General features: G+C 38.6%; 31 protein-coding genes, 2 long non-coding RNA genes and 1 pseudogene across 73 annotated transcripts in view; 17 read left to right on the top strand and 17 right to left on the bottom strand.

The window, feature by feature from the left end:
• LOC135651863 (ADP,ATP carrier protein 1, mitochondrial-like) overlaps positions 1–8,896 on the top strand; it is a 29,470-nt gene extending 20,574 nt beyond the window's left edge. Inside the window, exons 1-4 of one of the 5 annotated variants that reach the window (XM_065172399.1) lie at positions 1,705–1,815; positions 6,488–7,013; positions 7,708–8,079; positions 8,330–8,896. In XM_065172399.1, coding sequence (XP_065028471.1) covers positions 6,507–7,013; positions 7,708–8,079; positions 8,330–8,626 — 1,176 coding nt within the window. In that variant the 5' untranslated portion in view covers positions 1,705–1,815; positions 6,488–6,506 and the 3' untranslated portion in view covers positions 8,627–8,896. Of the gene's footprint in view, positions 1–1,704; positions 1,948–2,199; positions 2,349–3,130; positions 3,181–6,487; positions 7,014–7,707; positions 8,080–8,329 lie in introns of those variants that run through there. The other 4 variants (XM_065172401.1, XM_065172400.1, XM_065172397.1 and 1 more) reach the window with 4 other exon arrangements.
• An 809-nt stretch (positions 8,897–9,705) lies between these two features.
• LOC135651737 (uncharacterized) lies at positions 9,706–15,590 on the bottom strand. Of its 3 annotated transcripts, none has more exons than XM_065172131.1 (5): positions 15,473–15,590; positions 14,988–15,271; positions 14,693–14,828; positions 11,165–11,326; positions 9,706–10,682 (listed from the first exon to the last, which is right to left on the bottom strand). In XM_065172131.1, the coding sequence occupies exons 2-5, from the start codon at positions 15,173–15,175 to the stop codon at positions 10,191–10,193; spliced, it is 978 nt and encodes a 325-aa protein (XP_065028203.1). In that variant the 5' UTR covers positions 15,176–15,271; positions 15,473–15,590; the 3' UTR covers positions 9,706–10,190. The 3 variants fall into 3 exon arrangements, with proteins under 3 accessions (XP_065028203.1, XP_065028204.1, XP_065028202.1); XM_065172132.1 differs by having other exon boundaries at positions 14,988–15,295; positions 15,473–15,494; XM_065172130.1 differs by having other exon boundaries at positions 14,988–15,520.
• Positions 15,591–20,607: 5,017 nt separating this feature from the next.
• LOC103969738 (anthranilate O-methyltransferase 3) lies at positions 20,608–22,173 on the top strand. The gene is made up of 4 exons (XM_009383388.3): positions 20,608–20,716; positions 20,813–21,217; positions 21,299–21,571; positions 21,663–22,173. The coding sequence occupies exons 1-4, from the start codon at positions 20,636–20,638 to the stop codon at positions 22,023–22,025; spliced, it is 1,122 nt and encodes a 373-aa protein (XP_009381663.2). The 5' UTR covers positions 20,608–20,635; the 3' UTR covers positions 22,026–22,173.
• A 2,597-nt stretch (positions 22,174–24,770) lies between these two features.
• On the bottom strand, positions 24,771–33,276 carry LOC135651083 (uncharacterized). The gene is made up of 2 exons (XR_010501729.1): positions 32,984–33,276; positions 24,771–26,095 (listed from the first exon to the last, which is right to left on the bottom strand). It is a non-coding gene; the product is annotated as an uncharacterized LOC135651083 (long non-coding RNA).
• On the top strand, positions 24,902–26,154 carry LOC135651084 (uncharacterized). The gene is made up of 3 exons (XR_010501730.1): positions 24,902–25,268; positions 25,346–25,926; positions 26,020–26,154. It is a non-coding gene; the product is annotated as an uncharacterized LOC135651084 (long non-coding RNA).
• Positions 33,277–34,172: 896 nt separating the features above from the next.
• Positions 34,173–35,846, top strand: LOC135650821 (uncharacterized). The gene is made up of 2 exons (XM_065170430.1): positions 34,173–34,883; positions 35,144–35,846. Exons 1-2 carry the CDS (start codon positions 34,469–34,471, stop codon positions 35,557–35,559), a joined length of 831 nt encoding a protein of 276 aa, XP_065026502.1. The 5' UTR covers positions 34,173–34,468; the 3' UTR covers positions 35,560–35,846.
• Positions 35,847–37,458: 1,612 nt separating this feature from the next.
• On the top strand, positions 37,459–43,404 carry LOC103969736 (uncharacterized). 2 transcript variants are annotated; one of them, XM_065172342.1, is made up of 5 exons: positions 37,459–37,588; positions 37,750–38,038; positions 38,199–38,334; positions 41,474–41,635; positions 42,119–43,404. In XM_065172342.1, the coding sequence occupies exons 2-5, from the start codon at positions 37,851–37,853 to the stop codon at positions 43,010–43,012; spliced, it is 1,380 nt and encodes a 459-aa protein (XP_065028414.1). In that variant the 5' UTR covers positions 37,459–37,588; positions 37,750–37,850; the 3' UTR covers positions 43,013–43,404. The 2 variants fall into 2 exon arrangements, with proteins under 2 accessions (XP_065028414.1, XP_065028415.1); XM_065172343.1 differs by having other exon boundaries at positions 37,493–37,588; positions 37,670–38,038.
• A 3,507-nt stretch (positions 43,405–46,911) lies between these two features.
• On the bottom strand, positions 46,912–48,316 carry LOC135651362 (chlorophyll a-b binding protein 3, chloroplastic-like; annotated as a pseudogene).
• A 993-nt stretch (positions 48,317–49,309) lies between these two features.
• On the bottom strand, positions 49,310–52,271 carry LOC135651786 (zinc finger protein ZAT1-like). Its single transcript, XM_065172211.1, has 2 exons — positions 50,991–52,271; positions 49,310–50,895 (listed from the first exon to the last, which is right to left on the bottom strand). Exon 2 carries the CDS (start codon positions 50,891–50,893, stop codon positions 49,610–49,612), a length of 1,284 nt encoding a protein of 427 aa, XP_065028283.1. The 5' UTR covers positions 50,894–50,895; positions 50,991–52,271; the 3' UTR covers positions 49,310–49,609.
• Positions 52,272–52,752: 481 nt separating this feature from the next.
• LOC135651785 (uncharacterized WD repeat-containing protein C2A9.03-like) lies at positions 52,753–57,823 on the bottom strand. Of its 4 annotated transcripts, none has more exons than XM_065172207.1 (10): positions 57,614–57,823; positions 56,558–56,662; positions 56,231–56,398; positions 56,066–56,152; positions 54,715–54,849; positions 54,486–54,596; positions 54,257–54,348; positions 54,077–54,182; positions 53,649–53,735; positions 52,753–53,454 (listed from the first exon to the last, which is right to left on the bottom strand). In XM_065172207.1, the coding sequence occupies exons 2-10, from the start codon at positions 56,645–56,647 to the stop codon at positions 53,041–53,043; spliced, it is 1,290 nt and encodes a 429-aa protein (XP_065028279.1). In that variant the 5' UTR covers positions 56,648–56,662; positions 57,614–57,823; the 3' UTR covers positions 52,753–53,040. The 4 variants fall into 4 exon arrangements, with proteins under 4 accessions (XP_065028279.1, XP_065028278.1, XP_065028282.1 ...); XM_065172206.1 differs by having other exon boundaries at positions 56,558–56,659; positions 57,614–57,822; XM_065172210.1 differs by lacking the exon at positions 56,231–56,398.
• A 3,623-nt stretch (positions 57,824–61,446) lies between these two features.
• On the top strand, positions 61,447–67,949 carry LOC135650706 (zinc finger protein CONSTANS-LIKE 9-like). Of its 7 annotated transcripts, none has more exons than XR_010501603.1 (7): positions 61,447–61,596; positions 62,626–63,235; positions 64,100–64,324; positions 65,744–66,048; positions 67,215–67,336; positions 67,437–67,513; positions 67,603–67,949. XR_010501603.1 is itself a non-coding variant. In XM_065170254.1 (6 exons), coding segments are annotated over exons 2-6 (1,203 nt in total). In that variant the 5' UTR covers positions 61,447–61,596; positions 62,626–62,686; the 3' UTR covers positions 67,439–67,949. The 7 variants fall into 7 exon arrangements, 3 of the variants coding, with proteins under 3 accessions (XP_065026326.1, XP_065026324.1, XP_065026325.1); XR_010501602.1 differs by having other exon boundaries at positions 67,437–67,517; XR_010501601.1 differs by having other exon boundaries at positions 67,215–67,513.
• A 2,081-nt stretch (positions 67,950–70,030) lies between these two features.
• On the top strand, positions 70,031–74,594 carry LOC135650777 (rhamnogalacturonan I rhamnosyltransferase 1-like). Its single transcript, XM_065170362.1, has 8 exons — positions 70,031–71,030; positions 71,810–71,877; positions 71,994–72,082; positions 72,203–72,368; positions 72,463–72,752; positions 72,836–73,040; positions 73,123–73,280; positions 73,893–74,594. The coding sequence occupies exons 1-8, from the start codon at positions 70,700–70,702 to the stop codon at positions 74,179–74,181; spliced, it is 1,596 nt and encodes a 531-aa protein (XP_065026434.1). The 5' UTR covers positions 70,031–70,699; the 3' UTR covers positions 74,182–74,594.
• A 4,638-nt stretch (positions 74,595–79,232) lies between these two features.
• On the top strand, positions 79,233–83,075 carry LOC135651803 (phosphatidylinositol 4-kinase gamma 6-like). 11 transcript variants are annotated; one of them, XM_065172239.1, is made up of 4 exons: positions 79,249–79,437; positions 79,553–79,703; positions 80,514–80,550; positions 80,636–83,075. In XM_065172239.1, the coding sequence occupies exon 4, from the start codon at positions 80,804–80,806 to the stop codon at positions 82,754–82,756; it is 1,953 nt and encodes a 650-aa protein (XP_065028311.1). In that variant the 5' UTR covers positions 79,249–79,437; positions 79,553–79,703; positions 80,514–80,550; positions 80,636–80,803; the 3' UTR covers positions 82,757–83,075. The 11 variants fall into 11 exon arrangements, with proteins under 11 accessions (XP_065028309.1, XP_065028304.1, XP_065028312.1 ...); XM_065172238.1 differs by having other exon boundaries at positions 79,553–79,851; XM_065172237.1 differs by having other exon boundaries at positions 79,233–79,374; positions 79,653–79,703; positions 80,514–83,075.
• Positions 83,076–89,406: 6,331 nt separating this feature from the next.
• Positions 89,407–97,426, top strand: LOC135651634 (uncharacterized). Of its 4 annotated transcripts, none has more exons than XM_065171866.1 (7): positions 89,407–89,874; positions 91,520–91,556; positions 91,663–91,899; positions 91,992–92,039; positions 94,602–95,047; positions 95,147–95,230; positions 97,302–97,426. In XM_065171866.1, the coding sequence occupies exons 1-6, from the start codon at positions 89,570–89,572 to the stop codon at positions 95,217–95,219; spliced, it is 1,146 nt and encodes a 381-aa protein (XP_065027938.1). In that variant the 5' UTR covers positions 89,407–89,569; the 3' UTR covers positions 95,220–95,230; positions 97,302–97,426. The 4 variants fall into 4 exon arrangements, with proteins under 4 accessions (XP_065027938.1, XP_065027940.1, XP_065027939.1 ...); XM_065171868.1 differs by lacking the exon at positions 97,302–97,426 and adding an exon at positions 95,951–96,335; XM_065171867.1 differs by lacking the exon at positions 97,302–97,426 and adding an exon at positions 95,309–95,373.
• LOC135651633 (uncharacterized) lies at positions 96,943–105,238 on the bottom strand. Its single transcript, XM_065171864.1, has 9 exons — positions 105,169–105,238; positions 103,695–103,743; positions 102,858–103,007; positions 102,620–102,715; positions 101,392–101,505; positions 101,163–101,293; positions 99,678–99,919; positions 97,644–98,447; positions 96,943–97,566 (listed from the first exon to the last, which is right to left on the bottom strand). Coding segments are annotated over exons 1-9 (1,638 nt in total). The 5' UTR covers positions 105,171–105,238; the 3' UTR covers positions 96,943–97,516.
• A 559-nt stretch (positions 105,239–105,797) lies between these two features.
• Positions 105,798–115,166, bottom strand: LOC103969723 (probable RNA-dependent RNA polymerase 2). Its single transcript, XM_009383365.3, has 4 exons — positions 114,366–115,166; positions 110,820–112,711; positions 107,849–107,999; positions 105,798–106,651 (listed from the first exon to the last, which is right to left on the bottom strand). The coding sequence occupies exons 1-4, from the start codon at positions 114,891–114,893 to the stop codon at positions 105,896–105,898; spliced, it is 3,327 nt and encodes a 1,108-aa protein (XP_009381640.2). The 5' UTR covers positions 114,894–115,166; the 3' UTR covers positions 105,798–105,895.
• A 628-nt stretch (positions 115,167–115,794) lies between these two features.
• On the bottom strand, positions 115,795–122,179 carry LOC135650884 (ubiquitin-conjugating enzyme E2-23 kDa-like). 6 transcript variants are annotated; one of them, XM_065170539.1, is made up of 8 exons: positions 121,988–122,179; positions 121,176–121,249; positions 120,860–120,934; positions 120,049–120,128; positions 119,325–119,439; positions 118,956–119,008; positions 118,525–118,653; positions 115,795–116,103 (listed from the first exon to the last, which is right to left on the bottom strand). In XM_065170539.1, the coding sequence occupies exons 3-8, from the start codon at positions 120,901–120,903 to the stop codon at positions 115,976–115,978; spliced, it is 549 nt and encodes a 182-aa protein (XP_065026611.1). In that variant the 5' UTR covers positions 120,904–120,934; positions 121,176–121,249; positions 121,988–122,179; the 3' UTR covers positions 115,795–115,975. The 6 variants fall into 6 exon arrangements, with proteins under 6 accessions (XP_065026611.1, XP_065026612.1, XP_065026615.1 ...); XM_065170540.1 differs by having other exon boundaries at positions 120,860–120,931; XM_065170543.1 differs by lacking the exon at positions 120,860–120,934.
• A 7,087-nt stretch (positions 122,180–129,266) lies between these two features.
• LOC103969720 (probable serine/threonine-protein kinase PBL28) lies at positions 129,267–132,398 on the top strand. The gene is made up of 8 exons (XM_065171284.1): positions 129,267–129,493; positions 129,853–129,961; positions 130,051–130,235; positions 130,609–130,807; positions 130,893–131,056; positions 131,156–131,260; positions 131,834–131,956; positions 132,032–132,398. The coding sequence occupies exons 2-8, from the start codon at positions 129,892–129,894 to the stop codon at positions 132,233–132,235; spliced, it is 1,050 nt and encodes a 349-aa protein (XP_065027356.1). The 5' UTR covers positions 129,267–129,493; positions 129,853–129,891; the 3' UTR covers positions 132,236–132,398.
• Positions 132,399–132,751: 353 nt separating this feature from the next.
• On the bottom strand, positions 132,752–134,399 carry LOC135651330 (xyloglucan O-acetyltransferase 3-like). The gene is made up of 3 exons (XM_065171356.1): positions 134,064–134,399; positions 133,694–133,980; positions 132,752–133,629 (listed from the first exon to the last, which is right to left on the bottom strand). The coding sequence occupies exons 1-3, from the start codon at positions 134,305–134,307 to the stop codon at positions 132,859–132,861; spliced, it is 1,302 nt and encodes a 433-aa protein (XP_065027428.1). The 5' UTR covers positions 134,308–134,399; the 3' UTR covers positions 132,752–132,858.
• A 3,244-nt stretch (positions 134,400–137,643) lies between these two features.
• Positions 137,644–140,817, bottom strand: LOC135651115 (cyclin-D2-1-like). Of its 2 annotated transcripts, none has more exons than XM_065170919.1 (6): positions 140,355–140,817; positions 140,145–140,231; positions 139,210–139,305; positions 138,938–139,139; positions 138,725–138,813; positions 137,644–138,637 (listed from the first exon to the last, which is right to left on the bottom strand). In XM_065170919.1, exons 1-6 carry the CDS (start codon positions 140,604–140,606, stop codon positions 138,461–138,463), a joined length of 903 nt encoding a protein of 300 aa, XP_065026991.1. In that variant the 5' UTR covers positions 140,607–140,817; the 3' UTR covers positions 137,644–138,460. The 2 variants fall into 2 exon arrangements, with proteins under 2 accessions (XP_065026991.1, XP_065026990.1); XM_065170918.1 differs by having other exon boundaries at positions 138,725–138,855; positions 140,355–140,815.
• Positions 140,818–147,036: 6,219 nt separating this feature from the next.
• LOC135651920 (uncharacterized) lies at positions 147,037–161,539 on the top strand. 2 transcript variants are annotated; one of them, XM_065172552.1, is made up of 8 exons: positions 147,037–147,975; positions 151,403–151,520; positions 153,958–154,103; positions 154,881–154,948; positions 155,031–155,554; positions 156,971–157,051; positions 159,328–159,390; positions 161,162–161,539. In XM_065172552.1, exons 1-8 carry the CDS (start codon positions 147,836–147,838, stop codon positions 161,216–161,218), a joined length of 1,197 nt encoding a protein of 398 aa, XP_065028624.1. In that variant the 5' UTR covers positions 147,037–147,835; the 3' UTR covers positions 161,219–161,539. The 2 variants fall into 2 exon arrangements, with proteins under 2 accessions (XP_065028624.1, XP_065028625.1); XM_065172553.1 differs by lacking the exon at positions 147,037–147,975 and adding an exon at positions 151,135–151,282.
• A 791-nt stretch (positions 161,540–162,330) lies between these two features.
• LOC135651919 (U-box domain-containing protein 41-like) lies at positions 162,331–164,684 on the bottom strand. The gene has a single exon (XM_065172551.1). The coding sequence runs from the start codon at positions 164,457–164,459 to the stop codon at positions 162,615–162,617; it is 1,845 nt and encodes a 614-aa protein (XP_065028623.1). The 5' UTR covers positions 164,460–164,684; the 3' UTR covers positions 162,331–162,614.
• A 2,318-nt stretch (positions 164,685–167,002) lies between these two features.
• On the bottom strand, positions 167,003–204,856 carry LOC135651918 (GPI ethanolamine phosphate transferase 1-like). Of its 2 annotated transcripts, XM_065172549.1 has the most exons (18): positions 204,515–204,856; positions 204,224–204,415; positions 202,450–202,605; positions 199,063–199,356; positions 187,985–188,202; positions 187,807–187,881; positions 187,525–187,591; positions 185,498–185,823; positions 181,557–181,790; positions 181,287–181,474; positions 178,164–178,305; positions 177,945–178,053; positions 174,616–174,718; positions 174,324–174,513; positions 172,497–172,595; positions 172,326–172,384; positions 170,218–170,323; positions 167,003–167,471 (listed from the first exon to the last, which is right to left on the bottom strand). In XM_065172549.1, the coding sequence occupies exons 1-18, from the start codon at positions 204,774–204,776 to the stop codon at positions 167,307–167,309; spliced, it is 2,985 nt and encodes a 994-aa protein (XP_065028621.1). In that variant the 5' UTR covers positions 204,777–204,856; the 3' UTR covers positions 167,003–167,306. The 2 variants fall into 2 exon arrangements, with proteins under 2 accessions (XP_065028621.1, XP_065028622.1); XM_065172550.1 differs by lacking the exons at positions 185,498–185,823; positions 187,525–187,591.
• Positions 204,857–206,191: 1,335 nt separating this feature from the next.
• Positions 206,192–207,467, top strand: LOC135651485 (F-box/kelch-repeat protein At1g57790-like). The gene is made up of 2 exons (XM_065171555.1): positions 206,192–206,358; positions 206,429–207,467. The coding sequence occupies exons 1-2, from the start codon at positions 206,192–206,194 to the stop codon at positions 207,465–207,467; spliced, it is 1,206 nt and encodes a 401-aa protein (XP_065027627.1).
• A 477-nt stretch (positions 207,468–207,944) lies between these two features.
• Positions 207,945–209,658, top strand: LOC135651038 (F-box/kelch-repeat protein At1g57790-like). The gene is made up of 2 exons (XM_065170821.1): positions 207,945–208,275; positions 208,361–209,658. Exons 1-2 carry the CDS (start codon positions 208,082–208,084, stop codon positions 209,400–209,402), a joined length of 1,236 nt encoding a protein of 411 aa, XP_065026893.1. The 5' UTR covers positions 207,945–208,081; the 3' UTR covers positions 209,403–209,658.
• A 3,254-nt stretch (positions 209,659–212,912) lies between these two features.
• LOC103969711 (uncharacterized) lies at positions 212,913–229,965 on the top strand. The gene is made up of 14 exons (XM_065171206.1): positions 212,913–213,790; positions 213,878–214,029; positions 214,120–214,275; positions 216,492–216,622; positions 219,574–219,691; positions 219,788–220,059; positions 221,619–221,743; positions 224,813–224,856; positions 225,706–225,837; positions 226,488–226,565; positions 227,664–227,746; positions 227,890–228,012; positions 229,538–229,598; positions 229,671–229,965. Exons 1-14 carry the CDS (start codon positions 213,682–213,684, stop codon positions 229,818–229,820), a joined length of 1,734 nt encoding a protein of 577 aa, XP_065027278.1. The 5' UTR covers positions 212,913–213,681; the 3' UTR covers positions 229,821–229,965.
• Positions 229,966–231,793: 1,828 nt separating this feature from the next.
• On the bottom strand, positions 231,794–237,693 carry LOC135651484 (uncharacterized). Its single transcript, XM_065171554.1, has 5 exons — positions 237,685–237,693; positions 235,676–235,825; positions 232,655–232,872; positions 232,400–232,553; positions 231,794–232,180 (listed from the first exon to the last, which is right to left on the bottom strand). Exons 1-5 carry the CDS (start codon positions 237,691–237,693, stop codon positions 231,962–231,964), a joined length of 750 nt encoding a protein of 249 aa, XP_065027626.1. The 3' UTR covers positions 231,794–231,961.
• A 2,560-nt stretch (positions 237,694–240,253) lies between these two features.
• On the top strand, positions 240,254–240,977 carry LOC135651089 (protein TIFY 10a-like). The gene is made up of 3 exons (XM_065170880.1): positions 240,254–240,471; positions 240,557–240,614; positions 240,692–240,977. The coding sequence occupies exons 1-3, from the start codon at positions 240,282–240,284 to the stop codon at positions 240,813–240,815; spliced, it is 372 nt and encodes a 123-aa protein (XP_065026952.1). The 5' UTR covers positions 240,254–240,281; the 3' UTR covers positions 240,816–240,977.
• Positions 240,978–243,254: 2,277 nt separating this feature from the next.
• Positions 243,255–251,548, top strand: LOC135651883 (protein FAR1-RELATED SEQUENCE 5-like). Of its 3 annotated transcripts, XR_010501973.1 has the most exons (6): positions 243,255–243,662; positions 244,827–244,929; positions 248,655–250,529; positions 250,603–250,662; positions 250,925–251,036; positions 251,171–251,548. XR_010501973.1 is itself a non-coding variant. In XM_065172457.1 (5 exons), the coding sequence occupies exons 1-4, from the start codon at positions 243,589–243,591 to the stop codon at positions 250,617–250,619; spliced, it is 2,076 nt and encodes a 691-aa protein (XP_065028529.1). In that variant the 5' UTR covers positions 243,255–243,588; the 3' UTR covers positions 250,620–250,662; positions 250,925–251,036. The 3 variants fall into 3 exon arrangements, 2 of the variants coding, with proteins under 2 accessions (XP_065028529.1, XP_065028527.1); XM_065172457.1 differs by lacking the exon at positions 251,171–251,548 and having other exon boundaries at positions 250,596–250,662; XM_065172455.1 differs by lacking the exon at positions 250,603–250,662 and having other exon boundaries at positions 243,256–243,662.
• Positions 251,549–253,189: 1,641 nt separating this feature from the next.
• On the top strand, positions 253,190–253,618 carry LOC135651483 (auxin-responsive protein SAUR72-like). The gene is made up of 2 exons (XM_065171553.1): positions 253,190–253,477; positions 253,586–253,618. Exons 1-2 carry the CDS (start codon positions 253,190–253,192, stop codon positions 253,616–253,618), a joined length of 321 nt encoding a protein of 106 aa, XP_065027625.1.
• Positions 253,619–258,160: 4,542 nt separating this feature from the next.
• On the bottom strand, positions 258,161–258,910 carry LOC135650607 (auxin-responsive protein SAUR76-like). Its single transcript, XM_065170088.1, has one exon. The coding sequence runs from the start codon at positions 258,829–258,831 to the stop codon at positions 258,412–258,414; it is 420 nt and encodes a 139-aa protein (XP_065026160.1). The 5' UTR covers positions 258,832–258,910; the 3' UTR covers positions 258,161–258,411.
• Positions 258,911–264,066: 5,156 nt separating this feature from the next.
• On the bottom strand, positions 264,067–267,928 carry LOC135650815 (ethylene-responsive transcription factor 1-like). The gene is made up of 2 exons (XM_065170418.1): positions 267,474–267,928; positions 264,067–265,272 (listed from the first exon to the last, which is right to left on the bottom strand). Exons 1-2 carry the CDS (start codon positions 267,736–267,738, stop codon positions 264,440–264,442), a joined length of 1,098 nt encoding a protein of 365 aa, XP_065026490.1. The 5' UTR covers positions 267,739–267,928; the 3' UTR covers positions 264,067–264,439.
• Positions 267,929–268,485: 557 nt separating this feature from the next.
• Positions 268,486–276,540, bottom strand: LOC135650442 (subtilisin-like protease SBT1.5). Of its 2 annotated transcripts, XM_065169775.1 has the most exons (2): positions 276,314–276,540; positions 268,486–271,035 (listed from the first exon to the last, which is right to left on the bottom strand). In XM_065169775.1, the coding sequence occupies exons 1-2, from the start codon at positions 276,513–276,515 to the stop codon at positions 268,748–268,750; spliced, it is 2,490 nt and encodes an 829-aa protein (XP_065025847.1). In that variant the 5' UTR covers positions 276,516–276,540; the 3' UTR covers positions 268,486–268,747. The 2 variants fall into 2 exon arrangements, with proteins under 2 accessions (XP_065025847.1, XP_065025846.1); XM_065169774.1 differs by lacking the exon at positions 276,314–276,540 and having other exon boundaries at positions 268,486–271,218.
• On the bottom strand, positions 273,493–275,596 carry LOC135650444 (uncharacterized protein At1g01500-like). Its single transcript, XM_065169776.1, has 2 exons — positions 274,011–275,596; positions 273,493–273,802 (listed from the first exon to the last, which is right to left on the bottom strand). Exons 1-2 carry the CDS (start codon positions 274,662–274,664, stop codon positions 273,578–273,580), a joined length of 879 nt encoding a protein of 292 aa, XP_065025848.1. The 5' UTR covers positions 274,665–275,596; the 3' UTR covers positions 273,493–273,577.
• Positions 276,541–281,077: the final 4,537 nt, after the last annotated feature.

Raw genomic sequence — 281,077 nt, 5'->3', positions numbered from 1 at the left:
AAGGCTAACTAGGTAAGGAAAGGAATTTGGGACTTGGATATCTTCCAGACTGTCTCCAAAATATTTTATCATTGTTCCACTCATCAACATAAAGTGGCCACATTTGGTGCACTTTCTGAATTCACACACATTAGACTGTCAAATGATATAAGAATGATAATTTCACAAGGTTGAATAGAGTTCCAAATGGGAATGCTGCTGTGATTTTTGTGTTAGAAAGATAGGAAAAATTAGAGTAAGAAAGAAACATCGTAGGGCAATGATATAGATGAGAGTTAAGACCCGATGCTCCGATAAATAAACCAAGATACATCCTTATTTCTTTTACTTGTTAGTAATCCTTTTGGGAATGAACCCAAACAATTTCTGCTCAATATAGTATTCCAAGACTGCACGATGTCAGCTGGCATAATCTTTTTTCCTGGTTTTGACTGGTTGATTTACTATCTAAGAATTGACATCACATTCCAATCAGTAAATGCATCTAATGCTTAGATCTCTAGATGAGTCAATAAAAAAAACTCTATTAAGTGCACGGGCTTCTATTAATATCAGGTCTCGAGTTGGGCCAATGTAGGATGTGCTATCCCTAGAGCGACTCTATTGATGTGCAGTCACCTAGCTCACCCAGGAAGAAACAACGACTTATGTAGGGAAAAATAATAATAATTTAACCAAGTGAAGACTAAACATAACATAACCAACTCTATTGTATTTTTACTGTGTCGACACTATCAAACGACGAAGTATCGCCATCGGGCATCGACTAAATGGATATGTGACAATTCATGCACTTGTCATATCTTTTCGCACTCCATTTCCACCGTGCTAAGGTGATGATTTTTTTTTGTTTTTACACATATACCTTTTATCAATTTCATAATAATATTATTTTATTTTAAAATTTAGATATAAAATAATTTATAGGTGAATATTTTTGAAATTTTTATTTTTTTAATTTATATTATATATATATATATATTTAAAGATAAACGATGACATGAATTATCGTTATAAATATACATATAATTGGAATGTGACAGTTGTTATCGTTCTTTGTAACGGTTGCACGTGCTCATACTGATTCTCCACGTTATAGAGAGAATTCAGTTAAGGTCATCCCATATATTATATGTTGTTATAGAGGGTAGCACGATCAATTCATGACGATACCGTTATGCCACGTTGTCCAATGATGATTCCGTTACTGGATCGTTTCGAGCAACCAGGGCCTCGCTCTCACCGACCTGTGATACTAGACACTCCACTCCTATATATTCTCCTCTGTCCTCGTCATCATATTTCTTGAAACGTCTCGTTTGTTCTGTGTCTTCGCTCTCTTGGAGCTATGCAGTTGCTTCCGAGTTGTTGTTGGTGATGTGATCCGTATCTTTACGCCAGGTGGCGTCCTTCGTGAGGTGAGCGGCACGCGAGTCGAACATTTGCGCGAGGTAATACGTTCTTCGACCTTTCACATCTCGTCGGTTCCGACCGGCTTCCCCCGCGTGATTGGGTTCCACTGCGTCTCTCGAGTGACGAAGGTAATCGGCGTAGCAACGGGTGATACAAGGACAGGTGGTAGACTTTTGGACACTGCCACGTGGACCTTTCACAAGGTATTGGTCATCGGTGCTTTGGTGAGATCCGACGGTAAGCGTATCATGTCGCATAAATTTTTCTTTACGGAACTTTGTATGCACCCTAAGAGAAAATAGGAATCAGTGCCATTTAATACGCGAGAGGACCTCTCTCAGCCACGCATTGTCGCCTCCTCTACGCATTGTCTCCGAAAAAAGAGGGAGCGGCTTCGGAAGGGTAAAACCTTAATCTCATGTGAATTCTTCCTTGATTTCTGGAGATTTTTGTCTATTTTCATGTTTTCTTCGTTTATCTGGTTGCTGATCGTGTATCTGACCGGATCGATCGGGTCCTGTGTCTTCCATTTTGGTATTTTCGAGTCGCTTTAAAGATATTTTCAAGTGTTTTCTCTACTAAATTATGGATCGGTGTGATCTTTGATTAAGCAATCTGTTAGACAGACATCTGTCCTTGTTTCCAGATCGGTATCATTCTCGTCTTTTTCGTGTTCATTTTTTTATCGATCTAGCGCTGGGAATCTTGTTTTAGAGACGGATATGGTGGGTATAAGGGTTGGTTGTTTAGATCAGGTAGATCTGCAACGGTTTTACGGGTGGCCTTGTTCTATATGCTTGATTTTCTTTACTGACCGTTGTATGCACCCTAAGAAAAAAGAGGAATCACTGCCATTTAATTTCATCCCGTTTTTGCGTTTCTGTCGCCTCTCTCCTTTGTCTCCGAAAAAAGAGGGTGGGTGCCGCTTCGGAAGGGTAAAACCTTAATCTCATGTGAATTCTTCCTTGATTTCTGGAGATCTTTGTCTATTTTCATGTTTCCTTCGTTTATCTGGTTGTACCTGAGCGGATCGATCGAGTCCTGTGTCTACCATTTTGCTATTTTCGAGTCGATTTGAAGACATTTACATGTGTTTTCTCTACTAAATTATGGATCGGTGTGATCTTTGATCAAGCAATCCGTTAGACAGATATCTGTTCTTGTTTCCAGATCGGTATCATTCTCTTCTTTTTGGTGTTTATTTTTTGATCGATCTAGCGCTGGGAATCTTGTTTTAGAGACGGATATGGTGGGTATAAGCGTTGGTTGTTTGTAGTGGAAACCGTTAGATCAGGTAGATCTGCAATGGTTTTAGGGGCGGCCTTGTTCTTTACGCTTGATTTAGTATATTAATCGCATCTGATCTCCTTTTTTATAAGGATTGTAGGCTGTTTCAGGGTTCTGGTTTGCAAATTTGGTCCCTGATAGCTTTTGAGGTGGTAGACATCTCAGATTTGCTTGGGGATTTTAGAACTTGGAGCTTGTAGCTTCTCTAATTATGATACGTTTATTGATCTATGACTTGCAGTTTTTTATGTGGCTAAATTTATAGTACATAGACTTGGCACCGATAATGCTGTAGTTATTTACTTCTAAAATCAAGTATTTGTTTTGATGTGGAGTAGCGTGGTTTATATATATATTTGCTCTCTTTTACAGAGTTATTTAAACTATTCCATTGGAGATCGTCCATTTTATTTATAGAAACCCATGGTGGTCAATTTTATGATCTATGAAGCTCTGTATTTTGTGTGATGAAACTTTAAGGTTAATTTTTACCGTTGAAATTGTTAACTGTTGTATTTTATATTCTTGGTCATCTGCAATTCTTCATGATGAGGTATTTAATTTGGTAAACGTTTCATTTGTTTGTGGCTGTTTGCTTTCTTCTCTTCGTGTATTGATTGTTTACTGTATTTTATGTGATTCTTTATAGCACAAATGTCTGCACATTTCCTTTATATAAAAGTACCAGCCTTGTAGGTTGTTCATAAAAATTGTTCAGTTTTGCAATTCTCATGACAATATCCCAATTATCACATTTTTTTCAATCTCATAATCTTAAACATTAATGCCTCTTTTTTAGTCTATTTTTAGTTAATTATGGTATGGTCAGACAAAACTACTTGTATACAGTTAAAACTTCAGTATAAGAGGAAAAATATATTTTCAGGGTTTTTTCTTTTTCTGATTGTTTCCTATCCTCCGACAATCCATTTGTTAGATCTTCAACCTCTGTTTGAATGTCCAAAATCTATCATCACATGTTATTTTAAGCCTATAAAATTGGAAAATAGAGTTCAGATATATTAAATTCAACCTCTAAATGAATGTTTAAAATCTAACAAAATGTGTTAGTTCAAACCTTTAAAATTGACAAAAAGAGCATTAATTACTTGAAATGAAAGTATGGCCATGCTTTCACACAATGCTAATATTATAGAAAAAGTACTACTTTACAGTTAGGATTAAATTTAGATTAGGGATTTGGAAAAGGTTGGGAGGATGAAAAGGAGGCACAAAGATATGTTAAGCTTTCTATTAATATGGTTTCCATGAGGTAAAAGGATACAACATCTAATGTTGAAGTATTATTCAGGATAAAGGAACACTTAATTTGTCATTGTGGTTAATGAAGTTCCAAAATCAACTGTTGTTTAGTGTTTTAAGGATTAATGTATATATATATATATATATATATATATATATATATATATATATATATATATATATATATATATATATATATATTTCAATCTCACATCTTCTAACACTCTTTCTCACAAATTCTCTTGATCAATATCAATGAAAATCGTTCGGAACATGCTGCAAAGCTGCTAATCAACGTTCAGAAAAGATAAATCCATTATCCCTGCCTTGTTAGGATATTTTTTATTTAAATAGAACTAAATTTGCATTTAGTTCTAACTTAAATATCCTCAATTAGGTTTTTTCCTGATTTGTATATATTTTCTGAGATTTTTTGGGCACTTTGTGGAACTGTCAACATGTCCTGATGTAACGTGTATCGTTATGTCAGCACAGATCGGTACATTCCGGACTGGCTAAAGACCAGCACTGTCAGTCAGCATGAAATTGCAGTCCTTGGATTTAACAAACATTACCAGGATATAATTAATTGGAGTGCTTCAAATCTTTGTGGCATGTACCTTGTTACATCTTTTATTATTCTGTCACTATTTTTTTGTTGGGGATGATATTATGTATATTACCTTGTCGATGATCCCTGTTGGGTATTCATTGTTGCTTTTTAGCTTCATTTGTTCAGACCTCTAAAGATATCTACCTTTTTATCCATATGAGTTATAAATTAATAGAGATGCATGAAGCCTACACAAAAATTGTCAGCTGCATCTTCAATGACCCATTGAGTTGAAGAATACAAAGATAGCAAAGCTGCAGCACTAGTTGCATCAGAGTTTTGTAAAGGATGAATTAGTAAATAGCCTTCATGTCTCATAATGTTAACGTTATCATGAAGTTCACTTGGAACTAACAGTAGAGTTCCAAGTGAACTCTACTAGCACAAAGGCTTAAATTGTGTATATGCCTTTGTGCTAGTATACCATTGGTTTGAACATGTCAGCATGCTAGCATACCAATGGTTTGAACTTTGAACATGTCAACTAACATAGGTTTCAATAGATGAGATTGTCTATCTATAATTTTGTTTTAATTGTGATGCATGACAATTGATTGCTATGATCCTACTTGATGCAATTACAGATAACAAAGGCCATATGGTCTCAAGGAAACTCAAAATAATGGCCGTATGCCATGGAGAAATTCAAATTTTCATAAAGAAGAAGATCATAATCCCATACTGTATTGACTACTGTTATTAGGCTTCCATTTATTATGTTATGCTAACAAAAATACTTATATAGCAAAAGAAAGAAAATAAAAGTAACAATCATTTAATTTTGTTACATTTTCTCTTCCTTCCTTTTCCTAGTCATATAATGTTAATATTCTATCATATAAATTCTAATTTGATTCTCTGTTGTCGCCATTATGTAACTTGGTTCTTGTATTGTTATTACAATCCCTTAATATTTTACGTAGGAAACATCAGTATCCTGATCTAACTAAAATTTATACAAATCTGATAAAAAAAATCATTTCCTTGTATTCTAATAAAATAACATCGTGAACACTTAGAAAATAGAAAAAACCTATGACTCAAAATTTAACCCATATTGTATTTAGAAAATACAGCAAATTCAGAAAATTTAAGCCTAACACTTCTTGATGCAACCTGGACATAATTAGAATCAGTTAGTATTTCGGCTCACACCGATTGTCACTTTGAGAGGCTAATCATGATGTATAGTTTTTTCTTAAAAAAGCAAGTTCCTATTCTGGTTTGCATTGTGTAATCCCATGGTTTTTTAAGATCATCCTTTTTTTTATCACTGAAACATCATGGATAATTAATTTAGCAAGTCAGCTTGCTGAATTGTTGCAGCATACTAGTGATGCATCCATCTATTTATTTGCATGCATATATGTGGTATCAATTTGATGCATATGCATGCATAACAATATTATGCATTTCTTGGGTAAACGTAAGCTAATAGTTGGAACAGAATGACTAAGTGTACTGAAGGAATTAATTTTCTCTTGTTTGACAAAAATTGAGGACCATAAGTTAAATCAGCCTGCAAATATATTTGTTCAGATTGTTGATTCACTTTTTCCAATTTCATTGTCTTATTCTGGTGGCACCAGAATATCTAGTGCTACTTGAGGAGGTGTTTAAAGAGTAGGATTTAAGAGTTCACTATTCCTTGTCTTTTTGATATATTTGATTCAATCAAATACCGGGATATCTAATTATTACATTTTTTATGTCCTCTAATGTACATTGTTTGTTCATCTGACTTCTCTCTAACTCACTACTTTAGACGTGTTGATTCTTTGAAGGAATATCACAAGTTGGTTATTGCTTATGCTTTGAGTTCATATGGCAGTGACTATGTTATATTTATCTTAGTAATGTTGCTTGAATCTTGGAAATCTTTTCCAGAGCTTAATAGTTATTGTTGTGTAGGTTATTTTATCGGCACACCATGGCAGATCAAGTTAATCACCCAACAGTAATGCAGAAAGTTGCTGGCCAACTGCATCTGAGGTCCAGCTTTTCTCGAGATCCACAAGCTTTGAACTGCAGCCTGTATAGCCCCTCTTTGTATCAGAGATGCTTCACAACAGTAAACTGCACAAATGGGGGATTTCAGAATCCGTCAATGGCAGTTTACAGTGGTACCTATGAGCTACCCATTGTAACATCTGTCTCACCTGTTTTTGCCCATGCTCCTGCGGAGAAAGGCTTTGCAGGCTTTGCTATTGATTTCCTCATGGGGGGGGTTTCTGCTGCGGTCTCCAAGACAGCTGCTGCTCCTATTGAGCGTGTGAAACTTCTGATACAAAATCAGGATGAGATGATCAAGGCTGGGCGCCTCTCTGAGCCTTACAAAGGAATATCAGACTGCTTTTCCCGAACAATTAAAGATGAAGGTGTTTTGTCTCTGTGGAGAGGGAACACAGCCAATGTCATTCGTTACTTTCCCACTCAGGTAGACTTATATGTGGTTGTGTTACATATTTACGCAATTTAACCCCAAACATTTGTTCATATAAAAATTACCATAAAGGTGCATACAACTGGTGAATTTAAGTTTGCATCTGCTTCTTAAGGTGTCTGGTCATTAGCAGGCTGGTTTTGGCTCGGTTTTTTATGGCCTTGTAACTACTTTGTTATTGCTTTTTTTCTCTCAGAATTTCTTCTTGCTGTGTCATTATGCATTTCTCTTCTAACATTCTTGTCACTGTAGTTGATATTTGTCTGAAGTATCAAAAAGATGATATAGCAAGCATAAGTCTTCATTAACTGTGATTTCAATGTAACTGCCTTACATATTGATCTGTAAGTTTGTCAGCATAGCGGTGGTGACTAAAATTGCTGAATCTGTGTGTAACCATCAAACTTCATGCTGCTTGGTTATGGCTTTTGATGCAAGTCCTACCTCCTCAACCAGTTGTTACAATGTGTCATTGGAACATCAGTCAGTTGAATTAGTCAGTTATAATTTGTACATAAGAGAATGTATAATTTGTCTAGTCAGATTATAATCTATGAAACAAATGGCAATATGTAGAAATTGATTTATTGTTTCACTTTCTGGTATAAAAATTATCTTTCTTACCATCATGTGTATTGTGCTTTTCTATCGCTTTAGTTCTACTTACCAAAGGGTTTATTGCTTCCAGGCTCTGAACTTTGCCTTTAAGGATTACTTCAAGAGGATGTTTAATTTTAAGAAAGACAAGGATGGATACTGGAAATGGTTTGGTGGCAATCTTGCTTCAGGTGGTGCTGCTGGTGCTTGTTCCTTGCTTTTTGTATACTCTCTAGACTATGCTCGTACGCGTTTGGCAAATGATGCAAAGGCCGCGAAGAAGGGTGGGGGAAGGCAATTTAATGGTCTTGTTGATGTTTACCGGAAGACCCTGAAGTCCGATGGCATTGCTGGACTCTACAGAGGATTTAATATTTCATGCGTTGGGATTATAGTGTATCGTGGTCTTTACTTTGGAATGTACGACTCTTTGAAGCCAGTACTCCTCACTGGAAGCCTGCAGGTAAATCTTGGCCTTGTGTGCAAATTCTACTTGCTTCATATTCTATCTTTCGGTGAAATATTAGATGTACCTTTTTTTCGAAACTTGGTTCCTAAATTTTATAAGATAATCTTTAATACAGGTAATACACGGCCTTACTTTTCAGAAATGTAGATATAGCAGTTGGAGTAGACTTTTTTTACTTTAAGATATGTTATTCTCTGTTGCAATGGATTTTTTACTTTTTAACTATTTATCAAACTGATTGCAGGATAGTTTCTTTGCGAGCTTTGCCTTGGGTTGGTTGATCACCAACGGAGCTGGCCTTGCATCTTATCCTATTGACACGGTAAGGAGAAGAATGATGATGACCTCCGGAGAAGCTGTCAAGTACAAGAGCTCTCTGGACGCTTTCTCCCAAATTCTGAAGAACGAGGGAGCCAAGTCCCTGTTCAAGGGTGCTGGTGCAAACATCCTCCGTGCTATAGCTGGTGCCGGTGTGCTTGCTGGCTACGACAAGCTGCAGCTGATTGTCTTTGGGAAGAAATACGGCTCTGGTGGTGCTTAAGGATGCATCGTCATTTTTTCTCATATGATGACGATTTTTATTTCAGTATACATGCATCTCCGTGCGAGAAATTCTTGGACGTCAATAATTTTTGGTAGTGGGAGATCCTCCCTACAATTTTCGGGTGGAGTTCTGTTCTCCGAAACCTTGATTAGCCTATTATGATTATTAGATACTGCTTTCGTGAAGTTGCGATGACGGCGGAGTGATGATGTCTGTACTCTGCAAAGCTTTTCCTTGTTAAGAGATAACTAATCTGTCACTTTTCTACATCTTGTTATTTGTCTACACTGCAGTTTGTTATGATATTGGGAGCTGGATAATTAGATATGTGAAACAAAACAAAAGTTAGTTGTCGCCAGGAGTCGTATATTTTTATGCAAACAATGTGAAACAAAAGACTATATAGCGGCTTGCGGTGGTGTTTTGGGGAATTGATCAAGACAGATCCATTTCCTCATACAATTAGTGTTTAACCTTCAGATTGTACCTCTTGTGTGGAGGTATGGTCATTCTGTTGAAACACCACTGCAAGTATCACGTTCTTGAACGCGACTGTGCTTGTTCTCCCACCAGTTGTTTTCCTCCGAAGCCTTTCACCGTGATATTTATAGCTGATACAGTGATGCAATTGTATGTGACGCTACAGGTGAAGTGTTCCCTCTTGAACGATTCTCGACTTTTCCCTCCTCGCTGGACGAGACAGCCAGGGCGCGGCTTTGGGATTCGGCAGGAGGCGAGCCGGCTGAGGAGTCCCCCGACTCGGCAGACGAGCTGGCCGACCTCGTTGACCAGACACTTTAAGAAGCAGATGCAAACTTAAATTCACCAGTTCTATGCACCTTTATGGTAATTTTTATATTGACAAATGTTTGGGGTTAAATTGCATAAATATGTAACACAACCACATATAAGTCTACCTGAGTGGGAAAGTAATTAATATGAATCTTCTATTTCTGTAGAACATAATATTTTAATTAAATTAAAAGTAATTAATTTTTCTGTTTGCAATTTGAGGAAAACAACTCTGAGACCATAGTTATGATGATACAGCAGTGATGTGAATTAGACAGGTAATGGGTTATGAAGATACAATCACATAAAATGGATTCTTAGTACTCTGCAAAGTCAGTATGTATTTGTGAGAAAATATCATCTAAGAAAGCAACCGTGCGCACAAACAGACTTTTACTAGAAAAGCTAGATAGTATCACTACTCTGAGCTTTGCATTGTTTCCTTAAGCCCACCGCTCCAATGAACTGTTGGTTTAAGAGCTTTGCTTCATAGCGACGACACAAACACCGACCAAAATACAGATGCATACACTGCTACTAGCTGGACCTTTCATATAATTTATGATAAAAGCCCTCCAACAAGTCAAACTGATCTCTGACTAGTAGTATTTGACGTTGGTGTGTTCACTGCTTGAGATGTTGCTAGTCGGGCGTGCTATCTTGCATACAGAGATGCCTTTGGGCAATATTAAATCCATAAAGAATCTGATCAAAACAGAATAATTGTGCATATGCAGATTCAACACGATGACATATGACAGGAACATGCTCACCGTCGAAATGCATTGCTCTCATGGGCTGCTGAGCTTCCCTGCGAGTAGTAAGCACGACGACGGACACTCTCTTCTATCGTAGCACTCCCTCCCTTTTCAGCTCCATATATGCTATTTTCGGCAGCAACCAAAAAATTCTTGCCTCTTGAAAAGCTTGCCCTCATTGCTTCTTGGGCATCAGCCTCCGTTGCTCTCTTCAACCGCTTCATCCTTTGCTCCTCGTGGAGTTCTGCATCCAGTTGCATCTCTCTTAGCCGAGCTGCTCTCTCTTCCTCCGACATCTTTGGTACACCCCGACGACGGTTATATCCAGGTTGTTCTCTTTGCCTGTTGGTTTCCCTGTTCTTGTCTTCCATGCCAAGCTCAGAATCAGTATGATGTTGTTCAGATGCAGAATAATTAGACCTTGTACCATCTTTCTCGTGAGTGTATCTCGAATGCCTTTTCTTTTCTTTCTTATCTTGCTTCTTCTTTTTCTCATCTTCTACCTGTAAAATTGAAAAGATTAGTGATTCAATTGAAGATGTGGTATGCTTATAATTCGAACAACAATTCTTCGTTTGTATTCTTAAGCCACATAATCATTTGAGAGACACAGGAAAGAAAAAATAATTTTTAATAGTAAGAAACTTATAAAATATTGATTCTCTGACTTGGGAGGTTCAGTTTGCTGACAGCCTGATACGGAAACAAAGAACAGTGATTCATGAAAAAAGTTAATCTATCAAATAATGGCATGGAACTAAAAGGATGAAAGGGTTTTTGGCCACAGCTTGCCATCATTTGAGCAAACTGTGGTGATTTTGGCAAACGAATTAGCACAAAACCAAGCACAGGAAGGTGTAATTTAATAAAAGAGTCCAACAAAATTTTGAGATCTGATAATTGTAACTATGCAGATTATTTAGAGAAGAAACATGTTTATGGACATTCTAGCATCCATAAAAGGAAAACAGACAAAACCACTTACAGATTTCTTAATCATTGCCATCTTTATGGGATTATTCTTTATTCGAGCAAGTGCTTCCTGCTCACGCTGACGGATAAGGAGCAAAGGGTCAGAGTGAAGTTTCCTCCAAGTATCATTTGCAGACTGAGGCTTATCCTCAAATAGAGCTCCAGGAACGGCAGCCTGACATACATTAAGAACTTATCACATGTTATATTACATCATAGGAACAATGAGGAAGGTGCATAATGAAAACCAAAAAGTATTGATAAAAAGATGTAACGACAGTACAACATACGAGTAGTTAAATTGAGAAACAAGATGACAACATTAAACATTAATATACCAACATATAAGACGGCTAGTTTTAAGAAATGCATAAAGCACATTCCAACTTTTCAATCAAGAAGTGATGCAAGCAAGCAAACAAACAAAAATGAACTATAATAAAAGGCAACAATGGATCTACAGGAATAATGAACACTTGATATTGTGCATGTCTCATGATATAGCAAAGAAACTTTCCACATGTATAACATGGTGGCACAGTATTACACTGCGTCCAACAGCTAGCATATCAAAAAGACAGCATGCAAAAGCCTCAATCAGACATATTTAGTAAATACTTATTTTACTCACCTAAATCTACGGTAAAAGCCAACATTGTAACAGTACTCAGTCCATTTCATCCACAAATACAAATGTTTATTTGTGAAAGATGTAGTAAACAAAAGGAAAAATAAAACAGGCTCCAGAAAGAAGAGTATAAAGGTGGGTGTACAATTACAGTATCCACAATGGCATACAACATTTTTAAATATATCTTGCATATATTAATATATGATTTTTCACAAGAGAAACTTCCTATAGTCACACACCCCTATTCTGATCCGCCGGAGGATCATTGTTGTGTTTTCCATATAACAGAAATTGTCTGCTGATGTACCGATAGCTAAAGCAGCATAGCTACAATGGATCAATAATTTTATTCTTAATGAGGTGAAGAGTTGGGACTTGGTAACACCACAGATAGCAAGGAAAGAGACGGGGAGTGCTCTTTTTGCTACTCCTCACCTCAACTAACCTCACCCCTATCCTCATTCTCAGGTGGATTATTGTTATGTTTTACATAAACTAGAAACATTCCACTGATATACCAATAGCCAATATGGCTTATGAGGACTTATCTCCAGGTAAGAAACTAGAGAACCGGGATTTGGTAACACCACAAATAGCAAAAGCTAGCTGCTACTGCACAAGACAGAACAACATGCTATATGGGTTGAGATTTCAAAGATAGAAGTGAAGGAAAGCAACAAAAAAAGAAGAAAGAAAGAAGAGGAAGGACACAAGCACAGAGAAAAAGAAAGAGAAATGTAGCATAATGATGAATTTCTACTGTAAGAAGAAAAATTAGCATTCTGATGCTACTCTTGAGGTGTATTTAGTTCATAATTTTCCTAGTTTAGTGTAGTTGTAGAGCTTGCAAACAATCAAAATATGTTGTTTTAAAAGGAAAAAGTTCATGAAGCACTAGCAAAAAAATGGTTTCTAGCTATCTGTCCTAGCCATTTTTTGCCCATGTGGTCAGGAGTATAGGTTGAAAATTACTTTATCTCTTTACATAAAATGAAAAAAGTTTATAAGAACAGCATATCTCTAAAATTTTAAGCACTCAAACTCTGGGACACTTCATGCATCTAGAAAATGTCAATCCATGAAGCCACAGTATAGGAGCACAATGCTCAAGTCACATATAGGTGTCGGAGCTTTAAATGATATGTCGAGTATCCTGCTTACCACTGCAAAAAGGTAAAATATTTACTGTTAAACTATTAAATGTGACTGTCAAATATTTTATTTATTATCACCTTGATAATGCACTTACAATCATGTACCAGCCATGATGAATCAACTATCTACTCATGGTAAATTGACATATGCATTTTTTGTATAATCACATATATTTATCAGGTTTGATCATTGATGACAGCTGAAGTGGCAGTTTCCGAAGATTTTTGGGAACGGTGAACATGATCAAGGGTCAGACAAATCGTAGTGAAACTTAAAATAATTAAGAGAAAAAGGTATGGTGAACATGATCGAGGGTCAGACATATCATAGTGTAGCTTAAAATAATTAAGAGAAAAAAAAAACTTGAGCGTGCTCAAGTTTGTGATAAAAATTCTTCTATGTTTCACATTAGTTCTTTTATGAAAAAGTAGACAAAAACAAAAAAGCCTCCGCTATTCCAAGTCCATCTTTGAACATGAAATCCCTAAGGCAACTTATCAAGATAGTCATTAATATATAATTGGGTTAAAGAATTTTGGCCACCTTAAAATTAATGCAGGTGTTGCCCGAAATTCCATATCTACTGGAGTTCTAAAATAACTAAACTATTACTAATAAATAATTCGTAAGAGACATGTATGACTGATGTCGTTCGTAGCCAAAGTGATGGAAATTCTTAGATGTTACTGAATACTCTGAAAATGGGTTTTCCTATTGACAAAATTCAACACAAAAAGAAGTTCCATGAAATAAGAAGTGCATCTGGTGCCTGAAGCTCCCAGCAATATGAGGTGTAGGGAAGGGTAATGTACACAGTTGTAGCCCTAAAAATAAAGGTTCCATAAAATAAGAAACAAAAGAGAAAGATATACATGATTATGATTATCATCCAGTGATACTAGAGGTCAGCAAATCATGGTTACAAACTTTTCATATTGTGGTATGATAAAGTAATAACTTGTAGCAAACAGACAAAGCTTCTCATGCTCATCCGATAAAGTTGTAGATTGATGCCAAAGAGAAATCTCTTTAATATAATACTAATTTTATAAAAAAACTCTAATGTAAGATAGCCAAAGAAAAATCCCTTAAATCAATTTAGTAGAAAAGTTCATGATGCATTTATTAACCAGCTATTAGAATGGCATTCATTATTAAACATAACTTAACGTACTCAAAATCGTGAAAGAAAGCTTTTATTTCTAGTAATGCTTATTTGGATTTTTTTCCCTAGTACCGATTATTAGGTTTAACTAGCAATGATGAAACAATCTCCAAATATCCTGTGCTTCAGGACTTTCTTGCTAGGAACTGTCTGACTGGGCAATTAAAGATACTTTGAGAAAGCATGTATGGCTTTTCCTTGCTTCAGAAACAATAACGTGTAAATAGTAATAGAGCAAAGAGATGATAAACCAGAGGGATAGAAACCAATAAATATTATTAAGTCTCCATATGATTAAATTTATTGTTGTCTCCGCTCTCCACACTTGGAAAAAGTATTGTTAAGTCTCCATATGCTTAAATATCTCATTCGGGATTGTGATATTTCTTTGATGCAACCTTCTATAAAGTTATTGTTCAAGTACATGACTGTATTCTGAAGCCCCGTTCAAGATGTAGAAAATTGGACGTTCAATTGATGCCTAACAACATCGCCATCACGATATACGCCATATCTTTATACCCAATCATGATGATTCACAAAAATGAAAATCATGATAAAAGTACATAATAATCCTAAAAGAATTGTACCTTGGAGGAACTAGCCTCGGATGTTGAGGTAGTGGAAGCCGCCGCTGGTGGTGCTTGAAGAGCCTTGAACCCATCTGAGCTCCCCTTTCCCACCGCCAATCCTGACTCGTAGAGAAAATCCAACCTTTCTTGCCTCCTAATCGGATCAATCCCAGACAATAGCACAACGTCAGGAAAGCATGGCGCTAAGAAACAATCAACGAAACATTTTTTTTCCTCAAACAATCAAACAGAACCCTAACCCTTACCCTAAAATCAAGAAACTAAAGAAGGAAACTTGGGGATCGGGGCTTACGGGACGAGGCCGGCCTGTTCCTGGAGGAGGTGGAACTCGGACTTCTCGCGCTCGTCCTGGATCTGCTTGCGGAGCTCCTCGAGCTTGCGCTGCTCGGCCTCATGCTTCTGCTCCGCCTTCCACACGTTCTCGATGTTCCGGAGGCTCCCGGTGTGCCATCCCTTCTTGTTCAGAAATTTCAACGCCATCTCGTCCTCCAAGAACCCCTCGCGATCTCCTCTTGTTCGATCTTTTTCTTGCCCTTCTTGATCTCTCCTTCCCTCTTGTCTTCGATTTGGGAGAAACTAAGGGAACAGGGATGAGGCTAACTGGGAACACACTTGAAAATATCTTTAAAGCGACTCGAAAATACCAAAATGGAAGACACAGGACCCGATCGATCCGGTCAGATACACGATCAGCAACCAGATAAACGAAGAAAACATGAAAATAGACAAAAAATCTCCAGAAATCAAGGAAGAATTCACATGAGATTAAGGTTTTACCCTTCCGAAGCCGCTCCCTCTTTTTTCGGAGACAATGCGTAGAGGAGGCGACAATGTGTGGCTGAGAGAGGTCCTCTCGCGTTTTAAATGGCACTGATTCCTATTTTCTCTTAGGGTGCATACAAAGTTCCGTAAATAAAAATTTATGCGACATGATACGCTTACCGTCGGATCTCATCAAAGCACCGATGCCCAATACCTTGTGAAAGGTCCACGTGGCAGTGTCCAAAAGTCTACCACCTGTCCTTGTATCACCCGTTGCTACGCCGATTACCTTCGTCACTCGAGAGACGCAGTGGAACCCAATCACGCGGGGGAAGCCGGTCGGAACCGACGAGATGTGAAAGGTCGAAGAACGTATTACCTCGCGCAAATGTTCGACTCGCGTGCCGCTCACCTCACGAAGGGCGCCACCTGGCGTAAAGATACGGATCACATCACCAACAACAACTCGGAAGCAACTGCATAGCTCCAAGAGAGCGAAGACACAGAACAAACGAGACGTTTCAAGAAATATGATGACGAGGACAGAGGAGAATATATAGGAGTGGAGTGTCTAGTATCACAGGTCGGTGAGAGCGAGGCCCGGGTTGCTCGAAACGATCCAGTAACGGAATACAATATCCTCCTCCGTCTTCATAAACACATCACGAACGTATAACGTGGAGAATTAGTATGAGCAAATAGAAGCTCTACCAAGATTTGCCGAGGTAAAAAAGATCAAATCGTTGGATAGAATTGTTAGTCATGTCCAAGATTTGCCAATGGAAAAAACAAGACTTGGTTTCGCCTCTCTCTCCTCTCTCCTTGTTGTTCTTGGGTTTCATGTGTTTGCTTTCTTCAGATGGCAACAAGCCAGCAAATAATCCATGAAAAAAGAAACTTAAAACAAGAGAAGAAAGATATCTGCAGCCCCAAAAAGTACAGTTCAATTGCAAGCAGATGCATGCTTTTAAGTTCCATAAAAGATTTTGAGGGGAAATGCATGTGCATGAGGCCATTCATAATTTTTTTTCCCCCTCTATGATGGTCAAAAGCTCTCGATGAAACCCTAGAAAACATACTTCAGTTGCAAGAAGATGTTTCAGAGGTCAATAAAAAGATTTTGACTGGAACTGCATCTATTCATGAATTGCTTGGTTTCCTTCCAAGACAACCTTATATATTTTTTTTAAATTTAATATTTTATTATTTTTTTGTCAATTTTACCGGGTTATTTTTACAATATTAAGTGTACTATAATAGCATTAATTGTTATAACATTTATAGAAAACCAAATATCTCCTATATCTGGGTAGCACATCATCTTGTCAGAAGAGAAATCTCCCTAAAGTTGGAGGGAACACCGTCCTCGCTCCTTCTCTCTCTCTCTCTCTCTCTCTCTCTCTCTCTTTGTAAATTACTACCGTAATGTTCTTACTGCCTTACGGTCCTTGTCAACATGAAAGAAACTAGCACTCATTTGAGGGCCATCGAAAGTAAGTACTACCATTCTCTTTCCTGACTCCCTTTGCCGCCCTCCTCCTCTCCTCCTCCCTCTCCTTTCACCCTCACCCCAAATATGCAGGTGGAGGTGGAAGCTCCATCCCGCAACACGCTTCCCCTCGAGGTGGTACAGAACTCTCTCTTCGGTTCTCAGCGACAATTAAGTTCACGAACAAGGTAGGGAATTCTGGTGAAGACTCCAACAGTAGTCGATGGCGTACATGGGAGAGCCAGGCATTTCACTTCTGCTCCTGCTAGTATTTCTTCCTCTCTCTCTCGTTTCTCGTTAGGAGATGGAAAGGCCTGCCTCCGGAAATTTAAGGTAGATGGAAATAATTGCAATAGAACTCGAATGCATTCCAGTGTATATATATCTATCTCTTGATGTAGCTCTTCTTCTTCTTGGAGGAAGTGCAAGTAGAGTTAGATAGTTTTGATATTGTTAGTCATCAGTAAATTCTTGACTTATCTCCACTCCCTTTACACATCTTATATCATTTAATTGAGTGAAGAGATGGATGGAAAAATAGCAAACTAATTCTTACACAAGAATTCTTCTTTGGTCTAATAATTTTGTGAACAAGAATCTACTGTTAAGATGCTGAACTCAGATCATTTCAGCAACTCATGGCATGGAGAAGAAGATGATGCATCATCTACATATCATTTTTACCCTTACAATGTACTTTGCACCAACCACTCTTGTGATATATAATCATTTGCATATCAACATTAACTCTAAGCATGGAATACTGTTATCAGAATCCAAGGTTGTCGGCAAGGTGAACCCCACATTGGCCAAGAGACCTTGTAATTTGCAATCATAGTAATATGATACATTTGGACTCATGGGACAAGAGTCTGCATCAAAAGTAAACTCAATATTAGTTATCAATCACAAAGTAACTTTTATGGTACCAGTGTTCTTGAGCTGTTGGTTTTGACTTCAAGTGGGCAACGGGGGCAGGATTTGGATCCATTGTAGAGTTTGTGATGGAGGGTTGGCTAGTGACAGGTGAGTTATATATATATATATATATATATATATATATATATATATATATATATCATCATCATCATTTAGGGTTTAATTGTAGGGCATAATGCTTGGAATGTGAATAGTTACATCAAGGACAACACTGTTTTGCATTTGAGGAGCACCTCAGCATCAAATGCAAGGGGTTGTCACCAAGTCCATATGGTATCTTCAGGACATCTTTAGTGAAACAAATGAGAAAATAATATTCATTTTTTTTCGAAAATAATTATGGTAATCCACCTAATTTTCAGTTTCAAACAAAATGATAAGAACAAGAAAATGGGGTCCATGGTGTATGTGTCAACCCCACTAACATAGTTTGAGGGGCAGTGGGAATCACTTGCAGGAACAAAATCCAACTTAGAAATAGGACTTTAGACTGGCAGGTTGGGTTGATTGATTATATTCCAACCCAAGCCATGATTTTAAGTAAATTTATGTGTAATAAAAATTTTGATCCAACTCAAGCAGTAAATTTTGCAGGGATTTTTCTTTTTTTATACAAAAACACATATTCATAAAATATGGTATAATTTTACATTGGTCATTAATAGTCTAATGCAATTCTCCATCTTTTTTATTTGGAATTTGGATCGATATATATATATATATATATATATATATATATATATATATATATATATATATATATATATATATATATATATATATATATATATATATATATATATATATATATATATATATATATATATATATATATATATGCAAGTATGTATTCTTACAAAGTTTGAAAATAGTATATTTGCCATTACAAATTCTAACATAGCATATATCTCTAAATATTAATATCCTTCAAATTCTTCACTATTTTGTTGTGGTCAACATTAAATTTATTGAGTTATACCTAGAAATACAATATCTATAGTGCTCCTAATATTTTTAGCATCATTATGAATTTTTAAATATTATAAATGTAAATTAAAGTATTAGCTAATAATTTGCTTATGATAGTTAAAGAAGGTTATTTTATAATAATATAAAAGTAGGTTATGAGATTTTGGAGGGAAAAAATACTAACTCTATAGGGATATGAGTGATGACCATATATGAAATCTTAAAATAAACGTAAAATACTAATAAAATCATTAAATATTTGAGTTCCATGCGTATACTTGTTTGGAATTGCAAAAATATATCCTAACATCAGATGAAGATCTCATGAAATCTTTATTTACTACAAAAACCTCTATAAGGGGCTTACATATCCGAGCTAGCTTGGACAAGTGACTCACGTTGAATCTAAAAAGCCAAGTTAATGCCTCATGCAACTAGGAAGAATAACAACCCCAACCCTTTGGTCAAAGCACTTAATGTTGAGAAGGTCAATTTCAAAGGTGTTAGCTTGTAAAAATTTGGATAGTTTATCGTAAGACCGTGAACTCAAATCCTATCTTCATCGCTTATCCTTTAAAAAAAAAAAAAAAAAAAAAAAGATTAACTTCAACATATCAAAATGGAGGACTAAGTTGGGTTCCCCTGTGACTTATCTTAATGATGATGTCTTCCCAATCTGAATGGGTTTGCCAAGATGGAAATTGTCAAAGTGCCATGTCATAACAATTGATTCCTTGACTTCGCTTCCACTGGAAGGTCATATAATAGCATATCTGTGCTGCGTGAGCACTTTGATCGAGCAGCAGCATTTCATCACCCAGTTGGCAGGTATGAAAACAACATCAACCAAATATTGGCTGTCTTCATGCTAATGAATTCGATCCATGATCGTCGATGATGATGTGTCAGCAACCCATTTAATTAAGTTGGATTCGAATGACTTGTAAACACGACTGCCGGTCAATGTTTTTACACCTGCAATAAAAACAGTGACTGCAAGCATAAACGTAAACCTCAATATGAACCATCCTGACGCAACTGCAATTGATGGTCGATGTTTCTTACGTCGAAGGAGGACTAGTACTACAAGCATAAATATAAACCTTCCGATGTACGAAGCATAACTGCAACATTTGTCATTGACTTGACTTCATCTAATTGTACTGCTACTCACAGCTTGGAGTTTTAATTCACCAACCTACTTATTGCACAGGCTAAGTGGTGGATACGGAGATGACGATATACAGGCCATGTGCAGCACGCTGTAATGAGGTATAGTTTCACATGTGATCTGGGAATTAAAAGAATGGCACCTGTTACACGCATCATCACTCGGTAAACAAGCTGACATATGCATTGGTGTGACTCAGACCTTAAACTGATGGAGATGTGGGGATGAAGATGGAAGAAGGAAGTGTAATATATACACGTTTGCAGAGAGATGATTTCTTGTCATTGCGAATAGATCCAAAAGCTAGAGAAGACAATTTCGTGCATGATATCATCGACATGGTTGCATGGCTAGGTGTGAACGTGACACCAGAAAAGAGCAAGTAACAATGCAGGCAGAGAGATAAGGCGAGCACTCCACGTCACCAGACATCAACAATCATATCTCGCGCATCTATCGCATCTTAAAGGGGGTGCGTGACGTGCAGTCATCTAGAAGATGGTGATGTGAAATGAGGTAAGGCTGATCACTTCCTTCATCGCCTGTATATATACAACTGGATCTCCAAAGCTCAGCGCACATCAAGCACAAGTTCTCAGAAGATACAGATATGGGCATCAAGGTTGAGCAAGTCCTTCACATGGTGGGAGGAGCTGGAGAAACCAGCTATGCCACCAATTCCAGGCTTCAAGTTACTCTCTCCTAATATTTACATTTACATAGCTCAGATGATGTCGTAGGGTTTATTACATGAATCATCACCTCACTGCTTGTATTATATTCTCAGGAGAAAACGTTATATAGAACGAAGCCGATATTGGATAATGCCATAGAAGAGATGTATAGGACACTGCTCCCTGAGAGGCTGGTGGTGGCCGACCTCGGTTGTTCTTCCGGCCCAAATACCTTTCTGGTGGTCTCCGAAGTGCTCGGTGTCGTCGGTGAGCTACGTCGAAGGCTGGAGCAGAAGCCGCCGGAGATCCAGTTCTTCCTCAACGACCTCCCGGGGAATGACTTCAACAACGTCTTCCGGTCACTGGAAAGGTATGGGAAGAAGATCGAGGAAGAGAAGGGGGAGCTGCTTGTGCCCTACTACGTCGTGGGCGTGCCCGGCTCCTTCTACGGGAGGCTCTTCCCGTGCACAAGTGTTCACTTCTTCCACTCTTCCTACTGCCTCATGTGGCTCTCTCAGGTCAGTTTCCTCTGTACACAGTATATATACTGGAGCTCTCTCTATCTTACATGATCGAACGCCATGAAACAAATATGTTAGGTTCCTCAAGCACTTGAGAGTGATCGTGGTGTTCCACTGAACAAGGGGAACATCTACATCACAGAGACGAGTCCACCACAGGTTGTGGAAGCATATCAAGAACAGTACCGAAGAGACTTCTCCTCGTTCCTCAAATCTCGTTATGCCGAGCTGAGCGTGGGAGGGGGAATGGTATTGACATTCCTAGGAAGAAAGAAGCAACACCCAGCCATGGGCGATCTGAGCCTTTTATGGGGACTCTTAGCGGAAGCTCTTAACTCCATGGCCTCAGAGGTAATCTTCTTTCTCCTGCTTGCACCTCCCATTTCCAGTACCCCTCTGTAGGCCGCTTCCGACGCATTGTAGTGTTCATCGATCAACTCAGGGAGTCATCGTAGAGGAAAAGGTGGACAGCTTCAATCTGCCATTCTATGGACCTTCGATGCAGGAAGTGAAGTCGGTGATCCACGACGAGGGTTTGTTCGATCTGGACCAAGCACAGATGTTGGAGTCCAACTGGGACCCGTTCGATGACTCCGAGGACGATCTTGTGTTCGACAACGTAGCGAACGGGAAGAATGTGGCGAGATATATACGAGCGGTGATCGAGCCGTTGATCGCACATCAGTTTGGGGACGCCATACTTGATGAATTGTTCTTGAGATATGCCGATAACGTTTCCAAGCATTGCCTCAAGGCCAAAACTAAGTTCACCATACTAGTCATTGGCTTGAAGAGGAAAGCTTGAAAGTATATATATATATATATATATATATATATATATATATATATATATATTGTGGTGCTTGTTATTGGTTAGCATATTATATATAATATATGGTGTATCTCTCATTGAATGAAAACTAGTCATATGATTGTCTCTTGTCGTTTCGGTAATGGATATCTGAAATGGGATGTTACTCATCAGAAGCATATATTCAATGTAATTGATCAATAGCTAAGGATTCATCTAATAATTTTATATTTAAAATATTAGTTTGATGATAATATATCAAATTTATTTATCAAAGGTTGAAATTTTGAATCAGATTTTGATTACTTGAAACCTTATTTGATTTAGTTTCGTAATTAGATTGATCATAGATGTATAAGTTTAAAATGCCAAAAAGAAGTTAATTATATAAGTTTAAAATTCTAATTTTAAATCAATAAAAAGTTTTATATTCTCTCTCATATTCGAAGGAATGAAGCATAGATCGTTCCTATACGAGTGTTAGAAAATTGAAAACGCAAACTATCGGTGTTTCATATATAAAACTTACATAGAAATCTTTGAAGAAATATACATGCATAAGATAAAGAAAAAAGAATTGACTGTATTTGGGATCTAACGCGACGCCATTGTTCTATTCCGGTGAGCGATCAAATATTGAGGTGACGGACTGAACTCATTTATCAAAAATTAAGAGTTCAAAATATTATCTAATAATTTTATATATAAAATATTTATTTGGTGATGATATACGAAGCTCCTTTTTACCAGAAGTCGAGAACATAATATTTTATCCAATAAACTTGAGAAATGATATACGAGTCTTACTCATCAAAGTTTTGAAACATGTAATAATTTTACACGTAAAATATTAGTCTGGTGAAACATCACTCTATCACCGAATGTTTGAGGTTGAAACTTAATATTCTGCAACAACATAAAGGAGGATTTTAATGGCAAAAATGACTATGAAGCTTTGAAAGCTCCCATTTATTAGTCGATGAAGTGAGTGATTGAAATAATGCATTCAACAACTTTTGTTGGATCCATACCCCAGTGCGAAATAAATGGGGACATGCATCGGTACCAAATCCAGCCTAGACGATAATGACCCAAGTCTTGAGTCACTGTAAATTAGGCTAACAGCCAAATCAAATCGGGTCTCATATGCAGTCGGGTCGTCGTCGTTATATTAATTTTGTTTAATTAGATTACCAATAAATTTCTCGTGCGTGTTGTTCTGTCTGATGTGATGCGAGTCAGAATGTACAGTAGAGCTCAAAGTCATGTCGTTACTATGCTGCCCATCCGACAAAGTGACAGCGAAATCTCGCGACGGGATTTCGTCCTGAGCATAATTCCAAAGCAATTGAATTGAATTGAATTGAATTGAATTGTGCGTGGTGCATGGTGGGTCCAATGATGACGTCATCATTTTTAATCTCCCATCTCACCCTCCTATCAAATGGATTTGATAGATACAAATCATCGGCAACTTCTCTTTGTTGGGACATCGGATCGGTTAATATAAATAATCCCGTACAGATAATATATGTAAGTTCGAATACACACACACGAGTTATATATATTATTTAATATTACAAAATTGTATTCTATTTTTTTCTAAAAAAAATAAATAATAGATAACTCAGTTTGCTTTGGCATAAAGCGTTGACTTGAGAGAAGAAAGAATGACAGGTTTGAAAACTTTTCAAACTGATTTAGATTTTTTTTTTTAATTTTTTATCACAATCCTTTGTTCTTAATAACATTCTAGACCCTCAGAGCTAATTCGTTCGAACCAACAGATATATTAAAAATATTAGGTATTCTTCGGTTATCCTCTTTTGACAGAAACTCTACTAGTAGATTGATTAAAATAATAGAAGATAAGAACAATAACGAAAAAAGCTTTATTGAAAAGATGAGCTTAGCAAATCCCTCAACAGAATAGAGGATTTTTCTCAACATAATACATCCGTGGTGCTCAGATCAGCGGCCGAAGGCAAGGGCGAAGCTTTGCTTTTCTCAGCGACGTTGGTCGCTGACCAAAGGCAAGAGCGAAGCTTCGCTTTTCTCACTACTCTGATACCATGATTAAAATAATAGAAGATAAGAACAATAATAAAAGAAGCTTTATTGAAAAGATGAAGTAACTTAGCTTGAATACATTAATATGTTCCTCTCTGTATATAAGATTAAAAGGATTTCCCTCAACAGAATAGATAAGATTTCCTTGGAAAATCTTATCTTCTATCATAGATAACTAAAAATAAGAGTCCTCCAAAATAGAGAGAAAACACTATATGCCCGCCCCTAGTTCACTTGTTTTTTTATCGTACAATGATAAGTTCTTTAAGGTCATTACAGAAAACCTTCTTCTTCTTTTTTTTTTTCTTTTTTGATGGTGATGAAATATATTCTCTACTCTAATACAAATCGATCTTGATTTAAAGAAGACAAAAGTAATTTGTAATTGGAGGGAGATAATTAACCTCTTTTGATGTTATCAACTAAGTTAAGATAGTATAAGAGTTGACTTTGCTGAGGCATCACATTGCTTCTAAACCTTACTTTGATCCGGTTATAGTGTATATTCCCACCGGCTTGATTGCACCGGAGATCATCAGGGTCACACATGGTAGCTTAGGTACGTCGAGATAGTCCAAGCTGATCTACCGGATACATCGGCACGAAAAGACCAAGTGAGTACACATTGCTCCATGTCAGTATCTCTCAGATCACGGTGAACATGCCTGATGAACACTTGCAAATTATCTTAATTATCTCTAGAAAGCTCGTACGATGACAGTATTGCTTTTCAACAGTGCAATCTAAGTAATCTTTTTGTGGACATCACAAGATAGAATCCAGTGGCTAATGAAGTTTGGATTACAGATAGGGACTTCTGTGGACCAGCATCTCTGGAACTCACTGTATCCGATTCTTGCACTCGGCAGAGTTTCTTGGCATTCCTTTGACGATCCTCTCTTTGTTGTGAACTCTTTCAATGGATTTGGAGGCTTTCCTCTCTTCCTGAAAGATCCACCTGCAAATGACATCTTTGATCGAAGCATTCAGCCTCCAAAGAAGGAAAAAGAAGAAGACTTATGGACTAATACAAGTCCTGCTGCTAAAGGCTTACCGTCAGAAGCACCACAAGTTCTCAGAGGAGACATGGGCATGAAGGTAGAACAAGTCCTTCACATGGTTGGAGGGGCGGGGGAAACCAGCTATGCTCTCAACTATGAGTTTCAGGTTGGCTCCTCTTCAACTGTTTGCATGAACTTGAAGTGTATAGCATATCTGATCACTGGCTTGCAACTACGTTACAGGCGAAATCACTTTTATCATGACGAAGCCGATGCCGGAGGATGCAATAGAAGGGGTTTACGAGCTGCTGCTCCTTGAGAGAACGGTGGTGGCTGACCTCGGCTGTTCCTCGGGCCCTAACACTTTTGCTGGTGGTCTCCGAGGTGCTCGACGTCGTCAGTGGCATGTGGGGAGGCACGGGGCCTCAGGAGCCACCGGAGATCCAGTTCTTCTCGAATGACCTCCCCGGAAAGGATTTTGATCACGTCTTCCGCTCCCTGTAAGAATACAAGAGGAAGGTTAAGGAGGAGAAGGGGGATATGCTTGTGCCGTACTATGTTGTGGGACTGCCAGGCTCCTTCTACGGAAGGCTTTTCCCATGCAGGAGTGTCCACCTCTTTCACTCCTCCCCCAGTCTCATCTGGCTCTCTCAGGATACCCTCTGCAATGGCTACTTGTTCTTTACACCTTGAACAAGCTTCACTTTCTTTGGATTCCTGCATGCGGTTGGTCATATTACATGGAAGTAATACCATTAAAAATTGGTGTATGCTCTGAATGTTGTATAGAGACTTGGTGCCATGTGACTAAATACCACTGAAAGGCATGATAAACTTACTCATCATAGAGAAGATGCTTCCAGATAGTATATTGTATCTATCGATCCATTGATGCTCTAGCGATCTTGAAATGTCAGGTTCTTCGAGGATTGGAGACTGAACAGGGTGCATCACTTAACAAGAGGAACATCTACCTTGCAGAGACAAGCCCACCTGAAGTTATAGAGACTTGTCAACATTTCTAAGGTGCCATCATGCAGAACTTGTTGAGAATTAATTCATGGTAGTTATCTAGGTGTTTATCATGTTTTAGATAGTTTTAGGCATGTTTCAAGAAGTGACCAATGATCTAAAAGTTATAGGGTAGTTCCTACAACTACCTCAATGGCATAGTGGAGTGAGGTAGTTACCACAAGATCCTATAAATAGGACCATAGTTCATGAAGTAAGAGAGAAGGAGAATATCTTGTAAGTGTTCTATGTCAATCATCTTGATTTAAATACTGTATCGATTGTCTTGAATCGAAGGGAGTTTTTTTTACTTGCTCCTCCATCCTCAACATTTGTGGTATCAGAACTAAGTTTCAATCTGAATTGAGCATTATGGCTTTCTATGGTAATCCTATGTCTCAACCCCTTTTTCCCATCTTCTCGGGTAAATGTTATGAATTTTGCAGTATCAAGATGAAGACTATATTCAAGTCTCAAGATCTTTAAAACTTAATAGAGAATCAATATGCGGATCTAGATGAAAAAATCAGGCTGAGGGAGAATAAAAAGGACTCAAAGGCATTGTTCTTCATTCAACAAGCTGTACATGAGACAATTCTCAAGAATTGCAGCAGCGACAATCTTAAAGCAAGCTTGATTGATACTTCAAAATGAATTTCAAGGCTCATCAAGGGTGATTACAGTAAAACTTTAAACCCTTCGTCGTGAGTTTGAAATTTTGTTCATAAAAAATAATTAATAGGTGCCAGATTTTCTTTCTCGAGTGACTGAAATTATTAGTCAAATGAAATATTATGGTGAACATCTTCATGATCATATAATTGTTGTAAAAGTTTTTAGAAGTTTAACTTCAAAATTTGATCATGTTGTTGCTGTAATTGAGGAGTCAAAAGATTTATCTACATTTTCATTTGATGAACTAATGGTTTCGTTACAAGCATATGAAACAAGGTTGAACAGGTCACTTGAAAAAATAAAGAGAAAGCAATTCAAGTTAAGGGGGAGTATTCTACTTCAAAAGAAGACAAAAAATCAGTAGGAAGAGGACGTAGCAGAGGAGGATTTCGTCGTAAAGGAAATGAAAGAGGAAGAGGACACTTTGATGGACATGATCAACAAAGATAATCAAATTATGATAAAAAAATTTACAAGAGTGGAATTCAATGTCACTATTGTAAAAAGTTTGGTCACATGAAGGCAGATCACTGGAAAAGAGAAAAGCAAGCAAGTTATGTGGAGGAAAATTAAGAAAATAGTAAGTTGTTTATGACTTATTCACAAGTTCATGATATCTCAAATGATATTTGGTTTTTAGATGGCGGATGTTCTAATCATATGTCAGGCATAAAATCAATATTTAGATATATTGATGAAACTCACAAGTTGAAAGTTAGACTTGGAGATAACAAGCAAATCCAAATAGAAGGGAAATGAACAATTGAGATGAAGACAAATCAAAGGAATGTAACATACCTTGATAATGTTTTCTTTGTTCCTACTTTATCATATAACTTATTAAGTGTTGGACAATTGATAGATAATGGATATTTAGTTATATTTGATGATGGTTTATGCACTATTAAAGATAAAAAATCTGGTTTGATTATAATAAATATTTGCATGATGCAAAATAAGATGCTTCCACTTGATGTTTCAAATATTGAAATGCATGCGCTTGTCGCAACTCAAAAGAATGAGTCTAATTTATGACATTTAAGATATGGACACCTTAACGTTAAAGGTTTAAGGTTGTTAAATAAAAAAGAAATAGTTTTCGAATTACTCAAGATTAATACTTGATGTATGTGAAGGTTGCATTTATGGCAAACAAAGTAAAAAATCATTTCATATTGGAAAAGCACGGAGAGCATCTAATTGTCTTCAATTAATTCATGTTAACTTATGTGGACCTATGAATATAAAATCATTTGATGAAAGTCAATAATTTTTAGTGCTTACTAATAATTATAGTCGTATGAGTTGGGTATATTTTCTGAAACCGAAATATGAAACATTTGATAATTTTCGAAAATTCAAGGCACTTGTAGAATGGCAAAGTGGTAAACACATAAAGACACTTTGGACATATAGATGTAGTGAATTTTTGTCTAATGAGTTTAATTTTTTTTGTGAAAAAAATGGTATTCGTAAATAATTGACAGCACCATATACACTGGAGCAAAATGGTGTAGTTGAACGTAAGAATCGAACTATCGTTGAAATGACAATAAGTTTGCTTAAATGAAAACACTTTCCAAATTAGTTTTGGGCAGAAGCAGTTGCAATAGTAGTTTATTTGTTGAATATTTCACCAACAAAGGTTGTTATGAATCAAACTCCTTTTGAGGCTTGGTATGGTATGAAACCAAGTGTCAGCCATCTAAGAATTTTTGGTTGTATTGCTTATGCTTTGGGAAAGTCACAAAATCATCACAAGCTTGATGAAAAATTTGAAAAATGTATCTTAATTAGTTATTCCTTACAATCGAAAGCATATCGATTATATAATCATGTTAGTGACAAAGTTATTATTAACAGAAATGTTGTGTTTGATGAAAGGACAAGTTAGAATTGGGAGACCAATAAAAGTAGAACACAAATTTAAATTCCAACAGAACTAGACACTCCACAGAATCAAATGACAGATCCTGCTCTAACAAGTTCATCGTCAACCTCACCCAATAGTAGTTCAAATTCTGATTCCTTAGATGAAACCTCTCCAAGAAATTTCAAATCACTAATAGAAATTTATGATTCAACATTTGCTTTGTTTATTTCAGATCCAATAACTTTTAAGGAAGCAGTTGAAAAAGAAGAACGAAGAAAGCAATGAAGGAGGAAATCAAGTCAATTGAAAAGAATGAAACTTGGGAGCTAATAGATCTACCGAAAGAAAAGAAAGCTATTGGATTAAAATGGGTGTTCAAAAGAAAGTTTAATGCAGATGGAAGTATCCAAAAGCATAAGGCTCGGCTTGTTGCAAAAGGATATTCACAGCAACAAAATATTGATTTTGATGATACTTTTTCTCCAGTTGCTAGATTCGAAACCGTGAGAACTTTCTTGGCTTTAGTTGCTCACTTGAGTTGGACTATTTATCAATTTGATGTGAAATCTGCGTTTTTAAATGATGATTTACATGAAAAGGTTTTTGTTACTCAACCTGAAGATTTTTTGGTTAAAGGAAATGAAGAAAAGGTGTATAAGCTAAAGAAAACTCTTTATGGGCTTAAATAAGCTCCAAGGGCCTGGTTTGTCTAATGGTTTATCTCTATATTGATGATATTATATATATAGGTTCATCTAACTCTTTTATAGAAGAATTTAAAAAGTGTATGATGAATAAGTTTGAAATGTCAGATCTAGGTTTACTACATTATTTTCTTGGGTTGGAAGTAAAGTAATGATCATATGAAAATTTTATTTCATAAAGAAAGTATGCAATGTATCTACTCAAAAAATCTAATATGATTAATTATAAAGGTGTAGCAACACCCATGAATATAAATGAGAAACTAAAACTTGAAGATGGTACATGTCCAACAAATGCAATATACTACAGAAGTTTGGTTGGAGGTTTGATTTATCCAACTCATACTCGATCAGATATTACCTTCTCTATTGGTGTAGTATCCAGGTTTATGCATAGCCCAAGCAAACATTATTTCGGAGTTGTTAAAAGAATTATGTGTTATGTTGCTTGAACTATAGATTATGGTATTTGGTATTCTCATAATTTTAATAGTAAATTATTTGGTTTCACTGATAATGATTAAGCAGGAGTTTTAGATGATAGAAAAAGTACTTCAGGCAATATTTTTAGCCTCGGATCATGAGCTATATCTTGGGGTTCAAAAAAGCAAGCAACAACTGCATTATCGACATCGGAAGCAAAATATGTAGCCGCAACATCAGCATCTTATCAGGCAATATGGCTTAGAAGACTTATTGAAGATCTTCTTCAAGAACAAAAAGAAGCAACGAAAATATTTTGTGACAACAAAGCCACAATTGCAATGACGAATAATCCAATATTTCATGGAAGAACGAAGCATATAGAGATACGCTATCATTTCAACCGAGATCTTGTAGGTGGAACCATAGCAATTAAGTATTGTGGAACGGATGAACAAGTTACGGATATCCTCACCAAGTCGCTTCTAGTTCAAAAGCATATTTATTTCATATTGTAAATCGGTGTATGTAACTATGAATCAAGAGGGAGCCTTGAGAATTGATTCATGGTAGTTATCTAGGTGGTTATCATGTTCTAGGTAGTTTTAGGCATGTTTCAATAAGTGTCCCGTGATCTAGAAGTTTAAGAGTAATTCCTATAACTATCTCAATCATGGGTGACATAGTGGAGTGAGGTAGTTACCACTAGGTCTTATAAATATGATCATAGTTCATGAAGTATGAAAGAAGGAGAATACACTTGGGAATATCTTGTAAGTGTTCTATATCAATCCTCTTGTTTTAAATACTATATCAATTTTCTTGAATCGAAATTTTTTTTTTTACTTGCGTCATAATATTCTATTTTTTACTAAGCTACAGAGGTAGGATGGTAATATCATTTGCAGGACGGAGAGATAGGATATATGTGGGGGCTATTAGCCGAAGCAATGAATGCTTTGGTTACAGAGCTAACTTTTTCTCTTATTTTTCACATACCAAAGAAAATAATGAGGGTGCATTATTAAATCATTGAGTAAACTTTCATGCAGGATCCTTCAGCACTATGAACAGATGAAAACTATCTACATTAACTATTTTCCGTACATGTTATTGTTATTGTTTTAGCGAATGATAAATATTGGGGTTTGGAGGATGTCCTGCCATCATGGAACAGTTGTTTCTTTCAGCTTGGATGTTCAATATTCAATTCAAAGAAACAGCCACTCTGCTTATATAGATAAGATTGTATACATTGATTTGCCATATATACTGTACATTGATTTAGGAACCTTATTCTTTAATAGGTTAAGGTTAGAGTTAACCTCTAATGCATGAAAATGATAAATGTCAGTTTGTCCAATGGTAACCTCCGCCAGCATTCACCAAGAACACACCAATTTTTGCCTTTGAGATCAGCAACACCTAAAACTCTTAGGGACTTAATCTTCTACACATTTGACCAATAAACAAGCCACGGAAGAATGGCTCTGCTTAACCCATCACAAAATCCTCTTCTTACCCTGTTAGAAGAAGAATAGTTATCCTTATCACAATCTTTCTTCGCTTTCTTTCTAATAATTCTTTATAAAAGATGGTAGGACAGAAGAGAAGAGGGAGAATCAATATGCTTGGAAGTAGCAAAGATAGGAAAGTGAAGGAGAGAGACCATCACACACTTGTTGTTTTCATGAAGGTCTGGTACGATCAAAGAAGAATTCGAATGAGCGCGACATAGTTCATTTACATAGATAAATTTAAATAGATTCTGAATCAGGATTTCAAAGGAAATAAGAATGAGAAATGAGAGGTAAATTGAAATCCAATGAAATAAACAAATACATGAATGTCTAAAGAAATAAATAATAAATGATGTAGTCTTCAGCCTTTTTCTATTAGGTACCCAGTCTCAAGAAATATATCTTTATATCTTGATAACTGATTGATTGAGTTATTGCACATCAAAATCTAGGGAATCATACAGGAGGAAAAACTGGTCACCTTTGATTTGCCATTTTATCCACCTTCCATGGAAGAAGTAAAAGCGGTGATCCATAAAGAAGATCTCTTTGACATAGAACAAACACAAATTTTTTAGACCAATTGGGACCCATATGATGAATAAGATGATGATACTGAGCTCGACAGTTTACTAAGCGGGGAAAATGTGGCAAAATACATAAGAGCTGGGTTCCAACCCCCTTATGGCACATCAATTTGGGGATCATATACTTGATGAGCTATTCTCTAGATATGCAGCAAATGTTTCGAGGCACCTCCTTAAAGAGAAAACCAAGCATAATATATTTGTCATTTCCTTGAAGTAAAAAAAAGAGGTGAAAGCCTGATGAAACAACAGCTGGATTTGCTTTTTGAGAGAATACGGTCAGCTCTATCCTTGAAAAGTATTGCATATAGGGTCGTTATATTGCAAATGAAGACATTTTGTTGATTACAGGCGTTTTTGGTTGTCTATTATGCACAATGAAACTGAAGGTTACATCCATAATTGCAACCTCAGATTTCTAATTGTCATGTACCACATGATTAACATGCTTCTAACATCATGAACAATCCATCTTATGCTTCACCAGCATTGCTTGGCAACAATGCGACAATGCTGAACACTCGAAAGAGTTTCAAGGCAGAGCACCATTTTTTCTGATATAGTAGTAGGATTAGTCTGGTTTTTGTGTCTTCTTGGCCCAGCAAGTCATCTGCTATGCTAAATTTTTGCTTCTTATGACAAAGTAAGTTCTGTGCGCCAAGCTAACCTACTATAAGATAATGGTCATTACCTAATCCCACTCAAGAAAAAACATAAAACAAAAAGTGGGCACGGAAACAACCACCAAAAAGAAATTTGAGTCGTTATGTGAAGTTGCAGAGAAATTAAGTAAACAAAAGATTTAATTGTTTTTGTCCTTCTCATTGCTTGATTAGAGATCTAATTGAGCACTCACTAAGAAGGAAAAAAAAAAAAATCCAACTTTCTACCTACACAGCGAAGCTTGTCTTTTGGAGAGCATTTATTAGCTTTTTTATTTCGCCTGTCATCCTTATATATGTCACTAATAGCATCGCCCACCGCTATTATTCGCCCATCTAAAGCCCCATATACCGAGATTTGAACTCTATAGAACAACGGTAGATTAAGAGAGTACAACGAAGCAAATGTGACTGCCGATTGATAACCTGGAAGGTTCCGCTCGTCGAAGCCATCATCCACCACCTGGTCGTGGGTGCCGAACGACATCATCCGGTAGGTAGGCGGACCACCCCTCGCTATGGTCAACGAACAGGTTAACCTCATTCGAGGCTGGAGCCACGCGATCGGGTTCCGGAGATCTACACCGCCGCCGGAGGACCATTTGAGGTAGCCGGCCCGAAGAGGATGAGGTCGAGGAGCGCGTACAGCTGCCGCCGGCTCTCTCTCTCTCTCTCTCTCTCTCTCTCTCCCGACGCCCTGGATCCCACCGGGAATAACGAATGAGTTTATCAAAGGGAAGACTTTTGACTGGAATTGCCCTTTCATAATTGCACATATTATTATTATTATTATTATTATTATTATTAATATGTATATATATTCTGTAAAACCTACATATTTAGATTTTAAACCTTAAAAAAAATTAATAGAGATAAAAACCTCATCCGCAGCACCATCTGTCTCTCCATCGTCATCATCCCTCATTGTCTTTTTTTTTCTATAAATTTTATTTTTTAAATAAACTTTTATGTTTTTAGCTTATTGGAAATTTTTTAAAAAATAAATGGTTGAACCAATGATCAATAGACTAATTAACTCGTTATTTTTTGTTAATCATAAATATAACTAAACATAGTTAAACAATTTAACTCTTTTAACGACATGGAAAGTTAATTAAAACGGATTATCTACAGCTGCTTTAGATCATATATTCTTGATATCCTCACACCTATATTGATGATCATATAAAAATCAGATGTGCTCAACAGAGTTATCAAGCATGTCAAATAGATACGTTTTTTGAACTATGTGATAACCTAATAGATGAAATTAAAATATAAATTAAAAAAAGTACATATAAGTTAATAATGATTTATAGTATTTGCGTAATTCTTTTGCGTACAAGTTAGGTACTTCTCATGCGGTTACCTTCCCGAATTGGAAAATATAACTAATGACTTACCTTAATGCGCTTATTATAACAATTTTATCCTCTAATTTTATGCGGTAAACGCAGCTGGAGATCTATCGCTTTCATTGTATCTGATCTCCGAATCAGTTTCATTGAACCTGGTCGCCACTCAACCAGTTCAATGCTTTTAGACTAATTCTCGCTGCCTACTAAAACCCACGCAATTCGTTACGGCCACGACGAGTTCGCATGTCACACGTGAACGTCCTGCTGCTGTCACGTGATCACACGTGAAACCTGTGGCCTCGACCAACCTCAGTCACCGTCACCTGCCAATGCTGACCCGCAATCACTACGTGCCATAAGATCTAACCGTTGTTCGTCGAATCGACGGTTGGCACGACAGGGCTCACCAGCCACGAGCTGTGGGCCATGAGCCATGTCATCTGCCACGTGAGCGTCGACCATATCCATCCCGTCTCGGAGCTCGTCGACTGTAGATATCTTCCCCCCCCCCCCTTCTTCCGAAGAAGTAGAAGTTTTCTTTTGGGAGTTAGGCATGAGGAAGGAGGGAGCGGTGGGGAGATACAAAAGGGCGACAGCGCCGCTGGACGAGACAGCCAGGGCGCGGCTTTGGGATTCGGCAGGAGGCGAGCCGGCCGAGGAGTCTCCCGACTCGGCAGACGAGCTGGCCGACCTCGTTGACTCGTTCTATGACGTCGAGGAGGATCCGGAAGCGAGGGACGGCCGAAAGCGACGATCAAATGGGAGTAGGTTGAGGTCGTGGAGGGAGGAGGGGCTCCGGGGCGGAGACTGGTGGCGCTCGCTCGAGGCCGTGCTGGGCGAGTCGGAGGGAGACTCGATGTCGGGTCGGATTCGAGCAACGGCGGAAGGGGCCCTCGAGGTGGTCGGGTCTACGAAGGGGGCTAAAAGAAGGGTCGTCAGTTTGCTCCGAAAGAAAGGGTTGGATGCTGGTGAGTCTCTTTGGTATTATTAGGTTGATAATATTGCATAGACATTGATGATCAAGGCCTTGTGTCCATTGTTTGGATCCGGCCAAAGCAACAATCTAGAAATCCTTGGAGATGTACATTTGACGTGAATTCCTACAAGAATTTGTCGTGAAAATTCTAGAGAAAAAGATTCTGTCATCTGTTTGTTATTATGTTAAGCAAGCAAACTTGTTTCTCCCATAATATCATCTCTTAGACTAACTGAAGTCTTCTTCTTTCAGGGCTCTGCAAGTCCTCATGGGAGAGAGCTGACAGAGTCCCTGGCGGCTACCACGAGTACATCGACGTGATCGCCAGGGGCGGCGCACGCTACATCGTGGACATCAATCTTGCCGCAGAATTCGAGATCGCCAGGCCGACCACCGACTACGTGATGCTCCTCCGCGTTCTTCCGACGGTGTTCGTCGGCAGCCGAGACTTGCTTGAGCGCGTCGTGAAGCTGATGTGCGCCGCCGCAGCGGAGTCCATCAGAGGCGCGGGCATGCAAGTGCCGCCGTGGAGGCGGAGGGAGTATGTGCGAGCAAAATGGTTCAGCTCCTACGGGAGGACCACCGGCGGCGTGCTCGCGGAGAAGGGTGCCGTTTGGGTCGTGGGAGAGGCGGCAGGGGTCTCGTGTTGGTGGTGGGAAGCTGTGTAGGGTAGATGCTGCTGGGTGCAGGGAGATGCCGGTGAGCAGGGAAAACGTGGCCATGGCACGAAGGGGCATGCAGAGACAGTGCGGCATTTAGTGTCGGATGCTAATCTCTTTAATGAAAGACAAGAACACCTTCGACCTGAAATGATGTAACTCTGTACGTTTGTAGAGAAGATGAAGAGAGATGGAAGAAAGGGCTTTCACTTACTGTTCATAGCCTTTTGTTTGTTTTAGTTGGTTCATCATATTTGCTTGACATTATACATGAACTTAAAGAGCAAGTTACCCAACTTGAAGAGAGAATTGACCCTCCAAATTTCTTTGTTTATGTGTCAAACTCGGATGTAATTAGGAGAATTTTGTTCCCATTTTAGTGGGTAATCTATTTATATTTTTTTTAGTGGAAAAGTTTTTTTCTAATGCGAAAGAAAAAAAGAAAAAGTCCTTTTTTTATCATATCATATAATAAAAATAGCTTTATGTCCTTTCCTTTTTCTAGATCAACAAATTTTGACATCCAAAATCAATCATTATCTGGACGATAACACTTTATACCTGCATTGGCATAACCTATTTATCATTATAAAATTTAACATAGCATTTATATTACTCCAAATATCAGTATCCTCTTCTATTGAGAAACTCCACACTAATAATTTCTAGTCATTGTTGGTATCAAGTTATTTGAGTTACCACAAAATTTATAAATGTCAAAAACATTTTAATATATTTAGCTTTGTGTCGGTGATAAAAAAGATATTGGTATAAGTTAGAATTTTAATTAATACTTAATTTAGCTCACCATGACGGCGACATAAATAAATAAATATATACATATATATAATTTATTTCGAAATTTTTAAATTTTAGATTTTTGGGATAACACACTCATTTGATAATTGATGATTATAATTTTTAATTTCTCGTGGAAACCCAGTTAGATCGAACCGCCCAAATCGATTTAGTGTTAAACCGAATCGATTATATTATTTTTAAATAAAATTATACTATTTTACTTTCAACCAAACCGATTATGATTTTAAAATTTAACCTTAATTAACTCAAATTCTCATAATTGTTAATCGTTAATCTTTTTATATGTATCAAGGTTTCATAAAATATTTCATTTGAGAGTTCTTTAGTGATCTTGAATGAAAATTAAGAATATTTTAATATATTTCAAAATAAAGGACGATAAGTCCTTGTTTATTTTTTTACATAATCTTAAATTAAGGCATATAATTCTTGAAAAATCTTATAATATTATTTTATTTATCAGAATTAATGATATAAAAAAATCTTAGTTAGAATATTCATGAATAGATTTATAATTTTTTTTATCACTGAATCAAAACTTTATAACTCTAATAAAAATTATTATAACTCAATTTTAATTAATAATAAATATACACTTTACTATAAGCCTGAAGGTGTTATAAAATTATTAGTATGAGAATTTGAACGATTTTAGATGAAAATTACTAAGGTCTCATCGTATTTCAAAATAAATTATAATAAAAATCCATATATATATATATATATATCTATATATATTTTCATTTTATCTTAAATTTAAGTATATATATATATATTTTTAAAAATATAATAATTTATTAGGAAAGGAATGATAATAAAGATAATACATATTATTTATGAATTTTACAGTAAAATGTCCGTGCTATAGGCTCATCCGAATCAACCAAGTAATCGATCCGGTTGAACCAAGCCGAGGAGCCTCACCGAACCCGAACCTTTTCACAAATTCACATTCAGTTCACAATCGTCGAGCTCAAACCCAAGCACGGCTCGATTAATTGTGTGGCTCAGATCAGTACTCCAACCATCAGATGCCGACCTCACGGCTCAATTCCTATGATATAAAAGATCGTGCTGACCGAGTCAGAACTCTGAGTCTTTGGAAGCCTCGGCACGGCGGAACCCTTGCGCTCGCTCGCTCGCTCGCCTCGACACGGCACGGCGGAACCCTCGGCACGGCGGAACTCTGTGTATCTGGTCTTCCTTGCCCGTTGAGGTAAGTTTCCTTCTTCTAAACCCTAGCTAGTTTTCTGATACCTTTATCGCGCTTGAAATTTTTTGTATTGTTTCTGTGAAGTGCGTTGGCCTTTGATTTGATGACAACTTGAGCTAGGGTTTTCGTTGTTTTCCATCATCTGATCAAAATCGCTCAATTAGGGAAGAAAGATCAAAATCGAAGACAAGAGGGAAGGAGAGATCAAGAAGGGCAAGAAAAAGATCGAACAAGAGGAGATCGCGAGGGGTTCTTGGAGGACGAGATGGCGTTGAAATTTCTGAACAAGAAGGGATGGCACACCGGGAGCCTCCGGAACATCGAGAACGTGTGGAAGGCGGAGCAGAAGCATGAGGCCGAGCAGCGCAAGCTCGAGGAGCTCCGCAAGCAGATCCAGGACGAGCGCGAGAAGTCCGAGTTCCGCCTCCTCCAGGAACAGGCCGGCCTCGTCCCGTAAGCCCCGATCCCCAAGTTTCCTTCTTTAGTTTCTTGATTTTAGGGTAAGGGTTAGGGTTCTGTTTGATTGTTTGAGGAAAAAAAAATGTTTCGTTGATTGTTTCTTAGCGCCATGCTTTCCTGACGTTGTGCTATTGTCTGGGATTGATCCGATTAGGAGGCAAGAAAGGTTGGATTTTCTCTACGAGTCAGGATTGGCGGTGGGAAAGGGGAGCTCAGATGGGTTCAAGGCTCTTCAAGCACCACCAGCGGCGGCTTCCACTACCTCAACATCCGAGGCTAGTTCCTCCAAGGTACAATTCTTTTAGGATTATTATGTACTTTTATCATGATTTTCATTTTTGTGAATCATCATGATTGGGTATAAAGATATGGCGTATATCGTGATGGCGATGTTGTTAGGCATCAATTGAACGTCCAATTTTCTACATCTTGAACGGGGCTTCAGAATACAGTCATGTACTTGAACAATAACTTTATAGAAGGTTGCATCAAAGAAATATCACAATCCCGAATGAGATATTTAAGCATATGGAGACTTAACAATACTTTTTCCAAGTGTGGAGAGCGGAGACAACAATAAATTTAATCATATGGAGACTTAATAATATTTATTGGTTTCTATCCCTCTGGTTTATCATCTCTTTGCTCTATTACTATTTACACGTTATTGTTTCTGAAGCAAGGAAAAGCCATACATGCTTTCTCAAAGTATCTTTAATTGCCCAGTCAGACAGTTCCTAGCAAGAAAGTCCTGAAGCACAGGATATTTGGAGATTGTTTCATCATTGCTAGTTAAACCTAATAATCGGTACTAGGGAAAAAAATCCAAATAAGCATTACTAGAAATAAAAGCTTTCTTTCACGATTTTGAGTACGTTAAGTTATGTTTAATAATGAATGCCATTCTAATAGCTGGTTAATAAATGCATCATGAACTTTTCTACTAAATTGATTTAAGGGATTTTTCTTTGGCTATCTTACATTAGAGTTTTTTTATAAAATTAGTATTATATTAAAGAGATTTCTCTTTGGCATCAATCTACAACTTTATCAGATGAGCATGAGAAGCTTTGTCTGTTTGCTACAAGTTATTACTTTATCATACCACGATATGAAAAGTTTGTAACCATGATTTGCTGACCTCTAGTATCACTGGATGATAATCATAATCATGTATATCTTTCTCTTTTGTGGAACATTTATTTTTAGGGCTACAACTGTGTACATTACCCTTCCCTACACCTCATATTGCTGGGAGCTTCAGGCACCAGATGCACTTCTTATTTCATGGAACTTCTTTTTGTGTTGAATTTTGTCAATAGGAAAACCCATTTTCAGAGTATTCAGTAACATCTAAGAATTTCCATCACTTTGGCTACGAACGACATCAGTCATACATGTCTCTTACGAATTATTTATTAGTAATAGTTTAGTTATTTTAGAACTCCAGTAGATATGGAATTTCGGGCAACACCTGCATTAATTTTAAGGTGGCCAAAATTCTTTAACCCAATTATATATTAATGACTATCTTGATAAGTTGCCTTAGGGATTTCACGTTCAAAGATGGACTTGGAATAGCGGAGGCTTTTTTGTTTTTGTCTACTTTTTCATAAAAGAACTAATGTGAAACATAGAAGAATTTTTATCACAAACTTGAGCACGCTCAAGTTTTTTTTTTCTCTTAATTATTTTAAGCTACACTATGATATGTCTGACCCTCGATCATGTTCACCATACATTTTTCTCTTAATTATTTAAAGTTTCACTATGATTTGTCTGACCCTTGATCATTTTCACCGTTCCCAAAAATCTTCGGAAACTGCCACTTCAGCTGTCATCAATGATCAAACCTAATAAATATATGTGATTATACAAAAAATGCATATGTCAATTTACCATGAGTAGATAGTTGATTCATCATGGCTGGTACATGATTTGTAAGTGCATTATCAAGGTGATAATAAATAAAATATTTGACAGTCACATTTAATAGTTTAACAGTAAATATTTCACCTTTTTGCAGTGGTAAGCAGGATATTCGACATATCATTTTAAGCTCCGACACCTATATGTGACTTGAGCAAAGTGCTCCTATACTGTGGCTTCATGGATTGGCATTTTCTAGATGCATGAAGTGTCCCAGAGTTTGAGTGCTTAAAATTTTAGAGATATGCTTTTCTTATAAACTTTTTTCATTTTATGTAAAGAGATAAAGTAATTTTCAACCTATACTCCTGACCACATGGGCAAAAAATGGCTAGGACAGATAGCTAGAAACCATTTTTTTGCTAGTGCTCCATGAATTTTTTACTTTTAAAACAACATATTTTGATTGTTTGCAAGCTCTACAACTACACTAAACTAGGAAAATTATGAACTAAATACATCTCAAGAGTAGCATCAGAATGCTAATTTTTCTTCTTACAGTAGATATTCATCATTATGCTACATTTCTCTTTCTTTTTCTCTGTGCTTGTGTCCTTCCTCTTCTTTCTTTCTTCTTTTTTTGTTGCTTTCCTTCACTTCTATCTTTGAAATCTCATCCCATATAGCAAAAGGAGCACTCCCCGTCTCTTTCCTTGCTATCTGTGGTGTTACCAAGTCCCAACTCTTCACCTCATTAAGAATAAAATTATTGATCCATTGTAGCTATGCTGCTTTAGCTATCGGTACATCAGCAGAACATTTCTGTTATATGTAGAACACAACAATGATCCTTCGGCGGATCAGAATAAGGGTGTGTGACTATAGGAAGTCTCTCTTGTGAAAAATCATATATTAATATATGCAAGATATATTTAAAAATGTTGTATGCTATTGTGGATACTGTAATTGTACACCCACCTTTATTCTCTTCTTTCTGGAGCCTGTTTTTTTTCCTTTTGTTTACATCTTTCACAAATAAACATTTGTATATGTGGATGGAATGGACTGAGTACTGTTACAATGTTGGCTTTTACTGTAGATTTAGGTGAGTAAAATAAGTATTTACTAAATATGTCTGATTGAGGCTTTTGCATGCTGCCTTTTGATATGCTAGCTGTTGGACGCAGTGTAATACTGTGCCACCATGTTGTACATGTGGAAAGTTTCTTTGCTATATCATGAGACATGCATGATATCAAGTGTTCATTATTCCTGTAGATCCGTTGTTGCCTTTTTTTATAGCTCGTTTTTGTTTGTTTGCTTGCTTGCATCACTTCTTGATTGAAAAGTTGGAATGTGCTTTATGCATTTCTTAAAACTAGCCGTCTTATATGTTGGTATATTAATGTTTAATGTTGTCATCTTGGTTCTCAATTTAACTGCTCGTATGTTGTACTGTCGTTACATCTTTTTATCAATACTTTTTGGTTTTCATTATGCACCTTCCTCATTGTTCCTATGATGTAATATAACATGTGATAAGTTCTTAATGTATGTCAGGCTGTCGTTCCTGGAGCTCTATTTGAGGATAAGCCTCAGTCTGCAAATGATACTTGGAGGAAACTTCACTCTGACCCTTTGCTCCTTATCCGTCAGCGTGAGCAGGAAGCACTTGCTCGAATAAAGAATAATCCCATAAAGATGGCAATGATTCAGAAATCTGTAAGTGGTTTTGTCTGTTTTCCTTTTGTGGATGCTAGAATGTCCATAAACATGTTTCTTCTCTAAATAATCTGCATAGTTACAATTATCAGATCTCAAAATTTTGTTTGACTCTTTTATTAAATTACACCTTCCTGTGCTTGGTTTTGTGGTTATGTGTTTGCCAAAATCACCACAGTTTGCTCAAATGATGGCAAGTTGTGGCCAAAAACCCTTTCATCCTTTTAGTTCCATGCCATTATTTCATAGATTAACTTTTTTCATGAAGTACTGTTCTTTGTTTCCATATCAGGCTGTCAGCAAACTGGACCCCCCAAGTCAGAGAATCAATATTTTATAAAGTTGCTTGCTATTAAAAATTATTTTTTCTTTCCTGTGTCTCTTAAATGATTATGTGGCTTAAGAATACAAATGAAGAATTGTTGTTCGAATTATAAGCATATCACATCTGCAATTGAATCACTAATCTTTTCGATTTTACAGGTAGAAGATGAGAAAAAGAAGAAGCAAGATAAGAAAGAAATGAAAAGGCATAAGGATCATCACCACAGTAGGTCAAAGCTTGATAAACGCTCATTGAGATGTTATTCTGATTCAGAATACACAAGTGATACTCAGGAAGAGAAGACAAGAGAGCGTCAAACATCTGTACAGCAAGAAGGTAGGTCGAAGCGTCGGAAACATTCATCAAGAGATCATTCAGATTCTAAAGATGCTAAAGAAGGTGCAGAAGGGAAAAAAAAGAGTGATTGCCCGACATATGAACATTACCAGCACAGAAGTTCCAAGTATGATAAGCATTCTCTGAAGGATTATTCAGATTCAAGAAGGGCAGGTGAGTGTGAGGAAGAGGGGAAGTATCGTCATACAATATTAGAGCGTCAGCAACATATCCACTCAAAGAACGAGAAGCACTCATCCATAGGCCATTCATATTCAAGATACACTCACAAGGAAGATGGGACAAGGTCTAATTATTCTGCGTCTGAACAACATCATACTGATTCTGAGCTTGGCATGGAAGACAAGAACAGGGAAACCAGCAGGCAAAGAGAACAGCCTGGCTATAACCGTCGTCGCGGTGTACCAAAGATGTCGGAGGAAGAGAGAGCAGCTCGGCTAAGAGAGATGCAACTGGATGCAGAGCTCCACGAGGAGCAAAGGTTGAAGCGGTTGAAGAGAGCAACGGAGGCTGATGCCCAAGAAGCAATGAGGGCAAGCTTTTCAAGAGGCAAGAATTTTTTGGTTGCTGCTGAAAATAGCATATATGGAGCTGAAAAGGGAGGGAGTGCTACGATAGAAGAGAGTGTCCGTCGTCGTGCTTACTACTCGCAGGGAAGCTCAGCAGCCCATGAGAGCAATGCATTTCGGCGGTGAGCATGTTCCTGTCATATGTCATCATGTTGAATCTGCATATGCACAATTATTCTGTTTTGATCAGATTCTTTGTGGATTTAATATTGCCCAAACACTATCTCTGGATGCAAGATAGCAAGCAGTGAACACACCAACGTCAAATACTACCGGTCAGAGATCAGTTTGACATGTTGGAGGGCGTTTAATCATAAATTATATGAAAGGTCCAGCTAGTAGAGCAGTGTATGCATCTGTAAACCAACAGTTCATTGGTTGCTTTCTTATATTACCTTTTCTCACAAGATTTGTGAGTTCATTCTGCTGATTAAGTGATAGATTGTGGTGATGGTTCCCCCACAAATACATACTTTCTTATATTACCTTTTCTCACAAGATTTGTGAGTTCATTCTTCTGATTAAGTGATAGATTGTGGTGATGGTTCCCCCACAAATACATACTGACTTTGCAGAGTACTAAGAATCCATTTTATGTGATTGTATCTCTTCATAACTTATTACCTGCATTTTCTGCTTTAAATTCCCCCTGCATCTTATCAATAATGTGAGACTGCACTTTTCTAATGTCAATATATGTTCACCGCAGAAACAGTGGTGGAAGCGTAGGTTATGCTCCATGTCAGGAAATATACTCTACCTTCCATCCAAGTAAGAGAGGGATTGTTTGGATGCAAACCAGAGTTGCCTATGTGCTCCTTTTGACAAGTTGACAAGATGATTCATGTCAGCGAAGAATAGTTTATATACAACAAGTCATTAAAGTCGCCCAAGAGTGCATTCAGTGATGTTTTCCCAAGTCTGATATCAAATCTAATGCATGAAATCTATCTGCTCCTCGCATGAAGTTTGAGAGATGAAAATATGAACAAGCGTATGGCCTTCAGAGGGGGTGTGGAAGCTGCTCGAAGATGTGGAGGGGTCTTCCTCCTCCGAGGAGATGTCTCCCAGCTTCCATTGGAGAGAGAAGAGCTTGAGTTGCCATTGGTTTGTCTCCCCTCAGAAAGAGAAGCAATTCAAGAGAGAGTTTGCAGCGGCGGTGGGCGTGGCAATCTAAACGAGACATGAGATGGAGTATGGAAGATGAGGCAGGCTCCCATTAAACTGCCCGATAGGACCAACACCACCTGGTGTGCCAAGTGGGAGGGAGGCTATGAATCATATTTGAGATCGCATCCCACAACCAAAGGCTGGAGAGTAGGCTGATTGATGATATCTTTAAGTGGTTTGCATGAAATCTTGGCGAAAGAGGTGTCATTATAATTCTTTTATACGTTCAATATCATAAAACTCCTATCTGTCTGTAAGCGTTAAGAGTACATACTTCGAAGGGTGATATCATAGGGGTAATGTATCAATTCAAAACTGCATGTAACTTTTTCTATCAAACACAATAATACTATTTTATTTATATGCACCTACCTATTCATGATTTCTTTCCCCCATTTCAAGATATATAATAGGGAGGGATATTCTATTTTTTTTTATTTTATAATTCTCTCTCATAAGTTGGAAGTCACTTATAAAATCATCCTAATACCAATCTGATTTAAAAGAAAAAAAAGAAAAAGAAAATGAGAAGAAGTGACTGATGGAATGGTGGAAACAAAGACCAACGTAATTACAATGCTTCTCAATAATGACAACTTGTCTACACACTTAATGCCATAAATAAATTTCTGTCTATTTGTATGGATTAGATGATGCATTGTACCTATTAAAAGGTTCATGCACTTGTGTTAGTAGTGACAGTGGGGAGGAAGGGGGGAGAGGAGGAGGAGGAGGAGGAGGAGGAGGCGAAGAAGAACGATTCGGAGATGGCAGTAATGACAGTAATGGAGGAAGAGGTGGAATCCCGCAACAAGTAATCTCGCCCCGCGACCATCGCTCGGGGGTGCCTTCCATGCGTTATACTGCTCTGTTCGTGATGGTGGTGAGACAGAAACCGACTCGTGGCGGACAAATAGGAGTCGTGAGAACAGAGCAGAGCAGTATAACGCATGGAAGGCACGAGTCGGTTTCTCTCATTCGTCCGTCACGAGTGATACTGCTCTGCTCTGTTGAACAGAAGTCCACGAGTCACACTGCTCTATTGAACAGAGCAGAGAGAAACAATTGTGAGAGAACAACTGCTCTGCTCTGTTCAACAGAGCAGTATGACACGTGGACTTCTGTTCAACAGAGCAGAGCAGTATAACTCGTGGAGAACGAATGAGAGAAACCGACTCGTGCCTTCCATGCGTTATACTGCTCTGTTCGTGATGGTGGTGAGAGAGAAGCCGACTCGTGGAGGTCGAATGGGAGCCGGGCGAACAGAGCAGAGCAGAGCAGTATAACGCATGGAAGGCACGAGTCGGTTTCTCTCATGTATCCTCCACGAGTTATACTGCTAAGCTCTGTTCGAATTAGCGCACCAAGATCATAGAATTAATTAGTGCAACAGCAAACTCAAACATCAGACCACCAAATCAGTCAGTTTCCATGAAAAGTTCACTAGATTTTGCTGTCAAGATATCTTCACCTATGCCATCACCACAATCACAGTTTCATTCTGTTTCCAGTCCTATACTAAGGTTGATGGGCAAAAATTTGATGGTGGTGAACCATGAAGAGATTGTGCAACCTCAAACTACTGCATTGGATTGCAGCACACAACAGGTGAATCATTGTGCATCCAGCAACAATCACTTGAAGCGTGAGATTTCTCCATATCAGCATAATCAGCTTTCGAGTGGATCTCCAGCCATTGGCTCAGGTTTTACCAATGTGTGATCACCGGATGCCCCTATATCTCCCTAGCACCTCAGTTGGTGGCTTTGCATGGGCTTCACTGCAAAATGGTTGTAGGGATCAACAAACTCAGCAGAGGAAATCGAGTACAAAGCTCAACTCATCTCATCATATACTGGACAAGGTGATTGTGATCGATGGCTCACCCAAGCATGAGGCTGATTCTAAAAGGCTGCCTATCAAATTCGGCAACCACTTTGCCTAATAGGCCATTCTCTTGCTATCCATTGCAACATCATATTAGAGATTGCCCAAGAATCTTGTTTCCGAATGCATATTCAAGTGTCAGCGCCAGTTTCACGAATCAAGGAATCACTTCAGAAGGACATGACCTTTTTCTGTCAAGCCCCACCGTGTTCCAGTCTCCTACAGGTCAAAAGGGACCTTTGATGTATTACTCGCGAATCCTGCATTGATCCTACAATTATGCAGAGTTTCTTTGGCAGATTGCTTCTAGTACAGCTAGAAAGTGACAGTTATCAAATGAATCAAGCTGGCAAAAACTTAAGAATCAGAATCTCAAAATAGATCATGTATTTAATTTGATGTTTTCCTGCTGGTTTTGAAACATTTTCCTTCTTTACAATTTCAGTGCATTGGACTTCAAGCAAAACCTAATGTGAAGTGAGAATGATCAGTGCATCACCACCTAGTTCCTCTTGACAATGGCTAAGAGTTTCCATTGCACAGTGAACAATGTTTGTTCTTCTTGTTGCTAATAAATTCTGAACTGGAACTTATGTATTCTTATTCTGCTTTTGTCTCGGCAACTTGCATTAAGCATCAAACCTCCATTTTCTGCTTTAATTCCTCCTGCATCTTATCAATAATGTGAGACTGAACTTTTCTAATATCAATATATGTTCATGGAGTACCTTTCAATGAATAAGTTGTTGAGACTAGTAGATGGTAAGCGGACACAAACACTGTTAGGAATCAGGATAACATCATGGGGGGAATATTATGGTGTTCATGAAGGATTAACACGAAATCCTAGAACTAGGTCGAATGTGTTCCAAGGATTCTTCATATGTAAGCACATCCATTTCCTAGTCTCTTTCCATTATGTAACTGGTTTCTGGGTTGATTCAAGGCTTTACATGCTCATCTTATACTTGAAGCGAGAAACAAAAGGTTTTTTCACACATGAAATTTCCACAAACATGACTGGTACCGCTACATGATAGTAGAATATGACTTGCACCCTCGGATCTCTATCGAACAATGATACAGTCAGTCCATTGCAGGATGATACTAACGACAAGTGTCCGCTGAAAGACACAAGATAAAGAATTCTGTGCAGGTAATGTTCAGATACAGAATTCTACCAGCAGAGAGAACCTGCTCCTAGTGGAAGTTGAGGCTGGTCAGGATGTTGTTGTGCACTGGATCAGCCAACCGATCCAACAGGTTCTGAGATGGCCCAACCCCGGTGACAAGCCCCCCCCTGCCCAGAGTACCCCAGTATGGCCAACATAGCCAGCGTCCCATTCTTCACCTCCTTCAGCTTCGAGTCCTTGAGTGACTTGTCATCCTTCCCAAAGCCAAGAGGGTTGAAGAAAGGTCCTCCAGGGTAAGCAGGGTCTCCTGACCCACCCTGCCCCTTCTCTAGCCCTAAGAAGTACTGCTTCCCCATGGTGCCCGGCTTTGCCCAGTCCTGGAACCTCCTGTGCTCCGCAAACCCCATGAGCGCCGTCTCCAGCACGAAGAGAGTGTAGGGGTCCGCCCAGTAGGCGCATGTTCCTGCAGATGGTATTGCCCCGGTCTTGAACCACGGAAGAGCAGTCTCGGCTGGTCTCATGCCGAGCTTCCCCAGAGTCTCCGGCGCGATCGCACCTGCGGTGCGTAGGTTATGCTCCATGTCAGGAAATATAGTCTACCTTCCATCCAAGTAAGAGAGGGATTGTTTGGATGCAAACCGGAGTTTGCCTATCTGCTCCTTCTGACAAGTTGACAAGATGATTCATGTCAGCGAAGAACAGTTTATATACAACAAGTCATTAAAGTCGCCCAATAGTGCATTCAATGATGTTTTCGGAAGTCTGACATCAAATCTAATGCATGAAATCTATCTGCTCCTCGCATGAAGTTTGAGAGATGAAAATATGAACAAGCGTATGACCTTCAAAGTGGGGGTGTGGAAGCTGCTCTAACAACGAACGAAGCCCTTCTTGGAGAGTCGATAGATGTGGAGACGGAAGGCTGGAGAGGTCTTCCTCCTCCGAGGAGTTGTCTCCCAGCTTCCATTGGAGAGAGAAGAGCTTGAGTTGCCATTGGTTTGTCTCCCCTCAGAAAGAGAAGCAATTCGAGAGAGAAATATGAGGTGTTTGCAGTGGCGGTGGGCATGGCAATCTAAACGAGACATGAGATGGAGTATGGAAGATGAGGCAGGCTCTCATGAAACTGCCCGATAGGACAACACCACCTGGTGTGCCAAGTGGGAGGCTATGAACCTTATTTGACATCACATCCCACTGCCTATGGTTGGAGAGTATGCTGATATCTTTAAGTGGTTTGCATGAAATCCTGGCTAAAGAGTGTCAATTATAATTCTTTTATACGTTCAATATCATAAACTCCTATCTGTATCTGTCTGTAAGCGTTAAGAGTACATATTTTAAAGGTGACATCACAAGGGTGATGTATCTATTCAAAACTGCATGTAACTTTTTCTATCAAACACAATAATACTATTTTATTTATATGCACCTACCTATTCATGATTTCATTCCCCCATTTCAAGATATATAATAGGGAGGGATATTCTTTTTTTTTTTTTTTTTTTTTTATAATTCTCTCTCATAAGTTGGAAGTCATTTATAAAATCAACCTAATACCAATCTGATTTAAAAGAAAAAAAAGAAAGAAAATGAGAAGAAGTGACTGATGGAATGGTGGAAACAAAAAGACCAACGTAATTACAATGCTTCTCAATAATGACAACTTTTTCTACACACTTAATGCCATAAATAAATTTCTGTCTATTTATAGGGATTAGATGATGCATTGTACCTATTCAAAGGTTCATGCACTTGTGTTAGTAGTGACCTTATTCAATACAACCTTTCTTTTTTTCTTCTTTTTTTTTTGCACCTTCTCATGGCATCTTTTCCTAATACAAAGATACAAGATTATAAATTAACTTTTATAACAAAAATATAAGCTAGATCAAATCTGAAGTATGTTTTAGACACCAAATTCAGATGACTTCAGTGATATGTTCTTTCCAATAAAATTTTTCTCTACATTTCATACAGTCTTTGGTGCTGCTGGTATTATTGCTTTAATGCCATATTAATGGTTCCTCCTTTTCTTCTTTAAAAGATAAAAAAAGGATTGTGCCAAGAAGAACCTCTTTATATCCTTGTTTGCTTAATTGAAATATTTTAGAAATGCAAATCACTCTATTTTGTATTTAAGTGACCTTCAATCTTTATGTATACCCATAAGATATTACTTTGCTTTGGAGCCAACAGCAAATCTTATCATTCCATCCTTAAAACAATATTTCAAACTTATGAAACTCTCACTAATCAAAAGATTAACTCTTCTAAATTTAAAATTTATTTTTCTTGATGAATATTAAGAAAAGTAGTGTGTGTTTTTTTTTTTTTCTCTTTTACATATGTTGATACTCTTTATCGCATCGGAGGCAAATGGTGCAATATTTAATTTCTACTATTCATTTGTGACTGGAAAACAAGTGCGCGAGTATTTTGAAGGAGACGATGCTGAAATCTTGTAGCTAAAACTAGTTAGTAGCCAATAATGCAATCGAGGATTGGAGATGCAGGCAGTGTGGTCTCCTTGTGGTTAGAGCTCCGGCACTTCGTTGAGGTCGAAGTCAAACAGCCCATGTTTTGCTCCCTTGTAGCTCTCAGATGAGTGCGCTGAAGAAGATGTAACTCGATTCTGTAGCAGCCCATTCGCTCCCTTGTCGCTTTCAGATGAGTGTGGAGAAGACGATGGAGCTTGATGCTGCAACTCATTGAAGTGCCGTCTCTTGTGGCCCCCGAGTGCCTGCCCGCTTCGGAACGTCAGGTTGCAGTTCGTGCATCGATGTTCTGCCATCTCCGCTTTGATCACGGCACCGTTTGCACGGATCAAATCTTCGCCATGCTTCGGGTTGCCACCTTCGTTCTCGTCAGGGATCGCCGCTGCTTCTACGGGATTGCTCTTCTTCTTGTTGTGGCTGGCTCGGTGTCCTCCCAGTGCCTGGTGAGAAGAGAAAGTCTTGAAGCATACACTGCACTGATACCTTCGACAACGAACAGATGTGCCGGACCCGTTCACCAGTTCCAGCTCTTTGATCTTCCTCTTCTTTGATCTCTTGTAGCTCGATATCAGTTCATTACCGTAGCTGCCGGCGTCCATGTCAGCAGATTTCTGATCCCAACCAATCCCATCGGTGCCAGCAAAATGAGTGCCAGCGATCTGTTTCGTATCAGTGTCTTCCCCCTCAGTGGTGATAGTGGTCTCCGGACGCTGCGGCTTTCCATCAGCCAGAAGCAACAGGGTATCAGCGGCAATCGCTTCGTCGTCTCTGTCACCAGCCGTCCCTTTCCGCCCTCTTCTCGCGGTTGACCACTTGGTGGTGGGCGGCACTCTCGCGATCGACGAGTACGCATCGGGTTGCGGCTTCTTCCTCGCACCCGGAGGCGGATTAACTCCTCTGTAGTCTCTCTCCGGGTGGCACCTCAGGTGGCCAAACAATGATTTATCGGAGGGGAAGGTCTTCCCGCACTCGGGGCATGTTGGGACCACCGCCCTCCTGTTTGCATGCATGCGTTTGAAGCTGCCACAACCCTCGTCGACCACCTCTTTGACCTCCGATGCAGATTCGGCGTTAGCATCCTCATCGCCGGCAAGATCCCCGTCAGCACCACCGGTGGATTGGTCAACTATCACACCACTATCACCAGATGGAGACACCGCCACCTGAGCCGCTGCTTCCCTTTTCTCGTCTCCGGTCTTGGGGCACTTGATCCGAAGCCGCAGGGTGTTCTTGGTCAGCTCCTCGTGGGCTTGCTCTTCTGCTGCCACTGCAGCATCCCAGGTCGTATGGTGGCTTCTACCTTCCACGATACGAGCTGCCATTCCTGAGCAACAGATGAGAGCGAGGGATCAGAAGTGGAGGCACGTACGTGAACCGAAGACACTATAATGGTTTCAGCTCACGAAGGAAATAACTCACTCTCGGGTTGATGGCGAGAAGCTGCCTCTTCCCTATCTATCAGTTTCCGAAACCCAAAAGGTCATAAAACAGAGCCGAAGCCACAGCTTCCCACGAAAAACAGCAACGACAGCACAATAACTACGACAAAGAACACCTTGTTCGGTTACCAACAAAAACTCAAACCCAGCTATGTCAACACCTATTTGGATCCCACAGCGAGGCGAAGAACAAGAGCAGCAACCTCAGCTGAACATGGCGTGATCTCCAGCTGGAGCCGCCTTCGACGCATACGGGATCTATCAACCTCGAGAAAACGAAATGACGAGCTCGAGGGAAGCAGATTGGATAAAAAAGACACCCATTTTTCGTTGGATCAAGAGAAGAAGGGGTGGGGGGGGAGAGGAGGCGGCGAGCCAATCGATGGAGCTGGCAACTCCCTGTGCTCTTCTCCTCAGTCGAAAAAGGAGGCTGCAAAGAAGGAAAGCAGAGCTGGAGACAGTGGCGAGGCTGTGAGAGCCACAGGGGGGAGGAAGGGGGGAGAGGAGGAGGAGGAGGAGGCGAAGAAGAGTGATTCGGAGATGGCAGTAATGACAGTAATGGAGGAAGAGGTGGAATCCCGCAACAATTAATCTCGCCCCCCCGACCATCGCTCGGGGGTGGCTTCCATGCGTTATACTGCTCTGTTGGTGGGGGTGGTGAGAGAGAAACCGACTCGTGGAGGACGAATGGGAGCCGTGCGATGGGGATTGATGAGATTGCGCAGGGATTTGGAGTGCCTAAGTTTCCATCTAATCCGACTGCAATTAGTTACCACAATCTCTCTCCATATAATTCTTTTCCATCCTTCGCACCCTCCTCTCCTTTTGAACCCCTCTCCATTCTCCGTATCTTATCCTCCATATGCACCGAAGCCCACGAGCATAATTCCCTCTACAATGAATGATATTGACAATCTCAAAGCTGGTGATGAATCCCTGATTCAAACCCATCCGATGCTTGCAGCGGACAGACGCTTCTTCAGTCCAATCAGTCTTGTGTCGAGTCAACTTGGACTTTTCCGATGACTGGTTTGACATTGGCAGGCTTCACAGATTCCTGCAATTAATTGCATCCCTGCTGTTTCTGCGAACGAGTCACCTAAGAGAGAGGAGCATATGCCGAGATAAGAAAGGATTAGGCATGCTAAGAAGAAATCACCCCCTTTGAATATTTGATGATGGGATCACATCCATAAGTATATGGCAAGTAGCATAATGTGTACAGTGATTAAGGCATCTCTGTTAATATCATGCCATTGGTTACATCTTTTCAGGCTCTGATGATGGTGCATTGATTAACTAATTATCAGAAATATGGTGAAAGAAAATTAAAGGTAAACATATACCTCTTTGAGAAGACTGGAAACTGGCAGACTTCCATATAATATTCAGAGTCTTCTTACTTGCCATAATTTTCCTTTGAAGCTTTGTTCACGGTTTAAAATCCTCACTTGTTTCCATCATCTAAAATCTGTCTATCTTCACAAGTATTTAGAAACATACAAATAAATGATTTTATTTCTGTGTGTTGAGACATCAATCATGCAAAAATTACACTGGTATTGACGGATTCAGTCACTTGCAGAACCATAGTTTTAGTCTACAACTCTGTTGATGGAGAAGCGCAGGCAAGTGTCTAGAAGATGAAAGGAAGAACACCAAGTTACCATGTTGAAAGCAAAGACAGCTCATCATCAACACACAAGCAAAACCTTCAAGATCAAAATACATTAATTCGGGACTGACAACAAAGATATTTTATTGTGAAAAAGATGAAAACAAGAAACATGGAGATAATCTTTTGAAGGATAGCTTCTGGAGGCTACCTTCATTTCGGTTTCTTTTCAATTTTGATGTGATCTCACAGGTGCATTTGTACATTCCATTTACATTGAATGAGTTCAAACTTATTGAAACTTAACAGGCCTGAAAAATGCCACCTCCTTTTGATCCCTAACCGATGCAAAGGGTCGGAGACATCAAACAACTTAGGGCGCATGAGGAGCGTGATACGGTAATTTACTTTCCTATCAAAGGAGTAAATCGAGGTATGAGAAATTATGAATGCGGTTGTATTGTAGGAGACTACCATAGCTGCGATCCCATACACCTATAAAGAGAGCCTCTGCATCTGGACTGAATGATATACCGGAGATCTCACCAAAGAAGTCCAGTTCTTGTCGCTCTTTGTACCCGCTTCTTACATCAAAAATGTGAACAAAGTCTGCAGGCTCAGCCATTGCCATAAACTGACCATCAGAGGTGAAGCGGATTGATCTTATTGCACCAAGATTGCCTCTCAATACAGCAAGAGATTTGGAGAGATTCCTAACATCCCAAACACGGCAGGTCTTGTCTTGGTTACCAGTGGCTATCGTATAGCCATCTGGATTCCATGCTGATGCGAAGGAGAAGTCCAGGTGGCCTCGTAAGATCTGGACAGTCTGCAAAAGACCAGATGTCACTAACTTGATACTGAATCAAATTCTTAGAATTGGTTGTCATTACCAATAGTAGGATGACAATGCGTAACTCTCAAACTTATTTTTCCAAGTTTAGGATTTCAAGTTGCAGTGGTAACACGGGTTACTTAACCCCAGTTATCATCCTGAATGAAACCAAAAGTCACCCTACTCACCTTTCCTGTACAAGAATCAATCAATGCACCCTCAGGGTTGTCTCCGACGACAACAAGAAGTTTTCCATCAGGACTAAGAGATGTATGCTGCCAATGAAAAAAAGAGGTGAGGAAGACCCAACAAAAACTAGCAGCATAGGTAGCAACTACAATAAGAAGGAAAAATAATCCAACATGAAATTCCATTGCATCTATGTGACAAAGCTACTCAAATTGTCTAGATCACCAAAAGGAGCAGAATAAACACAATTGGTGTCTCCATCACGAGTTCATTAGTTATCAGCGGATTCGCTTAACCTATTCGGGTTGTAGAATACCGACCCAGATCTATAATCAACCCACCATAAACTATCACAATGAATTCACAACAGATGTTCACACTGCCAACTCTACAAAAGAGGAACACAGAAACAAATAGAGTGACTCACATTAACCGGCCAATCGAAGTGAAAATGCTTGCAAAGCTGGAACTTCTCCATGTCAAAGTCTCGAACTCCAGAGTCGTTATTTGAAGCCATGAAGTGAAGAGCACCGCTAAATAAATTTTAATATTCAAGTCAGATCAAATATAGAAGGAAGGAAATTGAAGTGTTACAAAACTTAACTACCTGGAACTGTTATATATCTCAATGGCATTTGTGATTGCATTGTCATCATATGTTGCCCGGCAACAAAAGCTTATTCCCTCTCGATCTAAATACTGATTTCATATCAAGGTAAAAGAACATCAGATGATTGTTTTTCAATTCTTTTTCTCATTATTGGATAGATAAATCAGCAATCTCATATAATTTATCCTTGAAAAATATAGCAATAGAGAATGATAAAGAAGATTACTTTACAAATAATTTCTCCTTGGAATCCACCTGCTACTAGCAACTTATCCTTTACTGCTAATGTACTAACTTGAGTCTGAGAAAATCCTTCAGTTAAATTTCCTGGGTGTTTCTGAGACCAAATTACAGGTAATTGTAAACTTGAAATTGTCCAACATGAACAAAAAAATAAATGGACTAATTTCACATGGCTTCAATAAGTACTTGAAACCATAGCCAAGAACACACACCTGACGTGGTGCCACATGCCCTGCAAGATTCAGAACTTCATATTTATTTCGAGTTACAGCTGACCAATGAACCAAAGAATAGTGTGACATCAAGTAGACATCATGCTTGGAAGTAGCCCAAACCAAATTCCTTAGCTGCAAAAATATTATATAATACTCATTAGCCGCAAATTCCACTCAGATTTACCTAAATTAAGATTGGCAACCTGTATATCAAATCTTATTCTGCCACCTTAGCAAGTCATAACACCAAATTGTTTTGTATAAACACATCATGGTTGAGAAAGACCATTATTTTGTTAGGATACAGTATATATATATATATATATATATATATATATATATATATATATATATATATATATATATATATATATATATATATATATATATATATATATACATATATATATATATATACATACATATATACATACATATATATATATACATATATATATATATACATACATATATATATATACATATATATATATATACATACATATATATATATATATATATATATATATATATATATATATATATATATACACACACACACACACACACACACATACATCAACACCTCTTTTTCCTATTGAAATCGAGCTAACAACTTCATAATAGCTGAATGCAACAATTTTTATTATTAACATTAAAGATCAACCATACATCAGTACATAATTTTTTCACTTATGAATAAAGCCTCAAAGCACCTGCATAATAGAGAAAATACATTTGCACCATATAAGCACAAATATACACAAATACATGGTTTATTCACTTTTTAATAAAGAGATAACCATGTTTCCACACTGTAAATCCAAAGCATGGAGAACAACCCTCCTAGCATGAATATCAAAGCCAGAACTTCCAACTCTTCTTGGGTCATTTTTCTTATGGGTTACCGAAAGAGATTTCAAAGAACTAATAATAACTTGGGGATTTAAATGCTGAAATCAAATGCCCATGAAGAACATGACTATAATGAGGAGGAAAGAGGAGAAGAAATTTTGATTTTATAATCCGTTAAGACAAATTGTGATACTAAGTTCCAAACAAACCCCAGTATTCACTAGCCAATATTGCATCAATGAACTTGAATTATATATGTATGCCAATTGGACTCTCAAATAATTATCTTTCACAACTTTAATTTTGTTGATTGGCTGATCAAATTGTGACTGAAAATTTACGATGCCAATAAAATGCTTGCCATTGACCAGATAAATAAGATGGTAGTGTTAAATCCTAATTACAATAGATTCAAAATATCCCTATCGCAAAAGCAATCTGGCTAAAGGAATCAAAATAGCAAAAGCACCAATATCTACCATTTCTTTCTTACCTGGAAATGAAGAATAGTTGATCTCACTGATCTCGAATTTCTCCTGAAATCATAATATACACCCTCTTTCTCTGTTGGCTTGCAATCCTACAAGCAAGATTACCATTACAAATAATGAAAGAAGATAGTAATTAAACCGATCAAGAGTTTTTTCAGGTTTCCTGCCTTCTCTGATTCTACTCCAGAATTTTGAACATTCTCATAATTTTTGTACTGTTCTAATCTAGTTCGCCTATAGTCCTCCCTTGAAAAGTTTAGCCTATCCCATGGTATTCCTTGGATATCTTTTCCTTTTCTTGTTTGAGCTGCTGAAATATCAGTTACCTTGCCATTCTGGAATTAAAAATTCAAATCATTCTCCAATGAATATCAAACAAAGAATAAACTACAATGAGGCGAATAATGGAACCGCAAAATGAAAGATGTTGGTAGTAGCTTAAATCAGAATGAATCACCCAAATATGAACAAAATGAAAGTAGAAATAAACATACATATTGATCATATGCTTCATCGTCAGAATCTGCTTCATTCACCCCTCTTTCTTGAAACTCTGCATCCACATCATCCTTTGCATCGCCCATCTCAGGGTATTTCTGCTATTTCATCAACAAGGTACCAAGACACATCTATTCTTCAGAACAATATACACTAATCGACAACTAAAAATTATGAATATGAAAAAGCTGATGCTATAAGCCCCTCGAAAGTATATGAAACATGAAAATGGAAAAACGTAACCAATAGACTCCTCGAACAGTTACTACATTACTCAAGTCTCTCCTCAGAATGCCTGATGCTATGAGCTCCACGTGATTTAATCATATCTTGTTTAATGTAACTATGGAAGTAACAAAAGAAGCACATAATATAAATGTTGCGCCACAGAAAATGGAAGATTGTCATAGCTAGAAAAAATTTGCAAGTAATCTATAGTAATACAAATCTGCACAAGTTCACAATACTAAGTTATGTATAATATTAACTTTGATCTTCCTGTGATACGATGGACGAAAAATACAGCAACAAAATATCTAAAGACAAAAAAAAAAGAACTAGAGAAGCTTTTATATTACTCGAGCCATTCAAAAGATGATATCTTCGTTAGCACAAACATAACTAGACCTCTCGATTGATAAACTAGAGCAAAAAAGCCATTCATGTTAAAACAAGATAAATTGCTGCATTCGAGTAGAAGGATTGGATTTTCTTTCACGCTTATTCTATAACGAAATGATCTGTTCCAAAGCGCCGCAAATAACGCGATTTGGAATAAGAAGCACACATCAAGACATATCGTTCACCAAGAACAGCCACACCCTACGAAGAAAAATCAGAGAGTTTTTTTTTTCTTTTTAATACACCACGATCAATTAATTCAAACAAAGAAATAAGTAGAATTTCACACCTCAATTCCATACGGATAACCACCACCAGAAAAGAAGAGACATCAGAAAGACCAAAAAAATCACAAATGAAAACCCTAAAAAGAAAAAAAAAAATCCCATCCCGGCCGGAGGAATTCCAGGAAATAGAAACCGGATTTTTACCGCTCCGCACTTCCTCTAGGGCTGGGAAACCTTGAGTCGGCGATCGACGCCGATGCCTCGCGTCAAACCAGGTTTGGGCTCCAAAAAAAAAATCCAACTGACTTGCCAGCGGGATCGGAAGGTTTACGAAACGAATAGGATTCCCTTTCGCTCCGCCTTTTGCGCATTCTTATTTCATTCCTCCGCCAGGAAATGATACGGCCTCATCGCCCACAGAATAAAGAAAGCGACGGGGATAATATCGAGATGGCGTGGACACACTATCAATGTCCGTTTTTACTATAATACCCTTTGCGGACGATCGATCCCAAACAAAAAAACCTTTCTTTCTTTCTTTATAACGGATTGTGACAAAAAAGAAAACGATGATTATTGGTCAAAATTACTCCTTTAATTAGTTTATAATCGAATGCTAATGAAACATGAGATCCTTTCAAACTGAAATTGACACGAAAAATATTTGGCCAGTGTATTATTATTGTAGATATTATTAGTATTTAATTGATATAATAAAATTTTAATTAAAGTTCGATCGGCTCATTTATGAATATTCTATTAGCATTAAAAAAACAATTCCCTCTATAAGTAGTATGTCAAGCAAAATAAATCAGGATGATCATATTTTATCTCAAATTTTTTTAATAAAAAATTCTTATCTCCAAAACTTTTTTTTTTCTGAAGCCACGTCACTGGTGGACTAATTATTATTATTATTATTATTATTATTATTATTATATATATATATATATATATATATATATATATATATATATATATATATATATATATATATATATAAAAGAGCCGATGTTATCCATCCATGAACATCCATCACATCATGATAATAATGTGATTTTATTTAGTCTAATAACATGGTGATTAGACATGAATCGGTACATAAATCGTAACCCTCTTTGAAATAATCAAAACACATGCGCAAGTCAAAGGCATGATGGAAGCCATCAAATCAGAAATTAAATGGACGGTTGAGATGGGGCTTTCATAACTATTTGACGTCAGCATGTGAGTCGACTGGATTGAACCGTCTCATGCTGAGTCGGACTGCGGTCCCACTTGTCGCAGGCACGCAAGCAAGAAGCACGAGAAGACTGGTGTTCCATTAAGTGAAGATGTGACGTCTCGCGCTGCCCGAGAATCTATTTCCACATCAGATGATAATTACAAGGAGTTCCTAACTACCAGAAATTGGGTTGAAGATCCAAATTAGGTTAAAATCCAATTAAAACTTAGGCCCATAAGTTTGGGAGAGATAAATAAAAATTGACCAAAGTCAAATAGATTAAAATTAAATTAGCACGGAACAAAATTGACGTTGCTGCGATTACTCAATTTCCATACAATTGGGACTTACTTAATAAACTCTCTCATGAATTAGACTCCCCTCTTATATGTATATATATATATATATATATATATATATATATATATATAGTTTAATATTTGATTAAGAAATATTATAATTTATATACATCAAGAATAAAAATATTATTTGGCCTGTGACCTTCTAACCAATTGAGCTAGTAGGGAAACTTAACTTATACATTAAAATTAACCATTATGCTTGTTAGGATTTTATTCCTAAAAAGTCTTTTGATTTATGTATGTAAAAGAAAGGTGATACATTTTTTTTGAAGTGTCCCTTTTTTCATATTTCCCAAAGACATAGTCTATCTATTTACTATAATTCCTAAAATGCTCATTGATAAGACAAACGAAGCAATACTTGAATAAATGATATAGACTTGTCATGAGGTGAATTGTTTCAATCCTCCATATATGAGATTTATATAGTTAGTTATAGTAATTTTGAATAGTCTTATAGTGCTTTTGATACTTTCACCAAAGCATCAAAAACCAAATAATGAGGTAAATGAGTTCATACATTAAAATAAGATTTCAAATAGAAATTAATTTATATGCAAAAATAATAATAATAATAATAATAGAGTTTCAAATACATATCTTTATTGGTTCCAAATAATGAGAAATTTACGTGAATTATAATGTTTTCGAATAAATGTGCAGTGTTTTTGGTACCTCCATCAAATATTATAAATTTATTTATAAGTATTGTAACTAAAGAATTAGATTGATTCAGAGTAATTATCTTGACAGGTGAGGTGCATTTATAACAAATGAGAATTATTTTTTAAGAAATATGAAAGAGGAGGACCTCTCAGAAAAGGTGATGAGTTTTTTGATAGGAAATTCTTAAAAAGAAAGAACTTATTTGAAAGTTCAATTAATAAGTGAATCTAAGGCTAATAACTTAACCCCACCAAATAAGTTGTGTTTTCAATAAATTTATATATATATATATATATATATATATATATATATATATTAGTAAGCATCAATTCTATGTCAAACATGACACAATGTTAAAAACGAATGATATGTTAAGCAAAACACAGTGAATATAAATTAGAAAAAAAATCATCATAAAATATTCTAACTGATGGAGAAGTGCAAAGAGATGTGACACATAGCTACACAAATCAAAAAAAAAAAATGATATCATCAAGCATTTATAAAGATAACATCATCTATTTGTAAGCCTTAATTTGATTCCTACCCTACAGTGCAGAAACTATAGTTAAAAACCCATGCACACTGCTTCCGACAGCAATAACATTTCCATGTCAAAGCAGCAATGTCTAACCCTGGCCAGTGAGTGGGCAGTAAATGATTTGGTGCTCACTTTTTGAGCAGGATGCCATCTCTGACAAACAGTAAACGAAGTTCCTGGAGGGAGGATCACATCATCCAAGAGTCTGTATAACCAACCAAGAACTCAGTCAGAAGCTTTTTCATTACAGTAAATGAAAGTTTCTGGAGGGAGGATCACATCATCCAAGAGTCTGTATAGCCAACCAAGAACTCAGTCAGAAGCTTTTTCATTACAGTAAATTACTGGAGGGAGGATCACATCATCCAAGAGTCTGTATAACTAACCAAGAACTCAGTCAGTAGCTCTGTCAAGGCCATGACAGCAGTCTTCTCGCATAGCAAGGCGTCGATTGGTGACTTGAGCTGACTCGTAATTTTCGTTATGATCGATGCAGACAGAATTTTCCAGAGGTGACGACGACGATCTTAGTTACACAAGGCTCTTTCATCATGCCGACATCACCACTTTGATCCACTCGTTCCAGCCAAACCTCGCCCACCACCTTCCGGTCGCCACGACAGCAGCTCCAACGCGCTTTACGAGCGCTCTACGGATAACTATGCCAGCAGCTCGGACTTCCATTCTCGCGTGATCCCCCCGTCCGAGCCGTCCGATTCTCATCCGACCGCCGTGGTCCGCCCGCAGCTCTCTGTGTGCTCCCTTCCCTTTCCGGATAAGGTGACGATGCGGACACCACCACGATCCGTGCACTGCCCATCCGACGGCTATGCGTGTTTCTCGCCTCGACTTCGTACAGAATCGATCACATCCGTCCACGGTTCTTCTTCAAGAATCAGGAAAGCACACCGAGCGAATGGAGCCCGCCGTCACGGCAGACGCTGCTCACTGATTGGATGACTGTTGATGACTGGGCCCCGCCTTGTCGATCATGGCCGAGATGGGCAGCTCGGTTAATTTTGTGTGGATGTGGGGGTATTATGGCCATCGAACGTCTCCCGCGGGTTCGGTGTACCGTTCCTCTTAGTCGCGTGCCGTGTTTACGTGGAATAAAATGTTGCTATTAGCCTCCGAAGACACTTTTGTTACGGTAATGCCACCGGAAAGTGCAAAGGCCGTGCACTTTTCGCGGGCCCCGGTGGGACCCAAACATATCTCCCCCGGCTTTTAGTTCCATGGGGTCTCTGCCTCCTCTCATCTCCATCTAAATTTACTCCGCAAAGGGAATCGGATCTTCTCAAATCGTTCATCCTACGCTAGGGTTTCTGTTCCAGTTGCCAGGGACAAAGGACGCAAAGGGAGCTTGCGGTCCGGGAGAGTCTTTTTGGGATCGGTAACGACTTGATTAGAGTCTTTTTTTATCTTCTCTTGTTGTCGATTTTGCGTATCAGCAGCATAGAGTAAGTGCTTTTTTAGGAATTTTCTGCTATATTGAGGCGTTACTCAACAATGATTTGATGTTGAAGTGGGAAAATTTTGTTTTTTATTGATGTTTTGTTGGTTTTGGGTGCTGATGCCAATAGCGGAACTTGTGGTGAAATGAGGAATTCATTTGGTTGTTGCAGAAAATTCTGCTCTTTTCTGTTTTTTTGCTGCTTGGGGTGTAAATTACGGATTTTTATGGTTTTTCATTTTAATTTCGTCTTAAGATTTGCTACTTGTCTTCTGCCGTAGGATGTTTGGATTTGATGGAAACTTGAGTAAGATTATGTTGAATATATTATTCAATTGTGGCCTTGCTGGCTTGGGAAAGAGAACGATATGGCTCTTCAGATCAGTTTATTTATTATGTGGGTAAGGTTTTTTTCTTAAGGAAATTATTAGCTGTGCGATTCAAGATTAAGCTGCTGTTTTAAGTCTAAAAAGTTACTTAAAGTCCATCAAAATATTGGAGATGATATTTCTAATGCTTTATGATATAAGTCTAAAAAGATATTTCTCCTTCCAGTTAACTTGAATATTTCTTTATTTTTTTTCATTGTACACTTTTACCTCTGGTTAGGACTGAGTTGAAAAAGAAAGTTATGCCACAAACTTTTTAGATCAGAAATAGTCTTTCAGGTACTAAAGACTTGGGGCTAATAACTAATTGAATAAGGGAATCATAAAATTGGAGGGCTGTGCTCATGTTGGTGAGTTTTCTTTGTTGTCCACCTCCCCTGGTGTACTGTGCTGTGAACTTTCTTTCATAATTTGGGTAATTGCTTTGAAGATGATTATTTCGTTGATTAAAGTCCTATATATATATATATATATATATATATATATATATAAAATCTTTGATTTTTTTGGCTTGCGGATTCTAGAGACTTTGATGCTTATGAAGTTTCTCACAGAAGAAAAAACTTGTTTTATATTACAGGAATTGTTCTGGAAACCCACTGTGTTGATTTGGTCAACTATCTTTTCACGGTGAACCAAGCATGGGTCGTCTTTGTGATTTCTGCACAGAGCGAAGATCTGTTGTCTACTGTAGGTCTGATGCTGCATCCTTATGCTTGTCGTGTGATCGTAATGTGCATTCTGCAAATGCACTTTCTCGGAGGCATTCACGTACACTATTATGCGACAGATGCACCACCCAACCGGCTATAGTAAGGTGCACAGAAGAAAATGCTTCACTTTGCCAAAATTGTGATTGGAATGATCATGGTAGATCAGCTCTGACTTCAGAACACAAGAGGCAAACAATCAACTGCTACTCAGGCTGCCCATCAGCTGCAGAGTTTTCTAGAATTTGGTCCTTCTTTGAGTTTCCTGATATGACAGAGCCTGATTGTGAGCAGGGATTGATGACTATTAATGAGAACAGTGCTATCAATTGTTGGAGACCTCCAGAGGACAGCAGCACTATTAATATTGGCAGCACTCTAGAGACGAATGATAACAGGACCAATCCCGAGTCATCTGCAGTAAATGCTTTTTCTTGTGTTGCTGATCTACCAGCTGGTTCGATGAATTCTACATCCAAGGTGCATTAGGATTTTCAAATGCATACTAGCAGCTTCATGCTACTGAGTCCATTGAGATGCCTATTTATTGTGCATGATGTTGTAGAATGCAAAAGTCCTTATACTTTTTAAGATGGAGCTTCTCTCCACAAAGTTGATAGTTGATGTTATTCTTTTATTGATAATTGATGATTATTCGTAATAAGCATATAGATGTGGTGTATCCTTTATCTGCCCGCTGAAAAGCATCCGTATCAGATTTCTAGATTCCCTCTTGCATTTTTATTTTATGATCACCCAAGGGCTTTCATTTTTATCTCTTTTATTATTTTCTTCTTTGCATACTATTTAAAACTGAGTGTTCATGGAATATTCTTAAAATAAAGAAGTGCTTCTTGAATCTGCATGTACTCTTGATTAGTGCAAGTTAGAACTTTGTACTGCTTAGGCTTTCATTTTTTATCTCTTTTATTATTTTCTTCTTTGCATACTATTTAAAACTGTGTTCATGGAAAATAAAGAAGTGCTTCTTGAATATGCAAGAACTCTTGATTAGTGCAAGTTATAACTTTGTTCTGCTTAGTAATGAATGCTACAATGATGTTATTGAATTCTGGCATATCTAGATTGTCGTTGCAGAAACTTCTATTAGAATATATGGCATTCATTTTTTGTCTTTTTATTGTTTGATATAGTTGATACACTTTTCCACCAAGATTGTTTTTCAGCTCTGAAAACTATGAAGAAAATCAGTGCTTTTATTTGATGAACAGTATCTGAGAAATTCAAGGGAATGGTTGCTCTCATGGTTTACAATTGAGCATATCTTAGAAAATTCTTTACTAATGTGATTGCTAATTGCTTTTAAGGCTTACTTATGTGCAGATAAGCTGTCCCGGGACAGAAGAAATTGCATTATGCAAAGATGACTTCTACGAAGGTCTCGCTGTGGGTGATGTAGACATGACATTTGAGAATTATGAAGAATTCTTTGGTGTATCTCGTGACCAAACAGGGGATCTTTTTGATGATGCTGGAATTGATAGTTATTTTGATATGAAGGAAAACTCCACTTCCAATTCCATTTGTGATGGCGAATTTGCTGAAGAGGTATATGCAACATTTTTCCTGTTATAGTGCATTGGGAAATGAAAACAATAAGCAAATCTTTTTTAAATTCTTATTTACTGCTTGCAATGGGGTCATTCATCTGCCCAGCTTCTTTATTGGGTGCATACTAGCTCTACGAATTACCTAATCTATCTTTTGGCTTGTTGCCACACATTGGGAACGATGTTTTGTAGGCCATATGTCTAGCAGAGAGGATCTATATTAGTTTTTACACTATTTCATATATAAATACTTGTCAGCACCTGCCACCTTTTAAATGTATAGCTCATGGAAGAGGCAGTGTTGTATGAACAGTAATTTGATAGAACTGGAATCGATAGCAGGGCAGAGATAAATGCCATAATGTAAAAACCTCAAACCAAACAATTATTTATTTAGAGAAATACCTGGTTTTTTTATTTCATGATTTTTTAGATTCTTTTTATTTTTCAGTTCTATTTGTGAAGTTTTCTTTATTCTTTTATGCCAATTACGATCTGAATGACTTGATCGGGTGTCCCACCAATCTTGTCACTGAACACTGACTGATACAATCCTACATTCTTGTTTTGAAGTTTTTACTCAAGAGTTGGCAAATTTGTAGCAACCCTGTATAATCCAACATATACTGCACCTTACGGGGTTGATAATTTACAAGAGCAAACGTGTGTCACTTAATTTAGGGAAAACTCTTTTTTGTCAAAGGACCATGTTAATTTATTTCCAGGGTGATGCTTAACAACCTAAGCATGGTTTTCCTTAGTCAAACTACCTGAATATGGCATGGGTTCCATTCTAGTATAAAGTTCCTAGTTTATTAGGTTTGTATTGACACTACTGACATCAAACAGACCATGTCAATTTATTTCCAGGGTGATGCTTAACAACCCTAGCATAGTTTTCCTTAGTCAAACTGCCTGAATATGGCATGGGTTCCATTCTAGTATAAGTTCCTAGTTTATTAGGTTTGTATTGACACTACTGACACCGAACACTTTTGCTTTGTACAATGCACTGACTAGTTGCAGCAGCATCCAAGAACAACAAAGTGACAGTTAACTTGTACAGGAATAGCAGAAGCCATATCCTCAAGCCTGCAGCTATCTTTCCTGCTTTGTGTTTTAATGAACTTAAATATGACCAATATATAAGATATCTAGTCAATTATCCCAGTTATTAACAGTGAGTGATTACTATTTACTAGATTGTATTCTGTCATCCTGTGAGACTTGTCCAAATGCAAGAATGTGCTGCTTGATTAAGAGGAACTTCTCAATTGTAACACATGCTTTTATTTGCCATTGCAGCATGAGCTAATTAAGTTCAGCACTATTTTTTTTCTCTCTTTTTTTGTTTCATCAAGTAAGAAGCATTGATGTTATCCTGATCATCATTCTTGGACGTCATTTTTCTGGGCAGGTTAAACAAATGCAAGCAACATGCAGGAATGTATTATCTTCTGATTCCGTGATGTCAAATCCAGGAGGACATGAAGATTCTAGCCTGGTTATAACAGGGCACCAAGTTCAATCCACTAGAACATTTTCCTTTTCTGGTATGACTGGTGAAAGCAGTGCTAGAGAGTATCAGGATTGTGGGATGTCAGGAATGCTTGTAATAGGTGAGCCGCCTTGGTACCATACTGGTCGAGAAAGCTCATCATTACCTGCATCCAGCAGGGAAAGTGCTCTCATGCGTTACAAAGAAAAGAAGAAAGCACGCAAGTAAGTTCAGACCATGAGTAGCAATGGCGACTTCACAGAATCTCTATGCTTCTAGTTTCATGAATAAACACCTGTCATATATCGCTTTAGACCTCTGGTTGCTGAGCTTAGATTTTGGAACTTGCAAAGAAAAGGTAACTCTATCTGCCATGGATTCATATTGTTTGATGATGCAATGTGCCAAAGCAGACGCATTGTTACACTTTTGAATTTCCTGGTGACTGAACCAAGGGTGACCACGGTTCGGTTCGAACCTGCCCAGAACCGGATCAACGGTTCAGTGTTCCAAACTGAACTGGAGGTTCTGATTCCTAGAAATTGGAACTGGAACCAGAACTGGCAGATCCAAACCAGATAAATATGAAAAAAAAGGAATAAAACATAAATAAGTTGTATGGTGTAGTGGTTAATTTATTTTTTTTGCTTTTTAATTTATTTTTTTTGTTAGTACTTTAAGCTTAAAGCCTAATGACGTGAGGTTGAATCTTGGAGTAATTTATTTTTTTTGCTTTTTAATCAATCGAAACCGGTGGACTGAATCAGAACTGAAACTACCTAGAACCGGTCCGGGTTCCGGTTCTCAATTTTGCAGAATCGAAACTGCGGTTCCAGAACCGGTCACCTCCTAGCTGAACCTTAAAAAGGGACTTTTTTATGCAACTAATAGACATTCTTTTTTAAGATGGTGCATTTTAACATAACAGAGGATAGTGACGCTATTAGGAGGGATTTATGTTGTTCTTAGCCACCTACAATTGAGAAGAAAGATCCTATATATGATATTCATATGTCTATAATTTCTGACACTCCTTCAATTATAGTTAATATTGAAAATGGGAAGGAGAAAGAGTATGTGGATTAAGATGTAGGATTATTATAAATCTGCTTCGTTATGCCAGTGAGGACAGGGATTTCTTGTAACTTAAACTGGTCATTACTTGCAAGCAAACGTCCTCTTTGTGTAGCAAATACTCTCAAAACATGAATATCTTCGCTTAAGCATGTACCACTTATATGTGCTAACTATTGGATCTTTTTTAAGTCCAATTAAATATGAACTTTGCATGTACACAGATTCAGTTTGTGGTTTAGAAATATTACTCAATGATCATATTTCATGGGTATGCCACTAAATTTCATGCTCTTTTCTCTTTCACGTTCAACAGGTTTGAGAAAAAAATCAGGTATGCTTTGCGCAAGGCTAGGGCAGATGGCAGAAGACGGGTGAAGGGGCGCTTTGTCAAAGCCGGTGAAGCTTACGACTACGATCCACTCTCCCAAACAATCTGTTGAGTACATCAATATTTTGGTGACTATGATGTTAATCTTTATTTATATATTTTGAGAAACCGAAAACTGACATCGGTTGCCCATCATCCATTATGAAGGATTTAATGGAACAGAAGATGAGCAATCTGACAGCAACCAGATATGCTGGATATAGAGTTAGTGCTTTCTAAGCTACGTAGGTAAATCTCCAGATTACAAATATTGTATTCAAGGATGACCACATTAATCTTGCACATGGTTGTCCTTCAATATTTCTCTGAACAGAGGCTGGTGCATATATGTGCTAAAATTTTGGAGAAGGAAAGCACTTGACCAGTCCCGTTCAAGAGCAGGTATCAGTTCATTGGCATTGGTGTGCCATGAGCTCGCTGCAGTGCCTCGATGCCAGATTCGGTTTCACTTCAGATGACTACCATAAAAAGATGTGTAGATAACTAATGTCTGCTTATACTGATTGAGAACACCTTGTATCTATCTTTCTATTCACTAGTGAAAGTATACTAGTTGTATATGCATCAAGAGGATCGGAGAGAAACTTACTTTTTCACTTGTAAATATATATACCTTTTAAGCCATGGCTTCAGGGCTATGAAGCTTGCTTTCCTGCCCCAGAGACATGCTTTGAAAATACAGTGTCTTTACACCAGTGCTTCTTTCTACTAGATGTGTGTTTTCACAGCTGTTGAGAGTGAGAATGCTATGATGCATCCATGATTTCCCAGCCTGATGCTAATGTTACAGTTGTTCTTATTATACACTCATTTAAAGCAGCTTGGTCCAGGAGCAAATCCTTCTCTGGCATTTACCACGGACCCATCCAAGACACATTACGCTCCGTGGATCCCGCTGTTCTTACCTGCAAGCAATCTTGAGAGCAGAAAAGTTATGTGGCCATCATCATCATCAATGAATGATTTCTTAGTGTAAGATGGGCCACTAAGACCTCTCTCTTCCGGAAACTACCCGTAAGTTTCTCCGATATGTTAATCTTGTGAGTCATATCTAAAATCAAAATGTCTTTTTTCTTTCTTCTCATCGTCTCTAGATATATCAAATATATAAAGCACCGTAAGACTATTTTCTCTATCAAGATCCAAAGACATACGGGCATCGATCATATGATTATTGTTTCCTTCAAATATATATATATATATATATATATATATATATATATATATATATATTCTATATTGACTTTGAGAATCCAATAATACTTATACAAAACTAGAATAAGATAATATAATACTTATACAAAGCTAGAATAAGATAATGTGCATAAGATAATATAATTCTTGTCTAGAAAAAGGAAGAAAAAGAAAGATATAGGTGTGACCATGCAAATGGGTGCTCTACTTGTGCCGTGGCCACAGGCTTATTAGCTCTTGGGTCGACCGGAGGATGCTTGTGTGAAGTTTGACCTCGTGACTACATTGCTCTTCTCTTTCTTTTCGTTTGCGTTGACCGAAAATGGGCGAAGAGGAGGTGGTGGTGGTCACGTTCGAGAGGATGCGACTGAGACGAGAGCTTTTCCTTCGATGGTCATCGAAATAACAAGAGAAGAAGAGTAATATTCCTCCCACCACCTCTTCTCTCCACGTTTTGTTGCTTCCTTGGCATGCGCACCACTCGAATGAATGGTAGCTTCACGTCGGATCATCAACTATCCCCATCTTATCTCATGTGATAGAGATGATGCAAAAATAGTGGGGACGAATGAATGTATGAATGAGAATTAATAGGTATAATGAGAATTTTTGTCTCCAAGCATACTACATCTTACACGTATAATAAATAGGTATTATTAACAAAAGAGAATTCCTAACCGCAAGAGTGACTCATGCACTTAATAGTTGGTTTAATTGTAATAATAATAATAATAATAATAATAATAAATTATTAAGTGAGGGTAGTTATGATTAAATTAAGCAAAGTATAACAAATATTATTATTTTTTATTTATTAATAAAAAGAAAGATCCTTTACTCTGATCAAAAAAGCATTTTTAGCTAGAAATTCTCTTCTTTAAAATTTTATAATTACTTTTTATCTTAAAAGCAGCAAAGTGAGACTTCTTTAACTTAAAAAAGAAGGCAGATAATTAAAAGCTCATTGTTCATTTTCCTATTTCTTTTATTATAATCGAGCCCCTATTTATTTATTTATTTATTTATTATTCAAGAGCTTTGAGCATCTTCTTATTTTTAACGTCCTTGTACTCGCCGGCTTAACTCACGACTCGAGGGCCGGCCGCTTCCGCAACGGCGGATCCGAATCGTGATCTAAGTCGGGTTGCCGTTCCCCAACGGGCTCTTTAGGGCTTTTTTGGTAATTCGGCCGGGAAAGGGAAATAATAATTCTTTTTTTGTTTTGTTGTTGTTTCGGCTTCCTTTCTCGTCCATACTCCGTCTGATTCTTCCACGCGTCTTCATCAGCTCGTTGATTGGATGGCGGGCCCATTCCAGTGAGCTGGCACACGTGAATTGGGTCTACCGAGCCCCTTTGGCCCGAGATTTAGGAATCTAATCCGAGAGATACGTCTTGCTCCTCTCTCTGTACCCGATTTTTCATTGGATAAGCCATCGGGGCCTCTGTGGGACCCGATTCCAGTGTGAGATAAGTTACGTCCGTGACAGGTTCAAGAATCATTCTCCGTCCACAATCCAACTACGGTTAAAGGTCAGAGACGGGGAGGAGAGAGAGAGAGAGAGAGAGAGAGAGAGAGAGACGTACGGATTGCCAGACCGCGTCAGTAGTGTCATGATATTACGCCACCGACGCCGAATCCTCCTTCCCTTCCCTTCTTCATCCCTCCAAAGGCGACAAGCCCTTCATCTCCTGGATCGCAATGCGGAGGAACGGCAGAAGCCAATCCACCTCTGCTGCCTCCTCTTGACATCTCCGGACGCATAGTCTGTTCCGCCGCCGTAATCGCCTGCCGAGTCCCTCCAAATCCAGCCTGTCGCCTCTTATTGCCTCCCATCAATATACCAAGTCCTTTGGTCTTATTTGGGCATCTCGCCGTGGCTTATTGCGGTTGGAGATCCTTCGTTGCTGCATGAGCCAGCAGCAGGTGGTTGCCTAACGTGGGAAAAAGATCCTTTTTTTGGCAATTTGTTTCTGGGTGGATTTTAGTTTGAAAAGATAATTTTCGATTGGAAGATTGGAGTGTTTTGCAAAGGCGATATAAAGTGTTTCGGAGTTTTGATTCATCCTGCGAAGCTGCATTAAGTGCTAAGGTGAGATTGATTGGTCTATCGTCGATGTTGAAGGAAAATAGAGGGAAAAAAAAGGCGTCTTTTCTGGTTTTAGATGAGGTTTCGACGATTGGAGAGGGAAGGGATTTGTTCTAGAGTTGTTGTATATGGGGCGCGGTGCATATTGGATTCAGAGGATGTGTCGGTTCGAGAGGGCGATGGGATCTGAGTGCAGAGGAGAAAGGCACCACGGGATGAAGCCCGGAGGCGAGGGGAAGGTGGAGAAGCTGAAGAGCAGGTCCAAGCTAAAGCTTTGGATGATCAGGACGATGACGACGGTGCTGCTGTGGACCTGCGTCCTCCAGCTGACGGCCCTGGGGGGGACATGGGGGCCGAGGGTCTTGAAAGGTTGGCCATCTTGCTTTACCCCCTCGTTTTCGCCGCTCTCCTTGAAACAAGTCACTCCGGTTGTCGAGAAGATCGTCCTTCCGCCCAAAAGTGAGTTCTTTGTGCCCATCTCATCGATCAACAAAGAAAACCTTTACCATTAATTAGTTTTCAGCATCATGTTTTCCCTTGCTATATAAATAATAGTACCTATAGATTTTTAATACATTTAGTTGCTTTGATCACTTTGTTATATGATGTATAAACGGGAGATTGATTCAAAACAAAAGAATTAAAGTTTGATTTCTTGGCATATCATGTGTTTGTTGATGAAATCTGTTCTCTTTGAATTTGGGTTTTGATTTTAGCATTAGGTTCCCTGTTCTGTGCTAATTTCTAATACAACCCTATTGGTTCCTTACTTCATATCTATGACAAATTAAGGGTATTGAGGTGATAACTTGTGCTCTTTCATCGTTTTTTTTTTCTTTTTATTAATTAGCTTAACAATAATTGGTGTACCATCAATTTCGAGCTGGCTATGTGCTCCAAATTTCTGGCTGGTCCCCACCGAAAGGTGAGACTCCGAAATAGGATATTCTATTCGTTTGCTACTATTTGTGTTTAATCCCTTCGTGGTGGCACAATTTTACCTTTAAATCATCACTAATGATGTCATCTCTACCTTATGGTGACATGCCCATGTATGTCATGCGCATTTTTTGAGTCATTTGACAACCTTGCTATCGCTAAAATAATGTAATTTTTACCTATGTTAATTAAATATATGGTGAAGCTTACTTGTTTGGTTGGATTTGATTGTCCTGACTCTTGCCGATATTTGATATTGTTATTTTCTCATTTGGAATTTCTGATGCATTCATGTATAGGAATCTACAGAAACAATGGGTATGTAATGGTCTCATGCAACGGTGGGCTTAATCAGATGCGAGGAGCGGTAAGGATTCGATTAAACTGTTAGTGGTCAATTTCGAATTTGTTTTGCTCCCTATCTCAAGCAATTTGATGTTCCATCTGCTTTGCAATTTACTGATGACACGATAATGTCTTCAGATTTGTGATATGGTTGCTATTGCAAGATATTTGAACGTGACACTCATAGTACCAGAATTGGATAAATCATCATTTTGGGCTGATCCTAGGTGTGTATGTCCTTCTAACCTAATATCTCATAGGGTTGGTCTTTCATAACTTGATGAGATAGATGCAAACTTGACCTTTTATTAATACTTACTAGAACTATTCATTGCTTGATGTGACAGTGAGTTCCAAGACATTTTTGATGTTGACCATTTTATCGCTTCGTTGAGAGATGAGGTAAGAATTTTAAAAGAATTGCCACCAAGACTAAAAAGGAGGGCTGAGCTGGGAATGGTGTACTCTATGCCACCTGTTAGCTGGTCCGATATCTCTTATTACCAAAATCAGGTCGGTATGCCTTTCTAATCATGATAGGAAACAGAGGTATTTAATAACAATGATATTACAGGTTTTCTAACTGTAATATTTATCTTGCAACCAGATTCTTCCTTTGATAAAGAAGCACAAGATTGTGCACTTCAACAGGACAGATGCAAGGCTTGCCAATAATGGTCTGCCTTTAGAGATCCAGAAGTTGCGTTGCCGAGTGAACTATGCTGCTCTGAGATTCACCTCTGAGATTGAAGAGTTGGGGAGGCGGGTAATCAGAATTTTGCGTCAAAATGGCCCTTTTTTGGTTCTTCATTTACGATATGAAATGGACATGCTGGCTTTCTCTGGATGTACTCATGGTTGCACTATTGAAGAGGCAGAAGAGCTGACAAGAATGAGGTATACATATTTCTTTGTTTTGTGCTTTTCTGGTGGATTGTTTAGGTTTTTGGTGAGTGACTTCGAGTAGCTAATCATCACAGATATGCATATCCATGGTGGAAAGAGAAAGTTATCAACTCTGAACTGAAAAGGAAAGATGGTCTCTGCCCTTTAACACCAGAAGAAACTGCTCTGATTTTGGGGGCACTGGATATTGATCGCAATATCCAAGTGTATATTGCTGCGGGAGAAATATATGGTGGAAAAAGGAGAATGGCTGCCCTTTCTGATGCTTATCCAAATGTGGTGAGTGTAAACTGTAGTTTTTATTCAGTTATCTACCTTTTGGTTTTTATTTTGCCCGATTAATTTTTAAATTGATGAACAGGTGAGGAAGGAAATATTGCTAGGGCCCTCGGACCTTGGATATTTCCAAAATCACTCCTCACAAATGGCAGCATTAGATTATATGGTTTCTTTGGAGAGTGATGTCTTCATACCTACATATGATGGTAACATGGCCAAAGTGGTTGAGGGCCATCGCAGGTACTTCTATTCGTGTCTCATCACCGATATCTATTGGCCAATCATGGACCTTATTTGTTTGATTCACTCTAGACTTGGCTAATTCGATGGATGAAATTTTCTCTTCATCCATGTAGGTGGTACCACAGTTGACAATCATCTAATAAAATGTTACATAGGACCACCAGATCTCTGTTGTATTGACACACTAAAGCTTCTCTATTATGCCAGCAAAAAATGCCTTTGTAGTGTTAGCATACCAGAACCCTTGTAGTAAAATGTCTGAGATGAGTATATTAAACCTTGAGTATGCAGATGTTAAAACTGATGCTATATCCGGAGAAATGAAAACCAGTGTTACGTTGAAATCTTAATATCAGATTGGATCTTTTTGTTGAGTATAATTTATAAAGGTATTGTCCAGCCAATTCCGACCAGTTGAGTAGTTATCAGGCATGATACTCTTTCTTTTTTTTGGAAGTAATAGTGGCTTAGATCCTCCACCTCTTAGCATTTATCAAAGGTCCTAGCACAAGACTGGAAAAAGTTGTTTCTTTTGCTTATTATTTTACATTTTTCTCGATCAAACTGGGATTTCTCTAAGATTATATCTTTCCTTTATATAATTTGCAGATACTTAGGTTTCAAGAAGACTATTACTTTGGATCGAAAGCTCCTGGTTGAGCTGATCGATCAGTACAACAATGGAACATTAGGATGGGATGACTTCTCTTCATCGGTTAAGGCAACTCATGCTAACCGAATGGGAAGGCCTACCAGAAGAGTGGTGATTCCTGATAGACCCAAGGAAGAGGACTACTTCTATGCCAATCCCCAAGAGTGCCTTCAACAGCCTGATAAGCCATGGACATCGCTAGTTCACCATGATGGTACTAATCTATCGAGAACACCATTAGCCTAATCCTTCATGAAGGTTATCCACGTCGACCAAGATTGAAAAAGAGGAGATTTTGCTTCGAAAGGACTGATGCAATGCAAAGAGGTTGTTGCATCCGAGGTTCATTCGTGCAGCTGCTGAATATACATATTTATTACATATCTTTTTAATTCTTTAAAATAAAACCAATTCTTGTATAGAAAGATGACTGTGTTCAAGTAAGAGAAGAGCAGGACCACACCGAGGTAAATATTCAGTTGCATGTACAGGGCAGGAGATGGAACAGAGAATTATCAACTATCTATCTATCTATCTATCTGAATTCAGTACCTTGTTGAAAGTTAACCCCTTTTTCTATCTCTGATGGTATTGAATCACTTGCAAATCAGACTTTTATTCCAGTGGATGGAATTAAATGGTGAAAAAGAATTATTACATGGTTAAATTGTGTATTAGTATGGTGATTGGTTAAATTGTGTCTGTGCGGTTTAGCTACTATGAAGCCCTTGTCATAAAACTCATGTATGTTCATTGAGTAGACGATACATATACTGAACTCTCTTTTGGCACAGATTACAGGAAAAGTATTCTGGTGATTTGGATCGTGTAGATGCTTGGAATCTTTGAGGTAGTAAATTTTGTCTTAATCACCACTGCATGCTAAGATTGTGAAAAATGTTCAACTTTACATGATGCTTTTGATGCAATGGAGTTATTAGGATCCCTGATTGGTTCTTGCTTCGACTATCTACCCCACGAGTGACTTCAAATCTTTCAACTGTGTGCATGATTAGTTTTAAGATATCGAGCACAATTTGACAGTATCATATGCTGAAGACAGCGGTATTATTTTACGTGGATGGCTATGCGATTCATCCATCCACCAATCAGCGTCCACCATCGGGTGCGGGGTCCATGCGACACCAATGAAATATATCTGGTGCCTGCGAAGGACCAGCTGATCCAAGTCACGGTCAACCGGCGCCGATATGTTTGACTCGGGAGGCGTGTGGGTTATCTTTGGCGTCACGGACCAATGGGCGGCGGGCGGCGGGCGGCAGTGCGACTCACGGGGAACGAGCTGCTATGAAGTGGACACAACATTTGCAATCACCGAGAACACGACAGGTATAAAATACTCCGAGCATCACGTATATAACACTCGAATCCTGTGTATGTTGTCTTCTCGAGAAGAGATCACACCGAAGCACATGAATTCTTTCGATCACCAGTATAAGACAGGAGTCGAACAGGATCTTTCGAGGATTGTTATTGCTAACCTTTTTATCAGAAAGAGCAATCAACGTATTTGTAGGGGAAGGAATAGTCTACATTGCTTGGCGATCGAGTTCTTCGCATCCGCTCATTCTGAGAAAGAACTCAGGAATCGAGTTATGAGGAACTAGCAAGCATTGTAGGAACTGTCAATGGTACAGAACTCAGTGAAGAACGCTTTGTGGGAACTCTCAATGTTTTTTTTGTGCTTGATTTAGATGGCAATAGCAACAACATACTTACCGGGGAAAGAATAGTTTATGCTGCATTATGATTAAGTTGTATTTACAGGAATGGATTTCCAAGATATGGCAAGTAAGAGGTAAGCGGGCAGGAATCGCGTGCATTTGGTTGCTTGAGGAAGCTGGCTTTAACTTTCTGTAAGCAAATCAGAAGTGTGCATCTAAAAGACCTTCTCATGAAGAGAATGTTAATTTGGATATGTCTTTGAGTTATGAAATTTACTTAGCTTTTCCATATAATAAATAGCATAAAATTAACTGTGGAGCTAATGGAGTGAGATAACAATGGGAGAAAGCTGCATCTCCTTGGTGGTGGCATGCAATCGTCTGAACTTGGGACTTCTCTCCAAACATGTTTTGAAGTCGTATTTGTAGAGATCATACTGCAATACCAATGAGCTTTCCTTAACTGCGTTATGTAATACATCTGTCTTGCTTCACCAACAGCACAAGTTGCTGTGTCGATGATCCTGATACATAAAGCATGGGAGAGGGCCACATAAAACCTACGCTAGAGTAACCTTGTGTGCACCGGAGAAATGCTTAGCAGCGGTGACCATGGCTGCCTCCGGCCCAGGTGACGCCGCAGCCGATCCTGGTTTAGCTCCACGGGTACAGTCGGCCGGAAAGGAAACGAGCCACGACGTTAACGCTGATAAGATTGACCGGCGGCCACTGTCGCTATCCATTGCTTCACCGATCAGTGGCAAGCTAAGATTTATGATTCAGGTCCAGACAACAAAGCTAGAACAACTTGGAAGAGGAGTGAACTCAACGAAGAAAGCTTTTGTAGGGAGAAAAAATAGATTGCATCGCTTGATGATCAAGTTCTTTGGCATTCCTTCTTGGGAATCAAGTTTGAAGAACGAGGAAGCGTTTTGACTTTGGACTTCGATACAGGAGATAAGGAAAGTGCAATATATTTTGTCATTGTCGTCTGGTGATGTTAGAAAAGTCAGCTGCTTGACCACAGTCGTAGTCAATGTCATATGCTTTCTTGGAAGCTGTCTCCATGGCATAAACATGAACTTGCACTTAGAGTGAGTCGAGTGAAAGAGGACCTCATGGAAGAGAACTTCATCCAACAAAAAACTATTTATTAAATTTTTGATTATTGTGACTGATATATTTGTTTTTTGTTTCTTTTTTGGGGATATAAAGAAAAGCATGAAATTAATGGACTAATCTGTGTTGGAAGAGAGAGCTGGCTATGTACCTCTGTGAATATCCAAGCAATAAGCAGGAAGAAGTTGCATGCACTTGTAGATTGAGGAACATTTGATAGATTGTTAGTGGATAGAAGAGAATAACTTATCACAAAGAAATATTATGAGTTGACAAGAGAAAAGCATTCTAGAGAATCAATATTGACAATATCAAATTTCTTATGAAACAACATGAATACAAAGCTAATCAATTTTTAACAGTAAGATTATACAGATATAGCTACTTCATGCCTTATGTGTTATACCACTCTAAATATTAGTTTCTTTTAATACTATAGATGAACAAAAAATAGTTATGGAGGGTAAACAGAAACATTAATATATGGTAAGGATATTCACTCTTTAAGAAAACTTTCTCCACTTGAGCTTGTGATGTTTCCACAAGTTTTACCTTGTGATGTGAGATGAATCATTCTTGTAATCAACAACTTTTGATTGGGAACGAGTCGCTGCATGCATGTAACACAGTCTCATGTTGTTGTTTGGAGCAAAACTTGCTGTCAATTATTGTACCAATAATTACAAGCATACCCATCCATAACACAAGTTTGTAAGCATAAAGATAGCAGCAGTAGAAGCTACATTGGCATAGGAGATCTCGAAAACTTATGGCACTTGTTGCTGCCCATCACTTCACCTATCACTGCCAAGACAGGAAGCATAGTACTTCAAGTTAAGCCGACACATGCAAGAACAAGTTGGGATAGAAGAAGACTGGAGTGTCGTTGAGGCAGTGGGAAATGTATCCAGATGTCGGCAAGCAACATGTTTGTAGCACAAGGATCAGTTTATACTGCTTCGTGATCATGTTTCTAGCTCCCCTTTTCCAGTGAGAGAACTCAGGCAGGCACAAAGACATTGCAACTGGCATCGTTGTCTGCCGAGGAAGGCAGCAAGCTTTGCAGCACGCATGGATCGATCGACCTTTATCATCACCCAGCTGCTTGGCCACAGTTTCAGTCCACTGTTGTGTTCTTGTAAAGCTGTGTCAGCTTCATGAGCATGGATCAACAACCACAAACATTATGCACTGAAAGAGATTCCAACAAGAAGTGAAAGGTACACCTACCCATACTTGGCTACTGTGCTATTCATGTCATCGCTTTGTTTACGATAAGCTCTCACTAGTCATCGGAAATAGAAGATAATTTGTCGGGAAGTGGATCTCATATATCTATCTATCTATCTATCTATCTATCAATTTATAAATAAAATAAAAGATACTTCTTTGAAAAAATTGACAAGGTTTTCTTCGAGATTAATAGTCCAACATATTGTTCCCACAACCAACATGTCCCAAAGCATTTGCCCCGACCTGAAAGAAAGTTGTCTCTTTCAGTTGCCATAGGGTTCACCAAACTCAAAGCCAAAAGAAAAAAAAGATAATAATTAATTCCCATCACAAATAGATAGAACAGAGCTTCATGAGTTAGATACATGTTCCTGTCATATCAACATCACCCACCTTCCTCTGCCGAACAACTTGCGAGCCTCTGCCTCCTCCCTTCCCAACCGCTACGCAATCGAGTTTCTATGGGCGCCAGTGTCAGGACAATCTGCCATCATTTTTGACTCAGAGCTTCATGGATTATTAAACCTGAGATCGGCTATGGTGTGGAGTCAACTGCGAAGAGGCCTCGAGAGGCATTCATAAGCAAGGAAATGATACTATTTCAGTAGGCTCTTATCTGAAACAGTGGTTTAATCTTTCTGGTTTCTGTCCCTCTAATTTCGACCAGAAAGAATGCGTGTGCGTTCTCCCATTTAAAGGTCCACAAACTCCCATCGATGTCTTCGTTCCAGTGAGAGCAATAAGTGGAAATAGGAGCAGGCGTCACCCATGGTAACATGCGGTGTACGAGTTGAGGCAACTCGCCCGAGAAAATCACTCCGGGCGATCTGGATGTTGCGGGACCCACACCCGTGGTCCTTTTATTATACTTTTCTGATGGATTTATCGGGTAATTTTTCCAACCACAAACGTTTCCCACGCGATCCCTTACGCTCATGACTCTGTTTCGGCTCCATGTCAGCGCGTAAGGACCTGCCGTGCGCTTCGAGCGCGTGCGCAGAGGCAGAGCATTAAAAAGCTCACTGATAAGGCGGTAAACTAACCGCATTGCATCCAATTCCTTCTACCCACGCGGCTCAATGCCATCCGTCAGATCATTCTATCCCGTCAATCCAACAGTTTCGACGTTACCTGTCCCTCCTTCTAGAGGTTTCCAATCCGCACGCTTCGTGCAATTAATATACAATTAATCGCGGCTTAAAGCTTTAATCGAGAGAAGGGTTTTAGCTGTGTGAGCCTGAGGCTCATATTACCACCTCTCAATAAAAGCCTAGTGGGTGAGGGACGAGTTGGGGGCGAAGGAGCGGATCCTCCGCCGTGGTGTCGACCCCCGGATCTGATTCCTGTCGTCGGTCGCCGTGGACCTGGAGCCTGCCTTCTCTCCGGCGAGATCTCCCCGCCGGTGAGTTGCTTCGCGCAGACCTAGGCGCGATCTCCACACATCGGTCTCTCGCTTGGTTTCTAGGTGACTTCTTCTGCGATCTTATCGCGTGGTCGTTCGTAATCTCGCGAGGTTTGCCAGATCGTTGGGGTTTCGCTTATTTTGTTGCTTTTTGCCGATTCTTTTGGCACAATGATAGGTTTTCAGGGGTCGAGTTGGTCTCTACGTAGGAATACTAGGGTTTGGTCTAACTTGGTTAGATGCTGCCGATTTCTACTTAGATCGACATTCTTTGCCAGCGGATGCGTCATGAAACATATCCTTTGGTTCTCGAGCAAAGAAACGTTAAAGTAAGCTGGATCGAGCGCTTCCTTCAGCATTTCTCTTTGGTTTTGATGGTCTACCTTTTCTTGCGGACAAAATGGCAAGGATTCTTCGCGGTTTTGGTTTGAAGAGCTTTGTGGCGTTTGTCAGTGAAGCAGTTGCACTCTTTTCATTGTTAAGTGAATATTCCTAACCCTTGCTTGTTATCTTTCAACAACTGAAGAAACGCATAGATCTGTATTGGATATTTGATTTGTTAATTTCACGTGTTTTGATGTCTCACTTGTTTCGTTGATTTATTATATAATTTTTGTTTAGAGACGTCACTATTTTGGGGCATGGATAAGCGTATCTGCAAAACATTTGGTTTTGGCTAATGTGTTTGTCGCTGCTACACTAAACACATCATTTTGTGACTATAAGTAAAGGAGACGAAAAGGATTTGCGGCGAACATTTCAAGTTGATTTTTTACTATGGTAAAATGCATTTCTTTTCTTTTCTTGTGATCAACAGCTGCGTATTTGGTCCTTGGTTGACCTCCGGTGTCTTTGTTGTTTCTGTAATATCGGTTATACATCCAGTTTTTGTTCTCTAATTTTTTGTAGAGTCATGCCACGGAAATGAAGAACTCATCCCACAAAAATGAAGTTAGTTTTGTTCTGGCCTTCATATGGTGTGCATGTCTTTTCCTTGTCTTCTTTAACTTCTTTTTAGTTATCTCACGAAAATATGTATGCTACGATTTGCTTGGATTGTCCAAAGCATTCAATTGCTTAATTATGCTAACCGAGTTTTATTATCCTAGTACCCATAATGTGAATGCTCTTTTTGACAGGTCTTGACTTTTCACATGAGCGTAATGTCCAATTAAGGTGGGTTTTCCGATGTAGGGTGGTCGTGCATCTCTATCTACACTGGCACTGCCTTCTAATTCTGATGTATGGTTTGTCGGTCCAGTAATACTTTCCTACTTAATGAACGATCCTGCATCACATCTTCTTCTCTCTACTATCGCGTCAACCTCCGTGTGTGGCGTGTGCTCAAGAGAGAAGAAGAGGAAGAAAAAGAAAAGCATCTTCTTTGCTGCAACCTCTGTTTGTAGTAACTGCAGATCCTGCATATTCCATGTCTCCTAACTTGGACAGCCCCATTAAGACCCAGATGGCAGTTTCAATCTTAAGTCGCACCACCAGCAGTGACTACCATGGGAGTAGCCAAAGCGAAGGAAAACAAGGTGGACGGAGACGTGTGTTTGTCCAAACTGAAACTGGCTGTGTACTGGGTATTGAACTGGATCGTGGGGATAATGCCCACACCGTGAAAAGAAGGTTGCAAATTGCTCTCAATGTGCCTACTGAGGAGAGCTCCCTCACCTTTGGTGATCTTGTGTTAAAAAATGATCTCAGTGCTGTCCGGAATGATTCCCCATTACTTCTTACCAGGAATGCCCTGCACAGAAGTTCCTCTACACCATGCCTCTCTCCCACTGGAAAGGACATTCAGCATAGGGATCGGAGCAGTCCAATTGAAATTTTAGTGTGCTCAAGCCGCTGCTCTCGCACCCGACAGCTGGTTAAGGATGTCATGAACGCTATTAGAAATGGCGTTGACCCTATACCAGTTCACAGTGGGCTTGGTGGTGCCTACTACTTCAGGAATGTCAGAGGTGAATGTGTTGCAATTGTGAAGCCTACAGATGAAGAACCATTTGCACCAAATAATCCTAAAGGTTTCACGGGGAAGGCCCTTGGGCGACCGGGCCTGAAAAGGTCTGTGCGAGTTGGCGAGACTGGATTCAGGGAAGTTGCTGCGTACCTCCTGGATTATGATCATTTTGCCAATGTTCCCCCAACAGTCCTTGTGAAGGTCACTCATTCAGTTTTTCATGTGAACGAAGGTGTTAATTGCAATACTAGTGGGAAGGCTGTTGACAAGAAGCGTAGTGCTGTCAGCAAGATAGCATCCTTTCAGCAGTTTGTTCCTCATGACTTTGATGCTAGTGATCATGGGACCTCCAGTTTTCCTGTTGCGGCTATACACAGGATTGGTATACTTGATATTAGAATTTTTAATACTGACAGGCATGGCGGAAACCTTTTGGTAAGGAAACTTGAAGGGGTGACTGGTAGAGTTGGGGCCCAGACGGAACTTGTTCCAATCGATCATGGTCTCTGCTTGCCAGAGAGTTTAGAGGATCCGTATTTTGAGTGGATCCACTGGCCACAGGCATCAATCCCTTTCTCTGAGGATGAGCTCAAGTATATTGCTGACCTTGATCCGGTCAAAGATTCTGAGATGCTTCGTATGGAGCTGCCCATGATCCGTGAAGCATGCCTTAGAGTTTTGATCCTGTCAACTATTTTTCTCAAGGAAGCAGCTGCATTTGGGCTTTGCCTTGCAGAGATTGGTGAGATGATGAGCAGGGAATTCAGAGGAATGGAAGAAGAGCCAAGTGAACTGGAAGTTGTGTGCATTGAGGCAAGACAGTTGATAGCAGAAAGAATAGTATTTTCTCCAGTAGCCAATCCAAATGATGATGATGCGACTCTGTTTGACATTGACTATGAAGAAGCTGATCTGGCAATGCCAAAATCACCAGCGTCTTATGCTTTTGGACAAAGAGGCAGAAGCTCCAAAAACCCGCTGTCAAGATTGGAGGAGAGTTTGGAGGAGCAGGAAGATGATGAGCACATAGAAAGCAATGTGAAGAGCACTTGCTGCCCATCTGCCTGTGAATGGCATCCGCATTTTTCAAAGCTGTCCACATCTTTGAAGGGCATAGCTCTTGCTGGAAAGAGTCAGCGATGCCTGGTTGGTGCTCCGAGTGCTAATTTTACTTGTAGTAAAATTAAAAATAGTGGTGGTGCTAGTAGGTCTCAGGTTGGTAATAGTAGGAGTGCCAACGAACAGCTGCCTGCAAATGTGAACTTTGTGAAGCTGGCTGACATGGGGGAGGAGGAGTGGTCAGCATTCCTGGAGAAGTTCCAGGAGTTGCTCCCAGGTGCATTCCGTAGTCGGAAATGTGGTGCTGCTGGCCAGAGGCAGAAGCAGAGGTTGGGCACTTCTTGCCAGTTTTGAGTAGAAGGTAGAAAAGGCAGGGTTGACGGCTGGTTTGCAGTCCAGTAGCGGTTGTTTGTGTGAGCCCTTTTCTAGTCGGGGTAAAGAATAGAGAAGGGGAGATTGCTGAATAAAGATGTTTAGAGGATTATGGTATGTCGAAGGGAAGTGGATGTGCGTCTTGTGGTTGTGCTGCCTCTGTATATATGTTTTATGGTTTTGTTTAAATGTCTGCTACTCGAAGAAGGTATTCTGATATCCTGCATGTATGCCGCGTACCTGAAGAAGAAGAAAAAAAAAATACTTTCAGCAATAAAAACGTAAAATAGCTGTATGTAAATTTGCTCGTCTCCTTTCAACAGTGTTCATTTTGATATAAATCATTGGATGGAACAACATTGGCCTCACCTAAAGGTTTTGTTGAATTGTTTCAACGTTGGTCTCAGGTTGAGCAACATTTTGATGAACTGTTGCTGCCTCATTCCCTGCTTTCCCAGTAAACCCATGTACATCGTAAATCAATCAATATATAGGAAGGAGCTCATGTTAGAATTGTTTTATTAAGTGGAATCTCTCTGACAATTTTTTGTTTCTTAAACAGAGAGGCCCAGAATGGTATTTTACAGAGCTTCTACGGCGTACAGTACCAGGTTTTTTTGGTTCTATCTAACTCATTCATTTACCTTGTAAAATGGATTGCAAGTGTTCAAAACTTCCCATGCCAACAATCTGGAGTGGAAGGCTGGTACTAAATATCGGAATCTTACACAAAAACAGTAGTTTCTATTTGTTTCTCCAATGATTCTTCCTTTGGTCTTCAAGGGTTGTCGATGCTTTCATTGACATTATTTTTTGATTGAAATAAAAGCTCCATGTTCTTTTATGATCCATCAGTATCTTCAGATGATTTGTCTTTCACAAGCAGATGTGAATCTGCTTGGTTTTATCCTGCTGAGAATGTAATTATAACCAACCAGGGTATGCTTGTGGCAGATGAACATGGACTATAAGATCTGCGTGGCTGTGAGTAATTGTTGATGCCATGCTTGTGGCAGATGAACATGGACTATAAGATCTGCGTGGCTGTGAGGTAATTGTTGATGCCATGTGCCTCGATCATTATAAAATCCCTGCTTACTCTTTTGATTTCTGCAGCACTTGAAGTGAGAAGCAAGGCGGCAAGGGACGACTCGAAGATAGTGGAAGCCCACCTCCTCGGTCGGTTGGTGTTGCTCCCATCATGTGCTGCTTCTACTGCATCTAACTAATATATGTTATCATTCGTTGTTATCGATGTGTTTACTCTGACCTCTTACCAGGATCATCATGTGTTTGCACGTTCATGCGAGCCACTTGGGTGTACCGTTCGAGTGGCAAAGACGTAGGGACGGAGAGAGAATGAGAAAGAAAAAGGGAGGAAGCAACCTCTCTATCACAAAAGCTGTACGGTTTGTTACTAACTTGGCACGTCATGTATTGCATGTTCCCTTTGCTTCTCATCTTATCGAGTCGGTGGTGAGTCCGTTTCAGGTGGCGCTGCTGTGGGGCGAAGATAGGAAGGAAGATGGCAGGAGTGGAGTATGTAGGGTTGTTTCTGTTCACTCACTGAATCTTGACTTGAGGTGGACCATAGATGATGCGATTGAGACAACGGTGTCTGCCTATGGCCATCATCGGCAAGGCCCCAACTCTACTACACATCATGCTGTAGGGAGGCTCTTAACGTTATCGGAAGATAAGTTGCACCAGCTGGGGTGGGTGTTGGTGAGCCAATAGGTTGTCTCCGAGTGTTTATTTGGGAAGTTGAATGGTGTGGTTGTCCACACATTTTATACTCTGTCAATGCTTGCACAATAAGATCCTTTAATAACCACTAAAAAGAAAGAAATGTGTTGGTATTTCTGACCGTCTATTTACTTACGTACATGTTGAAAGACTCATGAACAGATGATGTCTGTTGATTCACACCCTTGGTGGTCAGCATAATATTTCATAAGAAAGCCAATGGAATTTCCTCAATATCCTGAGATCTAATTAGATATTTCATACTGACAGGTGGCAGAGTTCCAGATGCATCGTTTCCTGAAAAAAGAAAGGTATCATTCTTATTGAAATGACAGTCTTATCCCTGAATTAGTCTATAAGATCTATAATCCTCTTATCCCTGAATTAGTCTATGATCTATAATCCTCTTTGCTACCTTGTGCAAGCACTCGTAAGAAATATCAGAAGCCTGACCTCCTCTGGTTTCTTTGCCATCCTCTCACACTCTAATTAGTTTCATATCCAAAGTAAATAAAACTAGGATCATATCGAAAATAAATAAAACTAGGATTGATTTATAAGGATATGATGATGGTACCATTATCAATTTTAGTTTAGGTATTTTGGTTAATGATTTAAGCTAAACAAAATTGATAGATGAGTTAGTCCATCATGCTCTGGTCGTGACATTTGGTATCATAGTCGATCTAATATTTATGCACGGTGAGGGAGCTCGAATAGGGAAGAACTATCTGTGGATGGAGTCAGATGACTCATCACGACGTGAAGCCACAATTAGATTATGCCTCACATGCATCATGCTACATTAGGTTTGGGTTATGATATTTTGCATTAGAGTTGATCTAATATTTGGATATGACGAGGAAGCTCGAGTAGGAAAGAGTTGCTAATTGATGAAGTTAGACTTGTAATGACGTTGAGCCACCACTAGACTAGGATTTGATCTGAACTATGCTGGGTCTTGACGAGAACGTCAAACCCCCCGAGTGAGGGATATTGTAATACCTCAATTAATTCCACATCAGCTTAAGTATTCTGATAAATGATTTAAACTAAACAAATGAGGTTGATACATTAGTTAGTCCATCAAGCCCAAATTCTAACATAAAAATGGATTACTATTATAATAATTTTAAAGAACAAGTTTCTAATTTACTTGATGCAATATAAAATCTAGATACCAGTGGCACTTTCTGATATAATAAGTTAACAGTGCTATAGCTCTTTTTCTTGGTATAACGGAGTTCTAACAGTGGATAAAATCTCAAATTTTAGTTACTCAATTTGCTAAAAATTAAAGAAAACCTGCATAATAACATAATAATAGCACCTGTATCAATGTGATCTATCTGGTTATATCCAAGTCTAAAAAATTAAATTTCACATAGGATGGATCATCGACAACTCTGGATGAATTTTCATCCATATATTTAGTTCCTACCTTGGATCACATTTACAAACATATTTAGAGTCATATAGTTTGAGTTGTGGATATGGATAAGATTGGAACAGTTCTTATTCTGTTAGGATTCATGTTTGAAGATCCTAAACATCTCTTTATTTCAAGAAAAAAAAATCTTAAAGAAGGAAAGAAAGATTGTTATGGGTACTAAACGCCTCTTTATCTAATGTGATAGATAATTCTATGTTAATTTAAGAAAAAAAAGATCCTAAAGAAGATTGTGATCATAACTCTCTTAAAATCGACAAATAATGGGATACTTAATACAGATTAATATTAGTTAGGACTATTGTATTTTAATCATATAGCAAAATAAACCTTCCAATTGGCTTTGTGCCTCAGTGTGGCGAATGTGATTTTGATCGAACGGGTACAAATAAACCTTCCAATTGGTGGACCTTTCGTCAAACTAGAAGCTCTTTCTTCTTCTTCTTCTTCTTCTTCTTCTTCTTCTTCTTGGCTAAATGTGATGGTTTGATCCGATCACATTCACTTTTAGGAGCTTGAACGTCTTTTTCTGCTTATGGAGTTACATATCTCTTGTATAATAAAATACTTGGTTAAATATCATCAAATGGCTAGAAGAGTAAGATTTTTAGGAGCTCAAACATCTCTTGATGTTTCAGCAGTGCTGAACACATCCTCAAATTCCTCAACCCTCACGATCGATCATTTAACATATCAGATTACTTTAATGACAACCAGAGATCCTTGTAGGAGTTGTTAGACATTGTTTATAGTGTTTGTGTAATTGGTCCAAAGATTAGTCCAGGAGAACGGTCTATCATTCTGTCATCAGATTCAGAAGCAACAAAAAAAAAAAAGTTGCTTCTGAAATTTGTGTTTCCTTTTCAATCAATCAATACAAGAGAACAAGTGAGATTATGACATTTCGACAAAATTAACACACAATTGTATCAGCTAAGGATCTCTCCCAACATCTAAATAAAGATAACAAGAAAACCATATTTCTAAAAAGAACAAATGATTCATTAGAAACTTCATATTTTTAGTAAATGGAGATTGAGATGGAGGGCTTGGATTATGAGTGTATGGAAATTTCACTCTTTTTTTAAGTGCTCAAGTGAAGCACAAACTGTTTTCCCTTCTCTTTCCAAGAATGAAAATGAATGGTTGACTTTCAAGCTTTATATAACAGATGTAATAACTTTTAAATAAAAATAATACCTATTAAAGATCATGGAGAGATTTTGTTAATATATTTTTAACTGTTGTATACATCCACAGCTCTCTCTCTCTGGTAATGCTCTAAACTAATTATTTTCAGTTCTAATTATTATATTAAAAATTAGGAAAAAGTTATGCAAGTCAACTGCTTTTAACTTTCTGCAGCTTCTGAGGAAGCTTATCCCAAATGCTTCATCTTATCATATGTATAGTTTCTCTCTCTCTCTCTTTTTTTTTTTTTTTGGTTCTTCTATCCCTCTCTTCTGGACCAAGACATGTAAATGTTATTTTATCTTCTTCCATAACAGGGATCCAATCAACCTCCTGAATTGACTACCACTTCACCAAAACCTGTTTGCCAGCGATCATTCCACTCCAAAATGTTGCTCCGACATCCAGCGAAAAGGCCAGCAGAAGCAACATGCGCTCTCAAGTGTTCCAGCCAGCCAATGTAGTCGGTCTTAGATATCCATCCATCTTAGGATGGCCAGCAAAAAGGCCTTTCACTGCCAAGAAAAAGGCAGGCATATGAGACACATGTCCTAAATGTAGGAGGCATCATATGGGAAACACTCACTCGAGTGCACAAAAAGAAACAGTCGCAAGTGCCATCATCATACTTGCAGTTCTATGTTTCGTAGTTTGTACTGTAGTAAATCTAGTTGTATCAAGGATCAATATCTTCAATCATTATAGTAGTACCCTGTATTATCTATCATTAGCAAATTGCTGGCTTTTGATAGGCTATGCGCTTCACCAATGGTGCTTCCATCGGAATAATAGCTAATTGCTAGCTTAGCTATTATGCGTTATGATAACTCACCTGAAACAAAAACTAAACTGTATCTTGATTTGGTCATTCTGGTTGTTACTCTGATATTTGCTATCATCTTCGAGTCAAAAAAGACAAAACATGTTTGATACTAACTACGTGAAAATCCCAACTTGCTGCTGTTATCTGAATATTGGAGAGAGAAATAACTCTGGCTGTGAACCCGAATCATAAATCCAGAATGCACAGTCTTCTTCACTTGGTGTTTTAGTTGGGTAAAACCATGTTTTAGATTAATGAGAATCTAATTTTGAACTAGAAACTTGTGTGGATGCTGAAAAATTCAGAAACAAAACTGGGAGAAAGTAGAACACGATATTTTCCAATGAATTTTGCGACACTTGTTAATTAATGATTCGAAAGGCCCTGGACAAGTCGAGAACTTCTCCTCCTACTTGATTGAAAGCACCAAGAACATAAACAAAAGAAACAAGATGGAGGATGATTGTTTATGGTCCTTGCTCCTCTGCTTTGTGTGCACGACGTTTTTTAGCTGTCTTCGCCCTCTAATCGAGAGAAGTGAGAATCCCACCATGGAATAAGAAAAAGGGGACAATCTCTGGCGAACATCTGTCTCTTAGCAGGCCATTAAGCTGTATCACCCACCTATGTATGTTGAGCTCCGACACAAAAGAAGAACATGTAGGCGACGAGAGAATTCAATGCTTCAGTTTCGTCTTTCCTCGAACAAACAAAAGGCTTTCCAAAACCTCAAGTCCACTTATGTATGCTAACGGCGATCATACAACGTAGCAGCAGCAGAACATTAAATCCTTTGAATAAACAATAGAAAAAAAAGGGACCAATCTTCTTATTTTCTTTGAAGTAAACATTTTTTTTAGGACTCATTTTTTAATTACTAGTAAAATATTTTTGGATAATTAATACAGTAATATATCCATAACAAAAACCTATATATATATATATATATATATATATATATATATATATATGTATATACACACACACAAATATGTTGTCCTCATTAATATTCGTTAAAAAAATCCTAATTAATCACTTTATCATGATTAATATTAGTTTACTTAAGTTAGAGAAACACACAAAAGTAGAAAATATAAAAAAAAAAAAATTATCTCGAATGTTTGCGTCTCATAATGAGATTTTGAAGTATGACGAAATAAATTCGAGACTTAATTATGTTTGACTCACAGTAACTAATAGAGATTAACTCTGATGGCATATACATTTTGGATGACTATAATTCGGAGGGATAAATACGAGAATCCCTATTCCTATAGGGATACATATATATATATATATATATATATATATGTATTGTATATTTGCACACGAACTGTTCTCTCAATTTGTTTAACAAATGCTTGCCGTGATTTCCGCAACAATCTACCAAAAACGTTTCCAATCATGACATGATTCCCTCTCCAAACCCACCCACCCCCACCTCTCTCTCTCTCTCTCTCTCTCTCTCACCGTTAACTCCTCCTCCTCCCTTCCCCGCCGTTTTGCCCATCGAACTCTTAAAACCCATTGGTCCTTCCCGAAAACCATGGAGATGTGATCGGCGCCCCCCCTATTGGCCGGAGAGATGGGAGGGATGACGTCGACGATGGCTGCGAGGTTCGCTTTCTTCCCGCCGGACCCGCCTTCGTACAGGGTTGTGGTGGAGGATGAAGCGTCGGGACGGCTGTCCATGACCACCGTGACGCCGCGGGAGGGGGTGGAAGTACGGCGGCTGTGGACCAGGCGCGGGAGCGGGATCGTCGCGATGTACGTGACGAACCCCAACGCGAAGCTCACCCTGCTCTACTCCCATGGCAACGCGGCCGACCTTGGCCAGATGTACGAGCTCTTCGTCGGGCTCAGCAATCACCTCCGCGTCAACTTGATGGGGTGAGGTGCCGCCTCGTTCTGGTTCCTTGTTTATTAATGAGTTCTGCGTTGGTAATCTTCGAGGACCTAAAGTTTGGATTTTGAACTAAAATGGATGGATCTTTTATGTTGCTTATGGCGCCTGCGTAGCTGATGGAGCGTTGTTTGTTTAGTTGAAAATTTTCAAACTTTTGTGATAATTTCGAATTGAAAATGGGATGGAAAGTCGTTGTTTGGAGCTACTTGAGCTGATTCCTGCGATAAGTTCGAAATGGACATTTTGACTTTTTCTTCTTTAAATTTTGTTCTTTCTTATGATAAATAAATTGTCGATTAAGTAGATTTTACAGGAAAGCATTGATTCTGAGATCTTAAAGGAGTTATTTTTGCATTTTCTAATTCGTGATTTGTTATTAGATGTTGGAATTATGAAGTAAAAAACGGACGGTATCTTGTATCTTTGATGCTTACCTTGACACAGGAGCTACAATTAGCTGAATAATTTCCTAAAAAGACAAAAGAAAAGAAAAATAATTGCCTGAAGGAGTAGGATAATCTTGTGCAATTTCTGACTTTTTTATGCTCCTTTTGATCTGAAAATGGGTATCCAAACCATCGTTTTAGGACTAGGCATAAACTATAAAGATGTCTGTGTTCAAACAATATGACAAGCTTTTCAGCAGAATTTATCAGGCTTCCTAAGCTCATCTAGTTCGAATCCACTCTTATACCAGTGAGGGATGTTAAACCCTTTGATACAAATTTTGCAAGAACTGTAGGGACATTCCATACTGGGCTTTCTTCATTAAGTGCAAGCATCTTCATCCACGTAGGTCAGACCGGACAGAAGATCTCAAGGAATGTAGGAATTTGGTCTTGTTACATTTGGAATGAAAGAACTAGGCAATTTCTAACAAGAATATCTCTAGTGTTGATAGCTTCAAAGATACGGCTGAAAGCTTTGCCAGCAGAATTACTTAATATCTACTGTCTTGCTGTTTTTCTTTCCTTCTTTTTCCCTCACTGATTTGTGCTTTCTGGTTTTCCTGCATGTTGTGTGTTTATGTTCTCACATCATATTCTTTAGTTCCTTTTTCATTTTGATTCTTGTTCAATATAAATATTGGCTAATCTATTTTCTTTTCTGTCTCCTATACTAGTTGGAGGATGATTGAAGGTGGGGCATGAGCTTCCCTTTGATCATCACCGAGCTGTAAGATCTAGAAACCCCAGTTCTGCGATTTAGAACACATTTTCAGAAGTTCACCGAATCACACTTCTAGAAACTGCTGTAGACGAGTTTTATGTGTGATGGTAACACTAACATGTCAGCAAAATTATCTGTTCATCTTCTAATGCTATAGATCAGATCGTGCGGACTTTTTAAAAATGCAAAGCATGGTGTGCACTAGGACCGCTTGGCTTGGTCTAATAATAGGTTCCCTTTATTTTTTTGATAAAAAGTGGTAAATGTGGAAAGTGCTGGTCCGAAAACAATTAGTTGCTGAGAGCTCTCTGTAAGTTCTTGAGGGGCCTCATAATCAGAGTTGTTTTCTTCCAGCATCCAATTGCATTAGAAAATTTCCATGTTTTTCATTTCATATAGTCAACGTCCAGGTTTGTTGGATGGTTTTTTTTGTTTAATATGGAAACCCACTTATTGCAGATATGACTATTCAGGTTATGGGCAATCATCTGGAAAGGTTGGCTTTGCATCCTTGTCACTTTTTTATCTTTTTCTGCTTTAATATTTGATTAACTGATGAAAAACAATATGTAATTTTGTATCTTACCACATTGTACTCTCAGGCTTCAGAGCAAAATACTTATGCTGATATAGAAGCTGCTTACAAATGCCTTAAAGAGACTTATGGAGCCCATGAAGAAGATATTATTTTATATGGCCAATCAGTTGGTACTGGTCCTACTTTAGAATTAGCTGCTCGTTTGCCTCGATTGAGAGCAGTTGTTCTGCATAGTCCTATTTTGTCTGGTCTACGTGTAATGTATCCTGTGAAGCATACATACTGGTTTGACATATATAAGGTTCTTTTCCATTATTTTGCTAATCTGTGGGCTTATGGATCTTCATTTCATTGTGAGATCATCTTAACATCAAATCCTTTTTTTTTCTGCAGAACATTGATAAAATTCCACTTGTGAAATGTCCCGTGCTGGTAATTCATGTGAGTGTTGACTTTCTTGCTTTACTTGATATGGTATATCTTTAGTTGTTGCACTTTTGGTTAGAAAATTTTCTTTTATTTTGCTCTAGTTTGTGTTATATATTGTGTAGTTAAACCTTCTAGAGCCCCTCAAGAAAGATATTTAACTATCACTTCACATATTTTACATCGAGACTTTAAACAGATCCAGGCTCTCGTCTCTGCTTCTTTGTAAATCAGCAATAAGAGTTAGTCTCAAGCTCCTTGCACAACAGTAGATCTTTTTGCTGAGTGAATCTTCTCTTAATATAAAATATTTAGAATCTCAATTCCCAATTTCTTTTTTATGTTAAATTTGACTAGGTAGAATCACTGTTCTATGCCTAGTGCAACATTCTATGATCCATTAGTTAAGAGTGAACTCTTTTCTCATTCTATGATCCACTATTTAATAGTGAACTTTTTTCTTAGAGAAGTTGAATGGTAAACTTTTTGTTGTTGATGTTACTTGTGAAGCCAAATAACCTTGGATGTTGGACATAGATCCATTGAACTCTTAAAACTTGCTTAGGCTCATTTGCATATTCTTCGATGACTAAATTCTTTTTGTTTCATATCAATATCCGATACAAGAGAATTTTATCATGATTTTTCAAAAAGCCCCAACAGCTAACTTCAATACATCGGTAAGTACACTGCATTATTATATCTATCAACTCACTCAAGCTCCAATTCATCAATTATACAAGAGGAAACAAGATTGGTACCATCCTTAGATAAACAGATCGGGCACCCCTCTTGTAGAATACATAGATCTAATCTGGTTCTCCCAGCATGGCACCCAAATGCAGCCCTGCCAGGGCATACTAGAGGCTTGACGTTAATAATGACTACTTTTGGTTTAGTAGGCTCCCCACTCCCCACTCTGCAGTGTAAACAAAGCAATTAGATAGTTTGGTCCATCCATTTTGGAATTTGACATTTGAGATCCTCTTTGAAGCTGTATATAATGTTCCCACCTTCTTTTGCTTTCTGAATATGCTATTAATATGTTCAACAACAAATAATAATTGGTAGCAGCCAGCAAACATTTTCTGTGGTTCTATATGATTTCCTTGCCTCTTTGTTTTCTGTCCATAGTAGCAGCTTCCTTCATATACAGACTATATTTCTAAATTGAGAGTAAAGATATTCTGTACTTTCTGGAACATCCTAACAGAACACATGACTTGAAGAACTTCTGATTCCTCCATTCATTAATGAGTCCTTGATACGATTTTGAATCTTTAATGCATGCAAGCCAGGATGTTAGCAAACCTAGGCACCCTTTGTGGAAACCAAAATACCCTATGCCACTTGTCTCACTTGCATATTATAAACCATCTTGATCATTCTTGATTCATGATAACATGAACAGTGGTTTGCAAATTTTTGTTATTTTGTCTGATCTTGCTTGGTGAATGACAGTAATTGGGCAACATCTGCATTTTTGTTGTTTTCTCGTCACAAGCTGCCTTCATATAAGAACACCTATATATGCATGAAGAAGGAAGTCCCCAAATTTTCATATCTTCACTTTTGGTTGTCGCAGGCCCATATCATTCTTCTTCTGTTGTTCTTTTCCTACCTATGTTTAATTTATATAAGTTGATTAGGGAAACTTTTTTCCTGTTATATTTATGTTGCTTATTTGCCTTCTCATCTTCTAAAACATGAACTATATATAGAAATTTATATATCATGTATCATGAAGTTTATATATCATGAAGTCTGAAAATTTAGGGAGTTGGAAGTTGACTGTGTATGATATCAAGATAAATAAATGAATATTACCTTCAATGTTTTGCACACATAGATTATTAATTTTTCCTTGCCTATTCACCTCTTGAATTAGTCGATATCTATGGTCCTTGTCCTTCTATTATGTATATTTGCATGGAAGCATGTTCATATACTAACCCTTGCTTGTGCCCTTATACTGTTTGCATACGAGGCTCTTAACTAAAACTATACAGATGGAGTGTTCTATATGTACCTTGTCTATGAGCTAACGATATCTATAACATTTTTTTCTGTACGTACTTCATATTTGAGCTTATGATATCAGCAGCAAGCTTTGTTTTGTTCAATTCTTCAAAGTGCATCTGCTATTTTAGATGGTAACCACCGATATACAAAGTGGACACCAAGTTAATGGATATATGTTATACTCAAGGACACTGGACAAAATGGTCAATATTGGACAGCAAAAAATTAGAATCACTTACTTATCTGCATAAAAAATTACTGGTTGAATATAAATGGCTAGAAGTTTAAATATTAAACCTAAACATACATGACACAAACAGTAGAATGCAATTTTAATAATTTCAGTTGAATGTTTTGCTCTATAAAACCATTCAAGTATAATTACTCTTTCTTCGGTCCTCTTTTTGTCTTTTCCTACATGTAACTTTTGTTTCCTTCAAATCGGTGTTTCCAAATAGTTCTTGTATATCAAAAACTACTGGAGCAGAACTTTCATGATCGGTAGAGATTATTGGAAATGCTGTCAAGATGACTCAGATGTTATTGTTTTTGCAGGGTACAGAAGATAATGTCGTTGATTGTTCACATGGGAAGCGCCTGTGGGAACTATGCAAAGAAAAGTATGAACCTCTTTGGATTAAGGGAGGCAACCACAATAATCTAGAACTCTTTCCAGATTACATCAGGCATTTAAAGAAGTTCATATCAGCCATAGAGAACTTACCTGTAATAAAAGATGAATCTGTTGAGACATCAGACGTCACTGAGGCTCCTCGGACGAGCTCTGACTGTCTAGAGTCTTCAAGAATGAGCACAGATCAGACAGACATGTCTAGATCAAGCACTGTCAGTGGGGATAAATCTAAGCGGAGAACAGAAAGCGGAGGAAAGTCAAGACCTAGTACTGACAGGAGAGAGAAATCAAGAAAAAGTGTTGACAGTTCTAAAGACATGAAGGATGACATGGACCAACCAGAAAAACCGAGGAAAAGCTCTGATCGGTCAGATGAAACTTAAGATTGGCTAAGATTGCTTTCTCTTTTGTTGATTTATTCTATGTGAATATATTCTATCTTGACTGTTGTGATAAATTATGGCAGCTTTGGAGACATGATGAGATCAATGGGATTATGCAATATGGACTGTTTGAAAGACACAGCTTCCAAGGCCTAAGCAATACAAAGGTGAGTTATTGGTTTTGGGTGGTGTTGCTTTTTTTTGTTTGATTTATCGGTTGGACAGTTTGTCTTTGTTGATGGCAGATAAATTTGTTTGTGTCCTTTTTTAACCAATAAAAAGCAATCACATGGAGAATGAATGGTGTTCAGCTCTTTTCCCTTCCCTTCTGTTCCCTTCTTCCACCAGATGGTTAGTTCTAGTGTATGTGCCAATGAGTGTCATGCTGTCCATATAATGGAGTAATATGTTACATCAGGTAAATCTGGATAATTTAAAGCCATTTTTAAATATTCGTTCAACTACTCATGTCTTCGAAGTGTGTTGTGAGTTAGAGGAGGCCCCTAAGCCTATTTAACTATTGAGATCACTGGCTAGCGGAAGCAAACACCGCATTCAAATTTGGAGGAGACTCTCCAATATTTATGTAGTTGAATTCTTTCTTTTTTGTCTACGGGACAATGGTTTTGTGAGTTAGAGGAGGCCCCTAAGCCTATTTAACTATTGAGATCACTGGTTGATTGAAGTAAACACCGCATTTAAATTTGGAGGAGACTCCCCAATATTTATGTAGTTGAATTCTTTCTTTTTGTCTACGGGGCAATGGTTTTGCTTTACTTGTCTCTATATATATTGATTTGTCCTAGGTGTAGTTTGCAATGATTTGAAAAATCTTTTAGTTTATGAATATGTTAAGAGCATATTTTAACTTTTTTTTTTTTTGACAGACAACCGATGTTGAAATTAGTTTTGCTTCCCGTTGTCCGTCCGCGCATATCTCTGTATTTAGTCCCTCTCTTTTTTTCTTTTTCTTTTTTTTTCACGTCATGCATTTTATTTCTTTGAGAAAGATGGTTGTCGGTAATGAAGTGGCCAAATCTTTTTTTTTCTTTTTTGTGGGCAAAATTCACCAGGATGAGGCAGGGTTATTTGTGAAGTGCACAGATAAATGAGGCAGGGTTATGCTGCCCCTAAAATTTTGATACTGCTAGAAATCACATGTGATGTTTGTCCGATCAATATTTAGGTTGCAAGAAGGATACTAAATTTGGGATTGTTACTTTACCTTCCTGAAGAATCAAATGTGATGCTTACCTCATGTGGTCTATCTATCCCAATCACAGCCCTCTTTTTATCCGATCAACATCATGAGGTGTAAATTTTCACCTCCAATTGGTGGTATACATCCCATTCGGGCTGTGCTATTTATGGTTGGTTGGTAGTGATGATTGTACGTATAACCACGGTATAAAGAGAGAGAAATTTACCTTCGATTCTCTCATTTGATGTTTTTATGTATTTTTTTTAATACCTTTAATGTCGCTCGATGGAGGTGGGAAGAAGATGAGATCCAAAGTGACTGACAAAAGCAACATATGAGAGACTATTATGACAAAGCACTCTAGTGCTTTGTAAAAGCAAAGTTCGAAGCAATCAGCAATGCCTACTTAAGAGTAGAGTAGGAGGTGACGACATTCAAGATGCTACTATCGATCGATAAAAGGAGAGAGAAAGAAATTATTGATGTCAAGGGACGACATTTATCCCCCAGTTCTTGCCTGTCTGACCTAAGCCCCCAGAGCAAGCACCAACTCGAGCTGTTCGCATCCATGACTGTCTGACCTAAGCCCCCCAGTTCTTGATGCACACTGTTATCAACTTCACGTTGCTATACCCCAACCATGTGCAGCAAATTACAGAGACACAAAAATGCATCATGTCACCTAAAAGTTGGCATGCATACATACATATACATTGCTGATCAGCACAACTAATTCAACCTCTAAACAAGTATCCCAAGAGGATTAAAAAAAAGTTACTGTAGCATGGGCACGACAATTTGGGAAGATACCAACCCAATCTATCTATCCAAAGAATTTCCATATTCAAGAAAAAAAATATAAGTTCGTCTGTCCCAGGACAATAAAGTCGGGTACCACAGCACCCCACCCGGTCAGCTTTTCTTTGATGTTTTCTTTTAGTTTGATCTCCATATAGCTAGCTCTCTCTCTGAGAATTTTTAACTTGGATGGATTGCTAAAATTTGCTCACCAGATTGACCATTTTAATGGCTTCCAGGATACACAACACCAGGATACAAACATGGGAAAATTTGGCGAAACGGAGATCGTCAGGGAGCAGGAGCCACAGCGAAGCTGGTGCCATGTGGGAATATCATAGAAAGGTAGAGTTCAAGAAGCCATTCGGTCAGGTTCTCACATTACTCTGTCCTGTCCTGCATGATTTTCATTTTACACCTTGCCCAGATGGATTTTGTGTCACGATAGCATAAACTAATAACCCAGACGTTCATTCAGGGAGGTGCGTCCATCACCAGTTTGTCCTGCATGCATTTAATTTCATTAGGTTATTTCCTGAGACACAAGTGATATCTTGGCTTTTAGGTATCAAATAGATTACCTTCGGGAGGTACCCACGACTCATAATCTGGATTGTTGTCAAGAAAAGCTGGCTTTGAAGGCCCAAATACTCGCTTCTCCTGTGAATTATCCTTTCCTTCTAGACCTTTGCTCTTGGACTCTTTGTTTTCAAGTACTTCATCTAAAGCAGTGTACCCACGTTTGTGCTTCAGCAGCAGAGCCACAGCATCAGCAGCTGAGGTTTCAGCCACTGACACTTCCACCTTGGGGATTTTATCAACACCCATCCCCATCTCATGGGCAGGCTTTCGTTTTCGTATAATTAGACCAGGACCCGCACAGTCAATCTCTGATCTATTGTCAGACCCAAGAATTTCTTTCCTATCTTTGTAGTCCACAAAATTATCCAATTCATTCTCATCCAAATGAGTTTCCTGTACCATATTCTCTTCTGATGTAATCTCCCTGGTGGCACCAAGCCACTGCGGCTTTACGGCGGTATACACAGGTTTGCTGGCCTCTTGGTCTTCAGTCATGTTCCTGCCTTCTGTATGTTCCACTGCTTGTTTATGACTGGAAGTGTCATCAGGTTTTAAACCAACAGTTGTAGTAGGCACAGTCCCTTGCCTTACGACATGTGTAGGTGCAGTCCCTTGCTTTTGCTCCGATTTTGGTGGCTTAGAGACATTAGGAATGGATTTGGATTTCGATGCTTCTGCTTTGGCATCTCTTTTGCGAGCAGCTTCTCCCATTGGATCAGCAATCTTCAGCAGGTACATTGTTTTCTCCAAATCAGTTTGAAGATCAACCAGCTCATTTTGAATTTTTGAGACTCGGTCGTGCACTATCAAATGAGAAAAGAAAAAATCGGTCAGAATCTCATCAATCAAGATTCTCTGCAAGATATATTCATATGCAAATTTCCATCTGTTGCTTATGCACTTGCCACAAGCAAATAACTTGCATCTTCTAGAAGGAAAACAAGGTCAGGAATATGAGACCTAACAAAATGATCAAGATGAGGGACTATAGCTAGGCTGAAAGGAGCAACGGGCACAGGAAATGGGAGGCTTGGAATGTCTTCTGCTAAAAATAACTACTATACTGTCTAATTCTTGATGTTTGTAATGTCACTACAAATTAGATGTACGATATCTGTTTTCACATATAGACGCCATCAGAAAAAGGTCAATGAATAAATACAGCTCAAAATATTATATTATCATGTATATCCTCCAAGATGATGGGTATTTACATATATACCCCTGTTTAATAGAGGATGTTTCTACAAATTGGTGAAGGAATTGTAGTTTTTGCAGCTTGTAAAGCAAATACAAATATGGTCTTTTCTGAAATTTTAAACGGAAGAGAATTGGGATGCAGGGGTGGTTTTGTTTTGCAACAAGTTTTATTACAGAAAGCCGATAAGTAACAAAAGTTAAATACAGTGTTGGTAATGAAAAACAGGAAGAGGATTAAAAGTTAAATACAGATTTGTTGATGAAAAACAGGGAGCTTTTTGGTGCAAATATGTGCTATTTAATAGGGTGTATATGCCAAGGTTCGCTGTTTGTGCTTTTAAACATGGAGGTTAAAAGTTAAATACAAGTGGTACATACCAATCTATCGGTATGCCCCACCGTTCCATATGTTGGTACGTCGATACGTACTATACTGAGAGTCGGTTGGTACAATCAATAAAGATCGGTAAAGAACCATGGTATATGCAAATATGAACTTCCATGGTATATATATATATATATATATATATATATATATATAAGCATCTGTAAATACTAAAGTAGAAATAGAAGTTTTAGTGATTACCCGTTACATAAGATGTAATTATGTAAATAAATTTAAAGAATAAAATATGAAGTAGTAAAATATGCAAATAAATTATAAAGAATGAAATTTAAGAAAAAGGTACTCTATGTAGAAAAGTAACCCCATACAATGATTTCACAGACCTTAAGTAACAAAAAAAATAAAGGATAAATGCTTCAAATCGAACAATGGATAAGATTCTTATCGAGAAAATTTCGTGATCATGCATGCTTGCTAAGAAGCTCACCTAGTTGAGATGACAGCCCAGACATGTAAGCATCAAGGTCATCTCCACCTTCGGTGCTGTTGACAGAGTCAGTCACTCCCTTTTCCTTCTCTTTCAAAAGCAAGGCCTTCTTTTCCTCAATTTGACTAATTATGGTATCCTTTTTGTCGAGAAGAGAATCAGCTGTTTCGACTGATTGCTGTTCACCAGACTTTCGAGCAGCAGGCTTCTTCTTGGTCCGGTCATAGAAATCGTCATCATCACTGGATGATACACAAATTTGTTAGCTTATAGAAAAAGAGGACTGATATGACAGAACTACACAACAAAGGAATACTATATGTCCGGTAGAAAGTTGATCCCAATTATCATTCTACCAATGAGAATTCAGGCTCTAACTCTATAGCATCTATGACACCATAATTTCAGTATTAGATAGTCATTTATGCATGGTCCAACTTACGTATAAACTGTTGTGTTGAAATTAATCAAACAATAAGATTGAAGCCCTTCCAAGCCACTGCACAAAGTACCTCCTTTTACCTCATATGTGCTTTATAGGCATGTCTAGTAGCACCAGTAAAAAAATAAATAATAATTTCCTACAACTAGATGGGAACTAATATGACTGGAACTAGCATCCGCAAAGAACCTTTTTTCCCTGACAAGGGGATCTCACTTCTAAAAGAATGGACAAATTAAAATGAAGAACACTTGGAATTATTGCTTCTTAGCCAAGAAACCTTAAATTAAAGTTGTCACTTGTAGTAAATAATGAACAGTACATGTAGAGCAAAATTTAGAATTTAATAGCTTCCAATGAAGAACAAAAGTACATCCTCAATCATACAACTTTGTCCTCAAATTTACACAGGTTATTAGGCTGAACTAACAAAACCACGTAGACTACTATTTACATTAGCATCAAAACATCTCCTTGAGATGAACTTAATAAAAGATGGAGAGAACAGTGAACAGTAATCATAAATCTAAAGCCTAAATTCAGTAGCCTAAGCTAAGGGAATTTATGTAATTAAAATAGTTATTACTTGGTTTCCATGGAAATCTAGAAGATACAATCCAAAAAATGCTGATAACTGAAACAGAAAGCAGCAAGCATCTCATCAATTGTTTTGATGCCAATTTTGTCAGAAAACAACAAAAGTCAAATATATTCCTCTGCAACAGTGACATATTATAGCATTCCCAATCTTCTTTGTGACGTATCTATGTGGAACTTTTCATATCAAAGTATATCAAATAGAATTACAGTTTGTTATTCACCTAATTTTTAAGTATATATTGTTTCAAAGAGATGTACTACAAATTTCAGCATAAATGCTATCGTTTGGACTTTCCATAACAAATGAAAAACATCCATCTAGTGAACTAAATGAACAGTTGGCTTCTCAGAATCTCAGATGCATTTCAAAATAACATATAGGTTCAAAATTTGAAATAAAAATGTTAGAAAACAAAAATCCTATAAAAGGGAACAATATATACCTCAGCATGTCATCTTCATCTTCAACATTCTCTTTCTTCTTACCACAAACTACCTTACCAGATCGAGCACCTACACTTTCTTGAATACTTTCATTCAAAGTCTCTTCTAAGCTATCTAATTCCTCCATAATCTGAGAAATATGTAAGAAATAGTATCTTTGTGACTCATGCAAAAGCCTTCATAGTCAAAAGATCAAGACAGTGTAGACAAGCTAAAAGAATCAATCACCTGAGTTATTCTTTGCTCATTCCGAGCTATCTGTGTTTGCTGACCTTGAGTTAAGCCACCTTGGGCAATGTCTTTTGCTCGTATGGCATCAATCTCCTTTTTCATGTTAGCGACCTTATAGCACCAAAGATCGAAGAAAATTTTTAAGTAATAAAGTTGTTGATCATAAACAATATATCAATGCTAGCAAATCCAAAGGCTTGTGTATACACTATAAAAAAGAGAGAAGTACACAAGCAGTTAAACAAAATAAAATTTTACAAATACATTTCAGGGGACAATAATATTATTTTAAGCAGGGTTTGCCATGCCGCAATATACCGCCCGATACGGGCACTATGTACCGGTCCGACAAGGGACTAGTACACGTACCACCCTATATCAAGCAATCTAGTTAAATTAATAAAATATTTAAAAAAAATAGTGGGACCCATGTCGAAATCAGTGTAAAAGGGGAAAAAAAAAGATATTAGGGCTTGCGAATGTGATCCCTCTTCTCGCATAAAGTGTTGTCGCCTCGCTGTCACCACTTCGCCTTTGCTGCCGCTACTATTTCACCGTCGTGTAAGGTGCCACCACCTCGCCATCGTCACTTCACCTTTGCTGCCACTGCTGCTTCGCCGTTGTTTAAGATGTCGTCACCTCACCATCGCCGCTTCCCCACTGCTGTCGCTGTTGCTTCACCATCACGTAAGATGGCGCTGCCTCATTGTCGCTGCCACTGCTTCCCAAGTACATGCTGCCGATGCTCTTTTCCTCTTCTTTCTTCATCTGCCTCCACTTCTTCCTCTTCTTCCCTCTTCCTTTCTCCTTCCATCTCTGTTTTACTACCACTCTTGCCACTTCTCTTTCTTTTTCTTCATCGCCAAGCCACTGGTATGCATCGGCATACCATGTGTTGGCATACAGGTACGGATGGTACATATTGTTCCAGCAGTTTGCTGAAACAGGTCCGGTACCCGAAAAGGCAAACCATGGTTTTAATCAAAGCATCTATTAACTTACACCATTTTCTGTGCAAATAAATGAAAAACATAACAGTTTGCACATGCATCTCAAAGTGGAATTCCATGGTATTCATTCATTTTTCAGAAGTAAACTTGTGAAACTTGTACTATATATCTATATGCTGTTATTACTTAGGAACCTGTTGTGTTCACATTATGATCTTCAGCACAAGAATTAAGTATATAAGAGTGTTGGAAGCAAAACAAACCAAACAACTTACCTTCTCCATTCTTTTTATAATTTTGCTACGAGTTTTTTCCTGCCTTTCAGTTAGCTGTCCTTTGTACGTTTGCCATGTTATTTCATCTGCACCATTCTGCAAAATAACCACGGCATCATTGAATCAAAATATTTAATGTAATTTAGATGTCCACAGAGATAGACAAAAGATAGTGAATAGTCTACAACATAATAAGAGAGGCATTCCTAAAAAGGAAAGTCAAAACAATTTTGCCAACCTCTGTGTCTTCTTCAATAGCATCCTCCTGCATGCCCCATGAGATACCATTTGCAAGGGAAGCATCGACTCTTGCCCGTAATAGTGAAGCTTCACGATCGAGCAACTCTTCTCGAATTTTTGCATTCCGTAGTTTCTCCAAATCACCCTCCTACACATTGAAAAGTGAAGTGAAAAGCTAAGAGGGAAAACCCCATAGTATTCAGAAAAAATCTGAATGCAATGAAACAAGCAAGTTACAACTATATCTACAAGCATGTTCTTTACTCATTCAGGCATGCATAATTTGGCAGTTAAAACAGTAAAACAGCAAAAAGGAAACAAAAAAAAGGAAGCATTGTTTATGAAAAGAAAAGGTCAAATTCATGCATTGATAATATGAAATATCTAGTGGATGATTTTAATTGGTTACATCATATAGAGACAAGATACAGTAAAAAAAGGAGCTTAGATTTATTTGATTCCTAGAGAAAAAAGAAGTTAAAGCTAATTCCCTCACCGTTCCAACCTCAGGGTAATGAGTAACAAGTAGATTTATTAGTCTGAAACAAGTCAGAGAGACATACAGCCATGCATGTTCCTTAAGGCCAATAAAATCTTGCAAAAGAGTTCATGATCCAAATGTTCAGAAGCATCATGAGTTCACTCAAAGTTTGGAAAATAGCATATTTCTGGAGTAATAGTACAACAACCATGTAAACAGAGCTTTTGCAAGAAGTGGTTTCATATGGTGTTTTACTCTCTCATCATTGTTGGCAGGTGGTCCAATCAAAAGAAAGGCAGAAATCTAATCAATTGCATCTTATAAACAAGTCATCGCGTGTTTTCAAAGTCTTACTGGAGGCATTAACTCAGTTGGTCCTTGGAAAATATATAACCGTGACGACCTGTGGAGAATGCAAAGCAACAACATAAATCAGTAACAGCTTTTAAAAAATATATATCTAAATCACTCTATTCAAGCTTAAACTTTTTATCAAACTGATTGCCAACAATAGAAAGAAACATATCTAAGACACTGTAACTCACATTTCAAGCAAATTTTCAATAACAACACAACCGTGCAACTTAATGTTAGACAACGAAATCATAAGCAACAACTAAAAAAACATAGCAAATAAAATTGTGCAATCAAACTTTACCAATATATCGTTAAGATCATGGTTTGTCGTATCATATTATACCGCCTAGTATGGACGGTACGTACCGGTCCAATAGGAGACCAGTATGGGCAGTACATACTGGTTTGTCGATATGCTCCACTATACCATATGTCGGTACATCAATATGTTTCATACCAACAGCTGATCGGTACATAGGTATGGGTCGGTAAGAATAACTATGGTTAAGATCAAATAAGGATGCCACATACATTAGTACAAATGACACAAGCCAGCCAAGGGCAATGACACAATGGCAAGATACCAACTGGCAAGACTCGATTTATAGGATACTTGGTAATGCAATAATGTACCATTCGAAGGCTAACCAGTGAGAAACAGCAAGGGCATCCATCCCGTAATAGTTCTAGAAGCAGGATCAACTGCTCTGAACTCAGTGCTATGAACTGCAAACTAATTGGACAAGCCCAAATCATGTCAAACAGTATCAAGTCAAATTGTCCTAGTTAAATCTAAGCCTGAAAATATTACACATAAACCCATTACATACACACTTTGAAATTGACTTCACTTGAAGTCAGAGACATAAAAATAATCTGGTTAAGCTTGCCTATTAAGAATGTCAAAGAGCACTCTGAAAGATGTCAACAAATGTGAATTTTTATCCCAATTTTTATGGGACAAAGTTGTTGGCACTTGGTACAACAGTATGTTAGTTTACAATAGAGAAACATATTGTCTTGGGTTAGTAGCATATGGAGTTGAAGCAGACCAGTTTGGGTACCTTATCAAAGGGACAGTGACAGTAATTAGTTAGAACTTAGAACTTAGTAAAACTTGCAAAGAGTGAGAGAGAGGATGGGGTCACAGAGAGACGAAAAAAAATATAGAACCCATTTATTCTGTTTTAATTAATTATTTAAGACAGGCATTATATATCTTCTTTAGGAAAAGAATCCCCAAAACACCTACAATAAACAACTCAAACACTTCAGAAAATTTTATGGCTTTATACTGTTAAAAAAATTGTTAGGTTTATGAACCATAAAAAATAGTAGAAAAAGAATATGTTTGTTCGTGCAAAACTTTCAACGATAAACTTACCAACATACCAAACCAAATAAAAGGAAATGGAAGAAGCATGCAACAGAAAACATCAGATTGATTCAGGGCATTAATAAATCAACTTACATGCCAAACCGAATAACATCGCCAACATGAAGTTCTGTGTACACCTTCTTCTTTACCTGAACATGATTACAGAACTAAGAATACTGGTGACAAATCAAAATTCTGATTGAAAAATTAAAAACTCTAAGTATATCCTTGATATTACTTGCAAAAAACAATAGCCTTTTGTCGAAAGTTGAGACATAAGACATGAAACAAAACATCTGAGCAAACTTTACAATTCAATTTAGACAACACATCTGGAAAACATGCTTCATCTGACACACATGGCAATCTCTAAGATTAGATGTGAGGCAAAGTATTGAGGCAGGACCATGCGCAGACCTCAATGACCAAATTGGTCATAACTCAAAAATCCATAGTGGCATCAATCAATGGTCAAACGCACTAGGCATTATATAGCACCAAGATCACTTATTACCTGAGGAACTGGATGATTGCCCAAGTAAAGCAAGACATTTACTTTACAAAAATTACAAAAAAATAAAATTAGGAATACAAAATAATCATTAAACAAGAAGTTTGATAGATAGACGACATATATATATATATATATATATATGTGTGTGTGTGTGTGTTTGTACTCAGATAAAAATGATCACCATGTACGTTATGACAGGTGCAACGACTAGTGGAAAGCTATGGAGATTAAACTAAATAAACAGGCCATGAAGCAAAAAAATACACAGAAATATCACCAGTTTGTCCAAGAGATTACCCTCCAGATCTAATGTTTGTGTTTCTTCACTGCTTTTATGTTCAGCAGAACATCACTTAGTATCCAAGGAAAGCTGAGGAATGTGGTTTCCGGATGATAGTCCCAGTGGTATTGGTAAGTCACATGATACCATGCCGATGCCATCCTCGATAAGTCCCTCTCAGCACAGCTACATCTGAACCACCCTTCCACCTCCTGCTGCAAGCTTCGAACCCCCACTAGCATCCGATCTTTCGTTTCTCCATACCTCTTCTTATCCTTTTGCAGGTACAAGGACTTGTTGCGCAGGTTGCCGGTCAGTATCTCGTCTTCGTGTTCTGCCCCATGGTAGTTCATCAGTAAGCTCAACTTCTCGGAGTACCGATCATAATACTCTTTGGCAGGTGATAAAAATTCCTCAAAACCTTCAACTTGGAGATCATAATCATAAGCAGATACTTTGGAGATCGTCGCATCGGAATTTACGTCTTCGAAATGAATCGAAGCTGCTCGGTACAGTTTTCCGATAACTCCAGGGGAGATGAACGTGGACCTATCCCATCTTTCCATGAAATCTGGGAACTCTTTGGGTCTGAGTACTCTTGGCATTTCAGCTGGAGCTCCAGTTTTTGCAAAGTCAACAGCCTCGGAATGAAGGTTTGCGAGTTCAAGGCACTTGGGACTCCTGGCTTTCGTTGGTTCGCTGTCTGCATAAATCAGATGAGTGGTTGATATGACACCCAGGGTGTCATTGATCATGTAATCAACAAAGAACTTTTGTATTTCCTGCGATTGGAAAAAAGGAATACAAGATGAGACACCTGCAAAAGATCATGATATGCCGAGCAGAAGTTAGCATAAAACTTTGCTCAGGAGGTAATTTGTCCTACAAGCAGAACTACTTTAGTTAAAGCAAAAAATTGTAAATATCTCTATGGATCATTGATTCATGAAATTACCCAGTGAAGCATCGAATTAAGACCTTACTTTCAATGGAATTGAACTTTTACTCACATGGGTTCTACTCAGTAACTGAATGATGCATGGCAAGATATTTCTTCAAGACAGTTTACTTTCATCCTCATAGTAATAAAAAATATATGCACAACTTTTATCTGACACATTATTGGGAATCGATACATGAGAAAAGAAATATCATACCTTGGACAATATGTTAAATTGAAAAGGACACCAGCCATTTTTACCAGTACGTGGGCACATCTAGAACTCATTTCTATTTTAAGGGCATGTGTTTGCCAAACAAAAACAAATGCGTTAATAGGTATTCAAACTACAACCTCTAGCTGGATCTCAATTGCAATAACTTATTGCCCAAAATTTACAAGCTTATGAAGATATCAGCACAGTATCTTGTATAAGTCATATGCCAACATGTGTTTTTGTCTATGCTGTGGAAATATGTAAAATTTTTAAGCTGAAGGAAAAATATAAAATTGACAGTTCATTGATACATGAAATTACCCAGTAAAGAGTGGAACTGACACCTTACTTTCCCATGGAATCAAATCATTACTCTCATAGGTTCTACGGGTAATTTATGCTGCACAAGCTTCAAGACAACTATCATTCTCACAGTAATCAATATATGTATTTGATCTCCAGCACAAAATTGGTAATTGATATATGAGAAAAGACACATCATACATTGGAGAATGTTTTAAATTATAATGACACCAGCCATTTCACTGCACTCTGGCACATACAGAACTCTCAGAAGCTCATGGGTTTGCCAAACAAAAAGCAAACACATCAATTACAGTAGCTTTAATGTCCAAACTTCACAAACTTATGAAAATATTAGCACACGATCTTGCATGTCAGAACATGTGTTTTCGTCTATACTACGGAAGTAAATACCAGTAGCAAATATCCCAACATAATAGTCTCTCCCTTGTTAATTGCACAAAGAGTATAATAAAGTAACCACAACATCAATCACTACGGATGCAAGTTAGAAAATACCTCTAGTGTCACATCATGATCCATGAGCCGTGGCCTTCGAGGAGTGTAATCCATTGGTGTATCAGTTTCTGGTGGGATAAGATTTTTGTCCCAACAAACAAAATACAGGTCACCATCCAAATCTCCACCTGAACATTCATTTGGATGAGGCCTGCATATAAATGTTTATGCACATTAGCAGCATGTTTTACATAAAAAATACTTGAGAAAAGATTTGAGATGCATATCAAAAGTCCAAGATATAATAATTTCACCAGAACTGACCTATCAAACAGGCTACAATTGTGTTTGACCTGATTATCCAAGGTACTTATAAATTAAGCAGCACACTAAAAGGGATCGGATGATGAAGGTTCCACTATCATGTGAGGTTTGTCTTCATCCCTAGTTACTTGTAATTACTAATAGTAATTAGGGATGTAAAAGTGAATTGGCAAAACTGAGAAAATGGACCAAACCAATGCCTTTGATGCAGCTTGACTTGGTTCCACTATATTGGTTGGTTTGGTTCAGTTCAAACCATGATGAGAACCGGACAACTTTTTTGTTCAGTTCAGTTCAGTTTTAAGACTTAATAAAACCATACAATCCAAACAAAACTGAACATTGTATAATCATACCATGTCTGTGTAAAATCAAGAAAATGTCTTTTCTATAAGTATTGTGTTGAGATCGGCAATGACATGAAGAGGCGGTGGATCACTGCAAGTGTGAGTTTGAAACCTTTTCGCAAATCAAGAAGCAAGTCAAGCAAAAGAAAAGTATACACAAGTCTATTATGGTGGTTTGATCTGCAGCTCACATCCAATTACGATTCCTCATCCCTTGAGGCTATTGGGATTCACTGATGATGTTCCCTCAACAGGTGAAGGTCAAGACTCTTACACCTTCCTCCTTCCAAGATTATGGAGGCAACTTTACGCTTGGAGAAGCTCCTCTTCACAAGGTCTCTCTTTCACCCTGTCTAACTAGTAACTCCACTCAAATCACAGGAGTTGAAAGACCAAAGAGAATGAAACTTCAAGGGATTAACCCTTCACAACTCAGAGAATTTTCACACTTCTCTTGCACTTAAAACACTTAAGGTCACTTTATCCCTTATCTCAATGACTCAATCAATCCAGGTAGTAGGTGTATACAGACGCTCCAAGTCTTCCTTTGCTGTAAGAAATCAGTATACTGGCGGTGTGGTATTACAATCGATCATGGTGATACTATGGATCCCCAGGGTGGTATCACAGCATGGATTGGGCGGTGCTTATGCATGAGCTAATTTCATCCCAATTTTAGACTTCAGTCCAATTTCAGCCAAATTTTCATCCTTTTTCGTACAGGACCTTGTTTATTGATTTATTCTCACCTCTTTTAAACCTTAGATGAATCGGAAGAATACTTCTTGAAAACAAATCGATTTTAAATGTCTGCATATTTACTCAATAAAAGAATTAGTCCATCAAGCCCATCAATTGAGTTATTCATTGTCAAAATACAAAGTCAAGATATTGTACTTAATTATTATTGATAATAATTCTTGAAAACAAATCGATTTTAAATGTCAGAATACTTCTGGAAAACAAAACGATTTTAAATGTCTGCATATTTACTCAATAAAAGAATTAGTCCATCAAGCTCATCGATTGAGTTATTCATCGTCAGAATACAAAGTCAGATATTGTACTTAATTATTATTGATAATGCCATAACTATAAAAGTGTATCATAATAGATATACTTGTATGTAGTGCATTTACTAAATTATAATGACACATAACATAGTGTCCCAAAAATACAATATATTTTCGAAATGAACAAAAGCCAAAGGATTTGGTAATTTTCCTATAGGTCAGTTCAATTTAAATTCTAAACTGAATATGTTTGGTTTGATTTCTAAAGGAAACATGCTTGGTTAGATTTCTAAACAAAATATGTTTGGTTTGGTTTGAAGTTTCCTTAGAAGACAAACTTAGCACTCCCAGATGAAGATTATTAGGAGCAAAGACAACATTACTTATCTGAAAGACATAAAATTGAAACATGCTAGAGACAACAACCGCCTCAGCAATGCAGAAAAAGAGCAAGGAGCTCCCTTGACCAAAGATCAATGGGAGACTGCAACATCATTATCGTTTGGTTGGTTTGGTTTTCTCATAGCTGGAATTTGCTTGCAATAGAACCACAAAACAGAAGTTTAAAGAAAATAGGGTGTGGGCTACTAGTGTTCACTCGTATACCAAATATTGCAAGATTCATGCATATGAATGACTGTGTGAAAGAATATTGTGATTACACAAAGACCAAATCAGTGGTATGCTTCTCCCCGTGAGTTCCCACCTATTTAGCAAAATTTCAAAAGCATTTTTAATAGGTGACTTAAAGATTATTGATCATAATTTGATAGGTAACTGAATGATATACAGACTGATTCATCATTGAGAGGCAATTGCAAAAATATCTTTTGGTACCTAACCTTTTAAAAATAAACAAGACACACGCGTCAAGGGTGAAAATATACTCCTTCAGAGAACATCCAACAGCAGAAGTTTTCTCTGTAAAACTATTTCAAACTTTTAGAAATACACTGACCTCTTTCAGCCGGTCAAATCTGGATGTTGTACAGAAGCAAGTTTAAGTGCCACAGCAAGGAGGCATAGATCCAGAAAAGAAGTTGGGAATCGTAGGTCTGAAGACATAGGACCAAGAGCAAGATAAGGGAGATCATAAGGGTGAATGAAGAAATATTCATGGAAATTTCCAGCTACTTTATCGTATGGATTTATAATTAGCAATATTTCATTAAATGAGAGACAACTAGATGTCTCTAGGGATGAAAATTTACTATCTTGCTACTGGAATATCTAACCAGAGCTTGCTATTTGCGTTATTTTTTGATTGAGAGAACATCACACAGACTTATAAATATTTTCTTCTCTAGAAATGAAGAATATTTATCAGAACTTCATCGGTAAATATACCTTGTTCCTTTCTGAGGGAATATGATGCAGTCAACTAAGCCCATATCATCCAACCCAACATCATAAACAGCTTGAAGGACCCTAATATCACCAGGATGGAGACATGGATTTCTGGTAACCACCACCTTTCCAACTACTACTGCACTTGTTTGGTCAGTATTTCTGAGAAAAGTTTGATCTTCATTCTGTAGCTCTTCCTTTGTCATAGTCACCTTGATGTATGCCTGGCCATAGTCTAAATTGCATGTTTCATCTAAACATCCAATAAGAACTCGGCCTTTTGGAACAAAGATCCGACATTTACTTCTTGTATCAGATAACTGGTAGTCCCGATAGGCTTTAAGCATCATTGACAGATAAGGTTCTGAATTTGGGTCATAACCTTGCATCAACATCTTTATAGCAGTTCTAACTTCAGAACCAGTCATCCTATCCAGTACCCTTAAAGCAACCTCTTTGTCAGTTAGCATTTTGCCCAACTGCTGCATTTGGTCATGTTGCATAGATTCAAAAATTTCATCCTTTATTCCCAGTGTTGACAGGAGACAGATAATCTCCCTATTCAAAAAACATGGTAGATATTCACTCCATTTGGTGACACTAAGCATTGTGTTTGTTGATTCGAACTTCAACATACTTTTCCGCAATGATAGCTTCCAAAAAGAAGTTCTGTCAATGGCTATTACTCCTTTGTAACCACCATATCTAATTTGAAAAGCCGACGGAGTATTTCTTAACCCACACTTTTTAGCAATTTGTTTAGCAAAAGACAATGAAATTTTTCCGATACCATCTGAAAAGCAATATTTTTTGCCATCTTCGGTAGTAACTTCAATATCTGGAATGATTTTGACATCCTGGCGTGGGACATTCAGTGTCTGCACAGAGGAACTGAATAATTGACCCATCCTAGCTGCGCACTTGGACACGCTATGGATGCCACTGAAATGACCCATCCATTTTCTAATGCTCTCTGCGGTCAAATTTTCATTAGAGGCAAACATCCAGACAGAATTTGCTCGAAGCTGACTTGCTGAAAATGCCAAAAATTCAAACTTCTTTGAGCCAATATGAAGCCCATCTTTGAGAACAGATAGTATGCGGGTATAAATACTAGTTCTGTGAGGTTTAGAAAGAAAATTTCGGTCAATTGTTACTGAGATTGCATCAGAAGGAAGCTTGCTCCAATCTTCGTCAACAAAAGAAACCCTAAGAAAATCAGATGCATTTGTGGAAAAATGCTTCACTACATAATTAGAGGTCTCAAGTTCAGGGCCTAAACAGTAAACTTTTGTTGGTGTAACAAGAACTCTATAACAACACATTAAGTTCTGTGCTACTGTGCTTTTATTGGATGAGGGAGCATGGAAATTTTTTATCTTAGCCAGCTGATTTTTAATGAACTGCACAGGATTATAGCAAGTTGAAGTCAACTTATGCATCTTCATAAGGATTTTTATAGCACTATCTAAAGGCAATCCTTTGAAAATGTCAAACAGATCAGTAGTGACTTGTCTGAAAGTTATTTTTTGCATGTGGACCAGAGAATTTATCTGATAAAGAATCTCAAATGCCACTGAATGGTCACTAGGGCAATTGACAATGGGAACTAGCATCCATGAAGGAAACCACAGTTCCCCCTTAAAAAGGTTCAGGTCCCCCAGGACCGTGGAGAATGGCAAATCTCTAAGGATCTCTGGACATGACAATCCTGCTGCAAGTTGCAAACAGTAACAACAAGACTTCCCAATAGTGTTATCTGGAGAAAAATCTGAAGTGCGAAACCAAGGAAACTGAAAGTCTTCTCTACAAGCACGGTAGTGGTCATTGGATAATTTTGACTTTACCATGGGCCCATGGATTCTGACGTAGCTTCTAGGTGAATATTTGAGCTGAGATATTACAAGTTCAAGATTCTCATCAACAGATAAATTTAAAAATTAAGATAAGAACCACTTTGAATAGTACACATGGAATTCGAAAAACAGAAAAAAGCGTGAGCAAAAAACAGAATAACAGACTTTATTTACTATTTCTTAACAAAAACTATGTATTAGTAAGTATGTGGAATACACAGTCAGATCAACTATTTACTTTTTTCTTCCTTGGGTAAGAATACACTCATCTTTTGTGCCAAATAAACAAGAATAAAACTATATACCAACTACGCTTATTTAAAAAAACACAAGAATTTCACCTATTGTTGCCGACTTTGCAAGTACATGCTCGTTCTGTGACTGTAATGGTCAAGTGGCAAACAAAAATGCATATGACTTTATTATGTATTTAATCTAAACTCATATAGTGTATACATCATTTAGACAAAATCTTTATTAGTTTATTAACTTTATTTCAAGGTTTTCAGAGGGCTATAGAGCTGGATGGTACTATCCTCCATATTATAATTGGAAACAAAAGGATTTTTCTTGTTAGTTATGGGAAGGAAAAGTCCAAAGGTCTTATGCAACATCAAATGATGGAAAAAAGAACAAAAAAAAAACAATATTATTACCACTTAAGCACTCAGGTCCAAATTTATGGGTATTCTCAAGACCATTAAGATAAACTATTCATTCACTAAGAGGCATCATACCCTATGAATCTAGAGAGACAAGAATGGCTAATGTTATCATACAGATGACAGAAAACTGTGGCATGATGATCAACTGCTTCAATTTCAGTCTACAAAATCACGGTGCTATTCGTTGTTAATTTGCTAGAACAGTAAGGAATTAATATCCATTAATTGTTTACTTTGAAAATGTTTATTCACATAAATTAAAGTCCTATCACCAGTTCTACAACCCAGTCAACTGAGAGTTGAGAATATCTACATCAGCCTATAATTTGAACATATCGACCTGTTAAATGCAAGACTTTCAAAATCTATTGTACCATTGATCTTTTCAGAGGTGATCTTGAACAATTAACAGAATATTAAACTAATTTATGACAGCACATAGACAACCAAACATGATTACTAAATGAATTCACTTATTTTCTTCAAGCTTGCTTCTCCAGAATGTTGTGGTGAATATGTAACCAGGCATTGTACACAGCACTGATCACACCTTACGAATACGTTTCGCCTAAAGCATGATCATCAATGACTTCCACAGAGAGTTAGCTAGAAGATCATCATCTCCAAACTTTTTATCTGGGCGACTGCAATGAGATTTACATGCAAAGACACTATATCATGCAGGTATCTGAATAGGTGAGACGTAGACCAGTCCTAGAAATGGTGGCAGTGGCACGGTTCACGTCATTCTAGGTGGCCCAGCTTAGCATTCATTTGAAAATCTTGTACCTAGATAAAGATTTCTCGAAATCAAAGGCTATTTCGCTTTAAAATTGGTCAGGTATTAGGAATAGAAAAAAAAAAGGTTAATTAGCTCGTTCTCCCATCCATCTTTCTTAATATACACTACCAAGTTTTACAATGCTCCAGGAATCATAACTCCAAAGTCCAAACTGAAGTGAACCTATATATAGGCCTAAAGGAGAAGCAGAAGAAGAAGAAGAGACGAAGAATAAAGCTTAAACCTGTAGTAGAATGGCGTTCGATTCGCTTCCATCCAAGCAACAACCGCAAGACGCAATTATATCCCCGAACATCACCTCCAGCTTATACTTCTCGCCGCTCTGTTCGACGAAAAGCTCCAACTTTTTCCTCTCCGGCATGATCTCTGCTCTCACCCCCTCCCACACGCCAAAGACCTCCATCCGGTTCTCACGCACGAGGACCCCAGCGCGGAGAACCGCCCCCTCGACGCGGTTCCGTTCCTCGGCAGCCCTCGCGACGATGTCGTCGCGAGAGCGGGTGATAGTGAGGCGGGCGCGCTGGAAGTTGGGCAGCCGGCCCTCGGCGGCGAGGAGACACGCCCGCTCGGCAGCAGCGAGGGAATCGAACTGGACGCGGCCGAAGCCCCTCGACTTCCAGTTCCTGCGGGCGGTGGCGATCTCGCAAGCGAAGACAGAGCCCACGGCGGCCTCGAAGTACTCGAAGAACTCCCCGGCAACGGCGGCCAGGGGGATGTTCGAGACCTGCACGGTGGCTCCGGAGCTTCCCATTCCTGTGACCGGAGACGTGGCTAGAACTCCTCGGCCGGGGAGAACCGAGGATTCGGTGCTAGGGTTTTTGCGAGGGAAGTGAAGGAAGACAGTGAACAGTTGGCGGGAGGGAGAAAAGGGGAGACGAGATATGCGTACGACGATGACGGGGGGCTTAGCTTAAGTGAACGGAGTTCGGAGCCAACCCGTTCGGATTCGGGTTCATTTGTTTCAATCAATAACCCGAATGTGAAATTATTACTCATTTGCCAAAAGGTAAAGAATAAGAAAATTCATGTCAATTGATCGAATCAAATCAAATCAAATAATTAGGTTCGATTAACTTGATCAACTAATTAGACCATAAATCTCATGGGTCTGACTGAGGTTTCAATTATTGAGCCTCCATGTAACTTTATTTTGGGTAAATTTTAATCTTGTTCTCAAGTTGGGACTTTATGATGTTTTCAACTCAAATATTGTGATTAAGCATATGATTATATATTGTGATGGATAGTTTTGATTCAATTCAACATCATTCTATATGGGTCTGATACCCTATACTTCATGATGAGCTGGTGTTCGATAGGCCCAACATGGATCCGATACCTGAAACAACTACAACCAAACACATCAGATTAGGACAATAATCATATTTGTTACATTAACTATATATTATTGCAGAACTCTCATATAAAATTAGTATTACTAAATAGACATCACAGAGAACAAACCTTAAAAAGCCCAATAAATTTAGTGTCAATTGCTTTTCCAAAGTGATTCAATTCATCTGAAAAATTATACCATATCAAAAAAATAAAAATAAAAAACGTAATAGCTGGAAGAAAATATACCATTCCAACAATAAATTGGCATAATAAAAACTTAAAAGGTGACATTAGTGCATTTTAGTCAATAGCAATAGAAGGTAAAAAAGATTTCATGCCACTTGAAATTAAGTCAATGTGAAGTAACAGCTACAGTTCAAACAAATACAGAAACAACAAGTACACACTTTGACATTGTGGAGACATGGAACAACAGCATGAACCATGAATGTTGTATTTGCTATTGCTATGGTTCGGGGTCCAAATGATTGCACCTCAGGGGTCTGCATCTCCAGCAATGTCAACATTGTCGGACCCTGTGACTTCGTCGTCGCTGATGTCTTCATCACTTCCATCGGAAACATCTTCCAGCTTCTCTCTCTTTGCGTATCGCTCACAGTACTCTGTTTAGATGTATAATTTAGTAATCTGATCAAGGTTGATAAAGCTTACAAAATAGATACAATTCATTGACAAGAAAGATTAGCATGTGTTCCTAGTTACTTGAAAAAAGTTGATGTGCGAAGGCACCTGAGATGTTTAGATGACAAGCTAGTCTCAATGTAAGATATATCTAATAGGTATGACTTCTTTTAGGCTAATATGCACCTTTTGTCCATTTTTTTTTTTTTTCAAACCTCACCGATGAACTCAAACCAAACGGGCACTCCAACCACTGACATGAATGTCACTCGTGCCTGAAAGCACATAATGTGTATGTCTATGTTGTAGTTTGAGGTTTAAGCTTAATCTCTATTCATTAGAAGAAAACCAAAGTTCAAAAGCAATACGAAACAAAAAGAAAGAGAGAAGAAGAGGGTGAAAAAAAAAAGTGAGATATGGGAGGACAAAGAGAACTCTCTAATTCAGGAGATGCTAAGAGCTGATAGCTCGGAATAAAAAAGTTTGATAAGGTTAAAAAAAAAACTAGAATGCCCTACCAATCTTACATCCTTCCCCTTTTATAAATCTCTTGTACACTGAATCCCTCAACCATCTAATTAATAAGTCACAATTTACTAAAATTCAAGCACAAATTATAATACATATTAAATTCATGATGTATTGTACTTTAGTGGTTTTGAATTTTCATAACTATCTCAAGATACGAACAATTTTCTTGAAATTTGATAGGGTTGAGCTTGGAATTTATTATCTTAAAACTTGGGAGCATTACTCACCATGCACTGCATCAAGAAGCTAATCTGTTTAGGTGATGACACAATTTATATGTATGCACTCCATGATGTTTTCTGTGATTGTCTTCGCCTACACATAGACCCGTTGGCTTGTCAACAAAAAATATTATATTGGTCTATGATGGAATTCTCTTCTCTCTTTTCTTTCTACTTTGCTAGACCATATATATCTGGTGCTTTTACTCTATAGAGCTCCCTAATTGGAAAAGGGTGCCAGCTAATGAGCTATAACATCTTAAGACTGCTATACCAAATTTTGTACATTAAAAATAAATATCATCAATATCTCTTATAATTGCATAGCCTTGGATTTCCATTTGGTCTCCAAAGGATGAACTAAAAAGTGTCATAATTCCCAATCTCAATACTACTATGGACCAGGATGACCAGCCAAAAGGTTGCTTCTTCATGATAATACCATAAGACAGCCAAAAACATAGAAGAAAAGCAAAGAAAACAGAGATATATAACTTTGAAGGACTTCGATCTCAAATTGGAATTTTAGGAATGAATTTATCAAGATGAACTAACACATCCCTCCTTGCTCTTTGTATATCTATCAAGATGCTGACAAGATAGAATGAACTTCTATAAGAATCTTGGAAATGAAGAAATATCCAAAACACCAGAAAATATCCTCTTGTCAATCCTTCACCATATTATATAGCAGCATCCTGACTCTTCAAGCTGCACAAGCAACTAATAGAATCAAGGGGAGAAACTAAGTGTTTCATCTACTCTCGGTGACGGTGCCTTAAGTAATTGAGACAGCCTATGATTAGTGCAGCACTAGAGGGAGCCATCTTCATGACCAAGTGCATCGGAGAACAAAGCCACATTTTAATAGTTTAAGGGTAGATCATAAACAAATGTTAGATAAATACAGCTGAAATTAACTCATGGCAGCTGCTCTTAGATTTGCCACCTCATCATAAAATAGCTATTCACCATTTGTTCGTCAAGGTATAACCTAAACCTCTATTTATCATTAAACATAAAAGAAATATATCAGGTGCACAAAAAGTTGACTGTGATCACCTGATAATTGATAGAAAATCATGATAACGGCACACATGTAATAACATCCCTGCATTCCTTATATCATCAATCAATCTATGATTTGAGGATCAATCACGGATTTGATTACGTGATTTGAGTACATGATTAATCTCTCCTTCAAAACCTGTATAAATATTTATCTTCTCAATGAATGAAAACCATTCCTTTCACAACATATTCCTCAATTCTACAATCATGTCTCATCAATGAGCTAATTCATACACTAAATCATCTTCTATAATGAAACAACTATTACTAGATGAATTCTGTGAACTCTCCTGGCTCATGATGGTTTAAAATGATAACCAAGTTGCCTACCATTGCAGTGATGTCCCAATAAACTGGAGATTATGATTTCCATACGAAGTGCATGCATATGTTTCTTTATTCTACAAATAATAAGAAGAAGAAATATCTCAACATATGAAACAAATTATTATAATTGCAGATCTTAGAGACATGTTTGGTGATGCATAAAGAATGAAGAAATAAATAAATTAAAGAAATTCATATACTATCAAATGAAAGTTAAAATAAGTATAATAAAATAACTAACAAAATATTTACCTTTTACTTTTTGCTCGTATTGCTGTTGATCCTTGAGCAACAGTGATGCTGCATCACCATTTAATGGATCTGCTGGATTTGGATATAGCAATAGCTGTGGAAGAAAGACTTCAAATATGTTCAGAAGATCTGCAGCACAATGTAGTCACATAAGAAACTGAAATATCAAGCACCCATCTAGAGTATATCATATCATATGGATAAAGGACCTTTATAAAAAACAATTCACATGAATGGGTTGATCAATTAGTAATTTAAATTATGGTTATACGCCATAACATCTAATTCTTCGAAATGTATAAATATCTGAAGCAAAATAAATTTACACCTGGTTCTTATAGAGGCAAGTTCAAATAATTTTTTTAATCAGTGATTCTCCATGATATACACAAAGAAATCACTTTGATGCAATTGAACTGTAACAGTCTCACCAAACATGGGGCTCCATGACTGGTTGATTACGTCCAAACATATTGAGCCAGACCTGTAGCATAGAAAACATGGTTATGAAATTACGAAGAAATTGATAGAAACAACTAAAATTAGCCAGGAAGCATTGTTGTGTGAATCTTCCATTTACATCACTAACTGGTCAATTGAGGCTAGCAATTAGCACAAAATTATACGATAGAATATATTTGTAAGCACCATGCATCCAATTACAGATTAATCAGTTTTAAACATCAGCTTCCTGATAGGTGAAAATATTGGGACTTTATCATGAAAATCATCTGCGAACAATACTGTAAGAAACATTGCAATGTATTTTACAATTAAAAAGAAAAGGACTTCGTATTCACAGTTCATCAACATTCGGATGAAATATTTTGTTCAGAAAGCCAATCGAAGGAGACTTGTATGGGTATGCATCTGGCAGCTCAACACGAACTTTCCAGACCCCACCTTCGTAGGGACCTGCAAGTGCACAAGATAAGAAGAAACAAGATCATGGTAATGTTTGAGTGCAGCAGCCGCTAAATAATAAAACTTAGTAAAATTATAGATTTCAAGCATGAATTACTTTCTCCCTTAGTGTCAATAGGAACCAAGCATGTTAACATAAAGTATCGCTTAAGAGAAGCATAAAAGTAAATAAAGCTTGTTAATATAATAGTCTTCTTGGAGTCAACATTACTTTTAGGATTTGGCCATTGATTAATCCGAGTAAAATATATATTACAGACATCTAGGTTTCAATTTAAGACTATGGTTTTGGGCTAGTTTCGTGCATCATGAAGCAAATATAGAGGAATGATAAATATTTACAAAGAAGAAAATATATCCATCACATTTTCATAGGTAACCACTGCAATCAAAGTCTTTTAGATTGTTAACTAGGTAACTCACCAAAATTACAAAAATTCATTTTCTCAGTCACTTAAATCTCAACTGTCTTAACAACATAAAGAACCCATCTTTCAAATAATAAACAACTAAGAGATAGTTCACCTATCTAGAGGTCTACACAACAATATCAATATTATTTCAATCAGAAAAATTACGTGAGGAGAAAATAGAACATACTTTGTTTGGGCCCATGAAATTCCACATTAAATTCAGTAAGGCCATCATTTGTGGTCTCCACCGTATAGTCACTCATCATCCTACAAAGAAGGAAAAAACAGAAATTTGGCCTTAGCACAAATCTCACTTGGAAAATAGAAGGGCAAAAATGCAGTGACTGCATATGATAATTATGGGAGCCCATAATTATAAACATGTCACTGTTAGAGAAGAAAGTTTGACATGGTTTTAAATGCAAGAACCAAAAGATGCTATAAGCAAGCATTTCCAAAGCAAGTGGACTGGGTGTAGTGAAAAAGGCAATGGTGTTCATTCACTAGCAGTTACAAATTCTTTCATATGGTTATAAATATCTGTATGCCACATTACATTTTTGTTAAATATTCAACACAGAAAGCACGTTTATCTAACTGACTCGCAAATGAATGCATAATGTGAATATGCTTGGTGTGGATCCACCAGGAAAGAATGCAAAGCACAAGAAATTAATTATCATTATTTTTAAGTCAAAGAGCCTCCATAAAATATTGAAGCAGCATCCTAAATTCCAGACTAGGAACCAAATCTCTAAACATGCAAATTTTGAGAAGGTCTTTGCTAAAAATAAAAGGCTTGCGAGAGATGAGGAAACTTTTGCCAAATTCCAGTTTATGATATACATATTGATAGTGGTGTAAAATTGTGCAGTGCATAAATGAGGACAGAGAATGCATAAGTTCATTATGCCATTTCTTTATCGTGGTGTCTACATTTGCCACTCCAATAAATGTCATTTCCATCAAATAACAGATGAAAAGACAATAAACCTTACAATTTCATGACATCCATATCTCGTCTCTTGCTTGGAGAAGACATCTTACGGTAAATTATCTTCCAGTCTGACCTGCTGCATGCCAATAGTTAACTAAGACCCAGAAAAGATATAGCAATAAGATGTCCAGAAGTAAATCTGATCTTTTTAAAGATATGTATATATGCAAAAAAAAACTAGTAATTCAATGGAATAATAGTCATTTGATATGAATCAATTTCTATTGAAGAAAATAGAATGTTGATTCCATGAAACAACGAAGGAATACAGAATATACCATATCTTAGGAACATAGCAAGAGAAAAAATTTACATACAATTGGTTTGACTCTGTTCCTACTTTTATTTATGCATCATCAACGAAACAGTCAAACTAGAGGAAGGCAAGTTCCTGCAGTTAAAACACATTATCAAATATTAACAAATAAATTTTATCATAAGAAAAGAGGCTATTGCATATTGAAACATGTTAAGCTACATGTTTGGGGTTGTAATCCATGGAGGAATGCACTCTACAGCAAGTTAGAACATGTGCACTGCTACAACAACACCGCGTGAGATTTTAATTAATTGTTCCAAATGAATGCTTTGTTTCCCAATTTACAGGTACCCACCTACTGCAGTAATGCTCGATGCATTTTTGCCTCTTCATAAGGAGCAACAAATATAAGTAAAAGAAAAAAAGAACAAACTAAATCTAGTTCGATAGCTGAGAGAATAAACCACTACTATTATGAAGATTTATCTGTTGTTTCCCAGAACATTTAATGCAGCTCCATGATAAAACAGAAAAATCACCTCTTCTAGAACCAATGTTTTCGGTTCATTTCATTACTCTCTCATCATGAACACATACACATACATGGTCTCGGGATCATCTTTCCAGTTGCTTACTTTGCCACAGTTGAAATTTGAGCATTCATGCGACTTCAGGTGCAATTTTGAAGAAATAATGCATCATGTGGCAGAACAAGAGGGAAGAGCAAAAGCTAATAGTTTTGATGGATACCAATGCGCATCAAAATCCGAACAACAAATCTATGTAACGCATCTGTGTATATCAATCAGCATGAGGCAAATCCATATAAACCAGAAACAAATCTAGGCTGCGGCGGTAAGCATCTCTTACAGTTGTGACGGCAGTGACTCCAGCTCTGATGGCCAGCGTTACATGAAGCCTGAAGGGGAGGAGGCGAGAAAGGGGAGACGGAAGGACGCCGATGGGGGACGAAGAGGAAAAGAGGTAGAGAGAGAGAGAGAGAGAGAGAGATTGGGGAAGAAACTTGCCTCGTGTCGATGTAACGTTCACAGGGGCGGTCGGGTTTCTCGGTTCATGCATTGGGCTTCCCCATGGACGCTTGCGACGGCTTCTCAGGGTTATCGGGTTGAATGCACTCGGCATCCGAATCCCAGATCCGGTAATTGCGGATACCGGATTCCCCGACTCTTCAACCCAATCCACGTTCAAGTTGGGTTGATATGGATCGGGTCGTGGTCAGATTTGGGCCGCCCACATCGGACCATGTCGTTTGGATTTGATGTATTGAAAATATAATCGGTCAAAAATTTCGATGATATTAAAAAATTTCTATAACCCCTTTTTTTATTATTTATAATCTTATTTTTAAAGTTTTTAATATTTTTAAAGTATTTTTTAAATTGAACATTTCACAGCCGAAGAGAAGAGGGGCCACCAAAAGAGGCCTTCCACAAGCCAGCTAACCCAACATCCATCCGGTGTCCCTCCTCTCTCATCGGTGGGTGTCAAACCTACAGCCGCATGAGACCTCCCTCCCTCATTCATGGATGGCCACCCCACATGCTCCCCTCTTCCAAAGTGCTGCATCATTAGCTCCACCAGCAGCACATGCACCATTAAAACTCTTCTGCCCCGTGAGCGAGCAACCTAAAACCTAAACTCGATGCTGTATGTGGCCCGTAGACCATGTCCGCTCCCCAAAGATTCTTATGATTGCCCAAGCAACTCCAAGACATGGACCGAACCAAGTATGTAGTGGTATCGCATCTCTCTCTCTCTCTCTCTCTCTCACTCTCTCTCATGGTTATGTCAACTTAGAGGCAACTAACGGGGCCTACTACCTCTAACTCCATCGAATGCCCAAGGTTGAAGATGACCAGAGACTACCCGTGCATGTGCCGCCAAAGCTTCTCTCCAACTTTTGTGGCAAAGAAAAAGGGTGGTGCAAGCTTCATCACCATCATCATGCTTAGCAAATATGCAATGTGCCATGAGATGAGGGTCTGACTCTCGTAGCACACACGAGGACAACAACAAAAGTGTGAAATATGAACTTGCAAGGGTAAGCCCTTTGTTGTTAAGCTCATGAATACTTGGTACTCGAGTGATGAAATGAAATGGATGGGTATTTTATTTATTTGACTATAGCAAGCAAGCAAGCAAGCATCACCAAGGTGAAATAAAAAAGGGTAATGAAGGTAATATGGCTTGCTTCCATCTTAAAAGAGGATGAACAATAAATATTAAACTATTAACTTATGACATACCATAAAAAAAATTATTGAAGTGGCTACAACTCTTCTGAATGACCATAAGAAATTTTAATACAGATTGATGAGAAGAACAGTCAGATTAACTCATTTTGGGAAGGTTTTACAGCAAGCATAGATAGATAGATAGATAGATAGATAGATAGATAGATAGATAGATAGATAGATAGATAGATGGATAGGTGCAACTCCAGTCACAGAGAACATATATTGGCCAAAAATCCATAAGGTGGCAATCGCATCAACCTAAACTTACAAGAAATAACTTGGCCAAGCATGAAGGGGAAGAAAGAAGGGAGAAGATTGGAGTAGGAGTGGCACCCACGCTTCCCTGTCAATTAGTAGTACATCATGTGCTTCCATGTGCAACAGTCCCGTTCTAACACCTAACGCAACAGCTAAGGCAAAAGAAAGGCCATGCATCGACAAGAAGCCGCTTTGTTCACTTGCTAATGCACTTCCTCTTGGATTAAGCTGGCCATGTTCCTCACCGATGGTCCCCCTTTCCCACTGCACTGCCTCTACCTACTCGACTCCACACCGAGTGCTCATCATTCCCTCCTCCACATCGATTACAATCATCAACATCTAAGTCGGAGGTCAATTTAATGGCTCATCAGCAGTTTGCATGGTATTATTTATGTGTGTTGGGTTGGTCGAATTAACAAGGCTATCGCTACCAGTCCCTCACCTTCTCTCTACTCGGACAATATCCAAGTTGCTTCTCTTACATAGATAGCATTCATTGTTGGGGGATATATATATATATATATAGTATGGATGGTTGACTATAAGACATACTACTACTTACAACAGAATATTTAGCTATTTGATAGGGATTTGGGGATTATGCTTACTTAAACTGAGCTGGTTGCCTGTTCACAGAAATCGATGGAAGAATCTAGTCTCTATAGTTCATGTTTCAACCCCCCTTAGCAGTGGATATAAGTCAACAGTTGTTGTGTCTTATTCATAATTCTCCCCAGTGCAGCAACCTGACTCGGAGTCAACCGTTGACTAACTGGTCATCTATATGTAGTAGTAACATAGATGTTATGTGGATTTTGTTCGCAGAATTTTATTATGTGCAATCCCAGAAAGCCTATATTATTAACACGACGATATCTGAAAGTTGCAAGAAAAAACATAAACTATTTCTCCCATTTGCTTTGCCTATCTCTCATTTTGTTTGTTTGCTTGTTTGTGATCAGCGAAACACACTCGATCTGACTTGTGCCACATATTTTCTTATCCTATCTCTGAAGCTACTTATTTCTTGAATCTGCTCTCCATCAAGTTGCATAGAATGGTAAATTTCAATTATTTTTACGGCCAGTAACAAGTTTTTTCATCTGTGTTTCTAAATATTATATGCTCGCTCTCACATAGAAAGCAACAATATAATGTCCATTGTATCCTCAAATTAGAGATGACAATGCACTGTCTTCTAAGGAATGGAACTACATAGAAATGTATCGTCACCATCGCATGTTGCAGTTGCAGGCAAATCAGAATAGTCCGGCAATCATTACTCGTATAAGATCATTATGATATCATAGTTTTAGGCTTATAGTTGGTTTGACAGAAGTTAGAAGTTCATTTGAATTATTTATAATATTTTTACATAAAATTTATAGTATTTTTATTATGATGATCAAAATATCTTAATAAGATAAATTTTGAATTCTATTTAAGCGATGTTGTTTCTAAACTACAAGTTGCAGGTCTTCGTGTAGTACAATGTGGCACGCATGCATGCATACACGCAGTAAAACCCGGGCACAAATGACGTGGAGCGGCTGCATTCAAATCCTCGGCACAGTTGTCAGCAGAACAACACGTCACACTCTCCGGCCCACGTGCCAGAGCTGTCAGACACGTGCCCCGGAAATGCCGCGGCCTCTGTCATGAGCCCACGTCCAGCTAAACGACAAAATGCCGCCATGCTTTGGAATTTTCGCCCCCGCTATCTAACATGGCTTTTAGCAGCATCACTTCCTTTCCTCTCTCTCTCTCTCTCTCTCTCTCTAACATGGCTTTTAGCAGCATCACTTCCTTTCCTCTCTCTCTCTCTCTCTCTCTCTCTCTCTGTGTCAAGTCTTATCTATATATCTACCTCCCTTCACGCTTCATTTATAGTCTCATTCGGCCTCTCTTTTCTTCAAGCCACATTGCTCTCGTTCATCTTCTTTCCTATGGGAAAGGCATGGCTAGAGGAGGCAAGGTGGAGACAGGCTGGATTCCATAGGTTGAACAGATCCACACGCCATGGGATCTGTGGCATGAGCCGCCGAGGGAAAGGGAGGCGGCCTTCGCGTGCGGCGGCGGCGGCGGTGGAGAGGAAGGTGAGGACGCTGCAGAGGCTTGTGCCCGGCGGAAGGCGGTTGCAGCCGGAGCAGCTCTTCCTGCGCACCGCCGACTATATATTCCTGCTGAGGCTGCAAGTGCATGTCCTGAGAGCTCTTTCCAAGTTGTACCTGCCATGAGCTATATGCATATAAATGGATGGTGATGTGGGCTGTAATAGTATTGGAGTTAAGGGAATATAATACATGTTCCAATTACAGCGGTTTTTGATTCATGGAGTTTTCAGCTTAATTGATTGATTAGTTGTGGATGATTAGCTGCTTCATATTGTACGATCTTAAGATCAAATGCTTCCTTAATTCTTTCCCTTTAAATCCTGTCATATTGAGTTTACTTAATGTGCCTAAGATAGTTGTTGACTTTTTGTTTCATGATATAAAGCAGATTATGTGCATACAATTCTGGAAGAGGTCTTGATTTTTTTTCTCTACCCTCTCTCTCTCTCTCTCTATAGATCTGTGTAAGAGAGAGAGAGAGAGAAGGTCTAATGTCTTCTTTGAGGTCATTCTTTTTCTCTCTTTAACATACATTTTTCTGCTGAGAACTTAGCATTAGAGTTGGTGCCAGATCTGTGTAGAAGATGGATATACCAATCTTTCTTAGGGATTCGTATGCAGAAATTTAAAAGCTTTTCTTTGTTTCTATGTGTCTCTGTTCCTTTATATACGTTCGTATGGAAATCAAGGAATCATCAATTTTAGTACATATAGATGATGATTTTTAGTTTTTTTCATGGTCCATGCGTGGGCATGAAGATACTTCATACTAGAGTTCTTTTGGTTGTGTTATGCATTGAATTATTTCTTGAAATGAGAATGAGAATGATTTCAATTACTCTGTGATATTCCAGCTAATGGAATTGACTTTTCACAGACAGATTTATAGAGAGAGAGAGAGAGAGAGAGAAATGTGGGAATCATCAATATCTTCCTGTCAACTTTGCCTTTTCTTCATGGATCAGAGAGTATGAGTTTTGAGTCAAACAAGGAGAAGAAAACAAAGAGAAAGAGAAGCCTCTTAGTTAGTATGTATATACGAAAGGCAAAATAATAAACATCAGGTTCAATTCATTTTTACATAAAGGTAAAATATACATGCTATCTAATCATTTTGGTTTATAATTAATGATAACATATAAGGCTTCATATTTAGATTTAGCCTCTAACAAATATTAAAGGTTCCAGTAAACCTAACTTTGCTGGTCCCTAAGAAAAAGCTCAGATTTATAGCAACCAATAACTCGCAATGATGCTACTTTGGCAATGGCAACCTGACCTGCTATTCCATGCTTCTCTTTGGAGTAAAGGAAGAAACGAGACAATCAACACTATACCCACCCACCGTCCAATAATGAGAAGCATGCTTGGAGACTCCTTATATGTTTCTTGGCTGTTGTCTAACAGGTATAGGAGGCATTTCCCCAAAGTGAAAGTGTTGGGTGAGAAGAACAAAGGAAGGGAGAGGGTTTGGAAGCTCCACCACATACCTATCTATCCATGTACCGATCAATGTGTGTTGCTGCTAACCTTGCATGCATGCAGTTCCAACAATAAACTATTTTCCCAGCGTTGAATGTTGAAGTCATATGGCTCACTCACTGTAAACACAACACAGTCAAGAATCACAACTATTTTATTGCTTCAAAGTTTGGTTTTGGTAGAGAAATAATAATAATAATAATAATAATAATAATAATAATAATAATCCTCTGTACATATAATTATATGGATTCATTTTTACAAATACAAGCAAAGAAGAAGAAGAAGAAGAAGAAGAAGAAGAAGAAGAAGAATTATGAAGTCATTCAACAACACATAAAACAAAACAGAAATGCTTAATGGCACGGTAAGCAACATGTTTTTGCAGACCAATTTAGCTGCTATGATTAAGAAAAATAGCCACGAGAAGATGGCTCTCATGTGCATTCCCCACCGATCGAATGGATTCCCATTATTCAATAGAGAAATAGGGGGAATTAAAGAACAAAAGCAGCACCCCTCTACTTCCAATTACCAAAATCTTTCTTATCTTGCGATTTGGAACCCAATAATTTGCTTCCAAATCTTGACAACCATATGGCAGTCGAGCAGAAAGTTACTATCTGTTAATTCTTGTGTTTCTGAAACCCAGTAATGCTGTTTATGCGGAGAAACAAGCAGCAGCAGATTTTTCTTTTTGCGAAAGTAAATCAATGAATAATGCCCTCCTCGATTGGAGATTGTCAGCTTAGAGTCTTTGATGCACCTTAATGTCAATAAAGGAATCTGAGTTGAGAAGCACAAGCATGCAAGAATGCACATTTACCTGAGTTGGGTGCTTTGCCGCAAACCAGAACCATCAATAATATGATCCATCATTCACAAAACAACCATTTTCCAATCATGAACTTGGTGGGTCGACAAATCATGAACTTGCATTGTATATGCATCACGAGCACATCGATGACCAGCGTTCTCCAATCGACTCCGGAGTATTATCCATTTCAGACAGACACTGGGAAGACAAGAATCATATATGCATACCGACGTTGCTTTACATATGCAACAACGGATTCGCCGCGTTTGTACATACGAATTTGTGTCAGAACGAGAGGAAGAGTAAAAACCAAAGGAGAGACTTTTGGAGCAATCGAGGAGGAGGGCACAACACTGAATTAATTGGTTGAATCATCATCCTCTTCGCCTTCTCGGATGTCTCGACAGAAACTACGGCTATTGACCAGTGGATACAAAGTCATTCATCCCTCCCAAGAGAAATCATACGAACTCGTTAAACAAATCGGTGGGCAAAACACAAAAACACACTTGTGATAGAAGCAGGAACGTGGACACATCTAATTATAGATATCAATCGATGATGAAACACATGATTGTAGCAGGTGGCAACGAACCTATTTCATTCCATCAGCTATGAAGATTGCAGGGGAACCAATGCATGATGAAGATGATGATGATAGTCTTATCTTTGGGGAACAAAAAGCAAAGATAAGTAAAAAAGGATTTGTTTTCCATACACATCCAGTACATAAATGGGGCCAAGTTAGCTTTATGTATAGTGGGTGGCAACTCTGATATGGTAAATAATATCTCTGAATGCATTAGGGGTTTATCCTTATTCAAATAGATTCTATTAATTATTATTATTATTATTATTATTATTATTATTATTATTATTATAGTCTGAATCGAGTACAAGAATCAGCAATAGATCACATCACCTTCCTAAAATCAATTCTAATCAGAATTAACAATACTTATTAATAAACAACAGATGATGACATCAGGATAGGCGAGTGAATGAAAGCTTCCTCTCACCAGTTCTCACCACCCGGTGCTCCAAACCGTGTGTAACGGTCAGATCCCCCTCCTTTCCTTGTCCTCTCTTCCCGCCACCTCTCTTGTGTAAACTAACGTCCTTCTCTTTCGACACCACTGCTGCCTTTTACTTTGCTTATCCTGCACGTACTCTTTGCTTTCCTTGCTATCCTTTCCCTTCTCTTCTCTTTACTCCTTTTTGCCGGAACTGTGACTCGGTGGTTGTTTGCTCTCCCACCCTCACTTGCCTTTCATTCGTAACTCCCAAGCGAGTCCTCCTGGGTCTGCCCCGTCCCTTTCTTCCCAGTCTCGCTCTGCATCAGCCTTCTCCCTTATCTATCTCCCTTCTCCTTCAGGCCCCCCTCAGGGAATTGCAGCAGCCTTCCCCTGCCAAAGCCGATGCCTCTCTGCGTTTCCCACCTGAGGTGCGTGGGCATTGCCACGGTCGATTTGACTGCTTTGAGCTTTGGTCTCGGGTTCTTTGCCGGGAATAAGGGCAACTTCCATGTTGTTGTTCCCGCGAGATGAATGTTACGTTGCTTACTTTCTTGTTTTCCTTTTATGATTTAGTTGGATTTCTCCTTGTGCAAGTCATTCTTGTTCCAAGATCGTTTTATCATTCTCCCGGGTAGCATCTTCTCATCTTCTGATTTTTGAAGTGTTTTTTGCACTGTTTTTGACGTCCCTAATATGTTTGCGGTTTTGATACTCGAGTCCTGTATATATGATACTTACTATATTGGTTTTTTAGCTGACGGTGGGCTAATTCTTTTCTTGAAATCAGGAATTCTGCAATTTGATTCAGCTTTTTTGAGGGGTCGATATGCCTTTCAACATTGTTTCAGCATGGAACAAGAGACGAAGAAGCAAATCCCACGATCATATGGACCCTTGTACGTGATCTCATTCATTTTTCTTGTTGATTTTTAAGAAGGATGGTTCTTCTCGAAACGAATCTCTTCATCTCTTGATTTCTTGACAGGGATATATGAGCCTGTTGATTATTGGCAACTTAAAGGACAAAAACCCTCTTTCGGAAGGCGCAATTGCTCATCTGTTTTCACTCTCAGGGAAATGGAGGAGGCAACATCTTCATTTAACGAAGAGAACCTGCTCGGAAAAGGAGGATTTGGCCGGGTGTACAAGGGAATTCTCAGGAATGGAGAGGTTCGTGAGTATCGCCATTGTTTTCATGGAAGATTAGGCATCATTTTCAGATTCCTATGCCAGTAGGAACGACACACATCATTTTCCCCTGTTTACACCGTCATTTCACTCACTTGGAACTGTTTCATGTTTGTCATGGAGAAATTAACCGATTTCCACTTTGATTCCATGCATCACCACCTCAAAATCGACAAGTTTATATATTCGTTTTCTATTTGTCGAATGTGATCATTTTGGTTCTCGATAATTTTGTTCTGAGTTTTCCGAGACAGTGAAGTAACAAAGAGAAGTGGATTTTGTGCAGACTGTTGGCGAGTCGGCACACACCTGCTTTGATGCTTTCTCATACTGACATGTATCGAACGATTTATAGGTTGTTGCGATCAAGAAGATGGATTTACCTCCTTATAAACAAACTGACGGTGAACGCGAGTTCCGAGTAGAAGTAGACATCTTGAGCAGACTGGAACATCCAAATTTGGTAACACTGATCGGATATTGTGCTGACGGGAAGGATAGGTTTCTCGTCTACGAGTACATGCCGAATGGAAACCTTCAAGATTATTTGAATGGTTGGTTCCATTAAGTTGCAGTATCATCTTAATCTGTTCTGTATAAACATCATTCTTAATCAAATTTCTCCCGTCCATTCATAAGGAATTAGGGAAACAAAGATGGACTGGGCTTTGAGGCTGAAGGCAGCACTCGGAGCAGCGAGGGCTTTGGCTTATCTTCATTCCAGTTCTGCTGCTGGTATTCCTGTTGTGCATAGAGACTTCAAATCTTCCAACATTCTCTTGAATGAATACTTTGAGGCCAAGGTAATGAAGAGATTAAGTATCCACGAATTACGAATCTGATGCAACTTGTGGTGCTACAGTGTTGCATGGCATGACTGTGATGATTGCTCGACTCCTCAGATTTCTGACTTTGGACTTGCTAAGCTAATGCCGAACGGTGAGGATATATATGCAACCACAAAGCTCCTAGGTACTTTTGGCTACTTTGATCCTGAGTATGCATTGGTATGCATCCACTTCCTCTTGATTTCTTAGTGAATTATGATTCATAACTAGTTTCTAAGCTCTGCTGCAGTCTCTTACTACAGTTTCTGAACTACCCTGCTTCATGCTTTCTTCCAATTAAAATAGATTGATGTATCAGAATTGAGTTTTCCGCGGCCCAGTTTTATAATCGGTATTTCGAAAGGCAGGCAATCATCTCACACTTTAGTGTCATGAAAGTGGCTAATCCTTTCGAAAACAAATGAAGACGATCGATGTTGTTTAATGTTCTAAATTCGGATACAATGGCATGAATGCCTAAGTGAAGGTTGGATGTCCGGAAGGCAGTTTATGTTCAGCACTCTTCCCCGAAGAGAGTCAAATTTCAAAGAAGAAACATGTTCAAGTTTTTTTTTTTTCTTTGAATACTTTCCAACTTGAAACATGTTCAAGTTTGATTCCACAGTAGACCAAAAAAAATGCTTAACTAATCCTTCTGTATATTTAGTTATACAGTGCTTTCTTTCTTATAACTAACTCTGCAACACCTACAGAAAGCTTCGACTTCTAATAAGATTTCCTCGATTTTTACAGACAGGAAAGCTCACCTTACAGAGTGATGTCTACGCCTATGGCGTCGTCCTGCTTGAACTGTTGACCGGTCGGACAGCAGTAGAACTCAACCGGGGTCCTTGTGAACAAAATCTTCTGTTACAGGTACAGGACTTTGAATTGTAGGATAGATAACCTACGGGTAAATGCAGTAAGCTCATGAAGGCTTACATGTTCTAGGTTCGACATCTATTAAATGATCGAAAGAAATTGCGAAAAGTGGTTGATCCTGACATGGCTAAAAGCTCATATACCATGGACTCCATCTCCATGTTTGTAAGCCTCGCCGCACGCTGTGTTCGCATGGAAAGCAGCGGGAGGCCATCCATGGCAGAGTGTGTGAAGGAGCTGCAACTCATCATATGCGCCAATACGAGAGTATAAACAAACCATGTTGTGAACAACTCAGATTCGTAGGAACAGGTTTTTGTATGTTAAGCATCCGATTGAAGATTTCTTTTGCCATTTTTTTTTTAATGTCATTCGAGATACTGCAAACAATTCAAGACACAGTGTGAATAATAGGAGTGTTGTGTTTCGGAATCCATTTCTTTCTTGTGAATGTTTTCCTTGATAACTTCTTCTTGTTCTGTGAGTAAAGGTTTTGGGTCGAGACAGAATGATGGAAACTTAGCACGATCTCCATCCACAAAAAATACAGCCTTGAAGTTGGCATTCCTAAATCTGATGTCTTAGTCATGATTAATTCTCTCAGAATTAGATTCGAGGAAAACTATAGTTTCCATCCATGTTTTGACTCCTCACCTGTGACTTTTTCTTGACCTGCATAGCCTGGACTTCCGGGATGATCATTTCACCCCCAAACACAAACTCTTCGCCACGAATGGGATTCCTAGAGAGACAGAAATCTTTGTTTCAAACTCTTAAATAAGAGACGTATGAATGGGATGGGATTCAAGAACACATCCGCATGGTTTATTCAAGAACCAACAAAATGTTAAGGAATTTACTGACTATGAATGATAAAAAATGTACAAAATAGTCGACTAAGAAGGTAGAAAATTTTTCTCGAGAGTCGCAAGCAGTAGATCGCTCCACATATCGATAGGCCCAGGCAAGCACCAGTGCAAGCAGTCATTGACACTCGCCTTCGATTTCTTGGTCCAGTGATCCCCAGGATGCGCGTCAGCCCTCAGCATCATAGCTTTGGTGACATCCAATACCCCAAACCTCATCTTCCCTCCGCTCTCTTGTCGTCTTACTCTCTCGATCTCTTCCAACTGAATCTTTCTTATCTCCCAGGCGACATCATCCAGGAGTATCCGAGTCTCATTCAATGGCCGAGTCCTATTGCAGTATCCTCCGGTGAGCCAAGAGCCATTCTCAAAGTGTGACGATGTGAAGGTCCTCAAGAAGGTGACAAGCCCTTCACAATCCTTGCATGAACTTATGTACTGCAGGGCTGTTCTGAGCGCCCTTCTGATGGTCACAGTGACGTCGAACTCTGTCAGGTTTTGCCCCCTGCAGTTGACGCAACCGATCATCTTTCCCTCTTCATACAAATGGATCCCTCTGAAGAACCAGTTGCCACCGGAGAGGACGGCATAATCTACACCAGGAAGCTTCTCTGCCCAATTGGTGCTCACCTTGTCCAGGTGAATCTCAAATGAGTTTGAAGCTGTTCCATTTATGATTGTCGGTCTCGCTTCTACGAAATACTCTGTCCACATGACCATGAGGGTGAAATCATGCGGTGGGAAGTACCATGTCACGTATTTCCCAATTGAATCCCTGGAAACTTCCCTTGGAGTCTCTGCCTGCACCACAAGTAGCACATCATGTTGTAGTCGTAGCACCAGCAATGAAGGCATAAGATATCACCTGAGACAGGAGACATAGCAAAGAATCGATCTGATTCCGGGCCAGGGAGTCTCCGATGAAGGCCATCTTCTTCCCTCTAACTATGTTCAAGAACGTCTCGGGCTCAAACCTCGGTATGTCGCAACTATCCGGTTGCCATCGCCAATACAAATAGCTCTGATCCTTGCCATACTTGCCGCAGTTATTGATATCAGGGTACGTCGGGCATGTCAGGTTGGTGTAGATCGATGCTCCTGCTTCTTTCACCCACTTGCCCTTCGATGTGTCGCATTGCTCTTCGTTGCCATCTGCACCGACGGAAGAAGGAAGTTACCATCATAATGCATCGACGCTGCCGAGCAGTGGAAGAAATGTGGTGCAGTGAAGTTACCAGCGGAGAGTTGTGGGGAGGAAGAACTGTTGTGCACTGGCGTCACACCGCTGGTGTTAGCAGGGAGAGAAGGGCTTTGGTTTGAGACATCACTGGTGGTGACGAGAGGGCTTTGGGTGAGAACAGCTTTGATACTGATGCTGAAAGTGGAGGATGAATGCATGATGAAGAGGGCAAGGATGGTGGAGATGACCAGTAGCCACAGCAGAGGGCCGACCTTCCTCTGGATCACACTCCACTCCATGCTTGCTGCAGTGGAGCATTGGCATGGAGGGAGGGAGAGAGAGAGAGAGCAGGAGGAACCATCTTAATGGACATGGCATGGGAGCCCAAGGTATGTGGAGTATTCAGAAGGGTGGGCACAACCACTCTCAACCTGCTTCTTCCCTCGTTAGCTCAACTGATGAGGAAATTGCAGAGGACAAGTGACCTTGGGTTGTATGGAAACTTGGTTTGCTTCTCATGGTAGGTAGGTAGAACTGGTGGCGGAGTTGCCTTCATCATCAACCTTGGTTTCACTACCAAATCAAAACTGGGAAGAGACACCACACCATTGCCGAACATTGTTGTTATGGACTCAACCTCGACACCTACCACAGAGCTCCCATAAAACTTGTCTTTGCAGTTGTCACCATTGCTGAACATTGTTGTTATTACATAGTGTGTCCATCCATATTCATTATTACCTTCAAAGAAGAAGCTTCTCTTTGCAGCCAGCCTCCTTTCAACGGAGGCAACATCTTTTCCGGTTAACTTGGCAAAATATTAATCTCCTTTCAACGGAGGCAACATCTTTCAAAGCGCAATCGTTGATGTCACTATATGCATCCAAGAGCTGTAGTTTATTTGAGATTGGTCACCATGGTATCTTTAATCTTTAACCAAAGACACAGCACATCTGAGGAGGATAATGCCAAGCAAGAACGATATAATCAATCCAATCCAATCCATCCAGGAATTCCAACAGTCGATAACCTGGATAGAAAAGCCACGTCCCAAAATGCTAAGCACAGTTTAGTTTGCTGCATCGGCCGTAACCATCGGTAGAGGTGTAGCAGAAAGTATCAGCGGAAGAAGTACCCAACTTTTCATTGGTCAACGGATCACACGGTTGGGTGTGGGTGCATTAGTTTACCTAACAAATGTATCGAGCAACACCATTAATGACATGAACACAACGAAACACCGTTCAAGTCCTCCTCGGCTGTGACTTCTAACTCCAGTTTACACGTTCGTGCTTGTCTTGAGGAAAGTGTTTGGAGACAAAATTTAGGCTTTCCATTTTCCTCTTATTTGCTTTGTTGTTGGAGAAGAAAGATCGTTAATAATGACACAATCTGTCTTATTTGATAGTGATTTGGGCTCATCAAAATATTTAAATTGGAATCGATAATAATATATTCTTATGTATCAATCATAATTTTATTTATTTTTGATATGAAACTAATCGAGTATTATAAATAAATAAAATATATATAATAATAATAATAATAATAATGATTGAGAAGAAGCCTTAGCCCCATTAGATGATTAGGCCTTTGAGATAAATATTCGAAAAAAGATGAACAGCTTAGTATTAGATAGAAGGACATTATTCCTTGTTCTCCTTTAATAGATATATTAGGAATACAGAGGTATATGTCAGATGGTTCTTTTTTGTTTTTCTAATAAAAAACATGTTATCTATATCAAAGCATTACAAAAGACACTTGTCTATTAAACCATAATTAACATACCAATAAAAATAGAAATTATCCTCATTTAGTGATATGATTTTATGATGTCTATATTTTATAAATATGATAAATGATATGCTCATATTTTTTTTATTTTTAAGATTGAGGTACATCAACCTTCAAATGATTTTATTTTAAGCTAAAAAGTAATGTATATTTAAGTTTTTTTTTTATAAAATTTTATAATAATTCAAGATTGTTTGATCAATTAAAATAGTAAAATAAAACTTCTTCGTAGAATTATGTGATAGTTTGATTTAATTTAGGTTAATTATATATTATCTTTTTATTATTAGTTATTTTTAGTATTTCGATCCTTGCTCTTTTAAAAGTTATATTGGAATTCCTATAATAACGATAGTAAAATATTGAAATCTCTACACAGAGTTTAAAATATAATATTATAATATTAAAAATTAAGAGATTTTATTGAAATAATGAGTTAAATGTTTTATTTTCGTTACGATGTAACTTTTGAAAGGACAAAAATCGAAATACTAAAAATAACTAATTAGTGGGGATAATATGTAATTAGCCCCACTTAATTTTAACTAATAACTAATTAGTGGACTGAGTTGACTTGATGCATTATATTGCAGTGATGATCGAAACTAGCATGATAATTTGTTTTATAAAACAATTAAAAAAAATCTTAACCATATGCTTACTTACGTTGTATCTGAAAGAATATATCTTTTTGATCCCTTCCCTTCCCTTCCCTTCCCTTGTCAGGTAAATGCCGATTATGGCTATCATGTAGATTCGTTTGTCACGTTCTTAACAATCTCACTGTATTTGAACTTCTCAAAATTGCTGCTTTCTACAGTATAATCTACAGAAACCAGAAGCAAAAGCTTCTTCTTCCCCAAATTATTATCTGAACCAGAGGTACCAGAACTGATGCGCGCGCTCTCTCTCTCTCTCTCTCTCTCTGTCTGTCTAATGAACGTGACAATGTGAGCCATGCCAAAGATTGCAGGTTGGCCGCCAGCAACAACAGCCATGGTCCCAACTCGAAATTGCAGCATCGGCCATGGCCAAGACCATGAGTTCGTTAGCAGCAGCAGAAGGAGGAGGCGCGGGCGGGAGGCCAGATGAGATGCCTTTGCTCCGTACCGCACTCATTGAGCTGTATTGTTTGGATGTATTCCATCCCAATCTGATGCCATGTCCCCCATTCCCATTCCATTATTCTCTCTCTCTCTCTCTCTCTCTCTCTGGCCATGTATCCTGCTCACGGAAGATGAGTCTCTTCAGGCAAGGCCAAAGCAGGAAACAGCAGGAAAGGGAGTAAAGCTGCTCTCGCTCTCTCTCTCTCTCTCTCTCTGCGCTTTAAAGTGCTCTTGGGAACGTCTGGTTGTATGGCTCGTGAGCCATACTTTTGTGTGCTTTTCCACTCTGCCTCTCCTACAAAACGATGCTGCAAGGACATTAGCCTACAGTGCAAGAATCTGGCAATCACCACTCCATCAACAAGTGGGCTCCTGTACTGCTGAAACATCTCACTACTCAATTCTCCTAATTTTATAGAATGACTGCCACATTTCCTACGAGTACTATATATATATATATATCATATGGATGGAACGAGATGTTGATGTCACTTAACTCACCTTCACCATTTTATAGAATCACTGATGCCAGAAAAGACTGATTCTGCTCATATATCTTAATGCATTATCCAACAAAAGATTTGATTCATATCTGCAAAAGGTAGCAACCGATGCTAACAAAAAAGGCATGAAAGCAGATATGTTCTCATTCAAAAATTAATTGCTCTGATTTGGGCATTTCCAGTTGCAGAGTTAGGAACATGGAACTGTAGAGTAGCTTTTCCAAATGCATAGATGTATCAATTTTCTTTTATTGATTTGGAATAACACAACCTTCAAAATACATCATTCGAGGGTGCAGCCTGAAGCCAGATGAATACACATCCTCTCCAGGTTGACATGCATTGTCTAAACAATACATTAAAGATCCTTAACAATCAATCACACAAACAAAGAAAACCAATCTCCATAATACATACTGATGTGGCTGACTGAGGAGGACATCGGCCCCACCGACAACAGATGTGGAGCAAACTGCCATTTGGAATCTATCCTTGCTCACATGTAGTACTGGTTACCCGCATCTTTGACTGCCATCTCATTCTCACCCTCGGCTGTAGAAACACCCGATCAGTTGATATCTCTTTCATCCAGCAATGAGTGCTGCCTGTGATTCTTACAGCCCCCACACCCTCCACAAACAAGATCATGTCCCTCCACTCTCACCACCAGAAAATAATGGCAGATCCCCCTCCCTCGAGAATCTGCAACACTTTGCTATCATAGCCTATAAAGATAGCAAAGATCCACAAATGAAAGAACTTCAAAAAAAAAAGAACCAAAAATAATAATCATCCACCCGGCTTACTTCCTCGTTAGACACACAATCATAAACCAGAATCCTAATTGCTTCACTAAGATCCCCAGACTCCTCTGAAAAATAATGAGGAATCTGCAAATCCAAAAAAAAAAAAAAAAGAAATTGCCTACGCACTGTAGAAATATGCAGCTGATTTTACGAAGCCCACTTCCTAGAATAGAAAAAAAAAAAAAAAAAAAAAAAAACTTATCAGGTTTCCTGTAAACTCTCCTTGTCATTATCCACCCATCAGCAATTGTTGTTCAGCTTCCTTCTTTTATTGGGTGGGGAAGAAGAGGATGATACACTTGGCCCCATGTTCATTGGGGTGGTAACTCTGAGTTGCGGAAGAATCATTGGAGGCTCTCTCCTCGTGATATCGACAATTACTTGCTTCAGCGATTGATAGCAATCGGCAATCCCTTCCTATGAAAAAGAAAAATGCAGCCTAGTATACTTTTTTTCTATCAAAGCTGCACAGTTTTAGCTACTTCGAGACTGAATATTTCTCACCTCTATTAATCCGGTGCACCACGATGCTGCAATTCCAGGATTAACAAATGTTAGATCCTTAACCTCATCGGTCGCACAAATAATGGAAGCTGCAGCAAGTGATGATGGGCGGTGACTTAGGAACTTTATGTCTGTTACACCAGATGTTTCAGCTTAAATCGAGAATGCAGTTCTTAATTATTCATATTGTAATGACAATCATAATTACGTAACCTTTCGTTGTTGCCAATGTAATTTCGGTGACCCGTGAAACCAAAGATCTTGCATACTTTCCTGCAGGGTCGATCTTGTGAACAAAGAATTTAATGAAAGTGAAGGGTGTCACAGATCGCAGTCTCCAGTTCAATGCATTGAGCACAAGAAGCTCCATTCTGAGAATTGTGCGAGGTTCGAAAATGAACTTTGCACCCTCAACCTAAGCAAATCAAAAAATGAAGATTAGCTAATACAGTTGACCAAATAAAATGTGTTCAGGTTTCTTTTACCTGCAAGTCTAATAGGGATGGGAGCAGGGTCTCCTCCAATTTTGCAGCCAGGGAGAGGCATGCCACCGACAGAAGTTGCAATGCCCATTCATTTTGCTGCATGGGCAGATCAAACATGTATGAGATAACCTATCTTCTTAAAACAAAAAATAATAATAATGGAAAAGGTTCCATGATACAACTAATAAGACTGTGCTGAATTTTGTTCTATTTTTATGTTTGCAGATGCAGCTAGGATCATTGTCACCCCCAAGTTAGCAATTAAAAAAGTACATGTGAATGCTAACTTTGTGGATGAGAAGACTAGTATTTATTCTCCATCATCCAATCCTGTTCTTTTCCTAATTTTTCTGGACTGACCAGAAATGTTAGGTAAACCAACCCCTCTAACCTAGTGTAAATGATCACTTTCCTTTCCATAGGGGTCTTAATAGTACATAGAAGGAAGCATAAAATTTAGGAATCCAAGTCGAAAGCATAAAGGAAAGGGCGATCAGGGCAACAGGGTGAGCAACCTCGCCGCAAGGCCAAGGCTTGCACTCTCATATTTACTCATGTGCCAAATCGGAGAACATTTTCAACTCTTGCCTCTACAAAGAAAAACTAATAGTATTTTTTTTTTCCTCTATGCACAAACAAAAAAAATTATTTTTCAATATGGCTCCAAAAGTTTTACTAATATTAATGAATCTACAACCACCCTTCTATCCATAATCCATAGGAACATACTTTCTCATCGAACTCCCTTATGTGGCCAAACTTAGTTTCCTTAAGATGATACTGCAAAACAACCAAAGATGTATAAAGATTTTAGCGTTGGTTATTTGTCATTCCTCGAGTCACGGGAAATCTCAAACTCATTCCTTTTAAGAATTAACATAAAACTATAATGTAATTACGAGAAGAGAAGAGAAGAACATTGGGAATGAACAAACCGGTAAGCGGTGAGAAGAGAGGAAGCGATCCAAGTAGTTAACGGCAAGATACGCCGTCAATGGACGGAAACCGTAGTACACATGCACCTGAAAAGAAGGGAAAAGAAATAACAATAGAGCACTTCAAACTTCCGCCAGACGACGGTAAGGGGATCCGGCTCGAGATAGCAAATCACTACAGAATCGAGATAGCATGCGCCGGCGGGGGACCTTGAGGATCCAGGCGACGGCCTCCTGGCGCGCCGCCGAGTCGAGCGATTTGGACCGGAACCGGTCCGGGTAGTCGAACCCGGGCGAGTAGTCCGTCTCCGCCTCTATGAGCCCGGCGATGGATTCGTCCGATTCATCGGGGAACTCGACCAGACCCACGGCGCCGCCCGGCGAGTCTCCGGCGAGTACACTAGCGTCTTCCCTGCACAAAAGGTCGCCGCAGGAGGCGTGGTCTGATGGCGTGAACGGCATGGTCTCCTCATTGCTTTCCCATCGTCGCGGAACACCAAAAGCCCCCACACAGAGAGATAGAGGAAAACGTAGAGAGAGAGAGAGAGAGATAGAGAAAAAGAGACTGGGATAGAGCGAGTCAGAGCGAGGAAGCGGGATGGGGAAGGCCGGAAGGGGAGGAGAAGAGAATATGGCAGTGGAGAGAGAGAGAGAGAGAGAGAGAGAGAGAGAGAGAGGGAGTAAAGAATGATAAGAGGTTTTGTTCTTCGATGTATATATTTTATGATAAGGCGAGTATGCAAGTAAAAGAATATATATATATATATATATATATATATATATACGATATTTATGATATCTTATTGAATATTATAAAACCTAATCTCAACTAACACAACGAAGAAGCTATGAAATATAGTCTTCTAATATTATACGACAAACAATATCATAAGAGATAGACATTGGTGTCAATTATAATATTTTTCAAAAGCTATATAGTGTTTTGGACACCTCACAAAAAAGATTATAAATCAACCTAATAACTTGTACAAAACACTATGAATCACCCTTACAAATATGATCTTCTAATACCCTGTATATAACAAACAGTATCATAAGAGAGAGAAGATCATATCAATTATAATATCTTTTAATATCTATATAGTGTTTTAGATTAATTGTACAATGTTCTAGATATCTTATCAAAAATAAGATTGAAGAAAAAAACTATAAATTATCCTAACTACAAGTTATGTGACTTTCTAATGCTCTACTGTTCTAAATATCTTTTGTAATCTAGATAACGAAGATTCGAGTTACGAAAATAATCTTTTTAAATATTTAAGAGTAAGACTATATATATATATATATATATATATATATTGATTATCTCTAGAATTCACATTGACGAAAATCTTATGCAATAAGTATGCCTTTAGCAGTAGTTAATAATTTATAGTAAAAAATTATATGAAAGTAAGTTTTTAGATTATGTATATAAGTGGTAAAGTCAGAATATTACATTTTATATATTTTAGTATCAAAATATTAATCTAATAATAGTGTACTTGACATAAATATAGGCAAAGATTAAAATAATCTTAAGATGAATTTTTTTTTTTTTGGTCACCCTATGGTACTTTTCATTTCTATATTTCATAAAGAGAGCTAATTCCATTTATAAGAAAACCAAAATATCCTAAACACTTAGTTTTCTGTCAAAATAAAATTTTGGGCTTGAATAATTATGGTTTATAATATATTTGAACATTGTTACCTTAATTTTCATTACTAAAACAAAAACCCTATAACTCCATTGGAATGTATTGTGATGGAATAATAATGTCTCATTATCATTCCTTCCTAATAAATGATTGCAAACATTGTAAGATTTTTAAAATATTTGAACCTAAAGTTAAGAGAAAGTGAACAAAAAAAAAAAATAATAGAATTGTTATTATGGTTTGTTTGAAATTAGGACTAAACCATCATAAATTTCATCCAAAATGATTCAAATTCTCATTCTAATAACTTTATAATACTCCCATAGTTATTTATTGATAAGGAAAATTTTAATTGTCTGAAATTGAGTTATAATATTTTTTTATTAGGGTTATAATGTTTTAATTTGGTGACAAAAACACTACAAGTCTATTCAAAGATATTCTAACTAAAATTTAAATAAATAAAAATAAAAATAAAAATATATCATAACCCTATTAAAAAAAGAAAGTTCGATTAAACCAAAAGGGCTGTAATTTAATACTAAATCAGTTCAATCATAACATGTTCGCTAATCTCTACTTATGATGATGATATCAGACGGTCGTCGTCGTTCAAATGCCACCAAAATGTTAACAGAGAACCATCAAATTCCCGGCCAATCAGAGGACGAAGCCCAGTCAAAGTGCAGTCAAAGTGGTGTCCGGCATCACACTGTTTGCACTCTGCCCAAATCAACACTTACGGTGGAGTCAGTAACTCTTAATCCGTTTGCCTCCTCTGTCTTCTTCCCCAGCAGATATAATAATAGATCAAGTGGGGGGAAGAAAACCTGCGCAAGAGCCATGTGAACTCGAGTCTCTATTTCCTCCATTACCATCTCTTGTGGTGCTGAGTCGGGTGAAAACTTTTTGCCTGTAGCCAGCCAGCCAACTAGCCATTCACCACCGGCCATGGTGGGCAGCAGGAAGATTCCAGCAGCAGGTAAATGCGATGGGTGTTGTTGGAATGCAGTGTTGACCCTCGGTCAAACTGACAAATCTGGGGACATTATGGTATGGCTCGAGGGTTGGGAGCTTGTGCCACAGGTCTGCAGGGAAGGCATGGGAGTCGGTGCATGAGAAGAATAAATGTCCGGGCTCTGTTGTCACCTTGCAAAGTAAAAATATAGAGTGGTTCACAAAAGCTTCATCCGATGAGGAACAACACAGAGTTGGTGATGATGCCTCAACACTCGAGATCCAAATGCTTTGTCAAGCCCTTCCTTGTGCCTAATAACTCTTTCTGATTTACTATGATCTCTTTATTCTCGTGCTATAAAGATCTGCATAACTCAGTTTATGGGGCTCTTTTATTGTTTCATGCAATTGTTCATGCTCTTAATTCATCTTCCACACATGACACGGTTGATGTGCCTGCAAAATGAAATCACTCGAGACCGCTTTGCCGACTTCTGTCAGGTCACTGATGAGCTGCTCATTCTCGAGGAGTAGCTCGAATGCCAGTGAGGCGCTTGTTGAAATGTTGGTAGGCGCTCCCTACCAGGAACCAAACCACAGCTTGAGCATTGTTCTGGGAGTGTCCACATTATCGAGTACTGACATTGCACGAGCCTTCCCAGGAAACGCTTCTCTCGAGCACGAGCGCACAGCAGTCTCTCTCGGCGACTCCCACTTTCCAATCCCTATAACTCCTGCTCGAGTTTGATTTCTATCCCTACTCTACGAAGTTAGGTTTGCTGAGATCGGCTGTGGGTTTGGTGGATTGCTTGTTGGCCTCTCTCGCCTTCTATTTCCGGACACTCTTAATGCTAGCTAGACATGGAGCTCCGAGATTAGGTATGAAGTAGCTTTCGTGCATAATTCTTGAGGAGGAATAGTTTATTAAGTTAGTAGTTTCATTCTGGAGGAGGAAGAACCAGTTTTGACATCTCTACAGTTTGTGATAAGCGAGTCGGAGAGCATGATGCTCTGGTCTTATAAGTGGCTTTCTTCCAAGTACAGAAGCCCGACTGTCTGTCGAGCTATCTTATACGATGCTGCTTGTTTTCCGGCAGGCAGCTGCTTGCTGCTGCCCTTCTCTTATTGCCGAAGCCTCGGTTCTCCTGATTCTTTGGATTAATGGATTGTCTATATATATGTATATATATGGTATGTCTACGACTGATCAGAACAGCATCCGGAAGCAAAAGAATGATCATGACAGCGAAGACTTGCAAGTTGAGAGTGTTAGGCACTACTCTCACCTCCTTCATGGTTACCAACTCATGTCATCATCAGAACCGCTGCCATGGATCCCCCAGAGTGAGTTTAATCATTAACCGAAGGGAAAAAAGGATCATTTTTTTCTTAGCAGCTGAGACAATGTTGACGATTCCATTCTTGCCTTAAAAGGTTGCTGAAAGAACTCCATGTCGCAGGGTAGTTGAGCGAGGTGGTGGTGGTGCTCGCCTGCATGCTCTCGTGCTCGAAAGTAAAAGCTTTGGATGGACCCTGGTGATGCAGATACATTGATTGCACGAGGCCACTACACAAAAGCCATACAAGTAATGATGAGTAGCGTCGTGTGAGCTTTCTTTCAGGTATCCAAACATCCAAGTGGGCGGATCTTTGAAGCATCCAATGCGGAGATTTCATATATTTATATATAATCTTTCTACGACCATTCCCCAAACTGTAGGAATTCTTTGGTGATTCGAGTCAGGAGATGCCACCCTCCCCTGCTCTTCTTCTTCTTCTTCTTCTTCTGACCTTTCGTCTCTGCTAAAACTAATGCATATAAAATCTTTAATTTTACATATCTCCTGTTATATACCATTGGGGATGCTTCGATTTATAGGATTCCAAGATTCCTATTTAAGCCCAACAATTTTGCGGCTATAAACCAAGCAGCAATGGGATGGACATAAAGGATTCTGATGGCCGTTCTCATCCTCCTCCTGTTCTTGATTTGTTGTTCTCTCTCCACCGGATTGCTACTAGAAAATCGAACTAATAAGAGACATATAAGCATGTTTTAGATAAGTTTTGAACAATAAGAAGTTGTTTTTAACATCAATATCACTATATCTAAAAAGTAGATTCTGATGGACTTATAAATGTGCACTGACTTTTCTATCAAATATTAATTTTCTTATCCACTATTCTTCCTCTCTTTTCCTCTCATAGCATTGCATGAAATTGATCAAAGTGTCCGAACCATCTGGCTATATTTTATTGCTCTTTTTTCTTTTTAGTCTTATAAAATAAGTGCAGTGTTTTATCTAATTTAATTTAATTTTTATTTTTTTTTAAAAAATAAATGATAAAGAAGAAATTCGAATTCATTAGAATAAACTATTAGAAACTCTATCGAACATTTCAATATAATCTCACAATATTTATTTGTCTTTGGAAACTCCGCTATCCATGTCTATCGAACTCATTCTTACCGACAGCGTGATCGACAACTATTTCATTGGATTGCTACTGTTCTTGTAAGGCCTACGCTATGGGTCAGGATGAAACTACTTTGGTGCTGGATTTGGGCTTACAAGTCGGGAAAGCGCCTACCTTTCCCCTCATCAAGATTAATCGTTCTAAGCCACTTCCAATTCAGATTCAATATGGATAAATATTTGAATTGACTTGCAGGATAGGATGATCTTAGGATCTTAATAGTATGATACTATCAACCTAGGTTGAAGCATTTTAGACTAATGTTTCAGGCTTAATATAGTTAATGAGCTTGGATCTCGATAGTGCTAGCTAGCGTTCATGAAATCCTGTGCTATATGGTTCGGAATCTTTACGAGCATAGCGATCCCCACGAATGTTTGTGCCGTGACCTCGTCATCAAGCTTCAATTTTGGTCACCATACCGTACCTTTCTTTTCGTCCATCTATAATGAGCTATTACTGTTAATGCCCAAATGCAGTCGGAAACAGTCCTCGTCAGGATTGTACTTCACTGTTATGCACCACACAGCAGCATTCGGAATCGAGAGAGTGGCACAGACACAGATGCCGGCAAATTATAAGCTGACAATATAGTATGAAGACCGACAAAACCCAAGGAAAGCTTTTTCTTCAGGCTCGGAACTTGAAGCAGTCACGCACCCAAACAATTCGACACCATACAGATGAAGACGCTTGGACGGAACAAAATAGATTGATGGCGTCATTGAGTTCGAGTGTCTTCTTGTTTGCTGCATCGCCTCCCTCTGGTCATCATCGTCTTCAATAATCGATAGAACTAAAGTTGGGGTTTCCTTGCTCCCGACTGTTTCCCTCTTCTTCCAGTAAATATGTATGCACTGTAAAAAACACCAACGATAGATGGATGTATAGCTCTCGTTAGGGCTTGTCGATCCTCCGAAACATCTGCAGCGCTCAATACTTTTTACGTGGAATTGATCTCAAAGGAGCAACGCCGACGATTTCAAAACCTCGAAAGCAATCTGTTGACATCTAGTGCAGACCTTGTTACATGCCCAACTCGCTTGCAACTTAAATTCATTATTATCTCATGTAACCTTTTGTTTGGCATGCGAAGAAAAAGGAAGGGAAGAAAGGGTTGTGTTGTCACACTGCACAAGATCTTTGCAGGATATTGATGTCATAGTGTCACCAACGTGGGGCTGCCACACATCTTTCTATAGGAAATCTAAGCACCGGACTCCTCCTCCTCCTGATGATAGAATTGATACAAAAGGCCTTTCCCCTCCCGTCACTTTAAGGGCCTGCTTGTTGCTTCTGTGTAGAGACTAATTAATTCTAAAGCTGAAGAAGAAACCATGTTGATGCTGTGTGTGAATGCTTTTTTTTGCTTGTTCTCCTTTGGTAGGTCAACTCTTAGAAACGAGTGTTCAGCTGTTGCTAACAGTGGATTCAAATTCTCTTCATATAACAACTGTTGAACTCAGAGGGTTTTTCCTCATTCATGTGCTAAAGATGAATTTAGCACCTTTGCATTGGGATTTTGGCCAGCATATGCTCCCAAGAGTACACGCATTTACTGCTTTTCCTATTCCCAAAGGCCAAACAAAGGTGACACCGATGAGGACTGCACAGTTACCGTTCATATATCTCCAGGGTTTGAAGGATAAGAAAGGATTCATTTCTCTGGCGACACCTCCTGGCACATGCCCCCTTTCTTTAGTTTCTTTTGCTTAGCCCATCATTAGCTCAACCCACCTGTGACCTGCCCTTGTCTTTTTGAAGCTGCAGTCCCCTCTCTCTTAGCCTCAGAAAAAAAGAAGAACACGCAGTGACACCTTGCTGTTAGCTGAGGCTGGCACGGAAAACCATGTATTCTTCGGCGTAGGGATTGGTCAGAACCAGCATGAAAGAGTAACTCGGTGAGTAACATCAGCATCCTCTTTTCAGAGGGAGGAGAGGGTTTGTTATGGGCTTCATGATGCTTCTCCCATGTGATCATGGGAAACAAGAGGAGCAGCGGTACCACCAGCATCACCAGCCGCTTAGGGTCTCTCCTTCCTCCTCCGCACTCTTCTTCCCAACACCAATCATGGCCTTCCCACCACCACCACCACCATCATCATCATCATCCACCTCTTCTTTTCACTTGGTCACTCATCATTACACCCCCATCAGCCTGGTAGAACAGGTGGGAGAAGGAAGCAAAGCTTAATCAAGTTAAAAAGGAGGAGAAGAGGGGATACGATGTCTTGGACATGGGAGCTCATGGAGAGCATCGGTTCCTTCTCTTCCGGACTTCCTTTGGGGAATCAAGCGTCTTGGTCCGATCTCTTTATTCTTGGCTTACATATATGAGAAACAAAGAGCCTTATTCTAGAGTATTTCCATCCTATATACTTCATTTGTGCTTCTGTTGTGTTTCCTCTCAAGTTATCTATTATTGAACCCTAACAATGGTGTGAGATGGAGTCTGTTGTTTGGACTATGTCGTCTGTTAATTTTTCTTTTCGAAAGAGGGTTTCCTTCTGCAGATACTCATGAATTAATCACATCCTTGTGGAGGAGGAGGAGGAGGAGAATACAATTAATTACATATAACTTATTTCTTCCATGATCAAGATGATGGTATTAGTATCTTCTTCTGTTTGTCTCAAGGACATGGGTTGCATCAGTAGATATGCAAAGATCCATGTGGAAGGAGGATCTCTAGCAGCGAAGTGCAAAGAAGGCCCTCCATATCCTTCTACAAGGTGATTGTATTCTAGCATCTAATTCGATGCATGCAAATTAGATTCATGCATGCTCACCAAATTCCAAATTGTCAGGAAGGATACTGCATGCATGTAGTTGATGCTTGGTCGCATGCAAGTACTTTTTGTGTGCATGAAATGAAATGGTGAAAGATCCATCAAAGTCATAGTCATGTTAGGTCAAGAAGATCGCTTAATTAGTTGATTGTTTGTCCATGCTCCTCTACATATATGAGAATTCCAAGCATTTTGGCCATGTTTATCCTTTCAAATTTGGTTTCTTCTTTCCTTCTCCAACTTAATAATTACTATAAATGCAAATTATAATGATCTCATGACATCAAGCAACGTTGTCCTTCTTCTTTTCTGAATGTATTTTCCTGGTGAATCAAGAAAAAGAAGTTTATTATATATCTGCTAAACAAATAAATGCTTCAAATGATGGCTGTTGTCAAGCAATTATTAGTTTCTCAACTGTTGGGAGGACAAGCTTTTTCTTATTTTGTTTGTCTTTTTGGATAGGAAAGGATGAAGCCTGGTTGTAAACTTTGGGAGTGTTTTAAGTTATACATTGTACATGAGATTTAAAAGTTTATTTTTGCTCTTGTTCGCTTTTTATTTCAATTGTCATAATTTGATCCAATAGGATAGGTAGCCAAATAAATCGGTTGAGCCTAAACTAGTAGATCAAAATGCTTAAGTTAAATTAATAATAATATATCTATCTATTATTGATCAAACCCTAATCTCTATAATCTAAGCATTAGCTTACTTGTAATGTTTCAGACTAAATCAGGAGAGGAGTGTCATAGCTTAACCATGAAAGTGAAATTGTTCAGGTTCACTGGACAGATAATTGTTATATGCAAAATATAACTTCTGAAAATACATACAATCTATTAATCCATCTCTCTCAAATAGATATATATCTATCTGTTTAGTTATCTATATATAAATTTTCAAACACAAAATAATTGGTTTTTGTTAAATCTGGTGGAGTTTTGTGACTTTCTTTTTTTTTTTTTTGGTTGGATATCTACAATTTTGATATGACCGAAATCCCAGAAAAAAAAAAATCTGCTTGGTCTTCTACCATGGTTATTCTTATCATTATTCAAATATTATCCATGATTTAAACCCATAGACATGGCTTTGTATATTTCTGTGTGCATTCTACCTAATGGATTTAGATATATTGCACACCAGTTGGCTTGATTGTGGCTAACAATACCCAAATTTGATTAATTACTCAAAGAAGCAGTCTTGAAATTTTCACAAATATATATATATATATATATTCAAATTTTGTATAAGAAAAATATGGTCTAATATCTGTTATGAAAAACCAAACGGGCACACCCCTTGGATAGATGATATAATGGCCCCTTTGTGTGCTTCCATATATGTTCGCTTGATTCTATCACATTATCATACACCAAGCCTTTTGGCTCTTTGTGCATCATCATGCTTGGTCACCTAATCCTATTGCACCATCACACTCGGCCTCGTAGCCCTTTGTGCACCATCGTGCTTGGTCACCTAATCCTATTGCACCACCACACTCAGCCTCGTAGCCCTTTGTGCACTCATACGCTTGTTTACCTAACTTTATCGTGCCATCACTCCCAACCTTATAGGTTCGCCACCATGCCCGGTCACCTAACCCTATCATGCCACCACACCTAGTCTTCTAAGTGTGCCATCGTTCCTAGTCACTTAATCCTATTATGTCAATGCAACAGGACTGTGTTGTCCTTCATGTACCTTTGCACCTAGTCATTTGACCCATCATAGCATGCCACTTAGCACAGTTTCTCAATCCTTTGCATGTTGTCACCTTTTATTTTCTTAAACTAATACATCATCATTCATCGAAGCCCTAAATCTTCGACCCTCATGTTGGACTCTAGTAATCGTTGGAACCATGCCATTGCCACTTGCTTGATCAGCGTTGCAACTAGTCATATTATTCTACTTCACCACTATCGCCCACGTATTAGATTGATTGAGAGCTCGACGAAAGGATTAAGTTGGATCGACTAAGTCAAGTAGACTAGGTTGGGCAAATTAACTTGTGCCAACTTTACGAGAAATTTAGCGTTACATCTCTTATTCTTTTATATCATTAGGCCTTTAGCGAATAATATTTCTTGACCCAAATTTACGATCCTCCTTCATCCAAAAAGTGAGGAACATATGTTATATTAGATATGATATGACTGACACGTTAACATCAGGTACAACTAATATGTCATCACTTTAGTCACCCAATGTCATGTATTACTCAATAATAATCTTATCTTCATATGAACACACTATCAATTGACATGTATCGAGATCGGATTTCTATGAACAACATAACTGGTGCACTGATAAGTTAAAAAAATAGACGAGAACCTTTAGCATAATTGGTGCACTAAGAATATAATAGATCAAAATAGTCATTCCTGTCACCTCAACGTAGAAAATTTGCAAATGGCCACCTTTTCAAAGAAGCACCAAATGTGCAATTATCTATAGATTGTTTGTTTGTGTACATCTAATGCTAATGAATCATCTATCGATTTAAAGAATCAAACTAATTTAAACGTTTCTACTATACTATATTTCTGTTTTTTGAAGAGGACACTTAAGCTACAGGAACTATTTACGACATACAAAATATGATGGAATTATGTGAAGTAAAATCTTTTAGTTAATTAAAACAAAAAAACAACAAAAAATTAGTACAAAGTGGGGATATAATTAATATAAAATCTATCTACATATATATATATATATATATATATATATTTTATTTTTTTAATCTAATACTTGGAATACCCTTAGCCATCTATCTGTGCTTTCTCTTTTTTTTTTTTCTATGAAATGATCATAATATTATAATATTTTGAGTAATATTAAGAAAAATATAATATAATAATTTCTTAATAATGATAAAAATAACTTGACTAATTTACCCTATGGATCGATTTAAGGGAAAGAGAAAGAAAAAGGTCGGTAAGTAGCTGTCAAATTTAGGATATTCTACGTATTACGTAAAAAATAATTTCCTGAAAACGAGGGATACTTTACCGGAAAAATGAAATAAATCGGAATAAAAAAAGGAAAATAGAAAAGGATTTAAAAAAAGAAAAAGAAAAAGAAAAAGAAAAAGAAAAAGAAAGTAGTGGTAATAACAATAGTAATAAGCTATTTTTATGTTTTATTGAAACGAACCGACCTCCGAGTCCAGGCTTTCCTCGTTGCCTCCTCTCTTGAATGGTTTGTTTCGTGTTGATGATTGACGATTAGTGAACGCTCCGAGGTACATAAATGATCCCCCCTTTCCCCGCATCTCCTTCTGCTGGTCTCCTCCAACCCTCGTCCGTCTCTCGCCTCTCGGGCGAGAGCAAGAGCCTGATCTCTTTCCGTCTTGGTTTGTTAGGGTTTCTGATTCGAGCGAGGAATTGCTAGTGAAGGAACAAAATAATCGAGGAGGACGATCAGAAGAGCAGATGTCCGCTCGCCCCCAGTTCACCATTACTCTAGGCCGAAGCGGTCAGGTGAATCCTTCTTCCTCCTCTCTTTCTCTTTCGAATCACATTCCCCCCCCCCCCCCCCTTTGTGCATCTGTTCTTTAGGATCATGTGATGTCTACGCTTCTTCTTCGGCTAGAGGTGCTTGATTTAGGGCCTTCTGCTCTAGGGTTAGGTAATGGTAATCAAGAGCTGACGCACGTTCGCCATTTAGTGTCCTTACACGTCAACTCTACTTCTCGTTGGTCGTTCGGTGGCTTGCATTTGCGGGTGCCCTTTGGTTTTTGTGTGAAGAGAATTTCTTATATCGTTTCGCAATTGGGACATGTTTTTGCGAACACTAGGAGTGATTTTCAGTCTTGTTTTTGACTGGTTAGATATGGGTCCATCTCCTTAATAGCATACCACATTGGTTCTTTCTCATTCCTAGAAAAAAAAAAATTGTTAAGCCCCTTTTTCTTTAAGAACAAAAATCGTCCCTTGCTTATGTTTTTATAAGAATCCGTTACATGTTTTGTTTATTAAAATTTCTTACATTCATCGTTCACTTCGTTGACATGTGCATATATCATTTGATAGATTAATAAAAATCATATTCATAGATTTGAATTTGAGCCACATGGGAATGCATGCATGCTTGGATCATTGCAGATCATTGGATTTGTCTCATTGATAATACTATTTGGAAATCCTTTTGGAGATCCCTCGGACATACAATAGCTAAAAGATTGATTATCAATAAGTAAATGCATGTCCTCCTGTGCTTTTATTAAAAGAAGTATTGTATGGTTTACCTTCTGTGTCAAACAACCATTACAAGGATGACCGAGAACTATTGAATTGATGTCCATCTTGATCTTTTTCAACTGATGACATAATAATTGATAGTATGGTATCCATGACCGTTGGTGGTATTATACTTCTTTGTTTCCTGAATAAAGGAAATATTTTCCTTCCCTATTTTTCAATTGGTATTCATAATAAAAATTTATATTATTTTTTTGTTATCTCAAGAAGAACTTATCTTACTTTGGTGTCGATCAGGCAAAGAGGATAAAAAACAAAAAAAGCCTCCTTTGCATGAAAGAAGCTAGAAAGTCAGTTTTTCAGTAGCTTATGGTTATTTCAAGAATCCAATGTGTTTGGAAATAAAGCAGATGTTTTGGGTATTAAAATGATGAGGATTCACCTAGTGAATTATGTTTAATCACAAACTCTTAAGTTTCACATGACTTCCAACCTTAGTACAAAGCATAGCTTTTGTAGTTTTTAGTTGCTACTTCACTTGTTTGTCATATAGAACTCTACATCTAAGTGGTTTATATGTGATGTATCATCACCTTGTTTTAATGGATATTCAGTATTCAAAATATTTGATATATTATATTGTTTGAACTTTGAAGCATCTGGATTTATCATTAGCCTACAGAGAAATCTATGTTCAAGCATTGGGCTACTTGTGTTGTTAAATGCATCAAAGGAACTGAGGTTAACAGTTCATCCATTGAGCTTTTTTTTGCTTGCATATAAACCTGTGAACCCAGGGTATCAATGTTATCTGGACTTGGGCGTTGAAGAGCACTTTATTGACATATATTGGATCTGATGTTTGGATCGTACCGGAGTTGCTTATTGGATGGTTGCACCAATTGTAGCAGTTGTGTTGGAAGAAAAGGAAAAGAGAAGCAGGATGGAAGGAGAGAATGTGAGGAGAAGAAGAGGGGGGCGGGGATGGGGGACTCAAAAAACAGCCATTGCTGCCATACAACGCTGTTGCTGCCTATGCGGCTTGATACTGCTGCTGTGGGATGCTGCAGTTTTTGCCATTGGACATCTTGGAAGCTGCTGCTCAAGAAGTTGAGCTCATTAATGTTGACAGCGATTTGACTAACATTTGTTGTCTCGAGACTTATGTAGCATTGATGAGATGCTATGTTTTCTTCCTTCCAATGGAATTTATTGTTCAATTTTTGTTTTTTAGTTTACTGGTTTTGATAAATTTTTGTGGTTTACAATTGGGATTGAATTATTATCTCCATCCAATTGGGACCTTAAAAGCTTAACCACTGTGGCAATAAGTTGAATTAATTTCTGTGTTAATAGTGAAAGTAAGTTGACATAGTAGAGGGCTGAGGTAAAAATTAGAGAACCATTAAATTGCTTATGTATTGCATCTATTATTGGCCGATGTAGTATAATTATCTTTTCCTTTATGATCTAGGAACATACATTTTATTTATTTGTTTTTTTATTCTGTAAGTAACTTACCATTTCTTATACGATTTGCTTATTATTAGCCATATTAAAACTTGTGCAAATTCCTTACTTGAAATTGCTTGGAAGGCATTTGCTTATGTCATGTAGAAAAAAATAAGTTTCAGAGTATTTATCTGGTGAAAAAAATATCTTTTCTGAGGGAGTTACGAATAGCTACCTTGACCTGTTTCCTTGGTAATGTTTGCAGGTTGTCAAGAGAGCAAGACCTATAGTTGATGGTAGTCATTCTGTTGATGACATGCCTTCCTTAGGAGGCAAAAGGTCGGTGAGAGAAAGGTTGGAAAGTAACACGGCCAATTACAATTCTTATAGAAGGCAGTACGAAAACAAACGGTGTGTTTTTCTCTTTCTAATGGCTCATGGTCATCCTTTTTCAGTCTCAATAGGTCTGTGCGACAATAAAACATATCTGGGACCATTTTTTAGATAAATATTCACTTTTTGATGGATGATTCTTCATTTTGAAACAACTATCTCCACATTTCATTTGTTGCTAGAGAAATTCAACAGGTTACGTATATATGCCTATTCTTTCCCACTGGACAGCTTGGCTGGGTGTACTCTTGCTGTTAGTACTGGCTGATAGCGTCAAGCTTTAGAATTATGTTGAGTTCAACTTTTTATAACCTTTCAAATGCTTCTTGTATAAATATGCATTTTTGTTATTAGTAATGAATCAACTTTTGACTATTTGTTTTTGTTGAGTTCTATTTCTCTTTATTCTCTTGATTTATTCTGGTTTCTCTTGATTCAATCTTACTTGTGGATATTGCTTCTGATATTTATGATCTTGGACCAATGTTTGGTGACTTGATAAACGCTGGATAACAAGACCAACATCTGTTTTTGTTGAACAGTTTTTTGCTTCCAGAGGTTGTTGTTTAGCACTTAACAGAGATTCTGCTGTGATGGGATTTGGTCTTTAGCAGCTCTGAGTTGTACATCAGATGCTTGACAAAGCAACTTGTTGGGTCAAGATCTTGGCTTTATGATAAAATATTTTAGGCCTATTATTCTGATTTGATGTTTAATATTTCTCCCATTTTACTGAGTAACCAAATTTTGCTTTATAATTCATTGTGTTTGGTGCTATTGCTTCTGTTTTTACAGTCAAAGGACTGACGGCCATGATTCAAGATTCATTAATAAGAATATGAGGGACAAACAAATCAAAACTGGTATCCATTTAAAGATCTCAGAATTAATTGTTTTCTGTTGAACTTGCTTTTCCCTGATTTGTTGATACCTTAATTTATAAAGATCATCGGGTTGGAAGAGATGATCTGAGATGGAAACTTATGAAGAAAAGCTTATCTCGAAGAAATCTTGATGCTGAAGGACAACGTGATGTCGACCTACGTGAAAAACTCTCTCGAAATGTACAGGCTTCTAGCAGATCTGATTCCCGACAACATGTAACAGAATCAAGTGCCTCTGGCCTTGGAAGGAGAATACCTTCCACAAGAAGTGCAGATGATTTACTGGAATTGGATTCACATAGAAAGTCTTACACTTGGACGTCGGACCGGCAGAGGCTTGGTTCTCCGGATAGGTTTATCAGCACTCAAAGGCACATGCCTCCTTCTAGAAGATATGAGGAGCTGCGGCATGCATCTGCTATAAGATCTATAGATGCTTCTAGACCCTCTAGTTTTCTGACAAATAGTGGGATAGGTGATGCTTCCAGATCTCTTAATTTTATGGCGAAGGACATGAGTGTGAATGCAAATCCGGTTGTTCGAGCTCCTGCACCAGGGATTATTGAGCCAAGAAGTGTCCTTAAGGTAATATATTTAACCCCTACATATTGCTCCTCATTTCTGTGAATCTTTTTTTTTCTTGACTTGAACCTCTCCAGATGAAATGTGAACATTTGATCTGAGGAATTGCCTTTGATACTTGCCAACTATCCACAGTAGCTTTTGACTGATAATTGGTCACATGGGGATTGCTCATCCTTTGATAATTACTCATTGTGCAATATGGCTATGTCAAATAGAACTTGATTGCTGGTTGATGGGCATGATATCCATGTTTAGGATTAATTGTTTATGAAGTTAAAATAAGGATCTTAGAACAAAGAAGATTGTACACAAACTTTAATCATCTAGTTGTAAAAGATTGTAACTCACATACTACCAAACATCTAGCATATTTTTAAATCTAATTTCCGAGACTACTCCAAGGTGAAGAAAGTGGAAGAAAATGTGGAAAAATGGAAGAAATCAAAATTTGATTTTGATTGATGATTATAGATCCGATTGAAAATTTTATGAAAGATTTATCTATACAAAAATGGAAGTCAATCAAGGATATTGTGACTCAGAATTGAAGATTATTTACAGGTCAAATTCGGAATGTTATCTTCTTCGAAGAAGGAAAGAACAAATGATTTGTGATTTGATATCATTATATTTTTATCTTTATATTTTCATTTTTTGTACTTGAGGAACATATAAAGAAGTCAAAAGATTGTAATTAAACATTACCAGAAAAAAATAGATCAATTAATTAGGTTCTTTTTCCATATTATGTGTTAGTGGCATGAGACCATATGTGTTTTTCCGATGGGATGATTCCATTCTTCATGTGCGAAGGTGTGAGACCTTAACCCAGAGACAGAATCTCGTAGTTGTCTTATTTTATTGTTATTTTCTTCTTCTTCCTCTCTCTTCATCCTCTATTTTCACAAAAAAAAGTTCCTCCGTTCATCATGAGCTTGCCAGTGTGTCATATTGACTTATGCCAAGGTAAGATATGGATAGGCCAATTAACATGCCTTTCTGGCACAGCACATCAATCTTTGGTTGATATAGTATATCTTGGTACAACTTTGATGACCATTGTAGTAGTAAGATTATTGCAGCTATATATTGTAAGATCACCTTTGTGCATTGTTTTTTTAACAATGTGTGCACATAAGACACTTCTTATTGAAGGCACTGAGCTTCAGCCAATTGAGGCATAAGATCCAGACCTTGTTGACTTCTGCATCTCTTTGCAAGTGTGTGCATTTAGGATTGCTGTGGACTAATTCAAGAGTTTGCTATGTTACAACTTGCAAGATGAGTGATGGTTACCTACATTAACTTTGGTGATGACCATTTTCTTTAATAATATATTTTATGTGTATTGCCTTGTATTATATACAGGCAAAGATTCCTTCATAAACGCCTCTTGAGGTTTTTTGTCTTCTGCAGCCTGAGGAACCTCTTACAGTTGCTAGCTTGCTACATTCATTAGGGCTTGGAAAATATGCCATACTCTTTCAGGCAGAAGAGGTATTATTTTCTGTCAAATTCTTGTGTTTCTTGCCACTGTTATATTTCTGTGTAGGTATTTGTAGTCTTCTATGACAACCAATGTCTTGCAGTGTTAGTTCATGTTATTTAACTGTTTTGAGAATATGGCTGGTCAGAGTGACTGTCGCATCTCGTGGTTGAAGTTTTGAATAGCATGCTTAACTTATGAACTCACTAAGAACTCTTATTTTCAATGCTAATGTATTTTGGCTATTGTGCCCATGCTAAATTTTAGTTTAACTAAAGTGTGACAACAATTTTCTTTTATGGTCTAGAATTTTACTAGGTTATGTTACCAATTGATATTTACCAGTCCGAGCAAGGACTGATGTCAGACCGGGCTGGGATTTGAAATCTTGCCATGAAGATTATGTATAAACATGCTAATGCTCATGTATGCATGCCTTCATGTAGATTGGTCCAAATTATGCTAGGGGGCATGTATCTTTGATATCTAGAATAGTATTTAAGGAAACTTATTCTTTTTCTATCAATGTTTCTTTATACATTTCTAGACAATGTATGCTATGTTTGTAATGCTAAAATGGACACAAAAATTTAGACAAAAATTATAAGATTTAGAAACTTGATTTTGGGATTGTTTGGACCAAAATAGGATGTCTAATCTACTTTAGACCCCACTGCAAAAAATAAATTATTCTGAATGGACACGACCATAGTTTGCCAAAACTGACTAATGGTTACAATAATATTGCTATCTTAAAATCTCAAAAAATTTCCAAAATGTGATGAGAAATCTTAAAGCAACTAAACCTGACCCCAGTGATTTAAAAAGCGCTAGGCGCCAAAAGGCGCCAAGGTCCACAAACGCCTGAGGCGCTAGGCGCTCGCTCAGGCGCTCGCCCGAGCGAAGCGAGGCGCTAAAATATAAAAATATATAATATAATTAATAATTTCAAATAAATAAAAAATTAACAACTTTAAAATCAAAATAATATATTATTAATCTATTAACAGAAAATTAATCATTTCAAAATTCAAATAAACTTAATATTAAGAGTATACTGTATACTGAGCCTGATGGAGAAACGAGGAAGCAGCGGCGAGCGGCGGCAGCAGCAGCGGCGAGCGGCGGCAACAGCAGCGGCGAGCGGCGGTAGCAGCAGCGGCGAGCGACGGCAACAGCAGCGGTGAGCGGCGGCAGCGGGAAAGGGAAAGGGAGCGGAAGGCACGAGCAGCGGGAGGGCTCGCGGGAGGTGCAAGCAGCGGGAGGGCTCGAGGGAGGCGCAAGCAGCGGGAAGGCTCGCAGGAGGCGCGAGCAGCGAGAGGGCTCGCGGGAGGCGCGAGCAGCGAGAGGGCTCGAGGGAGGCGCGAGCAGCGAGAGGGCTCGCGGGAGGCGCGAGCAGCGGGAAGGCTCGCGGGAGGCGCGAGCAGCGGGAAGGCTCGCGGGAGGCGCGAGCAGCGACAGCGGCAGCGGGAGCAGGAGCGACGAGCAGCGAGATCGCGATCGGGATCGGCAGCAGGTTAGGGTTGGGTAAGGGTTAGGGTTGGGGTTATATCGGTTTAGTTGGTTCGATTGAACCAACTAACAACCGAACCAGGACCGAACCAGACCTAAAATTCTGGTTCGGTCGCCTTGGTTTACCCAGGCACTCGCCCGAAGCGCCCAGCGCCTGGGCTCGGGCGAGCGCCCAGGCGGCGCTTGTTTGAAGCGCGCCGCCTGGGACATTAGCGAGGCGTTCGGGCCTCGCCTCGCCCGAGCGCCTAGGCGAGCGCCTTTTTCAATCACTGCATGACCCAAGAATAAATTTATTCCTACTATTCCTTTGGTTGTAATTTTTAGTTGCTAACTTGATAATGTCTTAGCCATGCAATTGTAGTCATGATTATCCTTATTCAAGATGTTCCTTTTGCAGCTCAATTAGAATCTTTAATCTCAGGGTGCCGCCAATCCTTTCTTGAGCTTTTGGTTTGTTTTGGTTCATTCACAAATGATAACATTTCATGTTAATTTCTCCATTTTATTCATCGTGCAATAATAATTGACACTTAATAATACTTTATTAAGTTGGAGATAAGTGTTTTCTAATCGCATCATTTTGTATGATAAAAGTCATTCTAAAGAAGCCCTGTCTTTAGTTAGTCTCACAAAAATATTACATATGAAATTTATGGTTCAACCATTTGTTTCAAACCCTTTGGTGAAGAGTTCTTCAACAACCATTAGTTACAGATAAAATGCTTAAGATTGATCTGACAAAATTTTGTAATCACTGCATTGCATATGGTTTCAGGTTGACATGACTGCATTAAGGCAGATGGGAGACACTGACCTAAAAGAATTGGGAATTCCCATGGTAAGTTTATGTCGCTGGCACTATTTTCTTCGCTTTCTTATAGAATCACATTGATTATGCAAAGAAATGTCTTCAAAGGCTAGATTTTCTTGGCACATGTATTTTGCATTATATCTACATTGTGCAAGCATATACTTGGGTGATCCATCACTCTGTCACCCTTCTTATTAGTCATTATTAATTTTTTTAATGGATTTTTAAATTTATGGTGTTGAAATAATTTAAACCTAACCTGCCTTATAGGATTGAATTGTATTGTTTGGTTTATTATACTTTTTCTAAATAAAAACATTGATGAACTAGCATCATTTGAAGTTTGAACAATATATTTCAATGTTTATGCAATTTTCCTGAATGGTGAGCATTCATTATTGACTTAAGGGTAAAATGGTTTCAACCGTAGTAATCAGAAATTAAACTATTTTATTTCACTTCATATCAAATGATCACTAAAGCTTTCGTGAAAAATTGGAAAATGATAGATTATGTGGATGACATATTTTAAATTAAGCATAATCTCATGTTTGGGCATGTATAGTGTACCAAGCATCATCTCAGTTGCTCTAGATCTGTTAAAAGCTTTTTTTAATTTTAACAAATATAATCTATGTAATAGAAAGCTTAGAATGTTTCAACAGCTGAGGAAACAGATTTTATACATTTAATTATAATTTCATCATCAGGTGAGCATGTATACCCACAATACATACATAACATGCTGACTTTGTGGGGATCACAGTATTGGTTCTTGCTAGGACTCAATTTTATGTTATACAAGCAATGCATATAAAGGCAGATACCATGCTGATGCGCTCCATTGCATGCCAGTGCATGCTATAGGATGTGGATGCATGGCAAACTATAATGTCAGGCATTGTCAAGAGCCACTAAGATACTTATTGTTCTATCCCACGAACCGAATAGCCTCACCATTGTGACCAAAAATCATCAATTGGCAGTGGCATGTGAGACCAGCACAGCCTCTTTCTTTTGTTCCCTTTCTTATATTTGGTTTTTTAATCTGGTAATTTCTTTTAGTAGTTTCTTCTATTTAGTTGTTTGTCTTATATTATAGCATGAAATTAGTAAAGAAAATAAGTAAAATAGAGACTGATCAACTAAATTTATCATCTAAGCTGAGTTGACCATATTTTCTGCTGTTAAAAAAGATTATTTATAAAAAAATGTTTTTCTGGTGTTTTGTGTTAGTGACTATAAAAGAAGCTATTCATTGTATTCTGGTTATGAAATCAACTATAAGTTCTAAGAGCATTCTTGTTTATGATAATTTGATGGAAGTTTGGAGTTGAAGGTTCATTGTCATACTAGTATCCTTAGGTCATTAATTTTTAATTCACCATTGACCACTATAATAAAATTCGAAGCAATATTGGTGGACAATATTCTGTTATTAATAGTTTCCCATATGTTGAGTCATGAGTTTGCATAATGTCAACTTAGCATATAATAGGGAATTTAAGATCTGCTAATATGGTATCTATCTTCTTCCATAGTATGTGAGTAGCAACTGATCTGCAATCCGTTGCTATTATGTGTCTTGAGGAGTGACCTCCTTTCTTTGGTTTTTGTATATACTTGATATATATATGTTGACTGTGAAAATTGTGATCCTGGAGTGCTGTCATCAATCTGAACTGTGAAAAGTTTGTTTTACATGTTCTTCTTCTGATATGGCTTACATTTATGTTTAAAGATCACAGAAATATGTTACATTTTTCCTTGCTGGTTTGCATGTTGGTATCACTTGTAGGGCCCTAGGAAGATCCTTCTTGCAGCTTTATCTCATGCAAGACAGCGGCAACGGTGAGAAGACCAAGCCTTAGTTGTCTTTGTGCCGCATGTCGGGGCCATTGATTATATTAAACCTTAGGATCTTATCCTCCGTCAATGCTTATTTTGAAGCCTTATTTTGAATTCAACCTTTGCAGACGACTAAACTTGCATTCCTCAGTGTAAATCGAATGCTTTGTCAAAAATGTATTGTAGAAATCCTCATTCTTACGGGGACTAGATTATATGTGGAGCAGGAGAAAACTTCAAAGCCATAGTGGTGGTGCTACTTGTTGTCAGAGTTGGCCAATGTATTTAGATGATATGATTATAGATCAGCTTGGACAACGGTTTAGCATTCCATCGACTAAAATCAAGAACTTAGTGAAGGAGATTAGAAGTAATAATACTTTTTTTGTTGAGGACCACTGATTATGAATTGACTATTTAAAATTTTATGCTGCCACTTGGATGGTAGAATTATAAGATATTTGTTAAATCAGAATAGAAAGGGCAGAAATTTTTTTGTCACTGTGACACTGTGGCGCTTGAATAATTTCTTTTCCTAGTGGCCTTACAAAAAGAGAATATCTTTTAGGAAAGGATATCTTTTTCTTGTAAATGTTTTTTGGCTTTATAGACTGGTTCAAAGAAAAAGTAAATTGAAAGTTGTATAGTTTGATAGGAGGTCTTCCCAGTCTTTCTTTGAGAAGTTAAAATAATGTTCTCTACAATTTAATCTCTCTTGATCCTTCTTTACTTAGAATCTGAAAATGTTATTTACTGTACATGAATGGATTTCCTTGCACAAAAAAAAAGAAGTCATGTTGGTCTTTTTGTTGTTCTTATGCGATAAACCTATCGGCCTTCCTTTTCTCGGTCCAACTGGTTTTTTGAATTGTATGTAAAATCATAAATCTGATATATGACATCATAAATATGAAATTAAAAAAAAAATTGATACGGCAAAGGTTAATCGGTCAGTTTTGCTTGCCACTTTTGTTCTTTTCCGTAAAAAAAACATGCTTTAAATAGAGTAGAGTGAATGAAAGCTATCAAATGTGATTGCTTGTTGGAGCAATCTTCAATTATCATCACCAGTCCAAAAAACAAACCAAATAAATACATGAAGTTCATCATCCACCAACATCAGGGAAAAAGAGAGAGAGAAAGAGAGAATCAAGATACTAATACGAATCCCAAAGCTCCACATAAGCATCATCTCCGATGCTCTCGTCAGCTACGTAGTATAAGTTTCCAATAGTCCCTTCCTTCTCAACCAAAAATATTTACAAAGAGCTCAAAAACAAAAGCACACGCACTTCCACACCCACTGCTCTAACTAACTAACTCGTACGAGAAATAAATATTAAGTAGACAGATGCAAACTCCAACTGAACATGCGTTGCTGAGTTGACTCATTTGGTCGTGCTTCAGAACTTGGCCGACTTGATGCCATCCGGTCTGCAACCGAAGCCGTTGCGACGCCGCCGAAACGACATCAGCCCGTCCGATACGGCGCTGCTACCGTCCGCCTCCGCCCCGAACCCGTGGGCCGCCATTGCCGCCTCGTCGTCTTCCTCCCCCCGCATCGCCCTCACCGCCCTCCTCGCCATCTCCCGCAGGGGTCCTCCTCCGCCGCCCTCCGTCGCCACCTTCATCAGCACCTGTTCCGCCCCCGCAGCCTTTGCCAGACAACGGAACCGCAGGCTCCCCTGGCTCATCCAGTACAGAGCCGCCACGCATTGCTCCTCCGCCGCCGTCAGTGGCGGTCCCTTGATCAGCCTCACCAAAGCGGTCACCGCGCCTGCACCCATCAGCGCCGCGCGCCCCTCGTTGCACCCGGCCAGGTTGTGGATCACCATCGCCGCTATCGTCGCTGGCCCCAGGCCCTGCCCCTGCTCCCCCGGAGCGGCTGCATCCTCCTCGTCCCTCTCTGCCGCCACCGCGAGCAGCGCGTGCGATGCCCCGGGAGTGCGCGCGATTTTGGACCGGTTGGCAGCGGCGAGGGAGAGGTGGTAGAGCGCCAACCCAGCGTCGCGGCGGGCGCGGGGACCGTCGGCGGAGGGACCGGCGAACATGTTGAGGAGCGGCGAGATGGCCCCCAGTACGCCGATCGCGGCGCGGTTCTCGTCCTCGAGGGCGAGGCCGAAAAGGGCACCGGCGGCGTGGTCGCGGGCCTCCGGGTGGCCGCGTCGGAGCACCTCGACGAGCGCTGGCACCATGCCTGACCTCAAAATCCTAACTTTATTCACCGGTTCCAGCGATAGGTTCACAATTGCCGCGGCGGCATTGATCTGGACGGCGGCGCAGGGCGAGAGGAGCACGGGGCGTAGAGCGCCGAGAAGGCGCGGGGTGCAGAGGGCGACGCGCCGGTCGCGGCTCTCCCTCGTGGCCTTACGGAGGGCTGCCGCGGCGGATTCCTGCTGCCCGGCATCCAAATCTCTCGACCCGATCAAGATCTCTTCCATCGCATCGGTCGTCCTCAGCGATGGCGAATTGGCGACGCTTGGAATTCGCTCCCGATCCAGCCTTTCATCGACGACGACGACGACGATCTCAGAAGAAGAATAGGAAGACGATGAGTGACAAGAGGACGACGACGGAGTAGACACCGTCGAAGAGCTGGAACATTTGTTCTTCTCCCGCTCTCGCTCGAAGGGAGAGGGAGGAGTGATGAGCGTCACTTCCGATTCCGAAGCCAAAACATCATCTTTCTGACTCTTTCCGCCTTCGAAGAACTCGGAAGCTCGCACATCCTCACCTTTACCTCCATTGCAGGCTCCATCATTTTCGTCTTTTCCGCCATCAGAGGGCGTTGCTGTGGCGACTGGGACAGTGGCAGAAGGAGGAGTAGATCGATCTCGGGGCATAAGACAGCGGACGAGGGCGAGGGCAGCTTCGGTCGGGACGGGGTGAGGAGGGGGCAGGCCGCAGCGGGCGCACCAGGCGAAGATGGCGGACTTGAGGGCGGCGTTGGGGATGAGGAGGAGTTGCGGCGCCGCTGCCGGCGAGGAGAAGGGAAGGTGGAGGTCAAGGGGGAGGCCTGGCGGGGGGAAGGCGAGGTCGAGGCAGCCCTGGATGCAGCTGCGCTCGAAGGTGTGGCCGGAGGGGACGATGACGGGGTCAGCCATGATGGAGCGGGAGATGGGGCAGAGGAACTCCACCGGCATCTCCGTCGTGAAGGAAGGCGAAGACGAAGCGGAGTGCGACGGCGAGGAGGCGGCGGCGGCGGGACGGCGGAAGGAGAACTTCCACCGCAGCTTGCTGCTTCCCATGTCAGCTTGCTTCCCTACCCCCAATCCAGCCAGTTCTTTATCCTTCCATCCTCTTTTTTTTTTCTTTGCCCTCTCTCGGAAGAAGAAAAAGGACGACTTTACGGGACAAAAGAAGAGGGGAAAGAAGAAGAAGAAGAAGAAGACTTAATGTCGAAGACATGAATGATGATAGAAGAAGCCTATTTATTATAGAAGTATGTCTGTAATCTATCATTTTAGATTCCTGTTTTCCTCAAATCTAAATGACACCCAAATAAAATCTAAACATGTGAACGGTGGATCTTCACATATTTGTATTTAGATTGTAAAGTTGTCTTAATCTAGTGGACTAGTAAGTAGTATAGGTGTAATTCATAGATGTTTTGTGAATATTAAGTAGCACCATTTTTGTAGTAACACGACTTTTTATTTGGAGCGTGAAAGATTGATTGATGGTGAATGAATGAATGAATGAATCATCAGTAAGTAATTCTTGTCCCACAAGTTAATTGATGCATAACTATTGGGCTCGCTTCCTTCTTAATTTGAAGTTTCTTCTGCTCTTAAACCAGTGAAGTTTCCACTCTACTGACTCGAGTGTCAGAATCTAGTAGAAACTAGTCAGTCCGAAGACAAAAACACACAGCCTTTAGCCAATGAGTAAAGGCTTGATGTCGATTCTAAACATGGAAATTCCACCAAACGAGTAAGGTTTTATGTGACTTACATACGACATGTATAAAAATGAATCATCTTTTTGATCTTGTCTTCTTCTTTCCTCTTGCATCCATGTATTATATTCTTTCAACCCAGAATACGATGAACTCCATGGTTGATGAGCATCTTATTTTTTGTTTGTGTCTATCTGACAAGACAAATGGCTCGTTCCTCCTTTGATGTCGGGAATGTTTCCCATGCTCCCATTATTAATTTATGACACAACACACAGTAGAAATTTGCCTTCCTCACCACGAGAAGGAGATTATTTGACCCAATCAAAGCAGAGAAGAAAGATGACTGACTGTGGACTCCGTCATGAAAGTTCTTTTAAGATTGATTCTGACATGCCATTCGAATGAATCGGTTGCAATTCGCAGACATCGTGAAAACGTATTGCAACACGAGATTAATGTCAACTTTTATCATCCTGTGGACATAACTCTCCTAAGTAACAAATATAAGTCTCCTAAAAAGAAGTTGTTAATGAAGCAAACGAGCTTTGTAGCAAATAATACTAATAATATTTACAATCGATGTATGCCATGAAGGAATGATCTGAATACAACATCGAAACATGTTGTCTTTTATTTACACCACAAACAAAAAAGCTGTCTGTGGCTTGACAGATAGAACATGTACAGATAGAACACGAACGAGACAAATTTACCTGAGGGGTTTTCGTTTGTGGTGTGAAAACATCGAGTGGTATTTGTGGAAGAACCTAAGCATTCGAGTTGGTGTGAGATTCTATTGGGTCCGTCAAAGTGTTCCCACAAGGGTGAAGAAGCTAATTAGACACCCAACCAAAAAAGATAAGATAGGATCGATGGAGGAAAAGTTAGCTCCATATCTTCCTGTCTGTCTGACTATGATCTTTTTTCACACCTTTGCAACTTTTTCACAGATTTGCCTGCTGAATAATGTTCTTGAAAAAGGAGGGAAAAATTACAAATTTATGTTATCAGGCCATCATTGTTCTTAAACTATAGTGCTACTGGCCAGTGAGGGTCATTGATGCTTCATTTTCATTGAGTTTGTATTGGACCTCTTATCACACGACAATATGTATAGTCTTTAAATCATATGTATATATATATATATATATATATATATATATATATATATATATATATATATATCTTGTGATAATTGTTCAATATTTAAGAAAGAAAGAAAGAAAGAAAGAAAGAAAGAAAGAAAAGACACACAACAAACAAGTGTTTGGATGTGTTTTCCGGGTTGAGTGACCGATGAACGTGTCTTGCTTAATCCACCACAGCTCTGAATCGTTATAATATTCAAATCCATGCAATGAATGAGAATTTTTTTGTGTCGTGGAGACAGAGAGACGAAGCTGCACGTTGAGAGTCCAGAATAATTTTTGCTCTCCTCTCTCTATGGTTGGGAGGCCGCTTTATGCTGGTCTGCTCGCCTTTATCCTCTTCATCTTTACTTTTTGTTGCTTTGCTTTCTTGGAGCAACCAATGGAAGTTGCTGCGAGTGTCGCGTAGATAGATGTCCAAAGAGACCACCCACAGACGACGAGGAAGTGAGCAAAAGTGATCGATACATAAAGCTGCTCGTGAAAGTTTAGGGAGGATCCGGTGGGGGGCCACCGGGATATTCTGCATTGTGCTAGGCGAGGCATACTGCATCTTAAATCCTTCTTCTTTGGATGGAAACAAACATGCATACATACATTCATTCATTAAACTCGAGTTCCATTGGAAAATGATGTTAAATATGCTCGACCATGAGCTCTCTGTTATAAATACTTCAATGTTAGGATGACAAAGGAAGAAGCTGGGAGTCCCATTCAATTCAAATTGCTTGACAACAACAAATCATCAAAGTTGCTGAGAAACATAATCCTCAAATTTGAAAGTCATGAGGCAAAACCATAATGACAAGAAATTGATACTAGCCTAGTAGGTAGCAATACAACTAGTGCAGAGAAAACTCAGAAATAGCACCTGAAAACCTAAGAGAAATTTACACTTTTAATACATGAATGGTTCACAAAATTTCAATAAATTGTTCATTCTAGAGGCATTAAAAAAAAAACCCTCTGATGTTTTAACTACCTCACTTGAAAAAGAATAAGGGTCATTTGTGTAGTTCCCACGTCAGAAATCTGAAAGTAGCATCTCAAGTTGCTTTTCCCCAAGATAGTTTCTGTGATGGTACTTCAATATCTTTTGTGTAAATACTAGTAAGAGCCAAAAGCAGCAAAACAAATACTACTTGGGCACTCATAAGACCAAAATGACTGATACTGTTGCCAATTTCCATCCAACTTCCAGTGTTGCGAACCTGTTTGGTAAAGATGAACATGAGTAACCATGATTACTTTAATAATCTATGTGGCTCAGCTTTCAAGTCTTTCCAAAGACATTTCTACTGAGTTCTATAACTTTTCATTAAATATCACGCTGAAAGCTCTTGCAATCTTTATTAACCAGAAATTGTCCAATAAAACTGACATAAATAATAATTGGACCAGTTCGGGAATGGTCCCTCAACGATAGTTCACTTGTAATTTTCCCATCTCAATTGAAGAGTGCTACAGGACTTTGAGGAAGATAATTTGTGAAGTAACCACATCAAAGAGAATAAATTTGAACTACATATAAAAACGTTTGAAGCATAATTTCCATTAAATAGTACTTTCAAGAGCAAAAAAACATACGGTTTCACCCATGAAGGTGTCTATAAAGGCATACATACATGTGTTTAAATCATAGTTACTATCTTGATCAACATGCAAGTTTTTATCAGTAGGATAAACTAATTGATGTGATGTAGGTAATAAACTGCAAAACAATATTATCAACGGAAGCTTACTCCACACAGAAGTTTACAGATTTCTTTTCCTTGATCTCTCTCGTTCTTTCCATTCGGTCATTTGATGGAGCATCGCTCTCAGGCCAACACCTCAGTATCCTGTCAATCATTTTCATGCATCACAGCCACTCATGCACTGAGGTACAGCCCTTTCTATCTCATACATGCGTAGTGTGGCACCTCCTCGCTGCTTTTCCTCACAAGGCAGCTGTAGCAAGCGCACTGCTCAGCACTCTAGTCTCTCCATCACACACAACCTTTCTCTAGGCCTCACATGTTCATGGCACAGCACTATCACTATTCTCACCTTCACAACACATCACACCTTAATCACCTTTCCCTATATCTAGAGAACAAAAATCATACCAACAGCTAAGCTAGGATATATTCCTAACTGGACCAGGACTTGTGTAATCAATCAATCACAAAATGGTAAACAGTTATCTTGTTCTATTTCCTCGACTCCCTACTGTCAATCTAACTTTTCATCATTTGACCCACTTGGTTGGGGACTTCAACTCAACATGTGATATCTATGAAATTTCTCAACTAGAGATTTGGCTGCCATAAACTGAGTTATCAAATAAACAGGAGCATGTGCAATGGTAATACTTGTTTGCTTAATTTAAGCAGCAGCCCAAGAAATTGTAGGGTCCCATTTGTGAAGATCTGGCAGAATTGACAGAAATAATATTTTAACTTGACAAATGTCATCAAGACTGGAACCTTGGACCTTTTTTTATGAAGAATAGGTGCGACATAAAGATGACAATATATGGATCAAGAATCTAAATACCAGTCATACACCGGTTTTAGTAACCTATTAGACTGCAACTAGCATACATCAGATGGTATGTTGACATGTACCCTCTAGTCACGTGATTGATATGGCAGTTAATACAAGTAAAATTTCAACTATCATTATAATTCCATAATTTGGACAATATAAGCATATGATGACCACACCATAATGTTGATGCCTTTTTCAACCCACCTTCGAGTAGGGCCTATAGCTAGAGATAGTATATGTCATTACCTACCTCCAAAATGGACCAACTTATTGTTTCCTTTTGGACCTAAGCCTTGGCAAGGTCATCATTGCTTTGAGACTCATGGAAACTTCTCTTGCTTAGGATGCATATAACTACATTGGTAAGAGCTTCATACACTGAGCCACCTTTAATATGGCTTCCAAATTGTGATGCTTATGTTCCACAAAATATTTCACTTTAATATGCCAAGTATATTATTCATGAACATATATGTCCCCATTTAACTTTATAGTGCAGGTTAATACATGGTCAATTACTGTCATAAAATGGTAGATTATATGGCAAACAACAATATCTTAATTAGCAATCTTCATGGATGCCTCAAATGATTCATCACTTCTACATCTTTGCAGATAAGATCATGCCAACTCTCTGTTTTAAATGTGAAAGGGGGCCCAATCCCAGCTTCTCACTGTTTGATATGAAGTACAAAAAGAGGTAATGATCTGCCTGTGTATAGGTGATCTTCGCTTAATCAAGTATGGAAAGCTGAAGTGTCCAAGCTTTAGTAAAGATACAGTGGCAGCATTTGCCTATGAGAAAACACATTTCAAGTGAAAATATATAATGTTATAAAGAACAGAGGCTCTGCCTTAACTTCAGTGGTTTTGAGATCACCTGTGTGTAGGTGATCTCAGAACCACTGAGGTAACAATCTGCCTGTGTGTAGGTGATCTTTGCCTAATCAAGTATGGAAAGCCGAAGTGTCCAAGTTTCAGTAAAGATACAGTGGCAGCATTTGACTATGAGAAAACAAATTTCAAGTGAAAATATATAATGTTATAAAGAACAGAGGCTCTGCCTTAACTTCAGTGGTTTTGTGTTCACCAATTAATTCATATAGTGAACCTTGAAAACCTGCATATTAGTTAGAGTTCATGACTTGACATCAGCATGAAAGGTGTATATGTTAGTCAAGAAAGAAAAGAAGCTACCATAGATTGGTGTGCAGATTGCATGTCTTTTAAAGAACCTAGCATATGAACTATGCAAGTGCCTATCAAACACTGCAAAACTTCCAGCTATAATTGGAATGTGTGAAATGAAATGCTCTAATCTACACTGAAACTACAGTAATATAATACAAAGTACAATAATAAAACCCCCAAAGACAACACAAAATTACTACAGATATACATGGTGAAATAGGAAGAGCAGCATACCAGGAAAAAGAAATGAATTGTCATTAGATCTGAAAATATTATAACAATAAAATAGCATCCAAGTCTTGGAACTCGAATAAGCTTGGATATTGCACTAAAGACACATCTGCAGCAAGCAAAGAACAATGAGACAGGAAGAGGAAGTAAAGAACCACAATAAAAAGTTGCTTTCAGAATATTACAAAGTTTCACAGGTATAACTGACAGTTTTTGTGTAATAACTAAACAAGAGTCAAAACAGCAACAAAACAAAAGTTCTATTTAAATAGCTTGAGCAATATAAAGATTATCCACGTTACAATCCTTGACTATTCAGGTGACAGCGCAACCAAAATAGAAAGATACACACCAAGAATATCTAGTTATTTCCACAAATTTAATTCTTATTCAATTGGATTCTTCAAATTGATATAAAAGAAACTAGATGAGAACTTATTATTAAGGAACAGCTTATACAGAGACATGTTAAATGGTAATCCAGGATCTGCAGATAAAAATTAATGATAGTCTAGATGTGTATCTTTGTGCTGTGCCCATAACCAAAAAAGGGAAAAAATAACTCATAAAATAAAAGCTCACGTTATTTTGATCCCTTTCCAGGAAAGTGCAGTTATAAGTAGCAAATTCAAAACTCCATATGTATATAAAAATGAATAAAAAAATCACTTCTGATGCTCAATATCATTTTTTTTTCACCAATTGCTAAAAGATGAAATTCCGTAAGAGGGTTTCATTGCCACAACATGAGGACATGCAGATTTCCTGTCGCCTGAATTTGTCATGAAAAAAGCCACAGTACCAACACCTTTGCTAATATGCATGCATCAACAACGGTATGTAAGCATGACAGTTGACACTTAGCTACAAGCAGCACCAGTAACCACGGGCATGATACACACCAACTATTAGAGGGCAACATGGTTGAACCATATTTCATTATTCTACACCTATATATCCTAACAAACAATTAACACTCTCCTCCATTACTTTCGAGACTCAAGCTATAGTTCTATGTTCAAAAGTTCAAAAAAAAGAGAACTGCAACTCAGCATATATCCTTGAACTTGTATATGAAAGGAAAAAAATCTTGGATCACATAAGATCAAAAGTTCAAAACCATCATGCCTGAAGCAAATCCTACCTCAAGGAGAGTGTAAAAGGATTATATATAGAATTACAAGACGATATGGTGTAATTTAAAGTGAGATATGTCACATTATAGTAAAGTGCTCCAACCCTTTAATGGTTGGTGCAAGATTAATGCTGATGGTGCTTACAATGAACGAACTAATGATCGGGGAGCTGGGTTTTTATTGCATTTAAATGATGGCACTTGTCACATGGCATGATGCAGGTTCATTTCAGAACATGGCTGTTAGTATGATGAATTGGTGGTAATCAGAGAAGGAATACTTCTTGCTATATAGAAGGGATCTAAATGAATTGGCAGTAATCAAAGAAGGAATATTTCATGCTGAAGGAGGATTTTAAAGAATTGAAATTAAAATGGATGCTGGGATGTTAGTCAAAATCCTTAACAAAGAAAGACCAGCCACCATGGAGGCTTACTATAGGCAGGTAAATCCCACATCTACAGAGTGTGCACATTGGTTAGCTACATATACTAAAAATTGTAAATGTAATAAGATATGGAGACCTAATTGGTCTTCACTCCTGAGAACTGGACTCCTGTGCATGGATGGGCAAAGTGTGCGTTGCATTAGATTATTAAAGTAGTATAGCTGATTTACTGTTTTCGAAAAATAAAAGAAAATATTATGGGGTCTAGATGTTCCTGAAGTCTGAAACTAACTTTGAGACAGACCCAAGAAATCTAATGCTAGTTACATGAGCCAACTGGAATGCTCATATGTACAGGAGCAAGAAAAAATTGAAAAAAGATAATTGAGACATAAAGCTAGCATTTGCATACAACAACATTAAGAAATTTCAATTGACAGAACTATGTCATACTTGTACAAAAATAACAAGTGTAGAAGCTTAGATATAAATCAACAAATAAATCCACCCATTTCAGCCAAAGAAAGTCCATTAGGTGAATGAATTTTCGAACTTCAGTTATATATGATACATTAAGTTGAACTTACATGACAAGCAAAAATGGAATGAACAACTTGAAAATAAGCAGTGCTGCCATTAGAAACGGCTGGAAGCAGAAAAGAATTAGATTAGCATTAGTGAGAAATGAGTATTTACTATTTAATAACAGAATTACCAAACAATTACATTAGGTAAGTGAGAAGTTAGGGAATGCTTACGCTGAAGATTGTAATGAAACGGTAAACTGATGAAATCTCAAAGCTTGCAATACTTGCAAAATTACCAGTTCCAAAGAAGGCAATATTGAACAAGACCATCTGCATAATTTAACATGAATAAACATTGGGAAACTATATGCATATCCTCTTGGAGAAATTTATTATTTTTGTTTGCACTGATGAACTAGTTCCAAGTTTACTTGATTGCTGGATGTGAACAATAATTGACAGTGCAAAAAGACGTATAAAGGGGAAACAGAAATTTCCAGAGGCAAGAAGTGCATGAAATTAGGAATCACAAAGTCCTCGACACACTTCGTCATACATACAAATATTTGACTTCTCTTATTGCAGAAGTTTGCATAGAATCATATACATTGTTCCTTATTTTTACAAGACGGAATATATACATCAAATCAAGAAGATCACAGAACTCATTCAGAACTTGCTTGCTGAATGGTCTAAATAGAACAAGGCAAAAGACAGGAGACAAGTCTTTCAGTTTAGTGGAGTTACTAAGTATATACATTTCTAGATGGTATTTATAAACCACAGAATCAGTATATATGGAATAATGTATTACTTAAATATAGCAGTTAAAGCATTCAAGAAGCATATCTCATGTTCCATAAGACAATACAACATCATGAGAGGACCAACCCAAATTTCAATAAACAACTACCAAATGCAGGAAACTACCATAAATTATGCACCATAAAAGGGTACTTGCCTCATAACTACAAATGTAAAAAACAGCTAGTCAATGGCAGCCATGAGTTCATCAAGTATCTTGTCAATAAATAGTGAAATCAGGTCTTGTAAACTTATTGAACAAAAATATGGATGAAATTTAAATGAAGCTACCAATAATTCATAGCACCAAAAACATACACTTCCCAGTTGGCATATTTCACTGTTTCATATTTCCTGAAGGAGATTAAAAAAGCACTACCTAAAACCTCTAAGTAGATAAATTGTAGAATAAAGATATTAGGTTGCAACACTTTGAGGCCAACCAAGATTAGTCAAATCTCATGTCAACTTATCACATTCCCTTCCCTGGTCCCCTACTCCCATGCAACATACTCTCACCCTAAGCTTCATCTCTCCAAGCCACATGGTTGCTTTAATCTTGCTTAACATACACTGGTTCAGGTTAGGTAATAGCCTTATAGGCATAGAAGACAGAACATGATTAGGCTGAATAAAAACTGAACCAAGCCACTTGAATTGCAGCCTTGGTAGACGTGCTTTTCCATATAATGATATGACCAGAGAAAATAATCTAATTGGTGAAAGGCAACAAAATGTTTTCCATAAATTTGTAAATAGTGCATTTAGTGAGTTCTTTAAATCTTTCAACTGCTCTACTAGTAGTGATCTTAAGAATATGTATAATGTGATCTCATTATAAAATTCTCAATAGTGGATAACAGAAAATACTAATGCTCGTCTTGCACAAGATTTGTGATAAAGGCCTTCATCAAATTTAAGAGAAACATTGGAGCGGATGAGAGCTGTAAACTTACATGAAGATTAAAGTGACTCACAGGACCAGGAAAATTTGTGCTATGGATGGGATTTCCCGTCAAAAAAAGCAAATGCTGAATAGTAGGTGCTTGCAAGAGGGAGGATTATCTGCTAGGACTGAGATGGCTACCATGATTATCTAAAACATGTAATTATCTACAAGAACTACAGATGTAACTTAGCACAATCTCTTAAGAGCCATTGTTAAATGAATTAAATATCACTGTCTGATACTCCATTCTAAAAATGTATATTTCTTTTTGCTTTAATGCATAGAGCATAAGTAGAGAGTCTTACAAAAACGAGAGGAATTCTTATATCAGAAAGCTGCAAATATCTTGCATTATAGCCACCATCAGTTGGGTTATCCTCCAGGTTTCTCACATGTAAAGGTCCTTGGCATTCAGCAGAATATAGATTCACACACTCGAGCAATATCCATCCCATGAGTACCAGAGCAAGTGCACTGTAAAAGACAGCTTCATATCTGAAGAAAGATTGAAATATGCAAAAGATCAGATTATCTTTCAAATGCTAAAAAGTAGGACTGACCATATTTAGCATGATACAGAGAAAGAGGCTATCTTACCCAATGGACAGTAGCAGGAATGGTGGAGCAAAACCCAAGAAGATAGACGTGAGACGAGAGAGGATACTAGGTGGGGAAAACAATGGTAAGATCATTGAAACAACTGTTGAGAAAACAATAACTTGAGTTGGTACCATTCATCATAAGCACTTCTTTAAGGTATATATCAAGTATCAACTAGGATGGCATAAAATATTACAAAAAGACAGCAACCATTACAAAACCCTATTAAAAGTTCTGTTCGGTTAAAATATTATGCATGTTAATAAGATCAACTTAACCTAACTAATTCAAGAGCCATTGAGTCACTTTTTTATTTCTTCTAACCAAGCCTCGATTCTTCCTCTGCCTCTCCTGGCTAATACTAAAATGCATAATCTGACCTTGACCTTTATACATGTAGCAAAAATATAATGGCAAAAGACGTTTTAACATCTAGAATTGCAGATTGTAATTTTGTGGTCACTAGCAAAAGAAAAAAAATAAAAAAACACTAAGGCAGCTTAGCAAATTCAAGACACTAAAATAATAAAAAAAATTGAAAGTTGAATAAATTTTCAAATAGTGCATAAACACCAGCAAAATTGAAGAAACACTAGCAACATAGATGTTGCTGTTAGCAATAGAAAAGATACTGTTCTCGCTTTTCTCATGCATGTTTCTATATGGGCATAAAGATGCATACAGTCTTATCTTGCTAAAGTCATCCTTATGACCTAAAGTCCTAAACACTTGTTCTTGCTAGTGTTTGACATTTCGCCCGGGCCAGTATGGAACGGATGGTATGTACACGTCTGGGCATGAACTGATGTGTGGGCCGTCTCCATTTCGGGCATTCTGGTTCAAACCATTTAAATAAAAATTTTAAAAAACAAACTTTAGGGTTCGCGTTCACGAGCCTTTTCGCTCAAACATGAGCCCTTTCGCCTTGTGTTGCCACTCGTTGTTGTTCGCAGCCCACCATGCACTGTCAATAGATACGCTTCCTCCTTCCTCGTCTTCTCCATCTCTTCCTCCATAGCATCCTCTCCATCTTCCTCTTCCTCCCTCTTCCTCCAGTGCTTCTTCTTCTTCCTTCCTATGCCTTCCTCCTTCATCCTCTTCTCGACTATGCCATCCTCTCCTTTTTCTTCGTCTTCGAAACACTGAGATGTACTGCTGTACCATGCGTCGGTACACAGGTATCGACAGGTACATACCAATCTAGCCAGGAACCAATAAGTATGCAAACCAGCAATGCTTGGTTCTTGCTACACCTAGATCTAGTTGATTAAAAAACAAACCCAATCATTGCTACGTTATTCACCCTGGCCATCATCTAACGAGCCTCAATGCCCTCCTTCAATGTACACTTCCAATTGGTGCATAGTTACTAGATCATGTTAACTTTTTATGTTTTCTGTTTCCTCAATAATAAGTGCCTTGGTTATTTTGATAATGCTGTGGATACACAAAGTAATGGATTATTAGCATAGTGATTTTGAGATTATCAAGTTATCAAAGAGATGAATTATGACAAGAAGGTCAAGATGATGCAGAATAAATTGCTTAGAATCAATGAATTACAAATTCAAAATACCGAAAAGTTTATAAATAATATCAGAAAGGTAACAAAAAGCATGTGTCATCTGTCTCTTTGGTGCTAGCTGCCAAATATACTGAATATTAAGATATGAGAAATCAAGGCATTTATTCATCAATGACTGTTTGAAGCAATAGTAATATCACAGAATATGTGGGCCGTATTCTAGAAAGACGATTTAATGTACATTATCCTTTTGAATAAGACTGAGACAATATATTCTTCTAATTAAATTCAATTTTTCTTAAGCACTCTACAGTTCTCGTCAGTGATTTAGAGCTGAGTAGTCTGAGGCATATCACTAAACTGACCCAAGTCTGAGACCTAACAATGTGGGCCGGCATCGGTTCTTACTGAGCCAATTGCTCAATTTCTATTAAGTTCCTTGTTGGGTCCAATCCCTACAATTGTATTAGCTTATATTGGCCCAAATCAACCATATAAGAGGAAATTAGCAGTGTCTGCCATACCGAATCGTACCGTCCGGTATGGGCAGTACGTACCGGTCCGACAGGCCAGCGGTACGCGGACCGCTTGGTACCGGTCCACACTGTAGCAGTGCTACAGTGCTCGATATACCATACCGTACCGGTACCGAGCCCAGGTCGAAATATCGGTACGGTACGGTATTGCGAACCTTGGAAATTAGATCAACTTCGTCGCCACACCTCAATTTTTGACCAACACAATACCTGAAATCCCTTTAGGGCTATGAAAGATGGATACTTCAAATTGCATTAGTATTTATATTGGATATTGAATATAATTATTATAAAATATTTGTTGCATATATGTAATGATACGCATCAGTATTTCAAGCAACACTTCCTTGAAGTACATGTTGCCAAAAAAAAATATTATTAGATACCTCTGGTATATTTGAAGAAAACTTTATGCAAACATCTTGCGAAATTTTTTCTTGAATGTTGATGTTTTGATTATAGGTGAGACACAACTATGATTGGACATATTGTTTTATGTTGTATATTATATATTATCATGATCAATGATATTGCCCTAAACAGAGGTAAATTAAAGAAAGGATTGGGGAAGCTAACTTGGGATATTATGGCTATTTGTTGCATTATATGATTAATAAAATTACAATAATAGTTTGATTTCATATCTCAAGGCTAGAGGGGAGCAGATAAGGTCCCTCACCAAATATGTTATTTATTAGCTCGCAGTATCTATTTTTGGCTGTGTGTGCAATTTTATTTGGTGCCAATGGCACCCCCATTTTGACACAATTGTGCTCCATGTTGACTACACATATTTTGCTAGATGCCAGCTGAGGCAGAATATGCTAGCAACACCTTTGAACCTAAGTTCTGCTAACCTCCTACACCTTTCTAACTTAAATCCAAGACCATAGAAGACCTCAAGACCCATTTTCAGTAAATGCCTTAAGGTGCTGGGGATTGGCTTGATTCACATGTTATAGTTCTTTGTTCCTTTTTTACTTTGTTACTTGTTTCAAAATTGCAACTTGAAGGGAAGAACTTTAAGCCTTAAGGAAATATCCAGCCTTTAGTTTTCCTTTTAATACATTTAGCGAGTCTTACAAGGAATTAGGAAGACCTGTTTTTAATTAGTTATCATTTGATTCCTTCTCATTAGGATAAAAATAATATGCACCAGAATTTTGGTACAATATCACAAGGAAAATACTACTAAATTAGCTAGAATAATCAAACGTGAAAGAAATGAATAGACAATCAATAATGTATTCAAATTTCAGAATTACCCGCTATGGACCAGTTTATTAACTGGTGCATTGGGAGAAGTTCTTTCTTCAGAGCCCTGTGGGAAGTGGATAACCACACCATTAAGGATGATACCACAACTAAAGAAGCCTAACACATAAAATAGAGACACATTTAGCACAATTTATCAAAGAAATGTCTGCAATCAGACAATAAAATACCAATAGAGAACTTAGCAGAGATTTTTCTTCGTCATTTACCTGAACAAGGAAGAGCTTATGGAATTGAGACCTTTGTTCACTCATTTGAACAATGTATAACTTGAAGTTATCACCTCGACTACTTGACTGAATCCACCTTGAAGCCATTCCAATCAATACTATCAGACCTCCACTAGCAACTCTGCATTTGTCAACTCTATTAGATCTCCATGACCATCCAAAATGCACACTATAGTTCCCAGATAATATATTGTCTTAAATTTTCTTCAAATAACTAATTTTCTGGCAAGCACAGCTTAAAATTTTTATATACGAATAGAGACCATAGTAACTATTTTAGATAACCAAATTGTTTTAAGCTAATGTGAATTTTAAACTAGCTTGAAGTAACTAACAAGTCGAGAACATGGAACTTTTTGGTTCTATGAATTCAGAAGGCAAAAAATGAGTACTACAGTCTTAGAGTACATAAAACAAAGGAACAAAGTGACTCTAAGATAATGTCTTGGACAGATATATGATAACAGAGAAATGACAAGTGAGTTGTAGTAGAAAAATCATCACCAAACTTCAAACTTCCTATTCTGTTAGACAGGAGTGTTCTGATCAAGGAACTTGATTTCGTCAGTTTTTACTGGCCAGTATTTACTATGGGCAGGATTCGAGATGTGTACTGCCCATCTTCAGGCAGTCCGGTCTGGTCCAGTTTCCTTTTATTTTCTCAAGGGCACTTAGGGTTTGCATGCCACTTAGATATGTGTGTCCACAACTTGTGATGCTGCTCGCTAGCCACTTGCAATCGATTGCAGCCATATTTCCCATGACCCCTCTCCTATATCATGTACCGTTACACCGGCATGAACTGGACTGATACCATCAGGCTATGGACCATCACAGGTTCAGTACCCAAAACTGCAACCCTTGGTACTGATACCAAGTAAAGTATAGCAGGAATTTATATCTCGATCCAAAACTGGTTTAAAAAATCTAACAGACTACTGAGGCGTACAGTCTGGTATCCCCATAAAATATCACAAAAATAATATTGACCAGTGTCAGACCGTATTGTTTGGCACCAGTCTTTGCTTGGACTGGTAGATACCAGTCAACACACACCAAACTGACCATAACTTGAAACTGTGCAGCATACTAACATACCCCATGCCAGTAAATTGACTTGTGCGTGCATCAAAGCTACTAGCACGATATGGAATGGCATGATATGTGCTGATCTTTGCAAGCCGGCAAGAATCTGAATATGGATATTTCAAGATACAGAATTGTAGCAAAAGCTTTTAAATAAAAAATAAAGCAACCATTTCTGAAGCTTGCACAAATCAGAAATCATAACTTCTTAATCATTTAGCTGATCAGAAGTTTCCAAGAAGTGAATTGGACTCTAAGAAGGCAGTGACCTGTAAAGTACTCAGCTTAATCTATCCTGCTTAGAAAGAATAGATGATAACATCTGAAACACTGTTAACAATTGTTAATGAATGAAATATACTCCTCCATTGAGATGATTATATTAAAAAATGAGCATGTGGATGGATATGGCCAATAGCAGATCACCAATGCAAAGATTATGCACCAAGTCTACGATAATAGGGTTTTCTTGTCCATGTCAAAAGAAGGAAATGACCCAACTTAATTGAGCCCAACAGCTAACAGGAAGGTTACCATCTCAAAATGGATTAAAAAGAAACCCAAAGATCATCCAATCTGCAAAAGCTTTCTGGTTATTTCGGTCATTCATTTTGTTAAAAGCTTCCCCTATCTTGGAAGCACATCATTCAGAGAACAACTGACTAATTAAAAGCATAGAATAATTGCTGGCAGATGAAACAACTAGTTCAAATAAAAAATTATCAAATGTCTTGAAGCAGCCATATCAATGAATCCGACACTACTGTGACTAGTTAGCTAAATCAGCACAAAAACACATTTATGTAAGTTCTTTTGGAGCATTGGAACAAAGTCAGGCCAACATTAATCAATTCATCCCTCACTGGGTTCCTAATATAGTAGCATATAAGCTTATGTGTCATTATGATATATGCGTGTGCAAATATGAAAGTTAGCAAGAATAGGATCGTGATGATGGCAATGGCAATAGCGATGAATGGGGAATGCATGTTCTTTTCTTATTTCTTCCTCCACCTACCTATTCCTTCAAATGTTTTTTTCTGAGCAAACTGACATGTGTTAAACAATTTTTCTTAGAAAGATTTGCAAGAAAGCATAGGTTATATGAGAGGCTTCTAGAAACAAGCTTTTAGATCAAGCTTCCACTAAATTGTAATCGTTCCTAGGGATATGTTTGATTCATTTGATGTAAGCTCTCTGTAAATTCTTTTGCAATAAGACACTAGTTAATTAAAACCTTAAAATAAAAATCAGAATTTTTTTTTAACAACTTGTAAAACCAGAAGCAATGCTCAATGAACAAATCACAGTAGCAAAATGGGTTTTTTTTCACATCAGCACCCATGAGTCTCAAGGATGTGCCTTGCACATGAGAGATGATACTGAGAAGAAATAGCTAAAGCCAAAAAGAAAAGACAACAGGTTGCAGAACGGGAATGCACTGTCCACATGGATGTAAACAGCATGCCCATTGGATGAGGACTTAACGCTCGTCATGGCCTATACTCTATAGATCCTATTTCACATTATATAATAATATAGATGTCTGTGGTGCATAATAATGCTAAACTAATGTGAAGTGCAGTTGGTCAGAAAAGGAAAAGGCTTAACAGAACCACTCATTTACAGTCAATTACAAATCTCATTTTGCAACAATCTCCATTTGTGGAAGTCAGAGCATCATAAAAATGGGAACCTTATTATATCTTTTTCCCCTGAAAGTGTTCCCTGTTCTGTTCCTTTCTAGCACAAGGGTATATCACATAATTATACGCTAAAGCAGTTATTCTATAGAAATTATAAAGTAATCAGGTTATCCAAGCAGATAAAAGATAATGAAAAAACAGCAAAATTTCAAAGTCATTAGATATGCAAATATTGTAAAGTATAGCTCAAGCATGCAAAAATTTTCCCCAAGAATAAGGAAAAAAAAAGAGAAGGACATTTCCTGATAGAAATTACTAGTTACTACCACAAAAATCTAGAAGGAAACTGAAAAGGAGGTATGAGCATTACACTAAAGGGTTCTTGTCAGGGACTTCTGCAGGCATCAATGTAAAAATGGACAAGAACCAGCAGGACGACCATAAGTAAAGAGCCATTATATGTCGTCCTGAGGCAATAAAAAATAAATGTAATGCAGCAAGTATCCCAGCCATGAGAAAAAACCAAGTATATAACTTCCTGTTGAAAAAGCTTGCCACCTGTTCCAGCATAATTGAAACTCAATATGCAGATTTACTTGCGTGTTTGTCAAAAGTTGGATAACAGATGTTAGCAACATACCAGAAATTCAAGAATGATAAACGACATCACGAGAACAGATAAAAGCTTCATATTCAATATAAAATTTCTAGCAGACAATTCTTTCCATATAGCATTTAGAAGTTGGAGCTTAGAAAGAATTTGTGTCCACAGGAACACTGTCACTGATATATAGGCATGGTAAAGAAGAGGAGAATTCTCCAGATAAAGAATAACAGACAATAAACTCATCAACAGGCATCCACCCAGATATACCTGCAAGATAATAAAGATTATTTTTTCTAGAAACAAAAAATTATTAACTAGAAAAGGTCAAATATACAAGTAAAAAATAATAGGTTCAGAGATACATTATTAGTGTGTGTACAAGGCAGAAAGCATGGATTCATATAAAAGGAAGGACTATATATTGTTTACAACTTGGTATATCAGAACAGTTGGAAACAAAATAGAGGTAAAATCCAATCAATTAGAATAAAAAATAGCAGGTGTAACAAATTTTAAACAATTATAAATTGCCAGATTCAGATCCTACCTAGACCTAGTTCTCGGACATCACAACTTGTTCACAATTTGACTAGTTTATTTAGACAAGTAGAATCTAATCTGAATAGGTACCAATTTTCACCAATGATCAATTATGGAGATAAACTATACACTTAACCAGCCTTGATTTTCTCAATTGACCAAATCAAAACCTGATTTTCACAATTGATAAACTATACCTAGACCTAGTTCTCGGACATCACAACTTGTTCACAATTTGACTAGTTTATTTAGACAAGTAGAATCTAACCTGAATAGGTACCAATTTTCATCAAATGATCAATTATGGAGATAAACTATACATTTAACCAACCTTGATTTTCTCAATTGATCAAATCTCAACCTGGTTTGATCCAAATTTCTCAACAAACAAATATAATAGGAATAACTGACTTACAATTTCATTAATAAGAATAAAACATAAACCAAATATAGTTCGATCAATTTAATGTTGATATAGCAATTAAGTTCTGGTTTGTCCAAAATCCACATTCCTAACCTCTAACCTGACTTTGATTTATGATTGGGTAATGGATCCAGATTTTTAACAAAAGTTCCTATGCCAAGGCCCGACTTCCTATTTCTTTTCCTTTGGTCTTTTTTAGTGGCAACTGGTCCCAAGGTCTTTTTTAGTGGCCACTAGTATGATGGTCTCACAGATCTACCATAATTTTATCTGTAAACTTAACATGTGCATGGTACAAAGTGGATGAAATAGAACAGTAACAAAATCTAAATAGACTTGCTGACAATCAGTAAGAGGCTCAGGGATGAAATATGGGAAGTAGAAGAGTGAATCTGAAGAAAAACAATGGAAGAAACTGGAAGAAGTACCAAAATGATAACCGCCATCCACTTATTTCTTTATATGTATTTATTTTAGTTTAAGGGTAAGAATTTTGGTGTTTCACTTCTCTATGATCCAGAAAAGCTTAGGATTACATTTATTTTGTGAGGATGTTGTTCATTTTTATGATTTGTGCTTTCCTTACTCAGGCTTGGTTGGTGATCACAACTCTATGATGCCCTCTGGTTAAAAATACGGGGATACTAGGTTCACTTTTACAATGGGATGTTTTGATAGTACCACAAAGGAGTAGGATCCACAATATATTCCTTTTGAATGTGTGATTTTGCTTGGTTGGTTTACAGTTAGCATCCATTTTCATAGAATAAAGATTTCTGTTCTCCAGTGAGTAGCAGGATATGCTTCCTGGCTTTGACCCAGAATTCTTCTAATCGACGTAACTAGGAAGAATCCTAGTCCTAATCAATTACAGAATGCGATTGTTGGTATATTGCATCTGCATTCTGGTATCTTGGTGAGAAAAAAGGTTAACTTTTAAGTTTGATGCAAGTTGCACTTTATTTAAGAATGAGGAATTATATTGTCGAATTCTCCTTTTCAGTTCAAGAGATCGATCTTTTGAAAAGTTGGAATTATCGGGCAGAATAGTAGAAGAGAGTCAGAGATTAAATGTTCTAGTTTTGCAGTTCGATAGACTTATCTTGAAAAGCTTTGTACCTTCACCAAGTTCATGATCCTAATTTTAAATCATCCATATATGGAAACTCTAAAATATCTTACAAGCTCAAGTCACTTGCATTCTGATAATATAATTACAACAACAATCTTTTGCAAATCATGAAGTTTGATGTTACCAGTGGATATTTGTACTTTGTGTTCAGCTCACGATCCTAATCTGACCATGTATGGAAACCCTTCTGTACATGTCTCATTTGGCTGAAAGAATTTGGAAATCTAGAATACCCTTTAATCTCAAGCCATTTGTTCTCTGATTCTTAATGCGATAACATATCCTTTTGGAAATGATGAAGTACTATGTCACCAATACAAGTTCGTGTGTTTTATGTTTCAAAGCATTAAGATTCTTGGGCACCATTTTGTGTATTGTTTAACTTTCTGGAACATGCGGAATAGGTTATGTGATATATATGAAGAGCAGAGGATCATGGAATGCCTTATTGCATTTAACAAGGCATACCAATTTGAACAAGGATCAGGCCATGGACTTTGCAGTTTTGGTCAGCATCTCTTAAAATATTGGTTTTCTTCAATTTTTAGAGAGTTGAGATCCGTAATGTGAGATGTCACCCAATTCAAGACAACACTGTACAACTGGAGCAGCAACAACAACAAAAATAAGATGTGATATCCCAACCAAGGATTGCTATTTCGGGTACCGGACCATCTCGGTGACCTGATCAGACTGGTACATACTGGTCAGTACCGGTATGTACTGGTGTTACGAAGAGGAAGGAAAAAGAGGAGGTAGTAGAGGAAGAGGAAGGAAGAAGAGGAGGTAGTAGAGGAAGAGGAAGGAAGAAGAGGAGGCGGTGGAAGAAGAGAAGGAACAAGCAGAATGAGGAAGAGGAAGGAGGAAGAAGAGAAAGGATAAGGAGGAGGTAGTGGAGGAAGAGGAGGATGGAGGCACGAGGCGGCGATGGGTGGCAGAATGAGGCCAAACACACTCTCTTTTGGGTGATGAGGGCTTGTGAACGCAAGTCCTAAAAGTTTAAATGGGTTAGAGCAAATTGCCACAAAACAAGGGCGGTCCATGGACCGGTTCATGTCCAAACCGATAAGTACCCGCGTGTTTTGTACCAGCCCAAGCGAAAAGGCAACCCTTGTTCCCAATTACTTGGATCTTCTCCTGTCATTTAGCTCTAAATAGAGTTTTCTTAGGCCTTCTACCTATTCTCACACCATTGATCCAAATTGACTTATCTCATCCAATCACAAAATCACTAGATCTACTTTGAACATGTTCATATCACATTGAATGACCTTCCCACCACTGTAAATGTAACAATTGACATCCCACCTACCTTGCTATCAAATAATCTAAGCAATGTGTCCTTTGATTGTACATGAATGTCCGAGATGAAGAATTAATTAAAAGTTTGTTCAAGATATAGCATATGAATCTATAAGAGTATAATAATGTTGCCTGCTCATGAGATCTAACACTATCTAAGCAAAATTTAAGAAAATTGAACCTTAAGTTAGAACATCAGTGTTACTAGCATTTTATTTCTTAACGTAGCGACAAGTTAAAGCAGAATTACTGAAAATTTAGGATCAAAATTGATGTCAACAATCGAAATATATATCAATTAATCATGAATGAGTTTGAGTTTAAGAGCAATATAAACAATAACATACACTTAAAGTACAGCAAAAAATATTATAAATTATTTTCCATATGCATTATACGTTGAGATTATCTATATTCATATAGGTCATGTCTTAGGCATCTATTTCATCCATGCAGCAAAAACTGCACTAACAAGATCATGGGAAAAAGAAATTGATTTTCCCATAGAAACATAACATTAGAATTAGGTATCAGAATTAAACATTGGCAAAAATTTCCGACCATTTAATAACTTACATTTTTTTTGGTGATTCTAAGAGAAGACTCTTGGGTTTTCTTCAAGAAAATGTTTCCCAAAAATGTGTAAGACTGCAGAACATGAAGTGTTAAATTCATCATCCATCCAATGTAACCAAGGATGATTGTTGCCATTAACATCAACCAATCATAAGTTTGGAAGTAATGAAGACCCTCAAGTGACATAGCCCTCAGGATATGGCAAGTTTTCAAGGCAGCTTTGTATTCCCTTGCTGCTATAAGATCTTCAATTTGGTCAAGAAATGAAGAAAAGTTTGCCAAAGGCTTATATGGCCTGAAGTATAGCGAACTCAGCTGCTTTAGCCCTTTAAATCTGATTAAGGATGTCAAAATAGATGTGGGCAATTCTGAGAGGTATCTTTGTTCTTATCCATCTTTCAACAACAGGAACAGGATAAATACACAAGTTATATGTAAATGCAACGTAGTGGAATAAGATCATAATGAAAAGCTATTCAACAAACATCAAGTTGATACAATAGCAGCATTATATTTCTTCACAAGGCTTCAAGCATCAATCTCTCTAGTTTGCTACAGAATTTATCAGGCCACTTTAAGTCACCAATAGCTTAATAGAAGCAATATCTATGTGCCAAACCAGAAAAGGTTGAAGCCTAAGAGAGCTAATCTGTCACTGTTCCATCCATAAAAGAATATCTTCATAAATGATCAACATACAATTATTTTCTTATATGATAAACAAAACTATGAACCAAGATCAAATTTTCCCTCTGGATCAAAAGAACAAAAGAATATTTTATTTCCTAACTAAACATCTGCCTTTAACCCTATAATAAGCGAAGTCAAATTGAAGAAAAAAACTTGAAAAGAAAATGGGTAGGGCTCACCATGAACTGCCTTGCCGCCTTGTAAGAAATGGGATGTACCAGTCCGAGGGCTGACCAAAACCTTGACCAACCCGTTTCGGCTGAAACACGTGATTTGTGAGGTGTACCAACCGTGGTATGCCTCACCGCCTCACCACACAGTACAATTGAAATTCGACCATTAGTTATGGGGACTGATCGATAATGGCCGGATTTCGATTGGTGCCTAGTTGAAAAATTACACTTACAGCCCTTAACGGTCAATTTGACTATTGAGAGCTCTTTTAGGCTTATGAAAGTCCCTCTCTTCCACATTTTCAATCACTCTCACTCATTTTCAAGCTCACTCCCTTTCTCGCTCATTCTCATTCTTTCTCTCAACTAGTCGGCGATCAGTAGAGTTGATTTGAATAAAAGAGGGATTAAACTCGAGCTCTTATGGAATTACTATTTAGTTGAAGGTAGTTATCTTTTCTCTATATTTTCTTTATCATTTCATGTAATTAATCTAAATAATATTAGTAAATATATTGATTAGGACCTAATGATAAATTAAGATTTGATTAGAGGTATTTAAGAAAAATTAGCTTAAATTGATAATGTATTATTGACTTCTTGCATGAATTTCTATTTTTACATGGAAAAATTAGCTTAGATTGACTACTTGGATATTGACATCCTGCATGATTTACGAGCTTATTCTCCCATGTTAAATGGGTAATCAGAGGAATACATAGTGAGGTAGATTCAGCATAATTAAGGTCTAACGTGTAGTAACTAAGTAAGCATATAACACAATGCTTCAACTTCTTACATGATTTTATATCTCATTTGAATTAAAGGTGATTAAGAAGAATAATCATAATTAAGGCAAAATTAAGGTCATTTTCTTTGCACAGTTCTCTCAACATTTAGATTTCTTCATTGTATAAACTTTTGATTCAAGATGCATGTGCAAAATAACTTCATATTTATGGATAATAAATTCAGTAACAGAATGTAAACTCTAGAAAAATAGGTTGGACTTCACCAGTAATCATACCATGAACTCACAAACAAAACCATCTGTTTTTGAATTGAGATTATAGTTTCATATATGGCCTATCAATCAAACTCAAAAATAAATTTGTGTTATAAGTGCATTATTCTTCTCAAAATGGTACTTCAGATGTAGGATACTTGACTTCTGGAGGAACTGATTAAGAATTTGCTTTGTATTTGCGAAAACAGCTTCAACTTCTTCTGCCTACTTAAAATGAACCAGGAAAGAAAAATGATTTAGACACATAAATAGTGCAATGTCTTATTACAGTAAAAGATGACTATCTGTCTTGGAATAAGTGAAATAACTTCATTATCACAAGACCTGAAAGAACAATTGAAGTACCATCATGTTATTATTAATACTGCAGCAAATCCCAGTACTATATAAAAGAAAATAGAGAAGGTTAAAGAACCAACCTTATTTAAACTCAGGTAACCCAATGGCAAATTTCCAACTGAATTAACCGGGCATGGCAATCCAACAATAGTAGCCTGCCAAATTTTTAGATTTGTTAAAGAAATAATGTGAAAAGAAAATTATAACAACAACTACTAATGTACAAAATTTAAATGAATCAAGAATTCATAGTATTACCATTAAAGGTGCTAAATCAGCCTGATTGACATCCACTCTTTCAATGCCTCTAAGCCCCCACTCCGTAGGTGTGGGCATATCATGTTTATGTTCATCAACAAAACGGAAACCATCATCAGAAAGGCTATCAGAAATCAACCACCCGGGATTCTTGATACCGGCTCCCCATGCCACAAGTGGAGTATCCGTGTTGGAAGGGTGGCCATCCCCATGACTTCCTATAATAAAGTTGTTTTCCAAGTGTGCATGTCAGAAGGGAGGGCACTGGTATGGTAGGGAGCAAAGGGAAAAAAATCCTATTGATACAATAGATGCAACAGTAAAGAAAGGCATACAAAACCATGTAGCAACTGTAAGCAACTCAAACAAGGACTAAAAACTACATATAAGAACTATGAAGATCATAGTTCATGCTAGTGAAAATGAGACCTCTTGCACGATCACTGAAAATCAAGTCAGTTCAATGAGTATTGCATGAATTAACAAACATGTGACATCATGTAAAATTAACCATGTGACATCATGTAAAATTAAATAAAACAGTACCATAGAAGCACCACCATCACTCCCAGCCTATCATTTCACCTTGCATTAAATGTTGCATTCCACATTAATGAACACATAATTGGAGTTTCACGCACCAAAAATTATCAAGCATCTTTACGAAAATGTCCGTACCATCCACAATGACCACAATGTGTTCGTCCGAACTCAATTAGTATGCTACCAAGTACCAACCACACTGAAGTACACCGACATTTCAAATAATCTTTTTATACTTTTACACAGTGGAAGGGCATGGTACACTGCACCAATCTGACACTGTTCCAGAAGAGGAACAACTGGTACCTAAATCCTTAATGTTTAGATATATAGCTTTCTGATTTAATAGGAAACTAAGCATTGTAAAAGAATGACAAGCAAAAAAGGGTCACTCATTAACAGATAACTAGTCTTTTAGCATTTTACAATGACAGAATTAACCATCAGTTTGTTTTTCTGCCAAAATTATTTTGTAACATTCTTCTAATAAATTACAGATATTCCTAATAATAAATTAAACGGATTCATTCTTTCTTTATCTTCCCAAAGCCATCACTCTATTACAAATGTTACTGAGGGAGTGTGCTCCAAATCTTCAGAGATGTCGGTGTCTTGGCAAAAACCCAGTGTGGGATGGGTAAGGTTGAATAGTCTTATTGCGATGGTTCAAATTCTGGTGGAGCAGATCTTTTGGTCCAAGATGAGTTGGGTCGCCGTTTGTTTGCAGGTGGCAGGTTCTTGCAAGGCGCGGGCAGCCATTTCTACGAGCTATGGCCATCAAAGAAGGCTTAATGCTATCTATCCAACATGGTTTTCAGCGTGTTCATATTGAGGCAGATGATAAACCAATCACTGACATATTAGCAGGCTACATTGAGCCTCCCTAGTCATTAATTAACATAATTCCGAATGTACTACATTTATTCCACTACTTCCAATCAGTCAATACCACTCATGTCTATTGTGAAGGAAATTCCAATGCCGATTGGCTGGCCAAAATGGTTAATTCAACCAGGGCATCCTTTTTGTGGATGGGCCATTGGCCTGAAGTTTTTGCTTCTTTTTTTAGTGCAGATGCTATGAGCACTATTTATACCCACCTAGTGAATCAATAGATGCTTTCTAGTTTTGTTTCTTGGGAAAAAACTTTATGAAGTAATAAAAATGCTAGATCCACACCTAGTTTGAAATAAATAATAAAAAGTGACATGTTATTTGGTTGTTTTTCAAACAATGATAATTATTTAGCTTGGACTCAGATATGAAATAAATCAAAAGATTAAAATGGGTGGAATAAAGATCGAATAATGTTGCATTTTATTATCATATAATCATTACAAAGGTTAGACTAAAATGGATCTGAGTGTTGGACATTTAAGAAATAACATATATATATAGTGTTGTTGAGATGAGCATGTTGAGGTCGATGTATAGACTATAGAGTTATTAGAAAAGATAGGAAAAAAAATATTTCTATTCGTAAATAATTAGGTATCACTTTGACAAAGGATAAAATAAAGAAGAAGATGGTACGAACAGGACGTGCTCTACAGACTTCCATATACGGTAATTAAAAGAGGTGAAATAATTGCTATTAATGACATGAGAAAAGATAGAGGAAGACTTAAAAAGATTTTAACAGAAACTATAAATAAAATTTTAAATATCTTTAACTTAGTTGAGCATATGACTTTTTGCATATAACTTATTTGAGATTTTATGGCCTTGTTGTAATATAATTATTACAAAGGTACGATCAAATATTCTAAATGTCACATTTCATAGCCCAAGAATAATATTGATTTTTTAAAGGTCAAAAATTGGACAGATCATGTTATAGTAGTATAAATAATGCTAAAGTAGTATAATGAATTAATGATGATTGATAAATTAATTCTAAAATTGTTTTATTTTCTAGAATTATTATAAATGTCTTAAACCATATTAAGATACAAAGCTTGCCATGTTTGACATAGTGTAGCTTTTAGTTCAACCATAACAACAAGCCACAAGCTCACAATGTTGCAATTATTTGGGATTAGCTACACCTTTCTTTTCGCGTCATAGAGATCTATGGAGGGTTGTGTTTCTATTAAATTAAAAGTAATGAATCATTTCTTTGTTTCTAATAAAGTTTTCTTAAATATCCATCTAACTCTCCTCACACCAGAAGTTCTAATGGACTCATTGTGTCTAACCATAGCACATATAGTTCTTCTTTGAATACGTTATCATCTTAAATGGTTTACATTAATAATAACCTCTGTAGTGACATTTTTTATTCTTTGTAGTAATTCTATAATCCACCTTAATGTTCTTATGTAAGCTACACTAATTACCCGACGAAACATTAAGATCCATAAAGCATGACATCTTAGGAGTATCTTTTTTTTCTCTTTATCTAAGAGGTACATGTCAATCACAAGAAACTCCCAAAGTTTCTCTCCACTTTAATCACCTCGTTTGTGCTCCATTTCAGGGTTCGTCGTTATGAGCTGTACCGCTCGATATGGGGGGTATATATCGATCCGACAGGGGACCAGTACATGGATCGCCCTCTACCGAGTGGTACCCATTAGCTACATGACCCCGTATAGAGCGATATGGGATTTGTACCGGTTGGTAACAATCGAAATCCAACTATTACCGATCTGTACCGATCGGTAATGGTCGGATTTCGACTGCTATCGATCAAGGGCTCAAATTGCTCTACTTCAAACTATCAATTTGACCGTTTGAACCATAGGAAAGGGTTTTTAAACCCTTTCATCCGCCACAATCGTTTGCCCAATATGCAAAAGCAAAGGCAAAGGGACAGGCAATATCATTAACCGCACCACTAGAAAGAATCGAGTCGGGCGATAGACACCTTCTCGACCATATTCAACAACCCGCTCGGTCCATAGACATAGTAACGACATGGACAACAGTGCCTCGACTGATGATGGCGGCGATGCTGGCGAGTCAATGGTCTCATAAAATCATTTTTAGGATTGGTTCAACAAACATATCAAATTGATATATAGATACATAGGATCGAGGAACTCGATTCACCACCCGTGAAGTCCCGTCGTTCTTTTTGGTGGTAAAACCAGGTATATCCATCGATTAATTACTTAATTCATTTGAATTTTAAAGTTTAATTTATTTAAAAAATAATCTAACAATTCAAATTATTTCTTTGTAGATAATTCAATATTAATAAAAGATCCAGAACATACCATAAAGTTACTCCACAAAACTCAAAAAAGATATGTGTCACTATTCTTTCCTAATTTAGATTGTTTTTGCTAAAATTATACTAAATTTATATTTATTTCCAAATTAGAAACCCTAACCCAACTTTGTTTTCTATTTTTTGGAATTTTTAGAGTTATTTTCAGCAATTTTATCTTACCATCGATACGCCCAGGCGTACCAACATATTGTCACGACCTTAGCTGGAATTGCCTAAGGCGTGCAGCACACTTGCGGCCAAAGACGCGAACTTAGCTTGCGTTGCCTAAGTCGCGAGTCACTCTTGCGGCAAAGACGCGAACTTAGCTTGCGTTGCCTAAGTCGCGCTTCGCCCTTGCGATCTTGCTCCGCAAGGATCAGCCCACTTTGTAACCTCTCGCAGGTCCCGAAGGACCTGTAAAAGAGAAAGAGAGTTAGATCGAAAGAACGAGCAACGGACAAGTCCCGAAGTCTCGCGAAAAGGAAAGCTTTACAAGCAATTCGTCGAACACCTTGTGTGCACAAGAGAAAAGAGGGAGAGGGGGAAAAACAAGGCTTTCAAGGATGAACGAACAGCTGCAAGCCCACAAACAGCCGCTCACCTGGTCCCGGACGTAACACCAAGTTCCCGTAAAGGTCACGTACGAACTTGCGAAAGAGTGTTCAACGCCCGGTATATAACCGAAGCCCCATCCAGCCATGTGCCACCCGGGGGGTTCCTGGGGTCTGAGCTGGCTGACATTTTGGTGAGCGGAGGCAGCACTCCGCTCACCTCCCGCGGCACGCGAAAACGGAGCCGTTTTGGGCTGTTTTGGGGCTGTTTTGCTCGGTTCGGTGAACGGTCGCTTTGCAACGCTGCAGCTTGTTCGAACTTACATATTTACAAGCAAAATGACCCAAAACCATAAGAAAACATGCTGTCAAGCAGCTGTACATGTGGGTGTGAGCGACGAACGGTTCGTTGAACGGAGTTGTTGCGGGTGCGCGACGACCGTTCGTGACATTCTCCCCCACTTAAACTGTCGACGCCCTCGTCGACGCTTGTTGGTAGTTGTTGATGACTTCTTCTTCATGTCACAGGGCGTCTTCAGGCTCCCAACTGGCTTCAGTTCGGGGAAGCTTTCGCCACTTCACCAAGTACTCTGTCTGCTCCGCTCCGTTGGGTAGCTTTATCTTGCGATCCGCCAGAATGGTTTCCACTCGCTTCTCGTAGGAGGCTGTGATGGGAGGTAGCCGAGTTGGAATACTTCGAGAAGCATCTTGCGGATCCGAATGGTAGGCCTTCAGGTTGCTGGCGTGAAGAACGTTGTGAATTTTGAACCACGCCGGCAGCTGCAACTTGTAAGAAACATTGCCTACTCTGCTGATAATTGGGAAGGGCCCTTCATACTTACGCACCAATCCTTTGTGGACTCTTTTCCTGAAGAATTGGAGTGATGCTGGTTGGAGCTTTACCAACACCAAATGGCCAACTTTGAACTCTTGTGGTCGCCTTCCCAAGTCTGCCCACTTCTTCATCCGTTTTGCTGCCTTCTCCAAGTAAGCCCGCGCAATATCGGCATTTCGATGCCACTCCTTTGCGAAATGGTAGGCTGATGGACTACTCCCAGTATAACCAATTGCCATAGTGTGCGGAGTCGACGGTTGTTGTCCAGTGATAATTTCGAATGGGCTCTTGTTGGATGTAGAGCTCCGCTGCAAGTTGTAGGAGAATTGGGCAATGTCCAACAGCTTCACCCAATCTCGTTGATTGGCACTCACGTAGTGCCGGAGATACTGCTCTAAGAGCGAATTTATTCTTTCAGTCTGACCATCCGTCTGGGGGTGGAGGCTTGTAGAAAAGTATAACTTTGACCCCAACAATTTGAATAGCTCGGTCCAGAATCGTCCCAGGAACCGAGCGTCTCGATCACTAACAATATTGTGTGGGACTCCCCAATACTTCACTACACCCTTCATCATCAGTCTGGCCGCCTCTTCGGCTGAACAGTGTAGGGGAGCAGCAATGAAAGTTGCATACTTTGAAAACCGATCGACCACCACAAGTATCGATCCAAGTCCCCCTACAGGCGGCAAGCTTGATATGAAGTCTAAGGAAATGCTCTCCCGTGGCCTTTCTGGTACAGGCAACGGCTCCAAAAGTCCCACCGGCTTCCGTTGCTCCACCTTGTCTTGTTGGCAAGTAAGGCATGTTCGAACATACTCCTCCACATCAATCCCCATCTTTGGCCAGTAGAAGGCCCTCTCCACGAGAGCCAATGTTCTGTGAATGTCGGGATGTCCAGCCCAAAGGGAATCGTGACACTCTTTTAAGAGTTCACGTCTTAAATTGTCCACTCGGGGAACATAAACTCTATTCCCTTTTGTGTAAACAAGTCCCTCCTGGACCCAAAATCGTCGTGCCTTGCCTTCTTTGATGAGCTGCATCAGGATAACTACCTGGGGATCACTATACAGTCCATCTCTGATTCGAGAAAGGAAGTTGGAATGTAACTGACTTGCTTGGCCTCTGCCCTCCAGTTGTGCAGCATTCACGCACTCCACCTTCCGACTCAGCGCATCGGCCACGACATTCGCCTTCCCGGGCTTGTATTCCATTGCCATATCAAATTCAACCAGGAAGTCCTGCCACCGTGCTTGCTTTGGGGAGAGCTTCTTCTGAGTTTGGAAATAACTCAGGGCGATGTTGTCTGTCCTCAGCACAAATCGCGACCCGAGGAGGTAGTGTCGCCAAACTCGTAGACAGTGGATCACCGCTGTCATCTCCTTCTCATGCACTGGATACCGCCTCTCGGTCTCGTTGAGTTTGCGGCTCTCGTAGGCCACCGGATGACCTTCTTGCATGAGTACTCCACCAATAGCAAAGTCCGAAGCATCTGTATGGACTTCAAAGGGCTCTCCATAGTTTGGCAATTTGAGCACTGGTTCTTCCAGAACAGCAGCCTTCAGATCTTGGAATGCTATCTCACATTTGTCAGACCACTTCCAAGGCTGCTCCTTCTTCAGCAACTCCGTCAGTGGGGTTGCCCGCTTCGAATATCCTGAAATGAAGCGTCGATAGTAGTTGACGAATCCAAGGAAGGATCTCAACTCTGGCACCTTCTTTGGAGTTCGCCATTCCGCAACTGCTTGCACCTTCGACTTGTCCATCCGAATGGAGCCATCACCGATTCGATGCCCCAAGAATAGGATCTCAGTTTGAGCAAAGTAGCATTTCTCCCTTTTTACGAACAAAGTGTTCTCCCTGAGAACCTTGAAAATCGTCCGAAGGTGCTTGACGTGCTCCTCGAGCGTTTGGTTGTAGACGACGATATCGTCCAAGTAGACGACCACGAACTTATCCAAATACTCCTTGAATAGTTGGTTCATGAGAGTACAGAATGTGGCCGGAGCGTTGGTTAAGCCGAAAGGCATCACCAAGAACTCAAACGCTCCATACCTGGTCACACAGGTAGTCTTCGCTTCGTCGCCTTCAGCAATGCGCACCTGCCAATACCCCGACCGAAGGTCGAGTTTTGAGAAATACTTGGCCTTGCCCAGTTGGTCGAACAAGTCCGCGATGAGCGGGATGGGATACTTGTTCTTCACCGTTACTTTGTTGAGGGCTCGATAGTCGACGCATAATCGGAGGCTCCCATCTTGTTTCTTCTGAAAGAGAACTGGAGCTCCGAAAGGTGCTTTTGAGCTGCGGATGAGACCACCGCTTAGCAGTTCACCTAACTGCTTCCTGAGTTCTGCCAACTCTGGCGGGGGCATGCGGTAGGGTGGTCTCGCTGGAGGCTTCACTCCTGGCTCCAGCTCGATACTGTGATCCACGCCTCTGCGTGGTGGAAGAGTCTTCGGCAACTCGGGTGGCATAACGTCTTTGAACTCCTTCAGGACGTTCGCCACCACAGCAGGTTCTTGAATGGCTTCTTCGTTGAGTGGCTCTAGTTTCATAGCAGCCACGAATGTCAGTTCGCCCTTTCGCACCCCTTTCTTCAATTGTAATGCCGAAATATGTTGGGGCTCCTTGGTTCCTCTCCGAGAGACGGGCACCACGCAGGGGTCATCTCCTCCCATCATACATAGGGAGTTTAAGAACGGCATCGGCACCAACTTCGCCGCATGCATAAACTCCATTCCAAGAATCACTTGGAAGTCGTCCAGTGGCACGGCCATCATGTTGGTGTTACCGCTCCAAGTCCCGATTTTGATAGGAACACCCTTCGCCAACCCGGAGATTCGCCTGGCCTCCGAGTTCACCGCCTTCATTCGGCTTGGGCTCTTCTCCAATGTCAACCCAAGTCGCTGTGCTTCGCGATCGGCTATGAAGTTGTGGGTAGCGCCCGTATCCACCATTGCACGGGTCGTTTGGCCATTTAGCTTAATGTCCACATACATTAGCTCGCTGCTTCCTGCTTTTTGTGCCTTCGTCTTCATGTTCTCCCCCACTTGACCCCGCATAGCGTTCAACAGACGCATTGCTCCCATTCGGGGTCCTTGCGACTCCTCATCGTCGCTGCTGGATTCTGAACTGCTCGAACTAAGAGCAACAGATTTGCCCTTGTCCGATCGGGGAGGGTGGATGGAAGCTGTCAAAGCGTTAAGTGCCTGCTTCTGTGGGCACTCCCTTACCATGTGCGGTCCTCCGCACAAGAAGCATCCTCCAGGTTTTGAGGCCTTGCCTTTCGGGTTCGGCCCTTTGTGGGAGCTCTTCTTCTTCTGTTCGCCCCCGAGCTCCTTCCCTCGAGAATGTTTTGGAGGGCGATTGCTTGAAGATTGTTTCCTTCTCGCTGGGTCTTCAGAGGAAACGAAGTCGGTGAGCCTTTCTGCAGCTGCAATTGCCCCGACCACGTCGGTAACATTCCTTCGATTCAGCTCCTGCTGAGCCCATGGTTTCAAACCATCAAGGAAGCTGAACAACTTGTCCTTCTCGGACATGTCCTGGATGTCCAGCATCAGTGCAGAAAACTGCTTTACATAGTCTCGGATGGTGGTACTTTGGCGGAGTTGTCTCAACTTCCTTCTTGCGACGAACTCTGTGTTCTCCGGTAGGAACTGAGTTCTCAACTCCCGCTTCAAGTCTTCCCATGTGTCGACTCGACACCGACCTTGTTGGATCTCCTCCCAACGAGTTCGCCACCAAAGTTTCGCATCTCCATTCAGATACATTGTTGCTATGGAAACTTTAGTATCTTCATAATCGGGCCTCGTAGCTCGGAAGTATTGCTCCATGTCAAACAGAAAGTTCTCGAGCTCCTTGGCATCTCTGGCCCCTCCGTATCCATGGGGCTCAGGTGCCCTCAAATTTTGTGGCGGTGCAACGCGGGTGTTGCCTCCTCCCGCATTTAGCGTTCTTGTAAGCATAGCCACCTTTGCCGTGAGTTCCGCCACAACATCCTGTAAGTGTTGCACGGAGTCTTTGGTGTCATCAGACAGTTGATCGACTAGGGCCTCGACCTTGTCGATCCTAGACTCCGCTTCCTCTTGCGAGCTCTCTACCCCAACAAGTCTTTGTTGGCCATGGTAGAGCTCCTCCATGCTCGCTTCCAGAACATCCAGGCGGGTTTCCGCCGTCGTGAGTCTCTCCTTGTGACTCTTTTTCCCAGTTAGCGCACCAGATTGCGCTTCCTCCGCTCGTGGAGAGTTGCCAACTTCTCGCTCATCCTGTTCGCTGCCGCGATCCTCGTGAGCGGCTCCAACAGCATGAGAGCGAGTGTGCACATGCAGCCCACCTGCGGCTGCTTGGGGCAAGGGTCCGGCTTGCCCCGTCTTGCTTGATTCGCCACGATGCTTTGCCATGGCGAAGTTGCGAAGTTCGTTCGCTGTTCGATCGAAGAGCTTGCCCGCTCTGATACCACAATGTCACGACCTTAGCTGGAATTGCCTAAGGCGTGCGGCACCCTTGCGGCCAAAGACGCGAACTTAGCTTGCGTTGCCTAAGTCGCGCTTCGCCCTTGCGATCTTGCTCCGCAAGGATCAGCCCACTTTGTAACCTCTCGCAGGTCCCGAAGGACCTGTAAAAGAGAAAGAGAGTTAGATCGAAAGAACGAGCAATGGACAAGTCCCGAAGTCTCGCGAAAAGGAAAGCTTTACAAGCAATTCGTCGAACACCTTGTGTGCACAAGAGAAAAGAGGGAGAGGGGGAAAAACAAGGCTTTCAAGGATGAACGAACAGCTGCAAGCCCACAAACAGCCGCTCACCTGGTCCCGGACGTAACACCAAGTTCCCGTAAAGGTCACGTACGAACTTGCGAAAGAGTGTTCAACGCCCGGTATATAACCGAAGCCCCATCCAGCCATGTGCCACCCGGGGGGTTCCTGGGGTCTGAGCTGGCTGACATTTTGGTGAGCGGAGGCAGCACTCCGCTCACCTCCCGCGGCACGCGAAAACGGAGCCGTTTTGGGCTGTTTTGGGGCTGTTTTGCTCGGTTCGGTGAACGGTCGCTTTGCAACGCTGCAGCTTGTTCGAACTTACATATTTACAAGCAAAATGACCCAAAACCATAAGAAAACATGCTGTCAAGCAGCTGTACATGTGGGTGTGAGCGACGAACGATTCGTTGAACGGAGTTGTTGCGGGTGCGCGACGACCGTTCGTGACAATATGGTACATTGGTACACCTCCGTACGTACCATACCGACGGTTGGTCAGTACATCAGTACGAACTGATAAGACGAACCTTGCTCTATTTTATTTTTGTTAAAATTTGTTTTTGAGAAACAAATACTCCATAATATCATAAACTTTGGACTCTTATCTACCTATTACTACAGTTTCCAATTGTCCATATTACACACTACACTAGAAAGATAAGTTTGCATCAATTGATTCTTTGTTCACGTCACATATCAGCTACATCTATTATATTGATAAATTTTAATAAAATGAATATATCTACTAGTTCTATTATGAAAAAAAATAATATTTCCAGAATATACATCTATCTATACAAGTTTAGAATAATAAATTAAATGCAATGATAAATCATTATAAATTGCTGTAGAATTACTTCAATTTAATATGGAGTTCAAAATCTCTTCTAGCTATTAATTGATCGTTCACAGCTGCTCCAGATATAAATATGGCAATAATGATTTTTGCCCAGTTTATTGCTATGTCCTATGATCTGAATCTAAGATGTCATCTGTGCAGCATGGTGCCATGTTGGTCAACGGTTAGCATATCACACAGTCAATATAATGCCTATGCCATTGTACAAACATGGTACGACTTTTTGCACTTGTTTAGATAACAAAAGCATAATATACAAGGCCATAAGATCAAATGAACATATAAAAGCAAAAGTGGAGAGTGCATAAATATTCACGCAAACCTTTATCACTCATTCCATGGTCTGCTGTAAAAATATAAGCCGTCTGATTGTCATTGAAATAGTTTTCCAAGAGATTGTAGACATCTTCTGCAATTTTATCAACGACCTTAACGTTGCTTAGATAAATGGATGAGTAAGGCCGGTGTGCATGGCCATTTGTATCACAACCAAGTAAATGCAAGAATATGACCAATTTATCCTGTAGGAGCAGCTGCCTTAATTTAGGATCATTGCGAGACCTATTCAGAAGGCTGTGAAATTGATCAAATGACCACTGATCAAGGAAGGATGCATCTGCAACAGAACTCAAAAAGAATTATAAACATTGTTCTTGTATGCTAAGCAACTTGATATAAATTGGCTATCACATAAAGATATTAACGATCTCTCACGGTTGGAACAATAACAAGAATTTCTGATCAATTAGACAAAACAACCTGCACACTTACATGATTAAAGTACTAAAATGTTGTAACTTAAGATGAAGTTAATTAGATGGCATCAAAATTAGTAACTTCATCAGATCTACATCATTCAAATCCATTGCTTAACTCAACCTACATGCCAAGGCTTTGAGTCACAGAAAGTAACATTTATTGGTAAACCCATAAAACATCTGACCTTTCTGGAACATGCGTAGCAGGACTCAAGACCCTCATGCATTTAGAATTCAACTCAATGCAAAGGGCTCCCAACAATGAGAATCTCAGAAGGGTCAGATTTTTGTGGTTTTACCAATAAATGCAGAAAAGTAACTTGCTATTGGATGCAACCAGTAAAGACAACATGAGATTGCCCAGTCCACATTCCAATCGATCATCAGACTGGTAAATACCAATCTATACAGATTGGTAGAGTCAAAATTAAAATCCTTAACTCAACTTACTATTGGGCAATGTATGTAAAGCACAAATCATATTGTACCATATTTTGCAACCAGCATGACTAGGGTTCAAATCATAGAAACAGTCATTCCGCATGCAAGGGTCAGAGTTACATTGAACCTGCCTAGGGCACAATGAAATGCACTCTTTATCTTGTTGATCAGGCAAAAGACACATCAATCTAACCTCCATATCTTTTATTGTAAGACAATTCACTAATTCAATTTCTCTTCTTACTTCCCATCTTATTTTATCTTTTTTTGTTCTTTTGTTGTTCAAGTATATTAATATTATATTTATATTTTGATCAAGGTTTGTAATTTCATACCGAACCAGAGTATCGAACTCAGCTTGGTATAGTACAATACAAGTATACTGAGCGGTACGTTCTAACATACCACTCGGTGTGTGTGTGTGTGTGTGTGTGTGTGTGTGTGTGTGTGTGTGTGTGTGTGTTATATATAATAAATTTAAAAAACGGGGCGGCGTTGCCTCGTTTCTTCCGCCCGCGTGGGGAGAAGAAACGTTGCCTCATTTCGTCGTGAGGTTTCTTCTCCCAGCGAAAAAAAAAGTGATGTCGTGCCTCATTTCTTCTGCTCGGTTTATTTTCCCCACGAAGCTTCTCCCTGCACGGATGAGAAGTCACCGACAACACTGAGCTCTCGTCGCCTCAAATGAGGAGGAGGCGACATCTCATCTGCCACGTCCAACGAGGGAGGGCAGCGACGGATCGGGATTATCGAGGGAGGGCGACGCCATATCTCCAAGTTCTCCCTTTTCTTCTCCCTCTTCTTCCTTCTACCTCGGCTAATACCGCCTGATAGCGGGCGGTGACGGTCGCTACTGAGCGGCGACAGTCGAAATCAATCGTCACCGACCGATTTCATGTGGTAACGGCACGGAAACAGCCCCAATCAATGGTACCGCCTGGTAGCGGGCGATCTGTGTACTGATCTACTGGCGGATCGGTACGTATCGCTCGATACAGGCGGTATCATTCGAAATTAAAATCCTTGGTTTTGACATCTTATTCAGTCATTTTATTTTCTTCATAGTCCTTTGTTGCTTCTTTTCAGTCAATACTTCCTCCCTCTTGATCTTGCTCTTTATTCTTAATCAATAGCTTGACCCTCTAACAACCATTCTATGGGATCAGTCAACATACACCAACTTTTCATCTTACAAGCAGTTTGAAATTTGATGACCAAACCAAATTTATGGATCAACAACCAACACACTTGTACAAAAGAAACCTCTACATAAAGATGTACCTTTAAAGTAATTATTAGAACATAACAAAAGTATGCTTATGAGATTTCCCATCTTTTGATTGATCTATCAAAAGTTCCAAGCAAATTCAACATTATCAAGCATGCATTTAGCATAATGAATCATGCATTTTAAAATTTTCTTAGTAAAATATTAACATTTAAAGAATGGAACTGCAACAAGTTTCCATGAGACAATAGAAGCTACTCGTCTTAAAAGGCAAAGTGACTCCAATGAGATCACCCAATCTGGGAGTTTATAGTTCTTTACTACCAAGTAAAAAAGTTATATGAATTCTCTTTGATTATACTGTAAAATTGCTACACCCCTATGATACTACAAGCATTTAAGGAGATGGGATGACATAAACAGAAGTAGTGACCTAACAGCAATCACTAGGCCTTCAGCATCTTCGCCACATTGTTAGGTCTACTCCAACAGATTATATATCAGGTCTTACAAGCAAAAAACTCTATGGGCCACTGAGTGCATTAATATTTGTAATATGTTTACCTTAGAATCTCAGATTACTCCAACTTTTTGTTGCTTCTGAGCTACATGTTATATTCTAATAGAGGAATTAGGACTTGAAAGGCTAGGTATAACACCCAAAGCACTTGAACAGGACAGTTGGACAGTTGGACTTGTATATACGGAATTAATAGCTTACTACTAAGAATTGGGGTGCACTTTGGACCAAGGTTTGCCGTACCGGACTGTACCGCCCGGTACGGGCGGTACGTACCGGTCCGACAGGCTAACGGTACGCGGACCGCCCTGTACCGGTCCGCCCGTACCGAGCACTGTAGCAGTGCACTGTAGCACTGTAGCACTGCTACAGTGCTTGGTACACCTGGGTGTACCGAACGGTATACCGTACCGTACCGGTACCGAGCCCGGGTTGAAACGCCGGTACGGTACGGTACGGCGAACCTTGCTTTGGACCATGTTGTTAAGGCTATCACATGCAAACTGTTGTGCTAATAGGTCAGTTGGGATCAAAATCTTAAATATTTTGGCATAAAAGATGAATAACTTCCATTTTAAATCAAGATTGTTACATTAACCAATAAGATGCTCAGATTTAAAATGCTTAATATTAAAGCTGTAAAACCTAAAAATTTGATCATTTTAGCATAAAAATGCGGAAGAAAGCTGCATGTGTTAATTCAGAAATTCAAAAGGGCTAGAGTAAGAGTAAGATTCTACTTAAGTTAATGTCAGTTGTCCTAACCCGAAGCAAAGTCCTCATATTCATGAGGATATGTGGCCCAGGTGCTGTGAGGCACACTTCGGCAGAATATAGGAATGATATCAGGACTCCCAAAAGCAAAGGTATGGCGACTTCGGTTGAAAACCGAATCAAACTCAACAGGATTAGCTTTCCACCCTGCAAAACAGGACAAAATATACACCTAAGAGAATATTACAAGGACATTCTGTATTACACATAACGTAAGTGATTAACATAAAACATTCGATCAGGTGTTCCAAGTCTAGTATTGAGAAACTACACAAGCAACAAAATCTTTTAAGTGTATGCAGTAATACTAACAGAAGATAGCTCTTTATCTAACAAACAAACAGAACACCACTCCTATCTTAAAATTGTTTTAGCAAGAAGCTTGTCAGGTTCAAACCGGATAAACTGACTTTAATCCTAGGATAATGACTGATGACCAAATGTAAACCACAGAAAATAACTTCAACAACAACCAGCCAAAATGTCTCAGCCATTTGGGATGGGCTACATGGATCTTCCTAGGCCTGATCTTTAAAATAACATCGCTCGTCAAAATAAGAGCAAGCAAATCTCTTTTTGTTATCTCTATAAAAATGAAATTACCATAAATTTATCATAGCTGAGGATATCTGACATATGAAACTAATTGTAGCTGCTGGGTATCTGTATATGAAATTTATACAGCTAGAACCTCCTTGATTCAACTTGAGAGAGGAGCGCATAAAACACAAATTTTTTTTGTCATATTTAAAAAAGATGCTATATTATCTTAGTCTAAACTTGTTTTATCCATTAAAAAAATGTTCCATTTCAGCTTTCTAGTACTCCTTTATCTAATCCATAATTGATTGATTACAACCTTTCTAGGTTCTAGAACATCTTCAAACCAATAGGTTAACCCACATTTTTATAGTTGTGGCGTCAAAATCTAGATATCAAAGAGGTCAAAGATAAACTAAGGAAGTCCTACATTTGGCAGTGATGCAAAAAAGTTAAATCTTGAGTGACTATGCAAAAAAGATTATCTTGAGGGACCTTTCGAGTCAACTAGGTAACAATTTATCATAACTCATGGCAATTAAAACTTAAACTTCTTACCCGATAGTGGTGCATACCTAATAGGAGAGTCAAAAGATTATCCAAGAATATTTTGTCACAAAGTATCCAAGAAGATTATACATGCGCAGAAGCTACAAAGACCTCTCAGTGGCTGATAACTATTCAAGGCACAAAGCTCTAAGTCTGAACTCAATGGTTCATTTCAAGACTTGGACCACCACCGTAATTTGTATGGTGGTCAAGATAGACAAATAAAGCTAGTCAAGATATAGCAAAATTATGCAGCATCATTTGTTATACTTGTGCATTTAATTGCCGCGGATGCTTTAAAATATCATCTTCCACTGACTTTTTCTGCTACTCTGCTTCAACAGCAAAAAATAATTTTATAAGCACTTATTCTATGCTCCATTAATACACCAAAGAATTTTGTGGCTGACTATCCACTGCAAAACATGATTAAGAAAGACCCATCACTGTGCTATGTATCACATGAATGCACTGAATTGTTCACCCTAGAAGCAAAAGCTGGGTGATCAATAGTTCTATTTAGGTTGTTCAAGATTCAGATGCTTAGGATAATGGTAATGTCCAGCTTAATGGAATTATGTCCAGAGTTCTAAGGCCATCAAAACAACAACAAAAAAACCACATATCATTTTCTAGCTCGAAAAACGTAATAAACCCTATCAAGAACATGTCACACCTTTTGTGACTGCACTCGGGTCCTCGTAGAACCCAGCAATGATGGAAACGTGCCCAGGCCTCGACTCCGTCGGAGGACGGGCATGCGAGATTCCCCAGCGCCCCTTCTCCTTTATCACGCTCCTTAGAAACGGCGCCCTGAACCGTCCATCCGAATCTGGCTCAAAGAACTTGTCCGCACGCAATCCATCAGCTGGAACAAAGCTCAAGATCCAAACCCCAATCGGGAATCAATAAGAACGATGGCAGACATCGTCACCACGATCCAGAAATGAGAGGAGGGCGCCCGCACCTACGAGGAGGACGAGGCGCTTGGCGGGCGGGGAAAAGCGCTGGGGGACGGGATCCATGCCGTGGACAATGGGGGTTTTGAAGTAGATGTCGAAGATGCTAAGCATGTAGACAGCGTGGAGCACGATCCCCAGGCCCACCAGCCACCGTTCCCTCCGCTTCACCTCCTGCTGCCACCACCGCCCACCGATCTGACGGGCAGCCGCCGGATGGCCGTATCCCCAGGAGGATCTGCCCCCTCCCAATATCCCACCTCCGGCCATAGTCTTGCTTCTGGCGAACCAGTAACTCACTCTCTTCGAAGGGGAAAGGAGTTAGGAAAACTGGAACGGCAGAACAACGGGCTAATTCCCCTCCTTAATTAATTTTAGCATTCGCACCTTTATCATTTTTAATATTAATATTTATATTTTCTATAATTATTAAGAAAATTAGAATTTGATGTTCTAAATAAATAAATAAAATAATCGAATTGCTTGAATTATTCATATTGAAATGAATCGATTAGTCAATGATGTTCGAGCATGTACTTTGTTTTTTTTAATATTTATTTATTTTCTATTGGTCTCTATGGATGGATGACAAGTTGGTTAGAGCACTTATGTGTCTTGAGCTTATATACATTCAGTTAATATCAATCTGGTAACTATATTTGATAGTCGCGAAATATTTTCTCAATCTAAATATTTAAATTTATTTTATCATAATAATATTAATTTTATCAATAAAAAAATATAATTTTAATATTTCAATTATAATGACGTACGACGATGATGTTATTGGAAAAAGAACGATATTTTATTTAAATAAAAATAATTAAAAATAAAACCTCTTATATCAATAATAGAAGATAGAAAAGAGAAAAAAAAGATAATAAAAAAATTGGATAACTACCTAACTCTTCTAGCTCAAGAAAATAATTCTTTCGATAATTGGAAAATTCTATTAGTATTTTTTGAAGGTCCGAGTGCAAGAGAAAAAATAATAATACATGTAATCACATTAAGGCTAATCAAATAAATTAACTTTTTAGATTTGCATTATCAAACATCTTTCTTTTTCATTAATTGATTGTTTTCCTTTCTTTTAGGCAATTGACATAATAAATCAAGAAAAAATAAGAAATATTTTAGATGTTGTCAGTGCCAAATTTTCAAAAGAAAAATCTTAAACTAATACAAACTTTATTTAAGAAAAAAAATTATAATGGTCCCAAATCAAGGTGCCTAAGCAATCTTCTCCTCACTTGTCTTCTTTCACCATTTGATTCTTGTCAAATACCACATTGTAATGTTCTAATTAAATAAGGATATTTTTGGCATATATATGTCAAGCATGATTTCATAAATATAGAAAATATGAGCAAAGAGAATGTTAGGAATGTAAAAAATATTCATGGAAAACTCAGTTCTATTTTTATAAGAATATAATCATAATATTTGATGCACGATTGATTATATTTTTATTGGATGAGTTGTTATTCTTTTCGAATCAGCATAAAACTTATACGTCAAAGAATCGAACTAATTTCAATCATGCGTAAAAACCCAATGAAATAAAACGGAGAATTACTCGTTACTTTTATGGGTGTTAGGAATCTGCGTAGCGAGGAACACATAAAAAGATTAAAGATTGCCGCGATTCTTTGAATCCTGTCCGGTCCAATTCCAAATTCTTGATGGCGGAGGAAGAGCGGGAGGAAGCAACGACGGCCAAGGAAGCGGCGGAGGCGTTCACGGCCTATGAGATGCTGGCGGCCGAAGCTTTGGTAATTCTAAGTCAAAGCGGCGCCACGGTGTCGACCTCGGAGGCGCGGAATACGCCTCCTCCATTGCCTGCAGAAACGTAATCCGCTTTCTCTTTTCTTGAATCAACTGTTCCTGTGATCGATGTGCTTTTTGGTGTGGGTTAGCAGATCGACTCCCGCGAGCAACAAGAAGCGAAGGAAGAGGAAACAGCGAGTCATGGCCTATGTTCCCGTCGACGTCGTCGAGTTGATCTTGATGCGTATGAACCCCAAAGACGCCGTGCGCCTCGGCACATCGTGCAAGGATTGGACAGCCGCGGCCGCGCGAGTCGACCCGACCAAGCGGAAAGCCCCGTGGCTGCTCGTCCAGACGAATTCCAATACCACCTGCGCCCTGCAGAGTGTGACGGACCCGAAACTCTCGTTCAAGATCAGAATCCATGGTTTTGTGCTTCGACATTACCACTTCGGTGGTTCCTGGAACGGTTGGCTGGTGCTGCAGCCCAACCGGCGCGGTCAGATATCATTATTGAACCCCTTCTCTCGCGCACGGTGGGACCTCCCTATCCTCCCTCGCGGCGGCCTTCCGTCACGCTCGCTCTTTTATATGTCTTCGGCTCCGACGACCTCCGGCTGCGTCCTCTTCGTGCGCAAACTTACAACGCTCTACGTTTGGAGTCCGGGGCACGAGTTTTGGACCGCAGAACATGTGGAAGCCACAGAATTTAATTCGATTGTAAGCGTGCAAGGGCAATTCTACGCGATGAACAAAGAGGGGAGGTTGATAAGTTTCCGAGTATTCCCACTCCAGATCAAGGAGCTCCATGTGTGCCGACCTCCCGTGTATAATTGTTCCCGCCAAGAGCGGTTCTTGGTTGAATCTTGCGGGGAGATACTGTACGTGGTGATAGCGGAACATGAGTCCACAGAGATGAGCGTGTTCCGGCTGGATTTGAGGAACAGGGCGTGGGTGAAGACGACGAGGTTGGGAGATCGAGCGCTCTTCCTGCACTGGAAACAGGGGATCTCGGTGTCTGCTGGTGAAACCGGGTGCAAAGGTAACTGTGTCTACTACAGCAGTCGATACGACTCTTGTAATGTTTGGGCGGTTTATGATTTGGAGAAACAAAGCTTCACCCGTTTTCCGAGAAGACATTGCCCACATCGATCCGTCCATGACAACGTGTGGATCACTCCGGAGAATTGAGTTGGAAGTAAGAGTTCTTTCTATCAGAAAGTTTGACGCCAGTTCTTCTTGGTGACTTGACTGCTCAGAGCAGATTAAACTCTCTGAAAACGATTGATATTTTTTTGGACTCTTTCATATCTTGTCCTAGAAAAGATTTACGTTTATAATAATAATAATAATAATAATAATAATAATAATAATAATATATCCCTCTCAAACCTTAAAACAAAAGCAAATTTAAAACATAATCAATTATTAGCTAGCCTGGTGATGTATTGATGCTCTGTACCAATTTATCCGGTGTCTTTTTTCCTTTTTTTTTTGGTCCTCCGTGGATATTCTCTTTCCCGAATGGAGCAGAAATAATTCTATCGATGAGGTCTAATACTTCCTCTCGGTGTACTACTAAACATGCCAACAAGTAACATCGCGTTAAATGAATGAACTAAATGAACCATCATCGCATTGCAAGATACGGTCCAAAGCCTTGGATGCATATAGTGACATCAACGATCGCGCTTCTTGTCGAAAAGATTTCGACTCCTGCCGTGGAGTCCACCCAAAACAAATTAAACATATTAGCCGTCAAGAGGCTCACGAAAACAGACCAAGTTGCAGCGAAGGAAGAGCGGATGGGAGGGTCGATGGAGGCCCAAGCCTTGGCAGCGAGCACCATCGACGACATACTGGCCGACGAAGCCTTCGCATGGCTCGCCTACACGCTGGCCGCCGGCATGAAGCCGACCTCGGAGCCCATGGATCAGCCTGATCTCCCCCTTCTTCTCGATCGCCGATGCCACAATCCTCCTCGTCGACCCCGAGATGAGTAATCCTCCTCCTCGCCTTCTCTCAATCGTGTAGCTTCGTTTCTGCAACCGTAACCAACGTCTGAGGTGCGTGCGGATGAGCAGATCGACTCCCGCGACCGATAAGAAGCGCAGGAAGAGAAGAGGAGGGAGAGGCAATTCCGTCAACGGGTATGTTCCCGTCCACCTGGTGGAGTCGATCTTGATGCGCATGAATCCCAAAGACGCCGTGCGCCTCAGCACGGTGTGCAAGGATTGGAGAGCGACGGCGGCGCGATACGACCCGACCATGAGCACCACACCATGGCTGCTCACCATGACGCTGTCCAACACCACCTGCCGCCTGCAGAGCGTGGTGGACAAGGAAGTCTCGTTCAAGATCAAACTCCACGGCTTCCAACTCCGGAAAACCTACTGCTGTGGCTCGTGGCACGGTTGGCTGGTGCTGCAGGCCAACCGGGATGACCCGATCTCTCTACTGAATCCCTTCTCGCGGGCGCGGTTGGACCTTCCTGCCGGGGGGCCTGCGTCCGGCTTGTTCCTCTACATGTCGTCGGCTCCGACGATCCCTGGCTGCGTCCTATTCGCACGCGATCGTCGAGATCTCTACGTTTGGAGGCCGGGACACGAGACTTGGACAGTAGAAAACGTCGACCTCGGGGACTTCGACTCAATCGTCAGCTTCGAAGGGCAGTTCTACGCTTTGAACGACAACGGAAGCTTGCTAAGCTTCGAGGTGTTTCCTCTCCGGCTCACCAAGCTCGATGTGCCACCTCCCATCAACGATATCTTCGGCAATCGTCGCTTCTTGGTTGAATCCTGCGGGGAGCTACTGTTTGTGGGCATGGCGAGGCATCACTCCTCGAGCATCTGCGTGCTCCGTCTCGATCTAAAGAACAAGGCTTGGGTGAAGATGGAGAAGCTGGGTGATCAAGCACTCTTCCTGAACCGTAAACAAGCGATCTCGGTGTCGGCTGTTGAAGCCGGGTGTGATGGCGACCGAATCTATTTCAGTAATCCTTGCGACGATGACGTTATTTGGCGTGTTTGCAACATGGAGAGTCCTAGACTCGACTCGTTTCCAAGAACAGGTCGCCGACACAGGAGGTTTCGCGACCAGGTTTGGATCACTCCCAGCTTGAGCTGAGAGCCGAAAAGGTTTGTTGCGGGTCTGATGTAGGTTTTGGATCACTCACAGCTTAGCTTGAACTGAGAACAGAAAAGGTTTACTGCAGATCTGATGTAAACCTTCGTTGCATCTGGAAATTCGTAGAGTTTTTTTGTTTTCCTTTTAGAGGGAAAATGAAAGAAAATTAAGGCCTTTTCTGTTCGGATTAATCGGCGAGGGAATCTGTTTGCTTTTGATGTTATAGACAAAAAGTGTTATAATCTATTCTTTTTTATATTTTAGTGGTCAACCCAAGATGACAAAATTGATCTAACCCGGTCCACCATTTTTATAATCATTGCCAACTCGGTGATTTGGTCGGAGGTGAGTCTTGCAAAACTTGCACCGGGGAAGTAGGCACTAGAGAGACACTCTTTATCTATCATATTCATTCCGGAACTATTATCGATTGCAAAAAGATTAAATGTGTCGATGAGGAGTCTCTACATTAGACGCTATGCCGAAGTGGTATCCCTAGTCGTCATATGGAATCTTGTGAAGAAGTGGCCAAAACTATGGATAAACTTCACGGATTCGACTTTGATTTAGCTTTTAAATAAACACTTTCATCTAGCTTTAACTTAATTCATATAGCCAAGTGGTAGATGCTGTCATCTTCCTCTCTCTCTCTCTCTCTCTCTCTCTCTCAAACAAACAAATAGAACCAACTTTGTAACAAAAACAACCAGGTGGGGTCCCGCTGATGGTGGTCGCCACGGCGGCTTCTGCCACTGCTGGCCGTCACCGATGCCACAGGTGTCGACCCAATGGCTGGTCGTCAAAACGACAGAAGGGCCTTCCGATGGTCAAAACACAAACCAAAGGCAGATGGTGATCGGTCAGTCGATCTCATTCCTGAATGCATGTGTCCATTTGTTCAGCCTAACGTGAGTTTTATCATCTCACAGCTCTATCACTTTGATTTAATCCTAGATCAAAATTAAAAGAGTACGGGGCTATAATTTTTAGTGCATAGGATAGGCGGTAACAAAAAAAAAAAAAAAAAAAAATAGAAATCCAAAAAAAAAAAGAAAGTAAAGAAAATAATGACAACACAGATATACTGTTGTCAATCATCCAACGGTGTCCTCATCTTATGTTAAATCAAATATACAATAGATTCTGTGATTACTTGAGAGAATTATGAAGGATTTAAAATTTTATGTAAAGTGACGTGATACTTATATCCTTCTTACTCTTTTATTAAGAATATTCTTTTTATGTTGCAGACTCCTTTAAGTCGAAAATTGATATATGTGCCGTAGTTAGGATAGGAACAGAACTATACAATTCAGTCAAAGAGTAAATTAAGCATCGCCAGACCCTTGAATGGTCAAACTAATAGTTGCTGACGTCCTACACGATGACTTGGCAAAATAGGTCGACGACCATCCAAAACTTGGGTTGATTTGTTTGACCAGCAAGATAGCGTCTTCGATTCCTGTTTAAGCCAGAAGTTCAAAGAATGAACAGACGGAGGACGCAGCGCTGACGACGACGGAGGAATGCCACCACCCTCTTCCGTGGGTTCGAGATAAGTAATCCTCCTCCCTCTTCATTTTCTTGAATTAATCGTGTTGTTTTGCGTAGTTTTTTTCTTGAAATTGTAAACCATGCGGTGTATGTGTTTGCAGGTCGACTTCCTCGACTCGAGTAATAATAAGAAGCGGAGGAAGAAAAGAGCCCGAGGCAATGCCCCAAACGGGTACCTTTCCCTCGACATCGTGCAGTCGATAATGATGCGAGTGAATCCCAAGGATGCTGTGCGCCTCAGCGCAGCATGCAAGGATTGGAGGGCTGTGGCCGGGCCATTCGATCCACTCGCGAGGAGAACCATAACGCGGGTGAAAACCATTTTCCGCTTGCACGGTGTGGTAGACAAGGATGTCTCCTTCTGAATCAAAACTCCCCGGTTTCTCCGTTGAATGCCTTCGCTCGGGCACGGTGGGACCTCCCCGCCGGCGGGCCCGAACCCCTTTATGTTTGGAGCCCGGGACACAAGACGTGGACCGTGGAAGATACCGTACCGGGTCATCTTGACATGATTGCCAGCTTGGAAGGGCATTTCTACGATGTGAGTTAGCACGGCGTCAGCCTGAGATGTTTGCTCTCCGGGAAGCTCGAAGTGCCACCACCTCCCTTCGAGAGAACTTTCACCGCTCGTCGATTCATGGTTGAATCCGGAGGAGAGACACCGTAACAGGCCAAATCTGTTCCAGAAGTCGTTGATGATGTCCGTCAACTATATCCCGGTGGTCATATAGATCCATTTTTCCAAAGATAGAGAGACCCCTTAGCGTTGAAATCATTTTTCCAAAGAAAATTGTTAGAAAATTTTCAATCTGGATAATTATCACTTGCGACATTCGGGTGACAATAAGTTATAAACAGAAGAAAAAAAAAGGACTGATTTAATAAGAGTGACACGTCTAGTCTTAGTCTTAAACAAAGGTGGGAAGGTTGCCATCTCTAGTTTCTACTGGATGTTAAACATATGAGAATCAAAGAAGGAAACACGTAAACAGTAAGGAAAAAATATATATATCAAAGTATCGAAATATAATATTAAAAAATTACAAATATCAATCATGCTGAATTCACCTTTTGCCGAAATAGAACTAATCATATAAAAAATTTAAAGTTCTTGGCTAATTTATTTGTATATTTTATCAAAATATTAAAAAATTATAATATGGATTCATAGCAGGATTAAATGAAAGTTTAACCCGACCTAACCCCATCATTTTCCTGCCAGGTCAAAAGATCATATAACCTAACCCGTCGCCCGTAAAATGAATCGATTAATAGCATCCTCACCGAAATGAATCCAATGAGTTGTAGATAATCTAATTTATAACGTGATCAGGTTAGGCTAAAAGGAAAGTTTGACCCTACAGAGTCCCATCAATCTCCTGCCAAGTCGTAATCGAATGACACCATCAATTTGCATGCCATACGACAGATCATACGTGTGACATCACGTGGTTTAGCATAAAGCTTATAATTTAGTTTCGGCTTCCCAGCCGCCCTCGAAGACGAAGTAATACCGTGTACTTACATGTTTCGCATGCCAGCAAAAGCTTCCCTCACCTGCTCCTTATTCTATTGTACTTTCCTTTTACACGCCATTGATCAAACTTGGTAGGCCGACGACCTCCTCTTCGTCAAATTAGCACCTTGCAAACTATATATATATGGATAAAGAGCAAATGCTTCCCAGGAGAAGAGAAGGGAAGCAAGCTGTCATCTTCGATTCAGTTCCTTCTGAATGGAGCGGAGCAGCTCGTTCGGGATGTCGTGGGCGGATCAGTGGGACTACAGCGAACCGAGCGCGGCCTCGCAGAAGAGCAACAGCAGCAGCAGCAACCTGAAGAAAGGCATGGAGAAGACGAAGGCCGCGACGTCTACTGGCATTAAGAAGGTGAAGGAAGGAACTAGCCATGGCTTGCAGTGGATCAAGGACAAGTACAGCAAGAAGACCCAGAAGCACTAAAGTTAATTTGCCTGCAGCATAGCTTATACACAGATTTCGTTTAGTTATTATCGTGCTTTATTTCATTCTTTTGACGTAAAAAGTAGTGAAATGTTTATGTAAATGTAGGGAATATTTATTCTACCAGCCTTGCATTATGCCTGCTTTTATTTGCTTGCATGACTCATATCTGCGAAATTTTGCTGCTACCAACGGTGGAGATCCTTTGAATCAGATTCGAAGATTGCCCATTAAATTGGGCTTAGGTATTGATTCAAGTTAATAAAACCTGCAATTAACCCACGAAATTTTTATACAATATGGTGCCAAATTCTACCCATGAAAACCAAAATCGCTTTCATTTTCTTGATTTAATAATTAATATAATATTCTCATGTGCAAAGCACGTGCAACTACCTACTAATATCATTCTTAACCCACACAAATGAAGATGGTATGTAATTATTATATTCGTAAACTGCTAATTATAAGTAATTTCGGACGGGGCGGGAAGATTTGGAGACTAAACGGATGGTGCTGTTTCCCTTTCCCGCCTCAGTACGATTCAATTGTTTCAATCAATCAACAGATTTGATTGGGTAAGTATCGGTCCGTTTCAATCTCGATTGGGATAGGCGATCGTTGAGATCATCTTCCATTGCAGTCGTTAGAACGTTACGATGTGAACATCGCTCGGTATGTTTGTCATAAAGTGTTCGTCGAGGTCGTTTCCACCACCGTTTGCAACAGAAGCCAGCTCAGAAAGTTCTCGCGGCAGAACCAGCGATGCTCTCAAGAGCGATGACGAAGGTTTCGCGTCTCGGGAAGCCACCGCCTTCCTCCTCCTCCTCCTCCTTGTTCCGTTTCGTCAATGCCGTCGCTGTTGATCCTCCGCGTACGCGCCTCTCCCTCTCTTCCAACGTTCTTCTCCAGCGTGATCCTTGATTGATTCTTTTCTGTTTGATTGGCTGGATCGATGCAGTGCCGCTGTTTTACCACCGAACCCTTTCGACGATCCAACTCCATTCGTCGTCCGGTGAGCGCTTCTACCTTTCTTCTTTGTTGCCGGCCATCTTCTTAATGGGGGCGTTCGGCGCCGGATCGGTGCAGACCACTTACGCCGACGGCGATGAGGTTTGATCGTCTTTCTTACATTTACGAGGTCATTTTCATGGTTTATTTGGTTTGGAGTGTTCATTTATGCGGTTGGTTCCGCGGTTGGAGGATTACGATCCCTATGCTGCCACCGACTCCTGGTCGAGTTCCAAAACCGCGGATAAATTGGATAGGGTAAAGTTGCAATTGGAGGTGTTGCTGCAAATCAGAGGAATGGAGAAAGGATCCTACCCGCCCTACACCCTTTCTGCAAGGGGTCAGCAGGTTTGCTCCTGATGAACATTTTAACAGTGTTTCATTTCTACTCTGCTTTGATGCATGGTGCGTTTCTTCACATATATTTGGCTTGAATCTTCGAGCTCGTTAATTTGATTGTTGTATCTTATTGTTGCTTCTTCATTGGCCTTTATCACCTATGCATTCTTTTTCCTTGAAAATATACAAATTTAACACGAAAGTTGCAATGCAAAAAATGACAATCCCGAAAATATGCTCTGTTATTACTGGTGAAATTTCCATTTTATGGTACAATAATTTGCCTAATTTCAGGTACAGTTTGTTGGTAAACAAACAGTTTTCTGTAAGTAGAATCGCAGAAAGAAATACAATTCCTTTAATATTAACATTGGAGACTAATATGATGTTAACCTTTTTCTAGTTTATATCTCTCTACAGTACAATTGAAGACTCGATCTCCTATAGACCAAACAAATCCTTTAAAAATGGCTTCATTATTTTTTTGACATGATTACATCCTTTAAAAATGGTACCAACTTACCCAGTCTTAACACCAAGGTAAAAAAAAGACTACCTCATATTAATAATCTTAAAAAAATAGAAGTTATGTATCAAAATCCTTTCTCAGTATGATGCACAAATAGTGAAGGCTGTGTTTTTTTCTTGTCTTAGTGTGGAATCTTCTCTGGGAAATAAACTACTTTTTTTCTTATCATAGTTTAGACTCTTATCCATGAAAAACAACTACATTTAACCTTTCCTGCTACTTCTCTAACTGCCTACTTGCGTACAACATGTGCCTACTAGATTGATGAAATCGTAGACAGCATTTGTCTTATAATAATGTTCCATCAATACAGTAATCTTGCACCAAAATCTTTTTTAAGTTCACCCGCAAGATGTGAAGATTCAGATGTTGACAGTGAAATTTAAGAATTACACCAAAATTGGTATGGCTGTATTAGAGTGGTTGTTGATAACTATTTTAATCAAGCTCTGTTTGATGCATAATGCATACTCTAATGTACGAAACATATTCTTGAGATGGGTTACATTTCTTATGGTTTTCAATGATTTATTTATTAGCAATTTGTTTCTGGATCACTTTTCCTTGTTATTGGACCACTTGATGTATAAGTTGCAAGAATTTTTTAGGCTTCATGATTGGATCTCACAAGAAGATATGTCACTTTAAGGCCTTTACTTTGGATCTATGGGTTATGATCTGTAAATTCTATCTATATTCGCTGTTTTCTTATGAAGTTTCACCGAAAATTTTGTCCCACATCCATAGTGTCTATTTAAGTTTTGACATAAGGGAGGATAATAATAAGATCTATGACAGATTTGATGTAGGAAGGTGGGAATTAAGGAGGTTCAAAATAATGAATCAAATAGAAGGCTTTGCCATAAACCAGTTTACTCTGCAAATAAACATTGGTAAAATATCACCACACAAGATAAACCCTTCTCACGGACATGACATGCTCGCTGTAGGTATTAAAGATAGTTTCGTCACATCTAGACTCCCAGACCTTCAACCTAAATAGGAAAGAAACTGTTGGTATGAAGGATGAAACATGATTTATTACTGGCCACTTATTTGATTAGTCTGAGAGCTCTACAAATGTCATGACATTTATATCCTTTTTAAGCATTTTATTTTGAATTATAATTTTTTTCAGGCTAGATTTCGGTAAGCTTTTCCATTTGGCCAAATTGTTCTTCAGACTTTAAGTTCAATAAGACCTCTGGATAGGTAATTATAGATGTACTTGCCAGATGGATTATTAAGATGATCCCTGTTACTTAACAAAAGGCTAACCAAGAAAGATTTTTGCCTATCTTGATACTGATCCCATTCACTCATAAAATCTCAACCAGCAGATCTGATGTAGCTATCTAAAATTACATATCTAATTTGATATAATTGACAAGCCCTGGAATTCAGCTATAGTGCAATGGTATCTAAAATTATGTTCTCTAGGATCTTCTAAGCATAGTCATTATTGATCATTGTCTTCTTTGGTTTGTATTGTATTGCTCTGCAACTTGTCTATGGCTGCTGTCTTCTTGCAGTGTTGTTCATAGTGCCTCCTGTTGTTTCATTTAATTGGTTCAAGTTGAACACATTCTTTGTAGTAATGTAATTCCCAGCAATATATTCTTATAAGTATACTTGAGTTTCATTTGCTGTCTCCTGATGGTTAATACTTATGAAATGGTTGCATCAAATTTTTTAGGTTATCATGAAGTTCAAAATTCCTCCTACATGTGAGTTATCGCACATAATTATGGATCTTGTTAAGAACCTTGGTGACACGTCCAAGCAACTAGGTGGTGGTTCAAAAATTCATTTATATGCTTTTGACAGGTTTGCTTAAGCAGTAAACCAATTTTACAAGTTACAACTGCTTAAATCTATTTCTTAATTTGCATATTTAAATTCTTCTAAGTTTGTTTGATAAAAATTTATTTATAAGTGAGATATAGATTCTACCTTCATATATAGGGTTATTTATGTATATTATATTTTTATGCATGCTTTATAACTGTCTCATTTGTTTATTTGTACCTTTGACCACAAGATTGATATCTACGGATTCTTTTTCTCCTTTTATATACAAGTTGCTTAGTACCATCGCTACATGCAACCTCTAATTAAAAAGTTCATTAAAATCAAGTTTGTTAACATCTATATTTAAAAACAAATTCATTTGCTCTGACGTTTGTTCTGTTGGATAGTTTTCTGTCCAGAAAAAAGGAAAAAAATTCTATAAGAATGTGAATTGAATTTTCGGGTAGAAACGGTCTAGAATGAAAACATTAAGTTCAATAAAGAATTCTCTTAAGTCTTAACAATAATGTGGCAAATAGATGGTGACATGACACTATGATCATAAAGTGATAGTATCTAGTGAAGTCAAGAGTTTTATTGGGTTGATTCAATAACAGCAAATATCACAACTATTCAATTAGAACCCATCAAATGTTCGAACAAGCAATAGCAAACTCAGAAGTTTGGCCCTCATATGTGTCATAGATGTCTATTAATACACAATATTCACAAGCAAGGCTTTAAATCACATCCGGATATTGATTTTATTAATCCAATGGACCATGTTCATGACATTGAATCAAAAGCAAGAATAACATATGAATTGTGCCCACAGCAACCTATGCCCACTCTTTGGATGCTCCTTTTGAGGCATGCACATCTTTGCTTTAATGTCACTGGAACAGACCTACAATTTCAATTTCACATGGTTCATATGAATCTTCATGTATGTAATATTTATTTAAATTCACTTTTCTTTTTGGCGTACACAAGCCCTTTCAACTTGTATATTTGCCCAATCTCGTTCACTTTTCAGCCAGACTTTCAGGATGGGATGCAGATTGTCCATAGATAAGTCTACTTCTTTGTACAAGTTTTATAATCCAAGTTGAAGGACAAGATATTTCAAACAGAATCAGTAAAGGAAGTGCACTTAATAGACTTAAAGATGAGAATGAGAAGCATTAGTTCTGCAACTTCTGTTAACCAAGTAAAACACCAAAATATTGTAACAAGAGACATCTTGGAGCATATACATACCTCCAAAAAGCTATGTTTGTTTCAACTGCACAAAGGTGTATTTGATGTTTCAACTGCACAAAGGTGTATTTGAGGAAACTTTGGATTTTAAAGTATAAACATGCTCAAACTTGCCTTGTGACTTAGCACTTGGCAATAATAGGATTGCAACTGGATGATAGATCAGCTAACTACAATTTACCCAGATTTGGCTAATTACATGCCATATTCATTTAGATCTGAAACATGACTTCAACCCCACTCAAGTGAGTCCCTAAAGATATTCAATTGATTTCTAATTTATTCACTGACCCTCCCTGACCTGCACTGGCAGGAACCTCATGCCCTGGGTACAGCTTTCCTCCTTATCTCTCTCAAAAAAGGAAAAAAATTACAAATTATCATCAAAATTAGTTTCTTAATTTTGGTTCGTGATAAAATAAGTGTTAGGTTCTTGATAAAATTACAAATTATCATCAACAATTTGCTTCTGTGTGATTTTGGTTCATGCAAAATCGTGTTCAATATGTTAATTGGCTTGGTGGTTTGGAGGCCTGTATGAACTAGTTTGTTTTACTGTTATATAGTTTTTGAACCTCCAAGGAACCTCTACTAAATTTACACTTGTAATTAAATTCCTTAGTTTTTTTATATTCATCCACAATATAAGGAGATCTTGATAAGTAATGATATGCTGGAGTTGTTTTGTAAAATTAGATCATTGATTAGGAAACTCTCTTTCTAACAACTGAATCCAACTTATGGGAGAAGCTTTATCGTCAAGAATTTATGTTACAAAACTGTATAAATTAACAATATATGAAATATTAAACAATATAAACTAATATGCGATAAACTTAGAATATAAAAGAAGGGTAAGATAACATATATGTAAATAATGAAATGTTATACTCTATAGATAAAGTAATGATATACACAATTTTTATCTTGTCGTTACTTAAATGTGTGTCAATGACGTATGTATTCATATTTAAACTCCTGGATGAATACTGACATAAGCTCAATTCTACCCATTACAGAATATCTTAATATCTAAATGCACTTTGAAATACTAATTTTTTATAGTAACTTTAATGAGAAGATGTTTCTCGATTGATTTCCTTGAGGTTTCTATATATTTTCTCATTCTTTCTTTTCTTTATTTATTTGCTTTAATATTTGCCTCTATATAAAGTACAACCAATGGGTTTAGTACCTTAAAATATTTATCGGTAATGAGTTTTGAAAGGTCTGGATTAGGATTATCCAGGAGCAATACAGTTTGAACCAATGGAATCAGTCAGATCAGATTAGCAACAAAGTAACAAGACCAAGATTTGCACAACACTCCAGTACAGTTTAGTATGGGTCGAATTTACCAATATGATTTCTCCTGGAAATGCAATGTACAGTTTAGTACTGTTTGCATTAATGTCCAATATTTGAAGTTTATTCTTTTTAAATATTATGTTTCATTTTATTCTAGCCTGTCCTTTTAATGTTATCATTACAATATTTTGGTATGTAGTGTTCATTGGTTAGTGTCAGTTCCTGATTCTAGAAAATTTTATTTCTGTAGCATATATTGAAGTAGATTGTTGTTCACTTCCAAATAGTAATAATATTGATGATACCGATCATGCTCGCCTCCTTTTTTTTTTATTTCTTATGATTACATGAATATCAATTCGACCATCTGTACAACTATGTGACTTCAATTTGCTTTTTTTCTTACTTATAATACTCAGTGCAGCTGGATGGCGAATAGCTCTTAACCCTTCAGAAAAGATTGGGGTTTCTGATGCAACAAATGAGGGTGGTCTTTCCATACTGATAATAAGCTCTCTACATGAGTCAGATTTTTGTGTCAGTAACCTTTATCTTAGACTTTGTTAATGTGTTTGAATGCTTCTAATAAGGATCCATCTTCCTCTGTAGTAATGGTTAAACTGTTTTTATTAGGTGATTAAGTTCATTAAACGGGGAATGTATAGTTTCAGAGAGCTTGATGCCATGGTTAGTGCATTAAAATTAGCTGGTGAGCAAGCTAATATAAAAAAATCATCAGGAAGCTACACAAAGGCATATAAGAGAGGTGATATTTATCCTGAGAAAACAGTGTCTGCTTTAGAGACCATGGGTGTGGTAGTATATGGACTTGACGAGACTTCGGGTATCTCTTTGGATGGTACAATATCCTGGGAGAACATGGCAGGATATGATGACCAAAAACGGTAAGTATAACATATACATATATATTTGTTGTTTTGTTCCAGTTGATTGTTTACCACGAATTCATTTGTTGAAGTTAAACTGGAAGATGCATATCTACAATGCAGTTGCTATTTTATCTTGCCTTATAGGCAGAGTATTTAAATAATCATCTACAAGCTATATGCTCCTAATTTGGTGACAACCCACTTACATCTTGTATAGCTGCCACCTCTCTGGCTGACATTTGTTCTAAATTGCAATATGCTTTGTGATTTATATGATGCTTTGTTTATGCTGTGTTGGTTTCACAATTAGCTGGGAAACATCACCAATGCCTCCTTTTTGGGTATGGATACGTGCTCAACACAATCTCATTAGACACTATGGTAATACAGACAAATTATATCTTAAAAATGTTCTTTATATGCTTTGTCAACCCATCATTACCACAGAGCTGCATAACTGATTGACTGCTAGTGATCCACTCATGAATAGTTTCAAGGAATTTTTATTCTTGTATCTGAATTTTTGACTGGATTATATAAAAAACAAAATGTTTTGTTGCTTTGATCTTTGTTTTTATATTGTGATTCAAGTTTGATATCTAGCAAGTAGTTGTTTTGATTGGTGATATGTTTTCCAATATACCGTTACTTCTTTTCTCAAGTTAATCTTAATACTTTAATCCTATTATTGATCTTTTGCGAACCACTTTGTTCGTCATGTTTAAAAGATTTTATTAGATGAACCCATCATATTTAGTTAATTTTGAAGCATTTTGACTGTGAATTTAATATGAACATAAACACCCCTCTAAGTAGCATTCTGCCTTGGTGTCTCATCTAATCACATTGAAACCATTTTTTATATATTCTAATCTAAAAATGTTTTTTATAGGATGTTTTTGTTCGACCATAATTTTCTTTTCACCTTGTCCTTTTTGATTCATGGGTTGGGTTTAGGTCGAGATACAGTGCCCCACTGTGGCATTGTCTGGGTAAATGTGTTTAAGGCATATTCTTTAGCCAACAGGTCATGATAAGCTACTACATTTCTGGTTTGGTCATGTCCAGAGGCCTTAATGAAATTAAAAAGATGTAAAACTGTCAACTAAGGTGAAAACATGCAAGCACTATTTTTTCTCTCAATTTGAGTCAATAATATCTTTGATTTACGGTTTACACACACGTACAAAGTGACAGCTTTACCAAAAAAGAACACACATACAAAGTGACATCTCGCTGTAGCTCTGATGCCTCTATCCTCGTCACTCCCTGTTCTGGGTGGCACCATGAGAACTTCTAGTGAAGCATTTTGCTTAGGCTGAAACTGGAAACTTTGATTGTGTTTACTTGGTTTGGAAATTTGTTAATGATGGTGCATCATGTTTTATTCAGTTCCATTGATATATTTTGTTTCGAACATTAACTATGTGTATTGGATACAGACATATATTTTGTCATCTTCTCGTCAGTAACTATGAAGTATCATTGCAGATATCAGCCTTTTCATTTTATTTGATAGATTCTTAATAAATTGTTATGTATATAGCAGAATTAATGTGACTGAATGTTTGTAGGGAAATAGAAGATACTATACTATTGGCACTTCAAAGCCCAGAAGTATATGATGAAGTCGCCCGTGGTACCCGTTGTAAATTTGAAACAAATCGTCCTCGAGCTGTGCTTTTTGAAGGCCCTCCAGGTTATTTGTTAGACCAAGTACTTTTCTATATTTGTGGTATATAATCTGTTAATTAAATATGTCTTCATAATGGCTGGTGAGTTGACCGATGGTTTAGTTTGCGTAGCTCTAAACAAGATTCATAGTTTACCCAGTATTTGCGTACTTCTAAACAAGATCCACATGAGTACTGTCTATATTTGCATAAACATAGGCTATATATGCACATATCGGACTTAGATTTGTGCTAATGTAGATTGCATCTATATGGATACTCCCTAGATTCATGATGATTCATTTTATAATTTCCTGAACCTAGGTTAGAACCATGCTAATCCAACCTTGATCTACTGTTCTCCCTGCATTTCTGTAGTCTAATTTTTATATAAGTGCCTCAAATAATTTGTTAATTTTTGTAGTATATTGCTATTTAAGCAGTAAAGTAATGGTCTAGCTTGGAAGCATGCTTCTCGGAGTGCTACTGTCAATTGACAATATGTCCACTACAACTATCTTGATCTTAGTACAGGAATAATTTTACTGAAAACATTAGTTGGTCTGGAGAGATGACTTTGATAGGTTGGTCATTTGAGATGTCCATGAGTATATTGTTTGAGTGGATGATGATGAGGATTCCAGCTTGCAGCTTGGATTTGTTTATCATTGGAGCATCGCTGTATGCAAGACTTCATGAAATATTAGTTCGCTAGATTATGTAACAATTATGGGAGTGGCTATGCCAATAGTGACAGTCCATCTTAAGTTGGTTGGTCTTCCTTTATATGGTAGCCTAGTAGGTATTGGTTATTATCATATAGGTAGGATGGTATGTGACAGCTTAATGGTGGTGCATGAGTTGAACATGTATATCAGCATGAGATCACCTTGACGAAAGGGCAGCTCTTGATGCTGTTGATATTCGAAATAGATCAGAATCAACAAATATTAAACATAATAACAGAAGAGGCTGTGAATTCAAAATGGTTCAACTTCAACCGTATCCATCTACATACAGTTGGATACCGACACACTACTACTAATGAATTGCTATACTGTACTGAGCAGTGGTATCGATGCATGGGTGGACCATATGTCGGTATGTACATGATTCTATGATTGTACCAACACATTTGTTGGCATTGATGTAACGTATATTGATACATCAGTATGTTTGATTTTCAGAATAATATTGAAAAATGATGAGAAATAAAGAAAACCTTTTTTGGCATTTTTATCCTACTTTAATGATAATTTTATCATATTTAGATAAAAATAATGTGTATATGAGGCATAAATAGATGAATAGGGCTATGATCAACTCTAAATACCCCCAATTTATGGCTAAATATAAGAGAAAGAACCTAATTGGGACGAAACAAGAGAGAATGGCCTTAATCACATTTAATCTTTATAAATATGTATCAAAATACCTCTAATTATATGCAATGATAAATAAAACATAGAAAGCTAAATATCTTCAAATTGGATAGAAATTCCACTTGATTCCAAATTACAATCCCTTTTTTATCCAAATAAATATTTTGATTATCACTAATCATTGATTAGGAACTTTAATTAGAATGAGAGTGAGAGAGGGGGAAGGAAGAGATTTAAAACCCCAAAGAGGTTCCAATGCACAATTTGAAAAAGAGTGAGAGGAGGAATGGAGAGGGATTTGGGTGTCAAACTTGAAGCAATCTGGGTAAATATTGATTAACTTCCTATTGGTACTGACTTGTATCAGTTGATACAGCATGAGTTTCCACCATATAGACAGATATATCACCTATATCAGTCAATTCTATTTCTTACGTATCATCCATTCAGTACATATTGCCCATTTTGTACCGTTTCAAACAGTTTTATTAATGACACTCACCACTTGAAAGGTTGGTCTCAGATACTGTTTTCTTTAACGTATCAATTTACTACATATATCTTCATGAGGAGATCGAGGAAATCTAAATCTAAAGTAGATGTCAGCTTAATGTGAGACAACTTGGCTTACTAGGATAATGCAGATGTTGACTGATGTTAACCTTAACCTTAACCTTAATGAGACAGTTAAATAGTTGATGGATGTGGGAGGTTTTCTAATATGGAGACCATGTATCGTGCATTATATAGACCTGATACTGAAATATATTTTTGCACATCGGTAAAGAGGACAATTGTGGCAATCACAATACACATATTCCTCCAATTTGTTGATGGATAGAAAAATAAGGGCAAGGGAATATAGTTAATGATTTAAACGATAAAATAAAGCCTACATTAGACCTGAGTCAAATACAGGTTTCTCATTGTTGCAAACTTACGCTCTTACCACCAACTTTTTGCCCATGCTTTCTTGTTATATGCACTATTATAGAGCTTAAAACATATTTTGACTTATAGTTTAACCAAAGATATTTAAGTTAGGTTAAGTTAAATAATAGTTTTCAAATTGGTCTATTTGGTACTGGATAGTGTGGCCTGTACTGATCACCAGGGAATTATCATGTGTGTATGCATGTTTAATATAGATGGAGAGAATGTGTTTTTTCAGTTAATTCTTGTTGGACAAAATCAACTATTCAAGAAAAAGGATTACATGTTACACTTTTATTATGTATGTATATATTATGAATGGTTCTTCTTTTTCTTTTGGTATTTAAATTTTAAAGGGAATGATCTAAATGTTTAATGAGAATGGTGTGAAGATAATGCGATAATGCAAGGATACTGTTTGCAAGTGGTATTTCATTAAGATATTTTACTGTGTAGATTTTATTTTCTTCTAGTTGCTCATATTTCTTTATGGTATATGTTGGAAAACTACTTATATCTTGTTGATTTGGTCCTTTTATTTTGTGTGATTGGATTATTCGGAGACATGTAACCTTTTATAGTATATTGGTGAGATCCACCATGAAGAAATTCTTGAACACAATTAAAAATATTTTAAATAAATATTTATTGTAACAATACACTTTATATACTATTATAAATATCATAAACTTACGATCTTGTTGTTATTGTTGTTTTTGCTGAATATCATAAACTGAAACTTACGATTTTGTTATTGTTGTTATTGTTACTGAATATCAGGAACTGGGAAAACTACTGCTGCTCGAGTAATTGCTAAACAAGCAGTATGTAACGTATTTCATAGCTTTTAATTGATTTGTTACAACAATCTGCTCATTTTCCAGAATATTGCTTACAAAAGATTTGTTTGTATTTTCAAGTTAAATGATGGTCCTTTTACTTGTCTACTTGTATTTATGTTGGGGCTTATTTTTTTTATGTGTGACATAAGATGCCACTCCCTTTACTAAATGAGCTTCGATAAGAAGTTTGTTTCAGTGAGATGTCAGTTATAACAATTATTTGATTGGCAATAACCCTATGTTTCACTATAAATGGTACCTAGTTTCCAGCCGGTGAAAATTGAAGCATGAGAGGCAACAATAGTAATAATATAGTAGTCTGGATGATGGTAGAAATATCTTTCTCATAAACTCAAATATTATACTTGGAAATACTACAGGATTAATGATAATTTTTCTTTATGTTGTTAAGTGCAACTACATTCTTCACAAGTTTGGAACACCCATACTTCGAAAATACATCATGGTATAGTGCTCTTTGTTGACTCTTTTTGGTTTATTGATCAGAAGTGCAATAGAAGGTGGAGTTAAATTTAAACTAAAAATGAGGGCTTGTAGGAATACATTACTATGTTACATTGCAACAGGGGAATGAAGCTCTGGAATTATATACTTGGAAATGATCTATAAGAAGAACAATAATGTCTAATCTGGATTGGGCTGTTATTTTCTTTATGAAGTCTCAAATAAGCAAAATGTTGTCTACTTAACAGATATGTTAATTGAGGAAATTATTTACAACTGAATTAGTTCTGTAGGACAGTTTAGTCAAAAATATTAGTTCTATATAATTCAATCATTATCTCTGAATATTTTTTGTTGCTTTAACAGGGTGTTCCGTTGCTGTATGTGCCTTTGGAAGTTATAATGTCAAAATGTTATGGTGAAAGTGAGCGTTTGTTAGCCAAAGTGTTCTCTCTTGCAAATGAGCTTCCATCTGGAGCAATAATTTTCCTTGATGAGGTACATAGCTACTTTCACATGGAATCCTCGGACAAGCATGAAAAAGTTGAACTGGCAGCAACTTCTATATGTGGTGGAAATTAGTAGTATGATACTGGGCCTTGTGTAGAGTGGTAGTTTTTTTTTTATAATAAATTGTTTAGTCCCACACAACGGACTTGCAGTGAAATGACAATTTTCATAGATGCACCTATAAGATACGTTTTTATAAGTGCACAAATAATAAAAAAATGAATAGATATATTATTTTCAGGTGGTATACATTTGAGAATTTTTTTATGTAAGTTTTTCTCTTTTGTGGACAGAAAATTTAAATCTTAAAAATTTTATATGATTGTTATTAACTTCTAGTGGGATTATTTGTGCATCTTTACCTTTTAATGTCTATAACTATTCAAATGAAAAAATCCTTGCAAGTAGTTAATATGTAGAGATTAGACATGCAGGAGTTGCATCACCTATTATGAACCAGCATGGAGAAAAAGGGATGGTCAATTATTTATTTAAAAGTCAAAATTGTGGGTTCTAAACATTGATGTACCATATGGATACTTAAATATCAACACTTAGTAGTGAATTGACTAAACATTGAGGTACCAAATAGTATTTGTTGGGTTTCTTAATTCAACAGCCAACTTCTTTTTCTATAGGTTGATTCTTTTGCTGCTTCTCGATGTAATCGAATGCACGAAGCTACCCGTAGAATTTTGTCAGTGATATTGCGTCAGGTTGGTAAATATTTATTACTTAATCATGTGCTTCATCACTCAGTAGGGCCATGCAAGAACTCCATCTGTAGCCGCTTTTTTATTGCCCTTGTGTTGTTTGCTTTTTCTTGAAGTGTATCCCCAAGAATCTAGCTTTGGTGTCACTTATATAATATGTTCAGTTGCTTAAATGCAGAGTTCTATTGCAAAGATATCTAAATCTTACCTGTGACTCATGGAAAACCTGTTGTTTTAATTCTTGATTTAAGGAAAATTATCAGTGGATCTTTTTTTTCTTTTCCAGTATTTCGTTCACATTTAACCTTCTCTTTTTATTTGTTAGAAACTTTAAGCCAACAGAAATTTTCATGAAATCTTATATGTTCCCTCTTCTTTTTATGGCAACTTGCTGACTTGGAGATTCAAGTATGTATCTGTACTGATTCTCATTTCCAAACACTAATATAAGGTGGTGGTGGAGAATTCAAGTTTTCTAACAGTTTGGTTTTCATGCATTTTTCATAACTTTCACAGGAACAGTCTCTGTTTGCTTGCAGGAGGGGTAAGGGTGCATTGACTCTCCAGACTCCACTTTGGCGAGAGCCCTAAGCATTGTGCTGCTTTTTATATATAATTAAGAAATTTTACATCCTGAATTATTATGCTTGATCAAATATAGAAAACAGAACCGTCGATTTCTTTTGGTACTTTTATTTGTATTCTTGGTCAAAATTATTTCCGCATTGGCGCATATGGTGATATTACTATATATAAACCCTGTAGCTTAAAACTGTTTATGTAAAGTTTTATCTCTCTGTGGAACTCAATGTGACTTGGAAGGCTAAGTGGGTTAATGATTGTAAAAGAAAAATGTAAAAATGATGAATCAGAACCAGTGGGGTTAGTTTGAACTTTGAAGGTTAGACATACTCATAGAAGAAAGCTAGTCCATGTGTTATGGTGAAATTAAGCATCAATAGCTTAATAATTCTGGTTAAGGATAATTGTGCTATGAGTTCTTTTTCCTATGGTCACTTTAGAAACTTTCAATTGTAAGTGCCTTTTTTGGATTGGTCTGTGGTACTTCAATCGTTTAATGCATATATCTGTCTTTTGCAGATTGATGGTTTTGAGAAAGAAAAACAAGTAATTGTTATAGCTGCAACAAATAGAAAGAAAGACCTTGATCCTGCTCTTATTAGGTAATAATATTCCAAATGTATTCCATATTTAGTTGATTTACATTTTTCAATTTTTATGAATTTTAGTCTAGCTAAATTTTAATTCAGATAGTCAAAAGCAGCCTGATGAATCATAGTCCTTAATTTCTCATCTTTACTTCTAGCCGCTTTGATTCAATGATTTCATTTTCCCTACCGGATCAACAAACCCGTGAAGGAATAGCTGCTCAATATGCAAAGCATCTACTCAAGACAGAAATAATTCTATTAGCCGCAGCTACGGATGGGTAATGCACAAGTCAAACTTCTTTTCTGCTTTTTTTGTATTTCCTAATTTAATTTAATTCATTTTATTTTCCTACTGTGGTTGTAAAGATGCACATTTGAGTTTAGTTCATCTAAGTAGATAGTGTTCCTAGTGAGATTCATCATTTCGGGTATCGAACTTGTCTTGATTATTTATTGGACTAATGCATATTTGTCAGCACTAATATATTAACACAGTATGTCAGTATACCCTAGTGTTTTGATGATGAATAAAAGGAGGGTGAAGAGGAAGGAACGATGGAGACACTGCGGAAGAAGGTAGAAGGAAGAAGGAAGAAGGAAGAAGAGAAAGTTATGGAGGAAGAAGAAGAAAAAAGAAGAGGAGGAGAAGCAGCAGCAACGAAGAGGGCAATGGCATTGTATGTGAGAAACATGAGCTTTAAATTATCTATTTTAACACTGAGTTAGATAGTAGCCCACCATTTTTTATTTTTATTATTTTAATCAGACCATTTGAAACGAGGGTGGTCCTTGTATCGACTGGTATGTACCTTATCGTTTTGGGTGGTATAGTAGTCATCGATTCCTCATTTACATGAGAAGGGAGATGTGAAAATTTGTTTAGTGAGGTAATTTTGTATAAAAAGTCCAAGAAAAATTAGATCGCCTTTGGAAGGTAAACTTATGTCAAATGATAAAGGTTTATGAAAGTTGGATGAAGATGTTGAGCAATCATAATTGACTCTTACCTTCTCACTATGTTTAGATGATTTTTAGATATAGCTAAAATCATTTTTAGTTTTAATATTAGGAAACAGTTTGAATAAGTTTAATATTGCCTTGGGCTTTTCTCTAACTATTATCAATTTTTTTTCTTCATTAGCAATGTTAATATAATATATATTTGCTAGATATTCAACAACTTTTTTTTAGTAACCTAATCTTAGTAATATATCAAGTGCAGAATAAAGCATAGAAACTTTTTGGAGATATAGATCATGTAGTTTTGGTTTAGAGATCATGTCGGGGCCTGCAACACATCCTTGTGAATCTTTTGCAATGACGATAATGACCTAACAATTTGGAATATGTTTGGACCCCACATCCACCGGTTAGGGATCTTGATGATTTGATAGCTATGAAATGTTTGTGATTTGATAAGTATGTTAGGATTTAATTAGATACCTTTTCTCGGGTATAAGCTACATTTTTTAGTTTCAATTATGATATTTTCTTTGAACATTTAAGAGGGTTGAATTTGTACCTTTTACTTAGACATGCATTAAATGATCAATTTCATTCAATTTATAGTTCCTATTATTTTTACTTGTGAAGTCGAACTGGTTGGTGACATCTGGTAAGCTGTAATTCCAATTGATTCTTTTGAAGACTAGAGTGTATGTTTAGAAAAAGAAAGGATTGAAAACATAGTTTTATGGAAGACATGCCTTAGTGTTCATAAGAAGATATTTTTCCTCTTCTTAAATTATGTATATCTTATTCCCCTTTATTGCATGTTTGCTTTTCTATACATATCATGTGTAGAATGTCTGGAAGAGATATTAGAGATGTCTGTGAACAAACGGAACGACATTGGGCATCAAAGGTATGGCTCTTATCAAGATGGTCATCTTTTTCTGTGGCTTTGGTACTTAGTGTGAATTAATGCTTATGGTAGCTGATAAGAGGCCAAGCACCAAACGATGCTACTCGAAGAACAACGAAACTTCCTCCTATCGAGGAGTATATTCATAGTGCTGAGCAGCGGCGTGAAGCTTTGTTGTTGGATATTTCAGGGGGTGATAAATGCCCTAAATCTTGTATTTGAAAAAGTTTTTGTGGATTAGTTAATGAAGGTGGACAACATCTCCTGTAGAGAGTTCAGATAGATTATTGCAGTTTGATCCTCAAATAAACATCTAAATAAAGGGAACATAAGATTGACTTAATGCATCATCATGGATAACTAAATATCATTGTTTGTTGAATACAAAGACATAGGCTTCTCAAAAAGTTGTAATTAGCTTTGGTCAGCTGTTTATGTTTAATGTCTTAAATAACTTTTTTTACCATAGTCCCTGTCTTTGGAATATCGGTAATTGTCAAATATGTGTTACATGTTTTTGGAGTCATTACTAACAGAATATTCTTCTTTTGTTTCTATTCAGATTTGACAGTTCCATTTAATATTGATCATCAATTTGGAGGTATTCTGTTTCATATGGAAAAGCATGCTTTTATATTTTATTTCAGCATTTTAGCTAAAACAATTGATAATTTTTTTAAAGGAACTTTCATTCGATTAGAAGAAATTAACAATTGAGATAAGAAAGAACTGCATAGCTCATCGGTACTTAAATGTTGAGAACCTAGATATTTTATCCAAAAAAAGTCTTAACGTTTAAAGGATCCGTGAGATAAAAGAAAAAGTGGGTTATATTAAGAATAATGTTTTTGAGATACAAAATCGATTCTTACAAGCCAGTGATATGGTTGACAATAGATGAGACATCCACGAGGATGTTACTTTGGTGCTTAAACTTGACTTACTTCTTATCCTCCAGTAGGGTCATTCCCTCAGTAATCGTAGAGTTGTGAACCGAATGGGAGAAACAGTCAACATCTAAGAATGATATTAGATGCAAAGGTGAAGACTATGTTCAGGCATATACTAAGGTTAGGAGTAGAAAAAAAGTCATTGTATTATAAAATAAGAAAAAAAAAAGGTATAAGATTCTAAGGATTTAGTATCCTAGAATATGGTCCATAAGAGATAATTTTATTAAGCATTGCTAGTATTATATACCAATGGAGAGAAAGAGAAAGAGAAAGAGAGAGATATAATCTGGCCTCGTTCCTAATAAGTCAGACCAAGGATCCAGTTAGCGGTATGTTTAGGGAAACCTTGCCTCTCAGTTAACTAGGAGGAACTAATAGGCCAACTATTATAGTATTTGAAATAAATACATATCTTGGCTTGGAGGAGGGATTAAAAAGAAAGTCATTTCTTTTCTTTATAGTTGACTCAACTTTCATAAGTTGGCGGGCACCACCGGAAGACAATAGACCAAAGGGTTAGGCTGCTAAACCCAAACAAAAATCATCGTAAGGTTGATGACTAAGGGTATAAATTCTTTAAAGTCTCTTAGTCAAAAAGGAGTGAAAAAAGAGAATCTAAAATAGAGTCAATCTAATCATTAGAATCGAAAATTTCAATTACAAAACTAAAAAAGTTGTCCGTTCTGTCCACATTAACCAAAGTCAAAATTGTTAATACAAGAGTTGGCTCAAATATCTATAGTCTTACCATGGCCAGTAATCTTTCAGAAACCATATCTTAAGGGTGATATTTAGCCCAACGATGAAGATCGCCATACTTGGATTTTAGGATTTGGATTCAAAGAGAGCTAGGGTTGTTAAGAATTTGGAGTATGTACTTAGCACAGATTGAGTTCTTGAGAGTGATGAGATCCTTAATTCTATGACCTCCACTATTCTTGGATTAAACAATTGTGTTCCAACTGATCAAGTGTATATGAGTCCAGTGTTTCAAGATTGAATCTGAAATATTGCTATTAAAGATGAAGTGAGTGGATGATGGATTGATAAGCACTAGTTTACTGACTCCGAAAATTATGCCCCTTATAATACCACTCTTAGATTTTTTTTGAGAGGACTGTATCCACTAAAGAGCTTTCGCTACTGGGAAAATGGCAACCCATAATATTTGATGGATGCTTAAAGCATCGCAAACCGAGTATTTAGTACAAGGGGGACAATATAATAATAACAAAAACAATTAAAAAAAAACAAAGTCAACTACATGAATTTTTTTTGCAGCTATTGGGACAATATATTCACTATTATTACCATTTAGAACAAACACCAATAGTTCTTTTTCATGAGCACATATAGAACACAAAAAGAAACTGAAAAAAGATGAAAGGTTTCGGTACATGAATGCGGTATTCATGCTCTAACCAGGATTTCATATACGTTGCCATTATTTTCCCCACTTACTCTCTTCAGTGTTTCGAAACTTCTTCGGCTTCCAAGAAAATCTATACGCTTGAACGTCAAAGCTCCTTGTTCCACTGATTCTTTACTTGTATAAAGTGATCGAAGCCGATCAGCATGCCTCGAGTCTGTGTGCATTGCCAGGTTTATTTCTTCTGCTGACATATTCTCCTGAAAACACAAGTAACAGAAACACAAGGTTATTACGAGACTGTATAATTTCCTTTAGATTAATAAAAAAAAATCCAATTATTTTGAGATAAAAATCACTTAGATGGTGTTCCTCACAATTCCTTGAACAACAACATAGCACGCCTTGACAAGGAACATCACAAAAAGAAAATTAAAGAAACACAAGCCTTAATTTAAAGTCGTAAACCATGTGCTCACCTGATAAAAGTTATAGATATGGTCCAGAATCTGTACAGATGTAAAACCACCATCACCATAGAATGTTCTTGACAAGGGACCTAGTTCACCAAAGCGATCGACCGGGAAGAGTATAGTGAGGAAGTGACTTTTCAAGATTATTTCCATCTTCTCGCTGCAACCACATGGATTCAAGTAAAGACCATCAACCAAATTCAAGAGATCTGGCCAACAAAACCAAAAAGTGAAAAGAGGCCAAATGTTCTTACTAAATACCTTTCTCTTAGTGGCCGTGAGAAGTTCTCCAATAATGCTTCAGAATCCTTACCATCACCTCTTGCATTAAAGTAATCAAAAGAATGTTGCTCACTAGTGTCTTCTGTTGAAGACGACTCAACATAAATACGGGCAGATGAGGTTGGCTCAGACACTGTCCAGCAGATTGATTCCAAAAGGTTGCTGGGAGTGATTGGATGAATTGGAACTTGACATGACTGAATTCCAGTGGATAATGTTGTCCATCAATGTAAAGTCACTTAGGTAATTTTTGGAAAGAAAGGATTAAAAACTTTCAAGTTACATAATAGAATTGTTGCAGCTTCTGATGCATAAATGAAAATTTTAAACATGCAAACATTACTGGAATGTATCATAACTTGCTTATGCATTGCGATGACTATAGGCAATGATTCTCATCCATGCATTGGTTAAGTTCAAAAGGATGCCATTTTTTAATCTTATTTCTTTAATATTCAATAAAGAAAATAAAAAGAATATTTATCCCAAATGATACCACTCGAGGAGGGTGGAGAAGAAGCAACAGGACCACAAATAATAACTTAAGTACTTGAACTATACATCCAGTTGACTTTCGTAGAAACATTGCAAATGACTTTCTCTGGAGGTTTCCAACACACATCATCAGTCAAATGATAACGGAGGCACTCAAGCATCTTTGTAATTAAAAGTTTTCCACCTAAGCAATATGCTAAAAGGCAATCGTAAAAAAGCATCTCACAGTCAGCAGAAATTAATGCCCCTCTTCCAGTCATAATCAGTAACCAAAATCATGAATGCAAGATTTTCATAAACTTCACACATAATTGGATTAGTAAATCACCATTTGAGTCCCCATATGCAACTTGAAATCAACAGTGTTTGTCAGATGGAACAAGAGAAATTAATCCAACTTAAACTAAAAGGATTGTACTATTATTTGTTAGAAATATGAAAAATACTAAACAGAGAAAAACACAGGTGCAACCCGTGTTTCAGAGAGATGATATATATGAGAAAGAATGGGCAAAGAATAATTTGGTGTCCCCAAAGGCAATGACATGGCATATAAAACACAGGCTCATGTCTGCATCATAACAAAAAAGGGAAAAGATGACATATAAGGTTAAAAAAGACACAGCATAAACTATCTCTTTAAGGAAATTTTCTCTTCATGTCAAAGTAAAAAACTATGTAGCATCTACTTATTTAAATGTTCACTTGTTAGGAATCTGTGACCAACATGTATTCTCAAAATTTAAGTTGGAACATACAACAAATAATAGTTTCCACAAATGTTAATATACCAAGCGGAGTTTGACAAACTGGGAGGACTGGAATGCAGACCCACCCGATTTGTGAACAGGATTTACTATTGAGTGGTAAACCCTGTGAATCAGGTTTACAGCCTGTTCCAAGCCCACAGCCGCCACCTCCTCTTCTCCTTCTCTCACCCCGTCTCCTCTTCTCCTCCAGCGCCCCCTCTTCCCTCCTCTTCTCCGACTCTTCTCCTTCTCTTCTCTCACCACCTCTTCTTCTCAGCTACATTCCAGTGTACCATGTGTCGGTATGCCATAACGCTATAAAGGACTGGCCCGGTACAGGTGCAGCCATGGACCAGCATGAGTCTGGTATCCGAAATTTTATTTTTTGAATTACGAAACTAAGTTTGTCCGTAATTGATTGGCAAGTTTAGTTATAGCATTTGTGACCGTATATAATTGTCGCTTCACAAAGATTTGGAAGAAACCTAAATAATGTTTGTCCAGCAATCGAGGCAGAAAACAAAAGTTATCTGCTAAAACATGCAGCAACAGCAGCTTGTCAATAAAAAAGCATATAGCCCGGACTGTTTGGGTTGCCTGCAAAATTGTTTTTACGATCAATGCAGTTTTGTTGCAACAATATCAAAAGACGGTGCCTCAATACGTGAGGCTCCTGCTAATGCAGAGTTGTGCAGCCCAATGATGTCTACGGCAACATCAATAGCAGTAAATTTTCTTTTCTATTGCTTGCAATAGAGTTCGCTCAAGTCTTTCTCTACCTCTTTTGTTCCACTAATCCTAATTAACCCATCTTGCTTCTCTGATACGTCTACAGGTACATACATTCGCAGTCAGAAGGCTCAAAAGTCAAAACTACTCATTGTTATAAAATGTAGGCTTTATGTTTGGAGCATCAATCCCAGAATGAGAATGCTGCCTGCCTGCAAGAGTCCTACCCGCATGCTGCTGCAAGAGTCCTACATCAACAAGGAGTGGTCTACTCAACAGGAAATTAGTTTAACGAAGTATATCCTAAAGCTTCTGAGAGTCCTATTCCCACAAGTACATCATGAAAGAAGGCCAAAGAAACAAATATTTAAGTGTTGTTTTCCTGCTAGAACAGGAGTCAATAACCAGTGTGTGATGCTCAAACACTCTTTATGGACACAACAGAGCGTACAAATAATTTGTACAAGACACGAGCAGGTCCTAGGAATCTTTTTTATGCTTTAATTGAAGAAGTTATTAGTGTTAGTTTCACTAATCTAACTAGGAGTTTAGTTACTAGAAACAAAAAAAAAGAAAAAGAAATAAGAAGACTTTCTGAGCATAAAAGGATGTTAGGACATCTCTTTGTGATTCCTTTGGTATTTTCAGTATTTTTCTGCAATAATATTAGTTTAATTTTGTAGCTTTAGTCTCTAGTTTATAGCTTGTGGACTTCTTTTCCACCTTATATTGAATTTGCATACCTAAGAGGCATTACTTCTAACAAATTCTGTTTCTGTTCTCCTAGTAACAGACAAATGCATTTAAAAATCCTATAAACTAGTGACACTAAATTTTTGTAATTGAATAATATTATAATCCATAAAAGATAGCTGGGTCACGTAAAACTGTCCTTTTGATCTGAGAGGCAATGACAATCACACAATCTTCATGCTGCCACCACCCCTCAAAAAGAAAATAATGAGATGTTTTTCTTGAGTCGAGTGTAAATTACTAAAACATAGTGTATAAAAGGCAAAACAATTACTTGAATACGGCGACAACGACGACTTCTAACACCCTGTTTTGCCAACTCAACTGCCTTCTGCCTTTCTTCAAGGCTTTCGTTGCTTCTTCCTTCTGCAAGAGAGTGTCTAGAGTTCTTAGAAACAGGATGGACACTTCCTCCATAGCCAACCTAAAAAAAGTTTAAATTATTATAAAACCAATATTGTATATAAGATAAAAGTAAATACCAGCAAGATGGCTAGTATAATTTAGGCTGAAAAATGTCTTGATGTTGACCAACTTTAATAAATCTAGAAAACTTGATGGAATAAATCAACAAAAAATGTCGAACTGACAAGAGACCTGAACATCTATAGAAGAGGATATCAAAAATCGGTCTTTCAGTTATAAGCACTCAAATATGAACCTGAATATTATGATTTATTAATTGTTTCCTCTGTGACTCTTGCTTAGTTGTAGACTTACGAGGGCCGAAGTGCTTTTAAGATGCTAATTTTTCTAATTTAACAATTTGAATATTCTGCCAGGTTTTTTCCCTGGAAGGCCATCTGGCATAGTTATCAATCTTGCTAGACAAGGTTTGACAACTTTGAGAGCAGTAAGAAACTATGTTTATAATCTAGCATGTAGGTTCAAGAGTATATAAGTTAAATGGAAAACCTTTGAGCCTTATAAGTACTTCCTATCTTGATGGTAGGCGCAAGTGCCTGAGAAACACTATTGACAATTGCATGTGCTTCATGCTCATTAAAAGCAACTAAACATGTATTTAGTAATTTAGGTCTTGTCGGTTAGTAAACATTGCACATACCACTACTACAGTGAAATTTTGCAGCAAGGTCAAATTTATCGATAACTACTAAAAAGAATCGTTTTCTCTTCTCTTCTTTAGAAACCTCGGTGAACATATTTCTAAACACCCAAGTACTTCAAATATTTTTTACATCTTATTTTCCTCGTAAAAACCTAGAAATACATAAAAATTTTATAGAAGAATCAAACTTTAATTATCATGATTTTCTTTTCCACAAAGACTCCTCCTTGTACTCGGATTCATTCTAGAAATTTTAAAAAATATTTTTCCTCTATTCGGGTCGCTTTCTTTTTTCAAAAAGAAGATCAGTGTTATTCTTCTTTTTGACGATCATGATTAAGACTAACAAAAAGAAGTTATTCTTTGATTGATGTGTTAGTCATGCTTTAGAATTGGCCATCTAAGTAAGCTATCCAAAAGTCCCAATGGTGATGAAGGCAGATATTTTTCATGTGGTTCATAGAAGAACTATAATACTATAGGGCATGACAGTGTTTGATGCAATGATTAATCATGCACATTGAATGTGGATAGACTTTTTGATTCTATGTTTATAGTGATGGGTTGTTTTCAAGGTGGATTTTGTCTATCGAGATGACAGGCAACATGTTTTCTTTTAATCTGTCCTCCTCCGCTGGCTTCCTTTCACCACTGGAAAATAAGGAAACAGAAGACAACATGTGGTTTGGTTTCCGAATCATTCTTAGTCTTACCCTCTTTCTCTCCCAAGTTTCTCACCTATCACAACCCAACACGAGCTACAGAACAAAAGATTCTGGGAAGGGAGAACGACACATCATTGAGGTGATTCAGAGAGACCAGCGTACTGTTGCAGAACAAGGAGGGAAACATAAAAGGGAGACAGACGAGTAGACGGAAGAGACAAGGGAAGGAGAGAAGATGGTGCAGAGAGGAGAGAGGTCAGTGGGGAAGACATCCCACTTCTCACTCACATGTAGACTCTTGAGCCAATACTTGAAGAAGAAGAAGAATGGCAACCGTGGTGAGCTTGCACTTCGCCAACAAGCTAAAGGTCCGATTCCTACTACATATATATATCTCATTTTTCCTCTCCTACTAGATTGACTGTTTCTGCTCTTCTTTCAGTGGTTTTCTTAATTCCTATGATTCCAATACAAATCATTTCAGAGAATTCACTGGTGCCCAACACCCTCAGCTTCGAACCTGGGGTTGATGTCTCAGGAAAGAATCACCATCGCCATGCTGAAAACTCCATTCTAACAAAGGAGGAATCTAACATGGCTACGAACACCAAGTCATTCTACCTCCAGAATCAAATATCTGCAATACATTTCCTTTATCTAGCTTTAGCTTCTTATGTCTGATGGGGATATAAACAGGAATAATCTTTGTATAGGAACAAATACTAGAAGACCAAAATACGCAGCGGAATAAAATGGAAACACAATCAAACAGAACACCAAGATATACGTGGAAAACCCCTTCAATGTGAAGGGTAAAAACCACGGGGCAAACTAGAGATAATCCACTATGAGAATAATGAATATACAAATCTCAATCTCTTGCCCAAAACCCAAGCAACAACCACAAGAGAATAACTGGGATACAAGGATCATGTTACTGCCCACAATATCTAAAACCTCCCAAGTAATCACAGCAAGAGCCTACTGTAGATTTGATCTAACCTGAGATGAGAACACTGCTAGATGATTGTGAACAGTCTCTCTGCGTTGTCCTTGTCTTCTTCCCTTTCTTTCTCTTCCTCTTCTGCCTTGTTCTCCTTCTTCTCTTTGGAATCTCGTCGCTGCAAAGATCTGCCTCGTTGCTGCCTTTTTATAGCTTTAATCTGCCTCTAAAACGCAGCCACCACACCCCCCTAATCTTAATTAGGGTTAGGTTAAGAGGGGGTGTGAGCTGTGGGCTGATAAAGCCCACATGGGCTGAATATGGGCCATCAGCTCAACAACCTCCCCCTTCAGCCCATAAGGGAGGCTGTCCCATGACTCCTCAATGTGAAGCCATATCGACCAACTGTCGGCATATCTCCTGTCTTTCTTTTGTTAAGGTCTTCGTCAACATGTCTACTCCGTTGTCATCTGTATGAATTTTCTGAAGCTGCAACTGCTTCTCTTCAAATACATTTCGAATCCAGTGGTATCTGACATCTATATGCTTTGACTTGGAATGAAACATTGGGTTCTTACACAAATGGATGGCACTCTGGCTGTCACAATGCATCACATAATTTTCCTGTTTCAGCCCCAATTCTTGTAAGAATTCTTTCATCCATAACATTTCTTTGCATACCTCTGTAGCAACAATATATTCTGCTTCTGTGGTGGAGAGAGCAATACACCTTTGTAACCTGGATTGCCATGACACAGCTCCCCCTGCAAAAGTAAGTACATAACCTGAAGTAGACTTCCTCGTATCTATATCTCTTGCCATATCTGCATCTGTGTAACCTGTTAACGCAGGTGGTCCACCTCCAAAGCTTAAACAAACCTTAGAGCTCCCTCTGAGATATCTAAAAATCCACTTCACTGCTGCCCAGTGCTCTTTGCCTGGATTTGCAAGAAATCTGCTAGTAACACCCACTGCATATGCGATGTCCGGCCTCGTACATACCATTGCATACATTAAACTTCCAACTACTGAAGCATAAGGAACCTTTTGCATTTTCTCCTTCTCCTCATCACTTGACGGACTCTGTTCTGAGCACAACTTGAAGTGACCTGCAAGAGGAGAACCAACTGGCTTAGCATTGCTCATACTAAATCTTTCCAATACATTCTCGATGTATTTCTCCTGTGACAACCAAATCTTCTTGTTTTTCCTATCACGAGAAATCTGCATGCCTAGTATTTGCTTTGCTGGCCCCATGTCCTTCATTGCAAAAGACTCACCAGTTCCTTCTTCAACCTGTCAATTTTAGACATATCTTTTCCAAGAATAAGTATGTCATCAACATAAAGTAAGAGAATAATAAAATTCTCATCAAACCATTTGATGTACACACAATAATCTGAAGCCGTTCTTTTGTATCCATTTTCTGTCATAAATGAATCAAACTTTCTGTACCACTGTCTTGGAGCTTGCTTTAGCCCATACAAGCTCTTCTTCAACTTGTAGACAAAATTATCTTTACCTTTGACTTTGAAGCATTCTGGTTGCTCCATATAAATTTCCTCCTCCAAATCACCATGAAGGAAAGCTGTCTTCACATCTAACTGCTCAACCTCCAAGTCCTGGCTAGCAGCAATACCAAGAGCAACACGAATAGAAGACATTTTAACAACAGAAAGACAGGAGATATGCCGACAATTGGTCGGTATGGCTTCACATTGAGGAGTCATGGGACAGCCTCCCTTATGGGCTGAAGGGGGAGGTTGTTGGGCTGATGGCCCATATTCAGCCCATGTGGGCTTTATCAGCCCACAGCTCACACCCCCTCTTAACCTAACCCTAATTAAGATTAGGGGGGTGTGGTGGCTGCGTTTTAGAGGTAGATTAAAGCTATAAAAAGGTAGCAACGAGGCAGATCTTTGCAACGACGAGATTCCAAAGAGAAGAAGGAGAACAAGGCAGAAGAGGAAGAGAAAGAAAGGGAAGAAGACAAGGACAACGCAGAGAGACTGTTCACAATCATTTAGCAGTGTTCTCATTTATTCTCTTTGGAATCTCGTCGCTGCAAAGATCTGCCTCGTTGCTGCCTTTTTATAGCTTTAATCTGCCTCTAAAACGCAGCCACCATACCCCCTAATCTTAATTAGGGTTAGGTTAAGAGGGGGTGTGAGCTGTGGGCTGATAAAGCCCACATGGGCTGAATATGGGCCATCAGCCCAACAACTACCACTCCAGGGAGAAACGGAAGGACCAGTTTACGGTCTTCTACGGCGGAAAGGTGGTGGTTTTCGACAATATTCCGGCGGACAGAGCCAAGGATCTGATGCTGATGGCAAGTAAAGACACCACTTGCAACTTGATGACACTGCAACCCCAAGCCAATAATTCTTCTGGTGATTGCCACCGTTTGCATGCTCTTGGCCATGGTATGCTGTCGCCTTGGATCATGCTCATCCATCTTTCTCTCGTTGATGATAGATATGCCCATAGCGAGAAGGAACTCCCTCCATCGATTCCTGGAGAAGAGGAAGGATCGGTTCGTACTTTTTGCTCGTGATGTGGATTTGCGTTCGAATGATCTCCGACTCATGGTTGTCTTGTTGGAACTTTTAGGATGGGCAAGGCACCATACCAAGTCCATGGCGGCTCGGAGGTGGCGAAGACGGAGGAAGACCAGCCGTGGCTCAGCTTGGGTCGACGAGTTCCGGAGGCAGGAAGCACTTTTCTTCATGTGTAGCCTTCCGGTGTTTCCGGTTCCTTAACGAGTATACTATATATATACGTATACTCGGGTTTGATTCCACCTACGTCTGAATTTGATTAGAGGTTGATGATGGTAATATTTTGGATGAATAATTGTGAAAAATGAATGGGCATGGGAGTGCAGAATCTGACGTAATGAACTGTGACAATATATGGTATGATGAGTGGATGATTTCAGCACAGGAAGAAGTAATGTTGATAGCAGTGACAAAGAAACAAAAGAAGAATTCGGGTGCAAATTAGTGCTGCTTTAGAGTGAAGAAGAAGAAGTTGGAACGCTCCATTTCACAGTGTCTTGTTTTTGTTGCCGACAATGCTTGGGAGAGTTCGCGTGTCGGTCACTCACAGCCAATCTTCTTTTAAGAGAAAAATCACTTCATTAGATAGGATTGGATTGGATTGGATTGGATTGGATTGTCGAGGCTGATGGGATTTGGAGTCCTACAGATTCGAGCAAAAAAAACCTCTGCGCTACGGCGATCATGATGGCTGGCATGAAGAAGAAGAAGTGCAGTACAGTTCGCTTCTTTGACAAAAGGAGAACAAAAAAAAAAATCAAAATCGTGTGAATATGTTTTGATCCAAATATTGTGAAAGTTGGTCCTCTTATCATGTTTAAGTATTGAGAGGATTAATTATAGATTATTTTTTTAGTTAGATTTTTTTATTAAATTTAAAAAATTTATATTGAAATTTCTATAATTATGAAAGTGAAATATCCGACTTCATTTATCGTAACATCATCGGTTTACCGACGAAAGCATGAAAACAATGAAGAAAAAGATAATTTCAACATTCTAACATGTATCGGTAGACGATGACGTCGCTGGGACTACAGACGAGAGGTGAGAATTGTTCGATAAGTGTGTCCATGTTGAGGTAGATGCAAAGCGAAACTCACCTCTTACCGGCTTTCATCAATAAAAACTAATTGTATTAAGGTAAATGAAGCTAGATATTTTACTTTCATAATTATAAAGATTTAAGTATAAATTTGTTAAGTTTAAGGATCGAGATACTAAAAAGATGTAACTAAATAGAGTAATTTGTAATTAACCTTATATGAGATGAGGCTTATCGTTGATCCATCGTTGCATAGTCAATTCCTATATCACCGTGAATGATAACATCCCCAATGCAACTATCACAATCAATGACAATATAATTTATGTTTCTCAAATTAAATCTCTGATATATTAAAAATAATCATAGTCGATGACAATCATCTTCTTGCACATAGATAATATGTTAGCCCTATGATTATGATGAATGATATTATTTCGACTCAATCATAAGAACCACATAATAAAGTGTTTATCCTAGGAACTAAGAATTAAGATGAAAATTCTTAAAGTCAATAAAGGAGTACTCTTAACTTCCTAGTAAAACTAGGAGGTGGGAAGGGTTTCGGAAGTCAAAGCTTCCATCAACAAAGGATAGGACCTTAAAGCACTCTATTTTTTTTTTTTTTTAATTTATATCTAAAACAATTGATGAAACTTAAAAATACTCCTTGAATGATGCATTGGTGTGCTTTTCCATTTGTTCACAGCTGAGAAGTCTGCTTCTCCTTCCTCGACTAAAATTTTTTGTATTAAAAATTCTAACATAATATAAACTCTACTAAACTTATCTCTTGAGCTAGAGAAGGTAACCTCATCAATCTGAAGAGGGCAATTGACTCTAGCCACAATCTAGAGTATAAGATCAGGATGAAGGAGTTGGGAAGTCTTAAGAACTAGATCCAAGTAGGGCTTTGTGATATATTCCAAAAGGAGTTAAAATATGACATTCCAAGGGAATAAAGATAATACAACACCCCAAAGAAAACCATGGGCCATAAGTTCTTCATTATATAAGACCCTCTTATAAGGTTTATAGTGGTCAAAGTCAAAGGTCAGATTCTAGAATAGCTTGATTGAGAGGACTTATCAAAGGGACTAAGACTCTATTTTAATTTATCTCGTTAATCTCTATTAAATCAAAATTGATCAGAGAGAGACTAAGACTCTCTTTGATTCTTTAACTCTTGACTTTCAAGACTGCATCTAGTCTCTAAGAATCAAAACCTTGAACTTAAAAAAAAAAAAAAAGACTTGCTTAAGAACGAGAAGTAGAGTTTATTGTTTGAAAAGGTTCGGATGAGGTGAAAATGATGAAAAAGTATATTAGAACATGATTTAGACTATTAAATCGTATATTAGAACATAATTAGTATACTAATCAATATGACTTAGACATATTAAATCAGTGATTATGATTTAGACTTAGTAAATTAATAAGAAAATTATCCTATAGAAATGGATCTTTTGGTTGCTATAGAAAATTAGTCAAAATTACTGAAATGAAAACCAAAGTCCAAATTGGGGGCGGAATCACGACGCCACGATGACTTCATCACGCCTTGTTAAACGCCGACTTGCAGCTGATCTCCTTTTTCGCTTCTTCCCCGCCGGCCCAACCGGGTGTAACAAACCCTAACTCGTTCGAAACCCTAAACCCAAGAACTTCTCCAGCGGTAATCTTCTTCCATACCGGTCTTCCTGTAGATCGTCGTCTTGATTGAAGTTTACGGGTTTCGGATTGCTTCCATAATTCGGCTGGCAAAGAAATCCCTCTTGGCCGGCGTTGCCGTGAGATAATGCGAGAGAAGTAGGCCAGGATCCAAACCGCTGGATGGGACGGTGGAGCACTGACTTCTGATTCCCACCGTAGGCATTGGAGGCGCCTACCGTTGCTGTTTCGGGATGCCGGTCGAGCAGGATAAGGACCTGGAGGTCCTCCCCAGCAATGGCGAGGATTTGGTGGAGGGACCCATCAGGTGAGACCATGTCTTACTTCCTCTTTTCTTGGTCTGTAGTCATTGAACTGTGCTTGGAGGAACTCAGAGGTGTATCATATTATCCTTTTCCCGTCAGAGTGTATCGTGTAATGAATCTCTTAAAACTGTATACCTTTTTTTTTTTTTTTTTTTTTTTCTTTTGGTCTGTTTGGATATGACTTGGCATCTGGCTTTATAAAATCAAAAAGCATGAATGAAATTAATTGCACATAAAATGATACCCCTAGGAGGAGCCGTGGAAATACCTCAATTCTGGCTTCTTTACAGGTAGAGTAACCTAGAATCTCATCGAAGATGTTACATTTTGGATTTACTTTTAAAAGAACCGAGAGGGTGAACCTTGTTCCTATTGCATATGTTGGTCTTCATCAGACCCCGTATTTGTGGAAGCTTCATGTACCAAGTTCACCCTTTTATTTTTAAGCACCTAAAACCTTTTCCCTATGTATAAGATGCTATTCTAAAGAACCTAGAGGGCAAGCCTTGTTACTTAGGTTGAGGCTGCATATATCGGTCCTCATCAGACCTTGTATTTGTGGAAGCTTCATGTCTTTTATTTTTAAGCACCTAAAAGCTTTTTCCTATGTATAAGATGCTATTCTAACCCCACACCATCACCCTTTTTTCTTTTATAAGATCTGCTGTTTTAGACTTCAAAAACAAAAAAAACATTACAATAAACTTGGAGTCAGCCCTTGTTTGCTAGTAGGAGCTCTCTAACATCTTTTGACCATGGATAGAGCTGTCTTCGGCCTTGTGTCATTTGTAGTAGTCCAAACCCTTGGCTATGCAGAACATATTGTCCGGGCATTCTTGATCCTTATAGGAGCATCTCAGATTTCCTCATCCATGTACACAATGTGGAGGTAAGAACGCAAGAAAGTGCATTCCCTGGTAAAATGTTCAGCAATATTACCCTATTTGCAAACAACGTTTATATCAGTTTTTATCTTTTATCAGGCTTCACTCAACATTTATATGCTATTTTAATTCAGCACTGTTTGTCATCTCAGGTTGCTGGATTTATCTATTGGATCTTCTTTTTATTGTTTTAGGAAGTTGGTTAGCCAGGCACCTTATACATGATAAAAAATATATTATGGTCTTGAACTGATGATTGATCAGCCTTTTTTACATTTCCAGATGCCTTAACTGTGGCATCAGTGCAAAATTGACATGCCACATGCGTAGTGGCCCAGAGGGACGTCGAACTTTATGTAATGCTTGTGGAATTGCATGGAGAAAGGTATAATGCTTAAACTTGCTCCAAAATTGTCTACAGTGATAATGTTGTTCTGAATTTTCATTATCTTGTTGTATCTGTTGGAAACAGTTGATATTTTATTTTACCTATTCTAATTGATTGTATCTGACGTGCATTTTACATGTGTATTTAGTATTTATACAGTGCCATTTGTCAGAATCTATGTATTGTCAGCAAAGGCATGGAACAACTTTTATGTCTTTTAGATCCTATGCTTGTTGGACAACTAGATAAACATCATGTGTTCCAATTCATAGCCAGCCAAGTGAAAGCTAGTTTTCAGGTGAGAAAGCAGTGAGAATCCAGATGTGGTGCAATCTCCTAGGAGAGGAGAACGCCACCTTTGTTTCTTTTAATGATCTACTTCAAGCTTATGCTGATACGCATACTTATCTGGTCCTTTGATGATAATAATATTACCCTGCATGCCCCATAAAACCTGAGTAATTCTATACATGATCATACATCCTGCTCGGAAAATTATTTTATATGCATTATTCAGGTGGATGTTGTTGCCTTGTGATAATCTGAGTGTGCTTGTGGAGTTACAAATCTGCTTGTGAATCTGGTGGCATGTTTTCTTTTACTTGCTTCTGGGAATATATAATTCATGTGGAAATTGATGTCCTTTCCTATCTGTCGTTGGTTGTAGTCACGGAATAGATTTGTTTCAATATACATATATTATGCAACCTGCAATCAAATAGAAGAGTTTTTTTTTTTTTTTTTTGCATAAATTTACAGATAGATACATTTTAAGTTTCTTCTAAGAAAGACCATCAAGTTTAAGTAATAGTTAATTGGATTCAGAACTTATTTTTAAGCTTTATCTGACTGGAAAGAGCTTCTTTACCTCTTGCCAATATAAAATGTCATGAAGACATTTTAAGTTTTGCTTTATTTAATTAGGAGGCAATCATTAAGATTTTTTCTGACCCATAATAAGTTGTGCTTGAGCTGTTAAGAAATCATTCTGATTCATGGTAAACAAATAACTTTAGTTATGAAATTTAGTATGAGGGAATTATCTTTCAATTACCTCAAATCATTCAATGATGCTTCAGAGGGCTGGCTTAGACCAAGCAATGCTCCATTCGAAAAAGATTGAGATTATGGTACTGGCTTTTCAGCAATATAACTTTGTGATGTGAAAGCATTCAAGAAACTAGATTTAAGTGATGAATTTATATTGTCAACTATTAGCAATTAAGAAGGGCAAATTATATTTGTAAAGACAAGAATAGTTGGGCAAAACACAGAGATGAGTGAGATTATATTTTCCTATTAGTATATTGGCCTGACCAGTTGAGCTTTTCTTCCACCTCCTCTCCTGTAATAATGGTTCTTGTTCCCACCATCCATTTGAATGTAGGTTTTATATTAACTTAATTTCCTTATCTTTGTAAAACTAGATTTCTTTTTTCATGCATATATGTCAATAGTAAATCGGATAAAAGGTTTATATGATCTTGAATTGGTTTAGGACCTATTGTGGCATTTACACTTAGAATTGTCATTGATCATTTGGATAGGTTAATTTGAATTATGGAACTTTCGGTCTTTTTGCATTTTATGATTATGTCCATGCAAATAAATGAACATGGTTAAGGTTTAATTAAGGATATATCAACATCAATATGCAACTAATTATTGCATGTTTTGGAAATATTTACCATGAGCAAAGTTCATCTCAATCTGTGCCGGTATGCCAACTAGCTATCGATACAACATATACATAGGTGTATCGGCGTATGATATGTCGGTATGCTTGGGCGTACCGACAGTACAGTAAAATTATTGAAAATAGCTCCAAAATTTTTTTTAAATAAAAAAAATAGATTATAATTTTTAAGTTAGAAATAAATATAAATTTATTATAATTTTAGCAAAAATAATCTAAATTATGAAAGAATAGTGACATCTTTTTTGGGCTTTGAGGAATAGTTTTGTGATACGTTTCGAACATTCCTTCAATTAATATTAAAATATCTATAAAGAAATGATTTGAATTATTAGATTATTTTTTTAACAACTTCAACTTTAAGATTCAAATGAATCAAGTAATCAATTGATGGATATACCTAGTTCTATTACCAAAAAGAATGATGGAACTTCATGGGCAATGGATTGGGGCCCTCAATCCTATGTATCTATTTATTAATTTGATATGTTTGTCGAACCCAATCCTGAAAATGATTCCATGACATGGTATATTGATATATCATATGTCATTGGTGCATCAATGTAGTGATGGTCATAGTCTAATTGTCATAAATCACATATATCTGAGACGACTCCTGAGGCAAGGATGATTGTGGCATGTATTGGTGCGGAGTATGGAGAATGTCGAAACTTCTACTTTTGCCACTAATCTACTGCTCCATATTGTAAGATCGATCATCATACTGCTACTCTGAGAAGTATGACTAATTATCATTGTACTGTCGTTGGCTGTAAGATTCTCCATAATATGACGATTGTGAATACAATGAGCTTCGCTCTATGTATATTATGTAGGCTCTATCGCATCTGCTTAAAATCATCAACTATCTTCCTCTTCCCCTTCCCCTTTCGTGTATCAACTTGACTAATACCTCATCAAGCTCTATGATCTGAATCTTGAGTGGCATGTGTAAAATATCGCTCCTCGATTTATGCATCACCCTCAAACTGTATAGACGGGACCATCAACTCTTCGACGTCGTTGCCATCATCGGTCGAGGCACGACTGTCAACGTTACTGCTATGTTTTCTGACCGGGTGAGTTTAAGAGAACGAAAATGTGAGAATAAGAGAGAGATATGAGTGACAAAAAATTTGAGAGAGTTGAAGAGTTTGAGAGAGTGAAATGGGCTGAAAGAGGAGGGAAGAAAGGGTTTAAAAACCCTTTCCTATGGTTCAAACGGTCAAATTAACCATTTGAAATAAGGCAATTTGAGCCCTTGATCAGTAACGATCGAAATCTGATCATTTCTGATCAGTACAGGTCGATAATGGTCGGATTTCGATCGTTACCGATTGGTACAGATCCCGTATCGCTCGATACAGGGTCATGTAATGGGTACCACATGATAGAGGACGGTTCATGTATTGGTCCCTTGTCGGACCGATACGTATCTCTCGTACCAGGTGGTACAGCTCGATATGGTGATCCCTGACCATGAGTGTCAATTTTCCTTTCCTATTCTTATTATTTTATTTTCCTTGCGACAATGACTTTCATACAGATGGTATAGCTTTTGTGTATAAAACAACAATTACAACAACCAAGTCATAATTCCCAATTGCTAGTATGAGGGCCATGTGGTCATTGAATCCTTCCACTTATATTATTCTTTTCAGTTTTTTTATCTCATTCCTGCCGCCATCTTAGCATTGTGTACTTGAACATTTCCTTGTGATGCATCGTCGTTCTTAATCACCTCCAATCTCACTCATATTGTATTACTATTGCTACTAATTAAAGTTTTCAAATTTCAGTATGTTCTTTTAGCATATTTATTTCAGTCAAGGTTAGTATAATCTGGAGTCAATTTATTCTCTGGAACCTATCAATATATTTTGACAATTATTTTATTAGGCATGCTTGCATTTGATGGTTATCGATGTGCATGTCATTATGTCTTGGATAAATATTTGTGACTTTCTTGTGTCTGCCTTTTCTTTTGACTTGTTGTGTACCTTAATGCTGGAGTTTGGTTAAACAGGGGAAACAGAGAAAGGTAATTGACTACAACGTTCCAATGAAGGACCTAGCGAACTCAAATATGGTACCAGAAATTGATATGGAATTCGAAAATGAAGACAAGGCATATGAATTTTACAATAGATATGCGGGGATGGTAGGATTTAGTGTACGAAAAGGTTGGATAGATAAATCAGCAGACAAAATTACTAGATCGAGAACACTTGTTTGCTCACGAGAAGGATTTCGTAAGGACAAAAAGGGAGCTAAGGAAGTAAAGAAACCACGTCCGGAAACTAGAATTGGTTGCCCTGCACGCTTGACCATTAAACTTACACCTAGTGGTACATATCATGTTACTGAATTTGTGGCAGACCATAATCATCAGCCTGCACCTCCTTCAGCCATGCACATGCTAAGGTCTCAAAGGATACTGACTGAAGTTCAAACTGTTGAAGCAGTAGATTTATCTGATGATTCAGGAACCACTCCAAAGTCAGCTAACCACCTAACAGGCAGACAAGTTTCAGGCTCTCAAAATGTCAGATATCTTCCCATGGATTACAGAATGGGTCTTCGCTCGAAACGTATGAAGACTATGCAGATGGGAGATGCAGAAGCTGTTTTAAAGTACCTACAAAGCATGCAACTTAATGATCCGTCCTTTTTTCATTCCACACAAATAGATGAAGATGATAGATTGACCAATTTTTTCTGGGCAGATGCAAAGTCTATGTTGGACTTCAACTTCTTCGGCGATGTAGTTTGTCTAGATACAACTTACAGAGTAAATGGATATGGTAGGCCATTTGCACCTTTCCTTGGCGTGAATCACCACAAGCAAATTGTTACATTTGGTGCAGCACTTCTGTATGATGAAACTATAGAGTCCTTCAAGTGGTTGTTTGATACTTTTAAGATTGCAATGCGTGGAAGACAACCAAAGACTATCTTGACAGACCAGTCTACATCAATAAGTCATGCACTAGATGCAGTTTGGCCAGGTACCAGTCACCATCTTTGTGTGTGGCAAGTCTATCAAAATGCTATTAAGCATCTCAATCATGTGTTCCAAAGTTCAAAAACTTTTGCTAAGGATTTTGCTAGGTGTGTTTATGACTACGAGGATGAGGAAGAATTATTACCAGCCTGGCAAGAAATGTTAGAAAAGTATGATCTTAGGAACAACGAATGGCTGGCAAAGCTTTTCGAAGAAAGGGAGAAATGGGCGCTCGTATACAGCCGTCAAACACTTTGTGTTGATATGAAAAGCACGCTGCAGAATGAGAACTTTAGTAGTTTGCTGAAGAAGTACTTGACATCACAACTAGATCTTTCATCCTTTTTTAAACACTATGAGAGGGTGGTGGATGACCATAGGTATGCTGAACTCCAAGCTGATTTTCATGCAAGCCAAAGTTTTCCAAGAATACCTCCTTCAAAAATGTTAAAGCAAGCTGCTACTTTGTATACTCCTGCAGTTTTTGAAATGTTTCGTAAGGAGTTTGAGGTATTCATGGATTGCATGCTGTACAGCTATGGTGAGGTTGGGACTATATCAGATTATAAAATCACTGTTGGTGAAAAACCTAAAGAGTATTTTGTTAGACTTGACTCGAGTGATTATTCTGTTGCCTGCAGTTGCAAGAAATTTGAATTTGTTGGGGTTCAATGTGGTCATGTGATAAAGGTCCTTGATGTTAGAAATATTAAAGAGCTGCCTGAACGATATTTCTTGAAGAGGTGGAGAAGGAATGCCAAGTCTGATACAGGGTCAGAGCCTGGAGGAATTATTGTTGATGTTGACCCTAAGTCTCCCATAACAACTTCAGCACATGTGCATTTATCTTCATATGCTCATAATCAGGGCTCTCATGCAGCAGCTCAAATTAGTGAGGTAATATTGCTTCATGTGTTGTTGGCTATTTAACATTTGGCAAAACTTATTATAACAGTCCAATAGGATACAGGAATATCGTGCTTCTGATTCTCATCAGCTGTCATTTCATGGGAACACTCAGTTAAGTTAGGTAATGTTCATGTGAATCTATGCTTCTTAAGGCTTTTTTTTTTTTGTGGCCTCAATTATAACTAGATCTTTTTGCCAAGTTGGATAGAATGTGTAAGTAGTTTGGTATCTCAGGTAATGTTCATGTAGTCTGCGGTTAAATACAGAAAGCAGTCGACAATATCTACACAATACAATTGCTGAGCATGTTTCTTGTACAATAAAAATTGAACTTTAGGATATTTGCAATATAATATTAAATCATTTATCTGAATGCCTTGCAGGGATATACAACTCCGAATGCGCGTTCACATGAACCAGTTTATGGTAGTTTGCAGTTTAACCACTTCAGCAACAACAACCGGGTATAATTCTCAACACCGGATTGATGATGAGGTATGTGCAGCTACTTTTTAAGTTATTTTAAACCGTCGAAAAACATATGTTCATGCTCTGTCAAAGCCACACGAGGACTTCAATTTTTTCCACACTATATGCAATGATTTAATCTTGTGATTTTCCATTTGCAGGCATTCTATTGCTAAATGAAGGCATCAAGTGATTGTGGTTATATATGGAAGGTTATCAGCTTCATATCTAACCAATGAGGGTAGTTCTTTATGCCAATCAACCTTTTCTAGGTCTCATCGAGGGAGGATAATGCGGCCCTAGGTCTGATGGGTGCTTCTGTTTGGTGGACATTTGATGCTCTTTGTTTGTTTGCATATGCTAGTTAGATTATAGTTCTGTATCCAATCATAAGAATAATCTTAGTTAGTGCTGAATGTGTAGTATATATTTCGACATCATGGGATGTATCGCATCTTAGTCAGTTGTATGTTCAGTAAATATACCCGGGAAATTATAGTTCTTGTTGTTATATGAGGTAAATAACCCAGTTAATTGAAGTGCATGGACAGCCTATTTTTCCCATTAATACATGTAATTTTTGAAGAGCATTAGTCATCATGTGCTCTTCGTCTCATCATACAAGTTTGCACGTTCACATGATCTCATTTTCATTCAACTCAAGAATTTGTCATCATTTCTGGATCATCTCTTCAGGTGATTCTTGAATTCTTTTAATAGTGAATCATAAAAGGTTGTTGGCCTCTGTCCTCGACCAAGATAGTGAGATACAACAAGCAATAAGACATGAGATCAACATCACATTGGTCCCAGCAGAACATCACATGGTGGGGGGCATTGGCAATTCTATGAACATGTGTTGTGCATTTATTTATTTGCAAGCCTGTGGAGAGGATTTGCATTTTTGCAATACCCAATTATTGCTTCGTCTTTTGACAGCTGACTTAATTTTGCATATTTATTTATGTTGTTGTTGTTGTTGTTGTTGTTGTTGTTGTTTTTGTTTTTGTTTTTGTTATATATAACCAAATGTGTGCCTGATAAAGAACACAACTTTTGGATAGAATGTAGATAGATAGGAACATTGATTACATCATGGGTGCAAATAATATATTTTGTATTTTTAGATTTACGAAGCTTTTGAAGTTTAAAAACAAAAAAAATACAATTAATCAGAGTTTCATTATTCTATGAATACTTTCTTGCTTTAAAGCTTGCTTATGTGAAAATATTCTAAGCACATTCAAAGTTTCTCAACAGATCCAGAGAGAGAGAGAGAGAGAGAGAGGATGGATGAGAGAATAAGAAAGAAAATTATTTTTTAAGACTTATGTAGGAGGAGAGGAGACACAAAGGGATTTATATTAGAATATTTATGTTTGGGCTATAATAGCATAAAAAGTTTTTTATATTAGAATATTTATGTTTGGGTTATAATAACATAGAAAAACTTATATTGTTCTCACATACTGAAAATTTTAATCTATAATCAAACCATATAAATATTGTGTTTGAATTAATTTTTGTTTGTTTGTTTTCACTTAATATCTTAAAAAAAAAATCTTTGGATTGGAATTGGATTGGATTGGATTGTTCCATCATCTTTTACCCCCCCCCCCCCCCCCCCCCCCCCAAACAGATATTAAAGCTACATTGAAGGCCTTAAATATAACAAAACAAGATTAATCTTTATTGAGTCCTCCTTTTGGCCTGATGGGATGGATATTTGACTCGAGAGACATTTCATTCGCTACTATAAAGAATTTTGACAGCAAGAAGAATTTTGTGGATCTCATAACGGATGACGGGACCAACAAGCAAGCAGGCAAGCAAATGCTAATGCCCCATGAACAGCTAAATTTATTGTCATCATCATCATCTGCACTGGAAATTTATGGACCAGATTAGCACATCACGTGCTCTCTAGGAAGAAGCATAATGGTTATCATCTGTAGCTCTAATTAGATTTCATCTCCTGCAACACCACCAAGTAGACGTCGACAGGTAGAGAGCAATCAATTGCTCCCATCAACATCACGGTGTCGTGTTTACACAGACCAACATGGAATCATCAAGCACTCTCCCCTCCCCATCGACATCATCATATTGAATCGCTGCATTCCAAGCCCATCTGTACAAAAAAAGGACGTCGACAAACACAGCCTCACCCTAAGCTGATCATGGGATCAAGAATGAGCAAGCTGAGAAGACTCCTCCGCCACGGACATGGAAAGGAGGAGCCTGTTTCGGCCCCCCGCGGCTACGTTCCGGTGATCGTCGGCCTCGGGGACGACTCCAAGCGTTTCGTGATCCATCTCACCATGCTGGGAGACGCAAAGATGTTGGAGCTGCTCTACGTATCGGCTGAGGAGTTCGGATTCCGCAATCCCGGCATCCTGAGGATTCCATGTGATGCCGGCAGCTTCGAGCGGTGGATGCATGGGAAGAACTCTCGTCAGATTCACAAGGCATGCTCCTCTTGATCTCTGCGTTGCCTTGTGTTGATCTCCGACAGCTAAGTTGTCTGTATCAGTCTTTGTAAGAATTATGATTGTTCTTGAGCTTCCTGGATGCAGTTTTCAGGTGAGGAAGTGATCTCCTTCTTGTGAGTTCAGTCGCTCACTATAAACTGAACACTTTGAAATGTGAAGAGCTGTTGTAATAGAAGAACAAAGATGTGTGTGTATATATATATATATATATAGTGTTTAGATATTTTAAGTTTGTCACAATTATTTGTCCAATAGTTCTAAATGTTTTATGTTCTTGGAAATTTACTTTTTTTTTTTTTATGAATGAAAGATATTCTTATTAATTTTATTATAACGTTAATTTATTTTTATTATTTTGAAAAGGGTTTAATCTCGCAAAGGCACCCTTCCAAAGAGTTCATCAAACACCCAAACGTAAATACAAATTCTCTTACCAAAGAAGGGTCAAATCAAAGTATACTCGTGAGAAGGTATAAAATTTAATTTAATCTTGGATTGGAAATCTAACTTAATTCCTACAAAAATATGTTATCATAAAACAACTATTTGACATCCCAAAATATGTTTCTTAATTTTTTTTTTTAATCTTTTCATTTAATCTTTAGTAATTTTCTTATAAGATCATATTATTTTATTGCTGTTCTAACATTTCCTACTTTAATTTTTCTACAAAAGTGAGTCAAAAATCAAGATATTTGTTGGATATGCCAAAGGGAAACTAAAAGGTCTTATACTTTTAAAGATATGCCAAAGATATTTGTTGGATCACATGAATCATCAAAGACTCACCCATCTTTGATTTGATGATACCACTCCATACGTTGTGGTGTAGGATTATGAACTCACAAGTGAAAACCTAATAACTATCTTGCTTTATATCCATTCGTTGCAGCACTTTGACGTCTCATTTAGCTTATTCATTAGACGAAAAAGATTGGAGCCTTTGTCAACGTTGGCAGCCTAATGCTGCAGAGCCATCAAAGTTTTCTCTGATTTGAGAGGTGTAGTCGTCTCTTTCAGGTTGCCACTATGATTACAAACTGATTGGCTTTGGGTCATATCAAGGCTTATCTTAATCCGATTTGACCTCATTGGTTCCAATACAATGCTTGCTTTGACAAACAAACAAACAAACAAACAAACAAAAAAACATAAAATCCATTTAAAATATGATTATTTTGGGATGCCTTCCAATTGAATTCAAGTTCGTTACATTATCTAAACTTTTATAATGATCTATTTCTTGACCTTACGATTAGATTGATTTTTACGTTCTAAGTAATAAGAGTTTGAGTTGATAATATAATATAATATAATATGCGAGAAGGGTTTCTTCCGAGCTATCTTATCATAGACTCGGCATTGGCAAGAGTCCTACTAACTATTCAATATTATGGAACATGCGAAATCTTCACAATGCTTCATCATATTTCTGTTGGCGTCCTTCGTTACGTTGGCATGCAGCCGGGCATAGATAGATGGATCCGTGATTCTGACACCGGAAGAGGTGCTGTGTTAATTTGGGAGATCCAAGAAGATGGACGAAGGAATTGTGATCCAAGAAAAGATGTGCATTAAGCTACTACACTAGAAGTGAGCTGTTGATCCCATGTTGACATCCTTTAACCCTGCCAGTGGGAGCTCACTTGCTGCGGCAGTGCATGAGTTGACTATTATTACTACTTAACTCGCATTCAGAGTTAAGTAGATGGGGTCAAACCGACTCGATCAATTTGGCCGTAGTTGTCGTAGCAGTAAATATGCATGTACACACAAGGCTATTGGCATGTGATGTGATTCCGTGGTTTTGGCTTACATCTCTCTCTCTCTCTCTCTCTTTTCCGCAAGCACAACAACAGCTGTGGCCCCAGGTGTTACCTCTCCGGCCACCTCTTACTGCAGCCAAATACCAGTTCATGAGCCCATCACCATAACTTTGCTTCTCTCTCTCTCTCTCTCTCTCTCTCTCTCTCTCTCTCTCTCTCTCTCTCTCTCTCTGTGACATCTATCTTCTACTGCTCCAGAGATCAAGTGGAGGCGTGGGTACGTCGAGGCTGCTCTTACAGATAAGGGAATCATTTTGCCCCCACGAGTGGATTTTGTCTACTTGCCTTTGGTGAAGACAATAAATAAAGAGGCATCAAACATGTCATGTGCTCCGTTTTTTGACCCACAGCTACGATCAAACCATGTGCTCTCTGTCTCTCTTACGCTCCTCTTTCTCTGTGTGTGTGTGTGTGTGTGTGTGTGTGTGAGAGAGAGAGAGAGAGAGAGAGAGAGAGAGAGATAGAGGATGGATGGCCGGCCATTGTGGGTGGAAAGTGTTTACTCAGGTCATGCATGGCGATGACTGGCTACGTTTTCTGGGCACTGTTAAATTAGGTTATGCCAACACCATTTCAAGGGACGGGAAACAATCATTCTGATGGTCAAACACAAATTCGGAATCGATGGCGTGTTTCCCACCTGATTAAGGTCATCGGTCTGAAATATAGCAGATGAATCCGATCAGACTCGTTTCGCCGATCCATCAAGCTCAAGTCCATCGTCATCGTAAAGGTAATCAAGTTTGCCAAGCTCGATGAAACCTAATTTCAAGGATGGGTACTATTTTCTAATTTTCTTTTTTTTTTATGGAGATGACATGAAGAGCTATGTCATCTCGGTTGCTATGCTACGTGGAACTATACTTGTAGTGAGAGCAGTGGAGTGACGCTCGACAGAACGGTGGTGCTTGCGAACACAAATGACGCTAGAACGGCAAGTGTCATGCTTGATAGAGGAGTGGTGGAAGAACGATGTGATATGACAAAAGGATATATATTGCCATGTTGATGATACTGATAATAGTTAAGATCTCCCGTGATAATAACCTTAACAAGGGTCGAGATCTCCCCAACTCAATTATCAGATACCAATACCAAAGAAAGACACCAATGTTAGCCGTCTGATTGGTGGTGTGACAACAAAGGAATAAAAGTAGTCAAACAAAGGAATAAATGTAGATCACAAGAGGTATGCATGAACGAAGGACGTACAACAAAGACCATCAAACAAATTGTCCCATCGATAGTTGCATATCTACATTTGGTAGTTTGAGTTATACTTTAGGGACTGAATTGTCTTCTCACCAGCAGTACAAATGTCTTCCATATTTTTTTGTATTTATTTTTCAAAAAAATAAAATATATTAACTAAATATCAGAGGTATAAAGAAGAGCTTTTTTAGGTCAGAGTGCAAAAAGATATACCGACTGAAAGCATCACTTGTATCTCCAATAAATGAAGCCTAACATAATTGGATTGTATAGAGGAGTAATCAAATGCATTCAAATCATAAATTTATGAAGTCACATTGAAATCATACACATTTAGATAGAGAATGTTATGGGCTATTTCGGGATTGATAATATTTCTATATTTTCAAAGTCGATAAGAAATTTAAATACGTGAAAGAAAAATCTTAAAAATTAAGGACTTAAGTGTTACTCTATGAATACTTCATGTATCGATAGATGATTAAAATAAATATGATAAAACACCAAGCGTTCATCGGGTTTCTAATCTATCTAGTAGATTTAGAGAGCATGAGAAAGAGATGAGAAAAATTCTTCGAGATCTATCTAAAAATGTATACAAGACAAACTTATTGTTTTTCTTGAAAAAATTAACTTTTTTCTCGTAAATATAAGCAAGAAATATCGAGTCGCATACGTCTTGTATTTATTTTTCTAATCATCGACTTTATAATTGTATAACTCAAACATAGGATCTAATAAGTGCACCATTCGAGGATGATTAATAATTCACTGATACTCGAAGAAAAAGAAAAAAAAAAAAGAAAAGATAATAAGTGAATCATAGTGTTCCCCCAATTAAATGCTCGGCCCGGACCCAACCCTAGCTTTCGTACCAGTGGGCTCAAATTTAATTAGCTTGTCTGACCCAAACATGTTGCCCATCAGTACTTGCAAGTGCCTGCATTCTGTGATGTGCATTCACTAGTTTACTCCCAACCCTACGGGTAAAACTTGCTCAGCGAGAAGCCACATGCAGCTGATGATTTAATGGATGTCGTTTAGCTGAAGGTTGAAGAAAGAGATATCTTCCAAAACATTACTCTATACACTCCATATCTACGACATCTGATGGATCAGTGATTGAGCAGACTGGAGTTGGGAACATATGCCCGGTTTCTTCGCTTCACGGCACATGGGAATGCACTCGAACATGCTTCGATTAATCTGTCTCCTCCTCCTCCTCCTCCTCCTCCTCCTCATCACGATGAGAAGAAACATTAGCTTTCATCCTTGGATGTATCTTAAGGATGCCTTTGCTTTTAATTCTTATTAGTAGTTAGTTGCACCCACCTTCAAATTAAATTTGCCATATGTTTATTTATTTCTGATGGTATTTTGAGGAAAATATAATGAATGCCATGTAAAGAACTCTATGGGACATCACTAGGTCTGTCGAGTGTGAGCTCCTCCTCCATGTAACTTCATGCATGGTCTTAGTTGGTCGACAGGGATAATTGCATGACATGTTGTTGGATAGCAATGTTCTTTCTCTCCTTTTATGTCACGATCGTAATGTATGTTTGTTCGGAGGAGAAGACAAAAGAGAAGATCATCAACCCCGACACTTCTCCGATTGGGATGTACAAAATATTTAATTTCTTGAAATTGCTCAATAGATAAAAAGCAAGATCATACAAGACATTAGCAAATTTTGGCACACACAGCCACGATCTTAAAGATAATTACAAGTGGTTAATCATCACATTGTGTTTTTTTGTGTTTTTGTTTTGGGACACCGAGAGAGAAAGGTAATGTTGCACTAATAGTTCTACTCCTATGACCTGTTGCACGAGTCAGGTCCTCCGCGCGCGGTGGGTCTTCTCCTCAGCCTCAGCAGGCGTAGAAGTCCACCAACTCGTCCAATGACTCGGGCTGGGGATCGGCGTTCTCCAGCATCCACAGCAGGTGCTCGAAGAGCACCACCTCGCAGTCGACCACCGTCCCGCCGACGGCGCCGACGCTGCTTCCGTGCCCGCCGGACCTCTCGACGAGCACGCGGAACAGCGGGTGGCCCACGAGCTCGTCGCTGACGAGGTAACGCCGCCGGGACCTGCCGACGTAGACGGGGTGCAGCCCGGGGGGGACCTGGTCGCCGTGGAAGGACGCCGAGTGCCACGCCTCCTCGTCCTGCGACCTCGACGAGGACGCGCCGCCGCCTGAGGGGGCGGTGCGCGTCAGCCGGCTCGATGAGTGCCACCTTTTTATTATGCACTTCAGCTTGCTCAGCCTCCCGTTCCCACTCTTCGCCATCAAATCGCTTCTGCCAACTGAAGGTGTCTTCTACCCACAACAGAGAGAGAGAGAGAGAGAGAGAGAGAGAGAGGAGCTTGGGTGAGGAAGACGGGGAGGGAGGTCGGCTTTAAAGAAAAGGGAAGGAACAGGGTCCACCGAAGTGGGACCAGCCGGATGGTCGACAGATGAGAGGAACGCAAGCACACCCACTCATGCATGGGTATCTGGCGATGATGAGTGGTATAAATGTGGGTGGAAGACAGGTACGGTGCCATGGGTTCATGCATGCGTGTTGTAAGCAGTAGCCACCGGTTTGTCTTCTTTAACTGTGGGCTATATTTTGACCATCTCACCACTCTAAAACACACACACACACACACACAGTACTTTGCATGCCAAAACTGTCTACAGTAGATAGCAACAACAGTAGCTGCTGAGTTGTGAATTGTAACCATGTGTCAATCATGCAACATTAGCAGCTACACGCACAGTAATCATCAGGTAAAACCCTCCCCTCAGGTTTCTGACGACAAGCAAAACAACAAGAGAAGGAACGATTCGGTGTAAGCTTTTGAGCTCATCCTTTCACCTGTTCTGCCCAATCTATATCCAGCTAAACCCTTGTTTGTTTATGTTTGTAAAAGCTTTCCGACTCACTAAACTTTGTCCAAACCTTCATTTCTGTCGGCTTGGTTCTCTGTTTTTTTTTGTTTTTATGGTCGTGTTCTAAGTATAATAATACCTCATGATCAACAAAGATTAATCTCTTTATCTATCTTGTGTAATGTTAGCAACCAACCCAAGGGGCCAAGAGCCGAAACGAAAGTCAAGATGGTGCACATATAGATATCCTTTCTCCTCCTATAATGATGTGAGATGTGAAAGTGATGGACATGTGAATGGAAGTAGTTAGTATGTCCCGACCTACAGGTTTTTCCACTTTATCTAGAAAACAATCTTACGATTAAAAAAAATATATGGTTCTTATATTCTAGAATGTAAGAACAAAACTTGTTGTTAGATGATTCCATGCATGTATTTATATCTATATAAATACATGATTTGTTAATAAACAACTTCTCTACTATCCAATTTTTAGTACAATTTTTTTTTTCTAATAGTTGGTATATTTGAGATGGAGTATTGAGAATATTCATATATGTGAGATGAAGAAAGATATTCTGAGAAGATAATTTCATATCATTAATCATCGAAAGAGTTCATAATCTAAAACTCAAAAAGTTTTTAGGTTGACGTGATACATGTTTATCATCAGCAGAATGACTTGGGCTAGTCATATAAAATGGTATGGTGAAAGAGGTGCCATAAAGAATCATTTAGAGTGCCAACAAGGTCAAATATGCATATAGTTATAGTTGCTAAATGTCTCTGTTCCTCCACATTTTAGCAGGCACTCGCAAGAATCATTTAGGTGCCCAACCTGTAACAGTGGTTAAACAAAGGAAAGGCCACCAATCATTAGTTTGCTTTAGGCTACTTCAAGCATTATATTAAGATCAGAGGAGGACAGTTTTGAGTCCTGGGATTCCTTTCGACCTTCCTATCAAACAATTCTGTTTTTACAAGTACCAATTAGTCTACTGGCGACCAGAAGATGAAGCTGAGTTTGTCAAAACAAAAGTAGATGTTCCTCTTTGTCTGGTAGTTGGTTTTGATTCTCTTGATCAAAATAATATTAAAGTACTGGCTATCCGATTTTTCTCCTATAAAAGAACATTAGGTTAAGTGCAAGCAATTTAATATAGTTCATTGAGATGTAGCACTTCTTCACTGTTAATCCAACAAGAATGGAGCCACAATGACTGGCTTTGATGTGGATAGAATTCATGCCTAGGTGAAAATGTACAAATATATATATATTAATGACTATTTCTTACCACTGTATTCTCAAATGGATAAGGCTATAATTTGACCACAATTAATATGAGTGCACATGTTCATCATATCAGGTAAGGCAAAGAATAACAAGACATAGTGAATGCTGTATAAAAATTTCTGCAAAAATTATGAGCAGATAATTTATCTACAAAAAGTTCTTCTACAAATGAATTGAGATTTTGGTCTTGCTTATAGCATAAGTGTACTGGGAATCCAATACTGGTTATGATACACTGGTACATGACACCAATGGTTTCTTGGAAGCAGCTCTTTCCTTCATGGCTAGACTGCAGTTGTAAAGGTTCTTGTGTAGTAGCCCAATAGACAACAGTCTACCATGAAGCCAAGCTTTTCTGAGTTGTCTGTGGAGAATTCTCCTGGTGGAGAACAGCCATTGGCTACTCCTCTGGAAGCTAGAATTGATCTGCTGGGCTGATGAGAAGCTACACTCGTACGCCACAAATAATTCACTGGTCATCGTTGCAGGAGCAGTTTGATTCATTAAAGCTGAAGGGATTCAGTGAAAGTTGAGTTCAGCTTGGCCTTCAGTTTACTCTGTTGTCAAGTAACCCTCTCTTTTCAGTGCATTCCTGAATGCAGAATGCCATTCACATCTCTCTCTCTCTCTCTCTCTCTCTCTCTCTCTCTTCACATGCTTTCGTATGTTTTCTGCTGTTGTCTACATGTCAATGTACTGAAGTTTGACTGGTATCACCTTAGTCACTGAAACTGAAGTTCTCATATGAAAAAGTGATAGATGATTGTGAGATTCACGTTTTGAATGCAGTGCAGTTTCTTAGTCCGAGAAACCCACCACCACCACCCCCAACGGTTGAAGCAGAGAACCTTTGCACGACGAGTAAGACACTTGCTGATCATAATCGAAGGAAATCTAGCTTAATCTTTTGTTTATGGAAGCTGATAGAATTAAATATGTGAGTGCATACCCTGCTGCTGGCTGGGTGTATGCTCTAATGAATTATATTTTGTGACCGAAGAGTTCCATTCTATTCGAGAGGCTGATGGTGAAACGTGGGATATATTATGCTCTCTTATCTAATTAAAACTATCGGCTGGTACGAGTCGATCGAAGTTAGTCTATGTTAGATATGTCGAATCAAGAGCATGTGGCAGAGGACATCAGCTACTATAGCCTCTGGTCAGAACCTATCATAGCCTCGAGTCCCTACATCTTAATCGCACATGTGCTTAGCAGAGAGATTCTGAAGAACAGTACTACTGGTAGGCAAGTCCAAGTGCTATGAATTTGATGCATTGCTCATGTTGCGCCATGGCTGATTGATTTCTACACTAAAGTTTCCCATTTATGTTGTAAGAGCTTAGTAAACTCCACCTGAAGTTTGAAATCTTTTTGTTTCTTCTAATGATCATGACAAGATTATATCTTTTTTCCGAGTTCTAAGTGAAGGATATTATCTGCAAAGGATGAGCGAGACCAAGGGAGACCATTCATGAACAGTAAGTAATAGATGGCATGTGGAAGGTCCTGACACTTGCTTCCTTGGCACAATAAAGTTCACTGCATCATGTAATCTCGGAAGATGTTGATGCATTGGAAGACACATCCATGCCTTCCTTGGAGAGGAGACAGTTCGATGCATCATATGACTTCAGGAAGAGTGTCGTTTGATTGGGAGACACATCCTTGCTTCCTTGACATACGCATGACAGAAACAGATGGTGCTCCTCCTTTGTTTGCTTGCTTGTGGTGGTGGGATTGCTCTCGCTCTTTCGATTGCCTCCTTTGCTTCTGCTTCCAGGAGATGGCAATTTGGCATAGGACGAACTCGAAGGACCTAAGTGCAGGAAAAGGCAATAATGGAGGCGTGCGATGTGCCATCGGACAGAAGATTCAGTGTCCCACTGCAACACTGTGTTGAACAAGATGGAGATTGGAATACAGGGAGACTGAACTGCTGCTGCAACAGAAGGGGGAAGTGATCTTTACACAACAAGATGTCGGACATGATTACCGCTACAGTTTCTTGGGCTACTTGGAAAGAAAGGAATACTGGAATTATTCTTGGTGTTGATGCGGAAAGCAAAGAGGAACTCCGTACTGCTACAAAGATTATACTGGTGAGGGGAGCAAGAAGAAAGAACACAATAAGCTTCCCATTGAATTGCCTCTTTCAATCCTTTCAGCTCAATAGCTGAATTCTTCTATTGGTGTCCATAAGACCTCATCCTCAAGCAAACTGTACACTTAGAAATCTAACAGCTACAAGAATCAGCTATTTGTTTCAGTTCCCAGCACCCAAATTATTTATTGCCCATCAATCATGCTCGTACATTTGCATGATGTTGCTTCTACAAAATTTTGCATGCTGATGGTCACAGTAATATAGCACTGATGTTGATCAAAGGTGAGCCTTGACATCATAGTAAGATCACTCAGATTCGAGTCACAGAAACCTTGATACTTTCGAGTAACTCATTGGAGATTTCTATCTGTGGTGTGCCAATCATATTTGATGTGTAGCAAAGATGTCACTGAATGTAATGTTGAAGGAGAGAATGTTTTGCTTGATGCAGAGAGCGTTGACGATGGACCAAACTGACACTGGAGTAGGTGTTCTTGTGCTGTGCTCGTTTAGAGATACAGCAACAAGGTGTTCATAAGCATTGTGGAGCAATTATGCATCATGCTTGTCACTACTAGAGCCCAAAACCATGTAAATTGTTCTCCAAACAAAGATCCTTACAGATCAGAGATGGATTTTAACTCATATTATTCAAAGCATAAATTGGATTGGTGAATTACAATCAGAGTCACATATCAGATTCATAGTACTCTTGGTTGTCTCTACCTGTCGCAATAAATTTGCACAGACTTGGATGATGTTGAGCAATAAAGCTAACAAGCCTTAGATCTCCATGCTGCCAATTCTTCCTCCCTCTGAAGAAATTGGATTTCAGGAAGCTAACCTTGGCTGTGACCTAACATGAGCTTAATTGAATAAATAGGGGAAATTTGGATCGTATCTTCAATTTTCTTCTGAAATAGAAGGAATATTTGTTTTTTTTATACTAGGAATATTTGCTTGAGACAAATGGAACTAGGTTTTAACATTTCTTCAAAGCTGGAAATCAAGTATACAAAAAGCAAAATAATCAATATTCCAGCAAACAATCCACATGCTCAAGTCAAAAACTATTGCCGATTGTTTGATCACAATACCACAAACATCCTGGCACCAAATAAGGTTTTAGTTTTCCAACAGTCCCATTTATGCCACTAACTCAAAAATCTACTCCATCTTAGGGAGATGAAAATAGACAGCAATCAGCAAAATGCAAGCATAATGACCATGATGTCCACAGGTATCTTCATTAGAAATATCAGGCATAAAGCCAAAACAATAATCAACAGTTTCTAATACACTGATTGTTTACTTTAACCAACATAAGGATTGCAAATCCAGTACTCAAACAGAACTCCTATACTCAGAATTCTAAAGAGAGATGGTAAAATTACATAAATCAGTCTACGCGACAATTTTAGATCCTGCGTCAGCAGAAGCTCCCTCCAATATGAAAAAAACACAGGAGAAACAGCTCAACTAGCAAGAAAAAAAAGATAAACAGAACCATAAAAAGCATACATTTTATTAAAGGAGAGCATTTTTATATCCTATCGACACAACACTGAATGTCATATTTTGAGTACCCTCAGAAGACACTGCCTCCCATGTGTGCCATGCCATCAAAAACTCCAGAGATCCACGTTGCTCATATCTTGAGTGAAATCACCACTGAGAAGGTTGTTAATCAAGTCATCTGTGCTCCCATCTGAATAAGGTTGCTGGAAAAACTTCATGTACAGTTCAAAATCAGACAATTCTTTGAAAGTATTTCCAGAAGCATTTTCATTATTAAGCACAGATTGTCCTACAATGTTATTCAGTTGTTTTTTAGTACCACCATTTTCCAAGTATGCTGCATTTTCAACTTCAAAAATTGTTGCAGCAAGAACTGATGAGATATCTGGAGTTTTAGCCTCATTTAGAGATTCATTTTCTGGGAAACCAAATAAGTTACTTCCCTGGTCAGAATATAAATGCATCCCCGCTATCACAGTAGGTGGAGCGGGTTTTATAACTGGGAATGGACTCAGTTCCTCAGATTGTATAATGGGCTCCACTTCAGTGAAGTCAAAACTAGAGCAGAAATCTTGAAATGGGTCATTCAAGTAATTGAAGCACTTATCAGTTCTGGGCATCTCTGTTCTTGGAGTTTCTGGTGCAGTCAGTTTTGTAAGGAGCGTCCGGACACGGGGGAATGCTGCATCGGGGAAATTGACCTTCGCTTTTTTGCCACGGATCTTACGAGCTTCAGCATCATATGCTCTGGCAGCTTCTTCAGCAGTGTTAAAGGTTCCAAGCCAGACACGGACTCCCTTACACGGATCTCTAATTTCAGCTGCCCATTTCCCCCAGGGACGCCGGCGGATTCCCCTATATCGATTCTTTCTGTTCTTTGTAGCAGACTTAGATGAAGGTTTATCAATCACTGAAGGCCTCAGAGGGACTGGTTTATCTGCAGCCAAAGCCAACATCATGAAGATCTAGACATCTGCTGACAAATTGAAAGAGACTCAAATCTGCCTTGATGATTTAAATGAATCTGACTATTCAAAAAATAGTATAATAATCACAAAACTCGTATTCAAAAGAACCACATAATATGATACTTATAGTATTATACTATCAATAATAGCTAAGCTACAAAGCATGGTAATGGAGAACACTTAATTGCTTGCACTCAGAATGATGTTTGTGTTTCTACTTGTCCTGCTCAAATATCTCCTGCATGTTTAGCTCGCTTGAATATCAAGCAGAAGATCTAGCTTTCACATAAACTGTCAAATAACCTTTGCCATCAGGTCCTTTTTTACAAAAGGGTGGCATGAGGTTTCTGCCAAGGTGGAGGATTAATAGATGCTGCATCCTTATCCCTATAACTAGAGAGAATGTTTTCTTGACTCAAACCTTGGTGACCCATGTACAAATTAGTAACCTTACCATAATGCCAGCCCTCGGTTATCAATTCCTTCCAAGAAAAATGAGTTTATCTAAAAATGGTGGTTTAGGTCAAGAAGACTCCACCACAAGAAGTGAGAAGAATTTCATGCCCAACATTATCACAATCCTCATAAATTGTTGCTTAATTACATTAGAAATTTTCTAGAGAAGTGTGTCCATTGGTGGGTAAAGTAGCATATCTAATTGGTATTACTTTATGCTAGAGGCAAACGCCAAGAAACTTCCACAGTTCCACTCAATCATAGTCATACTCAAAGTGGGAAATCACCAGCTTTAGTTAACATGGGCACCGATTAAATATGATAAACCAGAGTACAGCTGTAAAGAAATTCCTGCAAAAATTGCTTAGATAAAAACAATGAATAAGATTTTCCAACTAAAATAACAAAAAAGTTAGGATGTCCAAGTAACTGTTTTAACAAATAAGACTGCATTGCTGAGATGCTTAGTTTAAATTAATTGATGAAAAATAAAAGATGGGCTCCTTATATGTTGTCCTCATCGATAAATATTTTTTTTTTCTCTAAAGAACAGTGAACACATTCGAGGAATGCATTTTCAAATAATTTTATGGCCTGTACACATCATGAAACTTATGACATAAAGATAGATTTCGCTCGTGATTTGTTTCCAATAAATCAATAGATGTCATAACTTCAAGAACGATAAGATGTTTATGTCATATTTTCTGGTAGCATTAGAAACACCAGGTTTCCAATTTGGTGTTACTAACGGATGGAATTACATTTTAGAGCTTGTGTTACTCTCTTGCAGGTGTAAGGATGTAGTCATTGATCCTCCCTAGATCCAAATTGGCAGGAGGCTTGTGCTTGTGCGAGAACCCTCTTTTTAAGTTGGGATTACTCCCATGTTGTACAATAAGTTTAACTTTCATCAAAGTTCATCTTTATTTTACTACACAAAACTGTACCAAACTTGTCATTTCACCAATAATCATAAACACAGACAAAAACTAATTCATTGGTGAGCTAAAGAAACAAAAACAGCATGAGAGTAGACGCAATGAAGGTTTATCCTACATAGAAATAGCAAGAGAAAAGCAAACTATAGATCCAATACACAACATAGATTAATCCCATCAACAGAATTTTTTTTTAATACAAAATAATGTAACATCCGCAATCACTCAAGAAGTCCTTAAAAAATAATAATTAGGTAATAGTTAACGAGTCTAATGTAAAACTTCGGCCAAGAGACAAAAAGGAAATCAAGGAACCACGTGCACAGAGATATTATATCCCAGAAGACCATCACCTGCAGAAAATAACAGGAAATACAATAACCAATCACACAAAGATGAACGATAGAGAAGGTATAAAATCGATTGACATAACAATATGCCAATGTGTCCGGAATATATCAATTGACAAATTTTCAACTAATTGGAAAGAAAGAAGAAGAACTTAAATTTCTATGTTTTAGTGTTTAGCTCGAATGAACTACTTTCGCTAAACAAGACAGAAAGGAGACAGAGGATAAAGGAACTGTATCGCCCTTTTCCCGGTACCTGACAAAGCCAAACAACCATCGTATTCTCACAGATCGCAAGATGTCAACACATCCAATTATTTTCATTAAAGTTTCTGCAAATCAAATGTTTATAAAAAATCCGAATTTTCGCATAGACAAGACCTAAAAAAAAATCGTTTTTCTTTTTTACTCTAACAAAGGTACCTTTCGAATCGAAAGCGAAGGGCCTGAAGTGGAAGAGGTCATCCTCCTCGTCCTCCTCGAACTGCATGAAATCCGCCTCGAAGTCGTCGTCCGTCTTCTCCAAAGCGCGACGAGGGCCACGGATGGTCCATCTCTTCTCCTTCGGCTTCTCCCACTCCTTCACTCCAAATTCATTCTTCGGGTCCAGCCACTGGTAGCCGGCGGTCCGCCGTCGCGACCTCGGGCCCGCCGGAATGATGTTGGAGATGATCGCCCCTCCACACATCTTCGAGCCTCAGATCCCCGACAACACTCTTCCTGCTTCTCTCGAGGACGCCAAATAGAAGGAAAACCGAATCAAAGAGGTCATTTGCCTAATGGATAGAGATCGACTGGGGAGATGGACGTGAACAAACGCTCCTAATGGTAGGCAGACAGGGCGGTGGAAAAGGGCACGTGATCGTGACGATAGGTAGACGGGGCGTCTGGAAAATGCATGAACACCGGTACGAGCGTCAACGCACATAATATATACTTTTATTTGTTAATTAATTAAAGATTATTACTTGCAATTCCACTTTACTATTTACTTGCAATTCTATTTATTTATTTATTTTAACTATATTTCAAAAATGTCTTATTTACCCTTAAATTATATATATATATATATATATATATATATATATATATATATATATATATTCTATCATATTACAAGAAGGCATCCAGAAAACACATTTGAATCCCTAGAGGAACTCCACGAGGATTTCTTTGCCACACTCTTGTTGAATTCTGAGCGGTATAAACCCTAAACAGCACCAGTCCTTAAACATAGAAGGTACAGATTAGTATTGGCACTGGTAATCATCCTAGCAGTCTGCTCTGCAGTAACCCATTGCTCACAGAGTATTTCCCCCACAGCTTCTCTCCCCACTGCACCACGACAAGGAAGCTACAGCTGCACAAAAGCAAAAGGGAATCACAGGGCACTGCTTCCAGCAGCAGAATATTACATGACAACAAGAATAGACCCTTCAAAACAATCTTACTCTATCTCTTCTTGTTGCTGAATCATTCTCTTCCTGCTTTAGTTTTATTACACTTGAATTTGCACCCGACATGTCTCTCTTCCCCTCCTCTAAAGCCACACCCTCAATCAACAACACAGAGAGAGAGAGAGAGAGAGAGAGAGAAGAAACCTTAAGCATATATTGGAGCTTTCTGGAGCATAGAGAGAGGATTCAAGTTCACTCTGGCCTCCACCGAAGCAGAGAAGCATTGAAGCCTGTATGTCATCACGACAATGGTGCCTGCACTGTGACCACGATGGGGCTGTTCACAGAATGCCTTCCATCACTCCATGTCAATGCCCCACTCCTCACTTTCGAGCTCCCCGGCGCTAGCTTCTCCGCCGTGGCCGCCTTCACCCTCACTAAAAAGCTTAGCTTCTGCCCCGCCCTCCGGAACGCCAACTCCGTCGGCTCCACCGTCACCGTGCTCCCCTCCGGTGCTCGCACCTCCGCCCTGTACACCGCTGCCCCGTTGCCTACGTTCGTCACCGTCCGGATGAAGTGGGTTGACATCCTCCGCTTCGCCCCGTCCTCGACGAACACCGCCGAAAACGATGGGTAGTTCAAGTTTCCGGCATGCCCGGCCTTCCTCGCCCCTCGGCAATCCGCCGGTCGCCGCGTGATCGCCTTGATGTTTTGCTGCGTGTAGTTCAGGTTGCATAGGAAGTTGACGTAGTCCGTCGCCGTGAGGTCGTAAACGAGCCCCGGGTCGATCGCTCGCTGCGGGTGGACGTGGCCGGAACCGTAGTCGAACACGTCGGAGGAGTTGCCCGTGGACTCGTCCAACATCGTAGTTCCCCTGTTGTCCTTGACGTAGGAGGTGGTCATCAGCGCCGACTTGATGGCCGCCGGAGACCAGTCCGGGTGCGCGGCCTTGAGGAGCGCAGCGAGGCCGGAGACGTGGGGGCATGCCATCGACGTGCCTGAGAGGATGTTGAACTCTGTCTTCCGTTGGTCGGATGGGATCCCGGCGGGCCCGACGTTGTCGGGCCATGCCGCGAGGATGTTGAGCCCGGGGGCGATGACGTCTGGCTTCAGGATCTCCGGCGACTGGGGGCTGGGCCCGCGGGCGGAGAAAGACGCAACCACCGGCGCGGGGCGGACACCAAGGCGAGTGCCGCGGAAGAGGATGGTGGCGGTGGCCGGGGACTTGAGGGTGGCTGCGGCGATGTACTTGCGGATCTCGTCTCCCGCGATGGCGCCGACAGCGGCGGCGGGGAGGACGTGGCAGTCAGCGACCAGGCCCTCGCCGTCGAACATGCCATTGGCTAGGATCATTCCTACGGCGCCGGCCTTGCGGACAACCTCGCCTTTCGCAGCGCGGGAGTTGACGCCGCGGTCGCAGAGGACGATCCTGCCTTTCACGGTGTCCGGGTTGAGGGATCCCTCGAGGCACAGGGACGACGAGTAGCCGTCGCCTGCGCCCTGGGCGGCGCCAGGGTAGACGAGTGGGTATAGGCGGCCGGCACTGAGGGCTGGACCGCCGTAGACGCTGACTCCCGGAAGGACACGGCCGTCGCCGAGTTTGACGTAGGCGGGGAAGTCGCGGTCCATGGACCCGGCGCCGACAGTGGCGACCCACGGAGCGACGTTGGTGACTGTGAGCTCCCCAGGACCGCCGTTACCGGCGGATGCGGAGACGAAGATGCCAGCCTCAGCGGCTGCGAAAGCCCCGACGGCGATAGCGTCGAGGTAGTAGGGCACGACGACGCCCCCGACGCTGAGGGACACGATATTGACGCCATCGGCGACGGCGGCATCGAAGGCGGCGAGGATGTCGGAGTCGAAGCAACCAGCGGCCCAGCAGACCTTGTATGCGGCGAGGCGGGCCTTGGGAGCCATGCCAGCCGCGACGCCGCGGGCGTAACCGAGGGTGGAAGCAGGGAACACGTAGCGCCCTGCGGCGATGGAAGCGGTGTGGGTGCCGTGTCCGTCGGTGTCCCTCGGGGATCGGAGCTCGGAGGACTCGTTCATGCGGCCGGAGGTGGCCTCATATCCGCCGGAGAAGTACCGAGCGCCGACGAGCTTGCGATTGCAGGTAGACGCCGGGAATCCCGGCCCGGAAACGCACCCGCCTCGCCAACGCGCAGGGGCGGGACCAAGGCCGCGATCGGAGAAGCTGCGGTGGCCGGGGGTGATGCCGGTGTCGACGACAGCGATGACGAGCTCGGAGCCGAAGTCGGACTCCGCCAACAGCCCGGTGCGGTCGGAGGAGAGGAGGCCGAGGAACTCCGGGGACCGGGTGGTGTCCGGGTGGCGAACGAGCTCGGGGAGGACGGCGAGGACGCCAGGGGAGGAGGCGAGTGCGGCGGCGGCGGAGGGGGAGAGGCGGGCGGAGAAGCCGTAGAAGAGGGAGGAGTAGGTGTGGATGAGCGGGCCACCGGGGGCCGAGGAGGCGCTGCTCTCAGTGGATAAGGCGGAGGCGAGGACGACGGTCTCATACCAGTGGGATTGGGTGGGGAAGACGGAGGGCCTGGCGTCGGCGTCCACCCGCACGATGTACGTCTGAAGCTGTTCGACGGCGACGATCGAGGGAAGAAGAAAGAGAAGGAAGAAGGATAACGGCGGGTGCGCAAACTGGAGGCAGAGTTTGCTCCCCATCATTTGATATCGAGAGGAAGAAGAGGTAGCAGGAAAAGAGGAAGAGATGGACAGTAAAGAGGGAGAGAGTGGGAGGGACAGTGAGGTAAGTGAAGGGACAGCGCTATGTAATATAGTGCTGTAAGTGAGAGTGGAGAGTTTTTATTTTTTATTTTTTTCACCACTTATGTGGCTAAAAATATTAATGTTTATTATTTAGGATATTTTTTTAATAAAAATATTTTTTTGATGATATTTTTTTTATTTGATATTTTTTATTTCATTCAGAAAAAAAATTTAAATAGAAAGATTTTTCAAAAAAATAATTTTATTATTTATTAAACATTTTACCTATCTATAATAAATGACATTAATTAACTTATGGTTGATATTAAATAAAATTTATTTTATTTTCTAGTTTTAGTTTGACCTCTGGTCCAACCCTTCCCATTATTAAAGATAAGGAAATCTTAAGAATCATGATTGTTTCTTATAAATATATAAAAATTTATCATAAAATAAAAAATTAAAAAATACTTTAATATTTATGTGAGACTGTGTAAAAAAAAAGATTGTAGGCTAGAGTTCAAAATAACTCAAACGAAAATTTAATTCATTATATGTCAAGGTTTACAAAACCGTATCGTACCGGAGTTTCGACCTGGGCTCGGTACCGGTACGGTACGATATACCGCTCGGTACACCCAGGTGTACCGAGCGATATATTCAGGCGTGCTACACTGCTACAGTGTCGGAACGGTAACATATGGTCCGTATACCGAAAGTCGATCCGTGTACCGAAAGTCTGGCAGACCGGTACGTACCGCCCGTACCGGGCGGTACGGATCGGTAATGCAAACCATGTTATATGTAATTATTTTATATATTTAAGTATTTAGTTTTTGGATGTGAACATAGGCAAAAATATATTGAACTATTAAATTTTACATCGACTATTTTAAATTTATTTTATTTTTAAAATTTTAAAATTTTAAATTTTATTTATAATATCAAAGTCACTTTAACGCATTAACTATCTTATTGGAATATATCATTATCAGACTAAATATTTATCTTACATAAGGATTACAGAACGAATCTTCACTAATGGAAAGTTTCATAGCTTCATCAGAAATGGAGTCAAAAGCCTTTATGGTCATAGTTCACAGTGTTATTTTACTGAGATAAATCAGAGAATTCTTGTTCTTTGCTGTTTCTTCCACTGCTTCTTAACACCTTTAACAGCTCGTTCTCATGATTAAGCACCCCGAGATCAAGACAAAGCTGCCAATTGTGGTCAGAGAATTAGAGAACAGAGGAGTTCCAAGTAGGCAAGTGGTATCATTCTTTTGTAGCATGCTCGGCAGTATTCAGATCCTGTCATCCGTACCTGCTTTGCAGCCTCCCCACCTTGCTCAAGTGCCCAACCATGGAGACTCTTATGACTCCCTCACAAAGGCAGAGAAGCCCTGGGTGAGTTTTCCTAAAGGAAGAGAACAAGGAAAAGCTAAAGATAAAGGACAAAGTAGGGCCGCAGCGACACAGAGAAGCATGTTGCTTCGGAAGAGACGAGTACAGCTCACATGCACTTACTAGACCTGCGTTGAATGGTAGGGATGGGCATTAGAGAGATGATAAAGATCTCTTAACACCATTTACATTTCCTCATGTCATCCTCCTATCAGATGCTGTTTATCTATCATACATCATCACTCTGTCGTCGTCATACTATACCCCTAGTGCATATGCGATGGTTCCATTTCGCTTTTCGCTACAAGATCTACTCTATCACATATGTTTTCTTGATCTTATCCTCTCTTTTCTCTTTTCGGATGAGAAGTTGATAGGGGTGTAGCTTTGTGCGTCAGTGTTCAGTAACGACAGGGACTTCAAATGGATCCTTCTATTGATCCTTCCTCAGTTATAATGGTCCAGGTCTGTTCGCTGCCACCATGACTTCGACCCATGCGTCGTCAACCTTTCGGTGGATTGTAGTGTCTTTCACTCTACACAATGAACTGATGTGCCTGTCTGGTTTACAGTGCCAGACACCTCAGTTTATTCTCTCACTCTGGATGGAGCTTGTTCTTCTGTCTTTGGACATCAAAATAGAGCCACATGCTCGACTGCCACCAGAGATGGGTGGCAACCTTTTAGGCGCACTCACATGGAGCAGCTGCTTCTTCAGAAACATGGACACATCTTCGTCGTCTTAAAGTTGGAAGCACATATCTACAACAGTCGATTCAATCATCATCCTGTGATTCTACAAGCTGAAATAAGAAACCAAAAATCTCTAGAACTCATCGTGTGAGCTATATTTTTTGGAGGCAAGATCAGTCCAAAGTTTTAGAGAGAGAGAGATAGAGAGAGAGATTAACTTGAAGCAATATAGAAGATTCTTGTGTTATTAGAGCGCCAAAAGAAGATGACCAGTACGTTACAAGATCCCCAGAGAAGCTATCAGATCTGTTGTTAGATGAACCTCCTAAGGGTTCCTGCGGCAGCTTGGTAGCTTCTCATGACCAAGCCTACACCAACACCAATCCCCAAACACATAGCGAGCCCCAGTCCCATTCCTACCCTTACTCCTGCGCTGAACCATGACAGCTCTCCCAGTTCATCCTCCCCACCATTCTTAATGTAACCACTACTTACCCCATCACAGCTTTGTTCTTCCCTGATCCCTTTCTTCGGTTCCTTCATAAAAGACCAAAATAAAGTCCTTAGATAAACGAATTCTGAGTTGAATACGTGTGACCATATTCTGATATTAATGAATACTGACAAATGCAAACAGAAGCCAAGTATCGTCAAACGAGATGACAATAATATGCTTGATGAAGTAAGATTAATTTTGGGTAGGAAATAGGGCCATTTTCCTCATGAAAAACATGAGGAAACTCACCTCAGAATCATCTGTGGCCACTTCATCATCACATGCAGGGATGCAGTCCAACCCTTTCCGTGTCTTCCTCATCTCCACCACCCTATTCAGCACGACTGCCCTCCCCATGCTCCGCCCCACAAAGTAAACATCCACCACAGCCCCATCCACCCCCGTCTCCTGGCCGCCGCCGCCCTCTCTGCTCTGCACAACCCACCTCCCATCTCCCTTCCTTCCGACCGCCCCCACCACCAAAGCGCTGCACGCCTCCCGCACCCTGATCTCAAACCCGAGGCAGCTGCCGGAGAACCTGATGCAGTCGGTGTTCACGTAGACCGACTCGCCCATCGCTCCGTCGACCCTGTTCCTCTTCAGAACCACTGGCACGGCCGCCTTGCCGTTCACTGTCAGCGAGCGATCGTCATCCTCTCTGGCAGGGAACGCCATCGTTATGGTGCTCTGCATGGGGGTGGAGGTGATGATCCTCACGTAGACTACCTTGATCTCGATGGCATTGTTGAGGGTGTGCGTGCAGGTGTGCCGATGGGTAAAGGCTTTAGAACTGAGATTGAAAGGGTGTAGGATCAAAGTCTCCGCTTTCACGGCCATAGCTCGTGGAAGAGTGTGATTTAGTAGGAGGAAGAGGAAGATGCCTCTGAGTTGGGATCGAACCATGGCGGTCGTAGTTTCCAACAGAGAGCGTTTGTTCCGCTCGGGTGGCTGCCTCGCTTCCGTCACGCGTGGAAATATTGGAGACGCGTGCCGTTAGGTGGCCTGTCGTGGCACGTGGGATTAGGAACACGGACAGCACCCCACGCGCGAAGCCACCCCGGCCATCGGCTCGCACCGTCAAACATTCACGTGCCGACCACGTGGGCCCGACGACGTACGCGCATGCCAGGCGCGTGGCGCGCGGGGCCCTCTCTGCACTGTGCGGTGAGCCCAACAAAATTTATGTCGCCGTGAGATCAGCGATGGAATTGTGTCAGAAAGTAGAAAGCTTAGCTTTCTTGGGGCCTCTAAAATATAGCTCGAAATCATTGTTATTAGTCTAATCACCAATTTTTATTTTCTGCTTATTGCTAAATTAAATCATAATTTCTTAATTTCCAAACTTGAAATTAATTTCAAGGGCTCAATCAAAACCAACAAAAATTACAGTATCCAAAAGAATCTCACTGTTTATATGTATATGTTTAAAAAGTCATGTATGTAAGATAAAAATAAATATTAAGAATTGAAGGAGTAGAAATATTATATGTTTGATGAGTTGCCAACAACTAAATTTAGTATATTTCAGCTTTTAAATTATATTTTTCATTTAAGCTTTAATTTTTTTTTTTTATTTTCTATGGAAGTATTTAAGTAAAAGAAGTTCTGAAAGAAAGATGATATATGATGACTGCAAATAAAAAAGGAAAAAGAAAAGAAAATGAATGCATAATTTGACGTCGACTATTCATTCCTATGTCAACAGAACAACACTGTGGACTTCTCCTTCCTCCAAAAAAGGATGCCTCTCCTCCTCTAAAAGAACAAGGGGAAGAAAAGAAGAGGATCCATAGCATCTTCTCTAAACCTTCCATACGGTCAACCGAGTGCTTAGGCCACTCCGGGTATCCTACTGTTTCGATCTGGGTCACGAATCCTAGCGCTGGCTCGAAGACGATGTTGAGGCTCCCGCAGTCGCGCCCTCGCTGCCATCTCAAACTCTCGTCGTTCCTCTTGCAGAATCTGGCGAGAACGGCATTCTTTGCTGCAGAATCCCAGGTCTCCCCTGCATCATCATCATCATCTCGTGTCCATCAGGCAATGGCACAAACAAACATCGAAGCACCGAGTGTTCCGTGATGTGTATGTATGTAGTCTTGTAGGCGATGTTACAAGCTTTGTAATTTTAAGAAGACGACGAAGAATAGAAAGAGGTAATGGATTCTAAATCATTATATGTGAAAACAAAACTCTCCTTAGCTTCGAATCAAAAAAATCATTTTTGTTTCAGCAGCAAACTTCACGTCATGAATTATTAGAACATGGAAGAGTGAAACGTCCTCCTCGATTACCTGCAAAGTTAAAAAGGGTACAAGGAGATGAGGGAGAGTACCTGTACATGTAAACATCCTTGGAGAGGCTGAGCTCCCTTTTGCACAGGAAGCATGACTTTAGGAACCCTAAACCCTTGGAAAGACTGCAAGTCGATTTTGTCACAACATTTGATCCTTGCTCCTTGTGGTGTATGAGGATTCGAAGGCCTTCGATGCCCTCCGATGCCGGTCTCATGTGCTTTGGTTCTCTGATGCTCACTATAGTCTTGGTGGTCTCATCCTCCCCTAGATGGAAGATACCGCCCTTGTTTCTTGACAGCATCTCGAGAGGAAGAAGAAGAAGAAGAAGAAGGAGAGAGAGAGAGAGAGATGATGATGATGATGACGAGGAGGGGTTTGAAGGCTTGGTAGGGACTGGAAGAGCATGTGGTGCATGATGTATATATATAAAAGCACTTGATGTGTCTGCAAAAGAATTCATCACCCCTTTCACATGCTAGAATCGGATCTTTATACGATCCTTTGAGGTGGAGCTTTGTTTCTTTTGCTTTTCCCTAAAATATTGGGTATGAATTAGCATATGTTTTGATGCAGGAATAAATTAATGATGCAAAAGGGTAACCAACATGTGCCTCATGGGCCCATTGACACGCACTAATTAGGTGGGATGTTCTAATAATAGTGACTTAGTTTCTTTCAACCAACGGAATCCCCTCTTCTTCTAAGCTTATGAATGCAGGAAGCAATAGGTTTGTATGCATAATTAGAAGAACTTAATTCGATATTAACACCTTTAGGGATGTGATCGAGGATACAACACGCATCATCGGATCGGAGTGCCCCGCGGGATACATGCACACCCTAGGCATCAAGCAATAAGTTTCTCATTTGACCCATCTCGATCTACAAGATCCAAAAATTGTGTGAATCCATGGGTACAAAAAAAATCTAGGAAAATTTATTAAAAAAATCTCAAGAGTTGCACCACCAATCAACCATGGTCTTCTATATTTTTTTTATTTTTTTTATAATTATAAGAAAAGTATATGTTCACAAAAGTCAATGTGCTTGTCGATCTCCCCCGATATGCTCTTAGTGTGCCTAATGCCAAGAGCTAAATGCTTCCCTTGAGAAAAGAAAGAACAAATGAACAATAATTGATGCTTTACTATACTATACGAAAGACTGTTATTTTTATTAAAAAAGAAGACAATGTCTAAAGGACCAAAGATAAGATAGATTGCATAGCCTATGGGGATATCAACGATGATGAGGATACTCCTTCCCAGTATAAATAATATTGGAGTCCATAATAATATGATTTTTTTTTAAAAAAAATATCATGTAGATCAAATTTATGAAGGCCTTAAAACTCCAATAAATGAAAGATACATTCACTCTAGAGAATTAAAACAAAAAAAGAATGTACAAGTATTTTTAGAGTCTTGATATGATCAAATTACTTACTTGAATGAAAAAAATAATTATGAAAAAAAATATAAATAAAGATTTGATTATTCTATAAATACTTTATATATATATATATATATATATATATATATATATATATATATATATATATATATATATATATATATATACTCACAAAAAGGTCCTTTTTATTAAATCTAGAAAGATGGAAAGAAAATATTCACAAAAAAAAATCGGAACTCAGATAATTCAAGAGAATATATTGTTCCTTGTATTGGATTATTCTCTTATTTCGTAGAGGGATTGAAGTTTTCTTCCTCTAACAAATGTTAACATTTATTTATTGTATCCACTTTAATATTTGGGAATCTAATGTCTCCTGTGCCACTATTTAATCTTCATTCCCTGAGTTGATCCAACTCCCGACAGCATATGCCCAAAACAACAACTCGCCATATACGAACATGAAGCAGAAAAAGGTTTGTATTAGGCCATGCGACCTAAACTCTCTTCTGCTTTGTGCGCTTCCCTTTGCATCTTTAATGGAGCAAATTCCCCCTTTACTGCTGCTCTCGGTTCTCAAAGACTCCTCTTAACACCAACCAACCCATCGTCCCCAAGCGTGGAACACGTTGTCTGGGATGTGGGCAGCAACTCCAGCTTTCTGACGTTGTCGATATGTATATGTTATTGTGGTCACACATTAGTATGACTTGAGATTCATCATTGTCAGCAGTAAAACAAATCAGCCGCAAGTCAGCAGGAGATCTCTTTCACGTATCCTGTCGATCCATGTGTTGTTGTTCCTGCGTCAAGTTGTGATCTCTTCATTGATCATCATATGACCCACCCATCGTAGAGGAGACTTTGTGGAAGAAAAAAGATATTGGTTGTGATCGGGCAAGATCATCTGTCCAAAAAATGACAATATAAATGTGACATTAGTCCAACCATGGTTGGTCCACCAGAAGTAAAACAAAAAAGAAATAAAGAGTACAAAAGAAACAAAAAAGAAGCTTGAGGGTATCTTATTTCATGACCATGGAGTCGTCAAGTTGACATCGACAAGCAGGACTTGATGCATGATTTCTGTGAATCCACATCAGTGTCCCTCGAGTTGCTGTCAAATGAATGTATAATTGTGGTTGGTAGTCAGAGATCAGCTCATCATGTGATCTCAAAGGATATTTTCGACGATCGTAAATGAACTGATGTGGTGTTATATGATTAATTTTCATCCCATATTGTAGGTTAGAGATCTCTTGCGATTAAGTTGTTTTTGGTGCTAATGCATGTCTCTTCGGATAGTTCAAAGATCATATGGAGTTATCCACAAAGAGTGAGGCTAGTCATGGAGATACGACTGATGTCTTGCAGATTTTTCTCTAGAATCAGATATATAAAATTAAGTCAGTCAAACAATCTCCTGATTGATTGAGATGATGATCCTTTCTACCAACTACTTCAAATTTTCCACTAGTGCATGAATATATATATATAATATAATATAATAGATGATGTAGATGTGGTTTTTTTTGTATTTAAGAAAAGTATATATTAAACACTAACACTCATAATATTTGTAATATTGTAATCATCTGATAAAAAAAAGATAGACAGATACTCAAAATTCAAGCAAAGTATATGAATGAATTCACCCCTATCTGCTCAACAATTTTCTTTTTTTGTTGTTGGCAATAAACAAGATGTTTAGCAATTCATAAAACATTCTCTTGCGTTTGTATTCCACAGATTATTCGATCTTTCATTATTACATATATCATCAAAACAACAGTAGGGCGGGCATTTAGCACCAAGGGAGAATCCATCTTTTCTTAGAACACTCTATTGAAAATATGGCTCTACTAAGTTGTTCAGTCACAGAAAAACTCTTAATCTGATTTCAAACAAACCACATAAGGTTTCACAAGTCAAACCTAGCTTAACTCGACCACACTTCATCAAAGGTTTCACATTTTTGATGTGGAACCGATCACGATGTTGCACAAATAGTAAGAGTGATGAGTAGGTATATGAATAACCATAGTAAAATTCGTTGAGAAGTAATTAAATGGATCCTTAGATATCTACCATACTCTATTTTAGAATTGGAGAACTAACATTAAAATGTTTTATTGGTGCAGACTTGGCTAGAAACATTGACAACAAAAAGAGCAATACAATTAAGATTGCCACTGAAGCTAATAAAGAGAGATAATTTGGCTTTAATATTTCTCAAAAAGTACTTTTAAGAAAGAGAAGGGAAGTGTCGTATATTCAAAAAGTTAAAGAGTGCAATTCAATTAGTAAAAAATCCATCTTTCCATATTAGAACAATGCATATCAAAATGAAGTATATGCTAACTAAGATGGTGATATTAATAAATTAAAGTTGTGTTCAACTCCACGAGTAAGGGAAATGCTGAGCTGCTGCATTGATATAGTGCAAAAACTTGATTGAAATCAATTTTCAAGTGATAGATTGTTAAAGTCATCTTTGGCTTGATAAAAATGTCTTATATGATTTATGGCTACCAATTAGGGGTTATTAAGGTCGTTTAATGTTGTTTAGATTAGTGGGTTATGTGTGATGTCTCTTTTCTTAGTGTGCAGACACTATACATAGAGAGCTCTTTTGACAAGTGTGTGTGAAGTTAGTGATAGTGGTTGCTGAGAGCTGAGAGCTGAGAGGTTGTGTCAAGTGTTTTGTTTATACATTGATAATTGTTCTCCTGAAGTTAAACAGTGACTACATAAATCTTTATGTTTATTTTTTTTGAATCTGATACCAACAGAGTTGTTCTTTCTCTTAATAAATAATCAAGAGGAAAAAGATGTTTTTTGTGAAATAAAAAGGACCTTAATCAACATGTATATCTGCATTAAATCCAAATAATTAGACAGCAGTCATGCAGGTCCAACTGAGACATGGTATGCAGGTGTACTAGTCAGCACCGAGAAGTAGGAAGTAGGAGCGGGAGAAGGTAAAGAAGAGGAGGAGAAGAAAAAGAGGCCAGACGACGAAGAGTAAGAGCATGCAGCGGAGGAGGAGGATAATTACTTTCGTGGAGAGTGACGGCGGCAAGCAGTGAGAGTAGGAGGAAAAGGTGGCTAGTAGCGGCGGGTAGTGCGATCGAGAGAGAGAGAGGTCTGTGTGCTGGTTCAAGTCCAGACGGGTAAATACTATCCGCACAAACTGATCCGAACAAGTGAAACACAAGCATTCTCATTCTTTTGGAGATTCAAAAACCGCAAATGTCATGGTATTTCGTGGTTTTGCTGATGACATATTTCACAGTGCTTGGTGTTTCCATACACAGATGACCATTGATTATTGTCTCAGCTTTGCTAGAAGGAAGCACGAGTAACATATGATGTCCTCCATGTCAACAACACATGATTGCAATAATCAAGAGGAAAAAGCCGCTGTTGTTGACTATGCTTTCCACAATGCAGTTCTCCGTTTGAATGAAAAAGATACAACTTGGCTGCTTCTCTATTTGCACTGCATCACTCTGGTCTTCTCCCAGTATCAACAAATTGCTGCGCTTCTCTTTCATCAACTACTTTAAGAAAGCACATTCGGCGACTTCTTCTTTGTGGCTGATAAAA

Source organism: Musa acuminata, chromosome BXJ3-10 (assembly GCF_036884655.1).
Source record: "Musa acuminata AAA Group cultivar baxijiao chromosome BXJ3-10, Cavendish_Baxijiao_AAA, whole genome shotgun sequence".
NCBI classification, from domain to species: Eukaryota; Viridiplantae; Streptophyta; class Magnoliopsida; order Zingiberales; family Musaceae; genus Musa; species Musa acuminata.
Note: the sequence above shows the minus strand (reverse complement) of the source record. Positions and strands in the feature narration are given on the sequence as shown.

What these genes read in the sequence shown, in the direction of transcription:
- LOC135651737 (XM_065172131.1), bottom strand. Translation starts at nt 15,175, where the DNA reads ATGGCGTTGAAATTTCTGAACAAGAAGGGATGGCACACCGGGAGCCTC. An exon ending in CCGAGGCTAGTTCCTCCAAG is followed by an intron (nt 11,327 to 14,692) that starts GTACAATTCTTT and finishes AATGTATGTCAG; the next exon opens with GCTGCCGTTCCTGGAGCTCT. An exon ending in TGGCAATGATTAAGAAATCT is followed by an intron (nt 10,683 to 11,164) that starts GTAAGTGGTTTT and finishes TCAATTTTACAG; the next exon opens with GTAGAAGATGAGAAAAAGAA.
- LOC103969738 (XM_009383388.3), top strand. Translation starts at nt 20,636, where the DNA reads ATGGGCATCAAGGTTGAGCAAGTCCTTCACATGGTGGGAGGAGCTGGA. An exon ending in GCCTCATGTGGCTCTCTCAG is followed by an intron (nt 21,218 to 21,298) that starts GTCAGTTTCCTC and finishes CAAATATGTTAG; the next exon opens with GTTCCTCAAGCACTTGAGAG. An exon ending in TTAACTCCATGGCCTCAGAG is followed by an intron (nt 21,572 to 21,662) that starts GTAATCTTCTTT and finishes CGATCAACTCAG; the next exon opens with GGAGTCATCGTAGAGGAAAA.
- LOC135650821 (XM_065170430.1), top strand. Translation starts at nt 34,469, where the DNA reads ATGAGGAAGGAGGGAGCGGTGGGGAGATACAAAAGGGCGACAGCGCCG. An exon ending in AAAGAAAGGGTTGGATGCTG is followed by an intron (nt 34,884 to 35,143) that starts GTGAGTCTCTTT and finishes TTCTTCTTTCAG; the next exon opens with GGCTCTGCAAGTCCTCATGG.
- LOC103969736 (XM_065172342.1), top strand. Translation starts at nt 37,851, where the DNA reads ATGGCGTTGAAATTTCTGAACAAGAAGGGATGGCACACCGGGAGCCTC. An exon ending in CCGAGGCTAGTTCCTCCAAG is followed by an intron (nt 38,335 to 41,473) that starts GTACAATTCTTT and finishes AATGTATGTCAG; the next exon opens with GCTGTCGTTCCTGGAGCTCT. An exon ending in TGGCAATGATTCAGAAATCT is followed by an intron (nt 41,636 to 42,118) that starts GTAAGTGGTTTT and finishes TCGATTTTACAG; the next exon opens with GTAGAAGATGAGAAAAAGAA.
- LOC135651786 (XM_065172211.1), bottom strand. Translation starts at nt 50,893, where the DNA reads ATGGCAGCTCGTATCGTGGAAGGTAGAAGCCACCATACGACCTGGGAT.
- LOC135651785 (XM_065172207.1), bottom strand. Translation starts at nt 56,647, where the DNA reads ATGGGCGATGCAAAGGATGATGTGGATGCAGAGTTTCAAGAAAGAGGG. An exon ending in ACTTCGATTGGCCGGTTAAT is followed by an intron (nt 53,736 to 54,076) that starts GTGAGTCACTCT and finishes TTTCATTGGCAG; the next exon opens with CATACATCTCTTAGTCCTGA. An exon ending in TTGATTCTTGTACAGGAAAG is followed by an intron (nt 53,455 to 53,648) that starts GTGAGTAGGGTG and finishes GGTCTTTTGCAG; the next exon opens with ACTGTCCAGATCTTACGAGG.
- LOC135650706 (XM_065170252.1), top strand. Translation starts at nt 62,687, where the DNA reads ATGGGTCGTCTTTGTGATTTCTGCACAGAGCGAAGATCTGTTGTCTAC. An exon ending in CGATGAATTCTACATCCAAG is followed by an intron (nt 63,236 to 64,099) that starts GTGCATTAGGAT and finishes ACTTATGTGCAG; the next exon opens with ATAAGCTGTCCCGGGACAGA. An exon ending in ATGGCGAATTTGCTGAAGAG is followed by an intron (nt 64,325 to 65,743) that starts GTATATGCAACA and finishes TTTTCTGGGCAG; the next exon opens with GTTAAACAAATGCAAGCAAC.
- LOC135650777 (XM_065170362.1), top strand. Translation starts at nt 70,700, where the DNA reads ATGGGGCGCGGTGCATATTGGATTCAGAGGATGTGTCGGTTCGAGAGG. An exon ending in TCATTTTGGGCTGATCCTAG is followed by an intron (nt 72,083 to 72,202) that starts GTGTGTATGTCC and finishes TTGATGTGACAG; the next exon opens with TGAGTTCCAAGACATTTTTG. An exon ending in GAAGAGCTGACAAGAATGAG is followed by an intron (nt 72,753 to 72,835) that starts GTATACATATTT and finishes TAATCATCACAG; the next exon opens with ATATGCATATCCATGGTGGA.
- LOC135651803 (XM_065172237.1), top strand. Translation starts at nt 80,804, where the DNA reads ATGTCTCCTAACTTGGACAGCCCCATTAAGACCCAGATGGCAGTTTCA.
- LOC135651634 (XM_065171866.1), top strand. Translation starts at nt 89,570, where the DNA reads ATGGGAGGGATGACGTCGACGATGGCTGCGAGGTTCGCTTTCTTCCCG. An exon ending in CTCCGCGTCAACTTGATGGG is followed by an intron (nt 89,875 to 91,519) that starts GTGAGGTGCCGC and finishes CACTTATTGCAG; the next exon opens with ATATGACTATTCAGGTTATG. An exon ending in ACTGGTTTGACATATATAAG is followed by an intron (nt 91,900 to 91,991) that starts GTTCTTTTCCAT and finishes TTTTTTCTGCAG; the next exon opens with AACATTGATAAAATTCCACT.
- LOC135651633 (XM_065171864.1), bottom strand. An exon ending in GATGAAGATGACATGCTGAG is followed by an intron (nt 99,920 to 101,162) that starts GTATATATTGTT and finishes TGTATCATCCAG; the next exon opens with TGATGATGACGATTTCTATG. An exon ending in TGGGCTGTCATCTCAACTAG is followed by an intron (nt 98,448 to 99,677) that starts GTGAGCTTCTTA and finishes CTCATTTGATAG; the next exon opens with TGCACGACCGAGTCTCAAAA.
- LOC103969723 (XM_009383365.3), bottom strand. Translation starts at nt 114,893, where the DNA reads ATGGGAAGCTCCGGAGCCACCGTGCAGGTCTCGAACATCCCCCTGGCC. An exon ending in TTCCCTCAGAAAGGAACAAG is followed by an intron (nt 108,000 to 110,819) that starts GTATATTTACCG and finishes ATTTATATGCAG; the next exon opens with GCCTCATCCAAATGAATGTT. An exon ending in ATCATGATGTGACACTAGAG is followed by an intron (nt 106,652 to 107,848) that starts GTATTTTCTAAC and finishes TTCCAATCGCAG; the next exon opens with GAAATACAAAAGTTCTTTGT.
- LOC135650884 (XM_065170539.1), bottom strand. Translation starts at nt 120,903, where the DNA reads ATGTCTTCTCCAAGCAAGAGACGAGATATGGATGTCATGAAATT. An exon ending in GATATGGATGTCATGAAATT is followed by an intron (nt 120,129 to 120,859) that starts GTAAGGTTTATT and finishes CCTTCTTTGTAG; the next exon opens with GATGATGAGTGACTATACGG. An exon ending in ATTTCATGGGCCCAAACAAA is followed by an intron (nt 119,440 to 120,048) that starts GTATGTTCTATT and finishes GTGCACTTGCAG; the next exon opens with GTCCCTACGAAGGTGGGGTC.
- LOC103969720 (XM_065171284.1), top strand. Translation starts at nt 129,892, where the DNA reads ATGCCTTTCAACATTGTTTCAGCATGGAACAAGAGACGAAGAAGCAAA. An exon ending in CCACGATCATATGGACCCTT is followed by an intron (nt 129,962 to 130,050) that starts GTACGTGATCTC and finishes ATTTCTTGACAG; the next exon opens with GGATATATGAGCCTGTTGAT. An exon ending in GAATTCTCAGGAATGGAGAG is followed by an intron (nt 130,236 to 130,608) that starts GTTCGTGAGTAT and finishes AACGATTTATAG; the next exon opens with GTTGTTGCGATCAAGAAGAT.
- LOC135651330 (XM_065171356.1), bottom strand. Translation starts at nt 134,307, where the DNA reads ATGGAGTGGAGTGTGATCCAGAGGAAGGTCGGCCCTCTGCTGTGGCTA. An exon ending in CTCCCCACAACTCTCCGCTG is followed by an intron (nt 133,981 to 134,063) that starts GTAACTTCACTG and finishes CCGTCGGTGCAG; the next exon opens with ATGGCAACGAAGAGCAATGC. An exon ending in TGCTATGTCTCCTGTCTCAG is followed by an intron (nt 133,630 to 133,693) that starts GTGATATCTTAT and finishes CTTGTGGTGCAG; the next exon opens with GCAGAGACTCCAAGGGAAGT.
- LOC135651115 (XM_065170918.1), bottom strand. Translation starts at nt 140,606, where the DNA reads ATGCCGTTCACGCCATCAGACCACGCCTCCTGCGGCGACCTTTTGTGC. An exon ending in CATCCCTATTAGACTTGCAG is followed by an intron (nt 139,140 to 139,209) that starts GTAAAAGAAACC and finishes TGATTTGCTTAG; the next exon opens with GTTGAGGGTGCAAAGTTCAT. An exon ending in GGTGCACCGGATTAATAGAG is followed by an intron (nt 138,638 to 138,724) that starts GTGAGAAATATT and finishes TCTTTTTCATAG; the next exon opens with GAAGGGATTGCCGATTGCTA.
- LOC135651920 (XM_065172552.1), top strand. Translation starts at nt 147,836, where the DNA reads ATGATCAAGATGATGGTATTAGTATCTTCTTCTGTTTGTCTCAAGGAC. An exon ending in AGGCAGTACGAAAACAAACG is followed by an intron (nt 154,104 to 154,880) that starts GTGTGTTTTTCT and finishes CTGTTTTTACAG; the next exon opens with TCAAAGGACTGACGGCCATG. An exon ending in GGACAAACAAATCAAAACTG is followed by an intron (nt 154,949 to 155,030) that starts GTATCCATTTAA and finishes TAATTTATAAAG; the next exon opens with ATCATCGGGTTGGAAGAGAT.
- LOC135651919 (XM_065172551.1), bottom strand. Translation starts at nt 164,459, where the DNA reads ATGGGAAGCAGCAAGCTGCGGTGGAAGTTCTCCTTCCGCCGTCCCGCC.
- LOC135651918 (XM_065172549.1), bottom strand. Translation starts at nt 204,776, where the DNA reads ATGGCCGGAGGTGGGATATTGGGAGGGGGCAGATCCTCCTGGGGATAC. An exon ending in TTCCTGCTACTGTCCATTGG is followed by an intron (nt 174,514 to 174,615) that starts GTAAGATAGCCT and finishes ATCTTTCTTCAG; the next exon opens with ATATGAAGCTGTCTTTTACA. An exon ending in CAATTCATTTCTTTTTCCTG is followed by an intron (nt 167,472 to 170,217) that starts GTATGCTGCTCT and finishes TTTACCAAACAG; the next exon opens with GTTCGCAACACTGGAAGTTG.
- LOC135651485 (XM_065171555.1), top strand. Translation starts at nt 206,192, where the DNA reads ATGGCGGAGGAAGAGCGGGAGGAAGCAACGACGGCCAAGGAAGCGGCG. An exon ending in CCTCCATTGCCTGCAGAAAC is followed by an intron (nt 206,359 to 206,428) that starts GTAATCCGCTTT and finishes GTGGGTTAGCAG; the next exon opens with ATCGACTCCCGCGAGCAACA.
- LOC135651038 (XM_065170821.1), top strand. Translation starts at nt 208,082, where the DNA reads ATGGGAGGGTCGATGGAGGCCCAAGCCTTGGCAGCGAGCACCATCGAC. An exon ending in CCTCGTCGACCCCGAGATGA is followed by an intron (nt 208,276 to 208,360) that starts GTAATCCTCCTC and finishes GCGGATGAGCAG; the next exon opens with ATCGACTCCCGCGACCGATA.
- LOC103969711 (XM_065171206.1), top strand. Translation starts at nt 213,682, where the DNA reads ATGCTCTCAAGAGCGATGACGAAGGTTTCGCGTCTCGGGAAGCCACCG. An exon ending in TACATGAGTCAGATTTTTGT is followed by an intron (nt 219,692 to 219,787) that starts GTCAGTAACCTT and finishes TGTTTTTATTAG; the next exon opens with GTGATTAAGTTCATTAAACG. An exon ending in CTTGATCCTGCTCTTATTAG is followed by an intron (nt 227,747 to 227,889) that starts GTAATAATATTC and finishes CTTTACTTCTAG; the next exon opens with CCGCTTTGATTCAATGATTT.
- LOC135651484 (XM_065171554.1), bottom strand. An exon ending in GTCGTTGTCGCCGTATTCAA is followed by an intron (nt 232,873 to 235,675) that starts GTAATTGTTTTG and finishes ACTGGAATTCAG; the next exon opens with TCATGTCAAGTTCCAATTCA. An exon ending in TCACGGCCACTAAGAGAAAG is followed by an intron (nt 232,554 to 232,654) that starts GTATTTAGTAAG and finishes ATGTGGTTGCAG; the next exon opens with CGAGAAGATGGAAATAATCT.
- LOC135651089 (XM_065170880.1), top strand. Translation starts at nt 240,282, where the DNA reads ATGGGCCATCAGCCCAACAACTACCACTCCAGGGAGAAACGGAAGGAC. An exon ending in CCAAGCCAATAATTCTTCTG is followed by an intron (nt 240,472 to 240,556) that starts GTGATTGCCACC and finishes CGTTGATGATAG; the next exon opens with ATATGCCCATAGCGAGAAGG. An exon ending in CTGGAGAAGAGGAAGGATCG is followed by an intron (nt 240,615 to 240,691) that starts GTTCGTACTTTT and finishes TGGAACTTTTAG; the next exon opens with GATGGGCAAGGCACCATACC.
- LOC135651883 (XM_065172455.1), top strand. Translation starts at nt 243,589, where the DNA reads ATGCCGGTCGAGCAGGATAAGGACCTGGAGGTCCTCCCCAGCAATGGC. An exon ending in GTGGAATTGCATGGAGAAAG is followed by an intron (nt 244,930 to 248,654) that starts GTATAATGCTTA and finishes TTGGTTAAACAG; the next exon opens with GGGAAACAGAGAAAGGTAAT. An exon ending in CAGCAGCTCAAATTAGTGAG is followed by an intron (nt 250,530 to 250,924) that starts GTAATATTGCTT and finishes AATGCCTTGCAG; the next exon opens with GGATATACAACTCCGAATGC.
- LOC135651483 (XM_065171553.1), top strand. Translation starts at nt 253,190, where the DNA reads ATGGGATCAAGAATGAGCAAGCTGAGAAGACTCCTCCGCCACGGACAT. An exon ending in ACTCTCGTCAGATTCACAAG is followed by an intron (nt 253,478 to 253,585) that starts GCATGCTCCTCT and finishes TCCTGGATGCAG; the next exon opens with TTTTCAGGTGAGGAAGTGAT.
- LOC135650607 (XM_065170088.1), bottom strand. Translation starts at nt 258,831, where the DNA reads ATGGCGAAGAGTGGGAACGGGAGGCTGAGCAAGCTGAAGTGCATAATA.
- LOC135650815 (XM_065170418.1), bottom strand. Translation starts at nt 267,738, where the DNA reads ATGTGTGGAGGGGCGATCATCTCCAACATCATTCCGGCGGGCCCGAGG. An exon ending in CTTCGCTTTCGATTCGAAAG is followed by an intron (nt 265,273 to 267,473) that starts GTACCTTTGTTA and finishes CTTTGGCTGCAG; the next exon opens with ATAAACCAGTCCCTCTGAGG.
- LOC135650444 (XM_065169776.1), bottom strand. Translation starts at nt 274,664, where the DNA reads ATGGTTCGATCCCAACTCAGAGGCATCTTCCTCTTCCTCCTACTAAAT. An exon ending in TGGCCACAGATGATTCTGAG is followed by an intron (nt 273,803 to 274,010) that starts GTGAGTTTCCTC and finishes TCTTTTATGAAG; the next exon opens with GAACCGAAGAAAGGGATCAG.
- LOC135650442 (XM_065169775.1), bottom strand. Translation starts at nt 276,515, where the DNA reads ATGAATTCTTTTGCAGACACATCAAGTGCTTTTATATATATACATCAT. An exon ending in TATCTTCCATCTAGGGGAGG is followed by an intron (nt 271,036 to 276,313) that starts ATGAGACCACCA and finishes TCGCCGTCGAAC; the next exon opens with AGCTTCAGACGTACATCGTG.